A 234,792-nucleotide genomic window follows, 5' to 3' on the forward strand; every position below is an offset into this window, starting at 1 on the left:
ATGGAAAACATGTCAAGGATCCTTACAAATATTGTTTTTCCAAATTGTATTGATCTCAGACATACACTTCAGTTGTATTTATGACAATGAAATAAGTAAATTTAATTTTATCTGTATTGTGAGTTTACAATAAAAACATCTTCAATTGCAGGAGACCCCTTCAGTGTGGGTGTGTGGACTCAGCTGAATTCTTTGAGCTCTCTCTATATTGTGAGTTTCTGTGTCGGATGACCAGGATTTTACAGCTGAATGTGAAAACTCAACCACAGTTGAAAGGTGCTGATGAGCACTAGAAGTCTTCAGAGCCTGAGGCGCAAGATCTCACAGTTTGTGGAAAACACAGCCTGTTTGAGACATAGCTCATCTGATAAACATTATCTGAAAAAAAGGTCAGTGAATCCTTAGATAGAGAATAGTGATGCTACTTGAAGATGTTGCAAAAAGAAAGGTGTGAGAAACACAAATTGAGAGAGAGAAACAAAACCTTATCCAGAACATTGAGAAAGTTTCATTGCCAATCGCATGGCGAGACAATGGTTAAGGCAAGGCAGCTGCTGGCCACATGTGGAGTTAAAGGACACATGTTGCTAAGTGCACAGAATCAACACTGCATCTGAGAAGGACGACCCAAAAGAAGAAGAACAAAAGACTTGAGCAGGATGCTGCTGCAGTGGAACAGACACCCATCGACAGATTGTTTACAAGCCAACTTTGGCATAAATGCTCACTGTGTGGTGATGCAGGAGAGATAGTTACTAGTGCCATTCATGAAAGGCACAAGTGACTCCATAGTTGCAAAACCTGTGTGCCTGCCAGCAAAACTGTCCACATTACCAGTCAGTACAAGTTGGACATGTGATTCCGCGTTGGTTGAGAGGATGACTACTTACTTTAATACTTTAATAATAGACACAAGCTTAAGCAATTTCTTCAGCTATGGACAAACAGATAAATGTGGGATAAACTGATTTCAATTGTATTGCATTGTGCACACTGTTCATTATTATGATTATGATTATGATTATGATTATTTTGCATTAAAATAAATTTGACAATTTTGTCCAGTAAATCGTATTTCTGTGTGGACGCATACATGTGTGTACCAATTAGGCTACTGCTGTTTGCATACTGTAAATACTGATAGAAGAAATACATAATACTAGTACAGTAGGGAATGTTTTTGGTTTAGTTCATTTGAGATAAATGACAGTGTAAATTAATAAATACACATGAAAAAAAAATGTCAGAATTAGCCAAAAGGCTATTTTTCATCTGTAGTCCCTGCATGTCCAAGGTGTTACAAAATGCTTCCTAAAATACAGCATCAAAACAAAAACAGGGCACGCAGTTTAAAGATTGGAAAAGGACATAGTTGTTGAAAGCAGTAGAAGCAGTAGTGACAGATATACTTCAGAAGAGGGACCAAGTGTGCGCACATCCAGACAAAGATACTCAGGTCCAAGACAAAACAAAACAAAACATAACTGTGTGGCACAAAGGAGGTCTGCACACTGTTAGGCTCCAAATATAGCCTATAGGTACTTTTCTGCAACGGAATAGTACAATTTCCTCTTATAGCTCCATAGTGACATGATTAGTGTTGGTTCTTCTTTTTAGACATGCCATGTAATTTAAGAAATAGTTTAAAATGTGATTACAATGTCACCAAATTGCCTCTCAAGCTTTCTACATATCACCAACAGGTCCTACTTTTCTGGAAATTATTTTACAATCACAACTTCACACCTCATAATTATACACCATTACTGAAGAACAGATATATACTTCACAGAAGAAATTCTCTGTTTAATAGGAACTGGATGGATAGGAATATTTGGTGCATAATGGACCTATTAGATGCAAATGGAGATGTATTACCTTACAATGACTTTTGGTGTAAACATGACTTTGATTGCAACTTCAAATAATTTTAATCTCTTATCAATGCCACACCCAATACATTACTTATCCTAAAAAAACAAATAGCATTGTACTCTCAGGCCCCATCTCATCTCCCACCCCACACCTTTTATAAATGGAATTGATTTTCTTGATAAAAAGGTGCTCCAACAAATTCACAAGGTCTATTAAATTTTTTTATACTCCCCCCACCCCTTTTTTTTCAAGGTTGTTTTCATATATGCAATTTACAGTTCGTAATTACAATAGTTTATAAACCAATTTTTAAGTAGTTGAGCTTATAGACAAACTCATTAAGTACACTAGAGAAAATAACTTCAACGTTCAAAATTGAAATAAAATTAAGAAAATAAATAATAATAATAATAATGATAAAAAGAAAGAATAGAGTTAAAAAAACAAAAACAAAAACACACAAAAACAAACAAACAAACAATAATAATACAAAAATAAGAGAGTAATAATAAATTAAATAAACAAATAAGTTAATACAAAATAAAAAGGAAGGGGGGGGGGGGGTCTGGGTATTTACATGGGCACACATATGCATCCTCCTTCACGTCGGGTCACCTCCAAGCATATGTATATGTGCATGCTTGTTAACACATGTAACTATATTTTTCCTTCTGTTAGACTCAATCTCTTCTCAAAAACATCCTCCATATTCCTTATTTTGTGAGTTCCCTTTTCCATAACTTTTATTTCTTGAATTATACGTTTCCATTTAATAAAATCTGGGGTTTGTCTATTCTAGCAAACGATTCATACCCTGCCTGCTCAGTATTATAATATTTTGAGTATTTCTGAACCAACAGCATCTAAACTGGGAACCAAGTGGCAAAATGAAATAGTATCCAATTCAAATCAAACTTTATTGCAGACTCAATGTCCAGATAAAGAAAAAAAAGAAAAACAACAACAATACATGACATATAATACATTACAATACAGGAAGCACTATAAAGAATCCTCCCGGTTTCACACCAGCAGTAGATCTGACCAGTGACCAGCACGGGGCGATGTCTACCCTCAATAGCAGCTGTGACCGTAGAAGAAGAAGAAGAAGAGCCAGCTGCCGTAAAGTAGAAGAAGAACAAGAAAAGCGGCTTTGTGAGAGCTCGCCCGTTCCTGAGCGTGGCCGTAAAAGTCTGTAAACACAGAGACACATCTTACGTTGAAGGTGAGTAAAGACTTGCTCTGCTGCTCTGTGATGTGCAGCGAAATCCTAAACCTCCGTGTGTCGTTGTTGTGTAACTGCGAGGCGAGCCGTTTGGTTTTACGTTAGCAGCTATGCTAACAGCTACCGAGCTGGCTACGTGTTGCTACCTGCTACATGGTAACCACTCTGTTACCTGGTAACCAGCGTGTTACCTGGTAACACATGAAGGTATGGCAGTGCAGAAGTGCAGTGATGTTAAACAATGTTTTGAAAATAGAACCACCCAGCTAGCTACATGATGTGATGTGTTATTATCTCAGCCCGGTGCTGTAGTAGTGAGCAGCTCTCCACTAGCAGCCGGAGCGGTGCTCCTCCTGCCCGCGGAGAGCAGCAGCATGCCCCCTCGTGGGATCACACACACAGTTAAAGACAAAAACACCAAATACTGTTTAAAATGCGCCAAAATACTGTTTATCAAATTCGCCAACAAATGCATTTTGATTTATAGATACCCAGAAATAAAGTTACAGTTTGGATTTCTCGGCAGACCTGTTTATTTGCTTTAATTTAGGCGTAACTTCCGGCTACATGTGGCCACAAAGTTGGGCTGTTTATTGGTATTAGAAAACTGTCATAGTATAAAATACTAAAAGTATTCATTAATTAATTAATTCATTCATTCTCACTGTGCAATATCATTTTCCACTTGTGCAATTTTGTTAATAGTCTGTTTATTGTCAATACTGTATATACTGCTCCTATTTTTATACAGCCTTCTATTTAAATGGTTCATATTATGTTACACTTTGTTTAGCTCTTTTTTTTACTGTGTGCACTGCAAATTTCCCCACTGCGGGACTAATAAAGGAATATCTTATCTTATCTTATCTTAAAGAACACATACTTTCTGGTGGGAATGTTCCTGAGCATTTCAAGACTTATTTTAAAACAAATTCTCAGGTCCATTCTTACTCAGCGCGTCAATCTCTAGATCTTCATCCTCCTAACTTCCTCACTAGTAGAGGTCAATTTTCGATAAGATTTAGGGGAACCAAATTATGGAGTAGCTTTTCACATCTATCATTAAACTGTTCATCCCTCAAATGTTTTCAAAAGTCGCTGTATCTGTTTTTATGTTTTTTATTTATTCCCACTCACAATGTTGTTTGGTTACGATTGCCCAGAAATCATTATAGATATTTAAATCAATATCCTCCTCACAAACACTAACCATTCACTTCCAAGCAACACACATACACTCACTTGTCTTTTTTAATATATTTACTGTATTGTTATTGTTATTATATATATCTTGTCCCAATTGTTTATCACTATTATGTAGTCATATTATTTCTTTATATTAATCTTGTCTCTGGGTGGAGGCTTCAGATAAGCCCAGTGTTTTTTTTTGCCTCTTCCTGCTCTGTATATTATTCATTTTTTTTTGTTATGTTGTATAGTCTTAAATTGTGCAAAACAAATAAACAAACAAATAAACACACCACCATATGCATAAAAAAACTTTACTTTTTTAATGCAATCACAACGGTGGGATTTGCATTTATCACAATCTCTAACATCCAACATCGTAGCACTACTTTGAGAGGGCACATACACTGAGAGGGCGCATCTCTTTGCAAAAGAAATAAAGTATTGACTGAGTTAATCTTTGCATGTAAACTATTAATTTAAAATCAATACAGCATTTGTGAGAATCGATACAGTATCACATAACATAATCTCGCGATATTCAATATTTAAAAAATTTTCTTACACCCCTACCAAAAATACAAAGTAATAACTACACTTGATTCCTGAGGATTGATATACTTGCAGATCACAAATTGTGGAAATACAAAAGGTCACTAATCCAGGAGGAGTCTTATTGTGAGGATACAAAATTACAACAGTCAGTTATTGGATGGATGGATTGATAGATTAGCATGTTTGGGTTAAATTTAAACCATTGTACATTGATATCTAAAAATGATGTCTATGCATACATTTGGAATTGATGTGTACATGGATATTTGTTTTTTGTTTTATGTATAAAAATAAGAGCACTGTTCGGAGTTTTATTATAAATACTAATTTATGGTTTTCCAAAAACTCCCCCTTGACTTTAAATGAACATAACTCACACTTCTTCCTATCACACTTGTTCCTATCAGTTGTTGCTTAGGGAGACAGTAAGAGGCAGTATGAAGCTACTACAGACATCTTAGAGTATTTGATGTGATTTATTTCCTAAACTGTGTGAAGTGGTTATTGATTTATTTTTTCTCCTTTTCAGACACTTGGGCGTTTTTGAATTATGTGGACACAGAATCCAGGGCATCCAGGATCAAGTTAAGGTATGTAAAGGGCTGCTCCCTGAAAAGCATTATGTAAATTACCTCCAACCATAACACAGATGATTTCACTTTCGAGTCTCAGTTTTGTAACTTATGTGTGTTTTGAGACTGAAAACATCTAGAGGTTCTCTTAAGCTGAACTCATGTTGTGCCATGTTGGCCACATAAAGACATCAACTTATCATGAAGACTTTAAAGATCGTTGGTTTCTTTGAACAAGAGAAAACATTTGTATTTTGGCATTTTCAAGGTGATCGTACGCCCACGATTTCATTTCACCAATGCGATTTTCCTCAAGATCTTTTTACCATTTCAAAAGAAGAGGATGATTTGAACAAATGCTGCATTTCGATTTGTAGGAAACGCTTTTTGAGAGTTGTCTTCACTGCTATTTAGTGAAACCATACAGACCCAATGGGGAATATTTTTCTTCCCAAAAACTATCAGCTACACAGCGTAACAATTCTACAAAGACACAAAGGTGGGATGAGTGATGTGACCCTAAACTTCAAGGCACAATGAGTAGGATTTTCCTAAAAAACAATGTATGGGCTCATACAAAAATAATCCCTCTCAATCATCACTTGTGACCCACTAGAAGTGTGTGGTGGTGTCCGTATCTTCAGAGACCCTGCAGCCATCTGCCTGTATTTTTTCTTTTCATTTTGCTGTGTTTGGGACGATTCTGGGCGTCAACCCCTACAAAACCATAGCGACCAGGTGCCAGATTGTAAGCATGCATCCAAGAGGAAGCTACGGAAATATAGCAAGGCGAAACGCCAAGAAAGCTTGTTCCAAAACGAGAGTGAATCTGGGTTTTGCCATCACCCGCTGGCGAGCACCGTAACTCTCGCTGAGCCTGGAAGGAGGGGCCAACTTTGAATGTTGTTTTTACAAACTGCAACCGACAAATCCTACTCATTGGGTCTCTATATCAGCGAACATTTTGAATGTCTGAGTCAAAATTGCCAAAATGTATTGCCTAAGTCCACTTTTAAGAGTTTCATAACAGTTCATCACACTTTACAGTTTACCCACTGTGGGTATCGGTAACATTTGCTCCACTTTCACAACTGCAGTATAACGTTGCGATTTTCGTTTTGCGTGAAATGTTGGCTGCTACCGGGAAATGTGTATCCACCATTATCGACGGGTCCCATGTGTTTACATGGCTCATTTTAGCATGAGATGGAAGCGTATGCTCACTGGTTTAACATGCAGAGTCATTTTGCATTTTATGAAATGTCATTGTTAAATCTACTCTCCACTGGAACAAATGATGTGGCCAATTTATGATGGCAGTCTCTACCGGGGTGCCATTTCTACAGTAATATACCTTCCTACTCCTCCCAGGACAAAGTTCTTTATAATGAAAATCACTTCAGGCCTCAGTTTCTCCAACACATTGCCTCACACCTCTAGCTTTATAACGCCAGACGACATCTTTCATGCTCTTTTTCACTACAAGATTTGAAATCTCAGCTACTCCACATTTGTCCGATCAGGTGTAGGAACGGCTCACTTGCGGTACCACCTTGCCAAACCACAATGCCAAGGGCTACTTACAAAACGCTTTCACATCTCTGCACATCACCAGTTCATTTCATCACCGAATTCACATGTCACATTTACAGTTGCTAATATGCTCAGCATTAATAACACACTAATGTTTTACTGCTGTTCTTCGTGCCATAATTCAAGGCAAGCTACATAAAGGTCCAGTGCAGCATTAAATCTAGTAATATAATATCCTGCTGTGCCGGTGAGCACCAGAGAAATGCAGGATATATTAAAAAAAAAATTTTAACCTGAGGTTTCGGAAGAATTTGCGATTAACCGGCGCGATTTGTTTCAAATTTGAATATTTGCTGCATTTGAAAACGAATTTGCCACAACATTTCCATTGTCTGAACTTTGATGTGATTTTGATCTTGCAACATTTGCTCTGCTAAAACTTTTCATCCTTCCAAGGAATTTCATCTCTTAACTCACTGACATGTTTCAGGATTCTGGACGACAATTTAAAGACGCCGATTCGCGAACAAAACCAAACTTTTTCAAGCATTTGAGACGCACGAAGAAAGAAACCAATAAACCCTTTTGGATCGTGACATCATGTCTCGCCGAAGAAGCCACAGCCCGTCGCCAGGGCGTTTTTCACGCTCCTGCAGCAGTAACGATCCGAGAGATTTGGAGAGACGGATTTTTGTTGGGAATTTGCCGACCTCCGACATGTCAAAGAAGGATTTGGAAGAGCTGTTCAGCCAGTACGGGAAGATTATCGGTCAGTAAAACACAATACAATCATGTGTAGTCGCATCAAGCGCCATATTTTTTCATGAATTGCAAGCATGTCAAATTCGTAATGATGTCCTCACTGATAATTTTTTAAAGTGGGTAAATGGGTAGGTATCCAAAATGTTCTTCAAAATGATCATAAGTGTGTACCACTTAAAATGTTCCTCTTCCAGGCGTGTCCATGTTTCGTGGGTTTGGATTTGTACAATTTGAACGTGTTGAGGAAGCCGAAGCTGCAAAGGCGGCCCAAAAGGGTCGAATATATAAAGGTTATAAAATAGGTAAGCCTTAACTGCAGTGGGTGTGATTGTCTGGCTAAAGAGGATAGCTTTTTATTTGTGTACAATGAGCAAGAAAAACAAGTTAAATGAATCAAAGTTAATGAAAGGTTACGTTTTTCTTTTGTTTTTTGTGTTTGTTTGTGTGTGTGTGTGTGTGTGTGTGTGTGTGTGTGTGTGTGAGTGTGAATACCTTTTGATGATAGGGCATGATGGTTTAAGTGTTAATCCTGAAGATAATCCGTTTTTGTGGATTTGGTGATTAAAAAAATATGCCCGCAAAGACAAAGTAACAAATATGCATTTAAGGATTAACACTTACAAATGTCCTTCTGTGGTTAAAGGTTGTGAATGAAAGCTGGAGAGATCCTTCTTTTATTTATTAAAGAATAATTTAAGGGCTTAAACAATCTGTTATTTTAAACATTTTAATGGTGTGATATGTTGCTTCTAGGGCTGAGCGATAATTCAATATCGTCTTTCAATGGAATCGTATCGTGATGAAATCATATCGATATCATGATACACAATTACGTCGCCTCATCTTGATTGGTAATAACAAGCACATACTAACTCAAATTTCTCAGAAAACCTGACTTGATAAGAGTTGTGCTTATGGGAATACCCCAATGTAGTTAAATCAAACTATTGTCTCAATCTGATTACTCTGTATTTGAGCATGCACGTAAACATAAGATGGAAATATTTATTCATTTTTTTCCTCTAATTTCACTTGAAACAGTTTATTTTTGTTTTGAAATAAAGTTTGTTAATTGAGAAAATACTCTTCAATTTAGTATTTCATCACACAAAACTAGTCTTTACCATGTGATTATTTCATATAGACTATTTATTTATTGAATTACTAGAAAACATGCTATATCGTGATAGAAGATTTTGGCCGTATTGCCCAGCCCTAGTTGCATTAAATGAAATGCCCGTCACAATGATGATCTCATTGAGTGTAGGTTGTATATAAGGGTGCTCTGATCGGGATTTATGGGGCTGGAAGTTGTATCGCACGATACTGATCCACAAGGTTTATTTGAAGCCTTCTATTAATCATGTAGCATTATTTATTTAACTATTCTTAACAACATTGTATATTAAGTATTCAAATTTAAACTCTCACTCATAACCCCTTATATACAGATATCCCGCAATACTGTTGTAAAGACGCTTCATTACAAAGCTGGCATAATGCCGCCTCGGTTGTGATTTTAGATAGCATGCTGGCGTGATGTGTAACACAACAGCGTTGGCGTCTAGTGCGTGTGCGTGTCGTCCCGCCATACCTGCTGTCCCTTTTACAAAGACGTTGATTCGGCTCGGTGACTACCTCCACTACAACAATGCTCCCCAACCCCCCCACCCTTTTAAATATTGAACAGTGAGGCGAAAAAACGGTGCAACAGTCTCACCTTGACTAGGCTGTGTAAAAGTGGCTTTAGAGACACAATTCACAACTCCAGTGAAGCCATTTTAGCGACACGTAGAGAAATTGTCAGGCGTGTTTTGCATCATCCGATTGGCCTTCAAATCAAACTATACTGGGGGGAAAAAAGTTCGGAAACTTGTTTGGTGGATTATTTCTCTGTTGTTGCAATGCTAATTGGCATTGTACTTTAAATCGTTGGAAAGCCTGTTTATTTACCTTCACAATGATGTCCAAGGATCATGCATTTGTGGGATGAGCAGCACAGCTGATTATGTGGGTAGCGCCCAAGACAAATTTGAGTGTATTCTCCTGTTGGTATTGACTCTTGTTTTGAGTTGTTTGGTGGATTGGATGATTGAACTCTCTATCAGTAACAAGGAACAAACAAGACATATTGGCAATTTTACACTTTATTCATTTAATACACCGTCAGGAGCCTCAGTAGCGGTGGAAGATCCATACGTAGCCACAACAGCCTGGCACCTTCTCCTCATGCTGGTCACCAACCTGATCACACGTTGCTGTGGGATGGCGTTCCATTCCTCAACCAGGATTCGTTGCAGGTCAGCCAGCGTGGTTGTGTCGGTCACTCTAACACGTACAGCACGCCCAAGCTGATCCCACAAGTGTTGAATTGGGTTGAGGTCTGGACTCTTGGCAGGCCGTTCCATTCTCTCTACTCCCACATTGTGGAGGTAGTCTGTGATAACCCTGGCTCTGTGGGGGTGAGCGTTGTCATCTTGGAGGATGAAGTTGGGTGCCAGATTGTGGAGATATGGGATCGCCACTGGCTGCAGAATCTCATCCAGATATCTCCCTGCATTGAGATGGCCTTCAATGATGACGAGCCTTGTTTTGCCAGTGAGGGAGATGCCGCCCCACACCATGACCCTGCCCCCACCAAAAGCTGTTACTCCATCGGTGCAACAATCAGCATAGCGTTTTCCCGCGTCGTCTCCATACTTTGACCCTGCCATCCAACTTTCGCAGACAAAACCTGGACTCATCACTGAACATGACATTCCCCCACATGTTCAGGTTCCATTGTCTGTGTTGTCGACACCAGCGCCAACGGGCCTGACGGTGAAGGGCAGTCATTGCAGGCTTCTTGGTAGCCTTATGAGAATACACTGTTTACCATTGGCAGAGCATTTTAGCACATTTTTCTTGGGCGCTACCCACATAATCAGCTGTGCTGCTCATTCCACAAATGCATGATCCTTACAAGTTGGACATCATTGTGAAGGTAAATAAACAGGCTTTCCAACGATGTAAAATACAATGCCAATTAGCATTGTAACAACAGAGAAATAATCCACCAAACACAAGTTTCCGAATTTTTCCCCCCAGTTTATTTAGAAGGAATATTGTCTGATTGGTGGCCGATCGATCGGAGCACCCTTTGTTGTATGATTTGACCTACAACTCCTCAAAATGAAGATTTTTCTACATAACCCTTTCTTTTTGTAGACCTGTTACATTATTGATATACAAAGCAAATAAACAAGTGCATTATTAAATTCTGGCAAAGCCTGAATCTCTGAAATCTCTTGTTTTATTTGCAACACTGTCGGAATTTTCTTCACCGTGGATTTAAATGTGTCACGAAAGTCCGAGCACCGAAGGAGTGTCTGAAGGCAAAATTTTCTAATTTACACGTTCAAACGTTGCTCCGTGTTTTAGCCGATTCATTTCTTGTTCATCTTAAACTCAATTCGACAGATTTGGCACCTCGATTTGCTGCATTTTGACTCGTCCAGTTTGGATTCTCAAGCTTGGATATTGGAGCTCATTTCATTTTGGATCGTGGAAGTATTGACGCGGCCACTCCATTCTGCGTGAAAAGATGAGCTGATTAACATGTCACTGTTGTGTTCAACGTTTGGATTGATTTATTTTCAGATGTAAATATGGCAGTGGAGCGACGGCAACCTAAACCTCAATCCCAGCAGAGCCCTCCACGAAGGTAAAGTAACGCGAAATGGGTGTAACGAACTACAATCACCTCTGAGGTGCCGGTAAAACAAAAACAAAAGCGTCTAACATTTTCCTCAACTGTCATTTCCACCAGTGGTGAAGTCCGCTTAATGGAAGATGGGTTCGTGATGGTTCATGGGACTAATATTTCACCTTAAATTAGAATTTCCAGATGTGTTGAAATAAAGAAAATAGCCATATGAATGTTATTTAAAGTGTCTTTGTCTCAAACGCTTGTGTTCTTAGTGTGGTTTTGTTCATCTTATAGCTACAATACGCAACTTTCCAGCTGAAGGGAACGTAATGCCAGTCCCACCCTGCCCCAGATCTGTTTAGCAGGTTCATGTCCTACAACATGACCTTTTAACTAATTAGGTGTGTTCATGGAAACTGTATTTAGTCTGAGGAACAGACTCTTTGACAACACTCGTCCACAACATGATTCAGTTCATGCCACAAAACATCCACACATCATTGAGAAGTTTATTTCAGGGAGGTATGGGGTTGGGCATTCACAAGATCACAGTATTAGAGAACAATACTCTCAAGGAAAATGAGGTCAAATGAATCTATTGGTTTGTTTTTTTCTTTTAAATTTGAAACCTACTTTTTGCACCTCACTTGAGTTGAGCGTCATGGAAATTAATTCAACTTCCATATTGTGACAAGAAGCAAATAAATGTTGAAGAAGTGAAGACAAATTGAGGATTTAGGAAAAAGACCCTTCCAAGAGAACCTGACGGAAGTGAAACGGTTGTGCAACACCTGAAACTATTTAAACCATTGTCTTGGTTTAAATTCTGCTAGAGCAAACAGTTATGGGAGAGTATCCTCAGAAGAGTGAGCACCCGTCCACCTTGTCTTGACATGAAAAGTTCAAATGGCACTTAACACCACACCTTCACTAAACCTGTTTAGCAACTCTAGTCAAACTGTTTGCTTAGAGTGGTGACATTTCTATGCAATTTAGAATATTCTCCATCTAGAATGTATTCAAAAAATGTCAAAGGTGAGATTAATAACTTGTACCAGACCTCTAATGTTCTATATCAGTTCCATTTTCTAGAGAAAATTTCAAGCAAACGTGCATATTTTATTTCTTTTTGGCATTTTCGTAACCCCGTACTTGCAGCATGGGAATGTGGCTTGCTGAAGGAACAAAATGCAGATCATCACATGCTAATTGTGCTAAATGCTCCAAATAAACCACCGTGTTCAAAAAGGTTAAACAGCCTTGGTACTTGTGTCAATGAGCCTCAAATGGTCGACGAATCGATATCGTTGCGTACACGAATCGCTGGACATTTTCAAATCGTCGTTGAAAGGACGCTTTCCGAGATCACCTCCTGGATTGAATTTGTTCTAGTTCCCTTCGCGAACACGATAACTGCTTTGTTTTCTCTCTGCTTCGGTTGTGCGAAATAAACATGTTCCATCTATTTCATATTGAATAAATACAGATTAATTTAAATATGAAATACCAACTGTAGGCCTGTCCACACCAGTCGTTGGACAGAAGTTACCCTTTGTAGTATTTCATAGGCAGCCTAAACCGTCCTTGCACTAATTGACATCTTTTCTCTCAGGGCTCCGTATTCCAGCTATGGGGACAGCAAAGAGCCCCGACCTCGGTCACGCTCACCCGTTTACGGGCGCGAGTCTCGGGACAGTCGTGACGGGCGTTCTCCTCGCGACAGCCGTGAAGCCCGGGAGTCTCGGGACAGCCGTGACGGGAGGGACGCGGGAAGAGAGTCGAGGCCGAGCGGCAGCTCTCGTGACAACGATTACCGATACCGTAGCTCGGAGACCAGAGACAAAGACCCCAGAGGACCAGAATCGCGGGATACTCCATACAGGTGACTGACACTCACGTTCATTAGTTGGAAGTCCAGCGTTCAGCGGTTGCATTTGTGTCTTAACCTGAAATGTTTCCGTACAGCCGAGAGGACTATGACCGATTCTACCGCAGTGGCAGCGGTGCAGAAGACTATTACCGGAGGAAGGATGAACCCTACAGCAGGGACCCTTACAGAGATCCCTGGAACGGACGCCGTGAGCCAGAGGGTAAGTGTCCTGCAGTGTACAGGCCAAATTAGATTGTTTAGTTACTCTTTAGTTGATGTAAGTACGTAACCAGCTTAGAGTAATATTGTGTTCATTTGTAAAATTATATCTTTTTAGTGTTTTCTTGGATAGATTGGTTTTGCCTGATTGTTTTGAATATAAAAACGCGTAAATTTTTCCAGCTTAGTTGTCCAGATGTGAGGAGAGACCAGTAATTACCTGATAAAGGCTTTATCACTGACATTTAATTTTCCAGCGGCCTCCAACCTCTCCTCAGGAGTAGATGATCGTGCTCGACCAGAGGAGCGTCGGCGTAACGACCTGTATCGACAGTACTATGAAGAACTCCAGCGGCGCTACGACACCGACCGTCCCGTCGACTGCTCTGTGATTGTCGTCAACAAGGCACAAAAGTATGTCCACTCTCTCTGTTCTCTACGGGACACGCAAACCGTGGACTAGAAAATGTCTCTTTAAATGTTGGACCAGTACATGTACTTTTATTTCATATCTCTCCTGTTTGTGTGTGTGTGTCTGCCTCTGTGTACTTGTGCTGCTACAACAGTAGGGAGTATGCGGAGACGGTCGGGCGGAAGGTTCGTGATTTGGGCATGGTGGTGGATCTGATCTTCCTCAACACGGAAGTGTCACTAACCCAGGCACTGGAGGATGTAGGCAGAGCCCGCACTCCCTTTGCCATCATCATTACCCAGCAGCACCAGGTCCACCGGTCCTGCACTGTCAACATCTTGTTCGGCACACCGCAAGGTAACGCAGGACGACCGTACGCACCTGTTGGGTTGGTGGGGGTCACTTTGGTCCCTCCGTGTTACTTGCTAACATTCGCTATGTCTTTTAATCACCGCAGAGCATCGAAACATGCCGATGCAGGACGCCATGATGCTGGTCGCCCACAATTATGACACCTACAAAGTGGAAAACCGTGAAAAAGAACGTGAGGAGATTGCCAGAAAGGCGGCCAAGATGGCGGACGACGTGTTAGTCAGGGAGCCTGACCGAGAGAGCCACCCCATCTCGGTGCTCACCTCCATCACACTGCTGTCTGAAAACAGGTACCTGGTTTAACATCTTCAGACTTGTCTTTAAAAAGGTGCTAGAGTCGATATTCGGAGCATTTCTATTTGGTGGCCATGAGCTAGCCAGTGGGGTGCACTCACATGTACTAAAAGGCTGCTATATTAATGCTCTGGATATTGTAGAGAGAACCAGTTTAGAGCTGTAGAGAATGTAATATGTGATGTAAGTTTCTGTTGATCCCTTATTAACGGTTTCCATGTTGTAAAACTTTGCATTTCAGTTTGTCCACCCTCAGTTTCTCATGCATCGTTTTAAAAATCTCCACACTTGAAATAATGTTTTTTTTTCTTGTGTGGTTGCCGGTAGATTTGTGACCCCAGAGGAAATGGAAGGTCTCATCGCCTACCTGAAGGACAAAAGAGACCGGCTGCTACGAAGCGCTGCAGACCCTCTTACAGGTAAGAGGAAAAAATTTTGGATTTTAAAGCAAAGTCAGGCAATACCGCAGCACAAACAATACTCCAGTGCATGGGAGTTGAGTCATAAAGTAACACAGAGGCGTGAAGAACAACTCCCATTAGATGACACACTCGATGAAGGCAGGAGATATAGGTATCGTATCAAACAGAGGAATGTTCTTCTCCTCCCCTCCTACTTATAGAAGCACTGATTGAGGGTTCAGATTGGGCTCACCTGTGCTGTTCAGAGGCAACCAGGCTCAGGTGAGCCAGTGGCTGGTCTCAGAGCTCCATAAGGGATGTAGGAACACAACAAGTAATATACTTTAATCATTCATCCGGTCCATACTGGCCCTGAAGAGATCCTTCCAAAGGAATTTCAGTGTAAGTGATGAAGTGAAGTGAAAAGTCCAGTGTCGTTATTCCAAAGTTGAGGTTAATATAAGTCTGAGTTAGACAAATCAAATGGGCCGTCTTGTAGAAGTCTTTGGTTTGTAATGTCGTCTTTGTGTCACTATCCCTCCAATGCAGCTAAATTTGGAAGATACCTATTTAATTTCTCTTTCTCGGATTGGTGAAACAGCTCAACTTCATAATGCATTTTTATACAGAATGAACACATCTCTATATTTGAATTGTGTAAAAAGAGATTTTTTTCTCTGTCAGTATGGTGAGCAGGAACAATTACAGCAACCAAAAACATATTCAAAGTGGATGTGAGTGTCCTACTAAAATTAAAAAATGTGAACTTTGACCTATAAATGTTCTCCTATGTTATAATTATAATTTAATTATTGCTCCACTTTTCTCTGTAGAAAAAGGAAAGAGCTGTGTCTGTTTACCATTCTAACTGAATCTTCCCCGTTACAGCTGCTGCAGCTCCTGCAGCCGTGCACCACGACGTTCCTCCCTCAGCCGCAGGACTGCCTCCTCCGTCCCATTCTGCTCTCCCCGCCCCGCAGTCCAGCCACCTCGGCCTATCGGCTGCTTCCGGCGCCTCCGCTAACCCCAGCCATCAGCAGGAGCTGCAAGCTAAAATCCTCAGCCTGTTCAACAGCGGCAGCGGGACGCCAGCGGGCTCCGTTGGCCTGCCCTCCTCCGCCCCCCAGGCGAAGGCCTACGGCTCCCTCGGCCCACCGCCTTCCCAGAACCCGCCCCGCCCGCCCATGCCCGGCCTTTCTCCGGGCGCACCCCTGGGTTACGGCGCCCCACCGAGCCGCATGCAGGTCGCACCGGGTGGTCAAAGACCCCCCACCTCCGCAGGTATCAATTTTGACAACCCGAGTGTACAGAAAGCGCTGGACACCCTCATTCAGAGCGGACCGTCTCTCAACCACCTGGTGGGCCCCGGCGCCCCTCAGCAGCCGCCCCCCAGGTCCGCCCCCCCCGGCATGGGCCAGGTCCCGCCTATGTCCATGTATCCCCGACATTACTGAGGGCATGTAGTGAATTACTTTCTTCTCCTAACGTGAGGTCCACCTCTCCCTGTGACACAAGTAGAACTCCACATTAACTCTCTGTGCAGTGACTTGACCAGCTGTGTATAGGTAGGGTAGACTGTATGGTTGGATGTTTTGTAAAAGATTTTATCTTTTTTTTAATTCTTAGTATTGTGTTCAGTTGATTAAATTGTTATGAAGTTTAATTTGATGACTTGTCCAGACAACCTAATGTGTCTGTATTTTCAATTCTTATTCAGTCACATGAGGTCGAAGCTGCATGTGTAAAGTACAGTATGTTTTGGTTTACAGACTCTTTAGTTCTTTTTCCAACCATGATCCATTATGTGGTTTATAGTTTTGCAGTGTATTTTTAATTTGTAACATTTTCATTTTGTCAACAAGACATGATTAAAAACTCGAGACACAATTGCTGTAATAAAATGGTATTGGTTTATTGCATTTTGTGCTGACAAATCTATAAAATGGAACGGGTATCGCCAGAAGCCATAGAGATATAAGCATTTGAAATGTAAGATAAAACTACTTTTTTCCTTTTTTTAATGTACCATGAAACACAATAGAGAATAATACGTTCTTTTTTTTAAATTTTAGAATATTTAACTTACACTGACACAAAAAAAACACCTCCACACTAACTGTATTTGATTTATTTACACGTAGCCCCCTCCCACCCCCGCCCCCAGCAGTTACAAGTGCACATGTACACACATACTACACACTCCCACAGAACTGAAAGGAACACACTACGGCTTTACCATAAGACTAGGTACAGTATCAAGGAGTAATGAACGGTTTCGGAATGAAAAAAACATTTTCATACTACTGAAATTTGATACAGGTGTGTCTTTGTGTGTATGCTGTATATATCATCTATACCTACATCCATTACATTTGGTCAAGCATCCATACAAAACGTTTCCCACGACTCCAGTGAATTAAAAACAAACCCGGATAGTGAGACAGTTCCTCCGGAGGGAGGTACTGCGTATTAAATTAAATACTGTATTTTAAAATTCAAAGTGTTAAAAGCACCAGCAGCCTGCTTACTTAGTTTAGCACAAAGACTCGATACCGGGTTGAAACGGTGAGCCTGGCTCTGTCCAGAGATAACACAATCTGCTACCGACACCTCTAAAGCTCAATAATTAACACATTTGTTTAAGACGTACAAAAACTGACATGGATAAATTGCTGTTTTATGAGGGGTTATGTACCGGACTATATCTTGGTCGGGACCTCCTGGAATCTCTGCTGGCTACAAGCCAAGAAATAGGCTAGTCCGTAAAACAGCCTTTTATCATTTTTAATCTTGTTTTTGTACGAATAAACCAGATAGAAGTTGTTAATAAATGAGCTTTAGAGATGCTGGTAGGTGGACGTTGTTACCGTTGAGCAGACCCTGGCTAGCTGTTAACCCCGCTTCTTTGTGCCGACTCTCAACAAAGCACATTCGCCAAAATGTCAAACTTTTTCTTTAAAGGTCGTCTGAATGTCGACAATTTTTATACTTAATACACTGAATATAACCAGATATTTACTGAAAAGTGGGTAAAATGTACAGTTTTGGACAGGCTGTGGATTTGCAGGTGTCTCCTCTACTACTTTGGCACATTCAAGGGTTTACCCTATTGAAACCATGCTTTCTTTTAAACTGATAATTGTTACACATTTTTTTTTAGAAAGTAAACAGTATTTACTTTACTTGTCCTGTGTTTAAGTCACTGGAGCACACATTTGCACACCATCATTTATGTAGTTAACTGAAATATACTTTGGTAATCAGTTTATCTGCAGATAATATTTGACACAATGAGAAGACCTTAATCTACCATAAAAAATAGAATCTTGTACTATAATAATAATAATAATAATAATAATAATATTCATCTTGGATACAATGATTGGCCAGTCCTAAGGAAAGAGAAAAAAAAAATTCATACTACTAAAAGAAAAGTTTCTGATATAAACAAAAATACTTTTATACCACAAACACCCAATATATTTTCAATACACCTTGTTCAGGGTAATTGCATGCATGCACTGAGATACACAACATGACTGGGACCTGGCTCTGCTTGCACTGCGTGAATAGCCACTCGAGTTCTTCTCTTTAGCTCCCAGAGAGGTCGACTGTGTGAAATGTTAAGTGCAGCTTTAACCTCCGACATCAGGCACGTCTGTCTGATGCTTCTGTGACAATATATATATACTGAAGGGTAAGATGTTATCTCAGCTACAGACGGTGTGTGTGTGTGTGGTGTGCCCTCTGCCAGAATCTGGGACTTGTTTTTTTTTTGTATTTTCTCTGTTGGTGTCTTTAACAGGACAGCGTCCTCAACCCGGTAACAGATGTGTTTCAGAGCCCTTAATATCCATTTAAGGATGGAGACTGGGTAATGATCACCGGCAAGTTTGTCTCATGCTACAGTTGTGCAGGCGAAAGGATCTGATCTAAATCATGGATCAGCTGTGGGGAGAGGGGGACGTGCTGGTTTTCTAAGTGGACTATCTCTCGCGTCGCCCAAGCAGAGCCGGTGCCAGAATTGGAAGCGCGAGTTTTATATTCTTTGATCATTTTTCAGAATTATACTGCAATCACATTTAAAATACAGAGCTGGGGTGGATTTAGTGGCTGGGATGGGGGAGGCCGGGGGGTTTAGGGTAGATGGGGTGAGGACAGGGAGAGGTGGAGGAGGGATTCTGGGAAGGCTGACCTCACAGATTGAGTGACAAGCACTATAAATTGAACAGTTACTATTCTTTTTTTTTTTTTTAAAGAAGTTTGGCAAGAGAAAAGGAAAAAAATGTGATGCATGCTAGAAGAAAAAAATGCTGAACGATGTAAACAAAATCAGCAGGTAGGTTTCTGCGTTATTGCAGTTTTAAACTGCTGCAAGATGATGGGAATTAAATCCTATTTTATAGTCTGAGCTGTCAGACCTCCACGGCTGGCTGTAATACACTCGTGTGCCACCAGAGGTCACTGTGGGATCGAGTCAGTACACTCCCACTCCTGCAGACTGATCCTGTCACAGAGTACCCTCAGTGTTAAAGTGCTTTGCTGTCTCAGCCACGTTTGGGTTGAACACTGTAGATCTTTATCGTCTGTAAGACCTGGTGACGAACATGCTGATGAAATAAGTGACACCTCCAGTTTGTTTATAGAAAAGAAACATAACCGTGACAGAATGAAAAAAGTACTAATGTGAGAACAATATTGCACATAATCGTTACAAAACTCTAAGACTTTGTCCACAGTGATAGAACAGTGTACAACAAAAGACAACACTTGTAGGTTGCAGTGTCTCTGACTTGAGTGATATATATTTACAAAGGTGAAATGACCACTTCTGAGGCCCATCCATTCGCAAACTCAAAAATCTCCTATTACGTTACATAAGACTATTTGAGCAAGATTGAAATATAACAAGTAACAATATAGTGAACTCATACTTTTTCTTATTTTTTTTTGCAAAAGACTTGTTTTCAAGGTCGAGCCGTGTCGCCCGGCTGAGCGGCGAACACTCCAGAGTTCTCGGAAATCTGTAACTCAATGAGAACATTCGACAATTTGACCCCCACTCTGCACCTCAAACATGTTAAGTCATCACTATAGAAACCACTAAAACAAATATTGCCACATAGTTCCATGCAAACAGCAATTATAAAACATTTATAATTCGATAAATAAATTCATTTCCGATAAACTTCTCCAATAAACGTCAGATATCTTTTCTTCTGAATAAATTTAAAAGGCTCAGTTGATGCAGGCAATGTTGAAGGAGACAATCCCAAAATAGCCGCGTTCTTCAAAAACGGACGTGAGCGTTTTAAACGACCCCCGTTGTCAGAGTTAAGTGTGACAAGCATAGTAAAGGAAATCTTCATGACTTGGCACCCTAAAATCTTTGAAAACTAGGAGTGGCTGCTTTCTTAAGTATCACAGGTGTCAAAGGTAGGTGTGTTAAAAATTTGCAAACAGTAACGTTTAGCAGATAAATATTCATATTTAAATACATTTTGGTGATTCTTATAAGTTTCTTTAAATAAATTAATCTTGTTAGGTTAAAATTGGTTCACTTTACTTAAGGGATTAGAGATGTTATAATCAAGAGAGCGTTTCTATTCTTTTTTTTTAAAAAAGAGAATAAAAGGGTGGAGGATTTTGCCCTCAGTTGTAATATTGCATCAAGGTATTCAGTATAGTTTTCTAATAAAACAGAAAGCTAACCCTGTCCAGAGATCTCAGGCCAAATGTTTACAGGTACAGCCTCGTCTAGTTAAACAACCACCACCACTGATATGTATGTCTATACCCTTTTTCACTTGATCTTTAATGTTGCTTTACTTGTCTCTATTTACAATACAAATAAATCTATAGATACTAGCAGCATTCACAACATATGGTCCGACATTCAGGCAACACTAAAAACATTTAATACTGTTTGTAAATACTTCTAGAAACTAATTTTGTTTTTGCTCCCCTATATTGTATATACTGTTTTATATATACGTATTTATTTATATTCATATTTCTACTACAAGTGCAAATGACCAAAAACAGTTTCTTTTGAGAAAAGAAACAAATAAAGTAAAGTGACAGCTGTCCTTGGTCAGAGTGAGATGATTCTGGATTCTTTTTTTTTTTTTAAAGACTTACGAAATCTACATATACAAAATATATGTGTAAAAAAATAAATAACATGATCACATGAGTCCGGATTTCAACTATTGCACATTCCTTCCAAGATGCACTTTTTTTTAAACCTAAATATGATTTCGCTCACAAGTCATTCAGTCGGGGACATGTGTGGCTCAAATCTTAACCAATCTAGAGGATAGAAAATCTCACTGGAGAGTCTACTGCATAGAGTTCAGCCTGGTGGACGTTTCCCAGCTATAGGAGCCATTTGTCCTCTCGGTTTATTTAGACTTGACCCCATAAATAAACAATTGATAGATGTTCAAAGTCTCACCTCAGTAAGAGCCGATATACTTCAAATCCGAACATCTATTCTTTTATGATCTATAGGGCGACTTTCCAACTACAGTGTCATTACCAGTACTAGTTTCATGTCGACACCTTATTTCTCCTGCTTGTTTTTTAAGCACACTTTGTTCTCTCCAATTCAATCAATAGAATTTTTTGTTCACTATTTCTCTTTGAAAAATACTTTGATATGGCACATTTAATGTATCTAAATCAGGCAAAAAAACAACAATATATCTGAGTGACAATCAAAATGACACAACTATTTCATCAATATGTGTAACTTTTGTCTATAAACATAAATACATTATTTGTTCTCTAGATGAAAAAATAACATTTAGTGTTTTTTACTTTTTTTTAACTTAATGAATTTGATGAATTCATCAAAGTTTTCACTTGTTTTGCACAGTGGCGGACAGTGCAGGTGCAGTGCTTGTCGAGGTTACAATGACAGTTACCATAGTGACAGGAGCCTATGCCATCCAATAAATAAATAAATAAATAGATAAATATTTTTTTTAAAACAGCGGTTTTTTGAGCTGTCCCTCCTCGGCGAAGGGAACGTTTTCTCTCTCCACTAGAAGCTTTTTAGTATGTCACAAAAATACTACACTCATACTGAACAACGCGTCAGAGCTTGTACATTATTTACAGTGATCCACACGAGGGTTCGAGGGGTGCTGGCAATGATAATCTCCTCGGGGTGTTTGTACTGTCTCCCCACTCCGCTGTTACACCAGCCTTCTGGTAGGAAACGCACTATTCACAGTTTTAATTACGTGTCAATCTCTACAAACTAAGCTAGCCTTGTTGTATTTTTTTTGGCACTAACAGTGGCCACGGGGATGAACAGCCACTAAGAAAATGAGTTGTAACGGAGGACGGGTTAGAAAGACAGTGATGGCGGTAACCGAACAGTAAAAACACACAGTTATAAGGACGCCATGCTGAGGAGTGATCAGGTTAAAGATAATACTGCAGGTTTTGATCCACGTGCCTTTTTCAATCTTCTTCGAATACCAATGTGAATTTCACAGTTCATACTCTGATTCTCCTTCCAGCTGGTGGTCCTGACCGTGGGTAGCAGTGTCTTTTTGCCTTTGAAAGATAAATCACATCGAAGACAACAGGCTGGAGCGCTGCGGGAGGTGTCCGATCACCGCGAGGGAACTAAACAGACAAATCCAACACTGAGCTCATTTCAGCTGGCTCTCGTTCTTTCGGAGCAGAAGCCGCTGCTATGCCACACTTGTATTTGAAAAAAAAGGACAAAACAATAAGAAATCTGCAGAGATTTCAACAAAGACGGACACAGACATGCATGTGCGCTCACACCTCAGCTAACAACCCACACCCTAACATCACCACCTCCTCCTTTACCGAGTGAGTCCGATCTCAATGCGAGTTACTACAGTAGATTACAGACTAAGCGAAGAATAAAGTCTCTATAAGAACAAATCTAGATAGCAATCTAAATGAGTCTAGAGCAGACAATAGATATAGAAGCTTGCTGGACTACGATGAAGGGGTGTAGTAAGCGGAGCATGTGATACTGCTCATCGGTCTGCTGGGGATGGAGCTGAGGGAGAGGTGCTGAAGCTGAGCTGGGCTATTGGTTGGGTGTGAGAGGACTATCTTACAGAAATAAACAGTAAGAGCGACAGAACGATGAAGCAGCGTTGATGATGGTGCGGGAGTAAAGGTGTCACAGGAACAGGGCTGAGGGAGGGGTCGGGGAGAGTGGTAGCGGGGGAGGGGGCTGCTCTTTCAGGAGTAGATAGTGATGACCTCGCGGCCGCCTCCGCGGACCAGGAGGACCCGGTTGAGGCCGTCAGTGAGGACCTCGAGGAACTCCATGTCTTGGAGAGAAGTGTTAAAGAAACTAAAAGAAGCACTTACAATATAGACATATATAAGAAACTGCAAGTTGTGATACTGGGTCCACGAAACGAAAACTTAAACGGATTTTGGTGCCGTGAGCCGCCGAGTGCAAAACCGTGGTATTTGGTATACCGACCTTCGCCTCACTCAGAGGGCATCCTTACCATAATAACACTACTTTAGGAGCAACAGAAGTCAGATGCCGGCTGGCTACTCTTTTGGCACATTGCATTTTGATTCAAGTAGGTTTTTTTTCAGTTACAGTTAAGTATATAAAACCAATTATGAAATACGTGACTATGAGACTGAATCAAAATGCAGTGTGCCAAAAGTGTAATTAAAGATAATTGAACTCAAATATTACCTGAAAATGTTATTTAAAAAGGTCCATCTTCTGTCTGTTAATAAATTCTAATTAGTAATTTGCCTCCGTTGCCATCTTGCACAAAATCTCTGATAACAAAGCACAGTGCCAAGTCAATTAACTTACCATTTATTGCTTAAACTGATTTTGATTGTATCTGTAGAGCACCATTATAAGTTTCACTGTTTTCCACACCACCTGAATGTCAATTTATGAACAAATCTGTTCATTATATTCATACTTACGTAGGTCAGTATATCAATGGCACATGGCGTGGGTATTGAAATTGACATTCTGGGTGTAAAAATTGAAACACCCATGATCTAACAGTCTTATATATGAATCCCTCGTATTAGTGACACACAACTTTGCTTTTTCCTCGTTATAAGGTGATAGTTTTTCTTCCTAATGTGATTGAGCTTCCCTCATTTCTTGTAAATCCTGAGGATAATTTTCAGATTAAAAACACCCACTAATACAGATTCACTCGACTGCATTTTAAGCCTCCAGCCTTGTTCGTTATCATTTATTTTGAGCCTCCCAAAATCTGAGGTCTCTAGAGCTGCCTGTGTGGCATCGTGATATTTGAAAGTTAATTCCTGGGATACAAACAACACTCAGAATGCAACAATGTCTAAGCTTACTACTTGTGCTTTGAATGAGGAACTCCTCTCAGTACACCTACTTCTGTCCGGGTGAAGGATACAGTTCTCGTCACCTGTCCGGTTCTTGGGTGGCCCGGGCATGTTGAGGAGGACTAACTTGGCCTCTGAGGACTTTTTGATGATCACTTCATTCAGCCGGAGTGCTGTGTGCATACGTCGCACATTGGACTGGTTCCTGAGTGATGACAAAGCAACAGAGAATGAGGTCAAACTGTTTCACACTGATTAAGTGATATTTCACTGTATTTCATGAACCAAGCTGGTCGAGGTGACAGATGCTCATTCACACACAAGTATCCCATCTTCATCTGCTCCGTAAACTGTATACAAAGATGAACGACATGACAGCCCCCCAAAAGTGAAGCCAAAACATCTGGATCGCCCCCTGGTGGCTGGCTGCAGTATAGGTCATGAATCCCGCCCCCTCCATGTTAGTGGATGGGACATGGGCCCAATTAAAAAGTCAAAGTACACGTCAAATAAATGTTTCCCAAATATGTTTTCTGTCATTTTAGGTAGTTCTTATCAAGCTGATGTGTGTTCAAGTGTTTATTTTTCTAATAAGTTTGGTTTTAATTAGTGATTTGATGCTATAAAACGGGGGTGTGACATCATGATTGGCAGCTGTGATTGACAGCTGCTCTGAGTGAAGTAGTTGCGGAGCCGGGGGCTTGGGAATTGTACGAGAGAGGAGATGTAACTTTAACTTTCCATAACCGTCATAAGTGTGTGTAATAGAACATGTGTCAATTTGATCATAAATGTAGAGATATTATGTTTAGTTGTTGTGTCTTTCTAGCCAAACAGCTACCATGGTGCTAACGCAGCAGCTAGGTGGCTCACACTAGCAAGCTGCAGCCGTGCTCAGCTCGTGATTGGTTCGGACGGGCGTGTACCTTGATACCACGGCTCCAGCCCCCCCCCGATCACTACTGCGCAGACTCTGGCTCCAAATGACGTCTCCCGTATCCGGGATATTTAGGCTTCACTTTTGTACAGCGGGAGGAAGTGGAGACGTCGTCCATCTATATATAAAGTCTATGATCTGCTTATGTGGCCAACTTGGTCAGTATGAGATGAGAATGGACTGAATGAGGTTTATAAGGACTTCAGTACTTACAGGTTCTCCCACTCGCTGCAGCATGGCAAGAAGAGAAACACACGATCAGTACTAAGCTGTGAATGTTTTTTAAGTGTACCTATTCCAAGTTCTGCTAAAAAAAAACGTATAAATCCTTTAACAGCACTCTGGTAGACCTCTATGTAGAGGAAAAAAAGACTCAAGGCTCTTTTTGTCAGGAACAAGAAGGTATTTCACCTTTACAACAGGTAAAGGTTCAATGAGCATTTCAAAGCACTCACGGCTTCATGTTGAAGATGTCTTTGATGCCCTCCGGTGTGGCTGCGCCAGGCGGTTTGGCTGGCTCGCCGTCACCCTTCTCATTCCAGGTCATCTGGACCTGCTCCCCGGGGCTCTGAGCCCCCTCTGTGGGGGTCAGCGGGGTGGCCGGGGTCGCGGGGCTGGCTGGGGTGGTGTTGTCGTGGATGAGCTGGACCTGGGCAGGGGGGGACACAGGGGAAGAGGCCGACTTTGACTATGAGACGAGAGGAAGAGAGGACGGATGTGGATTTACATGTACATTACATGACGGGAAAAGAGTCACGGTTGAGGTGGAAATGTAAGGAATGCAAGTCAAAGCCACAGAGAGCCACAGTGTTTGAGAGAGGGAGAGGGAAGAGACGTGTGAGTTTAGTCTGCATGTTATGTGGTTTATTTTGTAGTAACATGGGCTGTGATTGAGACAAGAAAGAAGTGAATCTATATCACATTACCTTAAAATTAACCTGAAGTAAGAACCGAAGTCTAAAACTGTGAATTGATACCAGAAATGGGACCATTTCCTCTCAACTACGCTGGAATCAAGTCTGGGCTGAACGTACCTTTGTAGTAATACTATACCTTCTATAGTATATTTCTCAAAATGTCAAACTACTCCTTTAAATTATATAGAGCTGAAGTATTTACATTACATCAAACTTTCTATTTCCTTTACTTTGTGTTCTACTATGTTATCCAGATTTTATTTATCATGAAACGTTATGACTTGGTTTTATCTCACCATTCAATCTTCACTTTTTTCCCTTTTTGCTCGTTCTGTGTTAAATCACCTAAATGTGAACACACAAATACATTTTACTCTTCAAACTGAGGTCAGCCGTGCTTTACCTCTTCCTCAGGCTTCTCCTCCTTGCTGGCTGCCGGCGGGTCCTCGGTCACACTCAGCTGGGTGGTCACAGCGGCTGGGTTCTTACGGCGGATTGACCCGCGGGATGAATCAGTGATACTCTGGATCTGTGAGGATTCAGAGATGAAGCAAAGCAAGGAAGGAGTAATGCGCGGAGATTTTATTTAGATACAGAGACGTTTTTTTTCTCTCTCTCAATATTGGTGAGAAGGCAGGTCAGGAATGTGTTTTTACAAGACATTCATTTACTGTACATCACCGCAATGCCTCACAAAGAAATGAAGTAAAAGTGAGGATAATTCCATTGCACTTATTACATTTATTGATCAGGAGAACCAGGCAATTTTAAAGTTCAACAAAGAACTAGGGGGAGCTAATAAGAGTTTAACACTGAGATCAATATCTTCTGTTTTCTACAACTGTCAGACGCCATCATGCTGTGATTCACAAAAGCAAAGCAGTTGCTACTGTGGCTGTAGTCAACGCTGATAGAGAGAGGGTAAATATGGTGTCCCACTGCTCCGTAGATATGCTTTTGTCCTGAGGGGCTTACGTGTCACCTCAAGTCAAATCAAATCATGCCAAGTCGGCCCGTCAAGTCATGTCAAGTACATGTGTGCATCTTTGAGTGCATTCCAAAACAACAAAACTTAGACGAAAGCAAACTCTCTTACCTCTCTCTCACGCTCATTCTTGGACAGGTTGATCTGTTTGAGCATCTGTGACCGTTGTTCCATCACCAGGGTCTTCTCGTAAGTGTAGGCTGAGATGTCGCTGTCATGCTAAGATGAAAGAAATGGACATTTAACTTTTTATTATCCTTGTTTTTTGTTCTTTTTAAATTCATTTACCAGAATATTAATTGCCAATCCTTCATGTGTGATGCTGTCTCTGTCCCTGCTGAATCCTGGATGAGGTATGCTCAAACCAAAAGCAAAAGCGTTCAAATGACGTGTCAACCAACCATGTCTCAGAGCAAATGTGTTTATATCTGTACTGAATGGCCGCACATGAAGGCAGGGTTAAAAAAGCCTGCCTTCTTAGCGGAGCGAGACACAATGAATTGTACAAATGGGGATAACGGCGCACACTTACGGACAATCTTTCCGCTAAAAGGCATTCATGTTGTTGAACTTTGTTGTACACACCAAAAGTGACAACACCAATTCCTGCATGCTTTCCCACCTCTGCATACCCGTCCTATTGCTTCATAAAGTGGGCGTGAATGTCTGAATGTTGGTTTTGGAAAGTTACAAAAACTGCTCGTTGCATTTTCCCAAATTCCAATGTCGGTAAGATGGCGGGGGGGGATGTTTTTCAGACACTGTTTGACCATCAGACTAGCACTTTGGTTGAAGATTACTGATGACTTAACACACACTGTATTTAATGCTGTCCATCAGCAGGTTTAAATAGTGCAGCTCCCAGGGCAGTCATTCTTCTGCCTGCGCACAATTGGTTTCACTGGAGCAACTGGCCAAGCCCGAGGCATCACAGGGTTCTCCAATTATGTAACCAGAGTTCCACTGAGATTAAAGCGCTTATAGATGCACGTTTCTATATATTTTGTTTCTGTCATAAGTGGTTACAGATATTTAAAAAAAGTAATTCTAGTCTTGAGAAAACTCACCATTTCTACAACTTCCACCATGGCTTCGATACGGAGATGATAGAGGAATGTGGTCAGGTCTTTTTTCATCTGGATGCTGTTGTCGTCCAACTGGGCCACGGTGAAGATGCGCATCTTGCACTTCCTCCAAACCTGAGCAGCAAAAACAACACTGCTGACAAAACCTTAGAGAACTGTTCTGTGACTACTTTTTTTTTTTTTTTAATCATTAGTAAATCCTATTTTATATGATGTGATTTGCATTGGCAAATCTTGTCTACCTGCCTAGAATTAGAAAACTTGCCTTTTTCCACTACAGAAACTATTTCTGAGCTGCAACTTAGAGTATTAAAACTGCAAATTGAACTTCTTAAAAGAACATTACAGAAAATAGAACAGGATGTGACATACATAGGGCATCACACCTTTTTCGTGAAGTGTTCATTTTGATTCTGACTGTACGAATCAAGACCATTTTTCGCTTCTTTACTTGTTTGTACTGTACTTGAAATGTTTACCTGTGATGTCTTTTTTTTTGCAGTATTAACTGTTGCACAGTACCTTGTGCTGGCGGAGAAGGAAGGGCAGCAGCATCAGCATGCCTCCATCATGTACGATCCACCACACGTCAATGTGACCCTCGGTGAAGCGCTCTCCATTGGACGGGAAGGCCGAGATGTTCTTCGGGACAAGCATAGCCAGGTGAGCGGCAGTGGTTTCTCTGACCAACTCTGCAGAACAGACACACACAGAGAGGCAAAGGTGTTGGTGATACTACTTCTATAAACTGACTTCATTACAGAAACTATTAAGACTCATTCAAATGTTTAAGGTGTTTTGGGTTTTGTTTTGCATGGCTGCCTTGATGTACCGTCGCTGATTAGCTGTTTGACCTCAATGGGAAGCTTTGACATTGATCAGCTATAGATATATTATATGCATATTTGTCTGCTTCATGATCTGAACTGGCATGTTTTTGTTGTTACATATTTCGGCATCACAAATTATGTTGCCTATCAGCAAATATTCCTTATTTTTCCTTCATGGTGTATTCTTATTAGGGAGAGGTTAAATAGCAGGATAAGCTGCTCAAAAGCTGGAGCTGGTGGGGATTTTGTCTTGCTGAGATGCTTCAGCAGCGCAGATGCTGGACATAAAAAAAAGAGCTTGAAATCTGCAGTTTTTCGTTGAAGAGAAATGCACCGCTCCAACACACTACCCCCAATATCTGCCTAAGGCAGAGCCAAAGCTTTTGGATGGGATTATTGTGACCCACCAACAAAGTTCCTCCAGGTCTGGTGCTCGTCTCCCTGCCTCCAGTTGCGTGGCCAGGACACCAGCACAGCGTTGTGTTTCAGGCCTCCTAGCCCACTGGCCTGGAGGAGGTGGGAGGTGGCGTCACGCAGGTTCGAGGACACGGTCACCTGAGAGAAGCCCTTCACCTTCTCAGTCTCCATCAGTTTACGCAGCGCCTAGAAAGGCAAGACAGAGAATAAATGTTACCAAGGAGCAGAGAACAAGTGCTAGCCTCAGACTCAAAATCGTCTTTTGACTGTGATGAGTGCGTCTATGCTCAAGTATATCTCTGTGGTAGCTAGGCATGGTTTCTTGCCGGTGATCCAATTTAATAAAATACATTTTCTCTCACAGAAGAACAGAATTTGAAAGAGCTTTCTTTTTAAAAGGGAGCTTTAGGGCTCCCTACCTGCTCTGCACGCGCGGACCGGTCGTGGTTCTCCAGGAAGGTGCCCTCTAGAGCTGTTCCAACAATGGTCAGTCCTTTGCCTGCCTTCAGCTGGTTGGTCAGAGAGAGCAGACGAGGCTGCTCCACGTTTTGCTCTGCGTCTGTGCTAACCAGCGTCAGCAACTGGGGCCTGAAGAGAGGGGAGAGAAAGTGAAAACACAGGGCAGAAAAAAGTTGAGGGAAAGAAATGCAGGGCAGGGAGAGCGATGAAGAATCAGTTAAAGGCGTGAAGAAAGAAATAGCAGAATGGGCCAAGAACAAGTCCTAGTTGGGAAGGAGAGACAGGAAGAAACAGCATGAAAGGTTGAGGTGTTAATATGAATTCACAAACATTTCTTGTTGTTTGACAGCTGTGATGAGGAGAATCACAATAACTGGGAGACATGTTGTTCATTTCTGTGTTAATTAGAAATACGATAAAACAGCACAACGTGTGACTTTGCGTCTGGGCGTCATACCTCCAGTTCTTGGTGTGCGGTGGACCTTCCTCCAGCCGCATGAGAGCGTAACGTGCAGCGCTCAGAGACAGACCTCGTATCCCGTCTCCCCACTCTTTCTCCGCACTGTGACACAAACGAGCACCGATCACTATTCGTCAATCAGAACATGAACAATAGTTTTGCAGCTTCATTCTAAATGTAAAATGCGACAGTGATACAGTCAGCGCACTGAAACAAGTTGAGTTTTAGACCGCAGTTTGACATAATGCAGTGTGATTAAGGATTAGGCATCACTGGTTAAATGTCAAGTTAACATGATGTCACTCACCACAGGGAATTACAGCACTTAAATACTCTGTGTGCATGGCTCGGTACTACTCCATTATGAGCATGGATGGATCGCTGAGCACAGGCACTATTCTAAGAAAACAGAATCCTCGTCTCAGGCTTTCTTTGTTGGTTTCCTATATTATTTGTATAGTGTGCAGTATTATTTAGTTTAATATCTGTGTCAGTGTGGATCTGCCGTGGCAGGGAGCTTTGGACACAAGTCAGACAGCCTCTCTTTTTCTCCAGTGTGAACTAAATACTGAAGTTCAGGTGCAGTTTTTGAACCAACAGCAGCACCTGACAGTTCTGCTTTCCCTGGAAAATCTCATTGAAATAGACACAAAATGACTACAAAGAGACACAAAACCATTACAAAATACACAGCTGTAGTTTTTGAAACTTCACCTGCCAAACGACTACGCAGCCACATCGTTTGTAGTCGCTTTGCATCTCTTTGAGTCAGGGGGGTCTAACTAAAACCCAAATTTCCTTTTAAACCCCTAAACGAAAAATATCGATGGAGTGAATTCAGAAGCAGAAAACTCAGCACACACACACACACACACACACACACACACACACACACACACACACACACACACATACTTAAAGGCAGCCACCGAATCCAATCTTTCCTGGGGTTGCGCTCCACTCACCCTGCGAACTCGATATACTTGTAGATAGAGCCGGCAATAACCATGGCGACGATGGCGTAGTACCAGGAGCAGATGAACATGAGAGTGAGACACAAGCTCATCCCCAGGAATGACAGAGCCCTGTAGAGAGACACAGACAGTACAATAGAGACACATTTATTATGTCAATTTTGTAAATTATGTATTATAAAATAGGGATGCACCGATTTATCGGCCGAACATTGGTATCGTCTGATATCTGCTTTGTTGACTGCCATCGGTCTATCAGCAAATAAGATGACATTCGCCAATGGCAGTGGCCAATGTTTATCAGTTGTGTTGCATCAATTTGCGGTTATATATTTGAGGTTATATTAAAGTAGGTTTCATAAATTTGTATGATTGAATTTGTGCTCATTCAAAGGCAGTGTACTGAAATGCTGAATGACTTTAAAACAGCTCAGTTATGTTTTTTATAATGACGAGGTCTTTGTTTCCCTGCCACAAAAGGGGAATGAATAACAGTAAAAAACGAAATAAATGAAAAAATTGGCCAAATTGCTATTTTAAACATCGGTATCAGCTCAGAATTTTGCAATCGGTGAATACCTAATTTTAAAGACAAAAATGTAGCTGCTATTTGTTTCAGTAACTGAACTGACCAGTGGTAGAACTTGAAGCGAGGCCTCCAGTTTGGAGTCCTCAGCAGTGTCTGCAGAGCACAGGCCAAGTTCACAAACATGTAGCACATCAGGAAAAACCTGCAGGACACACACAAACACAGAAACTCCATTTAAAACACAGCTCTCTAATGTCGAGGGATTTCATCCTGATTGCAGTCCAAGGAGTATGTTGTGTAATATCTGTCACATTCAATGGTATTTATACTGCATGTATTACTAGAGCAGAAAAGCAGCCTGCCCTTTTGTGTGAGGAGCTAAATCCTGAGCCCATAAAATTTGGCATTTGCATCGTTTAAGGAATAGCAGCGGACTGGCTGCTCTGAAATTTCCCCTCTGTTGGCTCTTCAAACACGGCATTTAGAGAGTTCAGTTCTCACATGGAGAGGATAGGAGCCACTGCATCCAGGGAAGCAATGAGGATGCCGATCTCGCAGATACAAGCCGTCAGCAGGAGGGACCATGTGGGTTCTCCGTTGGCCTTTGCATGGCCAAAGATCTGCGGGTACAACACAGAAACATTAACACCCCCTGTCTTTGTCTGCTCGGAGTGCAGTTTGTCCCGGTGCAAAAAAATCATGAGAAAGGAAGGGAAAATTATGACAATGTAAATAAGCAGACAGACTGACCCTAAGGGCGGGCACGAGGCCGTCCTTGGCGATAGCCTGCATGAGACGAGGAGCTCCTGTCAGACTCTGCAGCCCCGCCCCGCAGGTGGAGAAGAAGGAGCCAATCACGATCACCCATGGTGACGGCCAAGCCAACGTGCCAATCACCAAATTCCCGTGGACTCCCTCTCCGAACCTTAAGGAGATGGGAAAAGGTTGCTAGTCATTTCAAAACAAAGGAAATCAGATTGTATTATTAATAACAAGTATATTATAGAAAGAATAATCAATTATTTTCAGGATTGTTTGTCTCGACTTACTTGTCCCTGAGGACCACACCCTCGATGCAAGCACCAAACAGAAACACACTGGACATGTCTGAGCAGTTATGGATCAGGCAAGCAAAGGTGTTTCACAGACAGGTGTTTTTAAAGTGGTGGATATTTGATGTTTGTTTAGCCGGCATGAATGTTCCTTAGACGAGACCTGTTTTGTGACTGACGGGACTTGATTATAAAAATCATCAACCTTTCCCTTGGAAGGTGCACTTAATAATCTGATAAACCAATCAACTGTGATTGCTGAGAAAAGACATCAATCGATGTTGTTTAGGATAATATCTCAGAGATCAATGACATTTTAACTAATATCCTTCTGCTTTATTAACTTGTGATTGCATAGGCAGCCCGCTGATGCGATTAGACGTCCTAATCAAATTTGTTTAGACCCCAAGCTGATTACTCCGAGATACATGGAAGACGTTCAAGACGGCTGCTTCAGAGTTAGAGGCCTGTGTGTTGAAGTACAGCCAAATAGAGGCTGCGTTCCAAATCACAGTTTCCCTTTTTACTTTTAGTACATACTGCAGCTGCCCTTACAAAGTACATACTGTTGTATGAAGTATGCACACAATTGGGACATACTACTTCATCATAACATTGTGTAACTTTGATCCTCTTCCTCATATATCCACTGTGCAGAGGATTGTGGGTCAAAATAGCCAGAAAAGCACGCTGGCTTGCCGGATGTAGCAGGGCATCCTGGTATTTGTGGCATACTTCTTTTGACATACTATGTATTGGGACGTACTAAATCTTTTTTCTGGCATACTAAATAGTATGGTAGTATGGGTATTGGAACGCACAGAATGTTTCACAAGCCACTTTTTTATGCTCAGTAATCTTTTGTTTAACGTTACTATGGGCCATCTTTTACATCTGTTCAATAATTTTACAGCAGAAGAAATTCAATATTCAATAAAATATGAACATGATGGAGGACTCAGAGGTCAATGAAGAAGAGTGAAAAAAAACATAGCTCATATTGGACGGATTCAGTAGCTGCATGTTTTAAGAAAAGAGAGTCAACATCATCTCCCGTGAATGATACAGGCATACTTTGGGCCAATCAGAAAAAAACAGCGCAGTACCGCTGGTCAAAATCAGACTGGTATTGTAGCGGCTATGGCCTTTCACAGTTTAAAACGTTGACCTTTAATTATGGTGCTCCCTGCAGGCCAATCAGTGTGTTTTGTTTTACAGCACAGCAAAGCACCACAGTGCATCATCGCTTCAAGTCCTGTCAACATTGGACCAGTGGTGTCTGACATATTATCACTGAGCTTAAAATACTATTTGAGTGGATATCTGGCTGGAATACTTCTATTACTTTAGATGTCTAGTATGCTGTAACTGCTGCTTGTGTTTCATACTGTATATATCTTAGCGTATTCATACTCCTTACTGTTTATTCCATACAATCTTTATTCTATATTTTGTATATTACTCTGCACTTTAGTGATTTTTGCACTTCTGGTTAGATGCTAAACTGCATTTCTTTGTCTCAGTACTTGTATTCTGCAATGACAATGAAGTTGACTAATCTAATCTAAACAAGGTCATAATTAGGATTTGTGTAACATACAATCCTAAGGAGTATATCTAACTTATATCCTCTCTGGGCTGATCAGTAGGTTTTAAAATGCATAATCTTCTACTGATATGATATTTGACTCAAAAGCTTATTAAATATTTAAATTGTGTGGAACACGAAAATATGTTTTTTGTCTATGAATGGACAATTGTTGTCCTGCAGGGGGCAGTAGCGAGAGGATACAGACGAAGGAGGTGGTGGTGATGGCTGCAATGGTTCCGATGGGGATTGACTTCTGGGCATCACGCAGGTCTCCGGAGCGGTTGGAGCCAGCCATGATTCCTGAACAGACGGTCGAGAAGCAAACGTTAACAAGGTCAAGGAGATTCACACACAAACAAACACAGGGGGGCGAGTTAGAAGAAGCAGAATATCAGTTTCAAACTTCTGAGTGCTAATAATTCAACCCTTAACCTCCCAAATGAATGAATAATTAATCTAATTAATACAAATCTCAATAATCACAAAAAAAGATAGAACAAATACAGATTTTCACCTGTCACAGATGGGAAGTAGATGCCGACCAGCAACGTAAAGAAGCTGTTGATGTCGGCCAACACATAGCGGTTTGTGTTGGTCAATGGGTCGTCCAGCTCCTCCACTGATTCCATCTCCTTTCTGGCAATCAGATCCCCCTTTTCATAGTAGTTCCCAAACAGGTTCTCTGGATAGGTGAGAGGGATATAGAGGAGAATAGAGTCGAGAGAACCGGGTGAATGTTTCATGTAGACAAAACCAGATTTTAATAAAGGACATTAACATACTCTCATTGTATGTATAAGTTTACATATTTTTTGATTGTGATTTAACTAAATTTAAGACTACCTAGTTTACTTTAGCTATCCAGTTATCAGTCATTTCTACTTTTACATAGTTACATTTAAACAAACAAACAAAAAAAGAAAGAAATGCATTCCAGGAGTTATTTTGTAGGGATTTTGGCACTCGGCTCAATTGGGATATGTTGTCTCCGAGCTAAACCTTGTGCTTGAACCGTGACTTTTTCGGGTTTTAGAAGTCTCCGACTAACTGTGACATTAAAAGGGTCTTTTGTTACAACAATAAAACATGAAAACGTCCAAGGGGGTGAATACTTTATATAGGCACCATATTAACCGTGGGCTCTGATTTTCAAATGTGGATCTTTAACACAGGGCTTACCGCTAGCCCTGTAATAACTACTAGAGAGAAACGAGGTTAAGCTAGCTCTGGGCTTTCTGTAGCCGCAGGTTTCTGGTAGCCCAGGGCTAACACATCTTAGTTCTGCTACAGTCAGGGTCTGTTGCTTTCATCTGCTTTGTCTTGGTGAAACTTCATGATTTTCCAAATTTCCTGGAAAGACTTTCATACTGTTTGTATGGCACAATACACATTTCTATATGGGAGTCATTAAAATGCATTCTAATCCAATTTAGCAAATTCAGTGAATCTATTACTCTAATGTAAATGGTCAGATCAAAATATATCAATAATTTCATTTTTCCTTATTTACTCTTAATGCCAACCGAAGAAATTCTGCAGCCGCTCATACTGGAGACATTGTTATGTTTCCACATTTGACTACAGATGTTCGCTCGTTACACACTGTTCCTTTCCTTTGCAGTTTAACAAAGCTTTTGTTCCACCACTAGTTAATTATCCATGACTCGGCAACATATTAAGACAAGAGACAGTAAGACATTCATATTTGTGTACTGTAAATGGGTGTGTATTTGTGTGCTCACTGTATGGAAATGGTAAATACATGGGCAGATCCAAACTGGATGAACCAACCTGCCAGGATTCCACTGGTGATCCCCGGGATGCCCTGGATCCGGGTCACATTGTTGGCTGTGAAGAACTTGTCGCAGGTAGCGTTGAGGAAAGGTGAGTCACAGAACATGCGCCACAGCTGGGTGGTGACTGTCCCGTTAGCTGACTCAATGGTCTTGGCACACACATCGAAGGTCTTCCACACCAAAGTGCGGTTGCCCAAGATACACACACTGGAGAGAAGAAAGGCACAAAATGAGTTTTGACTTTTTGTATAGTACAATAATAATAATAATAATATATTAAATCACAAAATGCCACATTCTACCTGCTATTTGATCAATTTGATTAATCTGGTCTCTTATGGTACAACAGCTCTACAGAAATATAGATAAATCATTTAGATAGCAAAAAAATAAACGTGAAAGCACTTAGTCAAAGAATGTCATTTGTTTTAAATTTCAAACTTTAGCCTCAGACGACAATATTCTCCCCAGGAAGCATTGATTTAGTGATTTTTGTAGGTGAAAACACGTCTAGACGTCTGAGCTAAAAATGGGCTCAAATGGGTTGAAAAGTAGACGTATAGGCTGTCAGGATTATGGTTATGTTTTGTGGCAATGCTTATATTCTGTTGGACTGTCTCGGTCGTCACTGCTTACGGGAAGTCGGGAGGATCGACGCCGGTCTTGATGACGCCGGCGTAGACGGCCAGGATGGAGAGAATGACGCAGGCCAGAAACACCAGGGCCAGCTTGTTCACATACTTTACGCCGACAAACACCACCGTGGCCATGGAGGTCAACAGGATGGTCCCGTACACGCGCATGTTGTTCAGCAGGGCGGCCTCTGCCTCGGCACCCTCCAGGCCCTCCAGGGGAAAGATGGCCGCTTTGGGCGCTATGTAGATCTGAAGTAGAAGGGTTATGTTATTATTTCTTTTTATCCCTGTATATATCCAGGGATATCACACCTGAAATGTTCTCATAAAAGTTCCATATAATCTCGTTGTTGCTCAAGGGCATCTGGGTGGTAGTTGTTCAGGGAGTGTTACTCATCCACTTTCCCTCCTCACTTTCCCCAGCCTGTCTGGGGATTGAAACTGGCAGATTTCAGGTCACAAGCCTGCTCCTCTAGCTCACTGTTTACTGCTGAATTTAATAAATTTCACCCTGGGTAAAAAAAACTGAAAAAAATAAAATTGAAATATAATAAAAGAGAGGTGAGAAAAGCGTGAGGTGAGTGAGGAGGACAAGTCTGTGAAGTGTGAAAACATGTGATGCTCACAATAACGGTCCTCGACTGGAGCTTGAAGCAGCACACGTAATACCGCTCTGCTTTTTTAATTCGGCTTAATTAAAGAACTCAGGCGTGGTATTAATATTCAAAATGAACTGCCATTATTACAATTTTACTACGGGTCAATCTAAGAATAGTCACCATCATATATAAAATGGTAAACCCCTAATTAGCCCGTCAGTATCTGTCATCAGCTTTAGATGATTCATGCCGAAGCGGTTACATAAGCAGGGGAATTTCTCTTTTTTTTCAAGTAATCATTTGGTTTCCATCCAGAGCAGTTGAATCATCATAAGAGGAAATATAAAATTGAGAGGAACAAGCATGGAGTCGAGGCTCATTTCGGTCATTTGGCTGGAGAAAGTGATCTGGTGCTAAGAACAGCATTATCACTAGGGAAACAAATCTCCTGCTTCACTGTGAACTGTTCATGCTTCCTAAAATAGCAGCATCAGTTTGTGTTCTTGGCTCGGGTGGAAGGATGAAACATATTCAAATCAGCCTTCTCCAGATCCGCTCCTTACAATTCTGCAGGGATTGTTATTTTACAATGGAAACTAAGCCAGCTTTGACCCAGAAGACAGAATTAACCTCCAGGCATGATCAAACTCTGCATATCCATCAGAGGCATCCACAAGGAGAATAACGGAAGAATAAAAAAATAAAAAACACACTGTGGTATGTTGATAACAGTGGACCAAAGTGATGAGAGCTGTTTCAAGGAATTGTCTTGTTACTCCGCCGGTGTCTTGATCGCTCGCTAATGCAGTATTTGCATAATTACCCAATAGAGGGGGACTGCAGTGGAAGGAGAGTAGATTAAAAGGCAGAGGAGGAGGAAGAGGAGGAGGAGGAGGAATGAAGATCGAGATGAAAGATCCCTGCATTTCATCAACTGATCAGAATTCATGATAAACAGGAAGGCAATCCAGGCACTCTAAAATCTCAAAAATATCAAGAAAGTGGAAACGACGAAGAGAATATATTAAAAAGCCCTTATTGTAGTGGCTGAATCATTTAAAAAGCCAACATGTTTCGACCACTGTCGGTCTTCGTCAGGGCTTACAAACGACCAGATGATGAACGACCATGATCAGAATTCATGTTGAAGAACAAACAGCTCGAGAAAGAAATAGCTTCAAAGCTCTTTGAGGAGGAAAATAAACTGAAGGAGAGCTCACGAAGGCATGTGGCACATAGTGATGCACTGCCAGGTTTCATTTTTATTGGGAGCACAGGATGTTTTCCCGTTTGCCAATCCACCATTATTTTTTACTGCACTGACGTTTCAGTGTCTGCAGCAATCAAGATGCAGTGCAGCTGCACTCTGCTGTCAAGGATTACAGCGATATCAAAACTCTCCCTGGATGATATTATCTGCTCAATTAGACTTTGATAAAAACCTATTTAAGACACAGTGAAACAAAAAATTATTTTTTTTTTTCCCAGGTTTTAATCTTGTGTCTTTGTGCCAGTTGTTTTAAATATATGTCAAGAAATATTTGTTTTAATATTATGTCAAAATGATTAAAACATATATTTCTATGACAAATATTTAAGGAAAAGCTCGACATTTTGGGAAACACACTTATTTGCTTTTATGTTGAGACATGCTGGTTAGCTAGCTTAGCACAAGGCCTATTGAAGGAGGGTGCTCATTAATTAATTCATTAATTACCACATAATATCTTGATTGTTTAACCCATGTACAGATTTGTTTTATCCTACTCGCTTGCTGCTGGCTGTAGCTTCATATTGAACATATAGAGTGGTCTCAATCTTCTATTCTAACTCGGCAAGAAAGTGTATCTCCAACTATTTGTTTAAATCCTCTGTACACCCATACAGGTGCTTTCACTTGATTTGGCTGACAAGACCGCTGCTCAGGTTGAAGGTGGGCCGGAGCTTGGATGGGAATCTATGAGGTCACAAATCTTCATCTACCAATAAGAATGATAAAGGTGTAATTTGTCCCACCCTAACAGGTGCAACAAAGCTAACATGAGACGCAGGAAGATGTCAATCAATTACAGTGTATACACTCCTACACAGTCCTGAGAAGAGGTCTAATCAACCAGATTAACTGAAAACACCTGTGTGAGTGTTCAGGGGCTTTAACTTAACTGCTTCAAGAAACTACTACTAACGCAGCTTCTATGTCGACTGCAAAATGACATCAATGGCAGAAAAGTCAGTCTGGAGACTGGCTAACATGAATATAAAGTCAGATTGAATAATAAAGCAGAAATGAAAATGGTAATTCAGTCTGATTGTCAGAACAGGCCAGGTCTCCCCTGAAAAAAAGATGTTTTAATATCAATGATACTTTTGCCTGGTTAAAAGAAAAGAAAATAAAGAAACATTATCCATATTCTCAGTAGACAACAGTGATTGGTTTATGAATGCCTCTGTGCTGCTGGTTTTGTTTGGCTCCTTGCCTCATATCATTGAACCATTTCCAATACTGGCACCGGTATTGGGCTGGAGCAACCTGGAATCAAATCTTTCATGTATTACCAACATAATTCAATCTAAGGGGTTATATTCAATAATGGCAATTCTGCACTTGATGCTCAATGACATCACCTTCCTCCTGAGAGTAGCTTTTGTGAGTTTTATCACCATGTCGTTTCAAGGAGGCTGTACAAAAAAAAGGTCTCCTCTACTCACACCAACATGAACCCTCTGACTGGCTGTCAGTGGTTTTGTTTCTGATTTCTGGTCTGAGAAAACATCGCAGCTGTTCTAGAAATGTTGTCAAATTTCTCACCAATTATTAACCTCTCAGGTCTCAGAATAAATCTGAAGGTGAGAAATGGGCCATGAACCTGCAGGGAAATTCACAGGGGACCGCTTCCTCCCGCAGGCTATACGTCTTTTGAACTCCTGAGCTCATCACTCGTCACTTTACTGATTTACAAACTATTTACACCTCTGTGTATATATATTTAGTGCTTCTCATTATGCTTAAACATTAACTACATTCCTGTTAACACTCAGTTCATTAATTTGCAATACTCTCTACCAAAACCGTATATTACTTTATTTTATATTTTATTTATGCTTATATTTTAGTTCTATATTTTAACTTGCACTATTTTATGTCTTGGATTCTCATTTTCCTTCTACTTTTGTGATTTTTTTAAATATATTTAATGAGCATTGCTGAAGGAAGCCGGAGATCCAAGATTTTTAATTTCGGATCATTGCCGACGACCTTTTCTCTATAATTGTGGTGCATATGATAATAGAGAACTTGAAACCATTTTATATCTAAAATGCCTAATTTCAATATTTGTTATCAGTGTTGAGTTATTTGCATGGAGTCTGATGATCATATAAACATTCGCTGACTGGTCCGACACACTCAGAGTAAATTCCTCATTAATCGCACCTTTCGTTCAACTGTTTCCATTGGCCTCTCGCCACAAAATCCCTGAGTCACCACACCTGGTGGGCTCATGCTGTAAATATTGTGAATGGCACAATATTTAACCTGGTTAAATGATAAAGCAGAGGCCCTGATGATGACGGTAACCGGATGAGAAAGGAGGATGTTTCTCACCAGGAGGAGCTCGATGGCCCCCAGGATGTACATGGCTCCAGCGAAGGTGGTCCCCAGATAGAAACAGATCCCCACTGCTCCCCCAAACTCAGGGCCTAGCGAACGGGATATCATGTAGTAGGAGCCTCCAGCTGCAAACAAAAAACAGTGTTAACAGAAATGTTTGTAAGCAGTTATGTATGTACAATATCTAAACGCAATGAACTCAACACAATTCAAGCTCAGAAAATTTGAGATTATTTTTTTTTAATTATTTGGTGAATTTCAATAACTTACATTTTCTCTGTACATTACTGTCCATTATTTAAGAGAAACACATAAACTAGTTGAATTCAAGTTTGATTTGAGACAAAAAAATCATCAGTAATGCTAATAATATTAACCTTTTACTCTATTAAATGTAAAAATTCATGACAAATGCCCATCATGTCTGACAATCGTTGAATTTGTGCATCTATCAGCTGAAACCCTGAAAGTATTCAATTTATAACAAAGAAAAGCAAGAAACTCCCAAGTTTGTGAAGTAAATGTTTGCTATTTTTACTTGAAAGAGTTATTCATAGATTGTCACACCTGGAATTGATTCTATTTTCAGAGACAAAGTATTTGTGTAATTGTACAACTTTGCTTTTGTCATATTGCGTTCCAATAGCTGTAGTTTTGGTTACGCTGTTTCTGTGACTAATCTTTGTCATCGTTGTGTTTTTACCGCAGTGCTTCTATTTCCTAACAGTGTGCAGATAAATTAACGGAGCATAAATAAATAGACGTTAACCAGCACTTTGCAGCAGCATAAAGGCTGGTACCAGTTATAACAGAGACAGTTATAATTGGCGTACACTTCATCACTTCTCCACAAGCCTGTAATTTGCTCTGACCCCTGCTGCATGCACTCCAACTGGTAAGACGCAGGCCATCATTACTATGTAAACTCACATTATAAAATATAGCTATACTGCTACGTGAATGTGTCTGCATACAGATACAAACACGTACGTTCAGTTTCACATTTCAGCCATTTGGCTGACGTTTTATTTTGTGTAATTAACGTTGTGTGACGACAAGTTAAAGTGCAGTAGACCCCAGACTAAAGCTTTTAATGTTTCTGGGGATATCAAGCTGCGCTGGGTGTAATGTGCCAAAAGCAATCGTGAAAAGAGAATTTTAGAAGCGGACAGACTCAAACAGTGATGACTGTGTGGTGCCAGCGTCTGCTCACCCACCTGGCACTACTCCATTGGTAGCGATGGCACTCATCGAGATGGCAGTCAGCATGGTCTGCACAGAGAGGGAGGGGAAATGACAGAGGAGCAGAAAGAACATCATTAGATCATATTTACCAAATTCTGCATAATCTGTGAATATCAAGAGTTAATTGCTGAGTTTCTCATCCTGTAATCTTTTCAAAAGTTATCATTTGTTGTTTTCTTTAATAAACTGTTAATTAAACCCAAATGTACTGTATGACAAAGTAAAGAATTGGTTTCCATCTGTAGACATAGAAAAGTTCATATTTCAATAATCAACCGGCACCCTACCAACCCAGATAGGGTGCCGGTTGGCTCGCTGACCATATTCTAATTCAGTGAAAATAAAAACACTTGCTAATAAAGCATAATAAAGACACAGTTCAGCTGTGGATGATGGGAATGTCATTAGTTTTACAGGTATTGGTTCATAAACTGAAGTATTGGACAAACTAAATTTTTGATGTGATGATGGAGCTTGAGTTAAAGTTCAGAGAACACCGAAGTGATTGCCCATTCATCCTGAGGGGGACATGAATGTCTGAACCAAATGTCATGGAAATCCATCTAATAGTTGTCATTAGACTAAAAACACAAAAGGTCACTTCATTATCTGGGAACCTTGAAAGTCTGTACAAAATGTTGTGCCAACCCACACAGCAGATGGAGAGATATTTCACTAAATAAGTAAAGACTTTGACCTGCTGGTGGTGCTAAAGGGAAAGTCAAGATCAATGACAGTCCATCCAATAGTTGAGATATTTCAGTCGCTGGTGGAAAACCATACACTGTTTGAATTTGATGTCATCTGCCATTTCGTAAAAGTCCCTTTCACTTTTTTTGTCTTTTAGAAGTTAACTCACATGTTCCTTTCCTCCCAGTGACGTCCATGATATCAGCGTCAGGCCTGTGGTATTTAACATCAACATACCCTGTGATGGAGTTTACGTTAGGACAACACCAATTTACAGCAATGCTAAAGCCGACTGGTTGTTGATTAGATAAATAATGATGCCACCAGGCCTGTCAACAACTGTCAGAGCTCATTCAGACAGCCAATGACAACTCGAATGTAATTGGGATGCTGGGAGAGAGGAGGAAAACACCGGAAGAAATGTAAGGGCATGCTAGGATGGAGATCAGTAGGTGCCTGCAACACAAACAGCCTTCACTGCCCTGCAGAGGAAGAGAGAGATGTGCAGGCAGCGAGTGGAAGAATAGAGCGAGAGAGAGGTAGTGTGTGTGTGACAGTACAAAGACAGCATTAAGATTTCATCACTCTTTCAAATGCTACTGTTGAATTTCTGAGTGTATTTTTTATATTGTCTGCACATGAAAGAAAGCAACAGAGACAGAAAGAGAATGAGGAGGAGATGTGAGAGCAGGCTGGTAAAAATCCGTGCCATCTTCTACTTCTACTTTTCACCGCTTTCCTTTTTCCATTTTTATTGTGCCATTTCATTTGTTTGTCATTGTTTCAATGTTTCAAAATACGACACTCCACAGTATTTTACAGCTGTTACTGATTACGCTTTCACATTTGCGAAAATTGTTGATGTATCTATTCAGTGTGAGATGGGTCTTTCCAGGGTACAATTCTCTGCAACACATATTTTACATTTACAGCAGCAGCAACAGCAGTACGGAAAACAAACCGGGTAATTAAAATGTCAGCCATGACAGCCAGCTACTCTGTTATATACAGAAACGTTGGCAATGAAAAATTGACAAAGTGAAAAGATGTCACATAATGACAGCACAAAAAAAATGACCAAACTATTTTTTATGTTACAGATTATGAATCAGAGCCTGACAGATACATCCTTTGATTTGAGCTAATCACAGATGTACTGTTATCGTTATATAATCGTTATATGTCAGCTGATAATTAACAAGTAGTTGCAGCACAGAAATAACATTGAATGTTTATTATTGTTACAGATTTCCTACAGATATATAATAAATAGGGATGCACGATCCAACTTTTTCAGTCCTGATACCGATACCTGGGCTTTGGGTATCGGTCGATACCGAGTACCGATCCGATACCAGTGATTAATAAGCTGTATGCCTCACTGTGTGGAAGTGACTGGGATCATTCTTTTATGCGTAAGGCAACATCAGGCCTGACTTAAACATCACATTCCTAAAAAAAATGTAACAAAAAAATACTTAGATATAAATTTAGTGAATTTTTATTTATTATTAAAATAATAAATCGTACACTAACAACTTGGTAAAAAATCTTCAAAACTTAAACAGGAATTAAAATTCAAGGATATAATGTATATAGTATACAAACATAAAATTGAATTTAATAGATTGGCCCAATTGTTATTATCCAATATCCGATCCAGCTATTTGAGTCAGTATCGGCCCGATATCTAATCCGGTATTGGTGCATCCCTAATTATAAACATGTAGAACATAATCTGCGTGGAATAACGCTTTGTCTGATATCGTTTTTCAAATACAAAAAGTTAAATTATCTTGTTAAATTTTTTTAAAATTACACCCAGAATATATGAATATGTAAATATTCTGATTTTAAAGGTTTAACTGAAACATCTCCTAACTTCACTGTATTCTCTGTTCTGTCTCCATCTGGAGGTTTTAAACATCACTTTGTATAAGATGCATACTGGACCAATGATTGACTTCCAGACTAGTTCTTATGTTACAAAACAATGCTCGTACGTACATGGTTTGTCTTAAACTGAGATTTAAGGTGATCACAGAGAAACTTTCCTACTAGAGCAGATGATGGGTGAAAGGGGGACTTTAAGTCAAGCATATTACAGAATTGTTAAAAAGTTGTATAGACTGCATTTTCATTTATTTGGGTCTTTTTTTTAGATTAACTTTAATACATTTTGTTGTGTTAATGTTATTTAAAGTTGTTTTTGACAAATTTACATTTAGTCAATTTACAAATTTAAAGATGCATGTCAGTATATAGGTTAATCACAATTCCTTAATAACCCAAAATGTTTGATAGACAAATTGTTAGAGTTTTTAAACTCTCAATTATCAGTATTGGCCTCAAAAATCCAGAATCACTCTGGCTCCATTATGAATTTAATGGTTTAATAATGGGTTTTACTTTTGATATCCCCATCGCTAAGTGTTCTGCTTTTGAAAAGTGCTACACCCATAAATGTAATAATACTACAACGACTCTATAATATCATTCGGTGGTCACTGTCGTGGTGTTGTTGCACTGCAATCCCTGAAGATGAAATCCCAACATTGGTAACTTGGCCCAGCAACAAAGAATGAGACTTATAATGGAAGTCTGGTGCGTCCCAGCCAGTTATGTTATACTATCATTACGTTCGTCTCTGTGAAGACTGTAATGTGGTTAGTGTCACCTGAGGGCCCGGTGGACTGAAGAATGAGTGGGACTGGGCTCTGTTCCTCTCTCTAATCTGGTCATAATGAGGCCACAAGCTCTTCTCCAACCACAGCAGATAAGACAGTAATTGTTTAAGTGTTTTATCTGATGTGGGCAGCAGCCACGCAGAGGCAGTCCGTCGCATACTAAGTCACTGAATCACCACAAAACTGAACAGGACAGACACCAATGGAATTACATGATTTAGACGTACTAGTACGGTGAAATAGGGCTTGATTACATACAGTATATTTCAGTAATGGTAAAAAGGCAATATGATTAGAGAGGAGTCATACATTTTTCAGAAAAGCCTTGATTTTGTCTTTAGAAAACAATAATTACACATTCGATGGTTTGGAGGCTGGTTTCTTTGTTTTCTGCCTTTTCAAAATCAGAAACACAAAAGCAAAAGTGTTGAATGGATTAAACAGTGTGTCTACCTCCTCTAACGTAAACTGCGAACATTAACATTTCCGGCTAACTTGTTTACTACCGTACAGTCTATGTTCCTACCTAAAGTAGAAACGTAGCATTTACTCTGAAGAACATCATTGAATAACTACATTATTTTGTGTGGTTTCTATAGTAAGCATTCAAACAAAGTTATATTAAAACCATTTTTACATGTTTCTCTCTCATACTGTGCTGTGTGTAGGGTTCATCATCTCCAACCTGCTGCACAAAAACAATGCTGCTACACTGAGCATCAGCTGGTGAGGATGCCTTTTACAGACTTTTAAACTCTTTAACTTCAGTCTTTAAGCACAATATTTATATGCAGCCATCAAGTGCACATTTTAAGCCTTTTCACAGGCTTCTCATTTAATAACTAATCCGCTGGACACAGTTTCAAACTAATACTCATGGAGCTAACGATAATTATCTAGCTGGATATTTTGTTGTGCTGGATATTGTGTATAACGCCAGTGACACTTGCTATTATCAGTGGTAGTTGGCTAGAAATGAGAAGCCTGCTTTGGTCTACGTCTGTGTGAAATCAAGCATGCATTGTGAACTGTCAGTTTATCCCTCTCTTTACATAGATTTTATTGTAATTGTAGATTTATCCATTTATTTTCAATGTTCAGGCTACAAGACATTTTTTTGTCTAGACCACGACAAGCTCGAGACAGGATACGGCTGCAATTGTGACCTTTCAAAACCCACTCAAGCGTTTTGTCTCTGCTGAGACCGGTTATTTCACTTCTATTCTCTGGTTAATTCCTGATGGGCTGTCATTTTTTGACATGTAGCTAGTCGATGAGATTTCTTTTTTTTATTTTTTTTTATGAAATCCTATTTGGTCACTTTACCTTTACTTTTAGAAGTGTCCTACTTTTATTCCACACGAGCCCTCTGGGCGTCACTGCAGACAGGAACATTAACACATGTCATCAATCAGCTGCTGTCACAAACACAGAGGATCACTCTGACCATTCTGCAAAGTTGGAAATCATCTCAGAAGGTCACACTTTGATTTGCTGCAAATGTAAATTCGTCTGATGAGATGTAAAAATGTATTTGACGTGCTGACTAAATATCTAAAATTTAAGACTAACATTTTTCAGCTTTTTGTGGTCAAATGATTGATGGCCAAAAAGCCTAATTATTTTATCTAATGATCTCATGTCTGAATCAGCACCTGATTGGTGGGCAGGCACTGGAGGCAGCAGTGTTCTGCTGCAGCAGGCAGGATGTACAGTATCTTTTTTTCCCACTGACCCAGAGCCTGTTTTATCGTCCCACTTTCAGGCAGGGCAGGTAACCTAAAACTGTGAAGGTTTGACAGTTTCTTTGATAGAGTGTACGGCGTACTCTGGTTTGCTAACACTATCGTTCTCTCTATGAAGCCTGGAGTCAGTGCTCGTGCATTCAAACTCAACATGCGCCCACACACCCTCTGGCCTCCCAAACGCGGCAATATGAAAACGTCAGATTATGCCGCCTTGCCATCTGTCTTCTTCATATGAGGTTCAACAGCAGACAGCTTACATATCAGACAAAAGGGGGTGATTTCCTTCCAAGGCAGTGTGAATGCTAGCAAAAGTTGAATAATTGCTAAGCTGCCATGATTACGTCTGAGCCCGAGGAATGTATTTCGCGAAGAAGCTCATTTTAATTTTTAAGAAAAAGTCTGCTGATATAGCCGTGACGCTGACTGCAAAGGACACTTTAAGTCTGTTTCTTCCCAAAGCTGCAGTCAAACTCCGATTTGGCCTTTAGTCGACCTCGGACTTGAGCGGAAATTGGTTTTGATAGGAACGGCGTTTCCGCGCTGCCCCTGAGAGCATGCTTCATTAGTATGCTTCATTACACAAATGCAGAATAGTTTCGTCCGAGCACAACTTCATCAATTCACATACAATGGTACAGTAGAAGTCTATTTTCAGTGCGCTGTTTATCACTTGAAATCCCTGTGGATGGTAAACTGCAGAAGGCAAAAGTGTCAGGTGAAGGAGACGAAGGTGATTTTTACTTTCAGACTGACATCGGGCGGATGGAGACCGAGCTCAAGAGGACGAGATGCAGCTGTGCGAGAGAGGCGGAGGAGGGAGGTGGCAAAGGAGGACAAAAAATTGGATGGAAGGTGAAAAGAGAGGGAGAGGAAGCAAATGAGAAGAAGAGAAGAGAGAGGATGTAATGAGACAGTAAAAATGAATAAAGGGTTGGCAAAATTGAGATGAGAGCAAAAAAAAAATGAAAGGGATGAATGAAGAAAAGCATCCTTAGCATTTAAATGAGTCACGCCAGAGGGCAGATCACCCTTCCCCTCGCAGCATTTGGATTCAAGACCTGGAAGTAATGAGGAAGGCCAAACAACAGATGACTTTCCATCTAGAATATTAAACCTCATTTTATCTTGGTGACAAGCCTGCATTCATTATCTGGGCTAAAAATACACATGTGCGGCGCTATGTTGGAATGCATCGGCTCGGAGAAAACGCCGTCTGCGGTCGTAAACTGACTTTTAAAATGGTTGCTTGTATAATTTCATAGTTAATGGTATATAATGTGTCAGAGCCGTTGCACATGGAGGCACATTCCTCATATAATAATGAGTCCCAGAATGAGCACTGGCTTGTTAATGTTCTGTCAAAATGTTGCGTGATGGAAAAAATAACGGTGTAAGTGTTCGACAGATGCAGATATGTGCCGCTGTGATTGAGCTTCTAATGAAAAGGGCGCTGTCGGTGATATCCCATCATGCGTTCATGTGAATAAAACATGGGCTTTACAGCATGCGTGATTCCTCCCCACTTCAAGTCATGTGGATTTCACTAAAGGTGGGGATCGCTGCATACATGTACAGTATGTACACACACACACACACACACACACACACACACACACGCTCCTGCAGTGTGTTGCTGGCAACCCCTGGAGGGCTGGGTGGTTATGCGTTATGTAAGGAGCTCAGGAGGAGAGAGGTGGGGGTTTCTCACACACCGTTCACGCTCAGGCTTATCGCCCCGGGGTACTGCAATGAGCTCGGTGTGACTGATAAGTGTGTGTGTGTGTGTGTGTGTGTGTGTGTGTGTGTGTGTGTGTGTGTGTGTGTGTGTGTGTGTGAAAGACAGAAATGGTGAGAAGAAATGAGAGCGAGGAGGAGGGAGGAACAGAATGTGTGTTAAAGAGGTTAAATATACCTCACTATATGACATGAAAAGAAATGATAATTTGACAGGAAGTCATGCAAACACACACAAACAGATTCTGTGCTACTGAGTCTGAACCAGCTTTGATCTTGGAGGGGTTTTTTTAATTAATTTTTTTTACTCTGCACACATTTTTGGGTATTTTTATTATAAAACTGAACACCATATTTTTTTCCAGAAGCTTCCTCCTCCTGTTTTAGAAAATACATATATGAATAATTACAGTGGCAATGCAAGTACATTCGAAATCAGTTATTGCACTTAATGAGCAGCCATTTGATATATTTTTAACATCTATATTTTAGAGGTAATGATAGATTGTACCAGTTTTCAAATGAGTACAACAATCACTACAAAAACAGTAAAAGAAAAAAAGATGGTGCTTTCCCTCAGTACGCCGGTTCAAAGCCCTCTCTTCACTGTCACAGAGAAACACGATTGGGAAGCATATTGCCTGTGTGTGTGTCTGTGCAGGCAACTTTGCTATGGTTGGGATTTGAGGGGGTTGTTCTATTAATACACTCTGTGCTAGAGGAGAATCTAGGCTGCACAAACACAGACATGCCAACATACAGTCCTGCCACAACGCACACTGCAAACCAAATGACACACTGACAGCTGATAGGCCGCGCATGTTTGAATTAAACTGCCTTGTATGACAACATAAGCAAGCTTTTGTTGCACTTTACATTGAAAAGCTGAAGTCAAATTGAACGTCAAACGTTTCCTCCTGATGCCCGACAAACAACACAAAATGCATCCACCTCCTTTCTCCTGAATTGATAAGATGCGGGCCATTCGGTGACGAGGCACATTATATGTTCCCTGACAATCAAAAGCATCAAACAAGTCAAACACAATCAGTCTGTAACAGCCACTCCGATCACTGACAGCAGCGCTGTCGATCCTGTGGGATAGTGTGTTTTGTAATTCGAGTCTCAAGGCCACGACTGGGTGTCAGTCCAACACCAAAGTCACTCTGACACATGACAGCCACTGACATTAATGGGAACCAGGGAACATCACAGTGTGTCATCGTCCATTTTGTTCTTTTCACAGATCAAATGCGCAGCGTCTTTAAAATGCAACTGGAGCGATGAAAGAATGGCAACTTCCTTCTTGCTGCACACCTCAAAGGGAACCTTGTTTCGCACAACATATTTGAAGATAGCCTCCACTGTCATGTGACTGCAGTTACAGCAACATTATACTCCACCAATGGGCAGAGTGATCAAACTGGCTAAAATAACATAAAAGCTCAAACTCCCTCCCTTGAAGTGCTGCCTTAATAAGGCTTAGTTGGGTTTGAAGCAGGGTCAATATTTCCACTTCAGCAAGTAAAAATAGTTATTTCCCAAAGGCAAAACATCATCTAAAACGGTTCGCCATGGGAATGATATTGTGTGCAAACAGTCTACAGTGCTACTCACATGTTGGTCCATATGTCAGGCCGTGATGCGGGACATTATGTAAAAATCTATGTGTAGGATGAAAGGTAGAAAACAGGATGACTGGTGTTTTGGTAAATTGTACTTAATGCTGTATTTCAGAGAGGGGATACGTTTGGTGATATTTGACAATGATTTGATCCTACTAACACATACTATCAGTTTTGCCATAGACCTCCAAAAACTAGTAAAACACATTACTGAGCCACACTGTTGCACTGATTGATGTGTTCATTACCATGAAAATGGGCCCTGAAGTTTATTTTGAGTCAAACCCACATACACCATCCTACTGTTGTAAATACTCACTAGCAGCTGAATATAGTCCCCAACAAATGCACCACTTACTCCTGTTGAGTAGCGTTTGCTGAAAACTACGATGCTCAGCTGTTTTAGGCAATTACTCAGCCTTTTCTTTAAAAAAAAAAGAAAGAAAGAAAGTACATAATCGGGACCAATTTTTCAAGATTTATGTCTTCAGCGGGAGTGGGAATGCAAGGGTCAATATAAATTCTAACTGACCTAGAAAAAACTTTACAGAAGAACGAAGGTTGACCGAACCTACCGAGGAGACTAATGTTATTTAGAGTCTGCATTTATGGACTCTGAGAGAGAATCTATGTCTCCTTGCAGTGGTGTGTCAGGCAGTTAAATCTCAACTTCAGACAGTAAGAGGCTGAACAAACTAATTAGGACTGCAAGCTTTGTGCTACGGTGTTTTTTGGACTCCACATTGGAGGTGGGAGAGAAGAGAATTATGGCAAAGATATCGACCATCTTATATTTCATGATATAGCAAATGTTCGTGTTAAACAATTCAGGAACAATTCATGGATAAAATAACCAGATGGCAAGGATGTTTCTGGCTAATCCTGTGAATTAAATATCTGACAAATCAAGGTACTTCATCACATTTATGCAAAAGTCATAAAAATGCTGCATTACCCACAATGGCCTAAACCAGGCACATATACAGTGTTAAAATGATAGCCGCAGTATAAAGGATAAACTAAATTTGTCATGATAGACAAATTGATATTGTCTGATGGTATAATAGTGAACATCTGGCGTCCTTTACTACTGCACAGCTCATTACGCGTACACTATCTGCTGCCATGTATGCTTTAATATGCTGCTCTTCAGTTTAAGGTCACTCGTTAATGAGGCCTCTTTGTGCTGCAACAGAAGGGCGAAAATAAAAGTAGGCGACACACTCACTGTGGTACAGCAAATGAAGACGATGACGAAAGTCCCGATGACACCTCCGATTCCCACCAACCAGGTCATCCTGAGGAAGAGGATCACTCCGAAGATGTTCTGGATGCACGGCAGGTAGACGCCCATCAGAGTGCCGAGCTGGGGGGCCTGAAAGAGGACGAGGGGAGAAGTTATTGTAATTAAAAGTCCAAATAGGGTTAATTAATACGCTTTATTTGTAACATGATTGATAAGTGATCATTTCCCAGACATGACTCATCAGTTGGCCTGCACTGGGACACAGTTTTTTCTGTAATGTTGATGAGTTTATTGATGAAGATTAAGTTCCAGTAACACTTTATGTACAGTATCATTTTGAATCTCAGACTACAGAAGGTGAATGTTAAGCTAAACAAGCTCTTGCTCATTTGCTAAAAGCCTGACACACCAGATGTGCCGAGACTCGCTGAATGACTCCTGCTTCACTTTGGATGTCTGTGTGAATCAATGAAAGTCAAACACACCAGCCGTGCATGCTGGGAATCACAGTGTGCAAATTTGCTATAGTTTCTGTGTCACGTGCAAAGAAAACTCACTACAGATGGTCATACTTCCATTAAGGCAGAACAGACATTTAATTGAATGATTGCATAGATTATTACCTCCAAAGGCCCAATTTGTAATTGTAATATGGTGCTTTGGGTTGGAATAGCTGCTAATGCCACATTACTGTCTTTATCTTTTATTTACTGTGTTTTCCTTTACGTCAATGTTAACAGACTTTCTTTCCTTTACTCTTCCTTGTTACTGTTGCAGCTTAACATGTATTTTAAACTGTAATGTTTGCTTGTTATTTAGGTATTTAAAAAGTTAAAAGGCTCAGTTCAATTTCATCTTTACTGACCGCCAGAGGCAGTGCTTCAACACTGAATATCTTCGTCTTGCGCATGCGCAGGTCAAGTATTAACATCAACAAAGTCAAGTGTGACTTCGGATGACCATGGTTAGGTATAACCATGGTAACCATTTCTAACCACCGGTCGGAGTTGCGGAGCTTTCGCCCTCCAAAGGCTGCGACGAGCTGCCCATCTGTTTGTTCGCTGTTCAGTTGAACGGCGGACGCACCTATCCTGGTCATCACCAGCGTGATAAGGACCATCTTCCCATGTGTACATCACTCGGTGAGATCGATTTACATTGTTTTCTATAACTATAATGTGACTGTGTTCAAAATTAGCAGAGCGCTTAGCTCACGCGTGACTTTGTCGATATTGATACTCAACCTGCACATGCGCGAGACGAAGATATTCAGTGTTAAAGCACTGCCTCTGGCGGTCATCCAGGATTCATAGAACCGTAGTTACATCCTTCACTTTCGTTCATCATTCGCCTTAGTTGCTGGTTTTTAATTTAAGGATTTCCCACATTGCTTTCTTTGTCTCTTTCCAGAACAATAATGACTTTGAGTGCAGGAAATAAAGAAAACTTTGAGATCTGGAGGCAGCCAGGGGACCAATCGGTTCAATGGATGGATGGATTATTTTATTTCTTTACAGGCTCCTTTATTGCAGTGGATTTGTTCTGGTTGGTTTTGCTGCAGTGCTGTCCCTGGTGTGGATCAGTGGACAAAGACGGAGCTGCTCTGCACGTCCTTATACAGCACAGGAAACAGTTTCAAGGCCGTTCCATTGAAGGCAATTACTGACACACGGAGACTGAAGATGTATTTTGTTGCACGTCAGATTGATTAATAAGAGGTTTCTTTTCCTGAAGGTTTTTGGGATGCTCCTGATGTGTGTGTCTGTGTGTGTGTGTGCACCTATTTGTTTGTGTATGAATGTGTCCTGCATGTGTGTGTCTGCACCAACGTGATGGCATGTAATAAATCTGAAGGACACATCAGCTGACCCTGTACATAATAGAGAAATATTCATTTCCTGTTCAAGGACAGCTTGGCCAATGAAGGGTAATTATGCCAATATCCAGCCATGACCCATTTTACCAAGTGAGAGCGCAGACCTTAACTGTCACGTCATTACATTGCAGATAGCGTTTGGACAAACCTTCGCTGCTGCATCTCTATGCTTAAAATCAGACAAAAAGAATGAATAGCTCTGGTTTATGTCAGTAAAGAATCTGTTATTTACTAGAGTTGTTTGTAAGATTGTTTTAGTTCTGTCTACCAAATACTATAATACTTTTTTTTTTTTAGAATGGGATCATATTGAACTACTAAATCATATATGTTTAGATGTTTTAGTTGCGTCTTGAAATGAATACAATTCGAAGAGTAAACACACATTTCAGATAAAAGGGTTTGATATAAAACTCTAGGGCTCTATCCCTCAATCAAATAACTCTTCACCAAACAAGAACACATTATGTTATTGATGCAAAACATCAGCAGCAGCAGTTTACAACTACAAATGTAGATGAGCCAAATGCACTGCCCATAGGCCAGTAGTTGCTTTTCTTTTTGATCGTACTGTTTTAAACCTGCACAATGTAATGAGTTTTTCTTACTAGTGCAAATAAGTGAGGATAACAATGACCACCATGATAAGAAACACTATCTCAGTTCTATATGAGACACTATTTGATGATGGTATACAATATTTAATGTTACCCTGTGGAGTTTTTGACCACTAGTAACGCTATGGAGAAATGGCTGTGTCAGAAATCACTCCCTATCAACTATACTGTAGTGCACTATATTTATATATATTTATGCATTCAACATGCTTGTTAGATTTCAGGTATACACACAACACCTTGCAGTGAGAAACACTTAATGTAAACATAACTGCATACATGTCAACCAGCGCTGGACTGATAAATTAGCTGGCTAGATATATCGGCTCATATTAGCATATTCTGTTTTTTTTGTCCTGCTCGTGATCACAATTCTTTCGCAACCAAATTTAAGGGGTATTTTGTTTTTATTGTGTTAATGTGAAAAAGGGCCAATGTTTCATTATCACATTTTTTTAATCTCTCCAAAATCTGTCAACATCAACCTCAAAGTCCAGTATCGGCCGGAGCTGTAATCGTTTTTTTTTTTTAGCTCCAAAATGCAACATGACATAATAATGAAAAATAACGATGCCTTTTGTAAAGTACCTCAAACACTGCTTGGTTGTCAGTGATGGCCACTTATATATTTCTTCAAAGTGTTTATTAAAGTTGTTGTAACAGGATGGACACTACACAGGATGACGGATTTTTTAAAAAGAAGCCCTGAACTGAGAAGAGACAGCAGATGCTGAATTCATAAACCAGACTTTTAATCAAATCATCCTGACAAGTGGCTGACATCAAATGAATAATATTGTGTCCGATGCTACAGTATGTGATTTGTTTGGAGAGGCTGGCTCCCCAGCATTAATAATGTACTGTTTGCAGAGAGGAGAAGAGAGAGAAATAGCAGGAGAGAGAGAAGCAGAGAGAGAGAGAGAGAGAGAGAGAGAGAGCAAGTCCAAACAGGTCTCACAAATATAATTATCTTCTAATTTCCTTCAGATAAACAACAGAGCAAGAGCTCACACTCTGAACTGTAATTAGCGAGCTTATCACGCTGGGAACCCTCGATCTGTTGGTGAAGAATGGCTTATAAACATGTTGAATCCTATCATATCATATATCACGTCATATGTCATATCAGATCAGATCATAGTATATCATATCATATGTGTTATGTGCACATATGCTGCATTACACATTGTATCAACTCATCATGTGACATTACACTAACACAAAGTGACATACAGTCAGTGGTGGCAGAAGTACCCCGATTATTTACTTAAAGCTGCAGTGGGTAGAAATGCCGCAAATATGAAAACGGTCACTATATCCTGATAGTAGTGTATGAGACAGGTAATCTGAAAATAGTAATCTGTAGTGGAGTAAAAGTATAAAGTAGCAGAAAATGAAAATACTCAAGTACAGTACAAGTACCTCAAAATTGTACTTAAGTACAGTACTTAAGTAAATGTACTTAGTTACTTACAGTAGCATGACATGTACGCAGGCAACTAATCATATACATGTATTTTGCATCAGACAAAGTGATAAAAAGAGACTACTGTAGTTTATATAATCCTCTTTTCAGCATCTAAACAAGATCTGCACTGTTGAACAAACTATTGTTGAGACATGGTTATTGAAATCATTATTTCCACGTTCTCAGACCTTTGTTAAAGGATGAGTAGTGGAAACTATCGAGAGCTATAAGTACTCTACAGTGTACTATGGTATTGTGGAGATTTTATGTAAATAAACAGTGTTTACATTCAGTGTCACCTGTGTGCATGTGAGTCCTCGTATGTGTGCACAAGGTCAAATACAATGGGAGCCCACACGGAAAAATATTCCTCCATAGCGCTACTAATGGGCAAAAACTCAACGGGGAACCTTTAACAAGAATTGATGTGAATACTGAAGAAACAGTGACTATATCTTCTGTATACTGTAGGTTGAATATTTTCAATGTTGACTGAAAGGAGAAGGTGCTATTTTACAGAATAAGCTCTGACCTTCTCAATTATGTGTTGTTATTGTTGCACTTTACTTTTACAAAATGGTATTAACATTTGATGTCTATAATTGTCTTATTGGGTTTCTGTTTTTTATGATGCTTTTCTGCAAAAAGGATTTCCTTTTGTGGAACAATAAAGATCTGAACTGTTCTGTGTTGCTTTTATGTTTTTAACGTTCTATTCAGCTACATGTTTCTTGCATTTGTCACACGTGTGTGTAGTTTCCCCTCCGTAGGGCCGAAATGTAACCTTGCCTCTTATACAACTTAATCCTCGCGGCAGGGAATCTCTCAACCTTCAGCCTCATTGTGCTTTAATCAAAGATCCACAACATGGCCTCCACAGGTTGCTGGAGGGAGCAGCGGAGAGCAAACCTCGTCCATCTCTGTCACCTCCCCCACTATATGATAATGATTCGCACAGTTTGTCTGTTGTCTGAGCTAATGCAAATCAGATTGCGACTCACTGTGACTGTGCCCTTCAGTGTGTGGCGGAGAGGATTCTTCATCATCTGCTTGTTGAGGGTCTTAATAAAGTTTGTTTTATGAATACTGATACCCTGAATGGGCCTTTATCTTTAAAATTGCATTTGTATTATGTAGCAATGTGTACATTTAGCAGAATATGTTTGCTCTATGTTAGGGGTAGAGCGGTTCGGTTCATATCACGGTTTTGGTTCGGTTCGGTACATTTATGTTACAGCGAGGAGGTCAATTTCTGATTTCAACATGCTTTTCATTTATTTGGCAAAATAAGTTAACAAATGTTTGCCTTAACAAAAGTATGGCTTAAATAAAGAAGATAAACACTTCTTCATTAACAAATCCTAACTGAAAGAATAGGTCTTCTACAGTAATTAGTATAAACAAAAAATGTAGCTTTGTTATTTTCATATAAATATGATGAAATTATAAACTAAGGCCAAACACTGAAGCATAAACTCAACCAGAACTATGCCCCCCACCCCCAGTACAACATGATTATGATTATCAGCTCTTTTAATTGAAAGATTGTTTTTTCCACTCAAAAAGTGCAGTATTTGGAAAGGGATACGGTTGGATTTCTGTACCACTGTGTTATTTAAAAATAATGAATAAATATAAAGCACATTACAGGGATTGTGATGTTGCCCCTCTCCAGTTTCCAATCTGTCACTGCTTGCGTCAGAGAGATGCTCACTGTGTGGCTCTCATAAAGGATACGCGTCTGCAAAACGTATAGCTTTTTATCTCCCACTCATTCAACAGTGGCTCATTGGTCATAATTCTTACTATAACAGTTAAGGCACTCAAATACTGACATATTGTCAATAAGAAAATAAATTACAAAATTAAATCACAAATGTCTGTAATGTAAATGTAATGTTCCACCTTAAGGCTGTTGGTAAATCCTCAACTGCTGCGTATGCTAGTTTATACAGGGCAGGCACAACAGACTAACTTTCTGGGGAAAACTCATGCTCCAGAGTTTCTGTTCCACGTGTGAAAGAAGTAGACATAAACAGCTGTTTGGGTAACGGCGAACCGAAAGGATGTTGCGGACCGAACCGAACTTCCTGTACCGAACCGTTCGGGTATAAATACCGTTCCACTCCTACTCTCTGTGCATGGTACCATGTGAAGAGGCAGTTTAGGCTACTGGCCGGTTAAAGGACCAGTGCGTAACAATTACGGGGATCTATTGGCAGACATAGAATATAATATTAATAACTATGTTTTCATTAGTGTATAATCTCCTGAAAATAAGAGCTGTTGTGTTTTTGTTGCCTTAGAATGAACCGTTTATATCTACATTGGTCCACCAGTCCACCATGTTGCACCGCCTTGTTTCTACTGTAGCCCAGAACGGACAAACCAAACACTGTTCACTTTTCCTCCTTGGGCCGGAGTCGATAACGTTACTCGCTCCTGTCGCACACGGGAGAAGTTGCAATCTGTAACCTCATCGCAAGATACCGCCAGATCCTACACATTGTTCCTTTAAGGTGTAAAATTAATTTACTAAAACAAAACTCGTCAGAGCAACTGTGTTTCACGAGGTTTAAAATGAAAAACTATTAGGATAAAAACAGAATACGTGGATAATTTCCAAACACGCTGTTACATCTATTCACCTCCAAATGCTTTTCTTTTCATGACTCTACCACCCGCTAGCAAAGCTGTAATTAAAAAGTCTGAGTTTCCATTGACAGGTTCTTCAGGGACTCGGTGTGTAATGTACATTAGCAGTCAGGTGTTGCGGGCAGAAAGGTAACCCTGCCATCAGCACTTTGTTGTTAGACTCAAAACTGCTGCAGCTGCAGAAAGTGGTGTGAGGTCAGTTTGTAATAACAGGTAAGTTCTTAGAGGAAAACCAGTGAGCATTTACAACAGCAGACACAACGCCCTGAAGAGGATGAAGGCTCTGTCAAGTCCTTTCAAGATGGGTGATTGCAATTTAAAAAGGATTTCTAAAACTACGATGACTTTGTTTTGTGGCATTTGAAGTCAAAAATACATTTCACTGCCTCCTTATGATGAAAAATCCTTCGTGGTAGATCAAAATAGAAAAAGAGCTGTCTGAGAAATAGTTGCAGCCACGATAGCAACTTCCTAGACTGTTGATTTTATCAAAAATAGATAAGAAAAAAGTATGGCTTTGTAAATTCAAACAGCACATTGAGGTTAGATTGCGGGATCCAAAACAGATAACGTCTTGGCAGAGTAGTTTGTCAGAAAAGCTTTAACCGTAATCTAAAAAAAAAAGGTGATATATTCTTGTCCTCTAATGGTTTTCATACATATCTGTAGACTCAGAGTGAGTGAAAATAATGATTCCAGATTATACTAATCAGCCCTAAAAGGTGTGTAAATACTATTCAGTAAGAGAACACAAAGGTGTTTATGCCCCACAACACTCCACAGGAGGGTAACATAACCGAAAGTAGGCACTAACCCTCTCCACACTGCTAAATGTCATTTCCCCCGCCTGCTCCCCCACACAATGGAAAACCACAATCAAGCAGACCTTGTATGTTGGCCTGCTGAATGAGTGTCTGCGGCAGCTGAGTGATAAATTATAATCCTTATTCAACAATAGACTGGCTTGGAAAAACCGCGTGTCTGCTAGAAATCCTGAGTGTTACATAAGATGTACAGACGCAGATAATAGATACGAAGAAGGCTTACACTGAGTCTGAGAACCTGAACATGATGAAGCACCTCTGTGGGTTTGGTAAACAACCACCAAAAAAAAAAAAAAAAATAAAAAAAAATCAGGTGAACTAATAGATGCTTCTAATGACTTCATATTGAGAAATAGCCTGAAAGAGGTGAAACGCTTGTGTATGCATTGCATCAATGACCCTGTTGGGGGAAAAAGGCTCAATGTTTATTGAAAGTGCCGCTTTTCTATTTTCATTCAATTGGTGTTTCATTTGTGGACGGGGATTGCAGTCCCGACCGGCGTCTGCTCTGATAGACGCGCACACACACACAGAATGAGTGTCTGTTTAATGGGCTGGGAGCCAGCACAGTGATGATTTCCCTGGAGAGCGGGCCACCGCGAGCGGAGGCATTGCTGACTGCTGCAGAGCCACAGGTAGGCCAGCGTGGCACCACTGAACTAGGAAGGAACAGCTGCCCACCGACCCCCTGGGAAGTGTGGTGAACCCACTGAATGGATGGCTCAGGTGTGTTAGACGCACAACAGGACCTTTCAATACATCTGCCGTGGCACCTACTTCAGATTCACTGCCTCCTGCTGCCCTACCACTTACCACTAGCCTCTCACCTGGCTGGACCTCTCTGCCTCTCTCTCTCTCTCTGCCTCTCTAGCCTCTACATCCATCAGGAGCACTTTGTTCACATGGTGCACTGAGCTCTGAAGTCCACTGAAGCAATAATCAAACACCATGTTATTGCATTTCATAAAACACGCTCTGTTTGCTTCCTCAATCTGACGCTGCCTTCATCAGAAAAACAACAGCACAGATTATTTGTTTAAACATTTAGACAATACACATTTAAGCTTTCCTGACACGTGACCTCTTGCGGTTTTGAGTGTAATTACTATCCTCTTAAAGTAGCAAATGTGGCGTTGTTGAAATGTCACAGAAACGATTAGGAAGGAGGTTGTGGTGGACGGTTGGGGTCGACAAAGCATGTGACTATGACGAGGTAACGTTAGGGAAAGATTGCGGTTATGGTAAATATGATATGCTAAAGGTATGGTCATGGGTTGAGCCTCATTTATACTTCTGCATTAACGCCATATCTATCGCTAAATGATTTCACCAAAATAAGAAAAATGATGGCTCTGTAATTTCAAATACTGCTTTGAGGTTAGACTGCAGGATCTGAAAAGGATAGTCTTTCTACAAATATATGTGCATAGCAACCACGGTGTAGTTTAGTTTAGGGAAAGAGCATGGTTATGCCAAATAAAATATGGTTCCGTATGGTTAAGGTTAGATAACTAAAACACTTGAGAAAGACTGTGGTTATGGTTGATAAAAAACGCAAATGCCAATCTCCTGCATGACTGCCAGATGCACCACACGCCCACCCACCACCCCCCTGCTACATTAAGAACATGCTACTTCCTGTGTTAGCTATTGACATAAATAGTGAAGTACAAAATCAAAAGATAAAATTCTGCAACATTGGTTTCTTTTAACCTTTACGTCGATGGTTTTCCAACTTTTACCAATTGGTTTTAGTAGCCTAAACATAACCACAGAAAACACTCATGACTCGTTTTTGGAACAACACTGTTGTTTAGATTTAAAAGACGTTTACTCAAAAATACTTCCTTCATCCAAAACTCTGTATATTTCATACTGTATATTATTTGGCATGTACTGTATTAATATTATTCTCCTTTCCTTGTCTTTCCTCATACGCCTCCAGTCTTATTTTGAACCTTATATGGACATCTCCTGAACTGCTGAGGCTAGCATTGGTAGCACCTTCTCTACTAGATGTTAGAGGAGTTACTGTAAAAAGGGAAGGTGAAAGCAACTTCACATCCTTGGATAGCTGCAGGGGAAAGAAAATGAAAGAGGACAGAGGAGTAGGGGGAGACTACATACATCTGAAAGGTGTTGCAGGAGAGAGGGAAAAGAGGCGTCCAGGCCCTCAGGCTCTGGGACACCCTGCCAACCTGCTTAGGCTGGCAGAAACCAGTGTCGTCTTTTAAATCACTTCTTACAGGAATGTTTTATGCTCGCTAGTACGACCAGAATCTGTTGCACATCGAAAACGATATAGATCTGTGGTCGAGCGTTTATTAATTCCTTATCGGAGCTGCACCTGTCTTTGTAGGCGAGCTGATAGGTCACTGTGGGACCACATCATCGAATTCAACGTCTGTTTTCTTCATTTTCTACAGTAGATCAATGGGATTTCAATATTATACAATACATTATCAATGCGTATAACATAACATATGATGCAACACATTTATGTAACAGATTTGTGTTGCATTTTTACATCTGATTTAGTAAGAACTGAGAGAGGTAAGGAATCTAGGGGGAGAGGAGAGGCAAGAAAAGAAAAGGAAAGAATAGGACATGTAAGGAGAGGTGAGCAGAGGAAGGAAAAGGAAAGGAGAGGAGGAAGGAGATGAGGAGGGAATTGGAAAGGAGGGGAAAGGAGGAAACAAGATGCCAGTGGAAAGGAGATGAAGGAGACGAAGAAAGAAGAGAGGAGAAGAGAGGAGAGCGTGCACACTTTCAGTTGTATTACTGTGGAGGCAGAGACGGAGGCATGAAGTGGAGCGGGTGAGGCGGAGGGAGAAGGGGAGGCTAATGACAGCGAGGGAGGCAGACTGGGAGCTTGTAACGGCATCTCCACGCTCTGCTGGCCAAACACGAGCTGATAGGGCAAATGTGTTTCTGCTCAGGTGTGCTGAATTATTAAATAGACAGCGAGAGGAGAGGCCAGCGAACATCAGCCTCCCCGACCGGCTGCGGATGAACCAGTCACTCAGCGGTCAACACGCAGAGTGTGCGTGCGCGCATGTGTGTGTGTGTGTGTGTAAAAGCGTTATCAACCATCCATGTGTAAAACACTGACTGCTGTAGCTAAACGTGCTCTGTGGTGCTGAAGGCTCACCACCATGAAATAGCGTATACATGATGTTACTAGAATATTCTAGGTTAAAAGACTCCACAGAGCCTCATGTGTTCCCACCAGTTGTGAAACCTCTATTTAGCTGCACTATCAGGTTCAAGGCTAGAAGTCTCCTCATCCACTAATGCACATGTGCTGCTGAAATTCAGGTCAGCAGTAACCTGGATTGGATCAAAGCAGAACAGGTGCATTGAAAATGGACTCTACACTGTAAAAACTTACCTAGAAATAAGCAAAAATAATGATGAATCTAGAGATATGTGAAAGTATCGAACAAGACATCTGCCAATAATGTAAGCAAACAAGACTTAAACGTTTTCTTGGAAATCAAGGCACTATAAAACACAGCTATTAACTATAAGAGACTTCAGAAATTCAGGCTACAAGTTCCTAAAGCCAGATTATTTGCTTCTCAATTCAGATCATTCAAGTTTGATAATATAACGGAAATGGTGCTTGACAAGACTTTTTAAAATAAGATTGAAGAGTCTGAAATAAGATATTATGACTTGATTAATTCATGAGTTGATGGACAGAAAAATGATCAGCGACCTTTTTCATTTGACTGTAAATTGAATATCTTTAGTTCAGTTAATCAAAAAATAAATAAACAGATTAATCAATGATGTAAATATTAACTGCAGCCCTTCTACACCGTAGAACAAAAACCTCCACTTAGCTCATTAGCCTGGCGTCTTAACTAAATGGACAAAATGTGAAGTGTGAAATCTCAGTTTAGCTCCGCTGTGAACTCATGTGCGTCGCTGCTGTAATATATAACATGAATTGACATTAATCAAGATACATCCTTCAGAGGGGTGTCGACGTGAATACTGATATGATGCACCGGTCTAATGAGAGGGGGAGGGTGCAAGGGGAGGGAGGGTGAGGGCAAAGATATGAGCAGGGGTCATAAAACACAAGGGAGACGGAAACGTTACGCTGTTAAAAAAAAGAAGGGGGACAGAGCGCGTATGGAATAATGTTCCTGTAATTCTTGGCAAGAGCACTCGTCTAGAAAATTACTTGAATAAACTCGCCCTGAAAAGGTTCATGATTGTGTTAAGTTTGGTCGACACACAAGACTTTATAGAGCAAATAATGAAGGCCGAGTTAGAAATCTTGTCATTTTCATGCACACAGATTTTAGGTTCAACACCCAAGACCATATCTAAATCAGCATTTATCATCTAAAACAAATAGCACAAATTAGAGGTCTCACATCCAGACAAGAATTAGAGAAGCAAATTTTCATCTCCAGCCAGATGCACGACTGCAAAGGTCCCTTGTCTCGTCTTCCCATAAAGATCATTAGACAACAGCAACATATTCAGGACGACGCTGCCAGATTTCTAATAAGAAACCAGGGGAACTGAACATATTACTGCCGTTTACACATCTTCCTTACTAGCTTCCATGTTGTTATGAAACAGATTTTAAAGTGGTGTTCTCGTTAATCCAGATCAAAATACATTTCTAATAATTAAGAATATAAACCTAGCAGATCTCGCTGATCTTTAGGAACCAAACATAGCTTATTGAGCTGCTATCCTGCAACTTCTTTATTTTATTACATTTGGGGAACTCACTGTAACTGCACTGCATTTATTGATTTTTGTTTGGCCACTTGGGGGGAGCGTGACAAGCTGTAAAAACAACACTGACATATTGTTACCTTATAAAGTTATCATACTGTGTTTGTCTATTTACTCAGATCGAGAGCAGCATTAGCATTCATTTGGAGTTGTGTATCTGGACACCTGGTGAACGTAAATCCACAATTCAATCTCATTTTAGCTCTGTGTCTGGTTCTTTAGCTGCTAAATCCTCCACTATATTCACCAGCTATAGTTGCTAATTTTGTCTCTCTGCTATTTGGTGCTTTGCAGGTATAGCTTGGTGGGTTATTAAGAGGTTTTTGCTGAAAACAGCTGCCTGCTGCTAGAAACAACGCCAGTGAGAGCAGAGTTCATTGATAATTCTCTGTGGGTTTTTCACAAGTCATTTGATCGACTGGTATTATAACAACTTTTGATAAAATTTTGTTCTTATGCATTACTTTGCCTTAAGTAAAACACTTTAATAACCCGTGTTTGAAAGGTGCTATTCATTTAAACTTGCCTTTTTATGTTAGATTTCAAATGAGTAAGGTCAGAGGAAGAGAAAATCGGCGGCAGATTAGCTGCGACTGGTTTCCATTTTAACCTGCGCGACCTCCAGACTGCTCCCTCATGTTACATGCCAACCAAATCTCTAATCTTGGCTTTCACACTGCGACAAAGAAAGCCCGCTGCCTCGCTCTGCCTCCCTCACAACTCACTCACTCGCTCGAGGGACCGATGATGAAGGAGATGGAGAGCGAGGATGAGAGAAGGGGAGTGGAGCGAGAAACAGAGGGAAGGCGAAAAAGAGTAAGAGAGAGAAAGAGAGAGAGAGCGAGAGAGAGGGGTGGGTCGCTGTGTGAGCGATAAAACGCCACAGGCTTCCTTAATGAAAAGCCTCTCATGGCGATGGAGAGATTGCCTGTGGAATGGGCTGCTGATTGGAGAAGCAGCAGCTTGGTGTAGCGTGCAGACTAATTAAAGTATTGAAGGGGTTGCGGTGACAGGGGGAAGATTAGACCTGCTCCCAGGGTTAGCCGAGCCGAGGGGAGTCAGACAAATACACCTTACATCTGGGACAACTGTGATAATGGGGGAATATACCACAAGCAAACAGTGAAGACATTTTGAACCAATGCTGAAGTCCCATGTGGACACTGTGGTTGTCTAAAGCTGCTACCTGCAATATGTGAACAATCAGGACAGAGAGTATCTTAAAAAAGAAGGTTAGGTCACCCAAATTACTTCTCTTTCTAGAAACAGTGTCCCTGTCTCACTATCAGCTGTTTTCATAAGGACCATTTCTTCCATAGAAAGTAGTTCCAGTGGAAAGTGTTCGCAGCAAGGTGTGTGGATTATCTTGATGAACTGAGAAATTGTTTCTGGAAAGAGAGGTTGCTATTGATGTTCTCAAATGTAATGTTGTATTGGGCTGGAGGCAGACATCTCAAAACCTGTGCAAATAAAACCAAATCTATCTGCACCACTAGAAGGGAGTGGAAACATATTGTATTATATATTATATTATTATTATGTTTGTGTTAACTGACCTTTAGAATATGAAATGTTGCTGTGGTTTGATAGCATTTGTCATCAGGAAATGCAATTTGCTCAGTTGTCACTGAGACCATTTAGTTTAGTTTTACAGCTCTGTGAGGCTGTACTATACTAATGTCACCGGCTAACATGCTCACAATGAAAATGTTAGCATGCTGAAATTTAGCAGGTATAATGTTTACCATGTTCATCTTAGTTCTTAGTTCTGAATCAACTTTCAAGGCCATCAGATTGAGTGCAGGTTGTTGATTTGTGGTTTGGAGTGAAATGTCCCGACAACCACAAATGTCAACCTGCCAGTTAGAGGATCACCAAAGTCAGGGGGCTTCATCCTCTGGGCTACATGAATGTCTGCACAAAATGATAGCGATCCATCCAATAGTGGAGATATCTTAGTCTGGACTAAAGTGGTTGACTAGAGCCATGTGGCTAAAAATACAATACTCAGGTCATGTGATAATAACTGAACAATCAAACCATCTCACTGACAAATGAGCAAACTCCATCCGCGGACGAGATGTGGCTGAAATCTCTGGAAAAACTAGAAGTAAGTGGACCTTGAGTTGAAAATGTGTTGTCAAGAAACCATTTTTCTTTTTTTATGCACATCTGTTTGTTCATGCTGCAAAGATACACAGGCAGAAATCAATACGGCCATGAGGATAATTGTCCCTAGAAACCTTATCTCCACTGTCTGTTTGAAATGTGTTTCCACTGAGGATCTACTGTATATCTACAGGACTCATCTGGATTCACAGCGGGACAATTAGACAGTATATCAGCTAGGTGCACTGGCATCCAAGGTCATCATTCGTTATTTACTTCAAGGTGAGAAACAAGAAGGAAAACCTCACTGAGTGGAAGGAAAAGTGACACATGTGAGGAGAAAAGTAAATATAAGGGAGAGAAAATATCAGGCTGATTGGGCACCTAGGAAGACAGACTGGGTCAAAGGTCACAGAAAAGCTGTCAACCTGTCACTGCTGTGGCCACTCACAATGTCTAAACTGTGTTTTACCTCACATGCTCTGGAGTTACAGAGTTACATGTTAAGAATATGGGAATCAGTCCACTTCCCACCAGCCCGTCGGGCCAATTTGGAATAACTTCTTTCATTATTTGCATTATCGTCATCATTATAAGCATCTCTTCTCATTTCAGCTTTGCAATTTCACATCTCGCCTTGCTGCTACCACCACCATTTCCCACAGGATTAATAATGTAGCTGCCTGTCTGTCTATCAAATGCTGAGAAGTAAACTCCTTCCTGCTGGCATCTCAACACCCAACAGCAGAAAATACCAGGGGATGATGTGGAAGGAACTCATTAGTGAGTGGCATTTAAGATGCAATCCAGTAACACGAACAGGGGATTTATAATATCAACAGAGAGTGATTGACAGGTTCTAAACTGGTGGAGTTTTTCCTTTATCTCCAGTGAGAGTGTTAACCAAACAACCATAAACTCTGCTATTAGGGATTCATGATGTAACGGAAAGTACAAATCTATATTTGGTAACATTTAATAATCATCTCCTGGCAACAAGCACAACGACCCTTCCTCGGGTGAACAAGTTGTCCAGGGCGTGCGATAAACAATATTACAGCAAATGTACATCGACAGCAAAGTGATGCACGCTGCATCATACTGAGGAATGAGTCAGTCAGCTGATTTTAGTAATTTGTTTTAGAAAGAATGATTTTCGTAGCTAAAAACCTGCCCTTTTTGTGCATTCAGCTTAAACTATCATTTGTACCTATCAAAACTATCAAATTGTATATTAATTAGTCTGTTCTGTATCAAACTGGTCCAGCAGCAACATGACGCATATTTAAAAGTTTTTGCAAATAGATGATGAACGCCATCAGTTACAAGCGTCACAATGCATAATGGGAAACACTACCCTTTCTTATTGTACACAATGACCTCAGAAAACCCATTAGTGCTTTTGTTTTTACCGCAGCACTATTTAAACTAATCTCTTGCAGTTCTTATTGATTTTCAGTAGAAATACAAGGATTTATTAAAAGGAACAAGCCAGGACCTGATTTTTATCCAGATTATACATCCTCATGCATTGAGAAGTTGTTGTGTTTGCTGCTAAGACAAAGACACAGACCTAGTTTACAGTACATTAGGTCCTCGGAATGATTTACATGAAAGAAAGAGAAGATAAAAATGGCGAGAGAGTATGCATGAAAGATTTTGCCAGATTTTGTATTGTTATAGTGTAGGTGTTTGACAGTAAAAAAAACTCATAAATTCTTTGACTTTTTTGAAAAATAAAACTATTTAAAACATTGTTTCTGTATCCAATAATTATTCCTATGAATTACTGATTTATGGATTGAAATCACAATTAACAAAACCCTCTGCTACAGCCAAATTTAATTTACTAAGTCAAATGGTGTTATCTCTGCAACATGGGATGTAAGCATACATGTATGAACTGTTGTGTGCACTGTATCGTATGTATTTTGTCAAATACCTTGACGGGCTTCTTGCGCGATGACTCAGCCTCGTTGTTCTCGGCCTCCTCGTGCTCCTTGCTACCTTGGGGCAGGTTGGAGTAGTTGGCCAGGCTGCTGAGGAGAGACGACACCATGGGGCTGGTGTCCATCTCCTCCTGCAGAGATACAAACACAAACAGGAGGGCAGTGAGAGTCAGTGTTTCCATCAGGATTTTAAAGGAGATGCACTACTTCAAAGACTGTGAGCCCACATCTCTGGTACAGCTGTGCTTTTTAACCCTCTCAGCCAGCCAGGTAGTACAACATTAATTCATTCTTAAAATAATTAATATTAAGCGTACTGCGCTTGTGGATAATTTACTATTTCAGGTGCTGTGTAACACTGCTTTTGTAAATTCCAACCCATCTGGAAAAAAAGTGCTTATGCAATAAATTGTTTTCTTTCTGATTTCTTTTCTCTTTTCTTGTTTAATCTAGAAATCCCACTGAGAGCACAATGTAAAAACATTTGTGCAGAGCTGTGGCAAATTGCCTGGCTGAAGTTCTTTCCTGTAGCAGTGTGATATTTGCTTACATTAACCTGAGGTTTCAACATGCCCTTCACACAGTAATTACCCCCATTAATAGATGTCAGGGCCCGTATTCAATCACTGAATTGTGAGACTGAGTGTATCCTGCTTCTTACGATGCCTGATGTGTGTGTGTGTGTGTGTGTGTGTGTGTGTGCAGAACATCGGACTGTACCTCAAACAAGGCCATGTTCTTGCCGTCATACTGCTGGCTTTTCTCTGCGGCAGCATCACTACTGTTGATGAAGGGGCTGCTCTCTTTGGGGTTACTGTCACCTGGAAGAAACAGAAACACACACACCACTTTTAGACTGGGCTGAAATTAAGAAGATCACAAAGGCGCCAGTATAATCTGTAATGCACAAACCAGACATGAGCTTCTTCATGTCAAAATAACACTTGTGTGCAAGAACAGAGCAACTTTTATTAATGCATTTATTGTTTAAGCGATAGAAAAACACACACTCAGAAAGCTCAAACTGGAGGATGTCTGCCAGGAAGAGGAGGGGAGGCTTTTTCTTCTCCATAAAGTGCCCACAGTGAGAAACGCAAGAGGAACAGAACCAAAACTAATGGAGCGTGCAGTAACAATATGTGCAGTGCTATATATTCCATATGGCCAGAGGAAGAAACGCAAACTGGAACATCTCAATCAGTTTTTCACTACAGTGACAAACAAGGAGATCACACAAGTTTGAACACTAACGCAGAGAAATAATAAGAAATGCTCGGCAGCTTTTTACCCTCAAAACACAGAGCAGTAGAAAGAAACAGTGTGATGTTATTTAGGTGACAGCTTGCTGTAGGCATCATGATTCCATCAAGAAGCATCTGTCCACAAGTACACAGTCTAAAGGCACAGAGGCAAATCACCAAAACAAACAATGTGGGAAGGGCAGCGTCCAACTCTTGGGAGAGATCATTGACAAGACAAGCTCATTGATTTCCAATTGAGGTTTGAGAATGGAACACAAACATTTTGCAGTACGACTGCTCAACTAAAATAGTATGAGCAGCAAAGTAAAAAAAAAAATCCTCTTATTTTTTTTTTGGTTTGTTTTTTTCTTTTTGAGCAGAATGAGAGATTGAGAGAATGAGTCGACCTTGTTCGATGTTAACATGCTGATAATGCAAACGTGACACTTTCTGAAGTACTTTCCGTTTGTATAATAACAGCCCTCCAGCAAATAAGCTTGTTTATTGCCGGGTAGCCAAGTACTTCTTGCTTCATTAGCTGAGGTTAATAGATGTTGGAAGTTTTGGACCTTTAAACTTTTGGACATTTTAAACAGGTATGTTTATCTTAGAACTTGCTAATGGGTTAGAACTGCAGGTGCTTATTGTAATACACATAATTGAGGTAATAAATATCTTTTTCCTGTGCTGCTGGTGCTAGAATTACAACAGCTTAATTGTGCCACCACATTAGATAGCCGTTGAAAAAGATCTCAAGGTTACTGCTGATGTGGAAAGTTAAATCGCTACAGGGCGTCCGATTAGAGCCGGCACAGTCGCTGTTTCTTAGTGGAGGGCTTGAATCACACACTTGAACCGTTTCTTTCTTGTTGCCATATATTGAAGGTGTGTATTGAAGGATAGGTGGGTGTGGTTCTGAAACAAAATATGAAGGAAATATATAGCATATTGGACCACAGTCAGTAATAGGCTTTTACATGTTATGGAGGAAATTATCATTATTTGTTACCTAACTGCCAAAGTGATAAAATCATAGCACAGAATAATTCCACTACAACTACCATAACCCAAATTCTTCAAATTGTCTATCATGGCTCCTATGCATAGCATGAACTACAATTGCAGTGCGTAATAACACTAATAATTATTTAACAACGGTATGATATTTAACTGCATATAGGCCTTTCTCAGAGCAGACATTTTGACTCGTCATCGTAGGAAAAGCACAGGTGTTACTAATAACATTAACGACAGCTCCATTTTATTCAAGTGTTCCATTTCATTAATTACACCTGTCGGCCTATGAAGGTTTCATGTACATCAAGTCTTAATTAGTAGCACCTGCGCAGCTTCTCGCCTCACCGTACACAGCGCAGGTAGTCCAGTGCAGTCACGGCAATTTTTAGCAATTAAATGCACCCGTTCCCATACATTCCTGTATGCCTTGTGTTAAATAACTCCAAAAATGTTACCAACTAAACCGCTATGTTTTAGAAGCAATTAAAAGCTTACAGCGTCCCCCCTTTAATGTTAATTGGTGAACTACTTCTCCCTCTTAAACTAACATTATTTCGAACAGAAAGACCTTGCTCACTTTCTTGTAGGCTACGCACGCAATGTGCTGCACTCCAATAAACTCCGGCAACTGAAGTCCCGAAACCAAACTATCGAAGGTTATTTTTCTCTGCCTGCCACTAACAATAATTAATTGACAATTAAGGAGAGCTGCGTCGTGCTGCTGCACATGATTGGTTGAAGAAACGTCAATCAATAAAAACAACCAATCAGAGCCATAGAATATAAAACAGTCCTGCATTCTCAATCTGGCCTTTGTACACCTGTGGTGGCTCTGTGGGTTCATAGAGGAATGAGTACAGATAAGAGAGCTACAACTACACTTTCATGGATGACATGGAAACTACAAAAACTGTAATTAGTCAATTTCGGCTGGGTTGTCTGTGTGTACATTTGTTTATTGTCGAAACAGCATGGAGCAGGTTGAAGAGAGGCTCTGTAATCTTGTTTTTTTAAATAATTTTTTATAGTAACTGTGATTGAATTTGCACTTTGATATCTAGAAAAGCCATTTACCATCTAACTTTTTTTTTTCTCGATTAAATCCACAATCATTAAGTCTATAAAATGTCAGAAAGATCCTAAAAGTGATTCAAATATTTAGTTTCATCCGACCAGCAGTTCAATCCCCTTAAAAAAAATCTAGCCCGTGACGGGAGACTTTGACCAATCACAGGTCATTTCATTGAGAGAGCGTTCCTATTGGCTGTGCTCCGGTCATGTTACCGGAACTTGGCGTTCCTTCAACAGATTTCACAATGGCTGCCGCGTCACAAACTTTCTCATTTTACAGCTAAACAGTACACTACAAGATGATTCTGAAAACATTTGAGGCAAGAAATAGGCATTAACGTAACATAATATTGATTCATATTTGATCAGCGCTGCCTAGTTTGACCGTTTGGTCGGAGTTCGCGAGTGATTGGCAGATGGACAGCAGACCTCAGATCAGCTCTGACTGCTTGTTTTCCTCCGGTGAAATCCTGCAGATGCCGTTAGGAACACCGGAGGACATCGAAGGACACAGAGGCACATGACTTTTTTCAGGTTACCTGTTTCATGTTCTACTGTCACAACATAGCGACCGTTTCATAAAAATGTCATTTTTGTAATCATACACAGTGTGCTCCAATCTCACCTACTTCAGCTTTAAGCTTTGATTAGCCACTTGAACTGCCTCCTGACCAGACAGGTCTGCTCTTGTCTAGAAAAATAATTGAATCCACAGTCACTTTGTTCACCAAGTACAGTGAAGGTCTTGGTGGCGGAGGCCCTATAGAGTAAGCTGTCTTATTTGCGCCTTCCCCTTCGAGCGTCTCTGGAGGGAGACAGCAGATTGCTCTCCTTCTGGCTCTCGGTCCTGTCTTGGACCGAGCACCACGAGACCAAGTTATTTATAGCCGGGATGCTGCAGCCATGTGCCATGACGTCGGGGCACCGCTAACAGCCGGCACACTGTTCTACAGAGACGGAGCAATAGGGCCACTCAGACAGGGACACCGAGAAAAAAGGGGCCGTGCACGAAAAGAGCACAAAAGACAGAAGCAGGCAGAGGAGAGGTTAACACAAAGAGATGGAAAGCAAGAGAATGAGGGTGCGGATGAGAAGATGGAAAGAGACACAGATAGATGGGGTGAGAGCGAATAGTGACAAGGAGAGAGATATGGGCTCAGACAGACAAAGACGAGGCAGCCAGACCTGAAATGGGAACCCGCAGAGGGAGAGAGGCAAGAGAAAAAACACACACTTATGTCTCTGGCTGTAAAATGTAAAAGCTTCTGCTGCACTTAAGGTTGAGCTCACTTTGACCTGCAGGTTAAAACGTACACAGGCGGTTAAAAGGGAAGCTCCAGCAGAGGGGTTTTCAGAACACGTGTATTATTTAGTTGTTTGTTTAAAACTATTTTTACCTCTTCAGAACAAGTGAGGATGATATGCCTCTGTGATACAGGAGTGCTACGGACATCTGTGGAAACGAGTATCAGGTGTTCACCTATGAACATAAAGGGAGATGTACTGTATGCACTAATATATGCACACACTGAAACCACTTGCTACCTAGTTACTATATTTATTTTGTGCCATTTGTGCCCTTGCCCTAATTCAAAGCGCTACATCAAACTGCATGTAGTGCTGTACGTACAGTACGTCGATAACTTGAAATGTTGATCAACTTACTTCTGGTACTTACAATAGCACATTTGCTGCTTTTTCTTTTCTTTTTTTAATCAATGCAAATTGATTTTTGTGGGTTTTGGACTGTTGGCTGGCCAAAACAAGCAATTTCAATGTGTAACCTCTGAAATTATTTCATTTCAAAGACTAAATGATAAATCAATGAACTGATCAATTAACAGGTGAATCCATAATAAAAATAATTGGTTGTTGAAGCCCGAATGCAAAGTGAACAATCATTACACCGGATCACAGGATAGGTTAACTTAAAACTTAAACTTGATCACATTCATCATGTACATCGGTACATACATGAAATTTGACCTCTGCATTTAACCCATCCTAAGTATTTTCGGAGCAGTGAGCTGCTGTAAAGCGCCCGGGGAGCAACTTGGGATTCAGTGGCTCGCTCAAGGACACTTCAACATGTGGACAAAAGGAGCCGGTGATTGAACCGCCAACGTTGCGGTTAAAGGACGACCCGCTCTGAGCTACAGCCGGCCCGACGTTTAAATGCTCCTAATACCAAATCTGATCCGGGGAAGACTTTCTGGTTTCTGGTACCATGCACCGTACGACTGGAATAAACTGCAGAACACGATTGAAGTTAGATACACTAAGTGGTCTGAGGGGTATTGAAATCCACCACTGATATTTTAAATAGTTCTGATTGTTTTAAATAGTGTGTGAATGTGTGTGATGATTGTTTCACATGACTGACTTGTCTTCTTACATCTCTATTGCAAAAGAGATCTCAATGAGACTTTCTGAACAAATGAACCTGAACTAATTAAACAAATAGGATCATGGAGGGAGCTGTGACTGCAAAATATGTTGGCATGAATCAGCAGGACAGTAAAATGTGACAGGTTATAATGGCTGTAATATACACCTGCATGAATTTGATTGGACGTTACTAGTCAGCTGATGGATGTGGTGAGGCATAAATGAAACAGCTGATACTAATCACCTAATGCACACATGTAAGACTGCACTTGATGGTACAAAATCATTCATAAGTGTCTGACGTCTCAGTTTACTACTTACTAGATTAACCCATGGAGTGAATAGTGAATGAGTGTTTTCCAGAAACAAAGTACCAACACACACTAACACACACAGAGCACTCCTCAAAGGATCAAAAAAGACAAGTGATCTTACACACACATACACACACTGTTGTATATCTGAAGGGCTAATGCCCGAAGACAACTTCTCTATCGTAACACTTATCTCTCCACGGCCCATTTCTCCTCGTCGCCTAATAATTAAAACCCCACCATCAAAGGAATGACGGATACCCCCGTTTTGGAAAAATGACAGTGCCTAAAAGAGTTTTGCTCTGACCGCATCCCCCAAGCAGCTTATCCCCCTTCAATCTGATGGGATCCGTCCAACAATGGCTCTCGCTATCAAAGCCTCTCCCTATCTATGGTCAAAATCCAGAGCTTTACTGCTCACTGAGCATGCGATCGTCTTCCAAATCCTCGGCAAAACAAAAACACCGAATCGACACTCTCCTCTCATTTTCTTCTCCTAGACGTTTTACAGTTTACTGTGAATATACTGAAACTCATGCACTGCTTTACAACCTAGTTAATGTGCTTTACTGTATGGATTAATTTATTGTGCTCACTGTATTATTGTTTCATATTCAAAATGATTTTCAAGGATTATTTTCAATGTCGTCACTGTGATGTTCAGAGCAGTTGTACGAGCTTTACAGCAGCACACACACTGCCCTGGTTTTCTGCCAGGTTTGGCAGAAAGGTTCAAGCAGCATCAGCAGTAGAGCTGAAATGAGAACTCTATTAGATTTGAACAATTTTGATAATCAATTGATACGTTTTCAAGAAAAAAAGCCAAACTTTTTGTGGTTGCAGCTTCTTAAATGTAAAGATTTGGTGCTTTTCTCTGTTTAGAGGGCAATCTATAGGATTTACCTTGAGCTCTGGGAAATATTGACGGGCATTTTTCACCATTATATGACATTTTATTGACTGTTTCATTGATTAACGGAAAAAATGGTCAATATTAGGGCTGCATCTAATGATTACTTTCATTGTTGATTAATCTGTCAAATTTGGTCTTGATTAATTGATACGTCTATAAAATGACAGAAAACAATGAAAGATGCCATCTTGTTTTGTCTGGCGACCAACGGTCCAAAACTCATACGGCATTTAGGTTCACATAATGAGAACATGAGAAGCCTGAACTACACAAACACAAACAAATATTATTTATCAAAATAGTTTCGATTCTTTTTCTGTTGATTTATAGATTTATCAATGCAAAAACAGAGGTTATAAATATATAAGTATAGACTTAATTTAGTGAGTCTTTGAATGCCCTTAGTTATGTGACTCTACTCTTCTATCTTCAGTGTCTTCAGAGTGAGGATTGGGATACCAAATTTTATACATGAACTTAATATTTATATAAAAATAACAAAAACAATATTGCTACTGTTTACCTCCTGATGTAGTCTATAGCCTCTAATTATAGATGTATTTGTAGGATTTTAATGCTTTACAAAACGCACCGTATGACACATTTCATGTTTTTACTCATTTGGTGGGAGAACAATGTGAGAGTATATATCTTTTTTTAAATAACTATGTACAAGAATCATATTTCATGATTGGGTAATATAAGTATGATCATACATTGTGTTCAAGAAAAATAAACATTCAGACTTGGTGCACTGTCAGATGTGCTGTTCCACTATAGTGTATTCTAGTAGTAGTCCAGTATGAGCTCCAGCCAGGAGTCAGGACTCTTACAGTGTTTGAGAGTAAATATAACTTTTACTATAATGAGTGGAGGCCTGGCCCACTGCTCTCACTCGGACAACTCACAGTTTTCCAGCAGATCTTTGAACAGAGCCACAGAGGATTAGTTGGTGAGAACTGTTTGACTTTGTTTTATTGATCCTCCTTGTGCAATGGTTAGGTGGCGACAGTCACGGTTATTACTCTCTCTCTCTCTCTCTCTCTCTCTTTCTGCTCTGTGTCACGCTGCCATACTTCTCTTTCTCTCTGCGGACCAACTTGAAGGGGAAAAGCCAAAGCGCTAGATGTTGATTGTTGAGGAGGTGACTCAACAGAGGCTCAGGGACCACTTGTTGATTGGGCGTATGGAAGTTTGAGTGTGTATATACTTATGTCACCACGTATGTGATGGTGCATATGCTTGGCCCAGACCCAACTGACGGTGTTTTACAGCAGCAGAACAATGGATGTGGTCAATTATTCTTAGTTTGGCCAGAGATGTGAAAATAGGGACACGTGAAATACGATAACTGAAAAATAAGGCTTTTTATATACGTCCAAAATGTATTCGCAGCTTCTTCATGTATGAAAGTAAATATAGACGATCCTTTTTGGCTGCTAGTCAGACTCACGGTGGAGTAAACAGTGAGTACATGTGCTCGCAGAGACATTTAATTTGTACCCAGAGAGAAATGCTTTATCTGGTGGAAGAGCGAGGAATTTAAATGGAATTAGTGGGATGGAAACAAACAATTAAGAAAAGACAGAGTTGGATTTTCTGGCTGCGTTCCCCGCCATTGTTCCTTGGTGCATCGCCAAATCCGAGCGGGTCACGAGTTCACTCACTGATTCTCTCGTCTCCTCCGAAACGTCACCACAGTAACACATTAATTCACGTCGGGCAATCAATGGCAGAGGTCTCTCTGCCTCCCTCTCTCTCTCTTGGCTGTTGGAGGATGTTGGGTGGAGTCAGGTGAAGGATTAAGGTCACTTTAATCTAAATTCCAGTCAAATCAGGATTGACAGTGATTTACATGAACCCAGTCCAAACATATCCATGTGCAATTCTGGAAAAAAAGAGTTTGCCTAAAATGGATCTACAGAGCTTTCAGTTACAGGGCAGATTAATATTACAAATATAAATGTCAGATATAAATATGTAGGGCTGGGCGATATGGTTGAAATCTAGTGACAAGATTTTCCAATACTGATACATCAAAATATGGCAAATGTACAGTATGCAAAATCAAGTGCAATTTTGTATAAAATTTTTCACTTGTCTCACTTTATTTCTGACTATTTTTTTGTCTCGCTGCTCTTTAATATTTAATATGTATTCAGTCTTAAAGGGATAGTTCGGGTGTTTTGAAGTGGGGTTGTATGGGATACTTGTATATAGTCAGTGTATTATAATACTAGATGGTGGTCGGCACATTCCCAGCTTAAAGAAATAAAGACCGGCACGGGAGCAAAGCAATGTACTGTACTGGGGGGAGAAGCAAAACGTATTTTAGCTACCTAAAAAAAAAATCTATATAATTTTGGTGTACGTTTTAGATAGAATATTTTCACCGCTTTACCTTGCCGTCAGACAGCCCTTTCCGACGGGTAACTGAAGCCGTTGTATCCATCTAGGCTCTCGCCAAAGGCACCAGACTCCATTAAAAAAGACCTTGCAGAACACGGGCGATGCTGGTCTACCGCTGCCTCGATCGGTGAATCCGAACTAACCAAAGTCATATGGCGCCTTCAAATCTTTTGCTTTGTTCGACCAACTGTCAGAATTAAAAAATATTCACTTTACAATTATATAAAAAATTGGAGAAGCCAGAAGCGATTTTTGGTGTTTTTGCTTGATAAGTCACTGAAACAAATACTTCATTATCAAAACAGTTGTTGATCATTTTTTTTGTTGATCAATTAACCAGTTAATTGACTCATCGTTCCAGCTTAAATAACTTATTTTATTAGTTTGTAATTACAATTTTCTGTTTTTTCTGGACTACAAAAAACAAATGTAAAAGGACGACACGTTGATCATATCATCACGAATCAATAAAGGTCAAAGATGATAAATGATAATGTTAAATCATTGCGCAGCCAGAGACCTATAAATTGGCTTAACCTTTCCAATTGATTCAAACCAAATACAGTATGTACTGCCTCCCTCAGCATAAAGTCAGTCAAATCGTTTAAAGTCCTGACAAACAAATATTTGCAAATGCCACGTTTGCCAGGTTTATGACACAATCATTGATTATGTTCTCTACCAGCTGTAGACATCTATTTATATCGAGGTACGAAGGCTAGAAGAAGTGTACCTGCTTTTAAAAATACTGCATTTACAAGTGATTTAAAAGCACAAACATAATGTAGGAAAAATATAGCAACAGCATATGGTTCCATGCCCACATCTGCCCCCACACGGTCATAAATAGATATTCTCTTCCTATCATGGCTCCAGCACCACATCAGAGACACAACAGCAGCCTTGTATAACGGGATCTCACGCTGTGTTTTCTCTCTCCCTCTCCCACTCTCCCCAATCTTACTCTCTTTATCCTTCTTCTCTGCTGCTGCTGCTCTCACATGATGCGTTTTTCATGGTTATATTTATGTGGAGAACATGCGAGTGTGGATACCTACGTACATTTTCTCCTCAGTAGTGCTGCAGGACAGGACCTGTGCCCTGATCAGTATTCAGACTGGTGTTTCAGCTCGGTATGAATTTTAATGCAGCCTTGCTTCACAGGGTACGACTTTGACACAGTCCCTTCTCTTCAGCCCCTCAACATCTCCAGCAGAGATCCTCGCGCATGATTGGCTCCTGAGCTGACGGCAAGCTGATTGGCTGAGAGCCGAGGGAGGCAGGAGGATGCCTGTGCATGTACACGAGAGTGTGTAGCACCTCTTAGCATGTTGACCGGGCCTCCACACATGTCACGGTGTGATGATGAATGTGTAGGTTCGGTCCAATTTCCCCCTCGCTGCCGCTGCCTCGCCTCTAGCTGTGCACGTCAGGATTAATTTTTGTTTAATGGCAGGCCCCTGCAACGCCTTCCCAGCAGCATCCTCTCTATCTGACATCAGGCGTAGAAGGTGATTGTACGCAGGAGGAGACTGACAGGAAAATAAAATTGAGCCATCCCTCCCTCCTTTATTTGTTACTCTCTGCAACTATAGCGTCTGACTGGAGGAATATGGTGACAGAGGAAGATACGCAGATGTTGTTGAGAGGTGACAACTGCCAGTTGTGAGATGATGAGATTGAGAATTTTATTCACTGTATATCATGAGGATACTTTTTTTCAATAAACTCTTATCGTTCTTTGACAAAATTCAATTTATTCCTCTGCTTCTGTTTTCACATTATCACAGGATACCGTTCAATAATCTGGAGCGCTAATATTTGATAGATAAGAATCTTCTTCCATTTGACACAAAAACACAGATTATAAAACATATTAGTACCCTTGTTAAAGTGTCTTGGATTTATATACATCAGATAAGAAGAAATAGAGAGCTGGCAGGCATAAAGACAGTCGCTGCTACACTGTAAAAAATCATTTTAGATAATAAAATGGTGGCCTTATAAACTTTAATCTGCTGCATCAAGAGCGTAACTTTCGCTTTTCTTAATTATACTTTTGTTTATTCTAATTTTTCATTTACAGTTCCAGTTTGTTTATTTCTCTAAATTATTTCTAAACATCTTTCTTCTACTGTCCATCTGCCAAACTCCAGATGAGAGAATCTCTGAGTTGATCAAAATGTTAATATGCTCATTTGAGTAACCTTCATTTCAGAATCAAATTCCTTTTTTAATTACAGATAATTCCACAAAAAAACACTGGATCACTCAACGATAACGATAACGCAGTAAAAGACAGTGGTCTTTGTAGTGAATATTAGGGGTGTAGCGATACATCGATCTGGATCGATATATCGATTCAATGATCAACTTTCCACTATCATAGATGCAAAGTGAAAATATCAATACACATCGTCATCTTTAAGATACGCCTTTATTTTGAAATTCTTGAACAGGAGGTCTATTTTTATTATTTTATTTAAAAAGTTTAGACTGTTTTTCATTTAAATGTCTGGAAGAGCCCAGTAATACAATTATCAAAATCTAATTTTAGTTGTTTTTTGTGAGTTGATATAAATGTAACTGATTGTGTTAAATGGACATATGATATCATCTCATATTGATCGCAGGCCCCCGAATTGAATCAAGTCGTGGCAGACTTTGTGATTTACATCCCTAGTAAATATAAACATATAAAATTACTTATTAAGTTTAAAACTAACCGAACTAAACTAAACTAAAGGTTAATTGTCTTGACTTTGGAAACAGAAGTTTATCATTACATACCGATATTTATCAAAGAAATTATAGATGCTTACATGGTTAGTCCATTAATAATGACAATATTTATAGTAGGGCTACAACTAACGATTATGTTCATTATTGATTGATCTGCCAATTATTCTCTCAATTCATTGATAAGCTGTCTCGTCTATAAATGTCAGAAAGTAACGAAAAATGTCCCGTCCAACACAATTTTCCAGAGCCCAATTTGAAGTCTTCAAATGTCTTGTTTTATCTGACCAACAGTCCCAGTCGCAAGACGATATTCAGTTCACGATGATGTAAAACAGAGAAAGGCAGCAAATCCTCAAATCGGAGAAGCTGGAACGGGCTTTTTAAATGATTAATTGGATATCAAAATAGTTTCAGCTCTACTTTACAGAGCTTCTGAAACCAAACCTAAATCCCCTCGCGTTGCATTCAGGGAAAATAGCTATCACACGCACACATAAGCACTCTCCTCTCAAAAGCTCCCATTACTCCATTTCAAACCCAAATTTACTTACACGCTGGCACATCAGCGTTTAAAGTTTTAAAAAACAAAACCCTTCAGCTCTCCGCAGACATGCCTTGGCTTGTTCGCCTGTCCACGAGCCTTTCCAGCGTGTTCACTTCAAGAGAAGTGTCAGGCAGGCAGGAGGTGCGGCGAATGGCTAGCCATGTAAAGCCAGCAACACGGAGAGCCCCGGTGGAGCCCGGCTATCAGCCTCCCTCAGGTGGTGGGCTGGCTACGGGAGAACACCCTGTGTCATGTCAGTCGGCTGCATGCCTTCCTGCATGCATGGAAACGGCCTGTGGGAGAAGCTGTAGCGGTAGCTGCCTACTGCTGCTGTAATTGGTGAGCCACGGAGCCTAACAGAGTCGGAGGGATGAAGGGGAGAGATGAAAAAAATAATAAAAAGTATGGCGTGGGCGGAGGTGAGGGAGTGAGAGCGGCAGGGAGGGAAAAGGATTGAGTGGGAAGAGAGGTGAGGTTGGGTAGGATTATACACTGGTGAGGTAATTGGTAGAGGAGCAAAGGTGTCCCACACCTGCTATCTTTTACTTTTTTAAGAACTGCGTAGCCCAGGAGGAAGACACAGGGGCAAGAAGCAGGTGGGAGAGAGGGAGGTGACAGGATGGGAGACACGATAGCAGCTGGGAGATTGACATATTTTCACGGAGGTCATGGATTAAAAATTCACCCCAACTTATCACATGCCAGGAAACCAATTTAACTCGGAAACATAATTTCCTCCGCAGTGCCAGGTCCGGACGCGGAGCCAAGCGCTATCACACTTTTATTACATTTGGCACATTTTGGGACAAGGGGGCTCCTATAAGAGGGTTCAGCAGCCTGAGACCGGACGACGAGAGAGGTATCTTGGCTGAGTCACAATTTGAGAGAGAGAGAGAGAGAGAGAGAGAGAGGGGGATGGGTGGATCCAATCGCCTGCAGCGAACTCTTATAGATGGCAGGGATGTTTTATGCGATGGCTCGGTCTGATCGAAGGTGACAGGGCTATCATCTCTCCAGGTCTGCAGCTCTCTGGCCCTCTGATGGAATGCTGGGGGTGTGAATCGAGGCGCAAATTAACACCTGAGTGTCTTCTCTGCTGACCGATCCCCCTCCCCCAGGCTGCGGCCATGTTCTCCATCCTCACCCCGCCTCGACTTCCAAGTCAGAGAAAAAGCAATCTAGCCAAAGCCCGCAGGACAACAGAGGGAGGGCACGTCCTGCTCTCCTCTCTCAGCACCTTTCCTCATTTATTTCATTCTCTCTCTTCTTCTTCTCCTCTAAGGTGCGATACCACATCCCTGTGGTCTCTTCTCTCCCACACCTCTTTCTCCTTCCCACTTCTTTCCTTTCTGCCCTTATTCTCACCCCTCGAGTCCTCTCTCCTCCAGGAAGATAAAGTCAGTCAGGCAGGGCCGTGGACACAGAAAGCCACTCTAACACACTGGGGTGAGTCGCCGTTCAACTAAGAGATGGAATAAAATTAACCCATGAGTAAAAGGATGAGAACTAAAAGGAGATACAATTAAAGCAAAAGGGCATATGGTGACAAAAAGAATAAATGAACATGAATCATTCATATCATTCGTGATATTCTGCAACCATTCCCTTGTTCAGCTTCTCAATTGTGAGGATTGACTTTTTCTTACTGTAAATTAAATATCTTTGGCATTTTTCTGTTTCCTCACATTTTCTAAATCAAACAAATAATCGATTAATTTAACACATAATTGGCAGATTGACCAATGATGTCTCAGCCAGTGGGCTATTTCCAGGTCTGAAAAGTGAAGCCAATGCTGAAGTGTCTTAAACTTGCATTCTTTCTAACAGCCAGCAGGGGGCGACTCCTCTGGTTGCAAAAAGAAGTCAGATTGTATAGAAGTCTATGAGAAAATGAGCCTACTTCTCACTTGATTTATTACCTAAGTAAACATTGTAAACATGAGTTTATGGTCTCAATTGCTAGTTTCAAGTCTTCATCAATACAGCATGATGTTCATTTAGTAAATTATGGTCCCATTTAGAGTCAAATAGACCATAAAGCAGGGGATGCTTTAGGGTGTGGCTACCCTGTGATTAACAGGTTGCTACCACAGCGTTGTCTGGTCTGGGAGTTTTCCGTCTTTTCATCTTACAACTTTCCCTTTCACAGGGTGTTTTCAGTTTATGAAAGTTAATTGTAACAATTTGGTCACCTAAAAATGTCTCATTCAGCGTTCAGTTGTACTTAGCTCCACCCTCGTGTCACTTCTGGTTGCAAAAAAGCAAGATGGCGACGGTCAAAAACCAAGTTGGAGATGGCCAATATGCCGAACTCGAGGCTTCAAAACGGCAGTCCACATGCTCTGTCCGTATATGTCACATTTCAGTAACTTTGGGATTGAAGCAATTCTCTTTTATACAGTATTTCTTCTATTGTATATTTAGTTCAGGTGAGGTGAAGTTGTAATTTTTGAGGTTTATTAAAAGCAGCATAATGTTAATTTGTCAGATCTACGCTGTCTTAGTTTAGGCAGAACATAATCATCGAGCTGGCTGGTTAATCTAATGCAAATCCACCAAACAGCATGAGATTTTTAAATGTGTTTACTGAACCCACTTCTGGTTCACAGGTCGACTCGCCTACTGGGAAAACTTCCACCAACCCAGATGGTTTGTCTGCCTCTACTGGCCTGGTAAAGCCTTTCCAACAGCCCAAAAAATGAAAGTAAAGCAGCACTCAGGCACACAGTTATTGCACCATACACATCTCTCACACAAAAGCGCTTTTTTTTAGTAGTAGTATAATATTCTTGACCGACAGCTGTTGGTAACTTAGAGCAGAAACATCTTTAAATATCTCTGTGATACACCACAATTAGTACTCCAGTGCTGACTCGTCTGCCAAGTGTGCAGCATCGTACCGCTTCATGTGAGGAGACAGAGAGAGACTCATTATGTAACACGGCCAAAAATAACTTCAATGAAACATTTCACCATCATCTCTGAAAGTCAAGGCAAGCTGGCGTGGTGGGGCGAAAGGCTGAGGGGGGGGGGGGGGATACATCTACATCAAGCTAATTTGCGAAAGGAACTAACAGCATAAATTCAGCTGATATGCAAGGCAACAACATCAGCGAGCAGAGGGGTTTATAAAACTCGCCCAACCGACTCAATCTCAGCCCTGTTCAGGCGTGTGATGAACGACAGTTTCAACTTGCACTGATCCAGGACCGTCACAGTCTGTATCACAGTCATTGGTGGCTAACAGATGTTGTTTGTTACTTCACCCAACATTACTTCTTTACGCCACATAAGTTGCCAAGAAGATTACCTATCATCAATTGAGTTTGTATTATCAACATTTTTCCGGTAATGAATTTCATTTACTACATTTGTTACTGATGGGTAGTGTGAAGGTCCTGGACATAGAAATAGAATAGGTGTAGAACGGATATCAAACGTGGTAATTCGACTAGTTCAAAAGAAAATGCCGATTGTTAGTTGTTATGGTGACAACAGAACACAAGTCAGTAGGGCCATAGAGAACGGACGCAACTCCAGAGACTGATGGTTGGCTAGTTAGCTAGGTAGCTTGCCACTGGCCACCAGCCTGCTGTTCGGCTTGTTTAGCATTAAAGCATGTTGGATTTAGCATGCTGGCTAACTAGCCAGTTTTCCGCTAGTTAACTAGCTAACTATCTTGCTAGCTATCTTGCTAATTCAACCATGCTTTAATGCTACACTGGTTACTGTGCTTTCCTACGCTGTGACAAGAGTGGATGAAGCATTAAGTTGTTACATTTGACTCATTGATCTGGCTCTCTATACTTCGTAAGTTAGTAATGTAACTAGTCCACTGCTTGTTTAGTTGGTACTGCACCTCAGTGAGCCCGAGACTTGCCGTAAGTCGGTTTAATTTATACGTAAGTCAGCCCGCTACACGGGTCGCAATGGCAATGGTATGCATAAAAATGGCCAACCCTCTGACCATCCTGCTATATTGATTTGAATGGGAATGTCCGTTCTACTCCCTTTTCTATTTAAATGGTCCTGGATCAGGGAACCGAAATCATAAAGCTATGGGTGGTAAAACCCCAAAAATGAGCTGAAAGATGCTAAAACGCTCCGTAGATCTGAGGGTAACTGCAGAGTCGAGTGATCATTCTCTGTGGGTTTGTCACGACAAGTGACGCCTTTCATCTTACACCCGTTGTTAATATAAAAAATATTGATTAGCGCTGCAGTTTTGTGTTCAACTATGTGTGAGGCTGCATCAGCACCAAAGACCTGACATTTTAAAGGGAATAAAAAAGCAGGGGGAGCAGGAGGGAGCGAGGGATCACCCATAATGAGGAGAGTTTAGAGCCTATCAACTTCAACAGGGAAAGTAATGGAGTCAGGAAAGACTGCAGACTGCAGACTGAAGCACTGCAGCAGGCGGGCAGAGAGACAGACACAAACAGACGGACGGACAGACGGAGCCAGCACACAAAAAGATTAGAGCCTTGTTCTTCAATCTGGCCCGGGCAGATAACACTACAGCATTCAGGGATTTATCAGGTGCCTCGGTACAGGTGCATTACCTGGACGGCTGAGCGCGGTCCCAGACATTTACTGATAGCGTACAGTATACTCGCCTCAGTGTGTGTGTGTGTGTGTGTGTGTGTGAATCTCAGTTTATAACACTCGTATGCTCGTTTGCCCATTTATTTGTGCGCGTGTTTGTTTGTGTGTGTGTGTGTGCCCGCTCTGCCCAGAGACCCACCGCAAGGCCGAGGCTCATCTTGTCAAAGCCCGGCAGATCTTAGCGGATATTTCTGGTCTCTGGCAGATAAATAAATAATGGAACACTGGTTTGGATTTAGACGGAGATGAAAGCTTTAAGAGCTGAGCTTTTCACAGCTGTGCCCTGAGAGAGAGAGAGAGAGAGAGAGAGAGAGAGAGAGAGAGAGAGAGAGAGAGAGAGAGAGAGAGAGAGAGAGAGAGAGACAGAGAGAGAGAGAGAGAGAGAGAAAACATACATAAGCACACACACAGAAATAGGGTCGCCTCTTAAAAGTGCACACTTTGAATCATTTTACAATATAATGTCAATGCTTAATATGTCTTTTTATCAAATTCTCATGCATGCTCGTCATCTGCAATTTATAAAATATGAATGCAGCCGAAAACACTCTTTTAAGCTCCCCTCTCTGTTTGGATGTACTCGGGGAGATAATGTACAGAGGAAAGAGAAAGGGGCAAATGAAACAGGATGTTATAGCCGGTGAGCTTGGGGAGTTTATCTCCACTCGACTGTCTCTTTTGGTCTAGACAGAAGGATTTTTTTAAGTTTACAAAAAAAAGGGAGAGGAAGTTGTAAGAGAGGGCCTCTAGGCAGAGGAGGGAAGTGAAGGGGCTGTTTTAAAAATCATCCGCTCTTATTCACCTCCTTCTCTCTCTCTGCTTCCCTCTGTACACTGCTGCCTGGCTGCTACGAAGCTCTGCTCACTTGAATAGAGTTGGCGTATGTGTATGTGTGTGTCCGACTGCATCCTGGTGGGCCCACAGACTCAAAAGACTGTGGCTTTTGTCTGCCTTTGATTACTCCTATGAATTATGCATCCCGCACACTCTCCGTGTGTGAGTGTGTGTGTGTTTCCGTTAGCGTGTCTCTGAATGTGTGTGCGCGCGTGGAGCCGAGCCAGAGACTGCAGCGTTTGGTGACAGTGACTGATACTGCGTCGCCCTTCTCAGACTCTCTCCTCTACGAGCCCACACACACACACAAAATTGTGCGTACTCGCGCAGACACACACTAACACATTTATACACACATGGAAACTCAGTTAGAGTGACTGATATTTGTCCTTGTCTCCTCGTTACTCTCTCATCTCTCATCGGCCGTCAGAGATCTGAGCCCGAACTTCTGAACACTGTGAAGGTCAAAAAAGGCTGTCGTACTTTAATTAAGTCACGCAGGGTGTAGCGTGAGCCTGTTGTACACTTTTACAGAGAGAATTCTTGGCACACTTTAATTGTTTAAATTATAGACTTTCAAATAATAATAAAAAAAACAAACAACAAAGATATGCCATTTACAATTATATAAAAAAGAAAAAGAATCTTCACATTTCAGAGGTTGAAATAAGGAATATGTGTTCATTTCTGCCTGATAAAGTCATTCTTTGTCAATTGACAAATGGATTAAATTGCTTCGGCGCTAGTTTTGACATCAGATGGTTAGAGTCCAGAGGGGATATCGATATACAGACATGGACAGTTCAGTCTACAGATCCTGTGGTCGGAAACAATCTGGGTGAGCTGCCAGCTTGTCAGACAGAAACGGAGCGGCAAATTGAGCTGCTTCATAAAAACACTGTAAACCAAAACAGAGCACTCAATTAAGGTTTTATACTTCTACAACAGGATGCAACATAAGTGGTGTGTGTGTGATGCTTGTTTCTGTTCTCGGGCCAGTTTGTATCCTGGACCTATTTTAACAAACTTGGTTACATGATAGCGAGAGATGTTGCATTCTGTTGTAGATGATTAAAACTTTTTTGAGTACTGTGTTGGGATGAGTCTGGATACAACACGTTCTCATCCCAACTCGTCACATACTGTTTGCTTGGCCAGGACCCGTTGACATCACTTTCTAACGCACGGGGTGGCCAAGCGCATCAAACTATGATGCTCCACTACGGTCGCAGTAAACATGAGGTAAACATTGTGAATTCAAACAACAACACTTTAGGTTTAGGAAAAAACATCATGGTTTGGCTTAAAATTAGTTTGTAAAGTGAAAGTTAAACTTAAACTTAATGTTGTGAGCACAACACTTTCTCCTGGATGAAAGCCGTGTTTGTTGGACACATCCACGACCACTTACGCCCGCCCTCCCTATGCATGTTTTTTTGCTATTAAAAATACATCACCACACTCCCGACTACTTTCTCTGAGCGTTTACATTGTAGTTACTTAAAAGCCTGGTGCACAGATGCCCAAGGGTGCCTTGTGCGTCAGAATCCCATGCCTAGGGGTGTGACAAAGCGTCGGTATTTGACATCCTGGGAATGAGAACGGGTTGCTGGATATTACATGTATGTCAATGTCCCTTTATCTACACAAAATACTTTATAGCTAAACTCTGCACTATAAGCAAGCCTATTTTCCTCTTGAATTGTATTGAAAAGAGGCAAATAATGATAAATGCTAAAAGACGATTGTGATTGTTTTAAAGAAATACAAACAAGCCCGAGCGTTTCTTCCCCTATAATGATATCGAGTGGAGCCAGACCTTTCTTTAGCACTGACACATTGTTGGCAGAAACAGGTCTGGCTATGCGAGACTAGCTCACATTAGACACCATAAGCTACTGGTCATACCAGACCAAGTTAGGCTGTTTTAGTAAAAACGTCTCAGTGTACTGATGAGCAAAGGTGTGTTTTATTGCTAATGAGTTCAACTTTGCATTTGAAAAAGAAATAATGTGTTATTTCATCTAGATGCACAGCGCCAACCTTCTTTAGGCTCTATCAGCACTGTAAGACTTTTCATTTATCAAAACGTCTGTGTGTCACACACTGAAGAGCGGTACTAATTGCCATAAGTAGCTGTTTTCCGTGGGGGAAAGCACAAACAACAAGCATATGCCAGAGATGGGTTTTCATTCATGGGTTTCTCCTGGACCGCATCAGAGTTTGGAATCACGACCGACCAGGTGCAAACTTCCAACTCCAAATCGAGTGCAACACTTCTGGTCAGAACTTTTTATAAAGTGACCTTGTGCTGCTGTCACAGTTATATGACCACATCCATCATGCCATGTCTCATAACGCCTCTCTCAGGCCCAGAGGAGTCCTCCACTGCTGAAGAGGAAATTAGGGAAAGTCAAAACAACCCCGCATTCACGGCCAAGGAAATCCCCCAAGACTGCATGTGCTGTGCATATAGACAAATGGGGAAGGCTGGGTGTTTTGAAATATGCGGTGGTTTTACACCGTAGCTGCAGAGTCATACTTCTTACTGACAGGATAGCAGGTGATGCATTCAGCCAGCTCTGTTTTTTTTCCCCTCATTGTAATCCGACTCTGCCTTCCTTTTCTACAGTATCTCTGTGCCCACGGCAGGATATTCACTGGGGGGGGGGGAAGAAATTCAAAAAAAGGGGAAATGAATATTGGGGATAAAGAAAAAAGAGAGAGAAAGGTTATAGGGGTGACTGCCATGTTGTTACAGTTGTGGAACCAGAACAGAGATAGAAATTGAGGAAGAGATCAACAAAGGGAATCCATTCAGTCCAGACATTGGTTTTCACACTGACATTGTGCTGCTATCGGGATCCATCCATCTCACACACAATGCACCAGTCTCTTCAGCCCACACCACATACACTGAATAAAAGATACGGTCTTTAAGATACAGCGCTGCGAGGCATCCCAGCAGCTCAGTGGGGGGGCCCCTCTCACTCTGTTATGGGTTTGAACATCCTCCTCGCACCTGTCCTCGCTTTCACCATCTCCCATGCTTCACATTTTCCAGTCTCAACAGGAGGGAGAACAAGGTAAGATAAGCAACTCCAAACTTTTTTTGGCACAATTTCTGCTCATATTGCAGAAATAAACCTGGATTTATTACACTTGAATCATTTCCTGTAGACGCAAATTGGTCTTTTAGCTCAATTTACCATATGGCAGGGGTGACAAAATAAACAAACCTAGGAAATACACAATTGCTCAGTATTTACCAAACACACAGGCTGAAATTAATGAAGCACAAGCAGGGCCACATATGTGGTTACCATAAGCGCTGAGGCGGAAGCGATTCAGTGAGCTCGGTCAACACAACTTTCCTGCTGTTTTTTGTCCATAAAAAATGCTGCTTTGCACCGTTCCAGAAACCATTTGGCTGAAGCTGAGTATAGGGACAACAAGACAAGTTGAATCCCGTGAGGGTTACATGTTACATAACTTAAAAACTTGATTCGTGCTTTATTTGAACGTTTCAAGCATGCAAGAGCAGACCATCTGTATCGACAGTATTTTTCTCTTGTAAAAATGATCTGCTTGTTTTGCAATCACAATTTAACAAAAACAGAAGGTTTAGTTAAAGATGACTCATTATTTTTTTGTGCTTTTTCCCTTTTCCTTGAGTGTGTTATATAATTTTTTGTACATGTAAAAGGTCTGTAAAGTTACAAAACCCAAAGTCCACGCCAAAGGGAGTTACTCTCCCCCACAGAAACACTGCTCCTGAACCGCCAGGAATGCCTTGCTTGAAGTCCCGCCTTTTCTTCTGTAACATGGTGATGTCACCAAGTAACACAATACCTGCCTGGTGACTAGTTTTTTTTTTTTTTGGGGGGGGGGGGGGGGAATAAAGCCTTTTTTGAACATTAAAGCATGTAAAATTGTTCTAGTAAGTATACAGCTGAAAATGAGCATAATAGGTCCTCTTTAAATTAATTATGGTCATACCTGCCAGCTAAATATTTATGTGATGTGTGTATGTAGGCACCTGTGCTGGGAACGTCTTCGCTGTCGATTTTCTCATAACATCACCACAGAGTCATCTTATCTATTTTCTGTTCTGTTATTACTCATCAGGTTCGACATGTCTAATCTCCTTTGGCTGCTTTGATGGATCCTCCAGAGGGATAAAGCCCCTATAAATCTCCAGGTGTAATGATGCGGTATCTGCTCTGAAATGTTTGAAACATCAACAATACAGTCAAGACTCTCAAGTTCATTCTTCACCTTGGAAATAGTACCTTAAAAGAATAATCTTGACTCAAGGTCCAGTTACTAGTTTGTTTTCCAGAGCTTCCAGAGGGTTTATCAGCAGAGGGAATTTGTTCAGGTTGCTGAAAGCTTCTGAAGAGGCTACTTGACCTTGAGTTAATTTTATTTAAGGGCAAGCGTTCCAGTTGCTATACAAACAGCTATACATTGATTTTGTTATAATACCAATGTATTAAATAACAATGTGAAAGGGGTCGCTCGTAGTGGTGAATCTACAAAGAATTATCACCGGAATCTGCAGCTTCCCTTTATAGTGAGTTTCAGCAAATTGTTCAGCTGTCCGACCCGCAACTTTACTGTTTTGGTTCACTCTCATCGATCTCATAGTGTTGTTTTCAACCAAAGCAGGCAGCTAAAAACCCACTGTACACAGTTAGTGACTAGCTAGTGAACATAGTGGAGCATTTGGCAGCTAAAAAGACAGATATTTCCCTCAGGAGTTGGTGGAGACCAAAATCAGAGCTGAAAGAGAGTATTTGGAGAGAGAATATTGGACTTATATTCATCAGGTATCCAGAAACGTGACTCCAAAATGAATGATACGGCTCCACAACTGCTGGATATGTAAATAAGCAACCATTTGTTAACAAGTTCGAACTTGGAGGGTGATATGTTGTTGTTGCATTCACAACTTGTTTCTTCTGCCTCCAAGTAGCCAAGAAATACAGCATGTTTAAACACAGTAGCCTTTCAGCAGCATCACATACAGCGCTGTTCATTATAGTTCATTAAAGACCTGCAAGTGTTTAACTCTAAATACTTTGGGGAACGCTATATAAAACTTCCTAATTAGATGAGGTGGCTCCAAACAACCTCTTTCTCCCCTACAGCTTCCACACACACAACCAGTCCAAAACTGAAAACACAACAGAACACTACTGTACATCAAAGTACCTAAGATCTTCATACTAATTGATGGCAACAAAAAAACTGAACAATATACTGTACAGTTTGATCTCCAGGTGACGTTGCTGTTGATATCAGATTGAAATGTAAAGATATAAAAGGCCAAAACAAGAAAAGACAAAATCACGATCAAAGTCGTTTCCTCTTGGCTGCCAGTGTGACTGATGTTTCTCCGGCTGCAGCAGCAGCAGCAGCATTCATCACCAACCAGCCAGCAGGCTGCTAATCTCTCCCCGTCCTCCCTGGTGGTGTGTATTGTCTAGTGTTTGACAAGCCACCTCTGCCAGCCTCCAGCCTCCAGCCACAGGATTGGCACAGTCACCCGTGAGCCTCCCTCAGAGAAACTGAATGGAGTCCAACCATGAGGCAGTAAACCAAGCTGCCATTTTGGGTAGTCCTTATTGTTTCTGGGAATCGTTTTCAGGTCAGTGACTCTACCAACAATCAATGTTTGCTTTTTTATGGACAATGATGACACTGCTCGACTGAAGTCGATACCAACTTATTGTTAGTGGGTTTTCCCTGGTAAAAGCAGGCAGCAACCTCCACTTTTGAAAAGTGAAGCCAATGCAGAAGTGCCTTAAACCTGCATTCTCTCTAATAGCCAGCAGGGGGCGACTCCTCTGGTTGCAAAAACAAGTCTGATTGTATAGAAGTTTATGAGAAAATGACCCTACTTCTCACTTGATTTATTACCTTAGTAAACATTGTAAACATGAGTTTATGGTCTCAATCACTAGTTTCAAGTCTTCTTCAATACATCATGATGTTCATTTAGTAAATTATTGTTCCGTTTAGAGTCAAATAGACCATAAAGCAGGGGATGCTTTAGGGCTTGGCTACCTTGCGATTGACAGGTCACTACCACGGCGTTGTCTGGTCTGGGAGTTGTCCGTGTTTTTGTCTTAAAACTTTAACTCTTTCACAGTGTGTTTTCAGTTCATGAAAGTTAATTATAACCATTTGTGGTTGCCTAAAAATATCTTATTCAGCGTTCGGTTGTACTTAGCTTCACCCTCTCGTGTCACTTCTGGTTGCAAAAAAACAAGATGACGACGGCTTATATAACTGTACAGTCTATGGTAAAAACATAAACTTCTTTTACTGGAATATGTCTGTTGTTCTTTGAATGTTTGGTTTGAAGATGTCCGCAGGAACAGAGTTCCTTAATATTTAATTTGGACCATTTTTGAGGCATCCCAGCATGCTCAGTAAATGCCCTAAAATACCAAGCAGCTGTGAGTGGGCTTGAGATGCGTCTGTTCTGCTCTTAACGATCGTAATGTTTGATGAGGTAACCTTGGGTGTGATAATCGCGTTTTGGATGTCAGTCATGTCTCCATTTTTGCCACATTCTCTCCCATCTGTAAGGCGGGCGGGGCTGTGTGATGAATTTAGCTTGTCAGTGATTTGTCGTAACTGCTGAGTTCTTTCGCATCCCTCTGCTGCGCGCCTTATGAATACTGAGTGTCCAACCGTGTGAGTGTATGTGTGCACGCGTCTGTGGTTGTATTGTGAATACCGAGTGTTGCATAAACTGCACTGGTATGATTGTGTGTGTTTGTTTTTATTCTGCGTGCATGTGGGTGCTTGCGTGTGGATTAAGTTAGGCGCTGACTGATGGCATGTCCATGCTTGGCTATCCACAGCACATCTTCTTAGCCTGTCTGAGTGACGGGAGGGAGACACACTCGAGCTGAATAAAACATGAATTCAGACACGCTGTCAGCAGACACAAGCCCCCGCCGGATGATGAGACAGTTGTGCATGTGCGTGAGACACGAACGGCTCCTTCATAAGTTTACATTGAAATATTTATCATTTATCAGTTTGTGCTAAACAGAAAAAAAGTTGCTTGTTTACAGCTTTTAATGTGCTTCATTTTCCTTCATCATTCTATATACAGAATATATAGATATTCTCTAACTAATGACGAGCCTGTGCATTTAATAAGGGGGAAGATATTGTACATACGTTTATGCGGAACATCAAGGCTCACTTAATTCAATTCTTTCCGCAACCACATCGCCTCAGGGACGGGAAATGCATATGCAGCCAACAAAAGAATATGTAAACCATTTATTAGACGTAGACGATCTCGTCCGTGTGCTGCAGAGGTAAACATCACGCACAGCTGAGTCATTTATGACTAACCTAGTACGCCATGTTCTGTATCTCAGCCTCGCTCAGCTTAACCTTGTCACATCCATGAGACAACATCATCTCTCCAATATGTTTCTCTGAGTCTAATCTCCTCTGCTCCCTCTGACCTGGTCCTCTTCTTTAATTCTCCTGCTGCCTCCTTGCGTCGGCATCCTAGCCTTAATTTCATATTCACTCTGTCTCACTTTCCTCCCTTTTCTTCCCTTCATCCCTTTTTTTTCCCCTTCCTGTTTTTCATAAACAGCTGGATTCCCACTGATGAGCTGCTGGTTCTTACTGAGCCTTGGCAGATGTGCTGCTGGCGTTAAGCACACTTCTCCTAAGTACACTTCAGCTTCACTTAAGTACGCGTCTGACATCGGAAGTCTTGAAAGCGCAGGTTGACCGGGCCAACTGATTACTGCAGGGTAACTGACACCAGATCAGGCTGGCTCCTCGACAAAAATAAAGATGCACGGAAAACTTTAATCAAGCATTTTTCTAACTTGAACCAAACAGAAAAGCGACGTGCAACAAGACATATCTTGTTATTAGATTGTTTAAAAGGATGGGAGATATTTTTACTTTATTTCATGTAATTTTATTTTAGCTTGATTAAGGAACTGTGAAAGGATAAACCTGGTATTATTCTGTATTTTTCGAGCTGTCAATAAATCCCATAATAAAAGCCAACAACGTGTTAGTCCATCTCTCAATACTGTCACAGATTGTAGAGCAGAACAGGCAGAGAGAACCCAAACGCAGAAAGACTTGTGCAGTTCAATGATTTAATAACAAAAAAGCTTACAACTGAGATTGCAAAAAATGCAGGGCGATAGGTAACGGGCAAACCAAACTCCATGAATGACAAAAACAAACTGACAAAGGAACTCAGGTGGTATAAATACTGTAGTGACGGACTAACTGGTGAAGTGGGAACAGGTGAGCAGGAGGTGAGGCGAGTGCAGAACTAATGAGGGACAGGTGAAACTGATCAGAGCGGGGCAGACAATCAAAAAAATGGGAAAACACACACAAGACGAGATTATCAAAATAAAACAGAACACAAACTACAACATAAAACCCAAGACCGTGACAAATACTTTCCGTCCCCCCCTCCCTGTCTGTGGCACCCAGCCCATTCATTACTAAAGATGTAAATAACAAAACATCCTCCAAACAAAAAAAATGACTTAAACAATTCGTAAATAATCGTAATAGTTGGCAATACTTTTCCTAACTGATTAATTGTTTCACCTCTCTTTATTAATACACGTAAGGCAGAGTCTCTTTTGTTGAATGACCCGAGCGCACTGAGCGTTTAACCGCAGCAGCTTTTTAAACTGTGACATTAGACCTCCCCGCCGAGGACAGGAACCCTTTTGATATGAACAGTGTGTGTGTGTGTGATGCTCCTTGCTTTCTCCGCCGCCTTTGAAGATGGATGCCGGTGAAATGCTAATTACCCCGGGCCACGAGGCCGGACGCGTGCACAGTTCAAAGGCTGGGCCGGGTGCAGCCAAACCTCAAAGCGCCGGGATTGAATCTGTTCCGCGCCGAGGCTCTTCAACTACCGAAGGCCGATGCCTCGGCGGAGACACTCTCTCTACCCCTTTCACTACACGCGATACACAACCGCCCCCGCTTCCAGGGCGTGTGGGTATGAGTGTGTATGTGTAGTGGGTCTTTGTGTGCATGCATATGCTTTTGTAAGCACAGTAAAATGAGATGCTCTTGGCCTCAGTGGCCGTGCATTGGAAGATAGTTAAGTCTCCATGATGCTGCAGATTTGAAAGCTACACTCTCCTGTCCGCTGCCTGTCTGTGCGAGGTGTCTTTTGAAAGCAGTATATCTTACAATCCTTCACTTTCAAAATTTCCTGCTGGATATTTATCTTCTTTCTGACTTTTTTTTGTTTTTTTGTTCCCTCATCAATCTCTTTCTAGAGCATCATCTTAGTTGTTGTGTCAGAGCAATCCCTCTTATTTTGAGCTGGCAACATTGTGCACAACCAGACTGAATAGCCATGACTTGATGCTGCATTGCACTGCAGTAACAGTGTGTTAGTGTGTGTGTGTGTGTGTGTGTGTTGGGGGAAGTAACGGTGTATGACAGGTAAATAGAGGTCATTTCCTGAAGGAGGATAACAGAGGAGGACACCAGCAACATACACACACACACACACACACACACACACACACACACACACACACACACACACCAGCTCTGCCTCCTCAGGTGATTTATGAAACGTGTCGGCTTTGCAAGTGTTTGCATTTGAGGGGGATTTTGATGTATCACCCTCGAATGCCCAGTTCCAACAAGTTACTGCTGGATGCATTTTCATTGCTCTTGACAAAATGTGTGTGTGTGTGTGTGTGTGTGTGTGTGTGTGTGTGTGTGTGGGTGTGTGTGTGTGTGTGTGTGCGTTGACTACATAGCATACGGGCGTGTAGTACAGGGGACTCTCATCATTAGACGGAGCTCGCTGTGTCATCAATCAGCGCCGGAGAATAATTGCGCCAGTTTGCCTCTACTGACAGTTTACTGTCTGTAACCGTTTAGGAAAGTCACGAGGCGCGCATACACAGAAAACACACACAGAAAAAAACAAAACGTTGTCTTCTATCTGCAGTGGCAGCTACACGATTCATCAAGGAAAAAGCAAAAAAAAAAAGCACATGCAAACACGATCGCATACGAACACATGCAGCAGTATGTCTGCAGAAATGACACGTCCGTGATCAAAAAGACACGCGAGTTAAACTTTCAAGTGTGGTAAAAAAGACTTGACTGTGCTATTTTGGGCTGTCCTGGTTTGGTGTCTGCGACTGTAGCAATAAGTGAACGAGACATCATTTCTCGTTTCATCTCCGAGCTTCGTCCCATCCAGCAGACAGGCTCTGTCCTCGACAGAGGTCTGAATGAATATTTCATCGTTTTACATATTTTAGATACCTGTGTCAACGACCACTCTCTAATTAAAAAGAGATGCGTCAACATGTCGTCTCTACTTACATTTCCAAACCGGAGAGGAACATTGTGACTCTAAAAGTTTTTTGCTGTGTAAGAATAGATCGCAGGAGCTTGGCGACAGCCGGATGCCTGCCATGTTAAGGGAACTCTGAGTATTGAATTTGTTCTTTTACAATGTTCCTCACATCTGAGTCTACAACCCCCTTCACATTCTGCTGCCTCTTACCAGGCCAGTCAAGCCAGTTCGAGCCGAGGAAATTACTCTCATCTGTCCGTCATTTTGCACCCGATTCAACAGTAATCAGCTCATTAAATGTGCGTTATCAATCATTATAAGCCTCATAGATGTGGCTCAGTAGGGGCCTGCTATATCTACTACATTGTATAAGTGAAAACGAAACTTAAAAGCAACACATTCTAACACGTTGTCAAACTGAATTACGTTATATTTTGAACACAAACAAAATCGCTTCTTTAGGTTTAGGCAACAACACTATAACGGAGCCAACCACTTTGAGCTTCACAACGGCTCTTCAGAAACCTGTGGGTGACGTAACGGAGACTACGTCCATATTTTATAGTCTATGAGTTTCACGCCATCTATACTACAGTACCTGACTTCTGCTTTTGCTCCTGTCATAATTACTTTGTTTGCTAGAGGTCGCTGTCGTCTTCTTTTATTCCTTCTTTTCTCTGATCGCCCATGTGAATCATTGATAAAACCTACTAGTGAGTGTAGCAGGCCCCTTCTGACTAACATCTATGAGGCTCACAACCACTGATGACGCACATTTAATGACCTGATAAGAGTCTAACCGGCTTGACTGTCAGAGAAAACACGCAATAGCTCATCATGAATCTATTTCCAAGTTAATGTGGTAAGAATGTAGTGCATATGGAAAAGGATAAAAGAGAATAAAGTATACAGCCTGAATTTTTTTTTTAGGGGGATCCAATTACAAAGAAGGTTGGCAAGCGTCTTTGTCAGCATCTTTATCTACCTCTGCATCACTGGATGTAGGCCTGCACAGATGGGACGCTGTCATCCTCCTCTTGCTCCGGACACGATGAAGGTTGAAAGGTATGAAAGGCGGAAAGACCAGCAGTGAGGAACAGGGCTGGCGTTGTCTGCTGGTTTATTCTTTCCACCTGTCCATCGTCTTTTGTTGAGAGAACTCGGCTGAAAAATGTAGTCTACTTGGTCTGCTAGACGTTTGAGTGCTTACATTTTCTAGATTTCTATGGTTGGTCCACGACAAAAACAAGCTGCTCAGCCCCATCTAGCCTCCAAAGCTAACTTTTGGTTCCAGTTCTTGGGCTGAGCTTTGACACGAGACAGCTGCTACACCCGAATCAGAAATGTCAGCTTCAACAACGAACTGTTTGGCTAGATCAGATTGAGGGATGAAGGTAAACGTCTGTGGTCGGTCTTAGACAGCCACTTATAAAGGAAGAAAGCAAGGTGAAAGTATTGCGAGGTGCAGCCAAGGTGCTACTGTATGTATGAATTACAAGAGGAGGGTGCTGGCCTGTCAGACGCTGCCTTGACTGGATCCATCTGCACACAATGAAGCCCCAAATATGAGACGGTGAGACGTAAAACTAACAAGGAAGGTGGTGGTCGACCTCTGATTGCTGTTCAGCCCCTTCTCTTATTCATGATCTCTCAGGTGGCTGTCAATCCAGATGGTTAGGGCGATGAGAGAATCCGGGTGACTCATGAGAGGCTAGTCATGTTTTTTTTTTATGAGGATTTGTTGCCAACCTGAAATGGTATCACAGTGGTAATAATCATCACGGAGAGAAAAGGTGTTCCACTGCTGTGGTACGGAAGTAAACAGTTCTTCACTAGTCACCATCTTTGGCGGAGATTCAGCAGGCTCAAGGCCAGAGATTAATCAGCTGAACTAGAAGTGAAGGGAAGTGAGGAGGACGAGACAGCTGTTGCCATGACATTTTCAATACATCGATAGGTCACTGATTAGGAGAGATTTGTAATACAGCACTGTAGAATTTATTTTTATCCTGATGCAGTAGTAATAAAGGTGGTAATAAAGAAGAGACGGGATGTTTGACGGCATCTTTAAAAAGGAAAAGGTCAGATATCCGCACACCTCGACTAAACGTCACGACAAAACCTTAGTCGCCTTTGCGACGGGGTAACTTATCCAATCCATACTACATCTGCGAAATGTGTCAGAGCTCTTTTTCTCTTCCTCTTCTCCTTTTCTTCCTGCCCTCGTCACTCTCTCCTCATCCTCCCCCTGCTGTTAGCTGAGCGGGAGGTCTGGAGGACGGCACACCCTCTGCATGGCAATCAGTTCAAGGAGAGGGAGGAGGTGAGTGATTCCATTAAAGGGCGTTGACACTGGCATTAGAGGCTATTGACACGGCCACAGGTATTAATAACATAATGAGGGTGTTAAACTGTCACAGTGTGCTTGGTTAACACGGTGTGCGCGTGTGTAAGTGTGTGTGCTCTCAAAAGCTCTGTCCTGACTGAGCAAGACTCGGTGAAGAAGACACTCCGAACAGATATGGTGCCAGAAAATGCTGGAGAGAGAAGTGATGTTGTGTTGTGTTTATGGATCAGAGGTAAAGGGTGTTCACCAGAAAAGAAAAATGTCTCTCTTCTTATCAGGCCTCACAGCTGTTAGCTGAGCTACAGTAAGGTCAATGTCACAGATAGGTGTGTCTTCTCCGATGTCCGAGAGCTGGCAGTCTGACAATCAATCTCTATGTAGAAATACATGTCAATATTAGTTTTAAAGCTGAAATCTATGATAGATTTCTAATACACCATTGATGCGGAGACACCTGATTGATTTTTTTTTGACAGTATCAGGGCTGTCTATCATCATTTCACATGAAAATTAATCTTCAACCATTTTTTTATAATCAATTAACAATGATGATGATGCATGAGTGCCCACTCAACCTCGACAAACGAAATATCATTTGAAATCACAAAGGTGAAATTAGATGACATCACCATATCACTGTGACAAGAGTTGCTTATTTTGTAACAGGAGTGCATTAAAGCAGAACAGTAATATGGAAAATTAAAAAAAAAATTGTTTTACCATATGTGTGGCTTTCAGTGTCACTTAGACCAGGGATGACGTATTTTGTATGCCAACCCAGAAGTTAGCATCGCCCTGGTTCCCTCGACAAAAAGCCAATGGGATTTCTCTATTGGGTTTTGGATTATTGTTGAAAATAAGCTCTGTGGCAAACAAACGTTTATGATACTTACACGTTTGGTTCAGCAAGATAATCTTCACAAATGAAAAGGATTTTTATGATTTTTGAAGCGTAAATGCAATCCCCACAAGTAAAAAGCTGACGATAAGCTATAAACGAACTGCACCGCGGTAACATGACTTCACGTCACCACCACTAAGCAAAAAAAGCGGACGAGTCGGCGTGATGCATTTTGTAATCTCATTTAGGCCCTTGTTAGCAACCACCTTTTTGAAGATAGGTAAAAGCTTCAAAATCCACAAGTTGTTTACTGACATATTTTATATCTTAGAACAAAACGTTAAAATCTCTTAAGCCTGTGTTAACCACAGACCTTATTTCAGGCATCTAACTAAAAACCCATTCCAAAAAACCCATTGACTTCCAGATGAGGGAACTGGAACTGCTAAAATGCTAACTCATTTCTGAGTATTAGGACTCATTCCTGCACCACTCTACATATTTGGGATTTGGACTGTTGGTCGGACAAAACAAGCGATTTAAATATGTTTACTCAAACTCTCTGAAATGTTAATGGGTATTTTTGGCTATTTTTTAACATTTCATAAACCAAACAATTAATTGATTAATTGAAAAAACAATCTGCAGATAAATCCATAGTGAGAATAACTGCTACTTGCAGCCCTAAACACAACGAAACAACTTTAGAAATGCAACTAGAAACTTTATCACCCTGTATTTTTCAACCAGCTCAAATTTCAAATACAGGGATTGCAGCTCTCACACGCCAAACCTTTATTTAAAAGAATTTAAAGGTTCTACTTTAACGTGTGCACAGGTTATAGTGCCTGACTGTGGATCTATTTTATGTGTGCATTGCTCGGTAAGGCCACAAAGTTAGAAGAACATGACTGATTGATTTGTGCTGTGTGCTTTTGATGCACTCTGAGCTGGCAAGGGAAATCAGGGTAATCCTTGTTTCCAAAATTGCATTGGGTAGCTTATTTGCAAGCGACACCAAAATAAACCAATGCAGGCAAGAACAAACTCTCCATGAGCTCGCAGCAGAAAGTGATGCACAAAAATGAAGCCCCATTACTTCAAGTCACGTCACCAACTACGACAAACTGTTGCACGTTTATTTGGATTTAAATGAGGATTCTTCTAAGATTAAATCCTGCATGAAATACATTTTCCATTAGATGATTTTTAGCAAAACAAGGAACGTTTTGTAATTGAACACTGCAGACATGACTGCACCACAGTGTCTTGACGTGGCCGTGTGCTCTCGCTCAATGGCTCAATTGCACACAAGACACGCTCTCTAAGATTGCACACTGTTTGCTGAAAAAATAGAAGTGGAATAACAATACAGACGAGAGTGCATCTGCATGATGGGACTGTCGTGTCGGTGCAGATCGGGGGTGTGCGTATGCAAGATTTCTTTTCATCTGCCTCACCATCGCCTTCTACTATGTACACTGACTGTGCGCCTCATCAACTCTCAACCTTCGTTCCCTCTGAATGACGCTCTGTGCTGCAATCTTGAATCATCGTTTCTTTTAACAAAAAAAAAATCCACATCTATAAAACAGCTCCTCTCGTTTCGTGACTCCTCTGCCTCGTTTCCGGCTAGCTGCCGTCTCTCCCCGGTGGCTCCTATCGCGTCTCTCTCCTGATCTTCAAGCTCCTCCCTCCTCTTCCTCATTCCTTTATCTTCGGTATCCTTTTCTCTCTTAAAACCCTCCTCCTATTTTGCCTCTCTCCATCTCTCTTTTGTATCTTTCTTCTTTCTCTCCCTGTCTATCTCTCTCCTCCTTCCCTAGCTGGAGAGCCAGTGTGACTGCAGTGTGACCTACTTAGCTATGTGCTGCTGCTGCCGCTGCTGACTGGCATGGTTGAGAGTTGGCATAGTGATGTAGGCACCAGAGAGGCTCCCATGATGGGCACTGCCAACAGAAACTCACTAAGCACCAAGAGACATAGAAAAAGCAAGAGTCGTCCAAGCACTCACCCTGCATCTGTCTCCAAAATCACATACCCACCATTCTTGATGTTAATATCAGACTAATTATTGCATGATGAAAATAATACTCAGTGCACAGTCTGAAATACATACGATACTTCATTGTACGTGCATTTGAATCTTCAATCGCGCCCGGTTTGGAGATGTTTTCCTGTAGTTCGAGACTCATTATGTGTCCCCCGGTTTCCTAATAAGGTAAGTCATTTACTGAAATAAGATTGTTTCATTTAGCGTCACATATTGTTAGATTCTTTGGACTGAAAATGGCAATCTGCTAGACCCATTTGCACGTCCATCTGTAGGTAGCTATTGTAATTCGACAATTTGTCTGTTCGATCAGCCTGGCTATCACTGCTAATGCTAACTGCCCATGTCCTTTATTTATCCCAAACAAAGCCTCGGTGTTGACAAAGTGTTGTTTCTGATAATGAGTAAGAGAAGGTTTATCAGAAACTGTGATTGTAACAGGAAATGAAAAAGCTTTCATAAACTGAGTATGAGTTGAATCACTTGTGTGTTTTCTCAAAGAGAGGAGGGCAGGAGAGCAAATAGCAAGATTTATCTCTATGTGAATATACAGTACGTACTATATATCTCTATTATCTCTTATATGAAAAAGGCTCTTCATCTTCTGTCAACCTACAACAGCTTTTCCAGCTGTGTCGAGGTCATCCATGCTTGTCAAGATGTAATAGTCAAAATACTATATCATCACGATACTAAAGTCACGATACATCTTATTGCAATTTTAAACATTTTGCGATATGCTGAGTATTGCGATAAGATTAGGGCTGTCCATCGATTAAAATATTTAATCATCATTAATCGCAAATAAATTGTATATTTTGTATCTGTTCAAAATGTACCTTAAAGGGAGATTTGTCAAGTATTGAATACTCTTATCACCATGGGAGTGGGCAAATATGCTGCTTTATGCAAATGTGTGTATATATTTATTACTGGAAATCAATTAATAACACAGATATTGTCCAGAAACCCACAGATACTGTGTTTAGCATAAAAAATATGGCAAATCATGTCAAACTGCAGCCCAACAGGCAACAACAGCTGTCAGTGTGTCAGTGTGCTGACTTGACTATGACTTGCCCAAAACTGCATGTGATTATCATAAAGTGGGCATGTCTGTAAAGGGGAGACTCGTGAGTACCCATAGAACCCATTTTCATTCAGCCTGTCCCGCCGGCAGGCTGTCGCCACGCAAACTTTCGCGATACTATGCTGTATCGATTTCCCCCCCACACACCACCCATCTGACTCGCTGAACAAATCACGGATGTAGGCAAGCTAATCTTTAAGTTATGTACGGTTTTGGACTAAAATCCTTTACATTACTGATGTTTTCTCCGGCCTGCTTGAAGAACCAGATCAATGAGGACAGTTCAGTCAGAGTTGAGATAGTTGTTAATCACAGTGACCCAGTATTCAGACCTTCATTTGAGAAACTCTCTAGTAACTTTCTGGAACTCCCTGTTTGGTCCCCTCGGGCATCAAATTCTTTTAAACAAAAACTCTATAGCCACTTTTTGACCCAGGCCTGTTTGTTTCTCTCTGTTCACACTGCAACACGAGGAAGTGAGGGTTCATCAGGAAGGGAAAAATAAATGACTCTTCGACTGTTTCGTTTTTTCCCCTGTATAATTTATCTCCTTTATCTCTTCAGACATAAGCCTATACTGCCTTTACAAAAACACCTGTTAAACCCAGAGAGGGATTAATGAATAACACTCACAAACACACTGCACGATTCTGCGTTATCGTCCAACTCCTTCTGGGGAACCCAGGTGCTGTATAAGTGACACAGGACACATTGCTGAGCTGTGTTTCCTCACTGTACCTGCACGTGTCAATCACATTCCACAGTCGAACATGCATCATGCACAACTACATTTGTTTCAGTGGGAACTCAGAGGAAACTGCAGGCGGATTGTGTAAGACTGCATATGTATGTGGTGACAAATACAGCTCCCGTGTGATAGGCGAGAGTGCATTTTCCTGTAACTTCCTCTGCTTGCTTTCTGGCAGGATTGTGTGACCTACTCCAGATGTTGTGCTAATGAGCCGGGAGATTAGTGCCACCTCGTCATACCATGTACATTCATTTAGAGTAACAAAGCTCTCTTTTGTTTGTTTTTCCGCCCTGTAACCACTCTAGTTCATCTTCCTCACTTTTCAACATTTGTGGAAATCATATTCATAAATTTTTTTCCCCTCTGCAAATGCTCGATGAAATCACCTCAACGCACAGTCCTGTGCAGTGCAATTTAGTCCCATTATTCGTATACATAGCCAAGTCATCAGAGACGTTTTATAAAAATCGTTCCTCCATAATGCGTCATTTTAATGATCAGCTGTTCTGCGGACATTCATATGTGCATTAGTAGTAAGTAGTAGAGGCACTTGCATGATTGCACTGCAAACAAGGAGCAGAGTGGAGGAAGATGCGAATGAGTGCATTTCATTTCACAAATCTACATGTGTGTTTCTGAGCATGTGTACGGGAGAACGAGAAGAATATAGGGTATGTATGTATTAATCAGATAAATCAATGTGGACATGCTACGTCTATAAGTGCCTGTGAATGTGCATAAACATTAGTCATTGTAGATATTTACTACATATATATATATATATAGACAGAGCTATAGGCAGACATCACTGAGTAGAAATGCACTTTTACGTGAGAGCCATGTAATCACGCCTCAGTGCCTCCAGCTCAGGCTTCACTCCCTGCACGCCCGGTCTCCTCATGCAGGACTGACTGTCACTATCCATCTACATACCCATTACGCAGGACCCCGCACAGAGCTCTTCTTTTCACTTGCCTGATTAAAAAACTGTCTAATTAGCACAATACTGTTCCCGGAAAACATGGTTCAAATGATGGAAGCATTGACACAGTTCAAATAATTGGTCGCATCTAACCTCTGGCTATACAATCTTCTTATTCTTCCTCAATGTCTCCAGAGAGGAAACGGATGCCCTGTGACTCTAATGGCGGTCTGGTTAGGTTGTGTCACACACCTCTGTAATTTGTCTATGAGGACATGATGGACTGTGCTGCAGCTGAGGTGGTCCAGGGACACTCCAGAGACTCCTGACTCCTGATGAATCATTAGCCCGGGGCGTGATTGGCTCCGTAGGAGTCCTGTTGCCACACACGGAGCGCTCTAGTCTGCGTTAGAGGGAGATAATGATGGTGTAGCGCAATGTGGTCAGAGTTGGGACGCTCCAAATGTGCCGTTCCTTTAGAAGTTGGCACTGGTATGTGTGAGGATGAGGATGGAGTACACTATGACTGCAGTCAGGTTATATTAATGGCCATAAGGGAAGCTACTGTAACATTACAGGTATCAGAGCAAACGTGGCAGCAGTCCTCTCTGAAACAGCAGAGGAAAGTCAGCCGCAGTGGCGAGGCATTTCAGGACAAAGGAAGGTTGGCGAGGGAGAGGCAAGAGTGAGAATTGATCAAAAACGGCAGGTGAAAAGGAATGCGAAGTCATGTTGCTATAGCAACTAGCCATGCAGCCGAGGATAAAGGCTGGAGTTGCATGCAGTCCCTTTCTCTCTCTCTCTCTCTCTCTCTCTCTCTCTCCCTCCCTCTCTCATCCCCGAAATATGAGCAGAGCCACTGCTTGACCATCTGAGCAGCTTCCTTATGCTCTCGGTGAAGAGATAACACGTCAAGTGTACTGTCCATCTGACTGTGTCATTTCACATTTAGTCACGAAGGGGGGTGGGGGAGCACTTTAATCTCCCGCCACGATGTTTTTCTTGTTGCCAAAGCCAGAGAGTGCGATCCATTCCAAGATGGATAACATGCTAACCTTCCCATTTGTATGCATGAGACGCTGTTGCTGCCTATATCATTTCTAGAGGCAAGTGCCAGCGTCGTTGAATAATGGAGCCAGGACGATGGTTGCTAGAGCAGCAGTGGAGCTCGGGAAAAAAACATTTTCACTGCGGCAATATGTACTATGTAACATGAAGGAAAATACTTACATTGATACTAGTAATAATCGTTTGTTCTTAGGAAGAAACCGGCTTCTCTGTCGGCAAGAGAGTCTTTTTTCAGTAAATGAGCCTTGAAAGATTTCGGGGCCTACCAACATTAGATTTAGTAACCCTGGAGGCTGCAGAGATGTTTGCGTAACATTTTGTTTGATGCCATCTGTGTCCATATTCATGAGTTGAAAGAGGAGCAGCCGCATAAGCAGCGACGCTGCAGTAATGACCGAGGCTGTGAGCTTCTTAATGAACAAGTATATGTTCACAGACTCAACACTTTGGCCGACTGTCACCTCAGCATGAGCGCGTTAATCTATAGCCTCCTGCAATAAAATCCCAAATATGAATCTAATGGCCTCATTCAGTCAGACATGGTTTGGCCACCCATGTACCATTAGGCCTGTCAGGCCTTCAGGCCCGAACCATACCAAGCACAGATGATTATTCCCTGTTGCTTCCTCCTCTGAAACAGAGGATGACAGCTGCCATAGAGGCAAAAAACAAAGCCATAGGCATGCTTTTTTAACTCTTTTTCTTTATCTGTCTGTCTGGGGGAGTGGAAGCAGGGGGGGGGGGGGCAGTCACTAATTCATTGGCCCCTCACAACAAATACTCTTAACTTCCCTCACTGTGTGATCAAAAGATTCTTCAATCCATTCAAATAAAATCACTCAGATTCAAAAAGCTCAGAGCGAGTACAAAGATCGGGAAAAAACAACTGCCAAAAAAACCCAACATAAAGCAGCGCACGGACCCGAGCATGCTGCATAAACACCAACCTGTTCTTATTACTGAGGTAATTGACTAAGCTGACCTGGCAGCCATCTTGTTAAGAGACATCTGCTGAGGAATCCTTTGATGTGCCGGAGCAGTGATGGCAGCCCCCCCCCCCATCCCATGAGCCCCTCTGTTTCTTTCTCCCTGCACATTGTGCCTACTAAATATCAAAGGCTCCTTCACCTCCTCCCTCTGCACTACCAACGATAATGACATTAAGTAAATGTGTGACGAGCTGCAGCAACAACGTCCGAGACGAGTCCGAACCCCGCCTGGTATAGAGCCCGACCGATGCTGGACTTTTGGAGCCGATGCTGCTATCGATATTATGGAGACATAAAAATCTGAATCTCATTCTTATATATTGTTATATGCTGTATATGACATCAAAATGACATCAGTGCACTGAAACAGTAAACTTCATTAGGAATTAAATAACTATAAATAAATAAAATTGCCAGTCGTCAAAAGTCAGGCGCTCAGAAAAAGAAGGCTCGTGGCTAGAGGATAACCCACAAGTTGCAAAAAAGTGCGAATTTGCCACAGTATTATAAGTCGGAGTACGCTCTGCTGGACGAACTATGTGGAGCAGCTGTTTCTGTATTATATTTGTAAAAACAATCGGACAACATATGCGCCGATATGATACATAAATCAAACCTCAAAACGCACTTTTATTCCTTGGCTTTTCCTTTCCTATTGGTCTTAACGCTCTTATTATTCTAATGTCCTGTTGGTTTTAAGTTGGTCTTAGTGTTTTATTGTGGTTTTTTTATGTTTTTATGTATAATTTTACAGCACTTTGGTCAACTTTTGTTCTTTTTAAATGTGCTTTATAAATAAATTTGGATTGGATTGGATTTGGATATATCTGCAATAGGGTAATACTGCCTGGGACACGGGGAAGAGAAGGTTAGAGGATGACGGCAGGCGATTAGTACGAGTGGTGAAAAAGGGAAGAAGAATTGGATAAGAGAGTTTGTTTATAGGTTTAGTGTAAGAGGATGAGCATGTTTTTTCTGCTAACACAACACAATCATTAGCAACTCAAGAGATCTAAAACTATGATTACTCTTAGTTGACTGGACAGCAGAGAGGACTTGAGGCCAGGCCCAGCTGTGATAAAGAGCTGCTGAGTCGAGGTCCTGGGCTGCCGCAAACCTAAAAAAAAAAAGTAGCTGCCTGATGACCAATCTGGGAGGCAGCTGCAGAGTGAGAGGATGAGAGGACTTAGGACGTGTTGGGTTTAATAATCTAGACATTCTGGACGAAGATGACAGGGTGGGAAAGGGAAGAAGACGATAGATATAGCAAATGAGTCGGGATCAGCACAGTGTGTAAGTAGAGGTCCAAGGATTACTGGATGGAGGTCACGGAGCGCGCTAGCTCTCACAGACGGGAGCATACATGTAGAAATCTCTTTCTTAGAGACGGACGTGGAGCAAATGGACCGAGAACTGAGGGCAAAGACTTCACTTGACAGCTCTTGAAAAATGAAAAAATTATAAAAAGTGAAGCATCGCTGGTGATGGCTGTTTTAAGCATTCATAGAATTTATGGGGCTGATGGATCATGAATTATAAGGCAAAATAGGAGAACATAAGGGCTTCTATTTTAAGAAGCTGGGGGCTTTTATGTCCCTTAGCAGAACTCTAAAGCTGCATTATTGAATAATAAAGACCATAAGACCAGAATTCATGCATTCATTAGGGGAGTCACAGCGGTGGAAAGTGTCACTACCATCATTTGAGTGGAAGAAGCAAGAACATATACGAGAAAAGACAGCATCTATTCAAATCAGTATCGCAGAACAGCTGAGAATAGCACCGAAACTCTGTCATCTGGGAGATGTGTTGTAATATTTCACTGGAGTTCAAATAAGATAGCGAACTACAAAACAATGTGATGGAATGCCAGACTCATCTAACGTTTGCCAACTTGTTTGTGTCCATCAAGACAGATGGATGGACAGAGATAGACGACCCAAGTTAGGATCTACTTAGCTCAAATTCCATGAAATGTCTTTCTGAATCAAGCCAGGAGAATGATCATCTTAATAACCATCTTCAGATTTTTGTACTGATGGTGTTGATGTTACCTACTGCTGGTGATGTCTCAAACAATTATCACAATAAATTAATGAACTTGGGAGTGCAGTTTGTTTGTTTTATTAAACATGTTTTTCACATGGATTTTCATCAAATGAATTGATTTTCTTTGGTGGCCTTGGGGCAGCAGAACAAGCTGCAAACGCAACATTGGCATTTTATTACCTTGTAAAGTTGTTGTGACAAACCGCGTTGGCAGCCAACTGCTGCCAATTAACACCTCCAGCAGAAACGAGCGGTGAATGTGGCAACATTATCTTTCATTTGGAGACATGTTTCTGTCCACCTGGCAAAATATGAGTACTACTCTCATTTTATTTATTTTTTGATATCCACCAAGGGAAGCATCTGGCTCTCTAGCTGCCAAATGCTCCTCTGTGTTTACCGGCTAGTTGCTAACTTTGTCTGTCAGCTGTTTAATGCTGGGCAGGTAGCGTCGAGAGAGCTTTAAGAGCCTCTTTGCTGCAACTGAAAACCAGGTTGATGAGAGCGGTGAGAGTGAACCTGAACAACACATTCTCATTCCCAACTCGTCAAATACCGCCGCTTGGTCAGTGCCCCTTGGCATCGGAGACCGACGAACGGGGTACTCCTCTTGTGTTACTTTTGGACGCTTGTTACATGCATAGTGTCCTTTCAAAATAAACTTCTGTTTTCACAGGAAGTTAGGTTTAGGCAACACAACCACATAGTTAGGGTTAGGTCGTGGTTGATGTTAACTTCATTGACTAGCGACTCACATGACTCACGGGGCTGACGATACTAACGAATCACGTAACTCACATATCTCACAGGACTAACGATACTGACAAGTCGTCGACGTTACTTTTAGTTTACACAAACACTGGTCTCCTGGTTGAAAGTCTTGTGTTTGTTTGACCCATCCACCCTCCCTGAGTGGACTCTCACGCTATTAATATTATGTTACCTGCTCCGACCGCTGGGTTTTCATTGGAGCTAGTTGAAAGTCCGGTTTGTCACATACTGTTGCTAAAGTGTGCCTCTGTGCGTCTGAGTTTCCAATGGCAATGGGCGCTTACCAAACCGCGTTTTTTGACGAGTTGGGAGTGAGAACGGGTTTACCTGAACAGTAAAGTTGTGGGCTGTAAAATCAAAACAATGACCTGAGAGATGATAAAATGTTCTGTAGAGCTGAGGGGAACTACAGTCAGGTAATACATCTCTTTAGGTTCACCACTACAGTACAAGTGAGCCCTTTTACATCGACCATACATAGTCATTTGACCCATTGTTAATAAATCATTGTTTATTGCTTTAACAAAACATTACCTCCGAGTGAACTGAAGTGTCAATTGTTAAAGCAAATCGGAGACACAAATGTGACAAATTGTCAAATTTCATCTTGTCAAGTACCTAAAAAATTAATAAAACTTCGGTAAATTGGGAATCCATAGAGACAGAATATCCTCTAATCCTGCTTGCTGAACATAAAACATCAAACGCTCAGAGCGCCTGGAGAAATCCTCTGTATTTACGCTGCGGCACACACCACACCAATCCCAGAGCTCTCCAGTTAAGTTGCTCCATTTCCTGTGTGACAATAGTTAAATGGGTTCCTATTGAGGGCCGAGATGGGACATGGGGCAAGTGGCAAGGCTCTCCGCCGCCTGTGGAGGGGCCCGGCTGACAGATGGTTTATTTCCATTTGCTGAGGATGCTGATAGGCTCTCTGGGCCGTAGCGAAATGGGAAATACTATTCATACAGGCATATCAGCCCCAGCCACTCGGCTGACTGAGGGTTATGCAGACATGTCAACTAAGCTGTCGTCAAAGAGAAAGAGAGAGGCAGATAGACAGGGAGAGAGAGAGAGAGAGGCGGTGAGCTAAGTGACCGGCCTAGCCAGAGGCGACACTATACTCAGGGGAACAGTGCATGAAATTCATACCTGGAGACATAAATATTTGATTGTGAGATCATACTTTACATCTATATGTCCACTTAGCTGGACTGTGTTTAAGTGGTGGGCTGAAAGGCAGTGATTGAATCGGCTATAGAGTTGCTCCTGTGGGGTGTGTGAGTGGCATTTGATTGCTTTCTGTGAGAGCGAGAGAGACGGAATTATATAAAATGAAATGAAATATAATTATAAGTATCGTCAATTATTAAATGAGCTGAAATCATATGTACTATAAGCTCGAATATAGGTTTTGGTGCATTTGTGTTACTGCTCTTATGACAAGACATACAGCAGCGTGTGTGTGTGTTAAATTTAGGCAATAATCACAGAGTTTATTAGCCAATAACGGCGGTTTCAATCACAGCCTGTCTACCTCTGCACGTCTCTTCTATCTTCATGTCTGTTTGATTTCTACCAAAAGACACCGTCATCAAATGGCACTATGACATGAAAGACTACAGCTGTGAAGACATCAAACAGCTGCATAGGCACCATAGACTATAAAACAAATTGGACCATTTAGATGATGAATAATCTTGTTTGTTGTGTGTGTTTTATAGAACTAGTGCAGTGCCCGTTGAAATCATGCCTGTTCAAAACACCGGTGAAATACCGGGAAAACAGGAGCAGTCTTTACCGTTAGGCAAGATAGGCAACTGCCTGGGCCCCCAATTAAAAGGGCCCCAAACAGCTATAGATTTATTATGATGTTTAGATAGATATGAAAAATATTGAATGATGTTACTATTATAACTCATGGACACTTTCCATCCTATGAGTCAGACCCAATCCCTCCCTCAGTGTAGTATCTAGATCACCTCCAGATATGTCCACAACGTTCAAGAGTCTCCTGGCAGCATCCAGCAATAAATGCCAAAAATCCGTTCTTGTGCATTGAGATAATCTGATCAGCTGCATTTCTTTTCTGCTCCGGTTCCTCTTGTACTGCCACCATTTTGTTGTTTCTCTTCATTCTCTTAGCAGCTTCAGCATATGACAATCCCTGTCCTGCTCTGATTTTATTCACTTTCGATTCCGTCATTCGCCTAGGACACTTTGATGACCCCATATTGTGATTTCCCCTCGCAGTGCAGGCAACTTGAAAATCCTGTCTGTTTTTGTCACAGCTCTCATCCCAATCAGAAACGTCTCCTCGGTTCTCATTGACTGGCTATGTTCACTTGAATTACTATTCCCTCTTTCTTTTACTTTCAAATCCTCTCGTATCCTCATTTCCAATTCTGCTCTCCGACTCCTGCTCCAACGCCATTTCCCCCTCCATCAGGCACACTGTGTGCTTATTTAAAGTCTATTAATATTTAACATGTCGCGTGTCCATATTGCACCAAATTCGACAAGGCACTCCCTTGGGTCCTGAGCAATACACCCGCCAAGTGTGAAATAGATCCGATGAATGGTTGCCAAGATATGTGAAGGACACATATACACTCATATACAGACGGAGGTTCCTTATAGTTCGATTAGCTGTCAGTTTGTTCTGGCAAAAGGAAGAAAAAGTGTCCTCTTTCTACAATGAATGACTATTTTCCCAAACAGCTCCACTGATAGCCCCGCCATTGAAAATATTAAAATGATAGTGTTGCTCTTTGTGTCCCAGTCATAATGGCCCTAATCCAGTAATGTCCTTGTGCATGCATCTGTCACTTCAAGCAATGTATGAAGGGGAAGCAGGATAAAGGGGTACGTTATTAACTAATACAACAGTTTATTTGACTATATATAGATTAATATTGGGATTTACCTGTTTATCATCATATTTATGAAAAAAAATTCCTTATTTGTCTTGGAATAGAGAAGGTAATGGTTCCTCTTGAAATAGATAATAGATAATTCTTCCTCTTGAAAAAGCAGGCCTCAAATCAGCCGATGGATATTTAAAATCAAGTTAAAAACAAACTGAGGCTCCCCACTGTTCTCTGCATTGTAAGCCTTGGAAAAAGACATTTCATTATGCCAAACCATTTCCACTAAAAAAACTCTAATATCCCCTAACGACGCTCTGGGTATCCTAATGGCCAGGAACTAACAGGAAAACTGGAAAGACAGCAAAAGCTAAAACTTCATCACCAGTTCTGGCCATTTCATCATTAGAGCCAAAATTTCACACGGACCATTGAGCTTTAATGCGGTCAATCATGCAAATGAGGAGATTTATAATCAGTGTTGGCCTTTATAGGATGGCGGCATCTGGACAGCAGGTTGTGGCAATGAATGAGAGTCACTGTGCCTTTAACATATCAGTGGAAATATCCCTATCAATTTTGATTACTGTGGTTAACAGGCAGTGAAATAAAACAGATAAATCATTGTCTTCATAAGGGAACGTGCAAAACATTAGGACCAAGTCAATTTTGTCATTATACCGCATTGTTTTACTCCCCAAACCTTATTATCTAATCCATATTGATTTTGCTCCTGTCCTCGTTTTACGGTATATTAATAGGTACACTTGACTAACGTATACGTAATTTAATATCCCAATATCGATATTTATCATGATATAATACATTTTCTGGGACCAATGAAGAAATTGCTATTGAATAAAATAACCACAGGAATGTCTATTTCAAAGTTATTACCAGAAAAATCTCAATATTTCTTCAAATTGATGCAAATCATGTAAAATTCAATACTGCCATGAAACAGTCCTCGCTATTGATCTTCACTATCGCACATACCTAATAGATTAGTTGAGTAACAGAAGATTAATTTGCAAAGACTTTGATAATCAGTTAATTGCTTAAATCAAGCAAAAATGTCAAATATTTGATACTGATATTTGAGGATTTACTGTTTTTCTGTTTCTTCTCTCATTTAAGTTGAATATCTTTGAGTTTTGGACTGTTGGTTGGACAAAATAAAATGTTTTGGGACTTTCTGACCCTGTGATGGGCTTTTGAAAGTTTTTTGTACGTCATTGTCTAAATGATTCAATCTCTCAATTCATTTTTTTATTAATTAAAAGGTTATCGTAAATTGCAGCTCTAACAATGTACCTCCCTCCTCTGCTTGGTAACTTAGCTTGTTAGCATTAAAAGTCCATAAACTCTGTCCACTTTTAAAAAATATTTTAGGGTGGACATGACCAACATCAGGATGAGATCAACATACTGTAGAGTTACTTTCTTCACTGATGAAGAAAAACTAGTTTCAATGTCTGAATCTCTGATGAAGGGAAGAGAAAATCATTTGAATTCACTTTTATTTTTCATGTTGTTTCCTCCTCTAACCGTGCCCTTGCCTTTCCGTGTGTTCCCGCTGCTTTTAAGAGTTGCCTCGTTACTTGAACTTGTTCACTACACTGTGTCAGTAATTAATCAGTGGTAACTTTTTTCATCATCTAAGCTGTATCATTTGCATGATCCGAACTTCAATCTGTGCACTGAAGTTCTTCTGCAAAAGAAGCATGATGTTGGTGCCGTGCCCATCTGCCTCAATAGCAATTCCAGTCCATCCCAAACGTTATGTGTGTGTGTTGGTGTGTGTGTGTGTGTGTGTGTGTGTGTGTGTAGCGAGTCTAGTGGACTGCTGGCCAGAATTAGTGTCCTGACGATGAAGCAGACTGTGAGGGATTGATCCCGCTCTGCGCCCCTCCCCCACAGCCCTCCTCTGCCCAATTACAAGACTGTGTGTTTGATTTTCATCCAAGGCGACCAGGCGCTCTTTCTTGGTTCTACAGAAACCTCCACCGCTGGCCCCGCGGTCGCCGTGCAGTCCCTCTGCCCACTCATACCCACCAATTAGGCCTCTTTCTAGTTAAAAAGACACAGCAATCCCACAATGTCACGCTGTACAACATCCTCCCACACACATCACACACACAAACTGGGGTTTCCACAGCTGAAAACGTACGTCCTCATCGCTCCACCCCACTCACACAATTAGGAGTTTCTCCACTGCTGCTGGCTGACTTCGACGCCGGCGGTTTTCTCCTGCGAGTCCTGTCGCTTTTATTTGTTGGGCCAATATTAGCATGCACATACATTCAAGGAGATCACACGCATATGAATGAGAGTCACAGCATACACGCACATGCTCAGGGCCAAGTACCCACGTGACGGCAAAGCGTATACTGTATAAAAACTACTCTTAAGATGAAAGAGAAAAAAAGTGTTTTTCAGTTGGCTGGTGGTTACCTAGGCAATTAAAGATGGAGCTGAGAGGACGGTTTAGCCTTCCTTAGAGACACACAGAGAGAGAGAGAGAGTGCCGAGGCAACGCGTGAGCTTGAAGAGAGAGAAACGTGACTTCTCTCTGCGCTTTGTGAAATGCAAATGATTCATCCACCAGGGAAAGTCCCCAACTTAAATACTGTATATTCCTGATGAAAGTGAATCTACCACAGCTGCGGTTTACCTAAAGAAACACACGAATGGCAAAAGAGAAGCAGCATTTTGTTTGTCCTGTTTAACCTCAGTATAAAGGGTTCATATTTAGCAAATATATGGAACATTTCCAACAGCCCAGACTGTAACCATGGCAATCCACATTACCTACTTGGTTATTTTCCTCTCCTGAGCCAAAAGAAAACAGCTTGATATAATGGGATGAAGCCAGGCTCTGACACACACACACATAGAAACATAGTAACAGAGGTTCTTTGGCTTTTATTTTCTCTCAAGTGACAGACCATGAAGTCTTCGTGTTCAGAGTTGATACGACTGATTGTTGTGCTACAGAGCCGAGTGGGTATCATGGTTCTGAGGCAGGTCTCAACAACACACCGGCTAAATCCTCGCAAATAGGTATACGAGTGAGAGCAAATCAATACGTGGCTTTTCATTATGGTTCCATCTCCTGGTGCGGGTCGGTTCGCAGTAATGTCAGATAGAGCGGAAATTGAGAGACTCATCAAGGACTTCGGTCTCTTCAATAACGAGCCGCAGGAAAGCGAGGATGTGTCACCGGCGTGGAGCGTCGAGTGAGCTGCTCCACTGGACTCGTTTTGATTTACTTTATCTGCTGTGTGCAGATTCACACACAGTGCTGCACCTGAACCCAATGGATTCCTTATGATAAGGAAACTGCAAACATTCAGGAAAAGCTCACATCTTTAAGACCATTAAAGGAAAACTCCTCCTGCAGATAGAGCGTTAAATTGTCAGTTTGTAATATTGTAATGTATGTAATGCATTCAAAAGAGTTGTGTTTTGATGTTATAATCTACTTTATCTGTTTTTTGATCTACCTTTTGACGATCAGCGGAGCACGTCTAAACATATTGCTTTCATTATGGAGAGAGCATTAGTGATAGTGATGAGCAGTCGTTCCATCCAAGAAAAAAACTGCCTCCTCCTTCATGGATTTCTGACTGTATGATTATTAAAAGTCAAACTGGTGACTAAACATGACGCCAAAAGCTCCGGTTTAACACTGATGCTATTATGACCCATTGTTACCGCAACAACAACTAATTACACTAAAATGATGAAACACATCACCAACAAACAAAATGGTTCAAAAACTACACGGTATATTGCAAATGAATATCCTTTACAGACTACTTGGTGGTGAATCTAGGTACGCAACGTTAAGCGCTAAGCGTAGGAAACAAACGCTTCAGTATGTAATTACGCCCGAGTTAGGCCCCATTCACATTGTCGAAATCAGCTAAATTTCTCCAAGACAACAAACTCTTTCTAGCACTCCTTTCTCCCAACTCTCACTCACGTTTCCACCGTTGTCTACTGGCAACAAGTCACCTCTAACGAGATTTATAAACAAGACTTCTCCTTGAGCGAGACTTGGTTAGACACAATAACAAACAGACCGGATCAAGTAAAAGGTAAAGATACACTTTTTATTTCTCTGTAGGGTCTTTTCCATAATATTGTCAGACACTTATAATAACAATATTACCATCCCGAAAGGATTACATTGCAGCCTGTTTTCTCGGCTGCAGTGCTCTCGTTCAATACTGGACCAATTTAAAAATAAATGTTGTCCCAATTAGTTGCTTAGACACACAAAAAAATAGGGTCAGGTTGAAAAATACCCCTACATGTAAGAAAGGCTTCTTGTTAAAAGTTTTAAGTCTCAAGCGCAATCCAAGATAACCCTAGTGAAATATTTCAGGGCCCTCCAGAGCCATATTTCACAACTGTTTTTACAGGCTGAATCATACATCAAGACAAAAAAAGGTGGAGTTCCTCGGCAAATACAATTGATCCCATGTGGATAGTTGGGCTGGGATAATACGCCGTTCTCCCCATTCGATACTCTCCCGACACTTGGGCGCCGATTCGATATGTATTGCAATTCTACAAGTATTGCAATACGATATTACGATTTATTGCCTATTACCTTTTTTAACACTAGACCATGAGAAAAGGTGGAATTATACACTTAAAGGGACATTTACTTTGGAAAATATCTAAATTAATACTGTAAAAATGTAGATTAAAATGATTAGAATGAGATTTCTGAATGCTGCTGCTGTAACTGCGCCATTAGTAGCTAGCTGCACTTAAAATGACTCAGAGGCTGGCTGCGGGGGGCCATTACATGTGGGCAGCACCAACAACGAGCGTCCCCCGTCAGCTGCCAACTACTGTGGCGACAGTGACAATTCGCCCCATGGGCACAGTGCACCTGACTGCTGCCCTACTGGGTACATAGCCTTCAACTATAGGTCTTATATAGCATTCATCTACTTTTATCCAATATTGAATGTTAAAAAAGGTATGACAACAAAGCAAGTTGAGTACTAATCACATGCTTTCTATTTTCCCCCTCTAAGTTCTGTCATACTATGTATTCACCATTATTGTAAGGGGGAAGTTGATTTATCAGAAGATAGAGGAAGAAATTTGAATAAGTTTTCAGTTGTACTCAATTTACATTGATTTGACACACTGTACTTCAAGGTGACATTTGATGGGACTGCATCATTGGAGCTAAATAGATGCAGTCTTGCCCGTACATTATAGACTTACCTTAGGTATTCCTTCTCATCAATCTCTAGGCCAACAGATATCTATTTTCAGGTTGGTTTTATTGTAGTATTTATGCAATATTATTTGTGTACAATTTGATTTGTATAAATAGCTACATAAAAAGGTTTTATTAACCAAATAGTTTACATATATGTACAAACTGTGGAAATGGATGTTGTATGTATAGAAATGCATACAAAAATACATTTGAATTGGCATATATCACTAAGATATGCATATAAATATATCCAAGTCACATGCGATGATCATGCATGCAACTGCTGAATTAGGGTACTGTTATATATATATATATATGTATATATATATATATATATATAGCCTTGCAGGGTTAAAAACCTACTGGGCCAGAACTAGTTCAGATCTGGTTTGGTATTAAAGTGGCCTGCTGTTACACACGTCAGCAATGATATTTTATTTTACTACTTTGAAATCTAGTTATGTAGTGTTGTTGTTGTTGTTGTTGTCCTTGGGTGTTTTCAATTGCTAACAAATGCATTGCTTTTTTCTCTAAATTATTTATTGCTCCTCTATTAATATTTTTATCTTTCATATATAATATATAAATGCCTGGTATTCATTATTTTGCCCTGGTGAAAAAATAGTCTTACTCTATGTATTTAAATTCATGCAGTGGTAATAATGCAGAGACAACCACAGAAGCCACAATTTTTCCAGTAGATTGTTATGAAAGGGTTCCCGTGTTCAGCTTGGTTGAGCTTCTCCTGGCATGATTCATCTCTTTCCTTCACTTCCACTGACCCCCCATTCCCCTCTATAAAACCAGCCATCTATTTCTCTCCGAGACCATCCATCCATTTCAAATATTTTACCTCAGAAAGCCTTTGGCGCCAGTACGTTCCTACCACTAGTTTTGTTGCTGCGCAAAGAACTAAAGTCATTATAATAAATGTATTTATGTGTTCCAAATGAAAGACAGTGATTTTTGTTTTTGCCTTTGAGTCTCAAAGTCAACCAAATGCAATAAAACTACATTTCCCAATAATTATTGTCATGAAATTGTACATAAGATACTTAGAAACCACTATAGTTGATGGCGGTGAAATGCTGAATAAATATCTTTTAGACAAGGAAAAGAAAACGTGCAGCAGAGCAGAGCGTGTATGACTAATGGTGGTCTCTTAAACATGTGTGCGTGTTTGTGCGTGCATGAGCTCCCTGTTTGTCCGTGCTTTTGTGTGAGCTTTTCATCAGAGCATTATGAGTCAAGCTTTGGGGAAGCAGAGCCCTTCACCACTGATTATACTCTCTCCTGCTTATTAATTGACAAAATAATGAATGAATACCCATCCATTATATATGGACACCCACTACTAATGGTAACCATACTCTAATTAGCAAGCAAACTAATTCACCTGCCCCGTCGTTACGTGAGCCAATGTTTCATTAATACCTACCTTTATTAAATTCAGATACATAATGATAATCTACATTTGGACTTCGGGAGCCATTTGTACGCTGGAGGTTGGTACACTGATGGAAAATAGCTCTGACTCATATCAGCTGATTTTTGTGGGCATTGTATTGGGTTAGAAATAGAGCAAAAAACGTAGGTAGAATAGCTGGAAGTAGCTAATACTGTAACTTGCAATACTAAATTGGTCAACAGTATTTTTGCATAATACAGAGTTTCTCTCAAAAACACTGGTGTGTCTAATGACGTGCATTATTGTCCTGCTACGCAATTAACTGGGTTGACACGGCAATAAAGTATTGAACTTGACCTATAGAGAGTTATACTGCAGGCTACAACAGGCCTATGTGTCTGTCTACTCATGTGGAGATGATACACTTTAGCGCTAAGCTACTGAAAATGCATTTTTTTGTGTGTGTGCAGCCAGAGAGCTACCTTCCCAAGTAACAAGTGCCTGTGGTTCTGTATTAGCCAGCAATCTCTCTCACTTACAGTGCATTTCTCTCTCTCTCTCTCTCTCTCTCTCTCTCTCTCCATTCACAGTGGATAAGTCGCAGAGCGGGTAGACAGAGAATAATGACGTTGAGCATGCACAACAACTGCCTCCCTAGGAGAGGGCCCCAGGGAGCATTTTGCAGTATTATGCAGTCAGCCATAACTAAAACATCATTACAACCCTATTCACACACAGCCCTGACCAAGAGTACGGACTGGCTGGAGAGAGGGGATGAGTGGATGGATGGATGAATGGATGGATGAATGGATGAATGGATAGATGGGACTAATGATTATTTTCATTATCAAATAATATGCCGGCTATTTTCTCGATAAATCTGTAAATCGTTTGATCTATAAAAGGTCTGAAAACTGTGAAAAATGCTCGTTATGATTTCCCACAGCTCAATGAGATGCATTCATATTGCTTGTTTGCTTATTTGACTAACAATCCAAAACCCAATTCAGTTTACTGTCATATAAAACAAATAAATTGTATAATTTGCTTACAACTGAGAACATTTAATTGACTAAAAAAATCAATAGTTACAGATAATTTTTTGATCATTGCAGCTCTAGATAATAGAATGGATTGGATTGATTCCGTAGATCGTATAACATGTGAGCGGTTACCATGGTTTAATGTATTGAACACCAATATGTCCAAATTCAATTTGGTACTATGTTTTTCATGTCACAGATGTTACCCGTCATTGCCTCTACCTGTAGTACAGTGACACTGAGGCCATTGCCTTCAGGTTGCTTCTAGAGCTGCACAATTAATCAAAAATATAATCTATATATATATATATATATATATATATATATATACTGCATATATATTGCAAATATATTTGATTGATTTTCAAAGTTTTTATCCCACAAGAGTAGAACATATAAAACATATACAGCATATTTGACTAAAAATTTCAATTCACTTACTCAACCCCCAACTACAAAGAGGCACCATTCAACAAATACGTTAACAAATTGAAGTCCTCATTACCATCCCTATCACCGATCATCATCCCTATCACTAACCCTAACCCTAACCCTAACCACCCCACCCACCTGCCCATATGATTACAGGTTACAGAATGGCGCAATATTTGTTAAAAGGCGAAATGTGTGTCAAAATACCATTTTAAATTAAATATTGAAGTGCTGCAGAGATGTCCTGGCTTAAACATAATATTCTACAGAATTAAGAAAGCATCTTTGTTTGGTATAGATCGGCTGTAGATAACTAACTTTGCTGTACTCTGCTGTTGGAAAATCCCTCGCTTCGTGTGCAGCGTGAAATGAAATTGCAGTTGCACTTATTATTGACTATTGATTTTCTTTATTAAAGCCACGTAGGTTTGTTTGGCTGCACTGTAAACAGATACTCCAGTTGTTTATCTGTCTGACAAGCCGTAGCTGCTCAAGGAGTGGTTGCTGTAATAATAACCAGCACCTAACAGTAGGTGTCGCCAAATAAACCAGGAATGAAATTTTACGGATTACAGTTTTTATTTTTTTATTGCAACTTATATGTGTGCTCACTTACAGTATTTCAGTCTCACTAACCTTTATAATTACTATTTATGTTCGTGTGTATACAGTCAGGCTGTTCTCATACACTGTTCGTAGCTATTCCTACGAAAAGTAATTACATGTAATTCGTCAAATCAATTGGTATGTAATCTATGTATTCATGAACCAGGAAATTTAAAGAGTGACAAACTCCTCGTAGGGAGGAGGACGGGGTGGATCGGTGGGGCAGAAAACACTGCATTTTTTACCCCGTGTGAAACCTGAAGTCAGCGTTGATTTACTGGTCAGGTAACTTCCATACTTAAGTTACACCACTTCCATAGTTATTTTAACCCAAACCACGATCTTCTCCTCAGCCTAACTAAGCAATTTTGTTGCCTAAACCTAACTAAGTTGTTTCCTGTGAAGACATTATTTTACTTTGAAAAGACTGTATGCATGTAACAAGTTGAAATTGTCACGTGTTGCTGGACATTCGTAGGAAAACACACGGAAAATGAGGAACAACTTTTCGTAAGATATCATACAAACCGTTGCATGAGGACATGTTGATACAGTACTATTTATTTGTGTTTGTGTATAGCAGATGCTCATAATACATGATATTTTTTAAAGGCACTTTTTTATACTCGTACTTATACTGCTGTGTTACTTCACTTTCTCCACATGGGATCAATAAATTGTTTCTTATCTAACAGAAGTAATAATGTTCGCAATGTTCTCTAAATAGGCCTCCAGACTGTGATCTAGCCGGCTCTCAGCAGTCGGCTGACCTGCTGGGGCCAAAGGCTGTCCAGGCAGAACTCATGAGCAATATTCAATTATGCACACGTTACAAAAAACACTCACTCATTAAACTGGAGCGAATAAACCAAACTGACACAATAATGAGCGAATGAATACATAAATGGAAAAAAACTGCAGACGGTAACAAACATTTGGAGAAGTAGCATGAAATCACTTTTGCTTGCTAACAAGAACCCAGAACAGCTCCTCTTAATGCCGAACCATAAACAACGAGTGCTCCGACTGTCCGATCAAACACTGTTTTCACACTGTAGCTGGTGACGGGATCAAAACTTTACATGGTTCAGTCCATGTAGTAAATTTGTTACAATGTGAAAACATGTAAAAATGGCACTATCCACATTTAAACACTGTATAGCGAGACATAAACCACGACTCTGAAAGTCTCGATGTGAGCTGGAACACAACGTCCATCATTCTACATCTGCCGAGGAAACAACTCTCCACTTTAGGTGTCCATCAACCTGCATCACTACACATTGCAGACAGTAACAGCTTCCCCTCTTGTGCTTAAAAAAACAAGACATGCTCTACACAGCAAACCCTTTCTGTGCTGCAAATGGATCACCAAAAAACCTCGGCTTCCCTTCAACTCGTCGTGATTGCATCCCACCTCCTTGCACCGCTGACACTCCACTTGCTCCAAAAGAGAAAAACCTGCAGATAATTAACAATATGGTGGGAGAGCAACATGACGGCTTATGAATATGCAAATCAGGCCTTGACTCAACATGCATCCACTTCTTTTCTTACAACCTTTTTTTTTATAATTTCCCTGAGAATTATGCCTTTCATCTTTGCATGCTTATATAAAAAAAAAAAAAAGGTGCGCAGTGCACAAACACACACACACACACACGCACAAACACCTCCACCCTGATGCTGTGTGTAACTCTGTGCTTTCCTCTCCCGGGCTGTGACCCAGCCGTGTAATGAAGGCTATAAATCAGCACCTTGGACAGCGCTAGGCAGCCCTGAGCTCCTGGATGTACATACTACTGGAGTCAGGCAGGGGGAGAGGAGGAGGAGGAGGAGGAGGAGGAGGGAGGGAGGGAGGCCGCTTTCAGCACCGGGGGAGAGCGGACAGCGACAGCCTCTGACATTCCTACTGTAAAGAGGCGAAAAGCCCTCCCTATCTGCAGCTGCCCCGCAGAGTACTGATGACTAAACAGAGTTATTCAGGTTGTTGCACAGCTAGCTTAGCAGGGCTGTGAATCAGATGAAAGGGATGAGGGGGATATGTGTGTGAATGAGGTCCTATCCTGAGAAATGCTGCTACTGCAGAGTGACAAAAAGAGAGAGGGAAAGGGAGAGAGTGACACAGGGGCAGGACCAGCTCTTTGCACATCACATGCATAGATTATATCTATGCATTAACCCTGGAACAGACAAAAAGGAACAGCCTGACAGATGAAACTGACATCTACATAAAGCAGGAGAGGTGATGAGCTACAACCACTTCTCACACACACATTAGTGCTCAGTATGAACACGCGTGCCAACTTTAAAACTCTGTTCTGCACACACATGGATGCATACACACATATATGTAAATGAGACGGTAAATTCGATAGTGCTTAAAGGTAGAAGCACACACACAGAGACGGCAACGCTTGAGTAATCTTGTTAGCTTAACACTCCTGCATGCGCCGCTATGTGGCTTTATGTCACGCCTGCTAACCTGCCCTTGATGGTTTCAATTCGTCGCACTTATAAACGGGGTCGCGCTTCGACCCTGTCGCCCAACCTCTTACAACCGCTGTCCGTGCTTCTTAGTGAACTGTTGTAATCCCCCCCTCACAAAAAAAAAGAAAAAAAAGAGATGCCCGCATTAAGTTAAATATTCATGTTCCCAGCGCTGGTCTATTTTTATCATTAAGCCCTCACAGGTAGGAGAAGCAGCATAGTGACTGTTCTCTCATCCGCAACCGGCTGTCTCACCGGTGCATCCCTGAGAGTCCCGAAAGACAACATCAGGGAGATTTGTACCAGAACGCAGAATGGGAGACATGAAAGAGTGAGAAAAAAAAAAAAAAGCTGAGACGAATGTAGAGAGCAAAAAAAGAAAAGAAAAAAGCAGGCAGTGAAGGAGAGAAGCCTTGAGAGAGAAAGAGAGAGGTGCGCAGAGCTACTTCAATCCTCAACATATAGCAGAGAGGAAAAGGGAGACTGCTGGTGTGCAGCTCCTGCAGATCCTCAGCTCGAATGGGGCTCAAAACGGTCGGCAAACTTTGAAAGTTACCTGGGACTTTTAACGCCATTCATGACTTAATACTGTTCCCAAATGTGCAGTGCCTGTCATTCGCACTTAGAGGAACAGGTTCAATTTTTGCCTGGCCCCTGAGAAGGTATGCTCTCTCTGGTGAACAGCACATTATAAGAGCACTCCTCAACAACACAGCACTGCACAAACCAGCAACCCACAGGTTTTCTCCAGAAATCCCTGCAGAGACCAAGGACCGGGCTGAGCGATGGGGATTGAACAGGAGGGCTGATTTTGACAGCTGGGGGCGATGGGATTAGCAGCAGCAATGGTGGCTTGGTATCTGTAATTGTGAGTGGTTGTGTGTGTGCATGTCAGTGTGTGTTTCGTGTGAGCGTGCACATGCCCATACCGCCTGTCCACAGAGTGCCATATGTGGCGGGAGCATTTTGCCATGAAGAATGAATGAACAGCTGCAACAGAAAACATTCTGAATTGTGTATGCATGTTTGATTGTTTGCGTGTGTGTGTGTATTAGTGCAAGTGTGTGTGTATGTGTGTGTGTGTGTGTGTGTGCCGGACAAAGCTGTAATGCCCTTACACTCGCCATCCATCGTATGGAGTGAGCCCATTACTATTCCTGTCACAACAGCCTTGCAGTAAGAGCAGCAGCAGAGGAGGCAAGGAGGCCGACCACCGTACAGTGCTGTAACACACACACACACACACACACACACACACACACACACACACACACACACACACACACACACACACACACACTTCCTCTTCCAATGACTGCTCACTCCCATCAGTGTAAACCTAAATTGTGCATGTTGGGTGCTTTACGAGGCATTTCATGTGCACCATATATTCACTCTCCCTCTGTGTGTTTGCGTGGGCAGATGTACAGTATCGGTGTGTCTTGCATTGCCATATGAATGCCCCTTGTTTATGCATTTATGTTCATGTGTGTGTGTGTGTGTGTGTGTATGTGACTGCATGACACATCCCATCACTCACCCTGGCTCTGCGCTCCCCCGTCCCCCTCCTCTGTGTCGGTCAGGTTGTTAAGCATCCCGGCTCTCCTCTACGGTCACTCGTCTTCTGCTGCGGAGCGGTGTCACCGATCGAGCTCTCGGCGGCTCTCCCTGCGCTCCACCCACTGCGATGCGGCCGCAGAAAATCGCGGGGAAGCAGCAGTGTAGAAAAATATGCCAGCCGGATCCTCCTCGCTCCTCTTCTTCGCTCCTCGCTGCCCGTAGGATGCACGAAGAGAGGCAGCAGAAGAGAGGGAAGGATTTTTTTTTTCCTCCCTCTGTAGATCCTCCTATTGACGTCTCTTCTCCGCTGGCTTGTAAGCGTGACTCTCTCTCTCTCTCTCTCTCTCTGTTGCTCCCCCTCTCTCTCTATCTCTTACTCTTCCTCTCTCTGTTGCTCTCTCTCTCCAGGAGAAGGAGGAGGGAAGAGGGAAGCTGCAGGAGTTTGGTGGATGATGGAACGCCTCAAAGCAGCACACTTGCTCTCTCCCTCCTTCCTTCTCTCTGTCTCTCTCTTTTTTTTTCTCACTCCTGATCTCGATCTCTCCCACTCACAGATACAAAAAAAAAGCACTCACTCTCCCCTGGTGAGATGATGTTGCTCAGTCACTGTAGCTGCCAAAGTAATTGCATATTCAAGCAGTATAGTGTGATTTCTTCTATATCTATTTCTCCAACTCCCTCCCACCCTACTTCCCTCTCCTCATCACGGCTGTCAGACAGAGAGGTGATTGGGGAAGTGGAATTGATGCTGTTAAAGAGAGAGCAGGCGGTAGCCTCGCCGCTCTGATGTTTTCTGTCCACAGAGGTGCATTATGCATCGGCTTTTTCCTCCTGTCAGCTTTGTAATAAGCCGCCGCGCTCACTCCCCACTTTAATGTCAGATGCAAATAGAGCCTCTGTTTCCTTCAAGGGATGAACAAGCCCCATCAACATCATCTGTACGCTGTTATGATAAACACGGAGAGTGATGTACTCACACACATGGAAAGACACACTGTATCAGCAATACAGCCATCACTTTGGTTCAGTATATGCATAACATACACCTGCCTCTCTGTTGGCAGCTATTAAAACAGAGCATGGTTCTTTATCTTTTACATTTCTTCTTTTAATCCACCATTTAGAGACGTTTGGTCCCAACCTAGATGCTGTACTGTATGGTGTTGGCACGGCATTGAAACCTCGCTGTCAATTAGGCCGGTCTCATTTTGATGCATGCAGATTCATTTTGATCTGGTACGCTGTGTGCCGTGTGCAAAAAAGAAAACGTGTGTAGTATGAAGACACTCAGCGCCTGTGTGTGTTTCTACGTGCGTCCCAGCGGTTGTGATCCCACACCAGAGATATGAAAGCAATTAATCTTGGTTTTAGTCATGGTGGCGCTGATGCACAGAACAGATTTCAACAAAAAAGAGAAGGAGGGAAATATATAACAGCACGCTAAATTTATTACCGATGTCTCAAACAAAAACTGGTTTTGTCAAGGTGCAATTACCTTGACGAAGAAGAACCAATACCTTGAAGCTTGGCAATATATTTCTCTACTGAGCTGTGTGTGTGTGTGTGTGTGTGTGTGTGTGTGTACGGATACATTTCTGTCTCTCTTTGTTCATTAGTACTCACACCATAGCCGGCAGTTTGCTTGCAACAACAAAAGACGTACAAATGAAATTACATTATCCACGAGGGGAGAGCCTTTGCATTTACATTCAGTAGAAACATTCAGTTGAATTGTGTCCTGAATAACCGGCTCATCATTGCATAATGTACATTATACTAGCTATCATTTCGAGCGAGCAATCTGAATGGTTAAATGTGCATGACATGAGAATTATGCAGATTATAGAGAGGCAAAGTCCCGCACCCTTTCGGTGAACCCCATGGGACCTTATTTTGGAAAAAATATGAACCATAGTCAACAGCGAGAGACAAATATTTTTTTGATCCTGTTTGAATTGCGCCATGAATCACACATATGATGTTTGTCAATTTAATAGATAATTAAGTCAAACTGTTGAAGTATAAGCCTGTAAAAATACGTAATAAGAAAGACTACACACCCAAAAGTCGTGCAAGTGACGTCTCTCTCACTGAAGCTACGATGCCTGTGTGTTTCTACTGAGATGTACTCACACCAGCAATGTGTCTCGCTCGTTCTTTCGCTTCTCGGTTGATAAAAACACCAGGAGTCACACTGGATAAACACATCAGGTAAGATAACGTTTCTTTTGTGTATGGTCATAGCTAAGTTATCTAGCTAGCTGGTGTTGGTGACGTATGTTGTGCGAGACGAGAGATGTAGTTCACTGAGCGGTTTCACACAAAACTAAATGATACTACGACAAACCCACGGCAAACCGCCACTTTCTTGACTTGCAAAACATCACCATCAACAAACATGTGTGATTCATGGCACAAAAAATATTTGTTTTTTAAATGACAAGGAGGTAAACAGCTTTGAGGAAAACAGGAGGACGTGTGTATTATTAATAACACAAGTGCATTATTAACTGTTATAATGGGTACTTTGCTGATGGGGGAACACTACATGGACATTCCTCACACACTGAACTCGGATGGTACTGTACCCACAATCCTCGTAAAGCACTCCATTTCATGCATTTCTGCTTTAACACACCAGCTGATGTGCAGTATGTTGTAGTACTGATCCATTCTAGACATCTACTATTAATGCGAGTCCTGCCCTGTAACAGGCACTGTCGGCTAGTCATTGACTCCTCAACGATTGTGGTCATTACTGCTGTCATTTGCATGGATTGAAGACTAGTAAATGGTTAACTTAATTATGTGCTATGTATACCGAGCTTGAAGGACAACAACCCAGCTCAATGTCCACTCAGAGTTTAGGTATTTATATGAAATGTCCATCTCGGGATGAGCATTGCAAAGTGGCTTTTTCTATAAATTATGTGGTATATGGCATTGGTCCATGATTTGTAAAAAATAAACATAAAATAAATAAGGGACGCGAGAGTGAAATAGATTTACAACATCATGTTTTCCTAAAATTAAATTTTTTCCCCGTTTTGGACCTGGCGGTCATACTAATATTTTAACTGGTAATGCGGTTGGCTATTACTGTGTTCACACTACGAGCGACACAGCAACAGGCTACAAGTCATTTTCAATGGAAGCCGGTGACATGAAGCTACAAATTCACGCCCAACACTTGCGTGACGGCCGCAATGTGCTACAAATAAAGTTGAGCTGGTTTCAAATTTTTTAGCGCTCCATTGATGCGGTGAAACATCAACCAAGATGTTTTTGTTTCACCCTATTCCGTTCCTTATACAAACTGACAATTAACGACTTAACTAAGTCAACGACCGCTTGAGCAACACTTCAACTGCGACTTGGTGACAATGTAGCTGGCCACACTTGGCCGTTTTGTGTCAAACAGTGCCAATAGTTAGGTCTGGAAACAGGTTTATGCATTGTAATTACTGTGTGTACTATTGACATCATGCCTCTTGAAATTAATGTAGGTGTACCTAGATTTTTCTGTATTTATTTTAATAAATACAGAAAAACTGTACAATTCACAGTGCCACTCATCTTCTGTGTTAAACTTGATAAACAAATGATGAAAAAGCAAGTTGGTCTGGCAAAAGAAATGAACAAAACCTGCCAGCTAGTTATTATGGACAACTCAGGTAGTGCTGATACACTCACATGTGCAACACATAACACAACACACCCTTTTAAATCAGATGATCTATTTAAGCTCTCAATGCACAGCTCACTCCACTGGTCTGCCTACAGTAAGGTGCTGCTACACTACGACACCACCACATCCTCACTGCAGCTGCTTACATCTAAATCAGCCAACATCCACTCCAGCATCCACCTGTAGACTCAAATTCTCTCCAACAAGAGGTGGAGTGAGGTTATCATCACTACAAATCGTTCTCTCTCTGAGCAGGTTTAAATGTCACAGCCTCGACACCAAACATTAACTGTGCAGACGTCTGAACTCACATATCGATACGACCGCTCTGTGTGAGCTGGACGAATGAAATAGAAACTTATTTTTCAAACATCCAAACCAGCTGACGCTAGCTAACACACTGCCAAATATCTGCAATATTTTTGATTAAGGGGGGGAAACAAGGTTGGCAAAGAGCCGACTGTAAATTTGAGTAATTCGTTGTTATACATCGTCGAGTGATGTAACGTCTTGTTTGATTTGAACACTGACCCTGAAATAGGGCTCCTTCATAACAACAGTGCATGAATTTGCATTTTCTAAATCAAAAACACTTGAAAGGCTGCTGCATGCCAATCATGATGTAACTTAATACCTTCTCTGCTGACTCCCTTATGATGCCATCACATAATGTTAAAGCATTGCATAAAAACATGTATTATATGACCAGTTGTTGAAATAGTCCCTGTGCTGAGTTTTGTGGGGAAGAAGGGAGAGGACAGGGTGGTCGATACATCACCTAAATAGAACAAGGGACAGGAGAGAACATGTACCTGTCGGGCAGATGATGGCAAAGACATGCGTTTACGTCTGCTAACTATTTCCAGAATGTGGTCTATTGCGTTCATCTGTCAGTCACCGCCACCTTTACACCAGCCTGCTGGGTTTCCAGAAACACCCAATACAAAGAATACATTATGGCATCTGCAAGATCACAAAATAAAGCAGGTGTTGGAACCCAAAGTGGGTTGGTTTGACATCAAAATTGTTTCGTCTTTGCACCATTTCTATCTTCATATGTCGGGTGACAAGAATATATTGTGCTTCAAGGCAATGACAAGGAGGAACGTACGAGGAGGACGGCAGACGAGCACTGAGTGCACTGGAGCAGAGGGACCTGCTGGCACAGCAGCTGTTTTCCAATAGAGAGTAAGAACAAACAGAAGGCTCAGTTACACGTCCTAAAATCAAAGAAGATTTATTGATAAGACAAGACAGAGTTCTAATAGAGAGCATTTATAAACGTCAATGTTGTAATGCATTTCTGAAAAATAATGTTAGAAAAAGTTGATTAAAAAAGTTATTTCATGGTTAAACAACACTCAACGCGATTTCGAATGTGGTTTTGCATCCAGGGATTTACAAACAGAAACAGATTTAATCAAGTAGGTGTGAGGTGAACGTGGCTAGCTTTAAGAGCGCTTCAAATAAAAGCACATGTTATTTTCCAAAGAAGGAAATTCATTGGTCATAGGTACAAGACGATGTTCCTGTGCTGTGCTGCAAGCAGGCTGCAGCGCTACCGTTAGTAGCTATACGTATGAAAGTAATGCTCTGTAATTTGTATATATCCAACAAAATCTATTCGTATGTATCCATGTAATCGTGAACCAGGAAGTATAAAGAGAAACAAACGCCGTGTAGGAAGGAGGTTGGGGTGAATGGGTTGATCAAACTAAGTAGTTTTCTTGCTTAAACCTAACCAAGTAGTTTTCTTGCCTAAAACCAAGTAGTTTTCTTACCTAAACCTAACTAAGTAGTTTTTTTTTGCCTACACCTAACTGAGTATTTCAAGCGTAGTTATTTTAACCCAAACCACGATCTTTCCCTAAACTAGTCAATCTTTTCCTAAACCTAACAAAGTAGTTTTGTTGCCTAAACCTAACCAAGTTGTTTCTTGTGAGGATGGAAGTTTATTTTGAAAAGACTGTATGCATGTAACAAGCGGTAAGTGACACGTGTTGCTGGACATTCGTCCAGGAGTTTGGAGTAATAACTTTTGGTAAGATATCATACAAACCGTTGTATGAGGATACGATGGAGCTGCAAGAGCGGTCCATTTCACTTGTAACTTGTGTACCAAGGGTTTCTGGAGACAAATTCAAATACTCCTTCATTTTCGTGTTTTTTTTTCTTATTCGGTTCAGTTCAAGCCATCAGAAAGTCTAATGAATGCAATCCAAATTTTTTCTGTGGGCACTATTCTGTGCGTGTACTGCTGACTCACTCGGGCATCTGAAGGCTTTCTTATTTCTTAAGCAGCATGGCTTGCTGACAACTTAACAGTGTCTTGTCTACAAACAGGGCCCTGTTATTGGATTAGCCCAAACCCTTACAACACTCAGACGCTGCCAAAAGCAACTCTTCTACTACAGTATGGGAGGTAGAGGCAGTGAAAACTACACAACGATAGTAGATGCATGTAATACTACAATGGTACTAAAATTGGGACCTTCCTTCTGAGTGCCTGTATGTGTGAGAGAGAGCATAAAAATACATGCACTTGAGCCTAGGGCCATTCTAGTCAAAAGCCAGAGTCAGTGAAAATAAAAAAAATATATGGTGTAGCTACAGGGTTGTGGGTTTGGCAGTGTGTGATAAAGAGACACAGACAGAAAGAGAGCCGAACAGAGAGACAGAAGTCGACAAATAAGAGGATTTTATGACTAAATGCAGATGCATGACTCACACGTTTTCCTGAAGTCGTACTTGTTATCTGTGCCTGATTACATTCGTGTGAGCCGGCATTCATGTGTGAACATACTTGTGTGCAATTTCGTCTGTATGTCACGTTTTCCTCAGAGGAGTACTCCCCCTACCAATTAATCACCTTTGAGAGAACAATTTTCAAAAGTTTTTTTTTGAAAACTGAAAGGCTACATTTCCATTTTCGAGGGGTTCGATTGCGGGCTCATTTAAATGTCATGAACTTAGAGCTGGGCTCCAAACAGGAGCCGGAACGGGACAATCTTTGTTGAGTAATGTTTTACTAAATGGAGCCATGCTGAGGTCATATTGACCTGGTGCGCTCCACTCAAGAGCCTACTAATGAAGTAGAGGAACTCACACACTCCAAATACTTTTAATGACGGCAGGCCGTGGTCAAAATAAATTCAATTATGGTTGTGAGCAGGGCTCGCTGACCTCTTGTGACCTTGTGTCATCAAAAGGAGCAGGGGTGAGAGAGAGATGAAGGGAGGATGCTGGCCTTCAAGAGATACAAGGAGGAAATGGATGTGAGCTGAGTCAAAAAACAAAGGGAAGAGGAAAGAAATCACGTAGGATTTTGAGCAAAAACTATAAGATCTCTAACTGACTTAGTCAAGCAAAGAGAAGGATTTAGTGTGCTATGGTGCATAGGACAATGCATCTGAGATGATGCTAAACTAGACTGCCCCGTCCACTAAATCTTACACCATGTAATGAAGTACAGCTCTTGGTGAAGCTAAATAAACACAGGATATTGATGGAAATTGATACCACTCTCATGTCTGTATGATAAATATGAAGCTACTGCCAGCAGCAGGTTAGCTTAGCTTAGCATAAAGACTGGAAACAGAGGGAAAAAGCTAGCCTGGCTCTGTTCAAAACTAACAAAGTCTGCCTACCAGCATCTCTAAAGTTCACTAGTTAACTAGTATTGTCTTATTTATTGTAGTATTTATCTAGTGTACTATTTATAGATTTTAAGGGCTGAGAGAGAGCCAGGGTACAATGCATTTCATTGCATTTCACTGATGCATATGACAAATACACTTGAAACTTGAACTTAACATCGTATACTGTAGCTCGTTTGTTTAAGCCTGAAGTCTCCACTGGTTGCCAGTGACAACAAGTACAAGCTTTGCTCCCTTATTAGAGAGAGACTTTGTCCGAAATCACTCACTACTCACTATATAGTGGACTAGTGAGTTTGCCATTTTGTTGTGCTGTCCGAATGAATAGTGAGAATTATTATACCCTATATAGTGGACTCAAAGTATCCCACATTGCATCGTGAAAAGTAGTGGACAAAAATGGTCTTTAACTGAGCACTATATACCATCATGCATTGTGCTGAAGGAAAAATGGCAGACGGACGAGAGGAGAGCAGCGCGATTGAGACAAATCCATGACTTGCGGCGCGGAAATAATAATAACACAAATGGCCACAAAGTACTTTGTATTTATTACTTTGGGGAAATACGCCTATTGCCCCCACATTCACTATTGCTGTTAATTCTTACCTTTCAGAATAAAAGCCCGAGACACATACAGTACGTTGCATCACTGCTTACCGAGGGGAACTGCAATTCACTCGGAGCATTTCGCTAAGAGACAACTCAACAAAATAGCTGACAATATGTATTTATCACAAAAATACAGGCATTCATTATGGATGGTCTATCAGCAGACGTTGATCTGGCACTTTTTAACTGTGCGACAGCAATGACGTAATTAACGACACAGAGAAAATGACCCGAGTATTGATTTTTTTTTTTACTCGTGCAGTGTGAGCCACGTCAATGAGACATTTCCATTGCCTTGTGATGATCAATAAAGTTTTTTCTGACTCTTATTCTGATAACACTATGTTGTGTCACAATTTTGAGATGTAGTTTTCCTGATTTACCTGACATGCAAGGACGCTTACAAGATGTAAGCGGAAATGCATACTAGGTCCAAACTGGGCTTTCAGGAATCAATTACTGGAGTAAAAAAAACTCTATCTTAATAAATCCCCTGTCTTATACATTTTGGACCAGTTCCAGGTTTTTTCATGACACACAAAGGTTAAACTGCTACACACTCTCTCACTGCACAGCGGTGAGCGTCTCAAGGAGCCTGGGTTGTTATAGGATGAGACAGAGCGAGAGGACAACCACTTCCAACCTACAGTATCAGTAGCAGAGCCTCGTTTCCTCATGTGTTGTGGTGTCTTGGACTCCTGCCAGATCATTATGGTCTGTCTGAGCACCTCCAAAAGTCGACAAGGGCATGGAGCATTTATACAGCATCTAGCAGCCACAAAAAAAGCTAAAGCCCTGGGCACAAAGTTAAACTTCAACTGGACACAAAAGATACAAAGACTAAACAAAACAAGAAACAAAAATTCCCAGGAAGCTTAAAAAGGTGTCTCTCCGTGACTCATCTCTGAGTGCACGGCGAGAGGAGCGTCAAGAGTTTTGAAATGAAACGGCATCTGTAATATTCTCTCTGAATTCCCTCAGTGTCTGATATCAAAAAATATTTTGAGTGAGAGGAGGCGCTTAAATAATGCAAAACGCAGGCTCTCTTGATCTGTCCAAAAAAAAAAAAATCACAACCAGAAAAGGCTCAGTCAGCATTAGACACATCTAAGCCACCAATCTGATCCCAAAAATGACAACGTTCACAACAGGTTTGTGTGTGCTTCACACAGCAGGACCTAGACATTTACACAATCACAATCTATGTGTGTAGAGTTTATAGTTGATCAGCCCAAAATATCCCTCCTAAGTCAAATCTTTACATGATGATGGCTGCAATGAATCAAATCGAAACTGCATTGTGATAAATAATGCATTTTGGTTTTCTGTCGCAGCCATTTCGGGAATGAAATATGCAAACATGGAAATGACTTTCATAAACATAAAGTGAGGCGGATATGCAGAGAGAGAGCTATTGCAGAGCCACAGTGAAACAATTTGAGAATGCAGTTTGTTAGTACAATACCCGAGCACTTCTGTTGATGAGTTCAGCTCGATTGTATTTCCCATGTGTCTTATTCTCTTTCTCTCTCTCTCTCTCTCTCTCTCGACTGTAAATCTGATCAGGCTCTGCTCAAAGAACGGCTTAATATCCTCCTACGGCAAGCCTGAGGACAAACACATACATGCACGCACGCACAAACAAACACTAAAGGATACAGTTATCGGTATGAAATTGTGTTGGGATGGGCTCAAGAAAATTACATGGTGATGCTTTGAAATCAGCCCTGGTCTCCTGAGGGGTAATTTACAGTAGGCTGTGGACGATAATGGATGTTATTCAGGAGAAGCTGGTTGGATTCTATCTACTGCTGTCCATCAGTTTACCTGACGCTGCCAAATCGAATAACAAGTTTACACCCGCTGTGTGAATTCTCTTTGTTGAATCGACACGCTTTTTAAAAAAAAACAATTGTCCTTCGCAAACAAATCTAATCATAGCTTTGTCCCTTTCGAAAGGCTGATTGTGCGATATGAAAGTCATGAATGTCATTAACGAATATGAGTCGGAAACGTGATGGAGGGACAAAGGGAAAGAGAGGGGCAGAAACACAAAAATAGAATAGGAGTAGAACGGACATTGAACTGTTTTGAACTAGTTGTTATGGTGACAACACATGTCAGTGGGGCCGTAAAGTGTGGTCGCAGCTAACTGAGAAGAAAGCGGACTCCCAGCCCTCAGTCTAGCCGCGGTCTGGGTCTCATTCACATGAACGGAGGAAGGGAATTAACTCTGGATTCAGCTATTAGTGCATTTTACTTTTACTTTAGGACCTAATCATTTACAGACATCTCTTTCCCAATGTAAGTCTATGGTAAAAGGTCTTTTTGGGCCGAATGGCATCACGTGATGGACACGGAAGTTGTAGTACCGTTGTTTGGCCACTACGAAGATTTGCTTCAAAGCCTGGCGCTCTTCCTGGGGCTTGGTTCAGCTCATTTCCTGTAACCAGTGTATTATTAAAGCATGGTGGAATTAGCAAATTAGCTAGCTAGCTAGCTAGTTAGCTAGCTCGCTAATTCCACCATGCCATGTTGTCACTGGGAGCATTTCTATTGCCTCTCAAAGGCTCTCAACATGGCCACAGCGATCCTGCAGCTATATTAAACCTGCAGTAGGCAGAATATGTTTGGCATCATTGGGCAAAAATTCCATAATAACCTTTCAGCATAGACTTCTGCACCTCCTCATGGCTCTGTTTTCAGACTTTAAAAAATCCAGCCTGTGACGGGAGACTTTGGCCAATCACAGGTCATTTCAGAGAGAGCGTTGCTATTGAGCGTTCCTATTGGCTGTGCTCTGGATGGTGGGCGGTGCTTGGTATTTCCTCAACAGATCTCAACATGACGGAAGGTCACAAACTTTCTCATTTTACAGCTAAACAGTACACTACAAGATGTTTCTGAAAACATTTGAGGTGAGAAATAGGTATTACAGTAACAGGATATTGATTCATGATGCCATTAGGAGCACCGGAGGACACTGGAGGACACAGAGGCACATGATTATTTTCAGATTACTTGTCTCATGCACTACTGTCAGGATATAGTGACCGTTTTATAAAAATAACTTTTTTTAATCATATTTGCTCCAATTCTACCCACTGCTGCTTTAACGTTCTGGATATCGAATTTAGCACCTTAAAGTGGTTAAATCTTACTCATTTACTCTGGCTCTCTACGCTATGCTTTAGTCGTTACTGCAAAACATCACCTCAGTGAGACCATGACTTGCTATAAATTGGTTTAGTTTATACGGAAGTCAGCCCGCTACAACGGTCGCAATGGCAACGGTACACATAAAATTGGCCGCCGCTCTGACCATCCTGTTGATTTGAATGGGAATGTCCGTTTTTACTCCTGTTCCATTTTTATGTCAGATATCAATTCAGCACAATGTGTAACATTTTTGAAAGCTCAATATGTGTCCCCAGTCCTGGTTAGCCCCAGCTGATGAGACAACAACATAATATACTGTTCATCGGAGCAGAGAGTCTACTACATGTGTAAGGTGTCAGAGATTTGTGAAGTGTTTAAACCTGCAGGGCTTGTCAAGTAATTAATCTGAGAATAGCCGATGCAGTCCTGAGAAACGAACCCCCACATCTGACAGGGCTTCGATTGAGAGACGGGCATCTGAAGATGTGAGGGAGATTCTCGGCAGGAAAGAGCGAGGAGATCAAAGTGGTCTGGCGATGTTCCGACACAGCAGAGCTGAGCTTTTGTTTGCTCTAAACATGTTTTATCTGATGAGGCCTGCTGGCCAATCTCAGAGCGTTGTCTTTTTAATCGCCTAATCCTTCCACAGCAGCCGCTGCCTCTCAGAAAAAAATACTGGGGTCATCTCCTCCCTCTACATGCTGAGTGTGTTGAAGGTAGTTTACTCGTATACCGTAGGTGTAGACAGATGTGTTCATGTACATGTGGAGGGCAGTTGCATTTAATCCCAAAGAAATCAGACGAAAGCAAAAGCAACAGATTGATAAAGCTGCTGGTAATTTTAACTTGTAATGCAAGAGAGAAATGACGTAGTTAGGTTTAGGAAAAGATCATGGTTTGGGTTAAAATAACTACAGAAGTGGTGTAACTCAAGTACGGAAGTTACGTAACAATAAAACAACGTTGACTTCTGGTTTTACACAAGAACACTGGCATCCATCCACCCCAACGTCCATGCGAACAGCCTATTTGTGTAGCATCCTTTGCCATATTGGAGGGGATTAAAACATGTGGTGTGTGCTTACCTAGAAGTATTTTTGATAGCGACAGACACGTGTGGCAAAATGTTACTGTAGTATTGCTACTGATAGTATTTGTGTTTAATCAATCACTTGATGAAGCAGCACTGTAAAGTTTCTACAGTAGTTCTATTTAATTTGTGTCCTTGTCCTATTGCTTGAATGTCACTCAATACATTCCTGAAGCAATTTGGTGAAATGACCTTCTATATCAAAAGACTGACAACATTATGAGCACGAACACATAAAAAAAAGCAGCCTCAGACAAATCAATCAACCTGAGGTACAGCGCGTGGACCTGGGGTCAAAGAATTTTCATGTCTCTGCTATGACGTGAATTTTGGCTCATTTAGTTTTTCATTTCAAAATTGGTTTATTCAATTAATTTAATATCCTTTTATCCTTTATTTATTTATTTATTGAAAGGGGAAATCATTATAATTACATGGCTGTTGCAGAACATGAATAACCGGCTATATTATTATATTCAACATTAAAGGGAAGTTTCTGTATTTTTCAACCTGGACCCTATTTTCCCATGTTTTTGTGTCTGGGACAACAACTTTTGAAAATGGTCCAGTATTGAGGGAGAACGCTGCCGCCGCCAGCCACGAATACACCGTCAACTTACGTAAAGTGCTTGTTTTTGCCACTGACAGGCTCAGATTGGAAGTATCAACATTATCGAAAAAACCCTTCAGAGAAATAAAACATTTTTCTTACCCTTTCGCTTGATCCGTTCAGCTTGTTAGTGTGTCTAACCAAGTCTCGCTCAAGGAGAAGCCTCGTTCTGAAATCTTGCAAGAAAGTTAGACCTCAAGATTTCAGAACAAGACTTCTCCTTATGCGAGACTTGGATAGACACAAAAACGAGCACTTTTAGTGGACGTACATTGACGTGTGTAATTGCACCGAATGATTACATTGCAGCCGGTTTTGCTGCCGGCTGCAGCGCTCTCGATCAATACTGGACCAATTTCATTAGACACTTAGGCACTAAAACATTAAATATGAGAGAGCAGATTAAAAATTATACCAGATCTACAGGATACCGAATACATTTATTTTAAGAATGTGCTTTTTATGTGTGTGACTGTTATGTTGCCCACAGACTTTCATATACAGCAAGCAGTTGCTCTGGACTCTAAACCAGCTCCTTCCTGAACTACGAGTACAACAGAAGAGAAATAGACCGACATCAAGTATGAATAGCAGATAAATGCAGACAGCTCTTTTTTCCTGAAGCCTTGCACACGTAACCATCTAAGACAGTGGTGTCTAAGTCTTCAGGTAAGAACTCTGATGTACCAATTCTGGTATTAACTCCTTCAAAGCACACTTGTCTCAACTTTGAATATGGTGAATTTAGGGAAGAGAAAAAAACGTGTTCTCTTGTGATAATATACTGGAACCAAGTGTCACTGCTTTTTATTTAACTATGGATTATTGGTTTTACATTGGAACTTTTCAATACTTAATAATTTGTTATGCTCATTTATTTGATAAACATAACTTAGGAAAAGAACATTATGGATGCTGTATTTGAAAAATGAGTTTCCTCTCTTTAGTAATACAAATGTAACAGTAATCATAAATGATTGTCCTGTATAATATAATGCATTTAATGCATGGTTTATTTTTCAGCTGCGGTGTCCCGCTCAGTAGAAGAAGCTCTTTTGGTCACAATAAAAAAAAAGATTCATAAGCAAAAATGTCTATGTTATGTGTTAAGGGTTAATACATCAGCCTAAAAAAATCCAATATCCGTCGGACTATAATGTATTGTACCATCATTGTTATCCTGTTCAACACAGAGTATCTTGCCAATCTTGAATTGTTAGTTATCTTGTGATTCCTTGAAGATATTGTATCATATATGTGCAGCTTATCTGAGTGTTTGTGAGGGGAGGGAGACTCTGACATCTTCCCACATTAAAAAGGTGAACCTGACAGAACTATTGAGCTGTGGCGGCAGGCAGCCCACACCGAAACCCCTGAAATGTTAGATAAAGACGTAGCAGGAAGAAAAGCAGCAGCGAGATGCACCCTGTACGAGAAAGAAAGAAGAAGGCACACACCGGTGGGTAAGATGCACCAAGAGGGGAGAGATATGTTTCAAGTGCTTTTGGATTGAGTGTTGCAATGTGCAAGTCTATGCGTGTACAGCAGGTGTGTGTGTGTGTGTGTGTTTGTGTGTGCGTGGGTGGATGACCATGCCTATACTGCCTCCTATACATCTCCATCTCCCCATACATCCACCAGCACTGCATTCATTTACCCCTATTTTTCTCTGTATTCCATTGAAGCCACTGAGGAAGAGGAAGGAGGAGGAAGGAAGGAAGATGTGACCCAGTTTTATTTCCTCCAAAGAAAACAGACGGAGCAGCAGAGAGAGAAAAATGAAGTGAGAGAAGAAGAAGAAGAGGAGCGAGGAGCATCGCCCTGAATGAGAACAGAGAGTAATGAGGGCTCATTTCCATACATGGCTCTACATCTACTGGCTTACCCGCAATGATTACCACCCCAGTTTGGTCAAACCAGAATAATGTCGAGGCAATCTCTCCTCTGAAAACTGTTTGCACACGAGACTCATCGGGCCAGATATACTGATGAAACACAAGGCTTTCATCCGGGGGACCGCTGTTCGTGTCCTGTGTGAAACCAGAAGTCCACGTTGATTTATTTGTTACGTAACTTCCGTACTTAAAGGCAGGGTTGACGATGTTATTCAGTATACACTATTTGTTATATTGGTTGAAATGGTCTTTACACCCCAACAGCGATCGGGACTCTGAAAAAGGACCAGAAAAGAGCCGTCATCTGTAGCTGCTGTAATCCTGTCTGCCAATCACTGCCTCGCGGTCTGCTTGGAAAGAACCAATCAGATGCCTCCCTGCCTCCCTGTTTGTACTCTACCCTTGGCGTGCACCAGCCTGAACTCAAAGCGCGTCGCCGCCGCAAGTTTACTGGAGAATGGAAGCGAAAACTCAGCCAAAAGTAGCACTGCCGCGGTTACTTGTCATGAGGTAGCGTTGTTGAGTTGAGGTTTTCTCTCCGGTCTGTGTCTGTGAAGCGGTTACGATGTAGTGGTGCTCGGTCATGTGTGTGGGGGGCGTTGCATTGGAAGGAACCCCGAGGGGAGGGGGTGGGTTTAGACGGAGTTCCTGAGGCGAGGCTACTTTCCAATTATGCCAGCTTTCCAACATCGTCGACCCTATCTTTTCAGTAACACCACCTCTGGAGTTATTTTGAACCAAACCACGATGTTTCACTTTCACGTTACAATCAGCTGATCATTCATGTCCCTTGTTCACAACGTTCAGTTTCATTTTGACTTTACAAATGTAGTAGTCTTAAAACCAACCGTGTAGTTTTTTCCTAAACCTAACTAAGCGTTTTGATAGTTCAATTCAACATTAAGAATGTGTTTACTGTGACTGAAAAGTGACGCCAAGGGGTCTGACAAAGCGTCAGTATGTGACGAGTTGAAATGAGAACGTGGTTGTGTGGTTTGTGATCATCGGTGATGTAGAATCACTAGAGGATTTAACTGGCTCGGATTGGGAACGACAATGAGTGTTGTGCGTGACGATCGATCTTTTTATGTTGTGTAGTGTGTCATAATAGACGAGAGCTTCCGTGAGGGCGATCTGCTGCGCAGGTGAGGACAGCTGTAAACATTGACTTTAATGTATTAATAATTACATATTTGCGAAAGATTATAATATAATACAATTTAATAATAATATAATATAATAGTAATATTTAGAGTAAAAGTAGCAGTTTTTCTCAGTTAAGTTGGCAAATATACAGGGTCACTTGCAGAGTGCATCTGGAATCATTTTCATGGTAAATCTGGAAGATAATGTTTAATTGGAATACACTAATGTACAAATACGACTAATGTGACTATCTATACCAGCATACCTTTATACATAAGAGTATACGTTTATACAGAAGCGTCATTAAATGGTAGTTTTATAATAAGAACCACTCCAACACCCGTCAAACAGTGCATCAATAAGCTTCTACATGATGTCAAGAACATTAAGGTACTGTAGGCAGTTCCTTCCTTGGAGCAACATACTGAAGGTTTTTGTAGGCTGCTCATGTAAGCTGCTTTAGAGCCCAGAACATCTGTTTACGTCAGAAAGAAGACACTTGACTGAGATGGAAGGAAAGGGGGCGATTTATCCAGTGCAACACAAATCAATGTTTGGTTCAGGCTTCACAGAAACATGATCAGAGGGATTATTTTAGTAAGGAGCTGGCAGCCCTATTTGGTAAATGTGTTGAAATGAAATGCAGTGGATGTTGTGTTAAAAATAACAAAGACACTTTCACAACTGGAACACTACCTCTTATATCCCTGGTGAGTTTCAGAATCAAAAATAAGTTTGAAAGGAGAAACGATGTCGGAGTTGTTGGCTGAAATCTATTTTTTGTTATAATATTTGAATTTGGTTCTGTTGTATAACATTTAACAATATTCTGCCTGCAGTACTAAAGTAGGAAGGTTTTACGGGGTTACTGTGAAATGCGTGGGCTTTAAGATTTTTATAGACTTTCTACTGTTGCTGATGCTAATTTTGTACACACACACACACACACACACACACACAAACACACACACACACACACACACACACACACACCTACGAACACAAATACTCTGAGCAGATAGCCTTTTTTGGCTGTGTTTGCAGTTACTTTAATGGTATAATTTTATGGTCCTGATGCTGCTTAGTATTTTGAAATGTAAATTTTTTTTATGCTGTACTAGACAAGACTGAGACAGGACAGTCATAGCTTAGTCTAAATAAAACAAAAAGAGTCCAGTTAGTCTATTGGAACTTTACTCCCTAATGCTCATAAGTAGATGCCATCACTTTTTGAGTGGGGTCTGTCTGCATTTAGTAGGCACTGGTCAAATAGGTAAAATGTACATTTATAAATGATTAATAACCGCCAACAGACGTTGGCAAAGATTGTCAAACAGGTGCAACTTAATAATAGCTGTGTCCCTGTTAATGTGCATGCTGGCTTACTGGCACACCTAAATGGAATGAAGCCATAAATGTGGTTGGTTACAATGTGGTTATCTAAGATAAGACAAAATGGCAGTAAAAAAGGTCAGTTAGGGGAGTTTCTAAGGATCATTAAAGAGCAACTTAATTTTCTGAAAAAGGGATTTAAATTCTCAATTTGCTGCAATGATATAGAAGTGTACTCCAGGGTGTTTAAGTACATTGTAATGTCACTGGTGGTAGGTGAGGTCAGAGGTGCAACATAGACTGTATATAAAGATATGACATGACAGCTCCCCAAAAGTGAAGCCAAAACATCTGGATCGCCCCCAGGTGGCTGGCTGCAGTATGGGTCATAAAGCCCGCCCCCTCCGTGTTAGCAGATGGGACATGGGACAAACTAAAAAGTCAAAGTACACGTCAAATAAAAGATGGTTTCTGTCATTTTAGGTAGTTGTTATCATGCTGATGTATATTCAAGTGTTCATTTTTCTGATAAGTTTGATTCTAATTAGTTATTTAATGCTATAAAAAAGGGGGTGAGACATCATGATTGACAGCTGTGATTGACAGCTGCTCTGGGAGAAGTAGTCGTGCAGCTGGAGGCTCGGGAAATTGTTCGAGAGAGGAGATGTCATTTTAACTTCCCATAACCATTACAAGCCTAGAACGTGTCAATTTGATCATAAAAGTAGCTATAGAGATATTATGGTTAGTTGTTGTGTCTTTCTAGACAAACAGCTACCGTGGTGCTAACGTAGCAGCTAGGTGGCTCACGTTAGCAAGCTGTGTTCGGCTCGTGATTGGCTTGGGCGGTTGTGTGGGCGGGACCTTGATAAAGCAGCTCCAGCTCCCAGATCACTACTGCACAGACTCTGGCTCCAAATGACGTCAAAATCTCAAGATGGCCAGCACCAAAGAACAGACAGACAAAGTTACCAAGGGGCTGGTAAAGAAAGTTGAGCCTTTATCAGCTAAGGAGCCAGATATCTCTTTCAGGAGTTGGTGGAGACCAAACCAGAGCTAAAAGGACTGACTTTTTACGCAAATTAAGGCAACCTGATAACCTACATTTGTTAGGTTACCACAAACACAACTCCAAATAAATGCTTACATTATGTAATGTCTGCTGGATGTGAAAGTAGGCAAGAGTTTGCCTACAAGTTATCCCTAACAACTTTATAAACCATGTATAAGGTGACAGCTGTGTATCTGTCAACTTGTTTTGATGCTTGATTACCCCATAATGGACAAAAATCAATTAATGCGTGATATGTTATATGGAAAAAAAATCTGCTTTCATTCATGTGCAATATCAAAGTGAGGCTTTCCTGCATCAAATAAAGTCGGTCACTTTCCCAGTAACAATTATGGATTATTAAGGATTGAACCCCCAAACTACTACCATACCAGGCCATCATGCCACATCTAAATGTCAAAGGCAGGTATGGCATTCAGTAGCACATGAAGTTAAGCATTTTTTTCATAACTGCTTGTTTAGTTTAGAGTTGTTTGTTTTAGTAATCTAAAGACAAACAAAATGATGGATTGGTCCTCCATGAATAAAAGACACTTTTTCTTCATGGGAGTGGTTTATGTATCAGAACATGGATAGTATGTTGGAGAACACAACATCAAAAAGTGCAAAAAACTGAATACATAAATGCAGAGGTATCCAACCGTACATATTTAGCAGTCAGGTGTGATCTCTGCCTGGTTTGTAACGCACTATTTCTCATAAAAGGGCCACAGGATATGAGGTCCAGATCTAGTGAGCTTTTAAAAAAAGGCCATCGTTTATCTGCTCTGCTGCTGTGCAGCTGTACAAGCTTATGGGCCATGCACAAACAGGTCAGCGATTATGAGAGGAAATGTTTTCTGACCAGAACTACAGAAAAAAATGGCAAATACAACATGCTACAGATTAAAATACAATTTTACCTCTTTTATTGTAAGCAAACTCTTACTTGGCATCGGACATACTGTATCTGAGAAACCTTTCCTTCATTCATGTGCTTTAAGTGCTATAAGCTCACAAGATAAGCGTTCCTCATGAAAGGTCACCTTATTACGGTTTCCACATTAACCAATTTGATGTAATTTTATGCCACATTGACCTTTGTTTCTATTTCTGTCTGTTCTGCAACAGTGCACCTATAGGCTAGTCCTCACTAAGATGACATTTCCACTAAAAATACTACCAAACTGCACTCAGGGGGGGGGGGGGGGGGGGAACACTCAGGCATTGAACGGGTAGTTAGTAGAGTACACCAACGTTCTGCCTTTAAGTCAGTTACAGTCACACAAGCTATTTTCCCACCAGTCTGCAGACCTCCAGTGTGGCCACGTCACTACATGTCGATTATTTGACTGGTACTCAGCAACTGTTCAGGCTGCTTCCAGAAAATCGTCAGCGGCTGAATGGCTCAACACTGGGTGCAGCATTGACGGAGAGCAAATACTCAACCACCCAACAACCCTTCTTCATGGGATGAGATGAGGCTGACGGAAATGGTCGTCGACACCAGTAAGCCCAACACTGTTTCGTGTCTGTGTTTGTGTTAATGCCACATTGTCCCGAAATAAACACATCAATCTGCCGAGACTGAAATATCCCTTTGAACTGTGTTACTTTTATCCAGCATTCATATCTCTCTCAATGTAGATTCAAGTACAGAGCAAGTTGACAAATATGCTGAAGATGGCCACTAAGCTTTCTGCCCTTTCATATCACATTTATATCACCTATTCCTATTATTTTTGGCTATCTTGCTTTACGGTTTTCTTAGTTCTTTTCCCTGGTGCAAAGGAAAATGATTACATAATGAAGTATAACCAGAACTAGAATTACCGCCTGTCAGTTGTATGACTTCGCCAACCAGTCAAGTTGCAGTTTACATTCATGTCTGTCCAAAATGTCATCACTTCATCATTTTATCCTTCAGACATTGTGTGGAATTGTTATAAATAGCATATGAACACTTGAGTTATGGCCAAAAACGTGTTTTGTGAGGTCACAATGACCTTGACCAGCAAATTTGAATCAGCTCATCCTTGAGTCCAAGTGGACATTTGTGCCAGATGCAATTCAATTCCCTCCAGGCATTTCTTGAGAGATCGCTTTCATGAGAATGGGATGTACGTAAGGTCACAGTGACCGTTGACTTTTGAGCACCAAATTCTAATCAGTTCATCCATGAGTCCAGGTGGACCTTTGTGCCAAATTTAAAGAAATTCCATCCAGTTGTTCCTGAAATATCGCATTCACAAAATGGTCCGGCCAGACAGACGGACAACCCGAAAACATAATGCCTCCAGCCACAGCTGTCGTCGGTGTGGAGGCATAAAAAAAAACATCCAAGATAAAAGGTGAGTCTACACATGGCTGCTTTGTTTGTGGCTATTTTTCACAGTTTTGGTCTCCAGTATTCAGTGACTAAAATCTGGTGCAAAACAAAAGCAGCCAAAGCATTTAAACCTCTGAGCTACAGTTGCAGAGACAAAGAATAAATCTGCATGTGGCTGTTTTGTTTGTGGTTTCTGTGTATTCCACTTCGACAATATCTCAGCATGACAGGCAATCAAATAGCAAACGCTCCTTTTTTATGACCGATATGCCAAAATGGAACTTGGATGTTTTGTCATTTATTCTTTCTGTTGGCAAAATGAGCATCAATAATGGATTGTGCTTTGTTTTTGTGGTCACAAAACTGGATAGGAAGCCAAGAGGCAAAACATCGCTGATCAATAAGAAAGGGATCATGTACTCTATTTGACGCTCACCACAACATCTTCTGGGATTACTTCTTTATCATTTATACTGTGGTGTCTTTTCCATCAACCAACCTTTAAAGCAGATATAATAAATATTTCTTTAACAACTATGTATCAAATGACAATGTGAAAACAATGTGACACTATAAAAGGGGTCAATGTGATGAACCTACAGAGCATTATCACCTGAATCTGCAGTTCTCCTCAGCTTTACAGAGCTTTAGAGAGTGTTTCAGCTCATCGTTTAGTTAACCGGCCACAACTTTACTATTCTGGTCCACTCTCACCGCTCTCATAGCGTCGTTTGTGGCGTTTTCAGAGAAAAAGCTCTTATTACCTGCACAGTTAACAACTAGCAGGTGAACAAAAAGGGGAGCATTTAGCCGTTAAAGAGACAAATATTTCCCTTCAAGGTGCTAAATTCGATATCCAGAGCATTAATGTAGCAGCAAACAACTATTTACTATGTAAAGATATAGAGGAGTAATGTCTACCTGAGCAGAGAATTAAGTCACTCTCCCTCTGTGTGTGTTGTAAATCGAGCTTCTCCGTGCTTTGTTGACATGGCCGGACCAGCCATGCATGCCTTTTGGTGCATGCTCGTGCATGTCAGTGTGCCCCACTAGCTAGCTCACGGCCGCCGCTCTTCACTACGGTCATACAGCGGTTAAAGCTGATAACGCCGTACCGACCGACGCCGCCGTTGTGGAAGCATAGCACCCACCGTCAGGTTAACACTGTTACAGTAGCTCTGTTACTGTTTTTAGCTTGGCTTTTAGCTTCCGCTGTTAGCACTGTTAGCACCGTTAGCTTGAGCTGCCGGCTCAGCCGTCACCATGTTGAGAGCCCTGCAGAGGCAATAGAAATGTTTCTAATCTCACATTTAACACCTTTAAGAGTTGGTAGAGACCAAAAACATAATTGATTTATTGATTGATTTATTTTACGTAAATCCATTTAAACGCTTGTCTCTTGTAAACACAGAAAGTGGTCCCCTGGATTAGCTGATGTCATTGAACGCACAGGAATCTACTTATACGATAATAAAAAAAAAATTAAGACCCAGGTTGAAAAATGCTGGAATGGCCCTTTAAGACTTTTGCAAAAGGACATCTTGGATAAAATCACAGAAGTTAAAAATCTCGTGGCCCAGGGCAATGTTTTTATATGAAGAGAATGTGTCTGAGTATTAAAGATAAAGCAGATAAATATGATTTCTTGGATGTTCCCTACAGTTAAAAATACTGAAAGACTTCTGAACAAGGCTGAGATTTATGATCTATTGACAAAAACAGTTGCAGTGTCTGAGTAGCAGCTGCTGCTGCTTACATCTGGAGGCGACTGAGAAAACTAACAAAGTGAAATGACTTCACAGAGGTCAGACGTCTCACATGAAGCATGTCGTTCAGCTGTGTGTGGTGCAACATGCAGTACAGTCACAGACCGGCAGGCTGCACTAGCTCGACCCACTGAGCTAAACTGTCTCGTCGTCTCTCTATAATTAACTGGCGATGGGAGTGGCCCGCATCACTAGAGGGACAATCTGATTGGATCAATTGACACCTCTGGCTTGTGATAGGTGATAATGTGCTATTCTGAGTGGATAATGCAGAGGTAATCTGCCCTGTGGAGATCCCCATCGCTGCCGAGTCCCCACCCAACCCCGACTCTGTTAACAACAGATAATAAGATTACAGCTTGCCGCGTGGCTGATAGAATTAAGACTATATCAGGGAGGTAGATCATTTCAGGATGTCACTGAATTCAAGTGTAGAAAGAGTCACACACCTTTTCAGTATTGGACATGTACCATCGACAGTGATATTGAGTCAATATCATTCAATGTTTTTCATTTATTTATTTAGTATACTTATTGTGTTGGGAGGCTACACTAATGAATTGCAATCCATAATCATTATCAAACTGTTATAGGAAAAATATACGTATGAATAACAATGCAAAGATTACTGAGAAGCCTGCCAGCGTCTACATTACATTTCTTACAAGTTCATACTGTATATGTTGGGTTAAATGAACAGTATCAATGGAAACTTAATATTTACATGCAATAGTTAGATAATTTTGTAATAATATTACCTAATACAGGACTGATACGAATGCATGAAAAACATACTTGGATCATTATAGCCATCAAAAAGTAAACCTGCGGAAAACAAGGACAAGCAGCAACATCTTCTTTGTGAGATTGAGCCACTGCTAACTGTGATCCAAACTTGGGACACCCGTAAAAAAACATTCTGCTCCCTCATCAGAATTGTACCTCATACCCCGAGGCTGTACATGCACAATGGGGTTTTGTTCAATTTTCTGGAGCCAATAAAATGTAAACTCAGTCAAAACAGTTGCTAGGTAAGCAGCAGCAGCTCGTCTCACACACACAACAGACTGAAGTGGAACTACAGTCAGACACTGAAGAAATCACAACAAGCCTTAATCGCATCCGCAAATAAAAGGAAAGAGGCAGCAGCATGTTGTTGATGTAGTGCAATGGAAGTCTTCACAGGTGCAGTGCAGATCTAGTCGGCTTGCAGTGAGAGAATGTCTTCTGAATCTAAATGCTATACTCTTATCTGCCCACTGGAGCAAGAAGCAGAGAGGCACTAAATTCCCTTGTGGTGATTGGCTCTGGCAACACACACACTTATTGGACATCCAGAACTGAGGAGTTGTTCTGGTTCTATCCTCTGACTTTGTAATTTAGAGTGAAGATTACAAGATAAAAAGAAGAAAAGAAAACAGTGCTGTATCTTTGGGAGCTATCATCTGTGTGAAAAGGTGGTTTTGCTGGCTGGCTGACTTAACTGGCCGGGTTACTGCCAGGCTGGCACATTCCTAGTATATGTACTCGGATTGTGCCTTTACTTTCTTATCTACACCAGCTGACATCACAAGAACAGCTAAGAATTTAAATATTGAGGGAGATTAGGACTCATGCATTTCATTGTTGTATCTTCTAAATGTAGCCATCGATAGTACAAACACGATTTTTATCTTGATCAATTCATAGATTTGGGGACTTTTGAATGCCCAAAGGTAAAGCAGTATTCATTTTACACATCAAAGTCTGTTTCAAGGTCTAGGGGGAAAACTACTGCATAATTATGTGAAAAAGTTCTATAATGGATTGTGTGGCTCCAGACAGAGCTGTGTGAAGTCTGATAAATGTCCTCAAGTGATGTCACTTGAGTCAGCATTGGTTGGGGATGAAAATTACCAATTTTGAAAATGAAAAAATCTGGAGGCGTGGAGTTAGAGAGAAGTGAGCTTACCAAGACCTCTGTAGCCTGCTCCTCAAGCAGCTCGAGGCTACATTAGCCACTACTGGCATAACACGCAGAATCTCCCACTTAACTGTCAGCGGTTGAGTTGCATTGTGGGTAATATAGGCGGCAGGTTTTGCCTACGAAGAAGAAGGTGTGGAATAAAACCAAGATGATATCTCTTGTTCAGCTGCATCGATTTTTATCCTTTCTTTTACACTATCCAACGTGAGTCCAACAATATTATAGGAGTGCAATGAAAACTTGGTTGGAGTAGATTAAGTTAAACTCTCTCTCTGTAGCATCACTCTTATTAAACTGATGGGAACAGATAACCAAACACCAGCAGTGGGACAGTGGTTTGTAGCAATTTTAGAACAAACAGACAAAGGAAGTCGTCCTGCCGTTGGAGACTTCAGATCAGAAAACACTTAAACCTGCAGTAGGCAGAATATTTTTGGCATCATTGGGCAAAAAGTCCATAATAACCTTTCAGCATATTGTAATTCAAGTGTTCTGAGAGAAAACTAGACTTCTGCACCTCCTCATGGCTCTGTTTTCAGGCTCTAAAATTCCAGTCAGACGGGAGACTTTGGCCAATCACAGGTCATTTCAGAGAGAGAGCGTTCCTATTGGCTGTGCTCAGGCTGGTGGGCGGTGCTTGGTATTTCCTCAACTGACCTCAACATGGCTGCCGGGTCACAAACTTGACACATGATTTTTTTCAGATTACCTGTTTCATGCGCTACTGTCAGGATATAGTGACCGTTTTATAAAAATAACTTTTTTTTAATATTTGTTCCAATTCTACCCACTGCAGCTTTAAGTGTCGTTATGGAGGCTAAATACAAAACAATGTATTTTGCCGTTTAATTTGGAGGACTTGTTGCCAAAAGAAATCATCATCCTTGGTCACAGCTTATGAAGAATATGTGTCAAAAAGCATTGCAGACAATTTACAGTATTTAGGAAACTGAAGCCTCAGACAGAAAGCTTCAGTAACCACTCATTCAAGATGACTGTAGGCAAACTACAGGCTTTACATTAATTGGTGTCAAAACAGTTTGATGCAGCTGCTGTTGTGTTAAAAACAATTTGGAGCAGTGGCATAAGGTACGTAGTGGAAATACAGTGTCTACTGAAGAAATGTAAGGATCTATTTTAGGGGGATTTCATCAGAGCTCCCATGTTGATGCTTCAACTCTCCTGTGTGCTGTGTGCACTAATGGGCTCCTTACTGAACCCAAGCAGGGTTCCAGCATATCAAGTGGTAGTGAATAGCTTCACTTTACTGTTGATTACTAAGCAGTGTCACGATAAAATAAACCAGCTCACAAAAAATCTTTTAACCACTGCCAAGGAGGAGGTGGAGTTTACAGTCCAGTTTGTCTATCTATAATTAGCAAGATATATAAAAATTAACTTTCAGTGACATTTTGTCTAAACTTAGGCCATGTGCCAAGGAAAAATAAATGAGTTTTTGTTGAAAATCAATATCTAGGTGCAGATTGAGTATTTCATAACATTGCAAGAAAAGTAATTTTTCTTCATTTTTTTGCCATTTTCTACTTAACTACTGCACTTGCTTAAATGAAAACCTGGCACATGAATCTGAGTATTAGTTTATGACTGTGCATATTTGGATCCAGATCCATATTAAAACTTTTAATAAATGAATTAATACTTTTCTACAGGCTATTATACCACAGCTTTTGTCTTTACTGGTTGATATCTTTCTAAATATGATAACAGGATAACTGAGCACGGATCAATTATTCATAGGAGGTTGATGCATCAACAAAATTTCATAAACATATGCAATATTAAGAGAGGATGAATGTTTCATTAGAGGAGGTGAATATAATGCAGCGCTAATGTGAATGTTATGGCATTCTGTTTTACATTTGACTCTGATACTCGGGGGAAAGATTGAACACTCCTTGCCACGCTTTGCTTGTTAGCACTTACTCTGTCACACTGCATTATCTAAGTGTGTGTGTGTGTGTGTGTGTGTGTGTGTGTGTGTGTGTGTGCATGTGTGTGTGTCAAAATAGCACTGTGAATAGCTGCTTAATATCAGGCGGTTCAGTAGGTAAAAGGGAGAGGTCAAGACAAGACAGACAGAAAAGAGCAAAAAGACATTTCCACAGCTTCTATCAAGTTATAAATCTCAAATCCTCTCATTGTGAATAAAGCTGTTGGACTGTTTTCGTGTAAATCGCTGCTCAACGTCCATCTGTGTCCTTCGCTTTCGAGAACAGAGTGCACAACAGGGATACATATTTGTTGTCTTATTTGATTTTGATTATATCATGAATATAGCCAGCGTGTTTTTAATCTAATCAGATCAATATGTTTTTGATTGTAACTGTAAAAGCTACAGTTTAATCTGAGGAATATACTACCTGCGCATTACACGTTAATCAAAGACTGCACATAATAGTCTGCATGAATCAAAAAAACAGATGTACTGTACAGTGAGTGCCAGTGTTTCCTGCCTCCAGCTAGCCTTTTCCTTTTTCCCATGCAGCTCACACAAGCTTGAAAAGGAGCCTCAAGGAGACAGGGCGGCGTCTCAAACAAACTTGATGTGAGTCGGAGTGAAAGTGACACAGCGAGGTCAGCCTGCACCCTGCGGCGTCACCTGTTCCCACCTGACACACACAAACTGGTACAAGCTTGGAAACCAGCTGCTGACTCAGCAGTAAGGCGAGATGGGGTTTGAAGGGCCGGACCGCGGTGACAGAACAAGTGACGGAGCCAAATGAAGAGGAGGTAAGTTAATGTGAAGTGTGTTAGGAAGAAAAGGACGTTGGAGAGAGGGGGTAAGACAGAGAAGTGGACGTGAGCAGCTCAATGAAGGGTGCTAAAGAGAAGAGTAACACTTTATTTGAATGGGTGTACATAACCTGTCATCACACTGACAGGTTATGTTGTAATGTTAAGTTGTCATAACAAAGACATCTCAAACAATGTCAACTCTGCATTAAAAGTGACTTAATGGACCGAATGACATTTAATGACAACAGTCATAAACATTCATAAAGAACCCTTCATGGTTACGACGGTGTCATGTGAGTCTTATATACACCCCTTTAAATAAAGTGTTATTAGAGAAGCTAATGTCAAGGGGAGAGGAAAGGGTGACAGAGGCTGAGAGAGCAGAGGAAGAAAAAAGAAAAGAGCATCAAGGAACAGAAGATGATGTAAGTGTTAAGAGGAAAACTACATCAGCCCCAAGAGCCTACCCTGTTGTGTTAGCGTCTGTCACATATAGGAGGGTATTTGTACAAAAAAGCATGTGCAAGGGTGTGATGTAATTAAAAACCTAAGTCCAAATTAAACTCATGGGCATCTTTGTCCCTGAGTTGAACCCCCTGGGTGGGTAGACTGCGAAACCAATCCTGCCTCCTTTGCCAGGATTTGCAGACCTGGATTCTAACCTTCCTCCTAACTCTGACCCTGAACACTGAATCCACTATTGTGATATAGTATAATTCAATATCATGTACGGTCACTTTTAATTCTGGTCCCAGTCTATAGTATTCATTGCAACTAGTGCCGCCATTTTCCAAAGAAAATGTTGTAATTCTATCCTGTAAACCAAATAAAGTAGTCTACACCCACAAAGTATAAAGCAATGCCGCAGGAGTAGCAGAACTACTAGTATTATTACTAGTACTATGCTGAATTTCCACTGCATGGTACGGCTCGGCTCAGCTCACCTCGACTCAGCTCACTTCTGGTACCAGATACTTTTCTTGATTTCCTTTTTTCCACTGCAGATAGTACCCTCTAAATGTAGGTGGGATTATCAGATGATCGCCATAGCGATGCCGCTTGGAACTCCGGTAACATCATGTTCAACAAGACACAAACACACAAACAGTGTCGCCTATCGCTGATAACGGCTGTGGTCGCTATTGATGGTAACTTGGCTATTTAAAAATAGCGGATTTGTGCAGGATGTCATACCGCAATCAGTGGTCTGCAGTGTTTTATCTCCTCCTTCTAGTATCGAATCAGCTTGTTTGGAACCTCAACTGAGGTGGTACCAAAAAAAGTACTAAGGACTATCCACAACTTTTACCGATGGAAAACCAAAAACGAACATTTTCAAGGGGTAGAGGCGAGCCGTTCCATTCAGGGGAAATGTGGCAGTGGTTTACAGTGCTGAACAGCTTAACTGGGTTTGGGGCACACGTCCGCTGTGCAACCACGGGAAAGATAGATGAATCGTGGGGCAACGATCTAACGGAGATAGAGGGCAGTACATTATTTATCCATCTTGATCCATCTCGCTTTAAGTGATTCCTTTTTGCAGTCAAAAATAATGGAGAAATAATGTAAAACTAGTGGGCGCCATCATGAAAACAAAAAAATATAAATTATGAATTTCTCCCTTTTGGTTTCTTTTTTTTTTTTTTAAAGGCGAACACGGGACATGTGATTTACAGAGCAGTTTTTCATGGATTCGTACACATTCTGGGAGGAATAATTGCCTTATATGAATCATTTTGTCACATCTGGAAATGTTAGGAACCATACAAAGAGTAAATAGTGCAAATGGTGTGTGGGGAGTTTACAATCAATGTTATTTGGTTGGAGGCACAATAGATTAAGAGTCATGTCAGCCTCTTGTGGTAGTTCACTTGCTCTGAAGAGAATATTGAAATTCAAGATCAATAAAGACTAAGGTGACAATTCTGCATGTTCCATCAACAAACCTTTAGATGTGCTAGATGCTGCCTTTTTCTGATTAAAAAGCAAACGCTATTCTCAGTAGGCCGTTTGTTATCACAGCTATTTATCAGCTCAGTGTGCATGATATCATATACATCCATTAATCTTGTGCTGGGGTACACGTAGCATTCAACTGAATAACAACTGAATACATTCCCAAAGTGGAGAAAAACATGTTGACAACAGGATATGTTCTGCAGAGGCTCAGAAATAGCACAAACAAGGCTACCAGAGATTGTTTCAAGCTCTTATGGACGCGCACTACCTCGCAATGATGATGTCACCTCGTGGGTCTTATAAAATATTAACTTTGCTACCTTGAGGGGAAATGGGCTTAAATGGGAAATAAAGAAAAGTGTTGCAATAGCCGGGGTCTCTGCAGAGAGAGCACCTCATTGTCTCTTTAAGTGTTTTCTGAGAGTGAAACATAACTAGCAGTAATGAGCAGGCCCTGGTTCTCAGAGGAGGCCCTGTTTATTTGATGAGGGATAGAGAACTCATTGGAAATTAAATGACATTGTGCCCTAGGATTGCTTTTATGTAAAAATGTCCTGAAGGACTCTAGGGCTGCAGAAATCCAGTATTTCAGGAATTACAAGAAAAGAAAAGATTTACTAACTGAAATAAGTAGAAGGGTAAACTATTAAAAACCTTACAATATACTTTAATGTTTTTCATTTAAAATAAATATTACGATTTAATGTATGATTTTGGGTGTACTCGTGTGAACGCATGTGCGTGTGCATTTGCATGTCCTGTCAGTTTAAAGCAGCAGTAGGCAAGATTGGAGCAAATATGATTGAAAAAGGTTTATTTTTATAAAACGGTCACTATATCCTGACAGTAGTGCATGAGACAGGTAATCTGAAAAAAATCATGTGCCTCTGTTTCCTTCGGTCTGCTGCCGTCTCTGAGCAGCTGTCAATCACTCGCAAACTCTGACCAAACGGTCAAACTAGACAGCGCTGATCAAATATGAATCAATATTCTGTTACTGTAATGCCTATTTCTCATCTCAAAATGTTTTCAGAAACACCTTATAGTGTACTGTTTAGCTGTAAAATGAGAAAGTTTGTGACCCGGGAGCCATGTTGAGATCTGTCGAGGAAATACCAAGCACCGCCCACCAGCCGGAGCCCAGCCAATAGGAACGCTCTCTCTCTCTGAAATGACCTGTGATTGGAATTTTTGCCCAATGATGCCAAAAAATGTCTGCCTACTGAACTTTTAATTTGGTCTAATCTAACCGGAGTCAACTTGATACTTTTGAACATGAATGGACAATCTGCATTCATGTGCATGTTTGTATGCTAATAAATAGTGGGTATGAAGCATCCTGCACAAAAACAAGTGACTCTCTGAACTCTAATTAGAAACAAATGAAGGACGTTCATTAGTCACTGAGTAAACAAGGGGAGGGAGAGGAGGAGACGTACGGACATGCATGCCCTAGTTTGAAAGAGCCACCTCAAAAGGAGGATATTATTATATATTATTTCTATTTTGACGCCCATTTTGTTTCCCCAACTTCAAGAATTTAAAGCTAAGCGTGTCTAAACACATCCTGGACCAATGAAACTGATATTACAGTGATACAGCAAATGAGCATTTTTCACAAAATATAGGAGTTTTTCTAGTTAGGTTTTGTAGCCTGTGCACGACTCACAGGCAGGGAGCAAAACAAGGACTGTTTGTTTTTGTTTTTGTGCAGTTTGTACCCTGCAATTCCCTGTTGGAAACCTGGTTATTGTTCTTTAAAAAAGAGAGAAAAAAGAGTCAGTAAAGCCAGAAGCTTGACTTCAAGTCCTGCTTGGGAGCACAGAGAGGATATGAAAAGGTGCTCTATTGCCATTACAATACACCTTTTATTAAATGGTGCATTTCCACCTCTTCATTTTAACTGTCTTCTCTTTACTATATTGTCATTCGTGGGTCAATATGCGTGTTTATTACATCCATCTTCAACCGCTTCCGGGATCGGGTCGCGGGGGCAACAGCTCCAGCAGGGGACCCCAAACTTCCCTTTCCCGGGCCACATTAACCAGCTCTGACTGGGGGATCCCGAGGCGTTCCCAGGCCAGAGTAGAGATATAATCTCTCCACCTAGTCCTGGGTCTTCCCCGTGGTCTCCTCCCAGCTGGTCGTGCCTGGAACACCTCCCAAGGGAGGCGCCCAGGAGGCATCCGTGCTAGATGCCCGAACCACCTCAACTGGCTCCTTTCGACGCAAAGGAGCAAGGACTCTACTCCGAGTCCCTCCCGGATGACTGAGCTTCTTACCCTATCTCTAAGGGAGACGCCAGCCACCCTCCTGAGGAAACCCATTTCGGCCGCTTGCACCCGCGACCTCGTTCTTTCGGTCATGACCCAACCCTCATGACCATAGGTGAGAGTAGGAACGAAGATTGAACGGTAGATCGAGAGCTTTGCCTTCCGGCTCAGCTCTCTTTTCGTCACAACGGTGCGGTAAAGCGAATGCAATACCGCCCTCGCTGCTCCGATTCTCCGACCAATCTCACGTTCCATCGTCCCCTCACTCGCGAACAAGACCCCGAGATACTTAAACTCCTGTTTATTACAGTGCAAACTAAATATAACTACAGCATTTTCCCTTCATATACAAGCCTACACACTGCACCTTCCACAACTCTCCTCTTTGATGGGGGAGGAACAACTACAATGAATTCAGACAAAGGAGTTTGAGCAGTTTGTGTTTTTATCTACATATTAAACTACCAAGAATGAATCATCCTCTCCGAACGATACTGAAACTAAAACTATAGCTTTTCATAAAACCCCAAATTAATTATCTATAAAGTAAAAATAATATCTATATGGGGTTTTCAAAGTTTTATTTTCATTTTATTGGGTCAAGTCAGCTCAACATCAGTCTGGACATCCATGTCTGGTTTGTAAGCTGATTTAAAGCTGTTTCTCACCAGTGCATTGTGGTGCGGAAATGCGGAGAATCTGCATTTGAATTTTCCGCATTGACAACTATGCACACCGGGTCTGGAGCGAATTATCCGCGTTGCCGTGTTCCATATTCATCAGTTCCCCAATGAGTTTCCTCCTAAATAGTGCCTGTGTCCACTTCACACAACAAAAATCTATCCAGACACAGAATGTCTAAGTGGCTAACGTTAACTCGACAATACAAATAATACTAATAAACTAATCTGACCCCAAATGTGATGATAACGCTAGCTATTGTGGCTAGCCCCATTCCTTGACAAACAAACAACATTAGCAAGTGCATATCAGCTACATTACCATCTTCATCGTATCCCAACTGCTGGGCAATCTCAAGTCATGATACAATACATACTGTATATAATTTTCCTTAATTAGGTTGTTGAGGAGGGCTGCACGGTGGTGAAGTGGTTAGCACTGCTGCCTCACAGCATGAGGGTCACAGGCTTGGGGCCCTTCTGTGTGGAGTTTGCATATTCTCCCCGTGTGAGCGTGGGTTTTCTCCGGATTCTCCGGTTTCCTCCCAAGGACATGCAAGTTAGGTTAATTGTTGATTCTAAATTGCCCGTAGCTGTGAATGTCAGCATGAATGGTTGTCTGTCTCTATGTGTCAGCCCTGTGATAGTCCGGCGACCTGTCCAGGGTGTACCCCGCCTTCGCCCAAAGTCAGCTGGGATCGACTCCAGCCCCCCTGCGATCCTGAAAAAGGATAAGCAGTTACAGATAATGGATGGAGGTTGAGGTAGTACTGTTTGTTGAGGTTCAGGTAGTAGTGTTTGTCATATATTATTGGGTGTTGAACACCAATAGTCCAAAAAATGTCTCACTGGACTGAAAAAAACAACATTTGTCCAACAGTCCGTTACCCCGAAAAACAAATGCCTATTGTTCCGAAGGACCATTGCTCTGAAAATACACTCTCCATGCAACAAACATGGCTAATTATTATGCAGAATGACAGCGATGTTTTTTAACAGTTGGAAGAGAGAATGTCATTGGTCAAACATAGATATCGGCAGGCAGAAATCCGCTGAAATCGAGGACAGTCCAAATATTTTTTTCCACAAATGTTCTGCTGGGGTCTGCAGGCATTGATAAGAACCCACAAAATCAGTTTTCATAAATTTCCGTACAAATTTTTTTGATGAAAATCCGTGCTTGGTGTGAAACGTCTTTTACAGTTTAACAAAGACCGTATGCATTGGCTGGAGGTAATTTAAAACTTCACGTCAACATGGCAGAATTTTTCTGCAAACAATAAAACTGTGCGGCTGAGATGGTGACTGATATGTGCAGCTCGGTATGTCAGCCACGCTGTTACGCCAGCTCAGCGGGCGATGACTGCGCTCTGAAGAGATGTGTAGTGAGTATTCCCGGGGGACTGGGAACACTAATATGAATGATTGAAAGACATAAGAAAGAGGACAGGAGAGGAGAGCGGGAGGGTTAGTGGAGTGGTGAAGAAACAGGAGTGGGGATAAAACGAGAGATGGAGGGATGTGAAGAGTGAGGGGGGGGCGCAGAGGTACCAAGAGTAGGAGAAAGGGTAGAAAACGAGGGATGTAATCCATGATCCAGATGGAGGGAGGCTTGCTGTTGGGAGCAGCAGGGGATTGGGGCTCTCAGTTAATGTGACGGACATGCTGGGTAAAAATAGCCTGGGGAAGCAGGGCAGGAGTCCTCTATGATGAATAATACACAGAGGAGGAGGGAGGAGGAATGGGGTGTGGAGAGGAAGGGGCACTGGCTCACTTAGATAATAATTTAATTAATTACAGGAATTCTGCTTTCTCATTAACAATCTAGTCTCTAAAATGGCAATGACAAATGATGTTGGGTCTTCTTTTATGCTTGTTTATATTAAAAAATGTCAATATTTGAAGGTTGAGGATAAGTCCAAAATATGCCATAACTCATGTGAGACCACAGAACAGAGAGAGTTACAAAAACATTTGGGTCTTAGAGGAGTGAGAGGAGAAATGTGGGGCTTTTATCCCCACTATATCCGCAGAGAGCACGGGGATACGCTGTAAGCTCTTTCTCTCTATCAAATATTCACACAGGGAAGAAATGCATTGTATAACACAGATCCCCGCGGATCTGTCTAAGACACTTTGTACTGTGCATCAATACAGGTACATTTTGTTCTATAAATTCAACAGGCGGCACACATATTAATTTCATTTTCTGTCAATGAAAAGCTCTCAGTGGTTTTATGTGTGCATTACCTAACAGAACCAGACGGTCATAATACAGACAAGTAAATATAAATGAAGAAAGTGTCAGTCTGTTAGCTACACAACCCTGAAAGAAAACACAGTTTCTTGATCGGAGTGACAAAAACAAATATAACACCGCCTTGCCTGAGCACAGTGGATTATATTTTTAAATGTATTTTAAGACGTTCTTTCAACTACAGTTACAGTGGGACGGCTCGGCTGGAAACATATATATAATGGTTGGAAAGCTCACCAGCATCATCTGTTGGTTAAAACCATAAAGATATATAAACCACGCCTCTCCACTTCCTTCTACTGTACAAAAATGAAGCCAAAATATTCCGGATGCAGGCGCTGCCATCTTGCGCTGGCGGCGTCATTTTGAAGTCTGCACAGTAGTGATTGGGGGATGGAGCCGCGGTATCGAGGTCCCGTCCAATCACGAGCCGAGCACGTCATCTGCGCGTCTGCTGACACTTCCATTCCAGGATATGAACCCACGCCACGGTCCAACAGCGCTGGTTAACCTTACCAAGTCTGTGGAAATGTTGCTAAGCTAGTAAGCGACGAGGTCAGTGACTGAACCATAGACTGTTTATGAAGATCTTTATATACCGTCTGTTTGAAACAGACAATCATGGTTATGGACAGTTTTTCAGTTAAAGTTACATCTCCTCTCAACGTTCCAACTCTAGGTACAATTACCCAAAAAAAAGTCTGCGACTAATTTACTCTGCTGTCCGTCATGACGTCACACCCCCTTTTTATAGCATCAAATGACTAATTAAAACCAAACTTATCATAAAAATGAACACTTGAACATACATCAGTATGATAAGAACTACCTAAGATGACAGAAAACATCTTTGGGAAAAATGTATTTGAGATGTACTTTGAGTTTTTAGTTTGACCCATGTCCCTTCCACTAACATGGAGGGGGTGGGATTTATGACCTATACTGCAGCCAGCCACCAGGGGGCAATCAAGGTGTTTTGGCGTTTTGGCTTCACTTTTGGGGGGGCTGCCATGTCATCAATCTTTACGAATCTGTGTTCTAGCTTTTTTAAACTCAATTCCACGAGTCCATCCATCTGTCAGAGAAACTATAGCGCCCTAACTTAATGTTGCCATTTGTCTGTTGCTGGCCCGTACCTCGGAAAGATACTTGCCAACAGGCCTATCAACTCTTCTGGCACAAACTCTGCGCTGTATTTGATGTAGAGCCTCTTTTTTTTACCACTTCCTCCATAAAACTCAGGTTAAACTTCCTACAACCTTTCCTCAATGAATGATTGTATCTGGACACGCTCCACTCACTTCATTGCACAGTAGAACATAACACTCCAGAAAAAAAAATAGGAAACCTAATCCATGTCAATTTCAACAATGACAGTGTGTTTCAGCCAGAGTTCCTCAGCAGCAGCGGAGCATTGTTTGAGCTTTACTTGTGGAAAATTGATTGCCACGAGCATTATGTTGCTGAATGAGTTTGTTTACCCTGCTCAGTTTACAAAAAATGATGGGGGAGATGTTGCAGCCACTCAGTTCTAAACTAATCACCCTGTCTCTCGATAAGACAACAAAACAATGATGAGTGTGTCTCCGAGAAAAAGGTAGACGAATCACGCTGCCCGTTGTTTGACTGACAATCTCACAGGCTGACCATAATGCCTTGCTAATTGCCAATTCAGCTCTGCGGGGTGGAGAGCTTTTACAACCATAATGCGTCTGTGCATATCTATGAAAGTGGCGCACAGTAATCGTAACGTCTTTAATAAAACTATTGTCTACTGTATGTGGGTCTTTTATGGTGCTTGTGAGTGAATGAATGCAGCGTCTTGACTGAGATTATGAAGCACTTGAAGATGGAAAGAATCCATTTATGGTTCGTTTGGCTCCTGTAAATCGGCGCCTGGTTGTTGCTAAATCATCATATTTTTTTTTCTTCTTCCATATTCCTAATTATTTTCTCGAACATTTTGTGGCTTATAGACTTCAAAGGCTTGGATAAAAATCTCTTCTGCAGGTCTACAGTATATAAGTATGTGTATGTGTGCATGTGCCCTAGCGTATAGTATGCACATGTGAATAAGGGGGAAGGGAACATGAGTGGCGAAGGGTGTTAAAGTAGTGCAGATCTACAACCAGAGGCTAAAAATGGACTCAAAGTGCTCGCCATCCTCTTTTCCTGCTGGAAGTGAAACCGACATTCAAATATTTAAATGACAATGCTGGTGTGACATTGAACCCTTTTAGCAGATTTATCAACTCAAGTAGAAAGAATGAAGGGAGCCAAAGTGAAAAGTTGAATCCAGTGAATAAAGGGGGAGAGAGAGAGATAGAAGAGTGTTTGCTTTGAAATTTAAAAAGCTATTTATTTGAAGTTCTGTTTAGTGGAGCATGCCCTGCACAGAAAAACATCATTACACAAATATATGAAGCTTGTTTATCAAATCGCAAAGGCTACAACATGATGCTATAAAGCTCTGCAGTTGCTTTTGTGGGCACAGCGGGAGGTGGTTTCAAAATACTTTTTTTTTCCAGAATGGATGTTTGGGTTTATTTGTGACTTAACTAAACCTACATTGCGCACCCTGACCGTGAAATATCCGTTTTCAATCTGATCTTTCAGTCTGCTTTGAGATCACTCAGAGAGGCATGCAGTGGAGAGGGAGAACAGATGTTTGGTGGAGGATGAAGGAAGCTCATTCAGTGGGGTGTAACAAAATAAAAGATAGTGTCAGTATCTTGCAGTAAGGATAAGGTTGGTGTTACTCAACTATATTTTTCTCATTGTAAAAAAAAAAGGTCATGAAGAGACCGAAACCAACAATGGGTTTGTCCGTCTATACTTTCTGATACTCTGTGCCATTTGGTCCCGAGTTGATGTAGTGTAATTTTTCAAAGTAGGCTACCTAATTTCCTAAAACAGCTGGGCACTGTAGTTTTCAGCAAGTAACACTCAAACAGGAGTAAATGGTGTAATTGTTGGGGACTATTTTCAACTGTGGATTAATACACAACAGAGTACAGTATCTATGGCATCAGGATGATATGCTGTATGTGCGATTGACTATGAATAAATTACACTGCCATGCATGTTCATGGTAATGAAGGAACATGTTCGTGTGCCAATGTGGCCCAGAGGCCCAGAGGAAAATTGTTGGATTTAGTATTCTCATGTTATTAATTGCTAAAAAGAGAATTATAGAAAATCACCAGCATTAAGACCTTTACACACTGGGGGCGTGACGAATAAACAATACGAAAATGTGAAATACTCGCCTGCCAATATTATATGTCTAGGGCTTTTATTGTGAAAGGTAAGAACAGAAGGAGTGGACCTTGTCTGCGCTGCCTTTGTCAAAGTTGAAAGGAGTAATAAAGTTTGCCGTCCTGGCTCAAACTACAGAGCCTACGTGTTGATGTTTCAAAAATATTAGGGATGCACCAATCCGACTTTTCAGTCCTGATACCGATAGCAATACCTGGGTTTTGGGTATTGGCCAATAACGTGTACCGATCCGATACCAGTGATGAATTGATAAGCTGTATGCCATCATTATTTTATGTGCAACATCAAGCTTGACTTAAACATTACTTTCTTAACTTTGTAAAACTGCAACAAATAAATACATAAATATACATTTTATTATCAAAATAATAAATCGTACAAAAGCAACTTGGTAAAAAAATCTTCAAAATGAACAGGAATTAGAACTCAAGTGTAGACCTTTTACATGCAGCAACAACAATTAATATTTCAGTATATAATGTATATAGCATATAAACATAGAATTGAATTGAATAGATCGGCCCCATTGTCACTGATATCCGATCCAGCTATTTGTGTCAGTATTGGCCCGATATCCGATCCAGTATCGGTGCATCCCTAACAAATATAAGCGCAACTCAACCTGTTCCGCACAACGTGAATGGTTGATGCCTTTATTTATGATGTGAAATGACGCCGCGTAATATTCACGTTCTGTGAGAAGTATTCATGTCAAAAACAACAGTTTGAAAAGATATATTGACATGCAAATTAATAGCAAGAAAAAAACGCTGCCAGTTTGTAAAGGCCTTTATCCTTTACTTTTTGGTATTGCCCAGTACAGCTTTTAAATATCATACATTCATAAAGGTTTTGCAGGGTGTCAGCATGGGTTTTCCCTGGGTAGTCCGGCTTACTCCCACAGTCCAAAGAAATCACACAAAAAACGAAAAAAACATGCATGTTAGGTTAACTGGTGGCTCTAAATTGCAGACCCTAAATTGCCTGTTGGTGTGAATGTAAGCATCAATTTGTCTGTCTCTATGTGTCAGCCCTGTGATTTACTGCCAACCTGTCCAGGGTGTACCCTGCCTCTCGCCCTATGTCAGCTGGGATCCCCTCCATCCCTCCAACGACCCTCTAAGGATAATGGATGGATAGATGCTAAAGAGCAGAAATCAATAGGCAATCGATATGGGACAAGCCAATTCTATTCCATTAACATGATCAGTATCAGTATAAATTTGAGGCACAGTATTTGGAGTGAAATTTCATGTGAGTAAAAACCCTCCAGCCGCGGCATCAGAGAAACAAAAACAGTGTTAGACACATTGTACTGAAACAAAGCTTCTACAGCTCAGAGAGGTCAGCTTCTGCATCTGGAACCACTCTGGTAAATAAATAACAACATGTAGCGATGGTGCGCTTTTCCATCTGTTCATTGTCTAAGAAAACATCTCTTCTTTTACTGAAACAGCAGCCCAGGTAACACATCACACCGTTTCAAACAGAATGAGACCAACTCATTTTCTTTTTTTCTCTTAAAATGAATGGTGGGAGTGAATAACATTGTGATAAAACAGGTTCTATTCAATACTGCAACTTCTACACAGAAGTTCCTCTCCTTTTTTATGTTGTAAGATCGATGGCCATGCTTCACTGGACCTCATCTTATCCAAGAATGCTCTCTTTGGCTAAAAAGCTGTCCTTTCTTATTAGTTTAAACACTAAACAAGAGGCAACCACATCCATGAAAGATGAGAATAAAAATATGTCGTCCCAAGGTCTTATGACATATTGCTAAATATGTAACAGCTAACTGTATATCTGCTCTTTGTTTTCATTCATATAAAGTCTGACCTTGAACTCTGCAGCTTTAAAAAAAGGCTGGAAGAGAAGAAAAACCTATATTTTCACAGAGCCAATAATGGGTGCTACCCTGAAACTAGCACAACACATGCTCTGTTTACATCTGCCAATCCGACATTGTACTTGGCAGCTCAAACATCTGTCAGGATGAAGAGAAACCGTCGGTTAATCTGGCACTCAGTGAGAGATTTTAACGCCGGTGGCTCCGGGTGCCAGCCGCCGTGTCCCAAACAAGGGATTGCGAGCGCGGTGTGGAGCGAGCAAAAGGAGTAGCCGATTGTAGCGCCATATTAGCTGACCCCAGATGTGTACTGAACATCAAATCCTCTGCAGTAATTCCACTCGCTGCTCCAAATACCAATCGAGGGCTGCCGGTTGCCATGGCAACGGCACTCCTGTCCAATATAGCAAGCGGTGGGTCTGCCAGTCTCCTTCTCTCTCTCTCTCTCTCTCTCTGTATCGCTCTTTCCTTCTCTTGTTCCCTTCTCTTGCTCTCTCATCTTCCTCGCTGTGTGTCGCATGTGTAAATACCACAGCATGGATTTGCTGCAATGTTTGCTTTTTGTGGCTGTTGTATGACTGGCCCCACGCTGATAGCCTATATTTATGGACCGTTTCTTTAATGTACTGTACGGGATTTTTTTTCCCCCAAATGCCAGTGAGTCCTGCTGGCTCTGATCATATTTGATGTGATCCGACAAGATGAAACATTAGCATTTGACTTTCAATCCCAATTTGCGAGGCTAGATTTGCGAGTAATCGGATATCTATTGACAGTCCTTTACACCGAGCATGATCCGCTTTTCGTCTGGGGAGCAATGTGGGTTCAGCTGCACTTGCACTTTTGGTATAAAACGGTTACTGATAATTCAGAGAAATGTATATGGATCATTGACCAAACAAGATCCAACTGCATTACACATTTACAGGCAGCATGAAATGGGATGTTTGTGTATCTGCACTAATGATGTAGCACAGCGTGATCGTTCACATTTGTTTTTGCTCCATTTTTTCTGTCTCCTGAGACTATCCCCCCCTTATGTAATTTACCAAATGGTGCTAACCTATTTTTGCTGGTGCCTTCTCGAATCACTATACATCACTGCCCAGATTCACCAGACTGCCCTTTTCCACTTGGCTGCACCTGTGCCAGGATGTGGTGCCAGAGATTTTGCCCTCTTCCAGTCCACTGCCCCTTCTCCGCCTCATGCAGCCTTCACCAGGCATGCTGCTCTCACCTTGCCTGCCTCAGACCCCTGGCAGTCTACACAATAATAAAACTGGTCACAAGAAACAGTCTGATAGAGCAAAATGGAGATGATGGAGGCATCTGTTAGTCTTTTTTGGTTGCAAGGTCTTACCAGTCTGCTACAGATGTGATTTTAGAGCTATTTCAACAATTTGTTCCTGTTTATGGTTTTAGTCGACTTTTAGCTGATTTATGTCCAGGCTTATTGCAATTTTCCCTGATTATACAGTATGACTACAAAAGGATTTGTAATTAGCTGCCAAGTACTTCATGTTTACAGGTACACAGTAATCCGAGAGAGGTTGATTCACCTTTGCAGAGGAATATCTTGGACTCAAGGGTGAAAGACTTCCTTTTCATGGTTATATCTGAGTTATAGCTGTTCTTAACAACAATTATTGATGTTAAAATCAAATGGAAATACTTGTAAAATAAAAAATAGTTACCTGAGATCTTTAGTTGGCAAAGTCAGAATACTTAAAAGTGCATTCTACGATTTCTAAAACGTATCTTTTCAGGCTGTTCTCATACACCGTTCATAGCTATAGCTAATTTGTATATCCCACAAAAAGTAATCTACGTAGTTGAGAACCAGAAGTACAAAGCGCGACAAAACGTCAGGTAGGGAGGAGGTCAGGAAGTTGGAGTGGATGGTTTTTTCTGTCAAAAAATACCGGACTTTCACACAGGAGACTGGTCTTCGTACCCCGTGTGAAACCAGAAGCCAGAGTTGATTTATTTGTCATGTAAGATCCGTACAAGTTACACCATTTCCGCTGTTATTTTAACCCAAACCAAAATCTTTTCCTAGACCTAACCAAGTCAAAGTTTTATTTTGAGAAGACTGGAACAGAAATTGACACATGCGTCAAGTGTTGCTGGACATTCGTAGGAAAAACACACGAGAAATGAGAAATAACTTTCGTAAGATATCATATGAACAGTTGTATGAGGACACGTTGATCATTTTACCCATCACCTGCTTTTAATGCCCTCTCTCCTACACAATCAGCACAAATGTCAATCACATGCATGTGGATCATAAGCTGAAGAAAATAACAGAACGTCCATCAGTCGAGCTTTTATCCTGCACTGCACAGAAAAAAAAACGGTGAAAGTTATCACAGTTAACCTTCCTTATGTACACCTCCATGCTTTTTTAGCCAATTTTATATTTTGGGAAATCTGCACCATGAAAAGTCATGCTAGCATTAGCTGCTAGCAGTTCCTTTGCACTGCAACCATGAAGACACTATCAGCTGGATTACTTTGATACTGAGAAAACATCTGAATCTGATGAGGCAATATCTGAAGTTACAAGGAGTGCCAGTAACATGAGTGATGCTTATATATTTTCATACTATGGGAACCTGCATGCTGCCATGACTGAACATCAGCCATAGGTCATGCTTAAACACAACAACACTGGACAGATGTTTCAAAGCTCTTGCTTAGATCACCCGGCCACTGGGAATATCTGGCCAAGAAAACACAGCCACGTCTTAATCTGCTTTCACAGCTAAGCATATTTAGCCAACAGGATTACAAGCATGACCATCACAGCGTGCACGTGTCAGCGGAGAATATCAAATCAATGTTTGGCAAATGCATAAGCCTCTTATACGTCCACGAGGGGGAAAGCACAAATCAAATTATTTTGAGGTGTGAGGAGTGTCCGAGTCGGACAAATGCACTTTCAGAGATTTTAACAGCTCGCTAATTAGTGCTGCTAATTATTCTTTCATTAATTAACTTGTGTTTGTTCAGGGATGATAAACGCAGCCTGAAGAGGAGCTGGTGGAAGGTCTGAGGCATGACATTTACTCTACTGTACATGAGTGGGGCACAAAATTATAGACAGTGGGCAGTAAGGAACAGATAATGAACCTAATGAACACTTCTTCTGGTTTTATCTTAACTGGATAAATAGCATTTTTTAAATAAATCAGGGCTGTCAATTGATTAAAATATTTCAACATGAATAATCACAAATTAATCGCAAATTTGTATCTGTTCAAAATGTACCTTAAAGGGAGATTTGTCAAGGATTTAATCTTCTTATCAACATGGGAGTTGAAAAATATGCTGCTTTATGCAAATGTTTATATATATTTATTATTGGAAATCAATCAACAACACAAAACAATAAAAAATATTGTCCAGAAACCCTCACAGGTACTGCATTTAGCATTAAAATATGCTCATATCATAACATGGCAAACATTGTGATTATCATAAAGTGGGCATGTCTGTAAAGGGGAGACTCGTGGGTAACCATAGAACACATTTTCATTCACATATCTTGAGGTCAGAGGTCAAGGGACCCGTTTCGGTGTTTTTCCACGCCAAAATTTAGCGTAAGTTTGGAGCGTTATTTAACCTATTTCACGACAAGCTAGTATGACATGGTTGGTACCAACGGATTCCTAAAAATCCTAAATTGCGTTAAAGAAATTTGCGGCGTTAAAACGAATTTGCGTTAAAGCGTTATTAGCACGTTAACTTTGACAACCCCTATTAAAAATTAAAAATAATAAAACTTTATCTGAAAGAAAGTTGCAACCTCCCAATAAATAAATACAAAAAATTAATTTAATTTTACACAGCTATAGTTTGACATTACTCTACTTAGCTTTACACAGACAGAACTAAATATCTCTGATTTGTTCTGAAGGTTCAAGCTCTCACAGTGTGACGTTGGAGCCGGGATCCTACACACAGGATGAGAGTAGGCTAGTTTGTGTACTGCTGCTCTATGACTGAGCCAGATAGATACCACAGTAGTGAGATGAATCACTCTGTAATTCTCCCACATTGCATTCGCTGCCAAGGAGAAGCCAAAATCAGACCGGCAAAAGTCAGAGGCGAAAGGAACTCCACTGAACCCTGCTAAGCCATCGGGCGGTAATGAAATCTTCAGGAGCGCCTGTGAAGTAGTTTTAAATATCAAGATAACACCGTTTATCAGATTCATCTTTTGCATGCATCACTCAGCTCAGTCCCACTCTGAGCACACAGAAACCTTCCTCTGTGTAAAAATAAAGAAAGAAATAAAGAAACATCTATTTTAAATGGTTTCCTTGACTACACGGCATCCTAGGCATATCCATTAATAGCACACTGTGACGTTGACGCTGGTTTCCTTCTCTGAATAATGGGTGAGAAAAGCCGAGAGGAAGAAATATGTGAACCTCTCGTTACAGGGATTTTTTTTCTTTTTTCCTCTGCCAAAAGTCTCTCACAGGAACGAGAAAACAAAATGTTTGACCAGTATTGGGATTCAACCGTCCAAGCCATAGCACGGGGCTGTGTAGGAGATTAGGGCTGACAAGACCTTTAGCCGTGAAGAAAGAGCGTTTTTTGTGTGTTGAGCTCGCTGAGGTGTCAGGGTGGAAACCCGTCAATGGCAGCACCCCTGGTACTGATTCAGTGTCGACCTGCCTCGGGGAGCGTAACACCTGGTATGAGGAAGAGCGAGTGGCTTTCTTTTCAGCGCGGCAGGAAAAGTGACAAATGCACTCACCTCCTCGTCTGACTCAATAGAAAGCAGTTTGGGGGTTCAATTGGTCTGGCTCAATTCAATTAGAGGTGTACACAAACAGCCCGGACAATTGCACTCGGCCAATCTAAGCCTAATGCCGAAGGACAAGCCTCCACGCACTTCAACGCCTCGTCACTGCTTTCCCACTTGAAGGGAGGAAAAAAAAAAAGAAGCAATTTTCCACTGATACACACCTACACAGACGGTGAATAGTCACACCATAAAGAGAGAGAGAGGGAGATGGAGAGACAGTGGAGAAAGGTAATAAAACGAGAGCAGCGAAGGAACAGATAAAGCTGAAATAATGGCTTCATTAGATGTTTACACAGCAAGTGAGGCAAACAAATGATGTAAATGAGTGGCAATGAACATAAAATGCAATAGTTGTGGCTTCATGAGGGATGTGTTTGGTGCTCGAACATGCGTCTGTGTGTATTTTTCTGTCATAAGAGCAGGTTAACAAGAGAGGCTTTGTTTTGCACAATTCTAGACTTATGAGCCTTCAAAAAGCATTAGGACGCGATGGGAGATTTGCAGGCAGCTCCGCGACATTGCCTATCTATTACAGCAGCTTCCTTCGCTGGAGACAAAATCAATTTCAATTAAAACCCAACCCTGGCCAAGACAGGCCTCCACTTCTGGGCTGAGAGACGGGCGGAGATAGCGGATGACAGCTTCAACATAAGCTGCTGACAAGAACGCGGGGCATGTATTAATTTGACCCAGAAGTTAGAAGCGGATGAGCACTTGGACCTGCTCGATGTAAAAGCGTCGACGATCCATTGATCAAAGCTTACGTAATGCATTTCCTCATCGGTGACCTTTTGTGCTCTAATCTGTCTTGAATTTTTTTTTAATCACATCATTTTTCATTGCTTCGACTCAAATCAGTAAATGCACACAAAATCCATAAAGACCAGCAAGAGAGGGTAGCCTTTTTTCTGACTTGATCTGAGTTTTTAGTACAAATAGGAAAAGTTAAACTATTTCAGACAACAGACGAGCACATGACATGTGTCTACTCACGTATCCTCATACAACTGTTCGTACGATTTACAAAAAATTATACCTCATGTTTTGTGCGTTTTCCTATGAATGTCCAGCAACATGTGACGTGTCAATTTCCGCTCCAGTCTTTTCAAAATAAACCTATTTAGTTAGGTTTAGGAAAAGATGAACTTGGTTAGGATTAGTCAACAAAAAAACTTAGTAAGGATTAGGCAACAAAATTACTTAGGTTTGGGAAAAGATCGATTTGGTTAGGATTAGGCCACAAAAATACTTTGTTAGGTTTAGGAAAAGATCGACTTAGTTAGGATTAGGCCACAAAAATACTTGGTTAGGTTAGGAAAAGATCAATTTGGTTAGGATTAGGCAACACAAATAGTTAGGCCTAGGAAAAGATCAACTTGGTTAGGATTAGGCAACAAAACTACTTGGTAAGCTTTAGGAAAAGATCGTGGTTTGGGTTAAAATAACACCGGAAGTGGTGTAACTTAAGTACAAAAGTTACATGACAAAAAATCGATGTTGACTTCTAGTTTCACACGGGACATGAACAGCGGTCTCCTGGACGCAAGTCCGTTGTTTTTTTGACCCACCTGTCCACCCCGACTACCTCCCTACACAGCATTTGTCTCTCTTTATACTTCCTGGTTCACAATTACGTGGATTATGTATGAATTGACTACTTTTTCTTAGGTATAGCTATGAACGGTGTATAAAAATAGCCTGGTCTACTCAATGCGAGTTCGACCTGCAACAGACACAATGCATGCCCCAAATTATTTCTAAGACTGCATGCACACAGAGACAGTGAACATTATTTAACCCTCCAAGAAAGAAAGAAAAACTCTTAAAAAGATTTCTTTTTATGAGGCAAACACGGCTTTACTCTGCAACCTTGGATTGCTGTTAGAAAGACAAGTGATGTCATATTTTACTTTTAGATTTTACTCACTGAATTTTGAACTTCAACAAGACAGGAAGTCTGAATAATTCACAAGAAGAAACAGGACAACAACACTTAGTGTACAACAGCACAATTCTACTTTGTCATCTCTACAATATAGTGAATAACAACTCTCGGTTATTAGTCTCCACTTGGCTACAATTTGTGGGCCTCTCAGTCAGCGCACACAACATGTCACATATGTCAGCTGGCATATGAGGGTAATCCGTGCAAACTGTGACAGGCCATTATACGGTCTTCAGGGAAGACAAACCCTGACCTTTCATGGTCGTGGGTGGCCATGTTGTCATGCTCCTCATGTCAAGTGCACAGGAATCCCCACTATCTCCTCCCACTCACACACACACACACACACACACACGTGAGCAGCAGACACACATAATAGTACACTCGCTCTGCCCACACAGGCATGCACACGCAGATACGACAAACTATTGTTCACTGATGCAAATACACACACACATACAACCAACCCCCCAATCATGCAATCCCTTTCATTAATAAACTATGCCTGTGCCTGGAGAGGAGTTCAAGCATGAAAGACAAAAGCATTACATAACGCATGCATGGAATTCTAAATCACAGGCTCGGCTTTGGGTTTTCACAAGTGGGAGTGTTAGCCTTAAATAGCTCGGATTATAACGAGAGATGCTTCACAGGGTCTGCTTCATCCAGACCTGCATGCTTCTGTAGCAGGGGTGGGCTAATGTGCTGCTAACTGCCTTTAAGAACGGGACAAACTGATTCTAGACCAGTTGTTATCAGATCATGTGCATGTTTCTTGTCTGTTCTCAAGACTAATGAGGCTGGCGATATTTCATATTTCTTATATAGATCAAAACTAACAATGAATTGATCCTCTTCTAACAAGTATTGCTTGTGAAGCTAAAGCCTAATATAACATATTCCTCTATTCAATGGTCCAGTGAGCCACACTGTGGCACCGTCTGACATGTTCCTTCATTATGATCAACGCAGCTTTATTCTGAGCTGATCCCACGTACACCGTCCTGCTGCTGTAAATAATCACTAGAGCACCAAATGTGTATTAATCCACAACTGAAAATAATCCCCAACAAATACGCTGTTCACTCCTGTTTGACGCTTTCCTGATTTTACATTTCTCTTTTTGTGGTTTGTAATGACTTTATACGACTAATCATACTCTCCCCGGTTATGACCTGATGAAGGACATTACTTCCTGCCCTCTTCCTTAATAATTTATAAACTCAAATAATTTCTGTAACGCTGAGTGAACATGAAGACGACAGGCTGGATTAGGAGGCAGATAATTCACTCAGAACGTCACTGTGATGTATAAATTGTGAATAATGTATAAAAGGACAACAGAAGAGACATACAAATAAGTAACACAAGCACATGTTAGCCATCTTTTTTGCAGGTATTATTATTATTTCATAAAACAAATTATCACTTGTGAAAAAAAAAAATTCTCTTAAAATAGAGAGGAGTAGAAGGTGTTGGGTGTCTAAAGTAGAAGGTGTTGGGGAAAATTACAGACAATTATGTACCTGTTGAATCCACAGACTGTATATAAGAAGTGGACGTAGTCACCCTGACGTCACCAATTGGTTTGAGGCCTGCCGTTTTGAAGCCTCGAGTTCGTCAATTTGATCGTAGCCATGTCAGTTTTTTTGCAAACTGAAGTGACACGAGAGGGTGAAGCTAAGTACAACCGGACACTGAATAAGATATTTGTAGCAAAAAAAACCTCGGGATGATTTTTGATTCTGCTTTTAAGTTTGATAAACAGATAAACTCCGTGCTGAGAGGCAGCTTCTTCCAACTGCGAAGCCTCGCAAAAGTAAAAACCCTTTTTATCTTTCCGAGACTGTGAAAAAGTACTGTAACTCCCTCTACATGGGAGTCAGCCAGTCTTCATTGTCACGTCTGCAGTCTGTGCAGAACGCTGCTGCAAGGTTTTTAACTAGTTTCCGGAAACATGAGCATATTTCCCCCGTACTCACTTCCCTCCACTGGCTGCCTGTCACTTTTAGAGTTCATTTTAAGACTTTATTATTTGTCTTTAAAAGTACTTCATGGATCGGCTCCCTCCTACCTATCTGCCCTTTTAACTCTCTATACCCCACCAAGGTCACTCAGGTCTTCCGACCAGTCACTTCTGGTCGTCCCTCTGGCTCCGTGGAAGCTCAGGGGCAACTGCGCCTTCTCAGTTGCGGGCCCCAGTCTGTGGAACAAACTGCCTCTCCACATCAGATCTGCTCCCCCTACGGAGTCTTTCAAAGCACAGCTCAAGGCCCACCTCTTTTCTTTGGCTTTTGAATGCACTTAAATTGTGATTACTAATTGGACTTTTACTCATGGATTTTATCTTGGTCTCTGTCTGTGGATATGTGTGATTTTGTTATCTGCTCTGTTGACCTGTTTTGATTCTGCCTATGTCTGTAAAACACTTTGGTCAGCTCATGTTGTTTTAAATGTGCTACAGAAATAAATTTGACTTGACCTAACATGACTTGACTAAGTAACCAAAAAGGTCATAATTAACTTTCATGAACTGAAAACATACTGTGAAAGGGTTAAAGACGGAAACACGGACAACTCCCAGATCGGACAACGGCGTGGTAGCAACCTGTCAGTCACAAAGTAGCCACGCCCTAAGGCATCCCCTGCTTTATGGTCTATTTGACTCTAAATGGGACCATAATTTACTAAATGAACATCATGCTGTATTGAAGAAGACTTGAAACTAGCGATTGAGACCATAAACTCATGTTTACAATGTTTACTGAGGTAATAAATCAAGTGAGAAGTAGGGTCATTTTCTCATAGACTTCTATACAATCAGACTTCTTTTTGCAACCAGAGGAGTCGCCCCCTGCTGGCTGTTAGAAAGAATGCAAGTTTAAGGCACTTCCTCATTGGCTTCACTTCTCAGACCTGGAGGTTGTCCACTGGTTGAGTCGGTATTTATATTAATGTAGAGAAAAAGTAGGTTGACTTTTATGTCTGTTTTCTGTGTGTGGAAGGTATTGTGCTGTAGTTGTAACATATGTTACTATGTTGTTGCTCGGACCACGCCCATCTTCAAACTCGACCTTCATTTTGATCTGTACTACACATCTGTAAAGTTTCATGACTGCATATTGACTAAATCTGTCCACAGACAAACACACCTGGCGAAGTACTCAAAATCGCCTGTGTGGTAGTTCCTGCTACAGTAGGTGTCTCCAGGACCATATTTTAAAATGATGACAAACACACACGGACTCACAGGGTGAAAAAAATACCAGTGTTGCTGTCGCGGCAGGTAAAGAAAGACATATAATGACCTGTTGCAGCATCATCTGAATGTGTTTCAGTCATTTTCTTTTTTTACACATAAAGTCAGTGACACCTCGGTAGAACCATATGAAACAACTCAGAGGTGTTGAAAGATGTGAGATCATTATACTGCGAGCGCAATACTGAAATCCTTTTGTTGGTTTGTTGGTATATCCAGCTGAGAATACTGGATCAGAATCCCTCATCAAATGTATGTTTAATCAGCGCTGGCAGATCAGGAACGACACAGAGCCGAACTGGATTGATGCTATGACACAATAACAGTCACCTCCTACAGCGCAGTGCCCCTCGCCTGGTAGTCTATTCAGGTGTGATGGATGACACGAACAGCGAATCTTACAAAGTCTTTGTCCTCCCGAGATCTAAGAAGTGTCTTTATTCCCCAGAACAGAGCAATCCATCATATGAAAACTGAAGAGGTGGTTGCCTTGCAACCGTTTGCGCGCGGGGCTTCTGAAGGCTGTGGTGTGTGTGCATATGGAAATCTGCAAGTCTTCCTAGCGAGAATGAGGGCAAAGGATTGGGTTTGTGCCTTTTATTTCAAATCTTGTGCGGCTTTTTGATATGGAAATGGTTGAGGTTACTGTTCGGCTCATTCTCGAAGCTTTGTCTCTCGCTCTCGATAAGCCTTGAGAGAGTACAGAAGTGAAAGAGATGGGAAAATTGGGGCTAAAACAAGAGAATAGAAAGTAGAAAGTGTGTGTGTGTGTGTTTGTCCACGTGTGTGTGTGTAAACGTGTAAGAGAGAAAGTGATAGAGAGAGAAAGAGAGACCTCGTTTGCCAAGGCTGTTGTGTCTCCAATGTGGTGGTGGAGCCACTGCAATGCACCAAAACCAAGGGGAGAGAGGGTGTAAGAGTGAGGGGGTGGGTAGAGAGAGAAAGAAAGACAGAGAGAGGAGAGGAAAGAGAGAGAGTCAAAAATACAGAAGGGGTAACGGCAGAGGCAAAAAGAGACTTTATCAAGAGGGAGAAAGGGAACAAGAAGGATCGCAGCGAGAACAGAGAGGAAACCTGGAGTGTGACGGAGTGTGTGTGTGAGAGAGGCACAACAAAACCTATTTGACATTCATCTAGCTTTATAGCTCACGCTGCTGACAATTGGGAAGGGAGGAGAGGGGGGTGGTAATGGCTAAAATCCAAGATGTCAGTATTTCACTTTTCTTTTCACCTCTTTTATTCACAGAGACATTCCTGATCCCCGCCCGCTATACGAGCAACACACATCTGTACGCTCCCGTGACTGCACTCACAAAATGCAGGCAGAGCAGTCCTACCTATCATCCTCTCCACACACCATTAACAAAGCAAGCCAACCAAACACCCATTCACACACTGGTGATTTTTGCCATCCATTCAGTGGGCCAGACAGGCAAAGTGGCCCCGAGCTGAATGAACATAACGCGAGGAGGAGAGGGGAGGGAGGGAGAGGTGGGTTAGAAAAGAGAGAGGATTTGGATGCAGGTGAAAAAGTGCTATGTGTGAAAATCATAGTTAAAAATGATTGAGAGCGGGCGTTAAATACACATCAGGTGGACATATGATAAAGATAGATCACGCGCGCACGGGGCAGAGCTGTCTGCAGTTTACCTGGCCGACAACAAGCACATGGCGGGGAAACAAATGACTGCGGAGACAAGAGGATCATAATGTGCATTCTTCAAATACTCGCCGTTACAGCGACTCCAGAAGCACTCAGCTTTTGGCAGGCAGATAAAGGGAAGGTCACGGTGACATGAAGAGGGAAGGTGAGAAAGAGAGCAAACGACGGAGAGGGAAAGAAAGGGAGAGGATTAATGGCTTGTCATGACTCAATCCACTCTTAAAGCAACTCTGGGGCCGATTACCAAAGTAGATAGTGGCCATGTGTCGAAATAAACTTGCAGTTGTAGAGAAGAGATGAATGGATGAATAGAGGGTTAGGGTAGAATAAGGATCTTGCAAATCTTTCCACAAAAGGCAAATTGTCACCATTATGTTACATACCACACTACCATTAATGGGCTGAATAAACTATTTTGATAACAATTTTTGATATTTCAGTCACATTTCCAGCAAAAATGGCAAAAGATGCAAAAAGATATCAGCTTCTTAAATGTGATTTGCTGCTTTTGTTTGTGTATATCACTCTGAATTTGTTATATTTGTTTTAAAGTATGGACTGTTGATCAGACAGAACAAAGAATCTAAATATGTCACCATGGTGTCTGAGAAGTTGCGATCTGCGTTTTTCACTATTTTCTGATATTTTGGTCAATAAAATGTCATAAAACAATAAAAATTCATTATCATTATCAAATTTTTTTTTTTTTCAACCAACAGTCAAAACCCAAAGGTATTCACTTTATTATTATAGTATATAGCAAATATTCACATTTCAGAAGCTGTCACCAGTGATGTTTTGGGACATTTTTGCTAAAAAAAATTACTTTAAAGTGTGTAGGATCTGGCAGCATCTATTGGCGAGGTTGCAGATTGCAAGCTATATAAAATTGCTAGTGTTTGGTTTGTCCGTTCTGGGCTATTGTAGAAACATGGCAGCTGGCAGGTGAGGAGGACCCGCTCCCTATGTAGATATAAACGGCTCATTCTAGGTAGAGGGGGGTTGGCTAGCGACCTAACTCTAATCATGTGCTTTGTCTCAATTCACACACTTCTGTACTTACACTTACTATTTTGAGTGCACAAGTGCGTTCACACTGAGTATGGTAGTATATGGTAAAATGCAGTGCACTGTAAGTACCCGGATGTTGTACTCAAAACGGTCAAAACGTTAAGTGTGGAACTCTGGACCCTTCTCACCCTCAGCGGTCGTCATCTTTGCCACGTAACGGAAGGGGAGGGACCACCAAACTATTTCAAACTTGTGAAAATGGCGAGCGAGGAAGCTGCAGCGGTTGCGATTGAAACGGCGAACATCAAACTATACAAATTTAAGTCATATATGTATTTTTTTCACTCAGTACCATTATACTGTAGTCGGAAAGAAGCCATTATTGGGATAATTTATCCGTCTGAGTGCACAACAACCATGTGCGATTTGATACAACACTACCCTGTCGAAATTCACGCACTACATAAGAAAGTACAGTGTGCACTGTGTACTACATGAAAGTGTACTAACAGAAGTATATAGTCTACCTGTTCATTCACTATGTGCGCCTTTCTGTCAGCCATGGTGGTAGAGACAGTCTTTATGTGTGTGCCATCTATTCTTTGTAGGTTTCAATAATGTTGAGATCTGTTTCCAGCTTTAAACAGTTTTACATTCACATTCTTTGAATCCAACTTGTCACTTTGTAATGTAATTTTGCTCACCTTAAAGCTTGAAATTACACGTTTCTCCATCTTGCATGAATGCATCATTGAAGTCTTCAAATGCTCTTGGAAATATCTATCATAATTACAGTACAAGCTGAGCACACATGAACAACCCACCAAAGTGGTAAATACATCAGGGAAGCCGAAGCTTCTTAGTTGCTGAGATATGACATTTATGGGGCGGGGAGGATGGGAGCCATATCAACAATTGATGGTGAATATGATGTGTTATCATGGTTGCTATGTTTATTATTCATGTGTCTTGTTGCTTGGCATCCTACGCAGTTTGATGTTATTATGTGTTTCTATTGCCATGAGCTGACACAAATGTATGCTGTAGTAAGTTATTTAAAACAGCGATTACAGCACATGATGTCATACTCTGTCCTCTTTATTCTGTTGAAACAAAATCAAGTAGCTCGGTGCTGCTGGAGTCTAAAAGAAAAAAAACACATTATTTTTATCCAAAAGCACAACGCTTGTCAAGTCACATTAACATCTTTTTAACTCAGATGTTGAAGTTTATAGAGTGGTTGAAGGCAGCAGACATTGTGGGCCAAGTTATGTAAGAAAAGCGCTTCATGTGAAAACAAAAGTAAAAGCTTGCAAGATGTCATAGATGCTGTAATGTTTTATAACTGAGGTTGCTTATAAAACAGCTAAACATAAAGTTTTCAAAAGCTCACAGTAGTTGATTCACACCATGAAATTTCATGTTAAGTTAAGTTAAAGATCTACGTATACCTATTGGTATCTGTCTGTAATTTGGTTATACAGTATACTGAAATTAAAATCAATTTAAATAGGTCCAAAAACATGTTTTGACAGAAAACAATACTCAACATCTCACAATCTTTTGTTGTATTTTATCAGAAGTACTTTACTTTACTAAGTACTGTACTTTCACTAACTTAAAAGTGAAGTTAAAAGCATTGTGAATCATAAAATTATTGTTAAGAGTTGGCTAAAAGCTAACGGTGAGTGGAGCAGAGCAGAGCTACAATGGATTAAGTCTACAGGCAGAAGTAAGCTATACAGTATACCAACCAGGGCTCAACAATAAGCATTGTCCGATTGCCCAGCAAGTAAAATACCTCGTCGGGATAGTAAATCTAGTAAGTCACTTACCCAATCGGGTAAGTGGTAAAAAAATAATTAAACACATTGATATTTCCGGAGGTGATGATGTAAGTAGCTAAAGAGTGAGCCATCTTGCTTCCTTTTCTGTTGAGAGTTGCACATGTGCAGTACCGATCGGGCACTTGCGAGAAAATGGCGGCAGGTAAAGACAAAGTTGATGAGCTGAAGCGCATTTCAATTATCCTGGAAATAGGAGTTTAGTTGGGTGGCATTATAGGATGTGGGCGAAACTCCAGATTCATTCACTTAAATAAAAATTGAACGATTAACATAGTCAACAACATAGTCAACAAAGTCTTTGTTGTTATTTGGTAACCGCTAATAAATATAACAATTTGTATAGGGGCAAGTACAAACTCGCTTTGAGCAAAGTAGGTTTCTGTTCCACTTTCCCAGAAAAAACTTCATGTTGAACCCTGCAAGTGTATTCTACTAGATTTAAAGTAAACAATTTATGCAGTTGCTATTGTTAGAGCACTGACTATGTGTACATGTGTTTGTGCATCCATCTGTGGCAACATGCATGTGTGTGCATGCATACAAAGTGCAGAGTGCTGCTTGCAAAGGGTATTTTGGGATTTTGTTTCAATTCCGTGAAGCCTAATTTGAATAAAATGAATACATGAATAAATAAAAGCCCACTATAACAAACACTATGTAATAATGTCGTGCTTAAGCAGATAACTAAAATCAAACTCAGAACTTAAAGTGATTAAAGTAATAGGAGAAGCAGAAGCAGTATGGAGCTCATTAGTGTTGTGGAATCACATACACGAATACACAGTACACAATACACCTACTTCTTTAATATAAAAATGTTCACTAATTCTGAAAAAAATCACTATGAACATGAATTTACAACCTAAAAAGTTGTTGTGCACAGCAGCAAACTGTCAGATTCTGTTGTTGAGGAGTAAAATGTGTCATATAATTTACTTCATTAATGTACTGCAAATGTGTACTGTTCTGAACTATTAAATACTAAATACATTTTCAATACTGCATTCAGCGACGTTTTTGATATCATCAGTAATTAAAATTACTTCCCGTACTTCCCGAACCCACTGTGAGTCAACATTGCACATTGCAGTTCAACACAACAGTGTTTTGGGCAACAAGACAAGATAAGATAAGATAAGATAAGATAAGATAAGATAAGATAAGATAAGATAAGATAAGATAAGATAAGATAAGAGGAGCCAATCCCAGCTGACATTGGGCGAAGGCGGGATACACCATTGACAGATCTATCACAGGGCTGACACATAGAGACAGACAACCATTCACGCTCACATTCACCCCTACGGGCAATTTAGAGTCAACAATTAATCTAACCTGCATGTCTTTGGACTGTGGGGGGAAGCCGGAGAAAACCCACACTAACCCGGGGAGAACATGCAAACTCCTTACACTCTAACCTTAACCATCCACTGCACCACAGTGCCGCCCCCCACCCCGCCCCTTATCTTCAGAATTACTTTTACAAAACAATAGCAGTATGCCACGCAAACGTCCGCAGTTTGGGAAAAATATCACGGTTGGGTTTAAAATAAGTGCAGAAACTAAGTAAAATACATATGGAAACAACGTAACACAAGTACAGAAAACAAGCCACAGACGTCACTAACCCGGTCTCCAGGTTGAAGTCCTGCAGTGTTCAGATAAGATATTAATTGCCAACATCTCCTTTTATTGCCCTTGTGGCAAACATAATTGATGCATGTACTGTAAGACAATACGAAATATTTGGAAATCCTTTTTGACCCAGGCCTGCTCTGCAGTCACCCTCTTGACATTGCGCCACAGCACTGACATGCATGGTAATGGTGATGGAGAGCGTGTACCAACCGACCGAGCGCAACGAGCTGACAGAACCTGTGGACTGTGGAGAGAACCGGGCCGGTGGAACGACTCCAGTGAGGCGCACACATGGGGCCAAGGCCCATCCTTCTCCCTCCTGTCACTATGGCACCTTGCCTGGTAGCCAGCCAGCCAAAAAACATTACTAAAATTCACAACACAAAATTCAAATGGAAAGCACATAATTAAAATTCATTTAGCTAGTGGCACAACTCTTACATCATATATCTTCCTTTAGAGTTCACCTTTTCAAAAAACCCAAACGCCTCAGCCCCAAATTGTTTCCCAGCCAGAGAGAGAGAGAAATGGAGGGAGAGAGAACACAGTGCAGCGGTCCTGAGGGACAGGAAGGCCTGGTATAATTCCTGAATACCAGCCCAGCCCCATGGGGATCCATGACCTGCATCTCTGGCCCGCTGCTCTCTGCCTCCATTGCCTCAGTAGCTGGAGCGTGTTCTGCTCTCAAAATCAGACCGAAATAACAAACACACACACACACACACCATAACTCTACAGCTATTACATTCTAGTGTCAGTGATATATTCTGCAACCTATGTCTAATAAATTATCATACTGACCTATTAATAATAATCTTGTCCCCAGTCATTGCTCCATTTGGTATATCAAGAATTTTTGGTGGGAAATATTACCGTAAACTTTGCTACACAACAGTGTTTAGTGAATTGTCCCCCCCTGGGTTCATCTGTTAAATGTGAGCAGGAGAGTCCTGAGAGACTTGGCTGCCCACAGATCCTGACGGTGTTGAGCTGAGAGAAGGCGGATCCCACAGGGCTAATAAATAAATTCAGAGTGATGAAACTAACTGCAACACCATAATATGCCAACTGTGACACATGCAACGCAAAAAAATCGAACGTACGAACAGTCAAGTCACTGAGAGGCGATGGAAAAGGAGGAGAGATGGGCTGAGATAGACTGTCATCACAGGAATTACATTACATAATACATACATTAAATTTCAAATTCGATTCCATTTATTATTTGTCCGTTTAGTCCCAGACAACCTCACGCAGAGGAATATTCGTCTCTCTAGGCTTTAATGGTAACATCTTATTGTTAGACGACATTTATTTTCATTATCAATTAGTCTGCCATTTATTTTTTTTGATTAATCAGTCAGGAAATTTTCATAACGTCCATGTTAATTTCCCAGAATCAAATTTCCAAATAAAAATTTTGTCGAACACAAAAAAAGTAAATATTCATATTTTAATGGCCTGAGCCCATTAAATTTTGGCATTTATGCTTATGAAACCTGTTACCAGTTAATTTTCTGTCAACTGACTAATCAATTAAAAGGTACAGTGTGAAGGATTTGGTGGCATCTAGTGGTGTGGTTGCAGATTGCAACCAACTGAATACTCCTCCGCTCACTCCTCACTTTCCAAGACTGAGGTAACGTGAGCCGGCGAGTGCAAAACCATGGTAACACTGTACACTTCGCTCAGAGGCCATCCTTACCATAGTAGCACTACTTTATAAGCAACGGAAGTCAGACGGCGACTGGCGGTACCCCGGTTTTGCACTCTGCGGCTCATTACCGCACAGTCTTAACGGAGAACTACTGTACGGTGCCTTCAGGTAACGTAAAAATGTAGATATGAAGGGCTCATTCTAAGCTAACGAAAACACAATTCTTAGTTTCAGGTGATAATCCACTAATGAAAACATGAATATTATATTCCATTTCTGCTAATAGATCCCTCGAAATTTTACACACTGTTCCTTTAAATCGACTAATTGTTTCAGCTCTAGTAAATATTATGATAAATATGCATGATCATCCCCACCCGTTTTCAGGTAAGAGTAAAACAAATTACACACAAAATGCACATTCAGAACATTTCTGTAAAAGCCCTTTCTAAAGACATTCATGGCCGTTTCTTACAGGATGCTGTAAACCAGTCTGACATGCTGAATCAATGTGGGACGTTAATGGTAGTGACTATGTGAGAACACAGACACGATAGAAAAATCTTGAGTGTAAAGGTTGCAGAACGAGAACGAGCTGTGGTTGTCCAAGTTACTGGATCCGTGGACCTGTGATGGATGTGTCATCGTCGGAGTTGCGTGGTAGAGGAGGAATGCTCTACCTCTCCCCGCTGAGGTCCCACTCCCCCACCTTCGTCCCATGTTAGTATCACTGAGGTCTGCCCTGCAGCCTGCCTGCATGTGAAGAGGATTTTGTCACTTTCTATCAATTGGTCCCAATCCCCCACCACACACACATACATACATTCACACACACACACCTCCCCCCGTTTGCAGACACAGTTACATAACGGCACGAGGATTTCTGGGCTAAGGGAGGTTTTTCTCCCCCCTCTTGAGCTGTTACCTTTTTCTCTCTCTTACTTCTTCTTCCTCCCATCCACACACACACACACGAACACACACACACCTCACTTGCCATATGCTTAACACGCACCTTCGGTCACACACACAACACAGACGGTTGTGTAATTCGCTGGGTTCCTGATCCCCCCCCCTCTCTTATATCAGGTTTTTCTACCACATGATTCTGACTGAAGGGAATATACTAGATGCTGGCGGTCTTGATTAGGACTCGACTGCCCCCTGCTGTCTCAGCAGAGAAACACACTTGTCTGGGTCACTGCAGTGCAATTATTTATTTGTCACATTCAGCCTTCCTATTTGCATTTACTGTAACACATTTGTACGTGCAAGAAGCAGCTGTTAAGATTACATATGTTTGTTGTATATTAATGTATTATAGGTGAAAACCTAAACCTCTTGACCAAAAAAATGAAACTGATTTCTCAAGCTCTCAGCAGCACCCACACACATACGGCATCAGTCTTGTGTGTCCCCACCATAAAAACATAAAATTGGCTGCCCTCTGCTGTCTAGTCAATGTCACCACACCTCTCCTGTTAAACTGTACACACAAATGTAACCCCGCTCTAATCATTTGATACAACTTAAACAGAAAATGAGATAGGGACTGGACATACGGTAATGGTGTATGAGCTGTATTGATCTACACTGCGTTGATGCGTCCCCTCTTTGACAGAAAAATGGAATAACAGGGTGAACGATGGCGGAGAAGCCGTGGCATTTAATGGCTCGCTAGATTACAAATCGATGGCTCTTCTGAGAGAGAAAATTTCCAGCCATTTAATGGCATTACAGCAGGAGGACAGATGGGCCAGAAGACAAGGAAAGGTAAGTGGAAGGTTAAAGAGGTTTCCTGGAACCACAGAAAAGTATATAATTTGAACAATTTAGATTTATCATCACAGTTCATTTTTCTGGCAGTTAATGTCAAAGAAACCAAGGCACTCAACTGTTTTGTACCGACTGTCCGCTAACAGATGTTAATCAAAAGGTGACTTTGGAAAATTACTGCCAGTTTCATATTTGGAAGATACATTTAAACATAAAGCTGATTATTTTTTATATAATTTAGTGCTTTAATTATTGTTTTTCAGGATGCTCCTCACTCACTTCCATCCAAAATGTATTTTTAATTTCTGCCCTTTAATTTTCATTGTGCACTGCATTGTAGTGTCGATCAAAATTAAGCTAATTAAGCATTCAAACTGACAACTGGGAGTTTACTTTTCCAATGCGAGCACATGACATAGACACAAACCCTAGATACATGCATCATATACAGCGTGGAATTGAGAGACAGATGTTAGACCACAACTGGGATGTTGGATAAAATGAGGGACCTGGTGCTATAAAAACAAACCAATCGCCTCCAAACCCCCCATCTACCACCACAGATACAACACACAAATACTCTCTCACACACACACACACACACACACACACACTAGTGTTGTCAAAAATATCAAAGTATCATTACATATCAATACTAAATATCTGAAACGGTTTCATTTTCTGCAGTATCGATACACGGGTACCATGTACCGGGTATCGACACACACACACACACACACACACACACACACACACACACACACACACACACACACACACACACACACACACACACACACACACACACACACACACACACACACACACACACACACACACACACACACACACACTGCTATGTATCTTTTAATAAGAATCTAAAATGTTATTCCCTCAATGCTGTGGTATCGCAAATGGCATTGCATATTAATATTTTTCAAGGTATTGTATCGAAGCTAGAAATTCCAGTAACGTGACAACACTAACACACACACACACACACACACACACACACACACACACACGAGAGCATTCGTTAAAGAACATGTGCAGAGATGGTACAGCCAGTCAAGCATTAAAGATTCTCCCATGTTCAAATTCCCAGCCCAGCTTTGACAACGTGGTTGGGAAAGATTCAAGACAAGAGAGTGCCACTATGAATCTCAAGTAGGACAATGCAGAGCACAAAGTGCACCTTCCTAGTTGACCCAAGGTAAAGCAATCTTCATATACGGTATATCATTAAAATCCCATTAAACTGCTATGAACCCTAAGATTTTGACTGATTACCTTATTGTTTATAGCAGCAGCCTATAATTATACTAACTGTTAGGTTTACTCTTTTGTACCAGGAGGTGTGTTTGTTTCTCTACGTGCACAATAAGCAGACTAAATATCATAACACTTCATAGTATAATTACTTTGCAATAACAATCACTACAGACAATGTTACAAAGGTGGCTCAAATTAAACTGAATTCCACAGCTAATTAGCAGTATCTGGCAGTTAGACTTTGATAAGTGTATTTTACAAAGCAACACAAGACAGCTAACAGAGTCACAATAACCTGGGTCTACATCATGGCTGCATGGAGGAAAGAAGTCTGGATAACCATGACAACACATGCCAAACAACACTGCCCTGAAAAAACAGGTAAATTGGTATAGAGTTAACACTAATAAACAAGTAGCAGAGAATGCACTTCCTTTTTCATTCAATGTAGCCCCCTATACATTTACATACATCAAAGATATAGAGAATTTTGCTTTTATCCAAACAGAAACCTCACATCTCAAACCTAATCTCTTTTTTGTGTGTGAACAGATGGCCAACAACAACAAATGCAATGTTTAGTATCACATTTCTCCCTTCATGACAAGGAAAGCTGTGATTACACAGGGCTTTCCGGGGGTTGATAAATAATCCATAAAAATCCTAATCAGGTGGCCGCACTCTTCCCAGGAGTGACTATAAACAGCCACCCCACTATATTAATCCTACAATAGGAGTCATCCACAATGGCCCTTTGTGACTCAATATCTGTGTTCACCATCGAACTGCACCTCCATATCAAAGAGGCTCTCTATTATTTACATGGCATTCATTACAGCACACGGGGCAGAAATGCCTGAATAAACACACAAACAATCCTCCGTCTGGTCAGCCAGCAGACCATTATCATGGGAGCACAATCACTGGCAGCCACGGCTGGATACAGATTTCAGTCGGATTTGGGTGAATAATAATAATAATAATGATATGTTGAAAATAATCCGCAACAAATACACTGTTTAATAATAAGTTTGCTAAAAAATAAAAAATAAAAGTAAATATTTTAGGGCTGTTAAAGTTAACGCGATAATAACGCGTTAATGACAATTTGTTTTAACGCCATTAATTTCTTTAACGCATTAACGCAACATTGTGATTTTTAGGAGGTTGTAGCTGGCTGAGTTTTAAAGCTGAAGAAGATACTGGCAACATATTAAACTAGAAAAAACCTAAAGAATCCATTGGTACCAACCATGTCATACTAGCTTATCATGAGGAAGGTTAAATAATGCTCCAAACTTGCACTAAATTTTGGTGAGGAAAAACTGGTATGGCCATTTTCAAAGGGGTCACACTGACAAAATACCCAATGCTGGTGGCGGATTGCCAAAAGGCTAACTGGAAAGCCAGAGAAAGCCAGCTACTGGCTGTGGCTCCGGAGGAAAAAGAGTAGTTGGGGGCCAACACCCCAGTAAAGGCAGCTGCAGGGGTGGCGGGGAGACGTCCCCAATACGCCACGACCCCCGCCGGGAGATGTACTGGCATAGGGGGCGAAACATCAGTAAATGGCGGTTTCCAGCTGACGACCCTGCACCTGACCTGACCAAATGGCACTGGCGGAGTTGCGACAGGCTGAAATGCCGAAGCAGGAAACAACACCTTACCTGTACAATTACCTGACAGCTGTTGTTGCCTGTTGGGCATGTTATGATTTGAGCATATTTTCAATGCTATACAGTACTTGTGAGAGTTTCTGAACATATTTGTTATTGTTTTGTGTTGTTAATTGATTTCCAATAATAAATATATACATACATTTGCATAAAGCAAGCATATTTGCCCACTCCCATGTTACTTGTATAATCTCCCTTTAAGGTACATTTTGAACAAATAAAAAAATTTACAATTAGTCACATAGTTAATCACGATTAACTATGGACAATCATGCGATTAATCGCGATTAAATATTTTAATTGATTGACAGCCCTTATTTATTTATGACCTGTGTTTAAAGATTTGCATTTTCAGTATAGTATATGGGGCTGAGAGCCACAGGCTGGGGAAGTCAGAAAGTACTGAGAGATGGAGGACAACATTGTTTGGTTTTGTTGATAATGGAAAAGCACAAAAATACAGAATATTGCCAGCTTTATCATTTAATAATCAGACCGGTCTGCTCAGCTCTGTTCTTGCTTTGGTTGAGATGATACCACAACAAACAGAGTAAAACACTGTTTAAATTAGAGTGAAAGACTGTGCATGGGGAATTGCTCCTGTATTGCTGTAATCCATTTGTTCCTTGACACGCACATAGTTCTGTATATAGATTCAGAATACATTTTAGAAATCAACCTATACATACTGGTTGGCAAAGACACTAACACATGTTTTGCTCAGAGATAGAGTAAAAAAATCTTCTCTTGCTGGTGTCATGAGGTCATTAGGCTGTGCTGTTGTTGTGATTATGGGTGTTGTTGTCGCTGTGCTCCCATGCTGTGTCATTGTCTTCTGGACTGTATTTGCTTACAAGGAAACAGAACATCCTGACACAGATTAAACCTCAGCCAAGTCAGCCTCTCTGCTCATGAACCAAACCACTGGGGACAAATTGGGCAACGGTTATTAACGTCAAATGTCTGCGTTTTTAGATCCAAGCCCTTCTGCTACAATAGTTAGTGTACACACACACACACAAACACACAAATGCTCTTACACTAATGTAGAACCTGAAAACTGCAGGAGTCGAGGCATGCAAGGAGTGCATCAGTAATAGTTGGTGTTATAGAAAGAGAACACCCAAATTCACCCAAAATAGTTCAGACATATGGAGGTCTGCTCACTCATTTAAAAACTGCATTTAACTAAGGCAGTTACAGTGAGCACGCCAAAGGATTGAGAGGCATATACTCTTATCTTAAAGCTGCTCTAATCAATATTTGTATATCTGCAATGGATCAAATCACTGCGTATAATGTGTAACCCACATATTATTATTAGGGCTGTCAATCGAATATTTAATCGCATGACTGTCCATAGTTAATCGCAAATTAATTGCACATTTCTTATCTGTTCAAAATGTTCCTTAAAGGGAGATTTGTCAAGTATATAATACTCTTATCAACATGGGAGTGGGCAAATATACTTGCTTTATGCAAATGTATGTATGTATTTATTCCTGGAAATCAATCAACAACACAAAACAATGACAAATATTGTCCAGAAACCCTCACAGGTACTGCATTTAGCATAACAAATATGCTCAGATCATACAACAGGTAGCAACAGCTGTCAGTGTGTCAGTGTGCTGACTTGACTATGACTTGCCCCAAACTGCATGTGATTATCATAGAGTGGTCATGTCTGTAAAGGGGAGACTCGTGGGTACCCATAAAACCCATTTTCATTCACATATCTTGAGGTCAGAGGTCAAGGGACCCCTTTGAAAATGGACATGACAGTTTTTTCTCGCCAAAATTTAGCGTAAGTTTGGAGCGTTATCTAGCCTCCTCCGCAAAAAAGCTAGTATATAGATTATATAGTATATAGCCCGCTACAACCTTAGAAATCACAAGTTGTGTTAATGCGTTAAAGAAATTAGTGTTGGCGTTAACGCGTTAACTTTGACAGCCCTAATTATCAAGTGACTCTGCACTACATCCCTGCTTTACAGCACTCTTTCAGCTCATTGTTTTGGTTTTACAGCTCACAACGTTACTGTTTTGGTTGACGGTCATCGCTCTCATCAGCGTCATTTATTTTGGGGGTTTGTTTTGCAAAAAATCTCTGATAAATCCACTGTATGCCCCATCAGAGAGAAAAAGTTAGCGACTAACTGGTGAACATAGTGGAGCATTTAGCAGCTATAGTGCCAGAGATTTCCCTCAGGAGTTGATGGAGACCTAATAGAGCTAGAGAGAAATTGAATAATGAATTTACATTCATCAGGTGGACAGACAACTTATAATGAATGTTTGCTTACACTCACCATATTAACTTTAGAAAGGTGATACATTTCAATGTGCACTGTCCCTGTCAAATAAACTAATCAAATAAATAATATGACAAGGTTGTGTTTACAAGCTTGCTGTGCTGCATCAGCGGTCAAAAAAGCAATGAATGCAGGTTTGAATAATAATGTTGGAAATATGAGATTTCTGAATGTCATGGAGGATTCAAAGCCTCCCTGCTTTGCCAACTGCAGCATGAGAAACACCCGGACCATTCTGAACCCATCTGCAGCCCATTCCACTGATCTAACGAAGATATATCCCTTTACACCACTGCAAGGTCAAGGGCAGAGAGGCCACTTGGCAGCCAGACGAGGATCTTCCTTCCTGCTGCAGCCAGCCATCATCAACCACATTGGCTGTCTGAGCCGACTGAGCTCACACCTCCCTCTGGATCAATAGAAACAGGATCACAGGTCCAGACCAATGGGGAAGAATTTAGATATTGCTCTGGTACCGCCAGCTAAAATAAGAACAAGACTGAATGGCGGCTTTGGTAGACACTGGGATTATTACTTGGCAGGAAAATGCCAACAAAGGCATAATTATATTGACTCTGAAACTGTCTGCTTCTCTTTGTCTTGTGTGATCGTAAACTGAATATCTTTGCATTTTTTGGACTGCTAGTCACATAAAATGAGTAATATTAATATGTCGCTTCAGTTCTGGGAAATTGTGATGGACATTTTTCACTATAATCTTTAACATTTTACTAACAAAACATTTAATAAAGAAAATACTAACTGATTAATAATGAAAATAGTTGCAGTCCTTATATGCACTTCTATTAAACAATAAAATGTCTATTGCTAACTACATTATTAGCTTCATGCCTATGGTGTACTCATCTGATGTTCATCCATGCTTTATCTTTTTGTTCTATTACAACGACTTCCAGCCGCACAGAACAAAAACACGAGAGAGAGAAAACATCACGACATCCCAGCAAGACATTGATTTCATAATGGTACTTGCTTGATCTGAAGTGTTTTCACCTCATCGCAAGACCACAGCGAGACAACTCTGGTGAAAATGCACTGCGTCACTATGGCAACCAGAAAAGTGGATGCAGAGACGCTAGTCTCCACAAGGATGCCGCTCAGCAAGAGCATAGGAGCGTACTGTATATGAGGGGAAGTCCTTCAATAAAGCGTTCCCCATCTCTTAAGGGGAACATAAGGAGATGGTGAGGTTTGTTCCTACCGACACACACAGACATCTTTTATGTCTAGAGGAATGATTGATACGTAGGCTGGAGCATTCAGAAATGCTGAGGATGCCTTTACTTCACCTGCATGTTAGGAGATGGTGGCATGTTTTTTAACCTCCGAGGCTTTCTGTAGCGATGAAGGGGAGTGCTGGACTGGTAATTAAAAGCTTTCATTCCTCACCTTAGTGGCCGGCTGCTTTAATAGTGGAAATCTGTCAGCACTGCTGGACCTTGGCGAGACAGGAATGATGTCAAGACAAGGGGATGACATCTAAAATATCCAGTGAGTATATACAATAAAGTCTAATCACTGAAAGTAGTTGTGTAACTCCAGAAAAGACCTTTCCTGACAAAAACTATTTGCCTACTATTACTGTAAGAGACTTCACAGCAAAGCACAGAAACTAAGGAGCAGTAAACCTAGAGATGCAATAAAAGCATTTATGGGAATCTAGGGAGCTTGGCCAATTATTCTGAAACGCCATTAGCGTGGCAGCCTTCATGAAATGTATTGATTCATTTGCAGATAAATCTTTATTTGCACTTGACTGGACCTGCACTTTTTCTAATGCTAATCATACGTAATGGTAGCGGCTTCCGTTCCTGGCCTGATGGGAATTTCTGCCACCATTTGTTCTGCACTGCTGCATTCAATTCAGACAATGACTGACGGAAACTTGATTATTTCACTCAGGTGAGTTGGTGACAGGACCGCACCACAACGGCTCTGGATCCCAGGAGACAGGGCTGGGACTACTCAGAGTCGCACTGGAGGAAATTGCTATAACCTAACTGTAGAGATGAATGATGAATGATCAAATTCACCTTGATGGTGAGCACAGGAATTGTCCTGTAGCCAATGCACTAACCTGGGGTACAATTCAATTGTGACACACTCTGCAAGCTATCACCTAATCAAATCTTATGCCAGTACAGTATAACCAAGCTACGCCACAAGGTTGAAACGTATTTGACAATGACGTCTCCCTTTTCTTCACCAGAGAATCAAGTAGTTTCGCTGCTCACATGCAAGTGTTTCAAGTGGCATGTCACAGCATGTGTAGAGGGTGAAATCTTGACTACTTAAATATAAGAAATTATACATAGCACATTTTGTTATTGACAGACGGTACACGCTATGTCCATTCACTATGTTCATTCACTATGTATATTATGTATTTCTATTTATTGTTTTATAATATTTTTGTACACCTGTACCTCTGTATCTGCCCTTTGCTGCTTTGACACCTGAATTTCCCCCTGGGGATTAATAAAGGTTCATCTTATCTTATCTTATCTTATCTCTATCTTATGTCTGACTACTGAGAGGTTATAAGGAACTGCTGCCCTTCAGAGTGACCACTGATGACTTGTGTACTAGTAAAAAATAAATACTAGCATGTATGAAACAGTGGGAGCAAACATACAAAAGTAACACAACATTTGAAAAAACATACTCCCTTTTTGTTTCTCCACATAAACATAGACATGCATGCAACTTCCAATACGTATATTGCACAATGCACCTGTAACAATGCAGTGTTTCAAGTGGCATGTCAAAGCATGTGTAGAGGGTGAAATCTTGACTGCTTAAATATAATAAAGTATAAATAAACCCCATGAATCAGCATATAGGCTACTGTCTGATTACTGAGAGGTTATAAGGAAATGAACTGATGCCCTTCAGAGTGACCACTGATGACTTGTGTAGTCAAAATAAACACTATAGTCTATTTGCATGTATAGCAAACATGCAAAATTAACACAAAAACAAAGAAAAACATACCCTCTTTTTGTCTCTCAACATAAACATAGACTTGAACATGCATGCAACTTCCAATATATTGCACAATGCACCTGTAACAATGCAACCTGTAACAATGCAACCTGTAACAATGCAACCTGTAACAATGCACATATTACAGGTGAAAAGGGGGACATTTGTGCCCTTTGCAGAGCCTCTATGACTGGCCCAGACCGTGCCCTACGTGGCCATTACACATTCAAGTCACACACACACATCAGTCCACAGACAATGTGGAGTCAGGCATCAGGACTGCTAGCTTATACAGCCTGTACGACGTTAGCTACCGAGCAGCGTGGATGAAGTGTGTCTCTCCTACCTTTCAGCACCACCACCACCTCCTCGGTACCGGCACAGTCCTCCTCTCCCTCCGCTCCGCCGCCTCCTCCTCCTCCGCTGGTCGGTGGGTCGTCTCCCTCAAACAGCTGGTTCACCTCCCCCTGGATGTCTGAGGAGCGCCGGGCGCCGTCGCTCTTGGAGACGGTGAACCTCTGGCTCATGGTTGCTGTCGCCGGTGTGAGACAAGCTGACGGCTCTTATTGCCACGGTGACGGACAAAAGACGTGCTCAATAGATATGTGCTCTCGCTTCTCTCGGTATTGTAGTCCACCAAGTTTACCTCCGACTACTCTGACCGGCGCTGAGCAGCCGCTCTCTTTGTCCGGTAATTAGATGTGTAACGTTAACACCGACAGGACCGTTCTCATCAACCGGTGTCTGGTGCTGCCGAGCACCCGGGTCCTAGAGCCGCTGGATCCGGGGCTGATGCGCCGTTTTAAAGGTCCCACATCATGCCCATTTTCAGGTTCATACTTGTGTTTTGTGTTTCTACTAGAACATGTTTACATGCTGTAATGTTAAAAAAAAAGAAGTATTTTCCTCATACTGTCTGCCTGAATATACCTGTATTTACCCTCTGTCTGAAATGCTCCGTTTTAGTGCATTTCAATGGAATTGCAATGGAATTGCAACAGAATTGTGTTGCTAGGCAACAGTTTGGGTCCATGTTTACTTCCTGCCAGCTGATGACATTCACATACACTGCAATAGGAAATAAACTGGGACACATTTAGAATGTTTATGTTTAAAACCGTGTAATGGTCTACATATTGTATATTTGTGACATCACAAATGGACAGAAATCCTAACGGCTTGTTTCAAATGCACAATTTCTGAATACGGGCTGTGTGTATTTCTTTGTATATTGAGTATTTTGATAGTTTCAGTATTTATATAGCACTTAAATCTCCTTTATAATATAAAAGACATGGAAATCTCTCTTTTTACAATATGGGACCTTTAAGGGAAAACGTAAACACACAAAAAACATAACGATTTATTGTACTTAACATGAAAAAAATATTTTGTTAATTTTATATTGTTGTTAATGACAACATTCAAAGTAAACCCAGTCATCTGGCGTTGCTAGGCAACCGCAGAGAAAAGCTAAAGGTCAGTCAACCAGCTGCTGTTGAGTTAGTCATTTATTTATTTATTTATTTATTTGTTTGCAGAAACGCTTTGGATTCATACAGAACAGTGTACTTTCTGCACATTTGTTCATGAGACTGTAGAACACTTATTTTTTTTCTTGTCCTTTCTCAAAGCAATTTTGGACAAATGTAGGCATTCATGGATTACAATACAATAAATCTTATTCTCATATTTATTTTATATGGAAAATCTTCTATTATCACCTAAACTAACTATTACCTCTCTTTTGTAATTAATAAAGCATCATATTGATATAGGCCTATGTAAATGGTAAAACTTAATTATATTATGTCTATTAATTAAATGAAATACTTTGTCAAATAATTGAAAAAAACAAAACAAAAACATGAAAGCCATTAAACCTTTTGTTATAACACATAGAAGTAATTTACCAGGATGTGTGTTGTTAAATATCCTTTAATAAGTGAATGTATTTCTTATAGTTTGCTTCTTCAAAAGTCCCCTGTTATTTTATTATATAATTTTAATTTTTTTATTGTATAGTTTAGTTACTGTTAAAAGTTTGTAATTTTTTATTTTTTTTGCAGAAACGCTTTGGATTCATACGGAACATTGTACTTTCTGCACATTTGTTCATGAGACTGTAAAACACTTTTTTTTTTTCTTGTCATTTCTCACAGCAATTTTGGACAAATGTAGGCATAAATGGATTGAGGATTATTACAATGCATATTATTTCATATTTATTTAATATGGAAAATCTTCTACTCTATCACCTCAACTAACTATCACCATTTCTTCTGTAATCAATTCAGTAATTCTAATGGGAAAGCATCATATCCATATAGGCCTATGTAAATGGAAAAACAGAAAGCTTAATTATATTAATTAAATGAAATACTTTGTCAAATCATTGAAATTAGTAAAAAAAATCAAAAACATGAAAGCCGTTAAACCTTTTGTTATAACATATATGTCATTTTCCCTGGATTTGCATTGTTAAATATCCTTTAATAAGTGAATGTATTTCTCATAGTTTGCTTCTTCAAAAGTCCCCTGTTATTTTATTTTATCATTTTGATTTTATTTATATGTAGTCTTTACTGTTACTCTCTTATTTTTCTCTCATTTTTCATTTCTTTCTTAGATATGTTATATTAAATTGTCAGAATTGTTGTCATTATCCCATTCTTGATTTGTAAGATTAAGGTTATTGAATTAAAAATAAAGAAATAAATACAGAAATAAATCCTGATAAGCAGCAACTGCTGTCAATGCTGGATTACTAACTGGCAGTGGTGGAATGTAAGTAGCCTACTGTACTTAATTAGGATACTATTTTGAAGTAGGCTAGTCTAATTGTACATTAGTTGAGTATTTCCATTTTATGCCACTTTTTCTACTTCTACACTCCCTTTTGGAGGCAAATATTGTATTTTTTTTACTCCACTACTTTTAACTGACAGCTTTAGATACTACTTCAATACAAAATATTAATTAACAAATTAATTATGATCAATTATTATAGATTAAGCTACACTAGCATATCAAATATTTAAAATCAAAATAAAGCTGCACCTTTACCTGCAACGTTTAAGTGATGTACACATCAATGCATCACTAATTATAATCCAGTAATATGATTCTGAAATGAGCCATTCTGCAGAATGAGAACTTTTATGTTTGTTACTTTAAGTATATTTTTATGTCTATACTTTAGTAAAGGTTTGAATGCAGGACTTTTATCTGTAACAGAGTATTTTACACAGTAGTATTGATACTTTTACTTGATATGCTAATTTAATTGAACATTAATCATTAATCAGGGCCTCTTGGCTGATTTTGCCCCGGTGCCACCCTACCAGATTAATCCAGTGGTTGACATCAAAGGAGGTGGTGTTCAGCTTTTGATCGAACATGAAGGAGTAGACCTATCATTAAAAATAAATAATCACAGGATTGCCATTTCATTACACTTGGTTCATTTATTCTATCTGAATCACTGAACAAATCTGATTTAGAAGTGTGGAACAAGGCTATCGTGGTGGACTGCTGCCCAGTGCCACCAGTCTGATTTGCTGGCAAGTTGCGGTCTCTAGGGTAATGAGGGAAGGGCAAGTGTTGCTCTTTCACAGCAGACATTTTGACTTGTCATTGTAGGAAAAGCTCAGGCGTTACTAATAACATTAACAATGGCTCTGCTCTATTCAAGTGTCCCAGTACTGTAAGCCATGACAGTCAGCCAGCAGCATGCACAATGGCAGGACCTTAAAAAGCTTAATACAATGAATCATTCATTAATTTGTGTGTTTTTCCTACTGTGACATGTAAAAATGTCCTCCATGAAAAAGGCCTATCTATTTGTTTTGTGCGGGATCAAACAGTGACCCTCCAATCACTAGCAAGCTTCTTACCAGCAAACGTGACGTGATACGGCTGAAGCACATCATACTTTTGAAATAATCATTACACTGCCAGATTTTACAGTTTTCTGTACACTGTCTTTGTGACAGTGATGCAAGATCACACAGTAGAGTCCAATATTTCACTTGTATTTGTAGACACATCACATATTTGATGTGAATCAGAGGAACACTTTTTCAAACACTTTACACCAAAACTGAGAAGTCAAAATGTGTTTTAGATTTGGGAGCAGGCTGAGTTGCTGCACAGCTGCCTGCAGCGGTAAACAGTTTAATACTGGCTCAGTGTGTGCACCATACTTGTTGCTCCACATTCAACTTTGCTCCTTATAATCAATAATATGTCTTTCTAAACCTTTCTGTCTGCATTGCAAAATTGCAAAACTATGTCACTAATCATTTATTTACTGAAATGGGAAAAAGAAGAGGAAAAGAAAAAGAAGAAAAGAAAATCTATGTAATATTGAATAAACCTTGTCCATTAATTTCGTAGTTATGGCTCATTTTCTGAAGGAGAGAAAATATTGTCTTTGCTGTACAAAAAACCCCACTTTAGAGTACTATTGAAAACCTGAATGAAAGAAAAAGGTTGTTAGGTTTGAGAGTCTATAAAACATTAAATCAAACAGTAATTGACTCCCTTCGAAACAACTTGACATCTGATTGGTGTGAGTGAATATTTATTAAAGCAGTACCCTTGCACATTCACTAAATAGTACCCATCTGTTGCTTAACCCACTCATAGGCCATGTTGCGGTAATAAAAAAAAGTCTCTGAAAGACAGTTGAGTTGCACACTGTACGTGTTCTTCATTCTTTGAAAAATCATGGAATATATTCTCATATTCTCCATGTCAACATCGTCAAGTGGCGGGCAGTTTTCATCATCTGTGAAGGGAGCAAAAAAGAAAATTAGAAAAATAACAGTAGTGTCTACATACATTTTACATAGGGCGTCTGTGGCTCAGAGGGTAGAGCAGGTTGTCCACCAATCGGAAGGTCGGTGGTTCGATCCCCGGCTGCTCCGGGTCACATGTCGATGTGTCCTTGAGCAAGACACTTAACCCCAAATTGCTCCCGGAGGCATAGCCATCGGTGTGTGAATGAGTATTTAGATTAAATCCTGATGGGCAAAGTTGGCACCTTAATAGCCTCTGCCATCAGTGTATGAATGTGTGTGTGAATGGGTGAATACTGACATGTAGTGTAAAGCGCTTTGAGTGGTCGGAAGACTAGAAAAGCGCTATATAAGTCCAAGTCCATTTACCAAGTCCATTTACATAGAATTCTCTCATGTACATGGCAATTAATTACAACCCCTCAATAACTTTTACCATGCCATATATTTCATACTAAATACGGCACTGCAGAGAATATTATAGGTTGGTGCCACTATATACACTCCCTTTGTTTTCATATATTGGCTGTAAAAACTCCTTTTTCCAAGTCTCACCGTGATCTGAGTTTAAGACCTGTGGTTTGGACCAGCCGAGACACTCTGCCTGGGACTCAAACTCCTTCAGCTCAGCAGCGGTGACATTCTCTCTCCTACCTGTTAAAGAGGGGACACATTTGAGATAAAAGCCTTGTGATCATATTCTGTCTTAGAATATCTACAGAATACAGCAGTTTAACCCTCTCACTGAATATATGTTTACAGTACATGCTATTAGGATTTAGTGGCATCTAGTGGTGAGGTTGAAGACTGCAACCGACTGAGTACCCCTCAGCTCACTCCTCCCTTTCCAAACGTGTCAGAGAACTACGGTTTCACTTCATCGCGTAGTTATCATTACACAAATATCTTCCTGCAGTGAGTATTAGTGTTAAGCTACATTTTACTGTATATCACCATTATTGGAAATATGATTACATATTTTCTTATTTTATCCCTCTGTTCTTCTTACTGAAGAGCAAGAAAGAGCTAATGACGTCTTTGTCTTCTCGCTTTACAGCCATGCAGTCAGGACAGCCACTCTGCAGCAACACATCTGGATTACCAGTTGGAGCATCTGTTGGGAACGTAAGAAGAATGTGAATGGTAATAATACATTAAATGGTTACATTAAAACTATAATATCATAATCACATTAACACTACACCCAAATCAGAATGTTTAGGAATACAAATATAATTTTTAAAATGATAAAAGAAATGACATTAGAGAATATAACAAGATTGAAAAATATTACAAAACATAAAGTGCAACAGTTGTATTTCAGTGTCCTACAAATTATTTCAAAGTCTACAAGAGGGCTTAAATGTGTTGGCATTGTGCATTGTTTAGAATTTATTTAATTTTCTATCTTTTATATTATTATTATTATTATTATTATCATTATCATTATTATTATTATTATTATTATTATTATTATTATTATCATTATCATTATTATTATTATTATTATTATTATTATTATTATTATTATTATTATTATTATCATTTTTTTGTGGATGATAATAACACAGAATCCGTTAGAAGTCTGCAGTGTAAAAGTTTAAAATAGTGATTAGAAGAAGCAGAGACAATTAAACACTAGTGCACACAGAATATACACAAAACTCTTACTGTTGCTGTCGACCTCATACAGGTTGTTGTTCTCATACAGAAATTCTTCTGTTTCATTTTCGCAATATCCATACCTGAAAATGTTTTATCAAAGATGTAACAACTGAAACAACAACTGTACAGGACATGGTGATGTTAGATGCATCAGATTCATGCCAACAAATGAACAACCATTACACGATGAAAGACTGCTTACATTTTAAACTTAAACTTGGAACTGTAGAGGTTCGGTGTGCTCATAGAGGTAATGATCACTTCAATACTTGGCCAAAAAACAGAATTCAGTAATGTTGTAGCCCAACAGCTCTCTGTGGCCACGGCAATGATGTACCAACTCCCAGACACCTGAAATAACAAAAGAAGGGATTTTTTTCTTTTTTTGACTTTCTAAATGTTCATGTTGGGTTCAGTTGAGTTTTGCCTAATAAAGCAGTTAGTTAGTTATAAATGAGGAAAGAGACTTACATCTGGACCTTTGTCCACTGGCTTCAGCAGCTTCTCACAGGCCAGCGACGCAGGCTGGCACACTGAGGTGAGACTCAGCACAACAGCAGCAACACACAAAGTCTTCATCATGGCTTCGATGCCTCTTCGTCTCTTTCAGGTCGGTCTTATAGACAGACTCGAGGTATCACGCACCAATTATTTTGGTGCCTTTTCTACCCGCCCCTGTCTGAGTGGATACAACGCCAACTGAACTGAATGTTAACCCCAAATTTTGGCAGTTCCAGTAAACCTTTATGTTTACTTATCAAACAAAGTGCCGTGCAAATAGTGCAGTTAACTGGAGAAAAGGGACAGAGGGTCTGTGAGGGTTGTGTTTCCTGTCTGTTTTGCAGTTTTAAAACTTTCAGAGTCAATTCTTCCACATTTTGTCAAAATCTTGACACCACCACACGGACCAAATTGTCTCACTTTTATGTATTATTATTATTATTATTATTATTATTATTATTATTATTATTATCATCATTACTATTATTTATATTCTCAGGGCTACTGTATTTGGTGGAGCTCAGGCTGATGTATTCCAAACGACTTTAGTGTATAACCTTTTGTAAATTAAAGAAAATGTCTTACCGGTCTGGTGTAGAAAAGCACAGAAGGTTAATCACCATTAGATCCTAGTGCCATGTCAGAAATGATACATAATTAATGAATTTACCCCCGCTAAATGTTAATAAGCCATTAGAGGCAGTTTGTACAGCAGGCCATTGAGTCTGCAGTCGTAAATGTTAATAAATCATTAATAAATGGATTTTGGTCTAGATGTTGTGAAACCTTTTTGAAGAGGGTAAACGGTCCAGTTGTGAAGTCTTCTTGTTGCTAGCTAAGAGGACAGAACAAGTGTCATACTGGAGGAGGATTAATTCAGAGTGTGTGTCTGTGTGTGAGTGTGTTTGTGTTTGTGTTTGTGTGTGTGTGTGTGTGTGTGTTTGTGTGTGTGTGTGTGTGTGTGTGTGTGTGTGTGTGTGTGTGTGTGTGTGTGTGTGTGTGTGTGTGTGTGTGTGTGTGTGTGTGTGTGTGTGTGTGTGTGTGTGTTTGCGTGTGTGGGTGTGTGTGTGTGTTTCCCAGTTAGAACCTCTGGGGTGCTTTGGGAGGTAGGTCAAATGTACTGTTTTCACAGGAAATGTGCAATAGATACAAAAAAAAGACATGTAGATCTTTCATTAAAGTAAAAGTAACAATATAGTATAAAAATATTCCATTACAAGTAAGAGTGACACTAGCACTGTCGCCTCACAGTAAGAGGGTCGCAGGTTCAAACCCGTCTTGGGGCTCTTCTGTGTGGAGTTTGCATGTTCTCCTCATGTTATATATATACAAAATGATAGTAATGTGTTAATGCGAACACATTTTAACGACACTAATTTCTTTAAAGCATTAACGCAACTTGCGATTTTTAGGTTGTAGCGTGCTCAGTATTAAAACTAGAGTGAAGATACTGGCATCATATGAAACCAGAAAAACCTAATGAATCCATTGGTAACAATCATGTCATACTAGCTTGTTGTGAAGGAGGATAAGTAACACTTCAAACTTACACTAAATTTTGGCGAGGAAAAACTGTCATGGCCATTTTCAAAGGGGTCCTTTGACCTCTGACCTCAAGATATGTGAATGAAAATGGGTTCTATGGGTACCAACGAGTCTCCCCTTTACAGACATGCCCACTTTATGATAATCACATGCAGTTTTTGGGGCAAGTCATAGTCAAGTCAACACACTGACACACTGACAGCTGTTGTTGTCTGTTGGGCTGCAGTTTGCCATGTTATGATTTGAGCATATTTGTTATGCTAAATGCAGTACCTGTGAGGGTTTCTGGACAAAATGTGTCATTGTTTTGTGTTGTTAATTGATTTCCAATAATAAATATATACATACGTTTGCATAAAGCAGCATATTTGCCCACTCCCAAGATGATGAGAGTATTAAATACTTGACAAATCTCCCTTTAAGGTACATTTTGAAAACATAAAAAATGTGCAATTAATTTGCGATTAAATATTTGAATCAATTGATATATATATATAGATATATATATATATCTATATATATATAGATATATAGATATATATATATACATATACAATTTACAAATGATAAAAAATCTGTTTGAATGGATACTGTTATCACATTAATTAAAAAATGTTGGTTTCATATTTCGGCACGAAAAAATAATTGATCAATTAAATAAGAAATTGATGATTAAATGAAATAAGGCAGCATGGACTATACAGTATATATATATATATATATAAAAGGGGTCTTACTTAAAACTGCAACTAAATTAAATATATTTAAATATATTTAATTTAGTTTTCATTTATGACAGTAATATTGCTTGAAATAATTGGCTAAATCAAGCATATAGTGAGCTGAGGTAGGTTGGTAGAGAGACAGGTAGTCTCTCTACCAACCTACCTGTCTACCTGTCTACCCTGTCTACCTGTCTGCCCATCCAATCATTTCATTCGTTTTTAGAAACTAGATTTCTTTCTTTTTTGTCAGAGCATTTGATTTATTGATTGATTGATAGATTTTTTACAATGCAGTGTTGTGAATGTGCTGCTATCGTTGGGAAGACCATTAAAATAATTCACCCTGCTGGGGATACAGATGTGAATAACTTTTTCTAAATCTTGTCTGGACATGAAACCTTATTCCTATTTGTATTTTAATTTCTTTTTTCACAACCAGCAGACAGAGCGGCATTAGCATTTATCTGGAGTCATGTTTCTGTCCACCCAAGTCCAATATTCACTCTCCTTTTAGCTCTCTTTGTCAATTAACTGTTGAGGAAAAATATCTGTCTCTTTAGCTGCTAAATGTTCCATTTTTCTCTCCAGCTAGTTGCTAACTTTGTTTTTAGGTTTTGTCTGGCTGTGTTGTTATTTTTCTGACAACAGCTTCATGCTGCTGCTGGAAACCACATTTATGAGAATCAACCACATGGATGCAAAACCAAAACAATAAGCTGAGAGACACGTCCTCTGTGCTGTTCAGGAGGGGGCGGTCCTCATCGTCCCTGCTTGGTGGGTGGAGCGGGTGGTGTCGGGGGTTTTGGGGGTTGGACTCACTAGGGTGCTGAAAGTGGTCCTGTGGTCCGCTGTGGTGCTGGGTCTTCCTGGGATCTGATTGGCTGGTTGTCGTCCACACTCAGCTGCCCCAGGAGGCCAAAAACACAGAGGAGTCCTGCCCTCTGAAACACAAACACAAGTCATGAATACTTCTGAACTCTACTATACAACCTTTACATTGTTGTGTTGAATGTGGCCTTCAATGATGGAGCGGTATTATAAACAATGGAATAATATTCAAGAATCCACACATGTAAAGTTAACTTGATGTCTCTACTGGTACTTCTGTAATCTCAGTGAGGGGATTACTTACTAAGCCCACTGAAAGAAAGGCGACGACACTCTCTATCTGGGAGAGAGACGTTTTTATTCATTTTATCTTATTTTACTATTTTATTTTCATTTTTTTTCTTCAAAAAACTCAGGACTTTCACCCAAGAGAGCGCTGTTTGTGTCCCGTGTGAACCAGAACTCAAAGTTGATTTCTTTGTCAAATGACTTCTGTACTTAAAGGCAGGGTTGACGATGTTATCCAGTATACACTATTTGATATATTGGTTGAAATGGTCTTTACACCCCGACAGCGATCCATTACTGATGAGCTCTGAAAAAGGACCGGAAAAGAGCCGTCATCTGTAGCTGCTGTAATCCTGTAAAAATGTCTACCAATCACTGCCACTGTTTTTTTGTCTTTACTTCCTGTCTTTGTGTGTTTTCCAGCCTTTTTGATTGTCTGCTCCGCCCTGATCAGTTTCACCTATCCCTCATTAGTACTGTACTCACCTCACCTCCTGCGCACCTGTTCTCACTTCCCCAGTTAGTCCGTCACTACTAATACCACCTCAGTTCCTTTCTTTGTCGGTTTGTCTTTGTTCGTTGTGAGAAGTTTTGTTTGCCTGTATCTGTCAGCTGTACTTACTGTTCTATTAATATATCTTTGTTAGATCTGCCTATCTCCGAATCTGCATTTGGGTCCTTCCTGTCTGTTCGGCCCCCTGCACCGTAACATTAACCGCTGAAAGACCAAGGACTTCATCAAAGGTTTCACAAGAGCGAGATAAATGATAAATGGAACAACACAGCACATTCAAGCTCAGGCTCACATTCAGACACACTGCACACCATTAACTATCAAACATCAGACAGATAGGAGGCACAATGGATTTGGGAGAAGTGATCTACACGTTGTTGGAGGTGCTCATCGCTGTCAGCTGCTGTCTCGGTAACATGTTGGTTATTTTGGCGCTGTGGACCAGTAAAAGCATTCAGCAGCCCACCTTCTGCCTCATTGTCTGTCTGGCTGTAGCTGACTTCATGGTCGGCTGCATGGCCATACCGCTGGCTGTGATGGTGGACGGACGAGTGAAGACTTCATTCCACGGCTGTCTCTTCATCAGCTGCGTGCTCATCCTGTTGACCCTCGTCTCAATTTTGTCTCTCGCCGCTATCGCAGCGGACCGCTTCCTCCGGGTGTTTATCCCTCTCAGGTAAGATTATTCAGACTAACGCTTCTTGTTTCAAAGTGCAGAGGAAAGTAAAATAGCACTACCAGGGTCAGGGATTCAGTATTATGTTGAAATACATGCAGTCATTCTACTGTGAGGTGTTTGATACTCAAACATTTTTATACTGCTTTGATTTAAAGGTGCTATTGATAACATTCAGCCACTTGATGTTTCATTCTCCGTTCAATTGCATTTACTTTACAACAAGTCGTTGCCAGGCACTTACCATCAATCTCAGCCATTTAGCCGTTTTTTCCACACTAACTGACAATCCAGAGACACTACGTGATGCCAACGTCGCTTTACTATTTGCTCACAAGCCTTGTTAGAAGTGGGAGCCAAACGTCAGATATCACCCCCAGATATAAACAAAACATTCATTTTGGACCACCAAAATGTTTTAAATGATTAATTCACAATCATAAGTTTGTTTTTCAGGAAAAGACACTTTTATTCGGATCCTTTCTAAAAGCTCTGTGGATGTATTATTTTGAAAATAATATTCGTCAACATAAAAATGTAATCAATATGACCTATAATCCTTTTGTTTCACTGTGGTCAGAACACACAAATACATAAATAATTGTTGATGAAACCAATCATTACTGCATTTCTTTTCAGGTACAAAAGGACTGTAACACAGAGGCATTCTTGGCTTGTGGTAGCAGCATGTTGGCTTGTTGCAATACCACTGAGTTTTGCTCCCATGCTTGGATGGTACAACCATGAAACCTTGTCCAAGTCAGTCAACTCTACTATTACCTGCCAGTTTATAGCCGTGATCCCCATGTCATACCTGGTTTACTTCAGTTTCTTCCTCTGCAACCTCGCACCTTTGTTGATGATGACCGTATTGTACGGCTACATTTTCTGCACCATCCGAGGAAACCTTCGAGAGAAACCAGGCAACGGTGCCCAAAAACAGTCTCAGAACTACCTGAAGAAAGAGAAACAGCTGGCGGGATCTCTGTCTCTGGTCTTGGCTCTGTTTGCCCTGTCCTGGATCCCTCTCCACATTATGAACTGCATTGCTTACTTTGGTGGGCCGAATAATGTACCAGACAAAGCTTTCTATGTTGGCATCCTGCTTTCTCACGCTAACTCGGCTGTAAACCCAGTTGTGTACGCGTTCAAAATACCAAAGATCAAGACGGCGTACCTGAAGCTCTGGAGACAGTGTTTTACATGTGGAGAACAAAATCAAGGATCTCAGACAAGCCAGACGACGGATAATAATCTCAGCAGTAACATGAACAGTGTGGCCAAAAATGAGTAAAGGAAGACTTCCTTGTTTGCTTGCTCCTCTGTTCTTGTATGATGACAACGATTGATACAACTTTTTCTTTGACTCATCAGTATGCATTTTATTTCTCTGTCTCATGTTTTCATTTTAGAAATTCAGTTGAAGTTTATTATATTATCAGATACACTGTATTTTATATAGGTTTGTGGTTAGTTGAGCCTGTTGTTTTTTTCATTTTAAAAATTTCTGTACAGCTTTATATAGTTTTATTTTATACTGTACATATATTTTGTGTTTTATATTTTGTCTGCTATGTGTACAGTTTCTACTGCTGTCTGTACTATCTCTGTATTGGATACACAAGATGATCATCAAAACAAGTGTACTACCTTAAAAAATGTGATATTAGAGAAGTAGTTTCAAGCCTACCAGGAAGTGAGAATTTCTGTAACATATATATCTGAGAGACAAAAATACTTTGTAACTTGAACTTCCGCTCCTAGACTTGTACAGGTGTTGTTATAGTCAGCATCATTTATCATTTCCCACTCTTAAACCACACTCCTAAATGTGCCACAGAGATGTATTTACATATATCTTCATATTAAAGGATAAAAATAAGCTTTAATATACGTACATGTTACTCTTCCAATTAAAACAGTGAGTTCTGTGCAGAATAGTTAAAACTGTAAGATTATTTTTCTGCATGGCTAGAATGAGGTATGTGAGAAGCATTTCCCTTCATTGCGAGACCGACTTCACACCTCTGCACAGCTGCTATTCATGTCCTGATTAGCCACAAATGTGGTAAGCCTACAAAACACGCATTGTAACATTGTCAGCAGCTACAGAACAATATCACACTTTACCTGAAGAAACACGTGGCCTTCTAAAATGCTGTAATGCATTTCTTTATCACTTTTCTGTTTGAATGTCTACCTCTGTAATCTTAAATATATTCAAGTTTCAAGTTTCAAGTTTATTTGTCATATGCATTTAAAAGTACAGTGTACAGTGAAATGCAATGAAATGCATTTTACCCTGGCTCTCTCTCAGCCCTTAAAATCTATAAATAGTACAGTTGATAAATACTACAATAAATAAGACAATACCTGAGAACAAAATTATAAAACAACCTAAAACATCCATAAAACAATCCACAGCTCTGCATTCATTTAGTGCTACTGTTCAGTAGTCTGACCGTCTGAGTGTAAAACCTGTCTCTGAGGCAAAAGGTCCGAGCTCTAATGCTCTGTAGGCGCTTCCCTGAAGGGAGATAAGAGAAAAGAGTATATACTGGATGACTTGTGTCCTGCATGATACAAAGTGCTTTCTTCCTGCAGCGAGTGGTGTAAATGTCCTCTAACTGTGGTAACGGTGATCCAATAATTTTAGATGCTGTTTTCACTGTCGTCATCAGAAGTTTGTGGTCATATGATGTAATGTTGCCAAACCATACCAGTATGCATCCAGTTAAGATGCTTTCTATTGCGGACCGGTGGAAGTTGATGAGTTTTTTTTTGGACATACCATGTTTCTCTGAACACCTCAGAAAATAAAGTCCCTGTTGTGCCATTTTTATGACACAATTGATGTGCAGGGACCAGGAGAGGGAGCCAGAAATATGGATGCCTATAGGAACTTGAAGCTTTTGACAATTTCGACAGGAGTGTTATTTATATCAACAGGTGATTGAACAGTTTTAATTCTCCTGAAGTCAATTATAAGCTCCTTAGTTTTCTCCGCATTCAGGGACACATTTTTGTTGTGACACCACATGTTCAGGTTCCTCACTTCGACCCTGTATGCCATCTCATTGTTATTAGTAATGAGCCCTATCACTGTTGTATCATCTGCAAATTTCACAACGCTGTTTGTATGATGTCTAGCCACACAGTCATATGTGTACAGACTATACAGTAAGGGACTGACAGCAACCTTGTGGAGCACCGGTATTCAGGACCGTGGTAGATGAGTGTCTGTTTCCTACTCTGACTGTCTGGAGTCGGCCTGTCAGAAAATCTTGTATCCACCTGCAGATGGAATTACAGAGGCAAAGGTCTGTCAGCTTAGATACTAGAAGAGATGCTATGATTGCATTAAAAGCACTGCTGTAATCAACAAACAGCATTCTGACATATGTGTTTTTTCCCTCCAGATGTTTTAGCACAGTACATAAAGTCAGTGATTCGGCATCATCCACAGCTCTGTTAGACCGATATGCAAACTGTGATGGGTCAATATTGGCAGATATGTTGTTATTTATGTATGCCTTAACCAGTTGCTCGAAACACTTCATTATCACAGATGTTAAGGCTACAGGTCTAAAATCATTCAGACAAGATGCAGGTGATTTCTTGGGCACAGGCACAATTATGGATTTCTTAAAACATGTAGGAACCACACAGACAGACAGTGACAGGTTAAAAATGTCTGTAAAAACAAAAGAAAGCTGACTGTAACAGGACTTGATGACCCGAGGTGTAATGCCATCCGGGCCGGCAGCTTTGCCTGCTTTTACAGATTTGAAAACTCTGCACACATCAGCCTCTGTCACCTGATGTGTTGTCCTGCTGAGTGTGTGTGTATCCGCAGCGAGAATTCGTCCCTGTGCTGCAGTGTTGGTGAGGCCTCCTGGTTTGGTTTTATAGCCTGTCACGGTTTTCAGGCCCTGCCATAAGCGCCTCGAGTCCTCATCATTACAATGTTGTTCAAGTTTGTCCCGGTGTTGTTTTTTGGCTGACTTAATGGCCTTCCTAAGTTCGTACCTGGCTTCCTTATAATGCTCCTCATCCCCTATTTGAAGGCGGCGGACCTTTCTTTTAGTCTCAGGCGGACGTCGCTGTTAATCCATGGTTTCTGGTTTGGATAGGAGCGAATGGTACGAGTGGGAATACAGGTGTCCACGCAGAATTTAACATAGTCAGTAACTGTATCAGCGTACTCTGGTTAGGTTAGTGGGATCTCTGAAAACTGACCAGTCAGTTGATTGAAAACAACCCTGGAGTTTGAGCTCTTCCTCTGCTGACCAGCACTGGACTGACCTCAGGGTGGGTTTCTCCCTCTTTGCCTCCTGCTTGTAAACAGGTAGCAAGAGCACGGAAGAATGGTCTGATTTCCCAAAGTGAGGCCGTGTAGTCTGATAAATGGGTACTGTAGATAGACAGAGGAAAAAAGGTCTTTGTGTGTCTTTGTGTGTTTTCCAGCCTTTTTGATTGTCTGCTCCGCCCTGATCAGTTTCACCTGTCCCTCATTAGTCCTGGACTCACCTCACTTCCTGCGCACCTGTTCTCACTTCCCCAGTTAGTCTGTCACTACTTATACCACCTCAGTTACTTTCTTTGTTGGTTTGTCTTTATTCGTTGTAGGAAGTTTTGTTTGCCTATTTGCCAGTTTACTGCTCTATTAAAATATCTTTGTTGAATCTGCCTGTCTCCGAATCGGCATTTGGGTCCTTCCTGTCTGTTCGGCCCCCTGCACCGTAACATTAACCGCTGAAAGACCAAGGACTTCCTCAAAGGTTTCACAAGAGCGAGATAAATGATAAGTGGAACAACACAGCACATTCAGGCTCTGACTCACATTCAGACACGCTGCACACCATTAACTATCAAACATCAGACAGATAGGAAGCACAATGGATTTGGGAGAAGTGATCTACACGTTGTTGGAGGTGCTCATCGCTGTCAGCTGCTGTCTCGGTAACATGTTGGTTATTTTGGCGCTGTGGACCAGTAAAAGCATTCAGCAGCCCACCTTCTGCCTCATTGTCTCTCTGGCTGTGGCTGACTTCATGGTTGGCTGCATGGCCATACCGCTGGCTGTGATGGTGGACGGACGAGTGAAGACTTCATTCCACGGCTGTCTCTTCATCAGCTGCGTGCTCATCCTGTTGACCCTCGTCTCAATTTTGTCTCTCGCCGCTATCGCAGTGGACCGCTTCCTCCGGGTGTTTATCCCTCTCAGGTAAGATTATTCAGACTAACGCTTCTTGTTTCAAAGTGCAGAGGAAAGTAAAATAGCACTACCAGGGTCAGGGTTTCAGTATTATGCTAAAATACATACAATCCTCTACTGTGAGGTGTTTTGATGATACTCAAACATTTTTATACTGCTTTGATTTAAAGGTGCTATTGATAACATTCAGCCACTTGATGTTTCATTCTCCCTCCCCCGTTCCATTGCATTTACTTTACAACAAGTCGTTGCCAGGCACTTACCATCAATCTCAGCCATTTAGCCGTTTTTTCCACACTAACTGACAATCCAGAGATACCAAGTAAGGCCAACGTCGCTTTACTATTTGCTCACAAGCCTTGTTAGAAGTGGGAACCAAACGTCAGATATAAACAAAACATTCATTTTGGACCACCAAACATTTTTAAATGATTAATTCACAATCATAACAGTTTTTTTTTCAGGAAAAGACACTTTTATTCGGATCCTTTCTAAAAGCTCTGTGGATGTATTATTTTGAAAATAATATTCGTTGACATAAAAATGTAATCAATATGACCTATAATCCTTTTGTTTCACTGTGGTCAGAACACACAACAAATACATAAATAATTGTTGATGAAACCAATCAGTATTGCATTTCTTTTCAGGTACAAAAGGACTGTAACAAAGAAGCATTCTTGGCTTGTGGTAGCAGCATGTTGGCTTGTTGCGATACCACTGAGTTTTTCTCCCCTGCTTGGATGGTACAACCATGAAACCTTGTCCAAGTCAGTCAACTCTACTATTCCCTGCCAGTTTATAGCCATGATCCCCATGTCATACCTGGTTTACTTTAACTTTTTCCTTTGCACCCTCGCACCTCTGTTGATGATGACCGTATTGTACGGCTACATTTTCTGCACCATCCGAGGAAACCTTCGAGAGAAACCGGGCAACGGTGCCCAAAAACAGTCTCAGAACTACCTGAAGAAAGAGAAACAGCTGGCGGGATCTCTGTCTCTGGTCTTGGCTCTGTTTGCCCTGTCCTGGATCCCTCTCCACATTATGAACTGCATTGGTTACTTTAGTGGGCCGAATAATGTACCAGTCAAAGCGTTCTATGTTGGCATCCTGCTTTCTCACGCTAACTCGGCTGTAAACCCAGTTGTGTACGCGTTCAAAATACCAAAGATCAAGACGGCGTACCTGAAGCTCTGGAGACAGTGTTTTGCATGTGGAGAAGAAAATCAAGGATCTTCAGACAAGCCAGACGACGGACAACAATCTCAGTAGTAACATGAATAGTGTGCCCAAAAGTGAGTGAAGGAAGACCTCCCTGTTTGTTTGCTCCTCTGTTCTTGTATGATGACAACGATTGATACAACTTTTTTTTTGACTCATCAGTACGCATTTTATTTCTCTGTCTCATGTTTTTATTTTAGAAAATTCAGTTGATGGTCCTATTTTCTTTGGTAGTTTATCAGTTTATTATATTATCAGATACACTGTATTTTATATAGGTTTGTGGTTAGTTGAGCCTGTTGTTCTTTCATTTTTAAAATCTCTATACAGCTTTATATAGTTTTATTTTATACTGTACATATATTTTGTGTTTTATATTTTGTCTGCTATGTGTACAGTTTCTACTGCTGTCTGTACTATCTCTGTATTGGATACACAAGATGATCATCAAAACAAGTGTACTACCTAAAATGTGTTCCATTAAAGAAGTAGTTTCAAGCCTACCAGGAAGTGAATTTCCGCTCTTAGACTTGTACAGGTTTTGTTATAGCCAGCAGTTAAATAAAAATCATTATAACAACTGATTTATTATCATTTCCCACTCTTAAACCACACTCCTCAATGTGCCAGAGAGAGATGTGAGAGATTTATTTACATATATCTTCATTTGAAAGGATAAAAATAAGCTTTGATATATGAGGTCTGTGCAGAATAGTTAAAACAGAAAGATTTGTTTTCTGCATGGCTAGAATTAGGTATGTGAGAAGCATTTCCCTTCATTGCAAGACCGACTTTGCCGCAGAAAAATGACCACACCTCTGCACAGCTACCATAAATGTGATACGCCTACAAACACGCACTGTACCATTGTCAGCAGCTATAGAACAATATCACAATCACACTTTACCTGAAGAAACACATGGCGTTCTAAAATGCTGTAATGCATTTCTTTATCACTTTTAGTACTTTAACTCTAGCTAAAAGTAGAAACTTTGCAATCAATTATAACCAAATTCCACCAGCTGTATGCATGTTAACATGAAATAGTAATACCTCACCAACCATTATAAATAAATGTGTCACATTTGGTCTTGTAACACTAGATCTTCGGTCATGGTAGTTATTTAGTAACTAGGTATGATCATTTAGGAAATAGTCTAAAAAAGTGAGTGAAACTGAATGAAATCATCCTACAGGGACAGGCGTGCCCAGATGTGCCCATCGTTGAAACCGCCCCCTCTGGGTGAGCACGCCTAGTGTGTGAGCCGATGAGTTTCACAACCTCCCTACTAAACTTTGTGTATAAAAAATATCCTCAGTGGGAAGCAATACGGATTCTCAAAGGTTCCCATTTTGTCTCTGCGTTACTTCAACATCTTCATAATCTTCACTCCTGTGGCTGCACCATCCTCTTCACCTGACGTCTCTATAGACTCAGCTGCTAGCCACAGATACATGCAAGTATAATGCTTACTCTCTACTAACCGGGTGAATTCAAATTTACAACGGGCCTCTTTGTGAACTTGCTTCATAAGCTTCCAGCTGAAAAACTTGAGTAGGTTTACTATATGAAGCAAATCTTTGCTGGGATGGTGGAGTCTCCTTCAGAAGTTTCTAATCCTTTTGTAAATGTTGCCTATATTATCATATTTAGATAGCACAATGTAGTCTGATAAATGGGTACTGTAGATAGACAGAGGAAAAAAGGTTCAGGTGGATGAATAGATATTCTAAATCTGACAACGGGGGGAAATGAGAGCTACATATTTATTTAGCACCAAACAATTGTAAGGACTTCAGTGTTTGTGTGGACAAAACTATCAATAGTTTCAATAAACAGCGTGAATGGATTTAATCTGCATGCGTCATTACGCACAGTGAACCATGGCTACAGTACATGCTTCCAAAATGAGCACAGTAACCTCTTTAGTTTATTATTGTCCCAGTTTATGAGTTTCATATCATAGCACGCGTGGTGTCCTCCTGGACGCAGCACGCGCACATGCAGTCACATCCAGTTACTTAACAAATCGCTCTCTTGTCCCTCGAAAATTAAACAGCACACTAACGAGCAAAGTGCATTTCATTGATAAATGTTCAAAAATGAGTTGATTTTAATGTGATGAACTAAAAGGAGCAGATGTTTCTACAACAAGTCAAAATAAACGGACTCAGGCTGCATCCACACAGAAGAACGTGCCTGGTTTGATTACACATGGACGTCCTGACGTCAGCTCCTAATAGTTCCATCATTTCCATGGTGCACAACTAAAATGGATTTCTAGCATTTTATGAAATTTGGCCCGGTCGCCATCTTTTTTTGTATTTTTAAAGTAAAATGAGGAAGATTTGATTTCCTCAAACCAAAATAACAGTGTTTTCAAACCACTACACTGATTATTAACCCATTCCACAACTCTCCCGGGATATTTAACACATTCTGTCCATCAAATAATCATTTTACACGGAGAAATCGTCCAATGAGTTGAATGTTTGAATGTTTTCACCAAATAATAATGAACAAATGTTTTTTCCAACAGGCCTAATAACATGGACCGGAAAAGAGCCGTCATCTGTCGCTGCTGTAATCCTGTCTACCGATCACTGCCACTGGTTTTTGTCTTTACTTCCTGTCTTTGTGTGTTTTCCAGCCTTTTTGATTGTCTACTCCGCCCTGATCAGTTTCACCTGTCCCTCATTAGTCCTGGACTCACCTCAACTCCTGCGCACCTGTTCTCACTTTCCCAGTTAGTCCGTCACTACTTATACCACCTCAGTTACTTTCTTTGTCGGTTTGTCTTCATTCGTTGTAGGAAGTTTTGTTTGCCTATTTGCCAGCTTTCTGCTATATTAAAATATCTTTGTTGAATCTGCCTGTCTCCGAATCGGCATTTGGGTCCTTCCTGTCTGTCTCCCCCCTGCACCGTAACATTAACCGCTGAAAGGCCAAGGACTTCCTCAAAGGTTTCACAAGAGCGAGATAAATGATAAATGGAACAACACAGCACATTCAGGCTCTGACTCACATTCAGACACGCTGCACACCATTAACTATCAAACATCAGACAGATAGGAAGCACAATGGATTTGGGAGAAGTGATCTACACGTTGTTGGAGGTGCTCATCGCTGTCAGCTGCTGTGTCGGTAACATGTTGGTTATTTTGGCGTTGTGGACCAGTAAAAGCATTCAGCAGCCCACCTTCTGCCTCATTGTCTCTCTGGCTGTGGCTGACTTCATGGTTGGCTGCGTGGCCATACCGCTGGCTGTGATGGTGGACGGACGAGTGAAGACTTCATTCCACGGCTGTCTCTTCATCAGCTGCGTGCTCATCCTGTTGACCCTCGTCTCAGTTTTGTCTCTCGCCGCTATCGCAGTGGACCGCTTCCTCCGGGTGTTTATCCCTCTCAGGTAAGATTATTCAGACTAACGTTTCCTGGTTCAGTGTGCAGAGGAAAGTAAAATAGCACTACCAGGGTCAGGGTTTCAGTATTATGCTAAAATACATGCAGTCATTCTACTGTGAGGTGTTTTGATGATACTCAAACATTTTTATACTGCTTTGATTTAAAGGTGCTATTGATAACATTCAGCCACTTGATGTTTCATTCTCCCTCCCCCGTTCAATTGCATTTACTTTACAACAAGTCGTTGCCAGGCACTTACCATCAATCTCAGCCATTTAGCCGTTTTTTCCACACTAACTGACAATCCAGAGATACCAAGTAAGGCCAACGTCGCTTTACTATTTGCTCACAAGCCTTGTTAGAAGTGGGAGCCAAACGTCAGATATAAACTAAACATTCATTTTGGACCACCAAACATTTTTAAATGATTAATTCACAATCATAACAGGGTTTTTTTCAGGAAAAGACACTTTTATTCGGATCCTTTCTAAAAGCTCTGTGGATGTATTATTTTGAAAATAATATTCGTTGACATAAAAATGTAATCAATATGACCTATAATCCTTTTGTTTCACTGTGGTCAGAACACACAACAAATACATAAATAATTGTTGATGAAACCAATCAGTATTGCATTTCTTTTCAGGTACAAAAGGACTGTAACAAAGAGGCATTCTTGGCTTGTGGTAGCAGCATGTTGGCTTGTTGCGATACCACTGAGTTTTGCTCCCATGCTTGGATGGTACAACCATGAAACCTTGTCCAAGTCAGTCAACTCTACTATTACCTGCCAGTTTATAGCCATGATCCCCATGTCATACCTGGTTTACTTTAACTTTTTCCTTTGCACCCTCGCACCTCTGTTGATGATGACCGTATTGTACGGCTACATTTTCTGCACCATCCGAGGAAACCTTCGAGAGAAACCGGGCAACGGGGCCCAAAAACAGTCTCAGAACTACCTGAAGAAAGAGAAACAGCTGGCGGGATCTCTGTCTCTGGTCTTGGCTCTGTTTGCCCTGTCTTGGATCCCTCTCCACATTATCAACTGCATTGGTTACTTTAGTGGGCCGAATAATGTACCAGACTGTGACGGCCCCTGCCTCACTACTGAGATGCCAGTGTGGATTTGGCCATTCATTCTTTCCCTGTGTCCTTGAAGGTATCACGGGAGAGGATGCCTGATGCAGAGCACCTGATGCCTGATGCAGAGCACCTGATGCTGGCGCGTCCGGAGTATAAAAGCCCCAATCAAGTGCTGCTCAGCCCTCTTTTCCTTCACCTGGACTCATACCTGTCAGAACCTGCCGGGCTGCCTTTGTTTGACTTTTCTTTAGTTTCCACTTACAACACATCACACATCCACATCTACATTACTGATGTTACTGACTGACACACTCCACATTTGTAGTTATTTCTGTATATTCTTAATTTATTTGTAATAAATATCTTTAATTTACAATCAATCACTGCGTCCTTTCCCGTATTTGTCATGGCCTAGGAGCCGGTCTATGACAAATTGGGGGCTCGTCCAGCTTTTTTCCCGTTTGTGCCGCGACTTTTTGATAAGATCTGGTAATGAGTGTTTTTGTGCTTTTGGGCACTTTGGTAATTAGTTGCGCTCTTTGTGACTTGTTTGGACCATTTGGGTCAGTTAAAACGGTAAAAACTGTCTGCAGCAGAAGTTTGATCTTCGCCTGTTCGTGTGTTTCAGAGAATTTGGCGTGCGTAAAGTTTGTTTGGAGCGCCCGCGGCGCGCGGCTTGTTCCTTTGTTACCTAGTACCTTGTGTGCGCGAATGTTGGTTTGAGGGAAAGGACAACGTATTTGGGATGCTTTACAGGGTAAATTTAATGACTTTTATAGGACTTTGGATTTGTAGTTGTTTCTTACCTGGATTTTGTGGAGAGAGGAGTTTGTTTCGCTGTCTTTGTTTGCGCTTAGATCAGCTGGCCCAGATGACACTTGCGAGTTGCTCTGTGCGTAATTGTTGCAAAGTGGTGCAGAGTTTTCCCTTGTAGGCTGTAGCGACGTTCCCTTTGGGTTCGTTGAGCTGATTTATTTGTAGTGCTGTGGCAAAAGTGGTTGAAGCTTTCATGCTTCACGGGAGCATATCCGTGGTTTCAGGGGGTTGCTAGCTTGCTAGTCGCTCTGCTGGGCCAGCGGTCTTCAGTGCATAAATACCCACCGCAAGTAGCTGCATGAAGACTAGGGATGAGCTTAGTTAGCTGGGGTTTTCTTTAGATAGCGGGGAAACTCTAAACCGTGTTGAGGAGTATTCCTCTTTGAGCGCAAGAGTAGACATTGTGGTGTCTGCCTGGTGCGGTTGTGTGCGTAACGGTGGATTTGCTTAGTTGTCAGTTGGCTTTTTGACTTTGTAAATGTCTGAGATTGAGGCGTTCATTGCTGCTCCGTCTCTGGAGTCCCTGGATACCTGCACAAAAGAGCAGTTGCTCTTGATTGCCGAGCATTATTCAGTGGTTGTTGTAGGAGACAAGCGTATGAAAGAAAATATTAAAGAGCCTATAAAATCAAAATTAATCGAAATAGGAATTATGCCCGGAGATGAAGAGAAGTCTTCTCCAATTCCTTCTGTTATGTCCTTTCAGACTCAAGGACTAACTTTTGAGCAACAGAAGGAGATTTTGATGTTGCAGTTTGAACATGACAAAATGAAACATGAATTGCAAATTGAAGTAGAGCGAATCCGTCAGCAATCAGAGGCGGAAAGATTAAATATGGAGGGATATCGTTTGTCTATGATCAAAGATGGCGTGTTGTCTGGTGAGAATGAAGGCGGACAAGTGCCCAGGTCTTCTGTGAATCGTTTTGATGTGAATAACTTGCGCTTGTTACCGAGGTTTAATGAGAAAGATCCAGACACCTTTTTCTTGCTGTTCGAGCGTGTAGCTAAGGCTAGAAATTGGCCTGAGGCTGACTGTGCACTTATGCTTCAGTGTGTCCTCTCAGGGAAAGCGCAGGAGGCTTATTCATCATTGAGCCTTAAGGATAGCTCTAGCTATGATAAAATAAAATCTGCTGTTCTTAAGGTGTATGAGCTTGTGCCAGAGGCTTATCGCCAGCGTTTTAGATCATGGGAGAGAAAAAATGGCCAAACATACGTGGAGTTGGCAAGAGACCTGTCAACACACTTTAAGCGGTGGTTAAGCGCCCTTGACGTCACCTCTTTTGAGGATCTGTGTGACTTAATGATTTTGGAGCAGTTTAAAAATTGTCTTCCGGATCGTATTGCGACATACATCACAGAACGGAGAAACACTACTGCGGCTGAGGCTGCTGTGTCAGCTGATGAGTATGTGTTACTCCATAAGAGCAGTTTCAAAGAACGCTCTGTGGCACGTGATGGTTTTGGTTGGAGAGGAATCGGTTCTGATGCTGTTTCATATGAGATGCGTTCAAGGAGAGTGGGTTTTTCGAAACCTGACTTTAAAGCAGGTGGTAACTTGAACAGCAGTGATGGCTGTAACTATTGTCGTGAGAAAGGACATTGGAAGGCAGATTGTCCTTTGCTAAAAGTTAAAACTAAGGGAATGAGAGCTTATGTTAAACCTGCTGCATTTGCTGCTCCTGTTAAAAACTGCTGTGCTGCTGAGTTGCTAACTTCTCACTCTTGTGAAGTGGATGTTTTGGCAGCCTATGTTCCCTTCATACGAGAGGGGTTCGTGTCACTGGTAGACAGTGATGTGAAAGTCCCAATAAAGATTTTGAGGGATACAGGTGCCTATGATTCATACATTGTTGACTCTGTTTTGCCTCTGTCTGAGGAGTCTGATACTGGTGACAGTGTTCTCAGTCGTGGGATGGGATTGAAAATTCTCCCTGTTCCTTTGCACAGGATGGTTCTCAGCTGTGAGCTGGTTAATGGCGAGGTAGCTGTTGGTGTGCGTCCAGCGTTGCCTATTGATGGTGTCCATTTTATTTTGGGCAACGGCTTGGCTGGTAGCCGAGTTTGGACCGATTCTCATCCCGCACCTGTGGTTACATCTTGTCCAACTGAGTCTGTGTCTGACGAGAGCTCCAGGGTGTTACCAGAAGTCTTTTCATCCTGTGTGATTACACGTGCTATGAGCAAAGTAGACCCTGACATGTCATCTGACATCAACAGTGATGATGTACTTTTGGAGGTCCCATCTCTGTCTGAGCTTCCGGTGTCGCTGTCACACTGTGAGGTGTTAAAGGAGCAACGTAGCGATTCTTCTTTGAAAGACATATTTGAACGTGTTTTGCCTGGCTCTGAGATAAATAGTGCTGCAAATGGATACTTCTTAAGTAATGAGTTGTTGTTCAGAAAATGGGTTCCTGTTGATGAGGATGGTGTGAAAAATGATGTTTTCCAGATGGTGGTGCCAACTAAGTTTCGTTCCCTTGTTTTGAAAGTGGCACATGACGAGTGTGGACATTTTGGTGTCCGGAAAACATACTTGAACATCTTGAAACATTACTTTTGGCCACGGGTCAAAAGGGATGTGGCCGCATACATTAAAACCTGCCATGTGTGCCAGTTAACTGGAAAACCTAATCAGAGGATCAAGCCTGCACCACTGCAGCCTATCCCAGCTTTGAGTGAACCCTTTACACATCTCATTGTGGACTGTGTGGGTCCGTTGCCGTGTTCCAAGTCCGGTTGTAAATATCTGCTCACGGTAATGTGTCAGACCACCAGGTATCCAGCTGCCTATCCTTTGAGGTCGATCACGACCAAGGCTGTGGTTAAGGCCTTATCACAGTTCATATCTATATTTGGTATCCCTAAGGTGATCCAGAGTGACCAAGGGTCAAATTTTTCGTCTCATTTATTTGGGCAAGTGTTGAAGATGTTGCGCATTAAACAGAACCAATCATCGGCCTATCATGCGCAAAGCCAGGGGGCCTTGGAAAGGTTCCACCAGACTCTTAAGTCTCTTCTACGTGCATATTGTACGGAGCTAGATAGAGACTGGGAGGAGGGGCTTCCATGGCTGATGTTGGCTGCAAGGGAGGCTGTACAGGAAAGTACAGGCTTCAGCCCTAATGAGTTGGTCTTTGGACATTCTGTGCGTGGGCCCTTGTCAGTGTTGAAAGATGGCTGTGTTGACACTGAGCCGCCAAGGAGCCTAGTTGACTATGTCAATGGATTTAGACATCGTTTGTTTGTTGCTGGTAGTATGGCACAGGAAAAGTTGTGCGTGTCTCAAGGTAAGATGAAGAAGCTGTATGACCGTCGTACAGAGCGACATGAGTTCAATCCAGGAGACCAGGTTTTGTCACTTATGCCTATTATTGGTTCACCATTTCAGGCTAAGTACACAGGTCCATACACCGTCACAGAGAAAAGGTCTGACTTGAATTATATCATAGCAACACCAGAGCGGAAGAAAACCAAACGTCTTTGCCATGTGAATCTCCTGAAACCATACTATAGGCGTGAAATTGACACAGACCTAGATCAGGAGGTGAAAGATGGTGTTCATCCAGCTCTTACTGTGACTTCGGAGGGTTCGGTGCATGAGGGAGATGGAGTGCCAGAACCTGACGATAGTCTGCTGTATGGAAGGTTGAAAAACTCAGAATCACTTTGTAATTTGGACAAGTTGCTGGCTCATTTGTCGGAGTCGAAGCGGGAGCAGTTGTCAGAGTTGGTACGCAAGTATCCGTGTTTGTTTGGCGACATTCCTTCACAAACTGATTGGGCGGAACATGATATTGATGTTGGAGATGCAAAGCCGATAAAGCAACACTTTTACCGCATGGCACCATCTAAACGTGGTTATTTGGATGCTGAGGTTGAGTACATGCTTCAGAATAATATTGCTGTACCATCGTCATCTAGTTGGGCTTCACCGTGTATTTTGGTGCCCAAACAGGATGGAACACCTAGATTCTGTACAGATATGAGGAAAGTGAATTTTGTGACAAAATCCGACTCATTTCCTCTGCCACGTATGGATGATTGCATTGATCAGGTGGGGTCCGCCAAGTTTGTTAGCAAATTCGATTTGCTTAAAGGTTATTGGCAAGTACCTTTGTCCAAGCGGGCGCAAGAAATATCTTCATTTATCACACCGTCTGGCCTGTATTCCTACAAGGTGATGCCATTTGGGTTGAAGAATGCCCCTGCAACATTTCAGCGTTTGATGAACCGTGTCGTGTCTGGGTTAAAAGGCTGTGCTGTGTATCTTGATGATTTGGTCATATACAGTGATACCTGGCACTCACATCTTCAGCGCATCCGTGCGTTGTTTGACCGTTTGGCCGAAGCACAGCTCACCATTAATTTGGCCAAATCTGACTTTGCAAGAGCTACAGTGACATACCTCGGTCGTGTGGTGGGAAATGGTAGTGTAGCGCCAGTCCAGGCCAAGGTTATGGCAATAGCTGGATATCCAAAACCCACAACAAAGAAGGAACTCCAAAGGTTTTTGGGTTTAGTGGGTTACTACAGGAGTTTTTGTAAAGACTTCTCCACCATTGCGTTTCCCCTCACTGAACTGCTTAAAACCAAGGCGAAATTTGATTGGTCGTCTGGATGTCAGACTGCTTTTGATAACATAAAAATGATGTTATGCTCTTCTCCTGTTCTAGCTGCTCCTTGTTTTGATCGAGCGTTCATGCTCCAAGTAGATGCCAGCCAGGTGGGAGCAGGTGCCGTCTTGCTCCAGGGAGACCACCAGGGGGTGGTGAGGCCAGTTAGTTTCTTCTCAAAGAAGTTTAACAGCTACCAGGGAAATTATTCTGTTATTGAGAAGGAGGCTTTGTCTCTCATTTGGGCATTACAGCATTTCAACGTGTATGTAGGAGCGGGAGGGCCAACTTTGGTTTATACAGACCACAATCCTCTGACGTTTCTGCATTCTCTTAGATGCCCAAACCAGAGGCTGACAAGGTGGTCCTTATTTCTTCAGGCCTACAACCTTGATATTAGACATATTAAAGGAACAGACAACATTATTGCTGATGCGCTATCACGCGCCCCTCTGTATTGATTAGTCACTAGTGTGACTGGCTAGAATGATATATTGTCCTGTTGTACTGTTTCATACACCTGTTCTTTCTGTGCCACCTTCTTAAATTGCTTCTCAGGTACCGGGGTTGCTGATGATGGGGTAGAAAGCTGCGGGAAGAATATTCAGTGCTAAGGTCGTATATTATTTCTGTTATTTGTTTTTGTTTGCCTTTTGTTTGTTAGTTAGTCCTTTTGAGTAGTGGTATTTGTTCTGGTAGGATGGGTTTAAAGTATGCCGGTGTTCCCTTGGGACACCGACTTTAAGGGGGGGGGGTGTGACGGCCCCTGCCTCACTACTGAGATGCCAGTGTGGATTTGGCCATTCATTCTTTCCCTGTGTCCTTGAAGGTATCACGGGAGAGGATGCCTGATGCAGAGCACCTGATGCCTGATGCAGAGCACCTGATGCTGGCGCGTCCGGAGTATAAAAGCCCCAATCAAGTGCTGCTCAGCCCTCTTTTCCTTCACCTGGACTCATACCTGTCAGAACCTGCCGGGCTGCCTTTGTTTGACTTTTCTTTAGTTTCCACTTACAACACATCACACATCCACATCTACATTACTGATGTTACTGACTGACACACTCCACATTTGTAGTTATTTCTGTATATTCTTAATTTATTTGTAATAAATATCTTTAATTTACAATCAATCACTGCGTCCTTTCCCGTATTTGTCATGGCCTAGGAGCCGGTCTATGACAGACATAGCGTTCTATGTTGGCATCCTGCTTTCTCACGCTAACTCGGCTGTAAACCCAGTTGTGTACGCGTTCAAAATACCAAAGATCAAAACGGCGTACCTGAAGCTCTGGAGACAGCGTTTTACATGTGGAGAAGAAAATCAAGGATCTCAGACAAGCCAGACGACGGACAACAATCTCAGTAGTAACATGAATAGTGTGCCCAAAAGTGAGTGAAGGAAGACCTCCCTGTTTGCTTGCTCCTCTGTTCTTGTATGATGACAATGATTGATACAACTTTTTTTTTGACTCATCAGTACGCATTTTATTTCTCTGTCTCATGTTTTTATTTTAGAAAATTCAGTTGATGGTCCTATTTTCTTTGGTAGTTTATCAGTTTATTATATTATCAGATACACTGTATTTTATATAGGTTTTGTGGTTAGTTGAGCCTGTTGTTCTTTCATTTTTAAAATCTCTATACAGCTTTATATAGTTTTATTTTATACTGTACATATATTTTGTGTTTTATATTTTGTCTACTACGTGTACAGTTTCTACTGTCTGTACTATCTCTGTATTGGATACACAAGATGATCATCAAAACAAGTGTACTACCTAAAATGTGTTCCATTAAAGAAGTAGTTTCAAGCCCACCAGGAAGTGAGAATTTCTGTAACATATGTATCTGAGAGACAAAAATACTTTGTAACTTGAACTTCCGCTCCTAGACTTGTACAGGTGTTGTTATAGCCAGCAGTTAAATAAAAATCATTATAACAACTGATTTATTATCATTTCCCACTCTTAAACCACACTCCCCAATGTGCCAGAGAGAGATTTGAGAGATTTATTTACATATATCTTCATTTGAAAGGATAAAAATAAGCTTTAATATACGAGGTCTGTGCAGAATAGTTAAAACAGAAAGATTTGTTTTCTGCATGGTTAGAATGAGGTATGTGAGAAGCATTTCCCTTCATTACGAGACCGACTTTGCCGCAGAAAAATGACCACACCTCTGCACAGCTGCTATTTATGTCCTGATTAGCCACAAATGTAGTACGCCTACACTCTTAACCCAGATAAGTTGAGTTTACTAGAATTTTGCATGGAAACCGGTTGCACTAAACAAGTTAAGTTTTAATGTCAAACTAAACAGGTCAAGTTGAATCAACTTAGAACCTTAATTGCACGAGTAGACATAATTAAGCTAACATTAGTAGTCTTTACTCAAAAACTTAAGTTATATGAAATTATTATTTTAAGTTAAATAAACATAAACATATGTAACAAATGACAAAAAACTTTTTAGTTACTGCTACTTAAAGTCATTCGTTAATACAACTAATGTATTTTCTTCTAATTTAATTAATTATACTATTGTGATTTTGAGATTTTATTGTTTCAATAAACTGCATTGAAGGGAAGAAATGAAATAATACATTTAAATTTGCCAATGTATTTTATTGACAACAAATAAACTTGTTTGAAATATGAACACACAGCATTAACATTATCTGCTATAGCCATGCGAATGACTGGATACATATAGACAGGCATTAAAACTGTATAAAAGCCTCTAAAACTCCAACTTCACTGGATAAAAACTGTTAACTTTGTTAACTATGTAATGTACAAGGTAACGGGGTGATTTCACAACAATGACCGGCTAGCTGTACATTATCCTGCTTATTACATGGCTACTTACTTAAATCAAAAACACTACAATGTCCGACAACAGAACTCAGCCGTAGCTGCGGTATATTAAACATAGCAACAGTCTGCTATAAAGAAATCGACTATTCAACAAAGCCGTGTAATTAATCAAATGAAGTACATACATACACTTCTACATCCTGTACTGTAGAACACACGTAGGTGGATAAGCTGACTCTGCATCTAAGACCTAAACATCATATACAAGCATGCATACTGTACATATAGTGGTCACATATTCATTATGCTACAGAACTATCATCCTCATAACAATAGACAAGCAACAGAATGTAAACATTTGTACTCAGACAGATACAGGTAGACAAAAAAAAGGCGCAGCTCAAACATTTTTTATATGGGAGCACCTTGTGGATTTTGTGTGTGTATGTGTGTGTGTGTGTGTGTGACATAATCAGACATAATAATTCATCGAGATTCAAATTATATCATCATAGTAATACATCACAGAAAGTATCGAGAGCCATACTGTGGATTAAGTATTATTTTAGTTGCATATAATGATACATGATTATAAAAAGGCTCACCCTTAACCTCTAGCAATGACCTACGAGTTCTGTCTTCAAGCCAATTAAGGCCTCCCAAGGAAAATTACCAAGTACTTGTAGACCTCCCAAACCCTGTAGAGGTTTAGAGGGCTCTTTGACAGAGGTCGCAGGTCACATGACAAATGGCCAAAAACTCTGCCTCGGTTTTACAGGAGATGGAGCAAAAAGACCAGATGCGCTAACTACCCTATCTGGACAGGACAAAGGTAAAACCTCAGATGACAAAAGAGGGAAAACCCATATTGCCCCGTCCGTCTGGAGGTGGAGGAGGATAGGTGTCTTCGGGAGGAGGAGGATAGGTGTCCAGATCAGGGTCCACTTTAGACAGCTCCTTTAACAACTTAAACAGAGGAGAATAGGGAGATGGTGAAAGGGGTAATGATGGTTTATCTGACTTCATTTTAGGAGTTATTTTAGGCATTTGTTTGCTGTAACTCTTCCTTTCTTTCAGACACTTTATATGTTTTTCTATTTCCAATAAATCTTTCCCCTTAATCTTCTTTCTATCCCTTATTTTCTTCTCCACTTTTGTTGATCTGTTCTCTAGCTTCTCCAATTGATTTATGCTGAATGAGCCTCCAGAAGGAAACCCACAATCTTTATATAGAAAAATATTCTATGCTTTCCTCTCCGTATTTGGATCTCATGGCATCGATATATCCTCCCTCAGGTGGAGATTCCTGAGGTTTACTCTTCCCTGATCCCATTCTGGACTTTCAGGGTACATGTACACGTCACTTTACAACACGGGGCGTCCCTCCTGAGGTCTAGGTTACTATAGCTTAACGAAGATAAAGCTGTAAGGCGGAATGAATCTCGCTTCAGGTGCGGTCACTTTCCCCTTTTCTCTGAGTCAACAGACTTCGACAATTTCTTCAACCAATTGCTTCATATGTTTCATACATATGTTTTCTTTTAAGCACTGTGCGTGAACAACAGCCACCCAACACAAATACTTCTTAGGTCAAGAAACTACAACGTTCAAAACTAATTTAATTTTGAACATCCATTTCTATTTTCCAGTTCTCCTTTTTTATCACTTGCTCTATGGAGGACAAAAAAATGCCACAAAGAATCTCAAATCACATCAGGAATTTACTTAAACCCAAAATCCACAACAATCCAGTTATTACTAGACAAGTGGACATTATTATGAAACTCAAGAAACCTCAATTTCAATGTTCTATTTTAATTATTTATATTATACTGGGTTTCAACATCGTTATCACAATGATTAAAAGACATCAGAATTTCAATGTCTCACCCGGTTAATAGTTGATTCGTTGGACTCAATCAGGTCCTTTGGATCCCAGTAGAGACGGTCCAGAGTCGCTGGAGATCGGTCCTGTCGTCTCTTAACTTGTAAAGGTACAGGCAGGAGGTTTCTCCTGGATGATCAGTCACCGGTCTCCCGTCGTCTCAGGACGATCTTCCACGGAATCCTGCTGACAACGCCAAATTGTAATGGAAATTCTGTCAATATTCCAAGATAAGTCCTAATGAACGTTGAAATCAAGATCCCAAACAGATGAAATGTCTTTGTTGTATTTTATTCTTGCAAGAAGAGGCACTGGTTATACAGAGTCGCACAAAGTCTGCAGAAGAGTGCTCTCCAGGAGATTATTACAATGTGAATATATAGAAATCTACAACAGGGACTGCGTGAAAAGGAGTTGTTTTGCACAGATAAGGAGTTGTTTTACTCAGACAGTGTCCCAGTAAAAGTCAACACTCAGTACTTTCCCACTACATGAGACGAAGAGCACACAGACAGTAACTTTCCACTGTTGCATAAAGAGACATCATTACATACAATGTAATTTTCCATTACAATAGTAATACCTCACCAACTATTATAAATAAATGTGTCACATTTGGTCTTGTAACGCTAGATCTTCGGTCATGGTAGTTATTTAGTAACTAGGTATGATCATTTAGGAAATAGTCTAAAAAAATGAGTCTGAATGAAATCATCCTACAGGGACAGGCGTGCCCAGATGTGCCCAACATTGAAACCGCCCCCTCTGGGTTAGCACACCTGGTGAGTGGGCAGATGAGTTTCAGAACCTCCCTACCAAACTTTGTCTATAAAATATATCCTCCCTGGGAAGCAATATGGATTCTCAAAGGTTCCCATTTTGTCTCTGCGTTACTTCAACATCTTCATAATCTTCACTCCTGTGGCTGCACCATCCTCTTCACCTGACGTCTCTGTAGACTCAGCTGCTAGCCACAGATACATGCAAGTATAATGCTTACTCTCTACTAACCGGGTGAATTCAAATTTACAACGGGCCTCTTTGTGAACTTGCTTCATAAGCTTCCAGCTGAAAAACTTGAGTAGGTTTACTATATGAAGCAAATCTTTGCTGGGATGGTGGAGTCTCCTTCAGAAGTTTCTAAAATGTTTGTAAATGTTGCCTATATTATCATATTTAGATAGCACAATGTAGTCTGATAAATGGGTACTGTAGATAGACAGAGGAAAAAAGGTTCATGTTGATGAATAGATATTCTAAATCTGACAACGGGGGGAAATGAGAGCTACATATTTATTTAGCACCAAACAATTGCAAGGACTTCAGTGTTTGTGTGGACAAAACTATCAATAGTTTCAATAAACAGCGTGAATGGATTTAATCTGCATGCGTCATTACGCACAGTGAACCATGGCTACAGTACATGCTTCCAAAATGAGCACAGTAACCTCTTTAGTTTATTATTGTCCCAGTTTATGAGTTTCATATCACAGCATGTGTGGTGTCCTCCTGGACGCAGCACGCGCACATGCAGTCACATCCAGTTACTTAACAAATCGCTCTCTTGTCCCTCGAAAATTAAACAGCACACTAACGAGCAAAGCGCATTTCAGCGATAAATGTTCAAAAATGAGTTGATTTTAATGTGATGAACTAAAAGGAGCAGATGTTTCTACAACAAGTCAAAACAAACGGACTCAGGCTGCATCCACACAGAAGAACGTGCCTGGTTTGATTACACATGGACGTCCTGACGTCAGCTCCTAATAGTTCCATCGTTTCCATGGTGCACAACTAAAATGGATTTCTAGCATTTTATGAAATTTGGCCCGGTCGCCATTTTTTTTTTTGTATTTTTAAAGTAAAATGAGGAAGATTTGATGCCCTCAAACCAAAATAACAGTGTTTTCAAACCACTACACTGATTATTAACCCATTCCACAGCTCTCCTGGGATATTTAACACATTCTGTCCATCAAATAATCATTTTACACGGAGAAATCGTCCAATGAGTTGAATGTTTAAATGTTTTCACCAAATAATAATGAACAAATGTTTTTCCGACAGGCCTATTAACATGGTGTGAACTGTTCACCCTTAAACTCACAAAGTTACGCTTATTTCTACGCTGAGAAAACTTTTAAGGCTTTTAAGGGGGTGAATCAATAAATAAAATGATCAAATAAATGTAAAGTTGTCTTACCTGGCCCGTTGTCGTCCAGCTCACGGGCGACTCAAATCAGCAGATGCTCCTCCTTGATCAGTGGTCTGCTGAGGGCCATTTTCAGGCTCCTCGGTTTTCCACTATAGTTGCTTGATCCGGTAGTTTAGTTTTCCAACAGATGCATTTTCAGCAGGTTCTCTCAGCGGTTTCAAACTCCAAGAGTTTTCTTCACAAAAGGTTTTCAACTCTTAAGTGCCAAAGTCCAAATGCAAAGAGATAATCAGAATGATTGTCGCGGTCCGCTTGGAAAGAACCAATCAGACGCCTCCCTGCCTCCCTGCCGGTACTCTACCCTTGGCGTGCACCAGCCTGAACTCAAAGCGCTTTGCCGCCGCAAGTTTACTGGAGAATGGAAGCGAAAACTAAGCCAAAAGTAGCACTGCCGCGGTTACTTGTCATGAGGTAGCGTTGTTGAGTTGAGGTCCTCTCTCCGCTCTGTGTCTGTGAAGTAGTTACGATGCGGCGGTGCTCGTGCATGTGTTTGGGGGGCGTTGCCTTGGAAGGAGCCCCGAGGCGAAGGGGTGGGTTTAGACGGAGCTCCTGAGGCGAAGCTACTTTCCAATTATGCTAGCTTTCCAACATCGTCGACCCTATCTTTGAGTTACAGCACTTCCGGAGTTAATTTTACCCAAACCACGATCTTCTCCTAAAGCCACTAAGTAGTTGTGTTGCCTAAGCCTAACCAAGTCAATCTATTCCTAAACCTAACTAAGTTTTATTTTGAAAAGACTGGAGCAGAAATTTACACATGCGTGATGTGTTGCTGGACATGCGTAGGAAAACACACAAAAATACGTTGTTGAAAGAAAAAAAAGGGGGAAATTCGTGTCTATCTCCACAATTCAAATTTTGCAACTATTTCACGAACTGCCGTGAGACTGTGTTGTGATAAAACACTCACAGCAGGTCACTGTAGAGCATCTTTGAGCCTCCGTCAACCCTGTCAGTCACAATAGGCCTACTAACACAGGAAGTGGTAAAAACAAGACAACAAGGAAACTAACATTGATTCATCAGCAATACGTGGGTACATGTGTTGTTATAAGTGTTTTTAATAGAAGAGCTCTATTGAACACAGAAAGCCAAACTGGAAAATGAAATAGAGCATTTTCAGCGTTATGGTGCTTTATTTTGGTGCACACCTGCCTCTTGTGTGTTTTCTTCTCAGATGTCTGTAGTAGTACAGAGTTGTGCAAACCATCATCTCTACTCTTATTGGATTCGTTGGTGAGCTCACTGGATCCTTATTAACTCCATAACCATCAACGTATTGGTTAAGCTCATTTGTTTTGCATTTATACCAAAACACTGACGCTGTCACAACTCAGGAAAAGCAGGACGGGACCCAGACGCAGACAAAGCAGGCAGACCGGATCAGTTCAGTGGTTTAATGAAGGTTTCTCTGGGTTCTCCGTCTTCCTCCCACAGTCCAAAGACATGCAGGTTAGGTTAATTGTTCACTCTAAATTGCCCATAGGTGTGAATGTGAGTGTGAATGGTTGTCTGTCTATATGTGTCAGACCCGTGATAGGCTGGCGTCCTGTCCAGGGTGTACCCCGCTTTGGCCCAATGTCAGCTGGAATCGGTTCTAGGCCCCCGCGACGCCGAATAGGATGAGCAGTTACAGATAAGGGATGGATAACTTGACCATCTAGATGACCAGATGGGGTTAATTTTCACTGATTTACAGTATATACTGCTTGCATTGGAAACAAGACAGCAGAAATAGAATTTCGTACTAAAATGTGTACCAAAATTTGCAATTCACACCTTTTCTTCATAAACACAACATCAGCAGCACCAGTTTAGCTGCTTTCAGTGCAAGTGGTTCTGTTTGGTGTGTAGCGAAATACATTTTGCATCAAGGATGTGGCTTCCTCTGATTTGTGCAGACAGCTTGTTCTTTAGTGACTCACATAAACCACTGCAATGTTACATTTTTGTTGTCAGGTCTGTAGATAGATAGTTCTCTTGGGGTTTTTGTCTTCACTTCCTGTCTTTGTGTGTTTTCCAGCCTTTTTGATTGTCTGCTCCGCACTGATCAGTTTCACCTGTCCCTCATTAGTCCTGGACTCACCTCACCTCCTGTGCACCTGTTCTCACTTCCCCAGTTAGTCCGTCACTGCTAATACCGTTGTTTATTCGTTGCAAGAAGTTTTGTTTGCCTGTATCTGCAAGCTTTCTGCTCTGTTAAAATATCTTTGTTGAATCTGCCTGTCTCCGAGTCTGCATTTGGGTCCTTCCTGTCTGTTCGGCCCCTGCACCGTAACATTAACCGCTGAAAGACCAAGGACTTCCTCAAAGGTTTCACAAGAGCGAGATAAATGATAGATGGCAAAGCACAGCACATTCAGGCTCAGACTCACATTCAGACACGCTGCACACCATTAACTATCAAACATCAGACAGATAGGAGGCACAATGGATTTGGGAGAAGTGATCTACACGTTGTTGGAGGTGCTCATCGCTGTCAGCTGCTGTCTCGGTAACATGTTGGTTATTTTGGCGCTGTGGACCAGTAAAAGCATTCAGCAGCCCACCTTCTGCCTCATTGTCTGTCTGGCTGTGGCTGATTTCATGGTCGGCTGCGTGGCCATACCGCTGGCTGTGATGGTGGACGGACGAGTGAAGACTTCATTCCACGGCTGTCTCTTCATCAGCTGCGTGGTCATCCTGTTGACCCTCGTCTCAGTTTTGTTTCTCGCCGCTATTGCAGTGGACCGCTTCCTCCGGGTGTTTATCCCTCTCAGGTAAGATTATTCAGACTAACGCTTCCTGGTTCAGTGTGCAGAGGAAAGTAAAATAGCACTACCAGGGTCAGGGTTTCAATATTATGCTGAAATTTTGTATCACTGTGGTCAGAACACACAAATACATAAATAATTGTTGATGAAACCAATCATTACTGCATTTCTTTTCAGGTACAAAAGGACTGTAACACAGAGACATTCTTGGCTTGTGGTAGCAGCATGTTGGCTTGTTGCGATACCACTGAGTTTTGCTCCCATGCTTGGATGGTACAACCATGAAACCTTGTCCAATTCAGTCAACTCTACAATTACCTGCCAGTTTACAGCCGTGATCCCCATGTCATACCTGGTTTACTTCAACTTTTTCCTTTGCACCCTCGCACCTCTGTTGATGATGACCGTATTGTACGGCTACATTTTCTGCACCATCCGAGGAAACCTTCGAGAGAAACCGGGCAACGGTGCCCAAAAACAGTCTCAGAACTACCTGAAGAAAGAGAAACAGCTGGCGGGATCTCTGTCTCTGGTCTTGGCTCTGTTTGCCCTGTCCTGGATCCCTCTCCACATTATGAACTGCATTGCTTACTTTGGTGGGCCGAATAATGTACCAGACATAGCGTTCTATGTTGGCATCCTGCTTTCTCACGCTAACTCGGCTGTAAACCCAGTTGTGTACGCGTTCAAAATACGAAAGATCAAGATGGCGTACCTGAAGCTCTGGAGACAGTGTTTTGCATGTGGAGAAGAAAATCAAGGATCTCAGACAAGCCAGACGACGGACAACAATCTCAGTAGTAACATGAATAGTGTGCCCAAAAGTGAGTGAAGGAAGACCTCCCTGTTTGTTTGCTCCTCTGTTCTTGTATGATGACAACGATTGATACAACTTTTTTTTTGACTCATCAGTACGCATTTTATTTCTCTGTCTCATGTTTTTATTTTAGAAAATTCAGTTGATGGTCCTATTTTCTTTGGTAGTTTATCAGTTTATTATATTATCAGATACACTGTATTTTATATAGGTTTTGTGGTTAGTTGAGCCTGTTGTTTTTTCATTTTTAAAATCTCTGTAAAGCTTTATATAGTTTTTTATTTTATACTGTACAGATTTATTTACATATATCTTCATTTGAAAGGATAAAAATAAGCTTTGATATATGAGGTCTGTGCAGAATAGTTAAAACAGAAAGATTTTTTTCTGCATGGCTAAAATTAGGTATGTGAGAAGCATTTCCCTTCATTACCAGACCGACTTTGTCGCAGAAAAATGACCACACCTCTGCACAGCTACCACAAATGTGGTACGCCTACAAACACGCACTGTACCATTGTCAGCAGCTATAGAACAATATCACAATCACACTTTACCTAAAGAAACACATGGCGTTCTAAAATGCTGTAATGCATTTCTTTATCACTTTTAGTACTTTAACTTTAGTAGAAAGTAGAAACTTTGCAATCATTTATAACCAATTTCCACCAGCTGTATGCATGTTAACATCAAATAGTAATACCTCACCAACCATTATAAATAAATGTGTCACATTTGGTGTTGTAACGCTAGATCTTCGGTCATGGTAGTTATTTAGTAACTAGGTATGATCATTTAGGAAATAGTCTTAAAAAGTGAATCTGAATGAAATCATCCTACAGTGACAGGCGTGCCCAGATGTGCCCAACATTGAAACCGCCCCCTCTGGGTGAGCACGCCTGGTGAGTGGGCAGAGGAGTTTCAGAAACTCCCTACCAAACTTTGTCTATAAAAAATATCCTCAGTGGGAAGCAATACGGATTCTCAAAGGTTCCCATTTTGTCTCTGCATTACTTCAACAACATCTTCATAATCTTCACTCCTGTGGCTGCACCATCCTCTTCACCTAACGTCTCTATAGACTCAGCTGCTAGCCACAGATACATGCAAGTATAATGCTTACTCTCTGCTAACCGGGTGAATTCAAATTTACAACGTGCCTCTTTGTGAACTTGCTTCATAAGCTTCCAGCTGACAAACTTGAGTAGGTTTACTATATGAAGCAAATCTTTGCTGGGATGGTGGAGTCTCCTTCAGAAGTTTCTAATCCTTTTGTAAATGTTGCCTATATTATCATATTTAGATAGCACAATGTCGTCTGATAAATGGGTACTGTAGATAGACAGAGGAAAAAAGGTTCATGTTGATGAATACAGTATATATTCTAAATCTGTACAGTATGTTGTCTTTATGTTTTTGCACACATTACAGCTCCATACATACAACATAAAGTTAAACATGTGATAAAGCTAAAAATGCTGTATGTACTATATTTACACTGTATCCCCAAAACATGCATCATTCTGTGACATTTTACATTTTTGCACACATTGATGATGCCACTGTCATCCCCTCTCTCTGCTCCTGGGTGTGACCCAGGTCGTTTGTGTGAACTGTCCTGACCAGGGTTCAACCCAGGTTGACTGGCTTGGTTTGAATTGACAAACGAAGGGTTGGACCAGGGTTCATCCCTGGTCATTGGTGTGAAAGGGGTATAACCCAGCCAACATTTGTATGTGGGGCCCATGTGGGTAGTAAATGGGCTGAAAAATGGGCCCTATATGGGATTGTCCATGGGTTCCATAATGGCCCCATGCCAATTGCCCTTGTGGGTTTCATGCAGGAGTACACTGGGTGTTAATGGGCCCAATCTGGGCAACATAAACCAAAACCCATCTCGGCCCCATGTAATTCCCACATAGAACTTATTACATAAATTCTATGTGGGAATTACATGGGGACTACATGGGCTGAAATATGGGTTGTAAGTGGGTTTGTCCACAGTATCCATGTTGGCCCCATGCACTAATTTCCCAGTATTGACCCAACAAGGACCCATACGGGTATGTAGGACCAACTTAGTTGACCCAAGTGGGCGCCATTTGTGTTGCCCATTCTGAGCCCATGCACTAATTTCCAATTGGTGACACACCTAGAACCCACTTGGGTAGCCAACATGACTTAGTTGATCCAAGCGGGCCCCAGATAAGATGCCCATTTTGTGCCAATACCCACTTGTTACCCAGGTACCCCCAGCAAAACCCATGTGGGGCCCACATAACAATGTTGGCTGGGAAGTCAACCACCACTTTTACTCCAGCTACTTCCAGTCACTACTTTCATTTGGTTTATTCCTCTAATAACATACTTCTCCTGCCATATTCATATTCAAACTTGCAAAATAGCCTCGTCCATAGGATCCGTCTGGATGCCATGGTAACAAATTAAGTTGTTATGTAGTCCAACAAGTTGATCATCTACTGTGTGTTTGCAGTAATTGCACAATAGCTGCCTCTCCTCTGTCAGTTACTTCTTCGCTGTACTTCGACCTAGTGATGTGTTGGTCGCGAACGAGCAGGTTCAAAGAGCCAGCTCTTTTAAGTGAACGATAAGAGCCGGCTCCTGTTCGAGAGCTGTTTTTTTTCTTTTTTTCTTTACTTAATTCAAGGTAAAATGATAGGACCATCTTTTCCGCGCGGTCTACAGGTACAGAGCAGGAGTGAGAGGAGGAGAGAAAGAGAGAGAGGAGTGTGATGCGAGAATAGCAGAAAAGATGAGTGACAGTCGGAAACGAAGCAGCATGTAAAATTATGGTATTCTGGAAATTACAAGGTTTAGTATAATTATATTATATAATTTAAGTGATATATGCTCACACATACTAATCAAAAATCAAAACATCGCTAAATTTGGCTGAATTATAAAAGGCAGAAGTGGTAAAACGAAGAGCCGTTTGGGAGCCGAAAAAGCCGGCTCTTCTTGGTGAGCTGAGCCAAATGATCTGGCTCACTAAAAAGAGCCAGAATTCTCATCACTACTTGACTGGCTTGGTTTGAATTGACAAAAGGAGGGTTATTGGAGCAGGGTTCAACCCTGGTCATTGGTGTGAAAGGGGTATGAGTCAACCACCACTTTTACTCAAGCTGCTTCCTGTCACTACTTTCATTTGGTTTATTCCTCTAATAACAATAACAATCCCCTGCCAAATTCATATTCAAACTTGCAAAATAGCCTCGCCCATAGGATGCGTCTGGATGCCAAGATAACAAATTAAGTTGTTATGTAGTCCAAGTTGATCATTTTTTAATTTGTATTTATTTGCACATATATAAAACTGCACAAAATCCAGTCAATGAAAAAACAACAACAAGAAATGTGTCAGGAGAGGTCAAGAAGCCACAGGCCTCCCCCCAACCCCAGGAGAAAAAAACAATAACAAAAAAGGAAGAAAGATCTAAACTAACATAATTTACATTTACATTAAACAACAACAAGAAGTACACAAAATGTGCAGAAAAACCTAACCAAACAGTGGAAAACAATACAATAAAAACAATGAAATAAATACAAAAAACAGTACAGAAGAAAAGAAAATGCATCTAAACATATCAAAAGATAATTAGACATCATTCATTGAATGTGATGCCTCAGCCATAGGATAAGCGTCTGGATGCCTAGATAACAAAGGTGTTATGTAGTCCAACAAGTTGATCATCTACTGTGTGTTTGTTGTAATTGCA

At 40.9% G+C, this 234,792-nt stretch overlaps 7 protein-coding genes and 1 pseudogene across 23 annotated transcripts in view; 6 read left to right on the forward strand and 2 right to left on the reverse strand.

Moving 5' to 3' along the window:
* Nucleotides 1-2,971: 2,971 nt before the first annotated feature.
* Nucleotides 2,972-16,879, forward strand: ncoa5 (nuclear receptor coactivator 5). Of its 11 annotated transcripts, none has more exons than XM_074641082.1 (12): nt 2,972-3,100; nt 5,373-5,433; nt 7,439-7,717; nt 7,905-8,012; nt 11,350-11,413; nt 13,011-13,280; nt 13,364-13,488; nt 13,745-13,901; nt 14,045-14,256; nt 14,357-14,561; nt 14,893-14,984; nt 15,855-16,879. In XM_074641082.1, the coding sequence occupies exons 3-12, from the start codon at nt 7,549-7,551 to the stop codon at nt 16,418-16,420; spliced, it is 1,968 nt and encodes a 655-aa protein (XP_074497183.1). In that variant the 5' UTR covers nt 2,972-3,100; nt 5,373-5,433; nt 7,439-7,548; the 3' UTR covers nt 16,421-16,879. The 11 variants fall into 11 exon arrangements, with proteins under 11 accessions (XP_074497183.1, XP_074497193.1, XP_074497202.1 ...); XM_074641092.1 differs by having other exon boundaries at nt 14,054-14,256; XM_074641101.1 differs by having other exon boundaries at nt 13,766-13,901.
* Nucleotides 16,880-19,900: 3,021 nt separating this feature from the next.
* slc12a5a (solute carrier family 12 member 5a) lies at nt 19,901-193,318 on the reverse strand. Of its 5 annotated transcripts, none has more exons than XM_074641058.1 (26): nt 192,994-193,318; nt 69,151-69,251; nt 68,424-68,561; nt 52,151-52,297; nt 42,411-42,465; nt 41,188-41,318; nt 36,986-37,233; nt 36,345-36,556; nt 35,068-35,235; nt 34,755-34,853; nt 32,960-33,017; nt 32,661-32,835; nt 32,412-32,530; nt 32,014-32,112; nt 31,373-31,492; nt 30,405-30,509; nt 29,908-30,076; nt 29,479-29,674; nt 28,764-28,933; nt 28,224-28,355; nt 27,268-27,375; nt 26,575-26,700; nt 25,710-25,903; nt 25,468-25,482; nt 24,389-24,522; nt 19,901-23,296 (listed from the first exon to the last, which is right to left on the reverse strand). In XM_074641058.1, the coding sequence occupies exons 1-26, from the start codon at nt 193,172-193,174 to the stop codon at nt 23,205-23,207; spliced, it is 3,492 nt and encodes a 1,163-aa protein (XP_074497159.1). In that variant the 5' UTR covers nt 193,175-193,318; the 3' UTR covers nt 19,901-23,204. The 5 variants fall into 5 exon arrangements, with proteins under 5 accessions (XP_074497159.1, XP_074497145.1, XP_074497176.1 ...); XM_074641044.1 differs by having other exon boundaries at nt 25,710-25,942; XM_074641075.1 differs by lacking the exon at nt 192,994-193,318 and adding an exon at nt 125,390-125,797 and having other exon boundaries at nt 25,710-25,942.
* A 3,897-nt stretch (nt 193,319-197,215) lies between these two features.
* LOC141771177 (uncharacterized) lies at nt 197,216-199,744 on the reverse strand. Of its 2 annotated transcripts, XM_074641185.1 has the most exons (6): nt 199,586-199,744; nt 199,317-199,465; nt 199,121-199,194; nt 198,459-198,563; nt 198,005-198,103; nt 197,216-197,439 (listed from the first exon to the last, which is right to left on the reverse strand). In XM_074641185.1, exons 1-6 carry the CDS (start codon nt 199,694-199,696, stop codon nt 197,261-197,263), a joined length of 717 nt encoding a protein of 238 aa, XP_074497286.1. In that variant the 5' UTR covers nt 199,697-199,744; the 3' UTR covers nt 197,216-197,260. The 2 variants fall into 2 exon arrangements, with proteins under 2 accessions (XP_074497286.1, XP_074497294.1); XM_074641193.1 differs by lacking the exon at nt 198,459-198,563.
* A 3,297-nt stretch (nt 199,745-203,041) lies between these two features.
* LOC141777477 (adenosine receptor A1-like) lies at nt 203,042-206,947 on the forward strand. Its single transcript, XM_074651756.1, has 2 exons — nt 203,042-204,191; nt 204,831-206,947. Exons 1-2 carry the CDS (start codon nt 203,863-203,865, stop codon nt 205,483-205,485), a joined length of 984 nt encoding a protein of 327 aa, XP_074507857.1. The 5' UTR covers nt 203,042-203,862; the 3' UTR covers nt 205,486-206,947.
* Nucleotides 206,948-210,216: 3,269 nt separating this feature from the next.
* On the forward strand, nt 210,217-211,126 carry LOC141776909 (adenosine receptor A1-like; annotated as a pseudogene).
* Nucleotides 211,127-213,647: 2,521 nt separating this feature from the next.
* LOC141771191 (adenosine receptor A1-like) lies at nt 213,648-222,154 on the forward strand. The gene is made up of 3 exons (XM_074641204.1): nt 213,648-214,043; nt 214,686-215,128; nt 221,746-222,154. Exons 1-3 carry the CDS (start codon nt 213,715-213,717, stop codon nt 221,958-221,960), a joined length of 987 nt encoding a protein of 328 aa, XP_074497305.1. The 5' UTR covers nt 213,648-213,714; the 3' UTR covers nt 221,961-222,154.
* A 7,736-nt stretch (nt 222,155-229,890) lies between these two features.
* LOC141777482 (adenosine receptor A1-like) lies at nt 229,891-231,235 on the forward strand. The gene is made up of 2 exons (XM_074651770.1): nt 229,891-230,241; nt 230,413-231,235. Exons 1-2 carry the CDS (start codon nt 229,913-229,915, stop codon nt 231,065-231,067), a joined length of 984 nt encoding a protein of 327 aa, XP_074507871.1. The 5' UTR covers nt 229,891-229,912; the 3' UTR covers nt 231,068-231,235.
* Nucleotides 231,236-231,969: 734 nt separating this feature from the next.
* Nucleotides 231,970-234,792, forward strand: part of nat8l2 (N-acetyltransferase 8-like 2) — a 6,487-nt gene continuing 3,664 nt past the window's right edge. The window contains exon 1 of one of the 2 annotated variants that reach the window (XM_074641224.1): nt 231,970-232,158. The gene's annotated coding sequence lies outside the window, so the exon portion shown is untranslated. The remainder of the gene's footprint in view (nt 232,159-234,792) is intronic. The other variant, XM_074641215.1, reaches the window with a different exon arrangement.

Source organism: Sebastes fasciatus, chromosome 1 (genome assembly GCF_043250625.1).
Source record: "Sebastes fasciatus isolate fSebFas1 chromosome 1, fSebFas1.pri, whole genome shotgun sequence".
NCBI classification, from domain to species: Eukaryota; Metazoa; Chordata; class Actinopteri; order Perciformes; family Sebastidae; genus Sebastes; species Sebastes fasciatus.

What these genes read in the sequence shown, in the direction of transcription:
- ncoa5 (XM_074641082.1), top strand. Translation starts at nt 7,549, where the DNA reads ATGTCTCGCCGAAGAAGCCACAGCCCGTCGCCAGGGCGTTTTTCACGC. An exon ending in CCAGTACGGGAAGATTATCG is followed by an intron (nt 7,718 to 7,904) that starts GTCAGTAAAACA and finishes TTCCTCTTCCAG; the next exon opens with GCGTGTCCATGTTTCGTGGG. An exon ending in ACACTGCTGTCTGAAAACAG is followed by an intron (nt 14,562 to 14,892) that starts GTACCTGGTTTA and finishes GGTTGCCGGTAG; the next exon opens with ATTTGTGACCCCAGAGGAAA.
- slc12a5a (XM_074641044.1), bottom strand. Translation starts at nt 193,174, where the DNA reads ATGAGCCAGAGGTTCACCGTCTCCAAGAGCGACGGCGCCCGGCGCTCC. An exon ending in CGCGCAAGAAGCCCGTCAAG is followed by an intron (nt 52,298 to 68,423) that starts GTATTTGACAAA and finishes GTCCTCTTTCAG; the next exon opens with GCCCCCCAGCTCGGCACTCT. An exon ending in AGGAGAAGCCTGAGGAAGAG is followed by an intron (nt 25,943 to 26,574) that starts GTAAAGCACGGC and finishes CTCGTCTCATAG; the next exon opens with TCAAAGTCGGCCTCTTCCCC.
- LOC141771177 (XM_074641185.1), bottom strand. Translation starts at nt 199,696, where the DNA reads ATGATGAAGACTTTGTGTGTTGCTGCTGTTGTGCTGAGTCTCACCTCA. An exon ending in CAGTGGACAAAGGTCCAGAT is followed by an intron (nt 199,466 to 199,585) that starts GTAAGTCTCTTT and finishes TTGTTATTTCAG; the next exon opens with GTGTCTGGGAGTTGGTACAT. An exon ending in TCCAAGTTTAAGTTTAAAAT is followed by an intron (nt 199,195 to 199,316) that starts GTAAGCAGTCTT and finishes AAACATTTTCAG; the next exon opens with GTATGGATATTGCGAAAATG.
- LOC141777477 (XM_074651756.1), top strand. Translation starts at nt 203,863, where the DNA reads ATGGATTTGGGAGAAGTGATCTACACGTTGTTGGAGGTGCTCATCGCT. An exon ending in CGGGTGTTTATCCCTCTCAG is followed by an intron (nt 204,192 to 204,830) that starts GTAAGATTATTC and finishes ATTTCTTTTCAG; the next exon opens with GTACAAAAGGACTGTAACAC.
- LOC141771191 (XM_074641204.1), top strand. Translation starts at nt 213,715, where the DNA reads ATGGATTTGGGAGAAGTGATCTACACGTTGTTGGAGGTGCTCATCGCT. An exon ending in CGGGTGTTTATCCCTCTCAG is followed by an intron (nt 214,044 to 214,685) that starts GTAAGATTATTC and finishes ATTTCTTTTCAG; the next exon opens with GTACAAAAGGACTGTAACAA. An exon ending in GCCGAATAATGTACCAGACT is followed by an intron (nt 215,129 to 221,745) that starts GTGACGGCCCCT and finishes GGTCTATGACAG; the next exon opens with ACATAGCGTTCTATGTTGGC.
- LOC141777482 (XM_074651770.1), top strand. Translation starts at nt 229,913, where the DNA reads ATGGATTTGGGAGAAGTGATCTACACGTTGTTGGAGGTGCTCATCGCT. An exon ending in CGGGTGTTTATCCCTCTCAG is followed by an intron (nt 230,242 to 230,412) that starts GTAAGATTATTC and finishes ATTTCTTTTCAG; the next exon opens with GTACAAAAGGACTGTAACAC.